A 288,358-nucleotide genomic window follows, 5' to 3' on the forward strand; every position below is an offset into this window, starting at 1 on the left:
TATAACGGAATCCATAAAGGAATTTATACACCACCCAAACACCGGACCTGAGCCTTTAAAGTTTGGGTTCGCTCATCCCTATTCCTGAAGTGAGATATTTACATAGGCAGCTACTGGCCACAGGTGCCTGTGATTAGTTTTCTATGGCTCACTGGCTAGCTATATGTTTGCTCCTTTGGATCACTGACCTTTGTCCGGTGACTTTGACATTGCCTCTGATTATTGAATTTGCCTCTGACATGACCTCCTGGTATATGAGTCTGCTTGTTGTAACCTTGCCTTTGCCTGCTGACTTTGTCTCTGAAGTTTTCTCCTTGTTTCATTTTGCTGTGCATTTGTATCTGATTTTGGATCTTGATCAGTTCCTGGTTTTGCCTGTCTGTTTTTCACCTCTTACTGGTTTACTACTCTTTTCCCATTTTAATTTAGGCCCCTACACTTAGCTAAGAAGGGACTGTCATCCAGTTGTGGGCTATCACTTATGACAAATCGTGTTACCTCTGTATGCCATACGGCATCTAATGAGAGATAAAGAGTAGGGTTGAGTGAACCCGAACTGTAAAGTTCGGGTTTGTACCGAACTTTAGGATTTTTGGACCCCGGACCCGAACCTGAACATTTCAGTAAAAGTTCGGGTTCGGTGTTTGGCTATTTTATTGTGCTTTTTGAAAGGCTGCAGAGCAGCCAATCAACAAGCGTTTACCTCTGTGCCCTTTGAAGCCATCACAGCCATGCCTACTAATGGCATGGCTGTGATTGGCCAGTGCAGCATGTGACCCAGCCTCTATATAAGTTGGAGTCACGTAGCACTGCACGTCACTCTGCTGTTACTAGTGTAGGGAGAGGGTGCTGCTGCTGTGAGGGAGAGAATAGGAAAGAATCTTTAATCAGAACTGCTTGTTAACTCAGCGATCTACCTAGATTTAGCTTTGTAGGTGCAGTGCACAATCTTTTTACCCTGCCCTGAGCCCAGTGACACAGAGAAAGAACTTTTATCCGTCTGTTAGTTAGGTGGGCGGCTGCGGCCATTTTATGCAAGCTCAGTGCACCAGCACAGCATATGTGCTTTTGTGACACTCAAATCCAAGCTTGAAAAACTGCAATAATAATCTGGGTAAAAAAACACCCATTTTTGAAATTACCCTCCAGATGGGGCCTCTGCCGCAATAGTCAGTGTGCAGCTTAAGCTAGAAATACAACTATATTTTTCTGGGTTTTAAAAAACACCCTTCTTGGGCAAAATAGTCAATTTACAGCCCTTGCTGCATCTGCACGTGTGAAATTCAAGCGTTAAATACTGCTGTCATATTCTGTTATAAAAAATTTTTAAAAAAACTTTTTGGAGCAAAGCACTTAATATTGTAGCCTTTGCTGCATCTGTGATTGTTAAAAACAAGCTTTAAATACTTCTAAAATTTTCTGGGTTTTAAAAAACACCCAATTTTTGAAATATCCTCCATCTTGGGCCTCTGCCGAATTAGTCAGTGTGCAATTTAAGTTAGAAATACAGTTATAATTTTCTGGGTTTTAAAAAACACCCTTTTTGGGCAAAATACTAAATTTTACAGCCCTTGCTGCATCTGTACGTGTAAAATTCAAGCGTTATATACTGCTGTCATATTCTGGTATTCAAAATACACCCATTTTGGGCAAAATACTTAATTTGCGGCCTTGTCTGCATCTGTACGTGTGAGATACACGCTTTAGATACTGCTGTGCTATTTTGATATTAAAAAACACAAATTTTGGGCAAAATACTTAATTTGCGGCCTTGTCTGCATCTGTACGTGTGAGATACACGCTTTAAATACTGCTGTGCTATTTTGGTATTAAAAAACACCCTTTTGGGCAAAATACTTAATTTGCGGCCTTATCTGCATCTGTCATTGTGAGATACACGCTTTAGATACTGCACTCCAGCTCTTAACTCAAATTTCTTAACTCATCGCGTTCTCTTCAGACAAAAACCATTGAAAAGCAATTGAAGGTGTTTGCTTAGATTAGATAACACAATTAGAGTTGAGCGGACACCTGGATGTTCGGGTTCGGCAGGTTCGGCCGAACTTAAAAAACAGTTCAGGTTCGGGACCCGAACTTGACCCGAACTTGACCCCGAACTTTTTGGCACTAAAATGGCTCTAAAATAGTCCTAGAAAAGGCTAGAGGGCTGCAAAAGGCATCAAAATGTGCTTAAGTGCATGGCAACTGTTCTGCAAACAAATGTGGATAGGGAAATGACTAAAAATAACATAAAATACAGAAAAATTAAAAATAACAATCTGGATCTAGGAGTAGGAGGTTGAGTAGGCGGTGGATGAGTGGATGTGGCGGTGTAGGTTGATGTGGCGGTGTAGGTGGAAGCGGCGGTGAAGGAGGAATAGGTAGCCAACACTGATTTGTGCTATTTTTTATTTTTAAATTGGGACATATAACAAAATAAAACAAAGAATAAGTGCACTTGAGTACAAGAATGGATGGTTGAGGCAGGTATAAATGTCTATTCTGCACAAGGTACGGACAAGGCCTGTGGGATCCATGCCAGGTTCATTTTAATAAACGTAAGCTTGTCCACATTGGCTCCGGCCTGTGATAATGCTCTCTGCCTTGCTAAACACACGTTCACACTATACACTGGCTGCAGGGCAGGTCAGCACCTCCAAGGCTGACAAAGCTTTTCCACATTTTGGCCATGCTAACCCTGCCTTCTCAGGTGAGGCGGTGCCCCAGCTGCATGGCGACCTCTTCCTCCTCCTCTGCCTTTGCCTTGTGCTTCCACTGTGCCCCCGCTGTCAGGTGGAAATGCCATCAGCAGCGTGCGCTTGGAGTCGCTCATCTTCCGATCAGTAACAGATGTTTTCACTAAATTTAGTTCCCTCTCAGCAATGCAGAGCAGGGGTTCATTCACGGCAAAAGGGGGTTCATGTCACCCAGCAATAGAACAGAGGGCTTTAAGAGATTTCTCTGCCACCCAGGCACAGCAGGGGTTCATTCACGGCAAAAGGGGGTTCATGTCACCCAGCAATAAAACAGAGGATTTTGAGAGATTTAGGCCCCTGTCACCCAGGCAAAGCAGGGGATCATTTACGGCAAAAGGGGGTTCTTGTCACCCAGCAATACAACAGAGGATTTTGAGAGATTTTGGCCCCTGTGACCCAGGTACAGCAGGGGTTCATTCACGGCAAAAGGGGGTTCTTGTCACCCAGCAATACAACAGTGGATTTTGAGAGATTTAGGCCCCTGTCACCCAGGCACAGCAGGGGTTCATTCACGGCAAAAGGGGGTTCATGTCACCCAGCAATACAACAGAGGATTTTGAGAGGTTTAGGCCCTTGTCACCCAGGCACAGCAGGTGTTCATTCACGGCAAAAGAGGGTTCTTGTCACCCAGCAATAGAACAGAGGATTTTGAGAGATTTAGGCCCCTGTCACCCAGGCACAGCAGGGGTTCATTCACGGCAAAAGGGGGTTCATGTCACCCAGCAATAGAACAGAGGATTTTGAGAGATTTAGGCCCTTGTCACCCAGGCACAGCAGGGGTTCATTCACGGCAAAAGGGGGTTCTTGTCACCCAGCAATAGAACAGAGGATTTTGAGAGATTTAGGCCCCTGTCACCCAGGCACAGCAGGGGTTCATTCACGGCAAAAGGGGGTTCTTGTCACCCAGCAGTACAACAGAGGATTTTGAGAGATTTAGGCCCCTGTCACCCAGGCACAGCAGGGGTTCATTCACGGCAAAAGGGGGTTCATGTCACCCAGCAAAAGAACAGAGGATTTTGAGAGATTTAGGCCCCTGTCACCCAGGCACAGCAGGGGTTCATTCACGGCTAAAGGGGGTTCATGTCACCCAGCAATAGAACAGATGATTTTGAGAGATTTAGGCCCCTGTCACCCAGGCACAGCAGGGGTTCATTCACGGCAAAAGGGGGTTCTTGTCACCCAGCAATACAACAGAGGATTTTGAGAGATTTAGGCCCCTGTCACCCAGGCACAGCAGGGGTTCATTCACGGCAAATACATGTCACCCAGCAATACAACAGAGGATTTTGAGAGGTTTAGGCCCTTGTCACCCAGGCACAGCAGGGGTTCATTCACGGCAAAAGGGGGTTCTTGTCACCCAGCAGTACAACAGAGGATTTTGAGAGATTTAGGCCCCTGTCACCCAGGCACAGCAGGGGTTCATTCACGGCAAAAGGGGGTTCATGTCACCCAGCAAAAGAACAGAGGATTTTGAGAGATTTAGGCACCTGTAACACAGGCACAGCAGGGGTTCATTCATGGCTAAAGGGGGTTCATGTCACCCAGCAATAGAACAGATGATTTTGAGAGATTTAGGCCCCTGTCACCCAGGCACAGCAGGGGTTCATTCACGGCAAAAGGGGGTTCTTGTCACCCAGCAATACAACAGAGGATTTTGAGAGATTTAGGCCCCTGTCACCCAGGCACAGCAGGGGTTCATTCACGGCAAAAGGGGGTTCATGTCACCCAGCAATACAACAGAGGATTTTGAGAGGTTTAGGCCCTTGTCACCCAGGCACAGCAGGTGTTCATTCACGGCAAAAGAGGGTTCTTGTCACCCAGCAATAGAACAGAGGATTTTGAGAGATTTAGGCCCCTGTCACCCAGGCACAGCAGGGGTTCATTCACGGCAAAAGGGGGTTCATGTCACCCAGCAATAGAACAGAGGATTTTGAGAGATTTAGGCCCTTGTCACCCAGGCACAGCAGGGGTTCATTCACGGCAAAAGGGGGTTCTTGTCACCCAGCAATAGAACAGAGGATTTTGAGAGATTTAGGCCCCTGTCACCCAGGCACAGCAGGGGTTCATTCACGGCAAAAGGGGGTTCTTGTCACCCAGCAGTACAACAGAGGATTTTGAGAGATTTAGGCCCCTGTCACCCAGGCACAGCAGGGGTTCATTCACGGCAAAAGGGGGTTCATGTCACCCAGCAAAAGAACAGAGGATTTTGAGAGATTTAGGCCCCTGTCACCCAGGCACAGCAGGGGTTCATTCACGGCTAAAGGGGGTTCATGTCACCCAGCAATAGAACAGATGATTTTGAGAGATTTAGGCCCCTGTCACCCAGGCACAGCAGGGGTTCATTCACGGCAAAAGGGGGTTCTTGTCACCCAGCAATACAACAGAGGATTTTGAGAGATTTAGGCCCCTGTCACCCAGGCACAGCAGGGGTTCATTCACGGCAAATACATGTCACCCAGCAATACAACAGAGGATTTTGAGAGGTTTAGGCCCTTGTCACCCAGGCACAGCAGGGGTTCATTCACGGCAAAAGGGGGTTCTTGTCACCCAGCAGTACAACAGAGGATTTTGAGAGATTTAGGCCCCTGTCACCCAGGCACAGCAGGGGTTCATTCACGGCAAAAGGGGGTTCATGTCACCCAGCAAAAGAACAGAGGATTTTGAGAGATTTAGGCCCCTGTAACACAGGCACAGCAGGGGTTCATTCATGGCTAAAGGGGGTTCATGTCACCCAGCAATAGAACAGATGATTTTGAGAGATTTAGGCCCCTGTCACCCAGGCACAGCAGGGGTTCATTCACGGCAAAAGGGGGTTCTTGTCACCCAGCAATACAACAGAGGATTTTGAGAGATTTAGGCCCCTGTCACCCAGGCACAGCAGGGGTTCATTCACGGCAAATACATGTCACCCAGCAATACAACAGAGGATTTTGAGAGGTTTAGGCCCTTGTCACCCAGGCACAGCAGGGGTTCATTCACGGCATAAGGGGGTTCTTGTCACCCAGCAATAGCTGGGTGACAAGAACCCCCTTTTGCAGTGAATGAACCCCTGCTGTGCCTGGGTGACAAGGGCCTAAACCTCTCAAAATCCTCTGTTGTATTTTGAGAGATTTAGGCCCCTGTCACCCAGGCACAGCAGGGGTTTATTCACGGCAAAAGGCGGTTCATGTCACCCAGCAATAGAACAGATGATTTTGAGAGATTTAGGCCCCTGTCACCCAGGCACAGCAGGGGTTCATTCACGGCAAAAGAGGGTTCTTGTCACCCAGCAATAGAACAGAGGATTTTGAGAGATTTAGGCCCCTGTCACCCAGGCACAGCAGGGGTTCATTCACGGCAAAAGGGGGTTCATGTCACCCAGCAATACAACAGAGGATTTTAAGAGATTTAGGCCCCTGTCACCCAGGCACAGCAGGAATTCATTCACGGCAAAAGGGGGTTCGTGTCACCCAGCAATAGAACAGATGATTTTGAGAGATTTCGGCCCCTGTCACCCAGGCATAGCAGGGGTTCATTCACTGCAAAAGGGGGTTCTTGTCACCCAGCAATAGAACAGAGGATTTTGAGAGATTTAGGCCCCTGTCACCCAGGCACAGCAGGGGTTTGTATACGCCAAAAATGGTAAAATGTCACTTGACAATTGAAAATAAGAATTTCTTCAATTTAGGGCACAAAAATTTGTACTTTTTTGCATTAAAATGGCTCTAAAATAGTCCTTGAAAAGGCTAGAGGGATGTAAATGGCAGTAAAATGTGCTTAAGAGCATGGCAACTGCTCTGCAAACAAATGTGGATAGGGAAATAACTGAAAATGAAATAAAATAACTAAAAATTACAAATTATTAACCTGCAACTCAGAGAAGGAGGTGGATATGGAGTCGGAGGTTGAGGAGGAGGTGAATGTGGTGTTGTAGGTGGAGGCAGCAAAGGAGGAGGAGGAGGTAGCCAACAATGCTTTTTTTTTTTTTTTATTGGGATAGGTAGCCCCCAAAATATTGGGCCAAATAAAAAAAAAGAAAACAAAGAATCATTGCACTTGACTTGAGTACAAGAATGTACAGTACAGACCAAAAGTTTGGACACACCTTCTCATTCAAAGGGTTTTCTTTATTTTCATGACTGTGAAGGCATCAAAACAATGAATTATCACATGTGGAATTATATACATAACAAACAAGTGTGAAACAACTGAAAATATGTCATATTCTAGGTTCTTCAAAGTAGCCACCTTTTGCTTTGATTACTGCTTTGCACACTCTTGGCATTATCTTGATGAGCTTCAAGAGGTAGTCCCCTGAAATGGTCTTCCAACAGTCTTGAAGGAGTTCCCAGAGATGCTTAGCACTTGTTGGCCCTTTTGCCTTCACTCTGCGGTCCAGCTCACCCCAAACCATCTCGATTGGGTTCAGGTCCGGTGACTGTGGAGGCCAGGTCATCTGGCGTAGCACCCCATCACTCTCCTTCATGGTCAAATAGCCCTTACTTTCAAAGTTTTCCCAATTTTTCGGCTGACTGACTGACCTTCATTTCTTAAAGTAATGATAGCCACTCGTTTTTCTTTACTTAGCTGCATTTTTCTTGCCATAATACAAATTCTAACAGTCTATTCAGTAGGACTATCAGCTGTGTATCCACCTGACTTCTCCTCAACGCAACTGATGGTCCCAACACCATTTATAAGGCAAGAAATCCCACTTATTAAACCTGACAGGACACACCTGTGAAGTGAAAACCATTTCAGGGGACTACCTCTTAAAGCTCATCAAGAGAATGCCAAGAGTGTGCAAAGCAGTAATCAAAGCAAAAGATGGCTACTTTGAAGAAACTAGAATATAACATATTTTTAGTTGTTTCACACTTGTTTGTTATGTATATAATGCCACATGTGTTAATTCATAGTTTTGATGCCTTCAGTGTGAATCTACAATTTTCATAGTCATGAATATAAAGAAAACTCTTTGAATGAGAAGGTGTGTCCAAACTTTTGGTCTGTACTGTATATATATATATATATATATATATATACACACTGCTCAAAAAAATAAAGGGAACACTTAAACAACACAATGTAACTCCAAGTCAATCACACTTCTGTGAAATCAAACTGTCCACTTAGGAAGCAACACTGAGTGACAATCAATTTCACATGCTGTTGTGCAAATGGGATAGACAAAAGGTGGAAATTATAGGCAATTAGCAAGACACCCCCAATAAAGGAGTGGTTCTGCAGGTGGTGACCACAGACCACTTCTCAGTTCCTATGCTTCCTGGCTGATGTTTTGGTCACTTTTGAATGCTGGCGGTGCTTTCACTGTAGTGGTAGCATGAGACGGATTCTACAACCCAAACAAGTGGCTCAGGTAGTGCAGCTTATCCAGGAAGGTCACATCAATGCGAGCTGTGGCAAGAAGGTTTGCTGTGTCTGTCAGCGTAGTGTCCAGAGCATGGAGGCGTTACCAGGAGACAGGCCATTACATCAGGAGACGTGGAGGAGGCCGTAGGAGGGCAACAACCCAGCAGCAGGACCGCTACCTCTGCCTTTGTGCAAGGAGGAACAGGAGGAGCACTGCAAGAGTCCTGCAAAATGACTTCCAGCAAGCCACAAATGTGCATGTGTCTGCTCAAACGGTCAGAAACAAACTCCATGAGGGTGATATGAGGGCCCGACGTCCACAGGTGGGGGTTGTTCTTACAGCCCAACACCGTGCAGGACGTTTGGCATTTGCCAGAGAACACCAAGATTGGCAAATTCGCCACTAGCGCCCTGTGCTCTTTACAGATGAAAGCAGGTTCACACTGAGCACATGTGACAGACGTGACAGAGTCTTGAGACGCCGTGGAGAACGTTCTGCTGCCTGCAACATCCTCCAGCATGACCGGTTTGGCATTGGGTCAGTAATGGTGTGGGTTGGCATTTCTTTGGAGGGCCGCACAGCCCTCCATGTGCTCGCCAGAGGTATCCTGACTGCCATTAGGTACCGAGATGAGATCTTCAGACCCCTTGTGAGACCATATGCTGGTGCGGTTGGCCCTGGGTTCCTCCTAATGCAAGACAATGCTAGACCTCATGTGGCTGGAGTGTGTCAGCAGTTCCTGCAAGACGAAGGCATTGATGATATGGACTGGCCCGCCCGTTCCCCTGACCTGAATCCAATTGAGCACATCTGGGACATCATGTCTCGCTCTATCCACCAACGTCACGTTGCACCACAGACTGTCCAGGAGTTGGCAGATGCTTTAGTCCAGGTCTGGGAGGAGATCCCTCAGGAGACCGTCCGCCACCTCATCAGGAGCATGCACAGGCATTGTAGGGAGGTCATACAGGCACGTGGAGGCCACACACAATACTGAGCCTCATTTTGACTTGTTTTAAGGACATTACATCAAAGTTGGATCAGCCTGTAGTGTGTTTTTCCACTTTAATTTTGAGTGTGACTCCAAATCCAGACCTCCATGGGTCGAAAAATTTGATTTCCATTTTTTTATTTTTGTGTGATTTTGTTGTCAGCACATTCAACAACAAACCGGATTCCAAAATTTGGGACACTATACAAATCGGGAATAAAAACTGAATGCAATGATGTGGAGGTGCCAACTTCTAATATTTTATTCAGAATAGAACATAAATTACGGAACAAAAGTTTAAACTGAGAAAATGTACCATTTTAAGGGAAAAATATGTTGAATCAGAATTTCATGGTGGCAACAAATCGGCAAAAAGTTGGGACAAGGCCATTTTCACCACTGTGTGGCATCTCCCCTTCTTCTTACAAGACTCAACAGACGTCTGGGGACCGAGGAGACCAGTTTCTCATGTTTAGAAATAGGAATGCTCTCCCATTCTTGTCTAATATAGGCCTCTAACTGTTCAATCGTCTTGGGCCTTCTTTGTTGCACCTTCCTCTTTATGATGCGCCAAATGTTCTCTATAGGTGAAAGATCTGGACTGCAGACTGGCCATTTCAGTACCCGGATCCTTCTCCTACGCAGCCATGATGTTGTGATTGATGCAGAATGTAGTCTGGCATTATCTTGTTGAAAAATGCAGGGTCTTCCCTGAAAGAGATGACGTCTGGATGGGAGCATATGTTGTTCTAGAACCTGAATATATTTTTCTGCATTGATGGTGCCTTTCCAGACATGCAAGCTTCCCATGCCACACGCACTCATGCAACCCCATACCATCAGAGATGCAGGCTTCTGAACTGAGCGTTGATAACAACTTGGGTTGTCCTTGTCCTCTTTGGTCCGGATGACATGGCGTCCCAGATTTCCAAAAAGAACTTCGAATCGTGACTCATCTGACCACAGAACAGTCTTCCATTTTGCCACACTCCATTTTAAATGATCCCTGGCCCAGTGAAAACGCCTGAGCTTGTGGATCTTGCTTAGAAATGGCTTCTTCTTTGCACTGTAGAGTTTCAGCTGGCAACGGTGGATGGCACGGTGGATTGTGTTCACTGACAATGGTTTCTGGAAGTATTCCTGAGCCCATTCTGTGATTTCCTTTACAGTAGCATTCCTGTTTGTGGTGCAGTGTCGTTTAATGGCACGAAGATCACGGGCATCCAGTATGGTTTTACGGCCTTGACCCTTACGCACAGAGATTGTTCCAGATTCTCTGAATCTTCGGATGATGTTATGCACAGTTGATGATGATAGATGCAAAGTCTTTGCAATTTTTCGCTGGGTAACACCTTTCTGATATTGCTCCACTATCTTTCTGCGCAACATTGTGGGAATTGGTGATCCTCTACCCATCTTGGCTTCTGAGAGACACTGCCACTCTGAGAAGCTCTTTTTATACCCAATCATGTTGCCAATTGACCTAATTAGTGTTAATTTGTCTTCCAGCTATTCGTTATGCTCAAATTTACTTTTTCCAGCCTCTTATTGCTACTTGTCCCAACTTTTTGGGGATTTGTTGACACCGTGAAAATTGGAATCAACGTATTTTTCCTTTAAAATTATACTCGGATTAAACGTTTGATCTGTCATCTATGTTCTATTACAAATAAAATATTGACATTTGCCATCTCCACATCATTGCATTCAGTTTTTATTCACAATTTGTTTAGTGTCCCAACTTTTTTGGAATCCGGTTTGTATGTAAAGAACAAAGTATTTCAGAAGAATATTTAATTAATTCAGATCTAGGATGTGTTATTTTTGTGTTCCCTTTATTTTTTGAGCAGTGTATATATAAATGGAAGATGAAGACGCAGCACACTTGTCGGTTGGGTGCAAAATCAGGCCAATATGAACCAACACCACGGTCCCATTCAATAAAAAGGAAGAAGCCAGCAGCACACGATTAAGATCAAAAAAGCACGTGTGGTTTATTCACCCAGTGTCATGTAGCGACGTTTCAAGCGCTTGTTGCGGACTTTCTCAAGCTATGTGCACATGTGTTACAACAATGATATATAAAGGTGTGTCAATTCATAATATAAAAAATCCAATTAGCTTTAAAATAAGCAAAATTCATAGCAAATTGCATTTAAAAAAGTTGCAAGTTCATCAGCATCAATGTGAGAAACACATGATTGAAATAAAGTGACAGTGCCTCGTAAACAATATATGATATATAGTAACAATTCATAATGAGATATAATTGATAATTAAAACATACAGGTGTACCCAATACATAATGTGGATTAACAACTCACAAAATCAGCTGGTAAACTGCGCGCGTCGAGCATAGCGGTCTCGAAGGCGTCAACATTAGATTGCTGCGCATGCGCGAGAGCAATAGATCTCGCGGTATCTCCAGCGCAAGGAAACTTAATGGAGAACTCATCAAAGATGGCCTAATCCAAGGATGCCCACATACGCGCATGTTTGAGCAATAGTGGCCACCCAACATAGAGTCATGTGATCCTTGTCACATGATTCAGATAGAAACAGGTAAACAAAGCTATGGGGATGTAGAGGATCAAAGCGATGGGTAGCGAATCAAGACCGTATCAATGGTCAATGATTCTCTAGTAGTCGGTGGTGGGAACGCCGCCATGGGGCCCCAAAGTCAAGCGTCCCACCAACCCACTTTCAGTATTTTGCGAGTTGAGACCAATCATGCACAAACCCCATGCAAAGATACCACAAGAGCCCCACGCATTCCTTTAATTTCACAATATTCTGCTGATAGTCCACAAATTGCGTCTGTCATCAGAAAACATTGGAAGATTATAGGGAATAGTTTTCCTCAGATTGAAGAGTTTCGGACACCCCCACTTTTTTCTTACCGAAGGGGGCGGAACTTGGGTGATAGGTTGGTCAAGTCTGATGTGGGTAGCAACAGGACCATTGTGAGGTCGCTATGTGGCTCCACACGGACTGGTTGCTATCCATATCATCACTGTGTGAACTTTTTTAAATGCAATTTGCTATGAATTTTGCTTATTTTAAAGCTAATTGGATTTTTTGTATTATGAATTGACACACCTTTATATATCATTGTTGTAACACATGTGCACATAGCTTGAGAAAGTCTGCAACAAGCGGTTGAAACGTCGCTACATGACACCGGGTGAATAAACCACACGTGCTTTTTTGATCTTAATGGTGTGCTGCTGGAATCTTCCTTTTTATATATATATATATATATATATATACACAGTACAGACCAAAAGTTTGGACACACCTTCTCATTCAAAGAGTTTTCTTTATTTTCATGACTATGAAAATTGTAGATTCACACTCAAGGCATCAAAACTATGAATTAACACATGTGAAATTATATACATAACAAACAAGTGTGAAACAACTGAAAATATGTCATATTCTAGGTTCTTCAAAGTAGCCACCTTTTGCTTTGATTACTGCTTTGCACACTCTTGGCATTCTCTTGATGAGCTTCAAGAGGTAGTCCCCTGAAATGGTTTTCACTTCACAGGTGTGCCCTCTCAGGTTTAATAAGTGGGATTTATTGCCTTATAAATGGGGTTGGGACCATCAGTTGCGTTGAGGAGAAGTCAGGTGGATACACAGCTGATAGTCCTACTGAATAGACTGTTAGAATTTGTATTATGGCAAGAAAAATGCAGCTAAGTAAAGAAAAACGAGTGGCTATCATTACTTTAAGAAATGAAGGTCAGTCAGTCAGCCGAAAAATTGGGAAAACTTTGAAAGTAAGGGCTATTTGACCATGAAGGAGAGTGATGGGGTGCTACGCCAGATGACCTGGCCTCCACATTCACCGGACCTGAACCCAATCGAGATGGTTTGGGGTGAGCTGGACCGCAGAGTGAAGGCAAAAGGGCCAACAAGTGCTAAGCATCTCTGGGAACTCCTTCAAGACTGTTGGAAGACCATTTCAGGGGACTACCTCTTGAAGCTCATCAAGATAATGCCAAGAGTGTGCAAAGCAGTAATCAAAGCAAAAGGTGGCTACTTTGAAGAACCTAGAATATGACATATTTTCAGTTGTTTCACACTTGTTTGTTATGTATATAATTCCACATGTGTTAATTCATAGTTTTGATGCCTTCATAGTCTTGAAAATAAAGAAAACTCTTTGAATGAGAAGGTGTGTCCAAACTTTTGGTCTGTACTGTATATATAGTAGGAAAGCGCAAGGGGCCGTCATTGATGGAAGGTATGTGTCACCGAGGTTCCTAGCCTCGGTGAACTAAGAGCCGGTAGTTTTAAGTGTCAGCAGCAGCTAGTGCTGATTGACACTGTTTGTTGTTAGTATGGCTGTAAAGCCGATCTGGGACAGCTCTTACTGGGAGTAGCCAGTGTGTGCTGGGTGGGTGGCTGCTCCCGACGCTCCAGGCCAGGTTTCTATTGGCCTATATAAAACCCAGCCAGCAGTCTCAGCTGGGAGTGGATGATCCTCCATCTGACAGGGAAGCTGTGGAGACTCTGTTTTGGGATCTGTGAACTGGTGCTAAAGGCTTGAAAGTCGCATGCTGGAAAACAGGCACCTAAAGCCTGCTGTGGATGGCTGAGGGAAAGACTGCTAACCAGGTGAAGATTTTGTTCTATGGACATTGCATGGTGTGAATAAATTCCAAGGCTGTGAACATTCATTTTGTGTTTCTTTATGTGTGAGTAAACACCGAACTGTTTAAGTTAAAGACTTTGTGATTGCATCTATACTGCGTCCGCTAGCCTGTCTACCAGAGCAAAACCCCACAATATATATATATATATATACAGTCATGTGAAAAAATTAGGACACCCTTTGAAAGCATGTGGTTTTTTGTAACATTTTTAATAAATGGTTATTTCATCTCCGTTTCAACAATACAGAGAGATTAAAGTAATCCAACTAAACAAAGAAAACTGAAGAAAAGTCTTTTCAAGATCTTCTGTAAATGTCATTCTACAAAAATGCCTATTCTAACTGAGGAAAAAGATAGGACACCCTCACATGTATTCCCTCTTAAATTGGCTCAGATCTCACACAGGTATATCACACCAGGTGCACATAATTAGTAGATTGTTACTCTGCATGTTGAATGAGGCTTGCCCTATTTAAACCTCAGACATTTAGTTTGGTGTGCTCCTGACTGTTGAAGTGAGAGTGAGCACCATGGTGAGAGCAAAAGAGCTGTCAGAGGACTTCAGAAAAAAGATTGTAGCAGCCTATGAGTCTGGGAAGGGATTTAAAAAGATCTCAAAAGATTTTGAAATCAGCCATTCCACTGTCCGGAAGATAGTCTACAAGTGGAGGGCTTTCAAAACAACTGCCAACATGCCCAGGACTGGTCGCCCCAGCAAGTTCACCCCAAGAGCAGACCGCAAGATGCTAAAAGAGGTATCCAAAAACCCTAAAGTGTCATCTCGAGAACTACAGCAGGCTCTGGCTACTGTTGATGTAGAAGTACATGCCTCTACAATCAGAAAGAGACTGTACAAGTTTAACTTGCATGGGAGGTGTGCAAGGAGGAAACCTTTGCTTTCCAAGAGAAACATCGAGGCCAGACTGACATTTGCCAGCGATAAAGTTGACAAAGACCAGGACTTCTGGAATAATGTTCTTTGGACAGATGAGTCCAAAATTGAATTATTTGGACACAACAGCAGAGGACATGTTTGGCGTAAACCAAACACAGCATTCCAAGAAAAGAACCTCATACCAACTGTGAAGCATGGAGGTGGAAGTGTCATGGTTTGGGGCTGCTTTGCTGCAGCAGGACCTGGTCAGCTCACCATCATAGAATCCACGATGAATTCTACTGTGTATCAGAAGGTGCTTGAAGAACATGTGAGACCATCAGTTAGAAAATTAAAGCTGAAGCGGAACTGGACCATGCAACATGACAATGACCCAAAACATACTAGTAAATCAACCAAAGATTGGCTGAAAAAGAAGAAATGGAGAGTCCTGGAATGGCCAAGTCAAAGTCCAGATTTGAATCCCATTGAGATGCTGTGGGGTGACTTGAAAAGGGCTGTACGTGCAAGAAACCCCTCAAACATCTCACAGCTGAAAAAGTTCTGCATTGAGGAGTGGGGTAAAATTTCCTCAGACCGATGTCGAAGACTGGTAGATGGCTACAAGAACCGTCTCACTGCAGTTATTTCAGCCAAAGGAGGTAACACTCGCTATTAGGGGCAAGGGTGTCCTATCTTTTTCCTCAGTTAGAATAGGCATTTTTGTAGAATGACATTTACAGAAGATCTTGAAAAGACTTTTCTTCAGTTTTCTTTGTTTAGTCGGATTACTTTAATCTCTCTGTATTGTTGAAACGGAGATGAAATAACCATTTATTAAAAATGTTACAAAAAACCACATGCTTTCAAAGGGTGTCCTAATTTTTTCACAAGACTGTATATATATATATATATATATATATATATATATATATTATTATGTTTTTTCTTCCTATTAATACCCCCCAAAAAAAAAAAAAGTGAAACAATGTAAAATCAACGCAGAACAGCTAATAGGACGTATCTATCTTATTAATACACCCCGTAAAGGGCTGTAGTACAATGTAACTACACCGCTGAACGGCAATTATGACATATTTTTCCCATTTTTTTTCCCTATTAATACACCCCCCAAAAAAAATTATAAACAATGTCAAATCAAAGCAGAACGGCTAATGGGATGTAAGTATCTTTCCTATTAATACACCTCGTAAAAATGGCTGTAGTACAATGTAACTTCACTGCTGAAAGGCACTTATGACATATATTTTTTTCTTTTTTTTTCTATTAATGCATCCCCCCCAAAAAAGTTAAACAATGTAAAATCAACGCAGAAAGGCTAATAGGACATACATATCTTTCCTATCACAACCCACAGAAGCTCAAATTTCATTATTGAATAAAGGGCTAAAATTTGTCCCCACTAAAACTCTAGATAAATTCTCGACCTATATTGGGTTGGAAAAATTTATGAGGAGACTCTGCCTTAAAAAATACTTTCTAAAAAATCCCATCAATCACCAGGATATAGAGGAGGGTTTATCATTAAAATACTCCCATACATAATTAAAAGAAAAATCAAGAAAATATCCTAAACAGGAGATGAGTGAGCATAAGACCGCATTTAAAGTAAACATAGAAAAGGAATTAAGAAGTTAAAATAACTGCAGGAATAAAAACAATCTAACTAGAAAAAAAGGGGAGAAGCGATCCAAGAATTACAAAAAAACCAAAATATTACCATACGCCCAGCCGATAAGGGAGGGGCGGTGGTCATATTGGATACAGAGCTGTATAAACAAGAATGTAAGAGACAATTGGGAGAGACCTCCACATACATTAAACTAAAAAAGGACCCCACAGATGAATATTATGCTAAATTAGTGTCACTGTGCACTAGGGGAGCGGAGGCAGGTTTTCTACTGAACCAGGAGGTACTATTTATCTTGGGTACAGAGAAGAGGCTTCCGGCCTTCTACTGTATCCCAAAAATACATAAGGATCTTACTTCTCCTCCAGGTAGACCTATTGTGTCAGGGATCCAGTCTATCTCCTCCAATTTGTCCCAATTCATTGATCGATGGTTACAACCGTATGTCAAGGAAATACCATCCTATATTAAAGACTCTACAGACATTATTAAGAAATTAGAGAATTTGGAGTGGAAAGATGGCTGGATCCTTGGCACTTTAGATGTTAGTTCCCTGTATACGATTATCAATCATGAACAGGGGATGGAAGCATTAACCGCCTCAGAACCGCCTAACGCAGGATCGCGTTCCGGAGGCGGATCACTCAGGCACAGTCACGCATCTACGCGTCATCTCGCGAGACTCAAGATTTCCTGTGAACGCGCGCACACAGGCGCGCGCGTTCACAGGAACTGCAGGTAAGCGAGTGGATCTACAGCCTGCCATCGGCGATCGTTAAACCCCTAACAGGCATATTAGACGCTGTTTTGATAACAGCGTCTAATATACCTGCTACCTGGTCCTCTGGTGGTCCCTTTTGCTTGGATCGACCACCAGAGGACACAGGCAGCTCTGTAATAAGTAGCACCAAGCACCACACTACACTACACCCCCCCTGTCACTTATTAACCCCTTATTAACCCCTGATCACCCCATATAGACTCCCTGATCACCCACCTGTCATTGATCACCCCCCTGTCATTGATCACCCCCCTGTAAGGCTCCATTCAGACGTCTGTATGTGTTTTACGGATCCACGGATCCATGGATCGGATCCGCAAAACACATACGGACGTCTGAATGGAGCCTTACAGGGGGGTGATCAATGACAGGGGGTTGATCACCCCATATAGACTCCCTGATCACCCCCCTGTCATTGATCACCCCCTGTAAGGCTCCATTCAGAGGTCCGTATGTGTTTTGCGGATCCACGGATCCATGGATCGGATCCGCAAAACACATACGGACGTCTGAATGGAGCCTTACAGGGGGGGTGATCACCCCATATAGACTCCCTGATCACCCCCCTGTGATTTATCACCCCCCTGTAAGGCTCCATTTAGACGTCCGAATGTGTTTTGCAGATCCGATCCATGGATCCGTGGATCCGCAAAACACATACGGACCTCTGAATGTAGCCTTACAGGGGGGTGATCAATGACAGGGTGGTGATCACCCCATATAGACTCCCTGATCACCCCCCTGTCATTGATCACCCCCCTGTAAGGCTCCATTCAGACATTTTTTTGGCACAAGTTAGCGGAAATTGATTTTTTATATATATATATATATTTTTTTTTTTTTTGTTTTTTCTTACAAAGTCTCATATTCCACTAACTTGTGACAAAAAATAAAATCTCACATGAACTCACCATACCCCTCACGGAATCCAAATGCGTAACATTTTTTAGACATTTATATTCCAGACTTCTTCTCAGGCTTTAGGGCCCCTAAAATGCCAGGGCAGTATAAATACCCCACATGTGACCCCATTTCGGAAAGAAGACACCCCAAGGTATTCGCTGAGGGGCATATTGAGTCCATGAAAGATTGAACTTTTTGTCCCAAGTTAGCGGAAAGGGAGACTTTGTGAGAAAAAACAAAAAAAAATCTATTTCCGCTAACTTGTGCAAAAAAAAAAATTTTCTATGAACTCGCCATGCCCCTCATTGAATACCTTGGGGTGTCTTCTTTCCAAAATGGGGTCACATGTGGAGTATTTATACTGCCCTGGCATTTTAGGGGCCCTAAAGCGTGAGAAGAAGTTTGGGATCCAAATGTCTAAAAATGCCCTCCTAAAAGGAATTTGGGCCCCTTTGCGCATCTAGGCTGCAAAAAAGTGTTACACATGTGGTATCACCGTACTCAGGAGAAGTTGGGCAATGTGTTTTGGGGTGTCATTTTACATATACCCATGCTGGGTGAGATAAATATCTCAGTCAAATACCAACTTTGTATAAAAAAAATGGGAAAAGTTGTTTTTTAGAGAGATATTTTTAGAGAGATATATACCAGCATGGGTATATGTAAAAAGACACCCCAAAACACATTGCCCAACTTCTCCTGAGTATGGCGATACCACATGTGTGACACTTTTTTGCAGCCTATGTGGGCAAAGTGGCCCACATTCCAAAGAGCACCTTTAGGATTTCACAGGGTATTTTTTACACATTTTGATTTAAAACTACTTCTCACGCATTAGGTCCCCTAAAATGCCAGGGCAGTATAAATACCCCACAAGTGACCCCATTTTGGAAAGAAGACACCCCAAGGTATTCCGTGAGGTGCATGGCGAGTTCCTAGAATTTTTTCTTTTTTGTCACAAGTTAGCGGAAAATGATGATTTTTATTTATTTTCTTACAAAGTCTCATATTCCATTAACTTGTGACAAAAAATGAAAACTTCCATGAACTCACTATGCCCATCACAAAATACCTTGGGGTGTCTTCTTTCCAAAATGGGGTCACTTGTGGGATAGTTATACTGCCCTGGCATTTTAGGGGCCCTAATGCGTGAGAAGTAGTTTGAAATCAAAATGTGTAAAAAATGCCCTGTAAAAAACACATTGCCCAACCTCTCCTGAGTACGGCGATACCACATGTGTGACACTTTTTTGCAGCCTAGGTGGGCAAAGGGGCCCACATTCCAAAGAGCACCTTTAGGATTTCACAGGGCATTTTTTACACATTTTGATTTCAAACTACTTCTCACGCATTAGGGCCCCTAAAATGCCAGGGCAGTATAACTACCCCACAAGTGACCCCATTTTGGAAAGAAGACACCCCAAGGTATTTCGTGATGGGCATAGTGAGTTCATGGAAGTTTTTATTTTTTGTCACAAGTTAGTGGAATATGAGACTTTGTAAGGAAAAAAAAAAATCATCATTTTCTGCTAACTTGTGACAAAAAATAAAAAGTGCTATGAACTCACTATGCCCGTCAGCGAATACCTTAGGGTGTCTTCTTTCCGAAATGGGGTCATTTGTGGGGTGTTTTTACTGTCTGGGCATTGTAGAACCTCAGGAAACATGACAGGTGCTCAGAAAGTCAGAGTTGCTTCAAAAAGCGGAAATTCACATTTTTGTACCATAGTTTGTAAACGCTATAACTTTTACCCAAACCAATAAATATAACTTTTTTTTTATCAAATACATGTATAAAAAAAAATAGAGAAAAAGTTATATAGAAATGTAGTTTTATTTGAAAAATTTTACAACTGAAAGTGAAAAATTTCATTTTTTTTGCAAAAGTTTCGGTAAATTTTGATTAATAACAAAAAATTTAAAATGTCAGCAGCAATGAAATACCACCAAATAAAAGCTCTATTAGTGAGAAGAAAAGGAGGTAAAATTCATTTGGGTGGTAAGTTGCATGACCGAGCAATAAACCGTGAAAGTAGTGTAGTGCAGAATTGTAAATAGTGGTCTGGTCATTAAGGGTGTTTAAGCTAGGAGAGCTTAAAACAACTAGGAAGAAATGCTAAAATTCCGAGGGACCAACTTGATTTCCTGATGGAAGGAGTTAATTACATTCTCCGGCATAATTATTTTGTTTTTGAGGAAGATTTTTATGTGCAGTTGACTGGTACCGCTATGGGCACCAGATTCGCCCCCAGTTACGCCAATTTATTTTTGGCTAATTGGGAGGAGGACCACATCCTACCCAAACTGGGGACGAGTCTGGTGCTCTGGCGACGTTTTATTGACGATATTTTGTTTGTCTGGCAAGATAGTGAAAAATCATTAGAAACATTTTTATCGGAAATAAATGTGAATAATAGGGGTCTAACATTCACACCAAAAACGAGTAAGGATCAGGTCGGATTTTTGGATCTAAACATAGTATAAAAAACAATAAGGTCTGCTGTAATACTTACTTCAAACCCGTGGCAAAAAATAGCTACATACGTTTCACAAGCTGTCATCTGCCACGATGGCTTATAAATATACCAACTGGACAGTTTAGACGGCTCAAACGTAATGGCGTGTGTCCACACGCCTCTCTGGGGAGGCGCATCCCCAGAGAGGCGTGTGGACACACGCCATTACCAGCCTAGCGCAGTGCATACTGACACAGCTCCCTACAGCGGCATTGGTTTGATAAAGGCCATCTAGGCCGAAACGTCACTTTGAAGCCGCACGTCAAAATAAACAGAATATCATTTGACTCACAATACAACTGGAGTTTTTCTATTTTATAATATAAAGAAGGGTTATGAACTACACTCTCTCCCTAGTCATTTCAATCGAGTTCACAATTGTGATCCATCATCCCTCAAATTTTATGCATTAGAAAAAGTGAAGCGTCCATGGAGAGGTGGCAATCATATTAGACATATGTCTAGACAGGAATCAAGGAGAATTTTTGAGTATGATTCATTGCTACCTAAAGGCCTCAATGTCGAAATGGAATTATTTGGCTTTTTATGAATGTGGGGGCGTGTCCTGTGGTGATGTGGGGTCTAAGTCAGGCTGTCTATCAGCACTTTGACCCCACCTCCCTATGGGACTCTCCCCCCCCCTAATCTACACAACTGAAAATGAATATATTGGAAAGTGCAGATGTATATGCATATATTCATATGCGGTTTCTATGCGTTTTATGCGATTCTTGCAATATTTATTTTTTATATATATATTTTTTTTTATATTTTATTTAAATAAAGTTATTTTATGGAATCTATGTGAATATATATTGGAACAATTAAATATATATCTATCAATATATGTTTATTAAGAATGGCAAAGGAATGTGAGATTATGTGTTGGGATAATGGACAACCTGTTGTTCCAGATACGGCGGGATATATAAAGCCCTCAGAAGTAGTCCAGTTTGATAGCCACTGATGAAGGGGTGCATACCCTGAAACGCGTTTGGTGCTGATACTGGATTTTTACTGATGAAATCATCTATGGAAACCTGATGCCACATTCCCGTAGATACCTGCATCTCTGAAAGTGAATGAGAGCGGAGGCGAAGGGAAAGTAGGACCCAGGGGACTGGAGACGCTCTCCAGGAAGCGGCTGCAGAGTCACGTGGGACGCTAAGTTTGACTCTGTAACCACGCGGGACGCCGCGCTAGGTTAAGCCACATTGAATGCCGTACCGGGCGGGCTGGTAGAAGGAATTTCTATAGGACACAGCCGGAGAACCCAGGAGCGGTAATGTACAACATCAGTACGATTAATACCGTATATCTGCATTGAGGGGAAATATTTACTATACTAACACAATCCTGCCATTAACTATTTGTGTTGTCCACCCATAACAACTTGGAGCTTTTGGGACACAGCAGATTTGTGCAATTTGTGAAGGATGCCCCACCATCTGATATCCCATAAGTGTGGACTTATTGGTTACATTTATTCTGCATGCTAAGTGTGGACTTTTATATTTTATTTTATTTTGGTCTACCAGGTAGTGTATTTAAGCATATAGATTTTATTGCTGTGCCATCATAATTGGTTTATTACTATGGTATTTTACTCATTTATTCCTGTATGGACTATTCTAAGTGGATATTTTATTACATTTCTGTGTATTCCCATTTAGTGAGTGCCCTTCTACAATCCATTTTATTTAGTTCTTTTTGGGACGGGCGAGTCCATTGAAGTGTGCACCCATTTTATTGCGGCCAACTGGTGAGCCACCGAACACAGACGATTTACCAATCTTTCCTATTAATACACCCTGTAAATGGCTGTATCATAGAATGTGCACCCCAATCACAAGCAAGGTTTGCTGGAATTAGTGATGTATCATATAGTGCAAAACAACCTTAAAGCAATTTGGATCCCCAATAAGTGCAGCAAGGTGTATTAGAATCACTCCTATTGCATCCTGTTCTCCTTTTATAGCATAAATAATGCCTCCCTATCCTTTTCCTACACCTTGACTTATCTTTCCCTGAACTTTTAAATCGCTTTTATAGCACAATGAAGTCTTTCCTAGCACAGTCCCTCGCGTCTGCTGATGTCTCTCCCTGCACTAAGCACACTGGAAAATGGCAGAATCCAAAATGGCTTGTATTTATAGGGCTGTGACATCACAGGGGCTGGCTGGCTGCCGATTGGCTGCATGCATGCCATTTTAGCTCTATGAAGCGTGAGGAAATTCGGATTTGGTGTGAATCTAATTTTTCTTAAAAATCTCAGATCGAATTTAACTTCATCAACTAAAATTCGCTCATCTCTAGTTTTGACCACACAGATGTTTAAAGACATGATTAACATTTGACCATGAAAATGAAAAATTACATTCGTTTTTACAGTAGTTCTCAAATTTGTAATGTCACAAAACAGAGTAATTCACAAACAAACTTTGATTTTGGAACATGGATTTTGCAAAAAGATTTTTTTAAGCATTGTCATTTTTGGTTTTATTACAGAGCTATATTAGAGTGTTTTACAGGAAAAAGCTGTAGTTTATATTGGCCCCTTTTTTACCTCTTTCTATTTAATTTTTGGGTGGTGAGGTTACAATTTTGTGGGGGAGGGGGGTTTAATATGGGGCTCACTATGGTATAAATGACGTGTGAGTTTTATTCTTTTGATTATGCCAACACCACATTTACATATCATTTTATGTTTATTCATTTTACACCGTAACATCGCTTTTAAGAAACCATTTATATTTTCTGTTGTCATATTCTAAAGAGCCATAGATAAAAATTTTCTATTGGCAGAGCAGTGTGATGGCTTGTTTGGTTAATTTTTTTAATTTTTTTGTAGGACAGGCTGTAGTTTTTATTGGTACCATTTTGTAGTACATTACTTTTTTATTTATTTCTTTTCTCACAATGTGCCAATAATGAACACATGCACAGTGGTGTGCAAAAATTTGGTCAACCCTGGTCAAAAAAAGGCCCAAAGCAAAAGTTTGGGCACCATGCATAGTTAGTACCTAGTAGCACCCCCTTTCGCAAGTATCATAGCTTGTAAATGCTTTTTTGTAACCAGCCAAGAGGCTTTCAATTTTTGTTTGAGGTATTTTCATCCAATCTTCCTTGCAAAAGTCTTTCAGTTCTGTGAGATTCCTGGGCCTTCTTGCATGCACTGCTCTTTTGAGGTCAATTGACAGATTTTCAATGAGGTTCAGATCAGGAGACTATGAGCGCCATTGTACAACCTTTAGCTTGCACCTTTTGATGTAGTCTATTGTGGATTTTGAAGTGTGTTTAGGATCACTATCCATTTGTAGATGCCATTCTCTTTTCAACTCCAACTTTTTATAGCTGACGTTAGATTTGCTTCTACAGTTTTCTGGAATTTCATTGAATCCATTCTTCTCTCTAACCATTTGAAAAGCGCCATGAAATGAATGGCGCTTTAATAATAATAAATAATAATAAATAATATTAACCATGAAATGTTCCCCGTGCTATTGGCTGTAACGCAACCCTAATGCATGATTGATCCATCCCCGTGCTTAATGGTTGGAGAGGTGTTCTTTTCTTGAAATTCTGTGACCTTACCTCCATACATACAGTACAGACCAAAAGTCTGGACACACCTTCTCATTCAAAGAGTTTTCTTTATTTTCATGACTATGAAGGCATCAAAACTATGAATTAACACATGTGGAATTATATACATAACAAACAAGTGTGAAACAACTGAAAATATGTCATATTCTAGGTTCTTCAAAATAGCCACCTTTTGCTTTGATTACTGCTTTGCACACTCTTGGCATTCTCTTGATGAGCTTCAAGAGGTAGTCCCCTAAAATGGTCTTCCAACAGTCTTGAAGGAGTTCCCAGAGATGCTTAGCACTTGTTGGCCTTTTTGCCTTCACTCTGCGGTCCAGCTCACCCCAAACCATCTCGATTGGGTTCAGGTCCGGTGACTGTGGAGGCCAGGTCATATGGCGTAGCACCCCATCACTCTCCTTCATGGTCAAATAGCCCTTACTTTCAAAGTTTTCCCAATTTTTCGTCTGACTGACTGACCTTCATTTCTTAAAGTAATGATGGCCACTCGTTTTTCTTTACTTAGAATTTGTATTATGGCAAGAAAAAAACAGCTAACAGTCTATTCAGTAGGACTATCAGCTGTGTATCCACCTGACTTCTCCTCAACGCAACTGATGGTCCCAACCCCATTTATAAGTCAAGAAATTCCACTTATTAAACCTGACAGGGCACACCTGTGAAGTCAAAACCATTTCAGGTGACTACCTCTTGAAGCTCATCAAGAGAATGCCAAGAGTGTGCAAAGCAGTAATCAAAGCAAAAGGTGGCTACTTTGAAGAACCTAGAATATGACATATTTTCAATTGTTTAACACTTGTTTGTTATGTATATAATTCCACATGTGTTAATTCATAGTTTTGATGCCTTCATAGTCATGAAAATAAAGAAAACTCTTTGAATGAGAAGGTGTGTCCAAACTTTTGGTCTGCCCTGTATATTTTGCTCATTTTGACCAAAGAGTTCTATTTTAACTTCATCGGTCAACAGGACTTGTCCACAGGATGTTCTTTTGCACATTTCTGACACTGAATTTTGTGGTGAGGACGCAGGAGAGGTTTCCTTCTGATGACTCTTCCATGAAGGCCATATTTGCACAGGTGTCGCTGAACAGTAGTACAATGTACCACAAATCCAGATTCTGTAAAATCTTTCTCAAGGTCTTTTGCAGTCAAGTGGAGGCTCTGAATTTCCTTTCTAGCAATCCTACAAGCAGCTATAGTAGTGAAAACTCTCCTGAACAACTGGCCACCTAATCACAAACAACTGACCTAAAATAGCTAGGGTAAGCTAGATCAAGTATTGGATGAAAATGATACTTTGGATATTGTCTGGATTTCAGCAACACTTTGATATAGTTCTACATAAAGTACTTGTTGAAGATTTAAAAGTGTTTAATAGGTTTGACATTTCTGGCGGTGTATAACACTGAACATAATTTAGTATTTTTTTTGTATAAACAGTTTTTATTGATTTTTAGTTTATAAATCAATGGCTAAAGGATACAATACAGTTCTGAGAGTATCTAATTTTCCCTGACGCAGCAGGGGGTATGTTGTGAAATATAGGCATCATAATATACATAAAGACAAAACAGGCGTCAAAAGCAAATGGTTTATAGTGAGGCAGTAAAATCAGTAACAATGTAATAACAGGTGTGACACATATCACTTGAGGCAGCAGGAGGACGATCAATATCCAATCATGGGCTAGGTCGGTTGGAGGGAGGGGAGGTTCAGGGATGAACCTAATCTTCCATGCTGACCAGGTTGCAAGAAATTTCTTTCTGGTACCCAATTCCCAGTTAGACAATTCCTCTAGGCGATAGATTTGATCAACTCTGTTTCTCCATTGGTCAATGGAGGGAGTTTCAGGAGAGCGACACTTAGTGGGAATTAAGAGCCGAGCTGCCGATAACAGGTAAGGCAATAATCCATGTTGTTTGTCATATTTAGATACATCAAGAGATAGTAAGGCAATTTCAGGTGTGCATGGGGAGTTTGAGCCACCAATGGAATTGCTTATTAGGAAGATCTGTTTCCACCAAAGCAGCAGAGGCAGGCAGTTCCACCAGATGTGGATGAAAGTGCCTTTTTCTGAACTACATCTCCAGCATAGGTCAGGAACGTCGGGGTACAGGAGAGCTACTTTATCAGGGGTTTTGTACCATCTAGACAAAATTTTATATCCGTTCTCCTGCACCCGGACGCACCTAGAGAGTTTATGCGGAGCGATCAGCAGTGAATTTATTTATTTGTCTGAGAATTGTTTATCTAGGTCTTTTTCCCAATGTCCTATGAAAGAGGGTTTAACCTTCGTGGGGGGCTCAATAAGCTTTTTGTAGAGAAAGGAGATCAGTTTAGGTGGATAATTGGTAATGGATAACAGATTCTCAAACCAACTAGAGGGATCGTTCTTGGGTATAGATCTGGTATGAGTGAGCAACTCATTTTTAAGATACTTAGGCGTGAGAAAGCTAGCGGGATGGATTCTGAAAGAAGAAGCTAGCTCTGGTTCTGGAGGGACACAGCCATCACTATCTAGAAGTTCTTTTATAAGGGTAGATGAAGTTCTGAGCTGTGGGGGGGTTGAGGATCTAATCTCTGTAGGGGCTAGAAAGTATAGATCACTGATTTGGAGGAGGGGAGATAAAGGGAAAAGATCGCTATAGCTGGATGAGAACCAATTCCACACCCTAATGGCAGCACGTATCATTGGGTTGGACATCAGGGGAAGTGGTGTAAGGGGTTTGCCCAACAACAAAAGGGATCTAAGGGGGGAGTTGAAGTTAGAGTTTTCAATATGGAGCCACATTTTATGTGGAGGGGAGCGAATCCAATCAATAGCTCTACAAAGGTGTATAGCCTTCATATATATCTCAGGGTCAGGCAGACCAATACCCCCTAGACGTTTAGGTTTAATAAGGGTGGATAGTGAAATTCTAGACCTCTTCTTTTCCCACAAGAACTGTCGTATGAGTGTGTTGAGTTTTTTGAAAAAAGAGCGGGGAATCGTGATGGGAAGAACCTGGAGGAGGTAAGTAAGTCTAGGGATTACTAGCGACATCACAATATTTTTCCTTCCAAACCAGGAGAGGAAATGTCCTTCCAATGAATCCAATTGAGCGGCGATAGAATGCAAAAGGGGAGTATAGTTCAATTGAAAAAGGTCCGGTAAATGGGCATTAATTTGAATTCCCAAATATGTTATGAGTTGGGTAGTCCAATTAAATGGGGAGTTTGATTGAAGTTTTTTGATGGATGAAGGGGGTAGACCAATGTGCAAAATCAGCGATTTGTGTGGGTTAATTTTAAAGTTAGAGAATGAGCTAAAGGTGTTAAGTATTAGAAGTATCTTGGGCATGGAGGTAATAGGATTAGTGGTAAGGATTAAGAGGTCATCTGCAAAGGTGGCTAGTTTACATTCTTGGGGCCCAATTTTCAGTCCTTGGATGGAGTCTTCCTGTCTGAGTGCCTGCAAAAGGGTTTCCATGACCAAGACAAAGATAAGGGGGAGAGGGGGCAACCTTGACGTGTTCCATTCTTAATTTGGAAGTTGTTGGATATATGGTTATTCACTAGGACCGAGGCGGAAGTGTTGTTATACATTGCAAAAATAGCATGAATATATGGGGCAGGGAAGTTGAATTTCAGTAGTGTAAGTTTGATATAGGACCAGTCAATCCTGTCAAACGCTTTTTCCGCGTCGGTGCCTAGAAGAACCAGGGGTAATTTTTTGTTTGAGACATAATAAAGGGCATCTAGAATTTTGGTAGTATTGTCTTTTCCCTCTCTCCCTTTAACAAATCCCACCTAGTCAGGGTGGATCAGGTCAGGAAGAATAGATTGTATTCTAGTTGCAAGCATTTTTGCTGGGAGTTTCAAGTCTATGTTCAGAAGGGAGATGGGTCGGTAGTTGGCGGACGAAGTGGAGTCCTTTCCATCTTTAGGAATAATCGTAATCACTGCTCTTGTCATGTCTGAGGAGAGGGGAAAGTTTAAAAGGGTTTGGTTATAAACTCAGAGAAGATAAGAAGCTAATGTGTTGTGGAAGGTTGAGTAATAAACAGTCGGAAGACCGTCAGGGCCTGGACATTTACTTTTTGGAGATGATTTTAGGGCTTTGGTAACTTCTGTAAGGTCGAAAGGTTTTTAGAGGTCTTCACCCTGGGAAGTGGTCAGGGATGGCAACTTAAGGGTGTCTAAAAAAGATTTGGGGTGAAGATGTGATCTACTGGTAGATTGGGGAGCAGAGGGGGGGTAGGTTATAAAGGTCTTTATAGAAGAGACAAAATTGTTTAGCAATAGACTCTGGGGAGTAGGGTTGATGTCCTTGAGTTGATTTGATTGAGGTTACATATCTGGCATTTTTTTTTCTCCTTATACGATTAATCATAAATCTTGAGGCTTTGTTGCCGTGTGCATAAAATTTATGTTGGGAAGAGAGGTAGTATTTGGCGTTTTTTTTATTTAATACATTTTTGAGCTCGGATCTAAGAGCCAGTAGATCAGATAATTGTTGAGGGTCAAGGGAACGTTTATGTAGGCTTTCTAGGGTGTGTATGCAATCTAACAGGGAGGAAAAATGTTTGTCTGCCAATTTCTTTAGGTGGGAACATTTGCTTATAAAATGACCACGGATAAAAGCTTTATGGGCATCCCATAATATTTGTGGGGAGACTTCAGGGGAATCATTAGTCTTGAAGTATTGTTCTAGGAGGGAGGTGAAGTGAGTTACATGTCTATCGTCGCTCAATATGGACTCGTTAAGTCTCCAACTGGAGGGCTTACCAGAACCAGGTTGTAGATGGAAGGAACAGAAAACCGGAGAGTGGTCTGATATGGTGATGTTTCCAATCTGAGGGTCTGAGGATTGATGCAGGAAGTCTTTTTGAACGAAGATATAATCAATCCTGCTATATGAGTGACCTGGAGCAGAATAGAAAGTGTAGTCAATAGTACAAGGATTCATGCATCTCCATATATCGATCAATCCCATTAAATGTAGTTTATTTTTTAGTTTTTTCAAAAGTTTGCCTGATACAGGGGATTTCTTGGACAAAGTGTCTGTGGAAGGGTGTAAGGCGATATTTAGATCCCCTGCCAGAATAACTATTCCCTCCCTAATAGTTTCTATCAAAGAGAGAACCTCTAGAAGCCATGGGACCTGATCGTAGTTAGGAGTATAAATATTAACCAGCGTAAACATTTTATGGCCAATAAGTCCCTTTAAGATAATATATCTTCCCTCTGTATCTGCAGTATGGGAGGAGTATTAGAATAGGACATTTTTTTTAAGCCAATACTGACTCCCTTAGAGGCCGCGCCATCAGAACCACTATGATACCATTCAGGGAATCTAGACTGGGAGAGGTTTTGATATTTCCCCTGTTTATAATGGGTTTCCTGGATGAAAATAAATGAGCAATTCTCTTTCCACAGGAAGGAAAGGATCTGGGATCTTTTAGAAGGTGATCTTAACCCCTTCACATTGAAGGATGAGAGTTTGAAATCTGTCATGAGAGATTAGATGGGGAGTGAAGGGGGGAGTGAGAATTTCTATATCTGTTACTATCAAAAAAGGGGAGGTGAAAATGATTGGCAGCCTCAAGGGGAGTCAGGGCCCAATATGTCACATTTTTAAGGTCTTCTGAAAAGTACATCAATACTCTGACTGTAAAATAACAGGATAAGACAAAATTTGAACACAAAACAATAACTAAACCAGGGTCGCGTTAAGGCAACCAACATTGATGTCAATTGGAGGAGTATTTAGGTATCAAGTAAGTGGGGGGGGGAGAGAGGTTATTACCCCTTGTAGAGTGACCTGCTATGGGATGACAGAGTTAGTATTGAGACCAATAAGATGTTACAGGGGACGAGAGGGGGGGGGAAGAGGCAATTGGGGGGATTGGAAGGGGGAAAAGGATAAAGGAAGGAGGGGGAGAAGGGGAAAAAGGGGAAAAAGGGAGAAAGAGAGTTTGGGCAAAAGCATCAATAGGCTATAATAGACATGTACTGTCTATTAGGCATTATGAGGTAGACCATGCGATCCTTTTGGGAGACAGGAGGCTGTTTCTTCTCTTCGCCCTTTGTTGTTTAGGAGTGCCAGCTTTCTCCCAGGGTGCCATCTTCGGTAGGTCTGGGAGAGATGTAATATCTGAAACAGTGTCCCAGCAGGCGATATCCAAAGGTGGGATGTCCGTGGAAGAGAATAGCTCTTGGAGATCATCATAAGAGGAGATCCTGACGAATTTCCCAGAGTAGCTAAATGAAAGGCCAAAGGGGAAAGTCCATCTATATGGGATCCGTCTTTCACGGAGGTGGTCAGTGAGAGGTTTAAGAATCTTCCTCTTCTGGAGGATAACCGGGCTAAGTCCTGGTAAATTGATATGGGGTTGTTTTTGAAAGTGATATTATTCGACGATCTTGCGGCAGAAAGGATTTTTTCTTTGTCCACAAAGTTTAGAAATCGGCAAATAATGTCTCTGGGAGGCTCGTTGCTTTTCGGTTTGGGTCTAAGGGCTCTATGAGCTCTTTCGATTATAAGGCTTGAGGAATTTTTGCATCCTTGGATCGAGGACGCGATAGTTTTGATCGCAGATTATTTCTACGACCACAATTCTCTTGGTCTTCCAGGTTTACATACAGGGTGTTAATGTGTGATTGACAGATGGAGAGGGATTGAGCCATCGCTGCACTGTGTTCAAGCGTAGCTGCTTGTGTGGTTTCCAGCATTTCGACTCTGTGGCCCACATGTTGAATCTCCTGCGTCAGGACAGATATCTCCTGTTTCAGAGGAAGCAAGGCTTCAGCTAATGCCTGTTTTATAAACCTCCTGGACACAGGTAAGGATTGGGGGGAACCCACGTCCCCTGCATCACTTTCTCCCTCAGACTGACCTTCTTCTCCACCGTCTAGAGCGCGGTCGTTCGGCGGCGCCATTTTGGAGTCTTTAGCTCCTGGGCCTGCGGCTTGCTTTTTGAGAAATTTAGCCATCCCCGAGTTCGGGTTTATAGCCTTAGGAACGCCGCCAGGCTCGATGGGTCTCTGTCCTACGATTTTGACCATGATTCTGGTCTCTGTAGCTTGCGTTTGCTTAAATCCCAGCAGGTCTGTGCACGGAGCTCAGCAAGATGCGGCCATTCAGCTCCGGCGCTAGCTCCGCCCCCCCCCCCCCCCGAGCATAATTTAGTTTTATTGGATAAATGGTCAAAACAATGGAAACTGCAGTTGTTTCCAAATGTAAAATGTCTGAGTATTGTCTTGGCAGTTCTGCATTAGGCAGTATATCAGAAGAAAAACATTAAGGGTCTCTGATTTCTGACAGTCAACAGTGTGGGCAGTCAAAAGGGAAAGAGAGTAGGATGTTGGTCTAAATACCTTGAGGAATAACAATAGAAAGAGGGATATTGTGATCCCAGTGTATATACATATAGTGAGACCACATCTGGACTGCTGTGTTTAGTTCTAGTGTTCTCACCTACAAAAAGACATTAATAGAATAGAAGAGGTCTAAGGACAGACATCAGTATTAAAGAATTACATAAGGATAAAGAGGTTCAGTAGAAGTGTTTTTAAGAAACTGAATGGGATAAAAATGTGGCACAATCTTAAATTGGTTGGGTGGAAAATCAGAAGCAGTGTCAGAAAATATTTTTTTTTACTGAATGAATTGGAAAATCTACAGAAAGTGAAGCCAAACATGCTTTGAATAAAAACATGCTTTGAATAAAAATAAATTAATCCTAATATAAAATAAAAATGCTATAAGGGTAGACATGATTGTCCATTGGTCTTTTTCTGCCGTTCATGTTTTTATAAAAAGGAGGGCCATATAAGTATACTGTATGACCCAGAGGGTCACTTTAAACACCAAATTTATATCTTATGACATAGAATTAGCCTGGACTTTGCCTAAAAATACATAAAAAACTACCTTTTATGAACAAAACCTAAAGCATATGGTTAATCTGCTTCTGCTTTGTGACTTTGGCCATAGAATTTCCTCTCTGTGTGGTATAGATCATAGATTAAAACCCCACTATTGATCATTTTTATAGAGCTGTGCAACATAGCTTTTCATATCCATCTAACACTATTCAAATAGTATATTATCATTATTACTATTGATTTTCTTATCATACTGCGACAAATGTCACTGAGTAACATTAATCTATTTTATACTCACCTCAGCAAATGTGTCTCAGAAAGAAATGTATTTTCTCTTTCCTTCTTGGGATTATTTCGGATATAGTCCACACAAGTTACACTAAGCTGCAAACATTCAGTACTAAAATAACATACACGGTAAACCTTTATGACGCTATTATGCAGACAATGCTGAAGATAAGCTAAAATATATATTTTTTGTACCTTTCTTTCAATACATATGTTATAAATATCAGTAAAGATATCTCACTTAACATTTACTCCTTAGCTACTGTCTGTGTATTCCAAAAATATATATTTTAGTAGCTTTGATAAATCACCTAGTTTTTTACTTTAATTATTAAAGTTGATCGCAGACATTAAAAACCCAACATCCACAGTAAATGTGGATGTCGGGAAGAGTTAAAGGATAAGGCTACTTTCACACTAGCGTTCAGAGAGGATCCGTCTGCTGTCTGCACAGACGGATCCGCTCCTATAATGCAGACGTTTGGATCCGTTCAGAACGGATCCGCCTGCATTATAGCTTAGAAAAAATTCTAAGTGTGAAAGTAGTTCAGAATGATCCTTCCAGAATTTACATTGAAAGTCAATGGGGGACGGATCCGTTTGAAGATTGAGCCATATTGTGTCATCTTCAAACGGATCCGTCCCCATTGACTTACATTGTAAGTCTGGACGGATCCGTTTGCCTCCGCACGGCCAGGAGGACACCCGAACGCTGCAAGCAGCGTTCGGGTGTCCGCTTGCTGAGCGGAGCGGAGGCTGAACGATGCCAAACTGATGCATTCTGAGCGGATCCGCATCCACTCAGAATGCATTAGGGCTGGACGGATGCGTTTGGGGCCGCTTGTGAGCCCCTTCAAACGGAGCTCACAAGTGGAGCCCCGAACGCTAGTATGAAAGTAGCCTTACTGTCACATTTAGACCCTAATTTCAATTTTCATATATGTAGTTACTAATAACCTGATATTCCAGAATCAGTTACTATTAGACTAACTTACCCCATATTCAATAAGATTCAGCCCTTAGCAACCAGTCTGCATAAAACTGCAATTTCACTATTCAGTTAAGATGGCCGCCACTGCCCTCACCCTGAGGCTAATCCCGCCTGCCCTCACTAGCCAGTAACAATAGTCCCCCAAAAGTGTCAGTAACCAGAGCCCTCCCCCCTAAAGGGTTAATCTCCTGCAGCACAAAGGGGTCCTCTTACCACATGTTGCTTTTATTTATACACTGAGCAAATGGCAGATCTCCCTTCCCTGGTCTGCGCTGCTTCGACACTACATTCTCCAGCTCTGCTGAGTGAGGGAGCGTTTGCCAAGCGCAGGGACAGGGAGAAGTGCACACAGCCCAGGCAATGTTATCAGCTGCTGGGGAGGACCTGGCTTTAATCATTTACTTACAGTCCCTGGCTGTCAGTAATCTGACCTTGCACGCTGCCTGCTTCTGCCGTCCTTCAACAGAGGACGGACCATGCCTAGCAACCCTATTTTAAGGACAGGTAAAAGTAGGCAATACAGGAAACAAAAATGTGGAATTAAGGGGTAATTGAATACACAGTGAAAAGTTGAAATAGGGCCACCAAGGTGATATTAATCACCACAATCCAATACTCCAAAAATATATATACACGACAGTTATCCTTTAAAAGATCAAAAATGTGATTTATGATGCAACTATGCAATTTCTCTACAAATCAGTTAATAGTTAACAGGCCATAGTAACCAGTTTCGAGGTGCAGCTGTGGTCACCCTCCCTATAGAAAGTAGAGCCTTCAGTGTAGAAACAGTGTAAGTCTGTGCAGTGTAGTGTGTGCTGAGGCAGCCTAATAAACCCCTGAGGAAAACTAGCTCGCACAGAATGCTTAACCACTTCATTATCTGCAGGGTCCCACTACCCACGTGGGTACTGCAAAGTCATAGTGTTATGCCTTGTATGCCTTATATAACCTGTTTTATGCTGCAATGCATCTTTATGCATAATCCCTGCCTACAGGTGTGTCAGATAGCATTACACTGAGCCTACCACTACGGGGAGACAACACATCCCATATATATATATATCTCAGCTCAGGCCTAACCAGTGGAGTCCAGTTTAGTCTGAGTCTGCAGTCTTAGTCTGCAGTGAGTGCAGTCTTTAGCTCTCAGCCAGTCTTCAGCCCAGAGTTGAAGTGGGCCACCTACTCAGCAGTATATTAATTCGGAAAGAACTAAAGAAGCAGACCCCTAAAGGGTTACGGCCATCGCTATAAGTGCCTTAGGACCTTTGGAGCTAAAAGTGAAGGATTTACCAGCCTCCGGCAGCCTCACTAACCTGCACTGGGATAACAGGGACCAGCTTAGAAGTCCTCTACCAGTAAGCAAAAAATCTATATCATTAATGAGAGACAGACATCACACCTGTAAGCAGTGGACCTCTTGCAGCTTTACCTCTGTCCATCTTAGAGAGACTGTTTTATACTTGGATGTTACTGTTACCAGGAGCAACGTTTAGTAAAAGTTATAAGTTGGATTTCACCATCCTCGTCTCAGTCTTCAGTTCCTCAATTAACACTACAGTAAATGGTTGTACCACCACAAAAGGTATTGGCGTCACGACTACAAGGGGCCTTGCCATAGGCACATTAATACAGACCATCAAGGGCACCTCGAATCACCATCTGGCCTGTGTCCCTTACACCAGAGTGTGCCCCAGAGAATTCCTGTGCCGTTCTCCTTATCACTTATGCAAGCCTGCCCAGGGACGACATAAGCGTGAGTAACCAGAACTGTATTTACCTCGGCTCACCTATTGCTCACACCGTAACCTCACATGTAATTCCCCTGTTGGTCTGGCATACCGCATATCAGAGTATTTACCCCCCTTCCTTACCCAGCCAATTGTTATAGCAACGGGCCTATCTAACTGCAAATACCTACAAATTACCGTATTTTTTTAGCTTTATAAGATGCACCTGATAATAGGACGCACCTAGGTTTTAGAGGGGGACAATAAAAAACATATTTTTCATTAGACCTCAGGTCAGGCCAGCAATCAGACACCCAATGTTAATCAGACCTCATCTGACAGCCCCAATTAGACCCCCCAGTTATCAATCCACTGTGACCCAGTAAATATCCGTTATCTATACGGGGGAGCCGGGTATTTATCTTTTACCTGAGAGGAGGGTATACCTAGGGCAGTCAGTCCAGGTACGAGGACGGGGAGTCTCCACCATCAGGGGACGTCCCTGGGCTGAGGCTTTACTCAGGGTGAGTGTAGGGACAGCTTAGTTTATCTAACACTCCCCTTAGTCCTGCCATATGTACACCAAACCTCTTTAGCCTTATCCTTGGTCGGCTATCCCGTTTACAGTTTATATCATTGTATAATATGAGTTTTCACAGTTTTTTCACTGGTGAATCACGTTAGTGATAGTTTTTTATTAGAAATAATTAAAAGTTATATTTTAAAGGGTCATTTCTGCTGGAACACTGTCGATTTCATGATCCTTCTTTATATCGTCTTTTGACCTAGCTGGACATTTATTCAATGTTAATAAGACCCTCAATCAGACCTCAGATCAGACCCCCAATGTTAATAAGACCCCAGTAAGACCTCAGATCAGCCTCCAATGCCTCAGATCAGCCCCCATGCCTCAGATCCGCCCCCCATGCCATTTATAAGCCCCTATTATAAGCCCCCATGCCATCTATGAGCCCCAGTGCCATTTAAGAGCCTCCATTATGAGCCCCCATGCCATTTATCAGCGCACATTATGAGCCCACATGCCATCTATGAGCCCCAGTGTCATTTAAGACCCTCCATTATGAGCCCCTAAGCCACCTATAAGCCCCAGTGCCATTTATGAGCCTCATGCCACAGATTAAATAAAAAAAAAAAAAAAAAAACACTTATCTCTCCTGCTCTGGACTTCGCCGCTCCTCACCTCTAACGCACTCTGTCTTCTTCCTGCTTCACTCTGTGCGCAGCCGACAGCGGAAGACCAGGAAGCAGTGTGTACAGGCTTCCTGGTCCTCCTGTACTAGTGAGCGCTTCCATAATGGAAGCGCTCACTAGTATTCGCTTTATAAGACGCAGGGCCATTTCCCCCCCACAACAAATAAGATTATATAGGGACCCTTAAAAATTTACTTACAACAATGCCTCCTATTATTAAAAGGAGATATCTTTCCCCCCTCCCTCTGTATCACAGGAACAGAATATAGCGGTGTATGGTCATCAAGCAGCGGGGGTCCCTTCCCTATTATCTTTAGTGCTCCACCTCCTATCTCCCTATCGGCACAGCTGGAATGCATGTGGTACATTGAACCGGAAGCGACACATGTGTTCCAGGAGATCGGGAGGGGAGCCACCGCGTGCGCTCCATGAACCGGAAGCGCTGTAATCTCGGCTCCATGATGCGCACGGGCACCACTAATTAAACCATTATACCACTGACATGCCTCACTGCCACATCGATTACCTGGCGTAGGCAGTCGGCACGGGGAAGGGGCACATCACATGTAAGTTAATTAGCTTGCCTTTTTATCTCCCACCACGCGTGAGTAACCATATAGTAGACGTGTATATTTATATAGAAAAAAATAAGGGGTTGGGTCAGCACAACCTGCCTGTAGGTGCACATCACTATGGCGAAATACATATACAAACGGAAAATGCAAATGTGATCGCACACTACATCCAGCACTCTTCCCTCCATGCTGGACGAGACATTGGTTTATATTTTGGCCAAAGCATAGTAAGCCACTCACCGCGTCAAGGTTGTCTCATGAGTGGTCCCTAATTCTTGTTCCTACCTGTTCATGGGCCATGACAGCCACATAAAATCCAGGGAATGCAGGTCAGCATGCAAGCCAAGTACACTTTGCTTGTAACCCCGTCCGGTGCCATTACAGCTTTCATCGGATCCAGGGATGCAAGTACCAACATGCATGCTGAACCCACCATATACTTCTCCTGGAGCCAGATGGCTAATGGTAGGTTCTATACAAGCAGACTCGGTTTTATACTGACTTTAAAACCAGCCTCAAGGACAGATTAACTGGTCAGGTGTGCAATGACTCCAAGGAGATCGCCACGCCTCCAATATATACTACAAAGAAAAAAATAAGGGGTTGGGTCAGCACAACCTGCCTGTAGGTGCACATCACTATGGCGAAATACATATACAAACGGAAAATGCAAATGTGATCGCACACTACATCCAGCACTCTGCCATACATCCCTGGCCAAAATATAAACCAATGTCTCGTCCAGCATGGAGGGCAGAGTGCTGGATGTAGTGTGCGATCACATTTGCATTTTCCGTTTGTATATGTATTTCGCCATAGTGATGTGCACCTACAGGCAGGTTGTGCTGACCCAACCCCTTATTTTTTTCTTTGTAGTATATATTGGAGGCGTGGCGATCTCCTTGGAGTCATTGCACACCTGACCAGTTAATCTGTCCTTGAGGCTGGTTTTAAAGTTAGTATAAAACTGAGTCTGCTTGTATAGAACCTACCATTAGCCATCTGGCTCCAGGAGAAGTATATGGTGGGTTCAGCATGCATGTTGGTACTTGCATCCCTGGATCCGATGAAAGCTGTAATGGCACCGGACGGGGTTACAAGCAAAGTGTACTTGGCTTGCATGCTGACCTGCATTCCCTGGATTTTATGTGGCTGTCATGGCCCATGAACAGGTAGGAACAAGAGTTAGGGACCACTCATGAGACAACCTTGACGCGGTGAGTGGCTTACTATGCTTTGGCCAAAATATAAACCAATGTCTCGTCCAGCATGGAGGGCAGAGTGCTGGATGTAGTGTGCGATCACATTTGCATTTTCCATGTGTATATTTATATGTCTTCTTTTTGTAGGTGGTATTTCTTCCCTACCACAGCAGGGACAATGTGATGTAATCAGCCCTCTTTTTGGTGTTCTCAGCTTTCATCATAAGGTCTGCCTATTTTGTATTATCTGTTAATGGAATGTTAGCAGGTTTGAATGTTATCAGTTATTTTCCCTGGATGAAATATGGTACGACTATGATTTATATGTACTCAGCTACTATGTTTATATGTACTCAGCTGCAATATGGTACCGCTATGACTTATATCTACTCAGCTATTATCTTTTTATGTATTTAGCTTATATCAATCCCCTGAGGAACCCTGTGAGGGGGAAACGCGTCGGGATGTGAACAACCAATTAATTGCTACAAAGGGGTACATTGTGACCATCCTTTCTATCTACCCTTCTTAGAGGGGAACTGTTTCTATCTAGGGTTTCCCAGGGTCAGATAGGGCAGGAACGAGGACAGGGATATCCCACGATCAGGGATTGTCCCTGGGCAGAGGTCTAGTCAGGGTATGTATAGGGAGAGGTGTTTTTTTTTCTTCTCTTCTTTTTCTCCCCTGAATTTATAATGCCCAGACCTCCTACTCCTGCAACTATCATTGCCCTGGTGAATTGCCTTTATCTCTGATATTTATACATTCCATCACTGGGCTCTTCCAGTGGATGTTATACGCTCAGTGGTAGTTGGGCTATATCGCTGCCTTGCATTTCTGTATTTGCCTTGATTTGTAGGGCGCATTTTATCACAATTGAATTAAAAGTAAATTTTTAAGGGTCCCTATATAATCTTGTTTGTTGTGTTTGCACTTTCTCTAAAGGGATACCAGTAGTATCTTTATCATTATCTATACCTAGTGATTTCCATTTCCCCCCCACTTTTGGGGGACAAAAGTGAGTCTTATAAAGCGAAAAATACGGTAATTTCTGAGCCAACCTACATATATTTTATATTATTTTTCACTGTACGCTTTAGACCTTTCTTGTATGCCATTAGATGACAGATATAATTTTTTAAAAATATTTAAGGAAAAACCATGAAAATTATTTTAAAAAAATGTATATTTTTCCTTTGTTATCAACTTTTTTTCTAGCTGTTACAAAAGGGTTTAAAACCAACATTTCTAAAACCATTACCATATGTTTGTACCATGAAAATGGATGCCATTTGTATAATTTACCTACTGCCTGGGCCCACTGCAAGACTTCAAAAGACTAGAGTGCATTTTTGATTTTGGAGTTCAATTTTTCAATTGTTGGTTCTGTGGCACTGTACTACCAGTACAGATGTTGTATAGGGCCAAAACATTACAAGCCCCTTCAAAGTGACTTTTTTATGTTGTCCCCCTAAGCTTTTCATTTTGGGGAAGTTTGGACACTTTAAGCGTTTGGAATTTTTTTTTATAAATGAAAAAAAATGTGTGTGTATATTTTAAGCAGAAAGACCTCCCACCGCTATAATAAATATAGCTAAAACAAATACCTAGATGTTTAAATTTTTTAAGAAAGCAAAAAGGAAAAAGTGTGTATGCTTGTATATTTTACACACACAAAGTCTGCTATATTGTTATACACGTTTATTTCCTTTGTGTGCATTGGAAAAACACAAAAAAACGGAGAAAAAAAGCCAAAAATTATATAATTTCACTCAAAACTCCAAAAATGGGGCAAACAAATTTCAACGTAATATTTGTTTCCACACCCTATGTAAGAAATAACTGAAATCAATTGCTTCCTGTAACCATCAACAAGCTTTTTAAATCTCTCAGCTGGAATTTTGTACCACTCTTTTTATTCAAACTGCTCCAGGTCTGTCATATTTGAAGGGTACCTTCCCCCAAAAGCAATTTTAAGATCTATCCACCGGTGATCAATGAGATTTAGATCCGGACTCATTGCTGGCCACTTCAGAACTCTCCAGAGCTTTGTTAGTATCCATTTCCGAGTGCTTCTTGAAGCATGTTTAGGGCATTGTCCTGCTGGAAGACCCAGAACCTAGGATGCAATCCCTGCTTTCTGACACTGGGCCCTACATTGTGAATCAAAATCCTTTGGTGATATTCAGATTTTATAATGCCTTGCACACAGTCAAGGCACCCAGTGCCAAAAACAGCAAAACAACCCCAAAACATTTTGGAACCTCCACCATATTTGACTGTAGGTGCTGTGTTCTTTTCTTTTTAGGCCTCATTCAATTTTCAGAAAACAGTAGAATAAAGTGATTCACCAAAAATTTCTTGTAACGTTCCAAAGGAATGGGCAGACCTCTGGAACTTTTTGCAAACAGGACATAGGCAGATTGCAGAACATGACATTAGTGCTTGGTTTTCCTTCCTTTGAGGGATATCTGGCTTTCACTGTGTTGAAGACCCATAACTGGGGCTCCACAGTTATTTAGCATATTACTGTTTCCCAGGGAGCTTTGCACTTTGGATTGCTGTGTTGAGACTCTTAAATGAGGCTCCACAGTGTTTTCTGTAGCTGGTCTCCCTAAGATCAGCTATTGTTTTGTTTAAGTAGTCTCCAAGGCATTGCTCCCAATTAGCCAGAATCCTTCTCCACACTGATGAGGGGCAACACCCCAAAACAGCTGTCTGTGGATGGATAACTAGCTTAGGTCTTCCCCGTCACATCCTTAAAGCTTGTAAAGAGCGGGATCTTGACATAGTGGCCACTTAATATGGTGGATTTGGTGATCTCTGTAATGGGGACACCCCTTTGCTTGGTTTTCCTTCCTTTGAGGGATATCTGGCTTTCACTGTGTTGAAGACCCATAACTGGGGCTCCACAGTTATTTTGCATATTACTGTTTCCCAGGGAGCTTTGCACTTTGGATTGCTGTGTTGAGACTCTTAAATAAGGCTCCACAGTGTTTTCTGTAGCTGGTCTCTTTAAGATCAGCTATTGTTTTGTTTGAGTAGTCTCCAAGGCATTGCTCCCGGTTAGCCAGAATCCTACTCCACACTGATGAGGGGCCACACCCCAAAACAGCTGTCTGTGGATGGATAACTGTCTTAGGTCTTCCCCATCACATCCTTAAAGCTTGTAAAAGAGCGGGATCTTGACATAGGGGCCACTTAATATGGTGGATTTGGTGATCTCTGTAATGGGGACACCCCTTTGCTTGGTTTTCCTTCCTTTGAGGGATATCTGGCTTTCACTGTGTTGAAGACCCATAACTGGGGCTCCACAGTTATTTTGCATATTAGTGCAGGACAAGCAGGTTAAGCAATAGTGGTAGCACTAGGGCAAAGAGCCAGTGAGCCCTATTCTTCACAGAGCCCCTGGTGGTGGTGATGAACTTGGCCGAAGACTTACTGGTCGCACCTCCTGCATGGTCCCGATACACTTGGCCGCTAGCTGCAGAGAACCACGTTGGGGAAAGCACCAGCAGTAAACACAAACAAAAAAGGACTGAAACCCAATACAAACTCAGGACATGGATCAGACAAGACAAACGGGAACCAGCAGACAAGCAGATGCCTGGACCCCATGCAGAACGGAAGCATGGCGGTCACAGGCAGAGCTGCACACATACTGTAGACTAAATGTCCTCCTTCCGGAGAACCCAGGAGCCCTCTTACAAAGGCATGACATACACAGGACAGGAACAGAAGCAGTGGAGCACTGCCAGGCTATACATGAAACAGACTGGATCAGAAGCAGGTGAGCACTGCCAGACTATACATGGAACAGACAGGATCAAAACACAGAACAGGTACAGAAGATCAGGCAAGGCATATACAAAGATACAACAACAATGCTTTACCAGGCGACACCACACAGAAGGGCAGATGGTAAAACCCCCTGGGTCAGCAGCAAGGGGCTACACCCATCAAGGCACAAGGCAGAACTGACCCCAAGACCCATAGCTCAAAGATATTAATAGCTGCAATAACAAGGGTACCTGATAAGCCCCACCCAGGAACGGACCGGCGAATGTTAACCCCACGAGAACCAGGAGTAACAAGGAGCTTAAGACAGACAATCACAAGTGTCAGTTCACACCAGTCACAGAATGCTGCAGCCAGCATGCCCCAAATGACAACCAGCATACACAGGATAACTGCAGCCAGTATGAGGTTACAGGCAGCCTACACAACAACAAGGAGTGACAGAACCACACTGTGATACAAACACAAATGCATCCATACTCAGACCATGTTCACACACAAGGCTGTAGAAAGCAAGCATCGTAGAACCAGCATTCATGGAAATACCCACAACCAGTACACAAAGCATACCGGTATGTAGCTAGCTTGCACGGCACCGGTGACAGGAACCATAGATACAGAAAAAGTATGTGAACCCTTTGGAATTATATGGATTTCTGCACAAATTGGTCATAAAATGTGATCTGATCTTCATCTAAGTCGCAATAATAGACAATCACAGTCTGCTTAAACTAATAACACACAAAGAATTAAATGTTACCATGTTTTTATTGAACACACCATGTAAACAGTCACAATGCAGGTGGAAAAAGTATGTGAACCCTTGGATTTAATAACTGGTTAAACCTCCTTTGGCAGCAATAACTTCAACCAAACGTTTCCTGTAGATGCAGATCAGACATGCACAACGGTCAGGAGAAATTCTTGACCATTCCTTTTACAGAACTGTTTCAGTTCAGCAATATTCTTGGGATGTCTGGTGTGAATCGCTTTCTTGAGGTCATGCCACAGCATTCAATCATGTTGAGGTCAGGACTCTGACTGGGCCATTACAGAAGGCGGATTTTCTTCTGTTTAAGCCATTCTGTTGTTAATTTACTTCTATGCTTTGGGTCGTTGTCCTGTTGCAACAGCCATCTTCTGTTGAGCTTCAGCTGGTGGACAGATGGCCTTAAGTTCTCCTGCAAAATGTCTTGATAAACTTAGGAATTCATTTTTCCTTCGATGGTAGCAATTCGTCCAGGCCCTGACGCAGCAAAGCAGCCCCAAACCATGATGCCCTTACCACCATACTTCACAGTTGGGATGAGGTTTTGATGTTGGTGTGCTGTGCCTCTTTTTCTCCACACATAGTGTTGTGTGTTTCTTCCAAACAACTCAACTTTGGTTTCATCTGTCCACAGAATATTTTGCCACTACTGCTGTGGAACATCGAGGTGATCTTGTGCAAACTCTAAACGTGCAGCAATGTTTTTTTTGGACAGCAGTGGTTTCCTCTGTGGTATCCTCCCATAAAATCCATTCTTGTTTAGAGTTTTACGTATCGTAGATTCGCTAACAGGGATGTTAGCATATGCCAGAGCCTTTTGTAAGTCTTTAGCTGACACTCTAGGATTCTTCTTCACCTCATTGAGCAGTCTGCACTGTGCTCTTGCAGTCATCCTTACAGGACGGCCACTCCTAGGGAGAGTAGCAGCAGTGCTGAACTTTCTCCATTTAAAGACAATTTGTATTGCCGTGGACTGATGAACAGCAAGGCTTTTGGAGATACTTTTATAACCCTTTCTAGCTTTATGCAAGTCAACAATTCTTAATCGTAGGTCTTCTGAGAGCTCTTTTGTGCAAGGCATCATTCACATCAGGCAATGCTTCTTGTGAAAAGCAAACCCAGAACTGGTGTGTGTTTTTTTATAGGGCAGGGCAGCTGTAACCAACACCTCCAATCTCATCTCATTGATTGGACTCCAGTGGGCTGACACCTCACTCCAATTAGCTCTTGGATATGTCATTAGTCTAGGGGTTCCCATACTTTTTCCACTTTTCTTATGAACGAAAAAGGTGGGGATGTGTGTACATGTGTGTATGTAGTCTGTTATTGCAAAAACAAATAACTATAACAATTACTTTCAAATTTTTTTTTTCTTAAATTTTTATTTATTTTTAATACAATTTTTTATTTATTGTATAGATTTTAGCTTTTATAAATTTTTTAATTAAAAAAAGTAAATAAACGTCACACTGTGATAGTCAGGACATGAAGGGGTTAATTCACAGCCTGCAGGCTTACAGTAAATTTTGCAGCCAGCAATGGGCTCTCTCACATGAAGAAGAGCACTCCACTGATGGCATTTACATTTTATACTAAGATGGTTGTTGTAGCAGAGTGCTGCAACCATGCCATGCAACGAGACATCTTCTGCTGTCAGAGTGCACGTGGCCAGTGCCCATGCATTGCGGAGCACTATTTGTGGTCTGAGGCAGTGCAGTAGTGTGCATGAGCCCTAAAACACACACTGATGGACATGCACATTGGTTAAGAAATTTAAATCAATTATACAAAAAAATGGGCGACAAAATCTTATACTTTAGAGGAAAAAATAAATAAAAGCATGTAGGGAAAATTATCCTTTACATTAAAATGTATGATTTTCAGAGACAGGCTATAAGGAAGGAAATATATTTTTGTATTATCATTATTTTTACTGCTACTACTACATCTATCCTTGGATTGGTTCCCCTACAGCAGTACAAGGATTATTGCTCTCTCAAAGAAAAGCGGACATCTATCCCTGGATCCAAAGAACCATACGGGCTGGAACAGCGCTACTCCCACCCACGCTCCTCAAACAAGCCCATCGCCCGCCCTCGTGGGACGCCACAAGTGGACCTGGTGAGTATAAAGGGCGTCTCTATTTACCTGCACTACGGAATACTGCGATTGCGGCAGCACTACAACAATACGGGTAAGGCTTTAACTATGTTCCTCACACATGTGGTTACACTTACATCTGTGTAAATTCAATAAAAGAAGGAGGACCCACATGGTGAAACAGTCAGATTGCACAATAATCACAGTCCCTGCAAATACATTGCAATAGAGGCAGCACATACCCTGTTGCAGCATTTACCTACAAGCAGGAGGATCCCTTGGTATACACCAAGAACGCTGCCACCCAACAGGAAAATAAGAAGAAATAATAACATCATTACAGGCGCCAGCAATCGCAATAACTTTTGATCCCGTACTAGATCTTATATAGACATTTGGAATAACTTTCTCTGAAGCCAATACCGAATCTTACCCCGGGATCAATTTATTTATTTTCTAGGTTTTTTCTACATTTATTTTTATATACACCAAATATTTTTATATACATCCTTTGGTACCATCCACTCATTTTATATAAATTTTTTTACTAATAAACTACCCCCTTTTAAATATACAACTGTATCTATTTGATTCATTCACACCTGCACTAATCCACCTTATTGTGTACATACGAACATCCCAGGTAGTTGAGTGCCCTCCACCCTGATTTAGCTTTGCCATACCAATTATATTCTGCGACATCTGGGCGAGTCGCAAGGAGTGAGCACCACACCATTGTTCTCCTAGCAGGTGCAGCCACTTTTCCTTACACATTTTCTGCTCTCTTCTCACCCCATAAGTTGAGCTCCCTGATTCGGAAAACACGGATATCTGGGATTGCATAAACGAAAAATGTAAACACATTGAAGATTTCACATTTGAAACCAACACCATGGAACCCACCAACCACTCATCCATATCCATCAATGATCATTTCAGAGATCTAGAAACACTACTATCGAAACAACTAAGACAAAAATGGGAATTAAAATCACTGAACCAATATTTACAAAATGACTTCATGCCAAAAGTTCTCCTGTTAAGTAAAGACCCGGCACAGGACCTTATGAATGAAGACTTTAAAATAGAATGGGATAACTTCCTGAAAGCCAAATCTCGAACACTAATACACATGATCATTAAAAGACGCACACTAATCCTAGAAGAAACCATAATTAAAATTGGGAACTTAAAAGAGATCATAGATAAAATACCCCCGGATGAAACCGTCACTAAATGGCAAGTGAGGATATGTAAAGGTCTAGACCAATTGGAGAAAGAGATCATAAACAAAAAAAACAAAAAAATTAAGATATAATAATCAGTTCACATCAACACAAACGATAACAGATACCAATCCACCTCCAACACCGGAGAAGACGCAAACAGAAAATAGAACCAAGAGAAACAGAGATTACAACCAACACAACATTTCAACATCCAATAGATTTGAAACCCTATCCTCTCCGCATTTTTTTAGATCATACTCCTCCACACCACAGACCAAGACTAAGACGGGAATACTCGCCAACTCCCGAAAAAAGACACCCACGAACACAACAACAGCCCCATCAGTACGACCTAAGACAACGTCATCACAATCAAAGATCAGACACAAGGGACTCACCAGCTACCCAGAACCACAACCAATACCATCAATCAAATCAACATTACCCCAGATCACCAATTCAAACACACACGAAAAACCACACAAACAGATACGGAGAGGTAGACACAAACACAAGATACTACATCAACCACCAACGCCGATCATGACTAGGGATGAGCGAACCCGAACTGTATAGTTCAGGTATGTACCGAATTTTGGGGTGTCCGTGACACAGACCCGAACCCGAACATTTTCATAAAAGTCCGGTTTCGAGTTCGGTGTTCGGAGCTTTCTTGGCGCTTTTTGAAAGGCTGCAAAGCAGCCAATCAACAAGCATCATACTACTTGCCCCAAGAGGCCAGTGCAGCATGTGACCCAGCCTCTATATAAGCTTGGGTCACGTAGCGCTGCACGTCACTCTGCTGATACAAGTGTAGGGAGAGGTTGCAGCTGCGACGTTAGGGCGAGATTAGGCAGTGATTAACTCCTCCAAAAGACTTCATTCAGTGATCGATCTACAGCTGTGGATCATTGAACTGCTGCTATTTAATTGCTCAGTGTTTTTAGGCTGCCCAGAACGTTTTTCAGTCACTTTTTTCTGGGGTGATCGGCGGCCATTTTGTGGCTTGCTTGTGCGCCAGCACAAGCTGCCACCAAGTACATTTAACCATCAATAGTGTAGTTATTTTTTGCTATATCCTACATCAGGGTCAAGCTTTCATCAAGTGCATTTAACCATCAATAGTGTGGTTATTTTTTGGCCATATACTACATCAGGGGCAAGCTGAGCCTGTCACCCAAGTGCATTTAACCATCAATAGTGTGGTTATTTTTTGCTATATCCTACATCGGGGTCAAGCTTTCATCAAGTGCATTTAACCATCAATAGTGTGGTTATTTTTTGGCCATATACTACATCAGGGGCAAGTTGAGCCTGTCACAAAGTGCATTTAACCATCAATAGTGTGGTTATTTTTTGGCCATATACTACATCAGGGGCAAGTTGAGCCTGTCACCCAGCGCCTAAAAAATAGGCCTCACATTTATATTCATCCAAATCTGTCATTACTGTTTTAGCTGGTCAAGTTATTTTTAGTGTCCGTCAAAGCACAGTTTTTGTTCTGGGTTGAAAAACAATTCCCAATTTTGCAATTCTCAAAATTTGTGGTTTCTGCTGTATCAGGCCTACTTTAAATCTATCCCTAAAAAGGTATATTAGATTCAAGGTACTGATAGGGTAATTCTCAAGAACTTCACACACACGCTACAGTGCAGATCCAAGTCTAATTCTGTGATTAAACGTATACCTGTCATGCAGCGCCTAAAAAATAGGCCTCACATTTATATTCATCCAAATCTGTCATTACTGTTTTAGCTGGTCAAGTTATTTTTAGTGTCCGTCAAAGCACAGTTTTTGTTCTGGGTTGAAAAACAATTCCCAATTTTGCAATTCTCAAAATTTGTGGTTTCTGCTGTATCAGGCCTACTTTAAATCTATCCCTAAAAAGGTATATTAGATTCAAGGTACTGATAGGGTAATTCTCAAGAACTTCACACACACGCTACAGTGCAGATCCAAGTCTAATTCTGTGATTAAACGTATACCTGTCATGCAGCGCCTAAAAAATAGGCCTCACATTTATATTCATCCAAATCTGTCATTACTGTTTTAGCTGGTCAAGTTATTTTTAGTGTCCGTCAAAGCACAGTTTTTGTTCTGGGTTGAAAAACAATTCCCAATTTTGCAATTCTCAAAATTAGTGGTTTCTGCTGTATCAGGCCTACTTTAACCACCTCCGGACCGCCTAACGCAGGATCGCGTTCCGGAGGTGGCAGCCCTGCGCACAGTCACGCATATATGCGTCATCTCGCGAGACGCAAGATTTCCTGTGAACGCGCGCACACAGGCGCGCGCGCTCACAGGAACGGAAGGTAAGAGAGTGGATCTCCAGCCTGCCAGCGGCGATCGTTCGCTGGCAGGCTGGAGATGTGTTTTTTTTAACCCCTAACAGGTATATTAGACGCTGTTTTGATAACAGCGTCTAATATACCTGCTACCTGGTCCTCTGGTGGTCCCCTTTGTTTGGATCGACCACCAGAGGACACAGGTAGCTCAGTAAAGTCCCACCAAGCACCACTACACTACACTACACCCCCCCGTCACTTATTAACCCCTTATTAGCCCCTGATCACCCCTGATCACCCCATATAGACTCCCTGATCACCCCCCTGCCATTGATTACCCCCCTGTCATTGATCAACCCCCTGTAAAGCTCCATAAGACGTCCGCATGATTTTTACGGATCCACTGATAGATGGATCGGATCCGCAAAACGCATCCGGACGTCTGAATGAAGCCTTACAGGGGCATGATCAATGACTGTGGTTATCACCCCATATAGACTCCCTGATCACCCCCCTGTCATTGATTACCCTCCTGTAAAGCTCCATTCAGATGTCCGCATGATTTTTACGGATGCACTGATAAATGGAACGGATCCGCAAAACGCATCCGGACGTCTGAATGAAACCTTACAGGGGCATGATCAATGACTGTGGTTATCACCCCATATAGACTCCCTGATCACCCCCCTGTCATTGATTACACCCCTGTCATTGATTACCCCCCTGTAAAGCTCCATTCAGACGTCCGCATGATTTTTACGGATCCACTGATAGATGGATCGGATCCGCAAAACGCATCCGGACGTCTGAATGAAGCCTTACAGGGGCATGATCAATGACTGTGGTTATCACCCCATATAGACTCCCTGATCACCCCCTGTCATTGATTACCCCCCTGTAAAGCTCCATTCAGATGTCCGCATGATTTTTACGGATGCACTGATAGATGGATCGGATCCGCAAAACGCATCCGGACGTCTGAATGAAGCCTTACAGGGGCATGATCAATGACTGTGGTTATCACCCCATATAGACTCCCTGATCACCCCCCTGTCATTGATTACACCCCTGTCATTGATCAACCCCCTGTAAAGCTCCATTCAGATGTCCGCATGATTTTTACGGATCCACTGACAGATGGACCGGATCCGCAAAACGCATCCGGACGTCTGAATGAAGCCTTACAGGGGCATGATCAATGACTGTGGTTATCACCCCATATAGACTCCCTGATCACCCCCCTGTCATTGATTACCCCCCTGTAAAGCTCCATTCAGATGTCCGCATGATTTTTACGGATGCAATGATAGATGGATCGGATCCGCAAAACGCATCCGGACGTCTGAATGAAACCTTACAGGGGCATGATCAATGACTGTGGTTATCACCCCATATAGACTCCCTGATCACCCCCCTGTCATTGATTACCCCCCTGTAAAGCTCCATTCAGATGTCCGCATGATTTTTACGGATGCACTGATAGATGGATCGGATCCGCAAAACGCATACGGACGTCTGAATGAAGCCTTACAGGGGCGTGATCAATGACTGTGGTTATCACCCCATATAGACTCCCTGATCACCCCCCTGTCATTGATTACACCCCTGTCATTGATCAACCCCCTGTAAAGCTCCATTCAGATGTCCGCATGATTTTTACGGATCCACTGATAGATGGATCGGATCTGCAAAACACATACAGGCGTCTCCCTGGCGCCTTCCAGGGGGGGTGATCAATGACTGTGGTGATCACCCCATATAGACTCCCTGATCACCCCCCTGTCATTGATCACCACCCCTGTCATTGATCACCCCCCCTGTCATTGATCACCCCCCTGTCATTGATCACCCCCCTGTCATTGATCACCCCCCCTGTCATTGATCACCCCCCCTGTCATTGATCACCCCCCCTGTCATTGATCACCCCCCTGTAAGGCTCCATTCAGACATTTTTTTGGCCCAAGTTAGCGGAATTTTTTTTTTTTTCTTACAAAGTCTCATATTCCACTAACTTGTGTCAAAAAATAAAATCTCACATGAACTCACCATACCCCTCACGGAATCCAAATGCGTAAATTTTTTTAGACATTTATATTCCAGACTTCTTCTCACGCTTTAGGGCCCCTAGAATGCCAGGGCAGTATAAATACCCCACATGTGACCCCATTTCGGAAAGAAGACACCCCCAGGTATTCCATGAGGGGCATATTGAGTCCATGAAAGATTGAAATTTTTGTCCCAAGTTAGCGGAACGGGAGACTTTGTGAGAAAAAAATTAAAAATATCAATTTCCGGTAACTTGTGCCAAAAAAAAAAAAATTCTATGAACTCGCCATGCCCCTCATTGAATACCTTGGGGTGTCTTCTTTCCAAAATGGGGTCACATGTGGGGTATTTATACTGCCCTGGCATTTTAGGGGCCCCAAAGCGTGAGAAGAAGTCTGGTATCCAAATGTCTAAAAATGCCCTCCTAAAAGGACTTTGGGCACCTTTGCGCATCTACGCTGCAAAAAAGTGTCACACATCTGGTATCGCCGTACTCAGGAGAAGTTGGGGAATGTGTTTTGGGGTGTCATTTTACATATACCCATGCTGGGTGAGAGAAATATCTTGGTCAAATGCCAACTTTGTATAAAAAAAATGGGAAAAGTTGTCTTTTGCCAAGATATTTCTCTCACCCAGCATGGGTATATGTAAAATGACACCCCAAAACACATTCCCCAACTTCTCCTGAATACGGCGATACCACATGTGTGACACTTTTTTGCAGCCTAGGTGGGCAAAGGGTCCCATATTCCAAAGAGCACCTTTAGGATTTCACAGGTCATTTACCTACTTACCACACATTAGGGCCCCTGGAAAATGCCAGGGCAGTATAACTACCCCACAAGTGACCCCATTTTGGAAAGAAGACACCCCAAGGTATTCCGTGAGGGGCATGGCGAGTTCCTAGAAATTTTTATTTTTTGTCACAAGTTAGTGGAAAATGCTGATTTTTTTTTTTTTTCATACAAAGTCTCATATTCCACTAACTTGTGACAAAAAATAAAAACTTCCATGAACTCACTATGCCCATCAGCGAATACCTTGGGGTCTCTTGCCCTGGCATTCTAGGGGCCCAAATGTGTGGTAAGGAGTTTGAAATCAAATTCTGTAAAAAATGACCAGTGAAATCCGAAAGGTGCTCTTTGGAATATGGGCCCCTTTGCCCACCTAGGCTGCAAAAAAGTGTCACACATCTGGCATCTCCGTACTCAGGAGAAGTTGGGGAATGTGTTTTGGGGTGTCATTTTACATATACCCATGCTGGGTGAGAGAAATATCTTGGCAAAAGACAACTTTTCCCATTTTTTTTATACAAAGTTGGCATTTGACCAAGATATTTATCTCACCCAGCATGGGTATATGTAAAAAGACACCCCAAAACACATTCCTCAACTTCTCCTGAATACAGAGATACCAGATGTGTGACACTTTTTTGCAGCCTAGGTGGGCAAAGGGGCCCATATTCCAAAGAGCACCTTTCGGATTTCACAGGTCATTTTTTACAGAATTTGATTTCAAACTCCTTACCACACATTTGGGCCCCTAGAATGCCAGGGCAGTATAACTACCCCACAAGTGACCCCATTTTGGAAAGAAGAGACCCCAAGGTATTCGCTGATGGGCATAGTTAGTTCATGGAAGTTTTTATTTTTTGTCACAAGTTAGTGGAATATGAGACTTTGTATGAAAAAAAAAAAAAATCATCATTTTCCACTAATTTGTGACAAAAAATAAAAAATTCTAGGAACTTGCCATGCCCCTCACGGAATACCTTGGGGTGTCTTCTTTCCAAAATGGGGTCACTTGTGGGGTAGTTATACTGCCCTGGCATTCTAGGGGCCCAAATGTTTGGTAAGGAGTTTGAAATCAAATTCTGTAAAAAATGACCTGTGAAATCCGAAAGGTGCTCTTTGGAATATGGGCCCCTTTGCCCACCTAGGCTGCAAAAAAGTGTCACACATCTGGTATCTCCGTACTCAGGAGAAGTTGGGGAATGTGTTTTGGGGTGTCATTTTACATATACCCATGCTGGGTGAGAGAAATATCTTGGCAAAAGACAACTTTTCCCATATTTTTATACAAAGTTGGCATTTGACCAAGATATTTATCTCACCCAGCATCGGTATATGTAAAATGACACCCCAAAACACATTCCTCAACTTCTCCTGAATACAGAGATACCAGATGTGTGACACTTTTTTGCAGCCTAGGTGGGCAAAGGGGCCCATATTCCAAAGAGCACCTTTCGGATTTCACTCGTCATTTTTTACAGAATTTGATTTCAAACTCCTTACCACACATTTGGGCCCCTAGAATGCCAGGGCAGTATAACTACCCCACAAGTGACCCCATTTTGAAAAGAAGAGACCCCAAGGTATTTCGTGATGGGCATAGTGAGTTCATAGAAGTTTTTATTTTTTGTCACAAGTTAGTGGAATATGAGACTTTGTAAGAAAAAAATAAAAAAATAAAAAAATCATCATTTTCCGCTAACTTGTGACAAAAAATAAAAAGTTCTATGAACTCACTATGCCCATCAGCGAATACCTTAGGGTGTGTACTTTCCGAAAAGGGGTCATTTGTGGGGTGTTTGTACTGTCTGGCCATTGTAGAACCTCAGGAAACATGACAGGTGCTCAGAAAGTCAGAGCTGCTTCAAAAAGCGGAAATTCACATTTTTGTACCATAGTTTGTAAACGCTATAACTTTTACCCAAAGCATTTTTTTTTTACCCAAACATTTTTTTTTTATCAAAGACATGTAGAACAATAAATTTAGAGCAAAATTTATATATGAATGTAGTTTTTTTTGCAAAATTTTACAACTGAAAGTGAAAAATTTCATTTTTTTGCAAAAAAATCGTTAAATTTCAATTAATAACAAAAAAAGTAAAAATGTCAGCAGCAATGAAATACCACCAAATGAAAGCTCTATTAGTGAGAAGAAAAGGAGGTAAAATTCATTTGGGTGGTAAGTTGCATGACCGAGCAATAAACGGTGAAAGTAGTGTAGGTCAGAAGTGTAAAAAGTGGCCTGGTCTTTCAGGGTGTTTAAGCACTGGGGGCTGAGGTGGTTAAATCTATCCCTAAAAGGGTATATTAGATTCAAGGTGCTGATAGGGTAATTCTCAAGAACTTCACACACACGCTACAGTGCAGATCCAAGTCTAATTCTGTGATTAAACGTATACCTGTCACCCAGCGCCTAAAAAATAGGCCTCACATTTATATTCATCCAAATCTGTCATTACTGTTTTAGCTGGTCAAGTTATTTTAGTGACCGTCAAAGCACAGTTTTTGTTCTGGGTTGAAAAACAATTCCCAATTTTGCAATTCTCAAAATTAGTGGTTTCTGCTGTATCAGGCCTACTTTAAATCTATCCCTAAAAGGGTATATTAGATTCAAGGTGCTGATAGGGTAATTCTCAAGAACTTCACACACACGCTACAGTGCAGATCCAAGTCTAATTCTGTGATTAAACGTATACCTGTCACCCAGCGCCTAAAAAATAGGCCTCAAATTTATATTCATCCAAATCTGTACTGTTTTAGCTGGTCAAGTTATTGTTTGTGACCGTCAAAGCACAGTTTTTGTTCTGGGTTTAAAAACAATTCCCAATTTTGCAATTCTCAAAATTAGTGGTTTCTGCTGTATCAGGCCTACTTTAAATCTATCCCTAAAAGGGTATATTAGATTCGATGTGCTGATAGGGTTATTCTCAAGAACTTCACACACACGCTACAGTGCAGATCCAAGTCTGATTCTGTGATGAAACGTATACCTGTCACCCAGCGCCTAAAAAATAGGCCTCACATTTATATTCATCCAAATCTGTCATTACTGCTTTAGCTGGTCAAGTTATTTAGTGTCCGTCAAAGCACAGTTTTTGTTCTGGGTTGAAAAACATTTCCCAATTTTGCAATTCTCAAAATTAGTGGTTTCTGCTGTATCAGGCCTACTTTAAATCTATCACTAAAAGGGTATATTAGATTCAAGGTACTGATAGGGTAATTCTCAAGAACTTCACACACACGCTACAGTGCAGATCCAAGTCTGATTCTGTAATTAAACGTATACCTGTCACCCAGCGCCTAAAAAATAGGCCTCACATTTATAATCATCCAAATCTGTCATTACTGTTTTAGCTGGTCAAATTATTTTTAGTGTCCGTCAAAGCACAGTTTTTGTTCTGGGTTGAAAAACAATTCCCAATTTTGCAATTCTCAAAATTAGTGGTTTCTGCTGTATCAGGCCTACTTTAAATCAATCACTAAAAGGGTATATTACATTCAAGGTGCTGATAGGGTAATTCTCAAGAACTTCACACACACGCTACAGTGCAGATCCAAGTCTAATTCTGTCCGTAAACGTATACCTGTCACCCAGCGCCTAAATAATAGGCCTCAAATTTGAATTCAGCTAAATCTGTCATTACTGGTGTGCCTGTATTAGTGTAATACGGTACCTAAATAGATAGCCAGATAGTGGACCCTCTGGTGCTGGGAGAGGACGTGGCCGTTCTGCCACAGCCACAAGTCCTAGTGAACCAACTACCTCAGGTACCAGTAGCCAGCAGAATTTACAGCGATATTTGGTGGGGCCCAATGCCGTTCTAAGGATGGTAAGGCCTGAGCAGGTACAGGCATTAGTCAATTGGGTGGCCGACAGTGCATCCAGCACGTTCACATTATCTCCCACCCAGTCTTCTGCAGAAAGCGCACAGATGGCGCATGAAAACCAAGCCAATCAGTCTGTCACATCACCCCCATGCATATCAGGGAAACTGTCTGAGCCTCAAGTTATGCAGCAGTCTCTTATGCTGTTTGAAGACTCTGCTGCCAGGGTTTCCCAAGGGCATCCACCTAGACCTTCCCCAGGGGTGGAAGAGATAGAATGCACTAATGCACAACCACTTATGTTTCCTGATGATGAGGACATGGGAATACCACCTCAGCACGTCTCTGATGATGACGAAACAAAGGTGCCAACTGCTGCGTCTTTCTGCACTGTGCAGACTGAACAGGAGGTCAGGGATCAAGACTGGGTGGAAGACGATTCAGGGGACGATGAGGTCCTAGACGCCACATGGAATGAAGGTCGTGCCACTGAATTTCACAGTTCGGAGGAAGAGGCAGTGGTGAGACCGAGCCAACAGCGTAGCAAAAGACAAAGAGGGAGCAGTGGGCAAAAGCAGAACACCCGCCGCCAAGAGACTCCGCCTGCTACTGACCGCCGCCATCTGGGACCGAGCACCCCAAAGGCAGCTTCAAGGAGTTCCCTGGCATGGCACTTCTTCAAACAATGTGCTGACGACAAGACCCGAGTGGTTTGCACGCTGTGCCTTCAGAGCCTGAAGCGAGGCATTAACGTTCTAAACCTTAGCACAACCTGCATGACCAGGCACCTGCATGCAAAGCATTAACTGCAGTGGAGTAAACACCTTAAAAACAAGGAACTCACTCAGGCTCCCCCTGCTACCTCTTCTGCTGCTGCCGCCGCCTCGGCCTCTTCCTCTGCCTCTGGAGGAACGTTGGCACCTGCCGCCCAGCAAACATGGGATGTACCACCAACACAACCACCTCCGTCACCAAGCATCTCAACCATGTCACACGGCAGCGTTCAGCTCTCCATCTCACAAACATTTGAGAGAAAGCGTAAATTCCCACCTAGCCACCCTCGATCCCTGGCCCTGAATGCCAGCATTTCTAAACTACTGGCCGATGAAATGCTGTCATTTAGGCTGGTGGACACAGACAGCATCAAACAGCTCATGTCGCTTGCTGTCCCACAGTATGTTGTTCCCAGCCGGCACTACTTCTCCAAGAGAGCCGTGACTTCCCTGCACAACCAAGTATCCGATAAAATCAAGTGTGCACTGCGCAACGCCATCTGTGGCAAGGTCCACCTAACCACAGATACGTGGACCAGTAAGCACGGCCAGGGACGCTATATCTCCCTAACTGCACACTGGGTAAATGTAGTGGCGGCTGGGCCCCAGGCGGAGAGCTGTTTGGCGCACGTCCTTCCGCCGCCAAGGATCGCAGGGCAACATTCTTTGCCTTCTGTCTCCTCCTCCTCCTACTCAGCTTCCTCCTCCTCTTCATCCACCTGCTCATCCAGTCAGCCACACACCTTCACCACCAACTTCAGCACAGCCCGGGGAAAATGTCAGCAGGCCGTTCTAAAACTCATATGTTTGGGGGACAGGCCCCACACCGCACAGGAGTTGTGGCGGGGTATAGAACAACAGACCGACGAGTGGTTGCTGCCGGTGAGCCTCAAGCCTGGCCTGGTGGTGTGCGATAATGGGCGAAATCTCGTTGCAGCTCTGGGACTAGCCGGTTTGACGCACATCCATTGCCTGGCGCATGTGCTGAATTTGGTGGTGCAGAAGTTCATTCACAACTACCCCGACATGTCAGAGCTGCTGCATAAAGTGCGGGCCGTCTGTTCTCGCTTCCGGCGTTCACATCCTGCCGCTGCTCGCCTGTCTGCGCTACAGCGTAACTTCGGCCTTCCAGCTCACCGCCTCACATGCGACGTGCCCACAAGGTGGAACTCCACCTTGCACATGCTGGACAGACTGTGCGAGCAGCAGCAGGCCATAGTGGAGTTTCAGCTGCAGCACGCACGGGTCAGTCGCACTGCGGATCAGACCCACTTCACCACCAATGACTGGGCCTCCATGCGAGACCTGTGTGCCCTGTTGCGCTGTTTCGAGTACTCCACCAACATGGCCAGTGGCGATGATGCCGTTATCAGCGTTACAATACCACTTCTATGTCTCCTTGAGAAAACACTTAGGGCGATGATGGAAGAGGAGGTGGCCCAGGAGGAGGAGGAGGAAGAGGGGTCATTTTTAGCACTTTTAGGCCAGTCTCTTCGAAGTGACTCAGAGGGAGTTTTTTTGCAACAGCAGAGGCCAGGTACAAATGTGGCCAGACAGGGCCCACTACTGGAGGACGAGGATGAGGAGGAGGTGGAGGAGGATGAGGATGAAGCAGGTTTACAGCGGGCTGGCACCCAACGCAGCTCGGGCCCATCACTGGTGCGTGGCTGGGGGGAAACGCAGGATGATGACGATACGCCTCCCACAGAGGACAGCTTGTCCATACCTCTGGGCAGCCTGGCACACATGAGCGACTACATGCTGCAGTGCCTGCGCAACGACAGCAGAGTTTCCCACATTTTAACGTGTGCGGACTACTGGGTTGCCACCCTGCTGGATCCACGGTACAAAGACAATGTGCCCACCATACTTCATGCACTGGAGCTTGATAGTAAGATGCGCGAGTACAAGCGCACGTTGGTAGATGCGCTACTGAGAGCATTCCCAAATGTCACAGGGGAACAAGTGGAAGCCGAAGGCGAAGGCAGAGGAGGAGCAAGAGGTCGCCAACGCAGCTGTGTCACGGCCAGCTCCTCTGAGGGCAGGGTTAGCATGGCAGAGATGTGGAAAAGTTTTGTCACCACGCCACAGCTAACTGCACCACCACCTGATACGGAACGTGTTAGCAGGAGGCAACTTTCAATAACATGGTGGAACAGTACCTGTGCACACCCCTCCACGTACTGACTGATGGTTCGGCCCCAAATTGTCCACGTGGCCAGAGCTAGCCTTTTATGCCTTGGAGGTGCTGGCCTGCCCGGCGGCCAGCATTTTGTCTGAACGTGTATTCAGCACGGCAGGGGGCGTCATTACAGACAAACGCAGCCTCCTGTCTACAGCCAATGTGGACAAGCTGACGTTCATAAAAATGAACCAGGCATGGATTCCACAGGACCTGTCCATCCCTTGTGCAGATTAGACATTAACTACCTCCCCTTAACAATATATTATTATACTCCAGGGCACTTCCTCATTCAATCCTATTTTTATTTTCATTTTACCATTATATTGCGGGGCAACCCAAAGTTGAATGAACCTCTCCTCTGTCTGGGTGCCGGGGCCTAAAAAAAATCTGACAGTGGCCTGTTCCAGTGGTGGGTGACATGAAGCCTGATTCTCTGCTATGATATGAAGACTGATTCTCTGCTGACATGAAGCCTGAATCTCTGTTATGGGACCTCTCTCCTCTGTCTGGGTGCCGGGGCCTAAAAATATCTGACAGTGGCCTGTTCCAGTGGTGGGTGACGTGAAGCCTGATTCTCTGCTATGACATGAAGACTGATTCTCTGCTGACATGAAGCCTGAATCTCTGTTATGGGACCTCTCTCCTCTGCCTAGGTGCCTTGGCCTAAATATGTGACAATGGACTGTTCCAGTGGTGGGTGACGTGAAGCCTGATTCTCTGCTATGACATGAAGACTGATTCTCTGCTAACATGAAGACTGCATCCCTGTTATGGTACCTCTCTCCTCTGCCTGGGTGCCGGGTCCTAAAAATATCTGACAGAGACCTGTTCCAGTGGTGGGTGACGTGAAGCCTGATTCTCTGCTATGACATGAAGACTGATTCTCTGCTGACATGAAGCCTGAATCTCTGTTATGGGACCTCTCTCCTCTGCCTGGGTGCCTGGGCCTAAATATGTGACAATGGACTGTTCCAGTGGTGGGTGATGTGAAGCCTGATTCTCTGCTATGACATGAAGACTGATTCTCTGCTGACATGAAGCCAGATTCTCTGTTATGGGACCTCTCTCCTCTGTCTGGGTGCCGGGGCCTAAAAATATCTGACAGTGGCCTGTTCCAGTGGTGGGTGACGTGAAGCCTGATTCTCTGCTATGACATGAAGACTGATTCTCTGCTGACATGAAGCCTGAATCTCTGTTATGGGACCTCTCTCCTCTGCCTGGGTGCCTGGGCTTAAATATGTGACAATGGACTGTTCCAGTGGTGGGTGACGTGAAGCCTGATTCTCTGCTATGACATGAAGACTGATTCTCTGCTGACATAAGGCCAGATTCTCTGTTACGGGACCTCTCTCCTCTGCCTGGGTGCCTGGGAATAAATATCTGACAATGGACTGTTCCAGTGTTGGGTGACGTGAAGCCTGATTCTCTGCTATGACATGAAGACTGATTCTCTGCTGACATGAAGCCAGATTCTCTGTTACGGGACCTCTCTCCTCTGCCTGGGTGCCGGGGCCTAAATATATGACAATGGACTGTTACAGTGGTGGGTGACGTGAAGCCAGATTCTCTGCTATGGCATGAAGACTGATTCTCTGCTGACGTGAAGCCAGATTCTCTGCTATGGGACCTCTCTCCAATTGATATTGGTTAATTTTTATTTATTTTATTTTTATTTTTATTCATTTCCCTATCCACATTTGTTTGCAGGGGATTTACCTACATGTTGCTGCCTTTTGCAGCCCTCTAGCTCTTTCCTGGGCTGTTTTACAGCCTTTTTAGTGCCGAATAGTTTGGGTCACCATTGACTTCAATGGGGTTCGGGTTCGGGACGAAGTTCGGGTCGGGTTCGGATCCCGAAACCCGAACATTTCCGGGAAGTTCGGCCAAACTTCTCGAACCCGAACATACGGGTGTTCGCTCAACTCTAATCATGACCTCAACAGAGGACATAATAATGAATTTGAGTCAAGTGAATCTACAGATACACAAACCCTATTACTGAACAAAAACCTCAAATATGCACCTGCAGTCAAAATAGATACATTTTCTACCTACATAGGTATAGAGAAAAACAGGGTGGGCCATTTATATGGATACACCTTAATAAAATGGGAATGGTTGGTGATATTAACTTCCTATACAAACGGAAAATGCAAATGTGATCGCACACTGCATCCAGCACTCTGCCCTCCATGCTGGATGAGACATTGGTTTATATTTTGGCCAAAGCATAGTAAGCCACTCACCGCGTCAAGGCTGTCTCATGAGTGGTCCCTAACTCTTGTTCCTACCTGTTCATGGGCCATGACAGCCACATAAAATCCAGGGAATGCAGGTCAGCATGCAAGCCAAGTACACTTTGCTTGTAACCCCGTCCGGTGCCATTACAGCTTTCATCGGATCCAGGGATGCAAGTACCAACATGCATGCTGAACCCACCATATACTTCTCCTGGAGCCAGATGGCTAATGGTAGGTTCTATACAAGCAGACTCAGTTTTATACTGACTTTAAAACCAGCCTCAAGGACAGATTAACTGGTCAGGTGTGCAATGACTCCAAGGAGATCGCCACGCCTCCAATATATACTACAAAGAAAAAAATAAGGGGTTGGGTCAGCACAACCTGCCTGCAGGTGCACATCACTATGGCGAAATACATATACAAACGGAAAATGCAAATGTGATCGCACACTGCATCCAGCACTCTGCCCTCCATGCTGGATGAGACATTGGTTTATATTTTGGCCAAAGCATAGTAAGCCACTCACCGCGTCAAGGCTGTCTCATGAGTGGTCCCTAACTCTTGTTCCTACCTGTTCATGGGCCATGACAGCCACATAAAATCCAGGGAATGCAGGTCAGCATGCAAGCCAAGTACACTTTGCTTGTAACCCCGTCCGGTGCCATTACAGCTTTCATCGGATCCAGGGATGCAAGTACCAACATGCATGCTGAACCCACCATATACTTCTCCTGGAGCCAGATGGCTAATGGTAGGTTCTATACAAGCAGACTCAGTTTTATACTGACTTTAAAACCAGCCTCAAGGACAGATTAACTGGTCAGGTGTGCAATGACTCCAAGGAGATCGCCACGCCTCCAATATATACTACAAAGAAAAAAATAAGGGGTTGGGTCAGCACAACCTGCCTGCAGGTGCACATCACTATGGCGAAATACATATACAAACGGAAAATGCAAATGTGATCGCACACTGCATCCAGCACTCTGCCCTCCATGCTGGATGAGACATTGGTTTATATTTTGGCCAAAGCATAGTAAGCCACTCACCGCGTCAAGGCTGTCTCATGAGTGGTCCCTAACTCTTGTTCCTACCTGTTCATGGGCCATGACAGCCACATAAAATCCAGGGAATGCAGGTCAGCATGCAAGCCAAGTACACTTTGCTTGTAACCCCGTCCGGTGCCATTACAGCTTTCATCGGATCCAGGGATGCAAGTACCAACATGCATGCTGAACCCACCATATACTTCTCCTGGAGCCAGATGGCTAATGGTAGGTTCTATACAAGCAGACTCAGTTTTATACTGACTTTAAAACCAGCCTCAAGGACAGATTAACTGGTCAGGTGTGCAATGACTCCAAGGAGATCGCCACGCCTCCAATATATACTACAAAGAAAAAAATAAGGGGTTGGGTCAGCACAACCTGCCTGCAGGTGCACATCACTATGGCGAAATACATATACAAACGGAAAATGCAAATGTGATCGCACACTGCATCCAGCACTCTGCCCTCCATGCTGGATGAGACATTGGTTTATATTTTGGCCAAAGCATAGTAAGCCACTCACCGCGTCAAGGCTGTCTCATGAGTGGTCCCTAACTCTTGTTCCTACCTGTTCATGGGCCATGACAGCCACATAAAATCCAGGGAATGCAGGTCAGCATGCAAGCCAAGTACACTTTGCTTGTAACCCCGTCCGGTGCCATTACAGCTTTCATCGGATCCAGGGATGCAAGTACCAACATGCATGCTGAACCCACCATATACTTCTCCTGGAGCCAGATGGCTAATGGTAGGTTCTATACAAGCAGACTCAGTTTTATACTGACTTTAAAACCAGCCTCAAGGACAGATTAACTGGTCAGGTGTGCAATGACTCCAAGGAGATCGCCACGCCTCCAATATATACTACAAAGAAAAAAATAAGGGGTTGGGTCAGCACAACCTGCCTGCAGGTGCACATCACTATGGCGAAATACATATACAAACGGAAAATGCAAATGTGATCGCACACTGCATCCAGCACTCTGCCCTCCATGCTGGATGAGACATTGGTTTATATTTTGGCCAAAGCATAGTAAGCCACTCACCGCGTCAAGGCTGTCTCATGAGTGGTCCCTAACTCTTGTTCCTACCTGTTCATGGGCCATGACAGCCACATAAAATCCAGGGAATGCAGGTCAGCATGCAAGCCAAGTACACTTTGCTTGTAACCCCGTCCGGTGCCATTACAGCTTTCATCGGATCCAGGGATGCAAGTACCAACATGCATGCTGAACCCACCATATACTTCTCCTGGAGCCAGATGGCTAATGGTAGGTTCTATACAAGCAGACTCAGTTTTATACTGACTTTAAAACCAGCCTCAAGGACAGATTAACTGGTCAGGTGTGCAATGACTCCAAGGAGATCGCCACGCCTCCAATATATACTACAAAGAAAAAAATAAGGGGTTGGGTCAGCACAACCTGCCTGCAGGTGCACATCACTATGGCGAAATACATATACAAACGGAAAATGCAAATGTGATCGCACACTGCATCCAGCACTCTGCCCTCCATGCTGGATGAGACATTGGTTTATATTTTGGCCAAAGCATAGTAAGCCACTCACCGCGTCAAGGCTGTCTCATGAGTGGTCCCTAACTCTTGTTCCTACCTGTTCATGGGCCATGACAGCCACATAAAATCCAGGGAATGCAGGTCAGCATGCAAGCCAAGTACACTTTGCTTGTAACCCCGTCCGGTGCCATTACAGCTTTCATCGGATCCAGGGATGCAAGTACCAACATGCATGCTGAACCCACCATATACTTCTTCTGGAGCCAGATGGCTAATGGTAGGTTCTATACAAGCAGACTCAGTTTTATACTGACTTTAAAACCAGCCTCAAGGACAGATTAACTGGTCAGGTGTGCAATGACTCCAAGGAGATCGCCACGCCTCCAATATATACTACAAAGAAAAAAATAAGGGGTTGGGTCAGCACAACCTGCCTGCAGGTGCACATCACTATGGCGAAATACATATACAAACGGAAAATGCAAATGTGATCGCACACTGCATCCAGCACTCTGCCCTCCATGCTGGATGAGACATTGGTTTATATTTTGGCCAAAGCATAGTAAGCCACTCACCGCGTCAAGGCTGTCTCATGAGTGGTCCCTAACTCTTGTTCCTACCTGTTCATGGGCCATGACAGCCACATAAAATCCAGGGAATGCAGGTCAGCATGCAAGCCAAGTACACTTTGCTTGTAACCCCGTCCGGTGCCATTACAGCTTTCATCGGATCCAGGGATGCAAGTACCAACATGCATGCTGAACCCACCATATACTTCTCCTGGAGCCAGATGGCTAATGGTAGGTTCTATACAAGCAGACTCAGTTTTATACTGACTTTAAAACCAGCCTCAAGGACAGATTAACTGGTCAGGTGTGCAATGACTCCAAGGAGATCGCCACGCCTCCAATATATACTACAAAGAAAAAAATAAGGGGTTGGGTCAGCACAACCTGCCTGCAGGTGCACATCACTATGGCGAAATACATATACAAACGGAAAATGCAAATGTGATCGCACACTGCATCCAGCACTCTGCCCTCCATGCTGGATGAGACATTGGTTTATATTTTGGCCAAAGCATAGTAAGCCACTCACCGCGTCAAGGCTGTCTCATGAGTGGTCCCTAACTCTTGTTCCTACCTGTTCATGGGCCATGACAGCCACATAAAATCCAGGGAATGCAGGTCAGCATGCAAGCCAAGTACACTTTGCTTGTAACCCCGTCCGGTGCCATTACAGCTTTCATCGGATCCAGGGATGCAAGTACCAACATGCATGCTGAACCCACCATATACTTCTCCTGGAGCCAGATGGCTAATGGTAGGTTCTATACAAGCAGACTCAGTTTTATACTGACTTTAAAACCAGCCTCAAGGACAGATTAACTGGTCAGGTGTGCAATGACTCCAAGGAGATCGCCACGCCTCCAATATATACTACAAAGAAAAAAATAAGGGGTTGGGTCAGCACAACCTGCCTGCAGGTGCACATCACTATGGCGAAATACATATACAAACGGAAAATGCAAATGTGATCGCACACTGCATCCAGCACTCTGCCCTCCATGCTGGATGAGACATTGGTTTATATTTTGGCCAAAGCATAGTAAGCCACTCACCGCATCAAGGCTGTCTCATGAGTGGTCCCTAACTCTTGTTCCTACCTGTTCATGGGCCATGACAGCCACATAAAATCCAGGGAATGCAGGTCAGCATGCAAGCCAAGTACACTTTGCTTGTAACCCCGTCCGGTGCCATTACAGCTTTCATCGGATCCAGGGATGCAAGTACCAACATGTCAGTATAAAACTGAGTCTGCTTGTATAGAACCTACCATTAGCCATCTGGCTCCAGGAGAAGTATATGGTGGGTTCAGCATGCATGTTGGTACTTGCATCCCTGGATCCGATGAAAGCTGTAATGGCACCGGACGGGGTTACAAGCAAAGTGTACTTGGCTTGCATGCTGACCTGCATTCCCTGGATTTTATGTGGCTGTCATGGCCCATGAACAGGTAGGAACAAGAGTTTGGGACCACTCATGAGACAGCCTTGACGCGGTGAGTGGCTTACTATGCTTTGGCCAAAATATAAACCAATGTCTCATCCAGCATGGAGGGCAGAGTGCTGGATGCAGTGTGCGATCACATTTGCATTTTCCGTTTGTATATGTATTTCGCCATAGTGATGTGCACCTGCAGGCAGGTTGTGCTGACCCAACCCCTTATTTTTTTCTTTGTAGTATATATTGGAGGCGTGGCGATCTCCTTGGAGTCATTGCACACCTGACCAGTTAATCTGTCCTTGAGGCTGGTTTTAAAGTCAGTATAAAACTGAGTCTGCTTGTATAGAACCTACCATTAGCCATCTGGCTCCAGGAGAAGTATATGGTGGGTTCAGCATGCATGTTGGTACTTGCATCCCTGGATCCGATGAAAGCTGTAATGGCACCGGACGGGGTTACAAGCAAAGTGTACTTGGCTTGCATGCTGACCTGCATTCCCTGGATTTTATGTGGCTGTCATGGCCCATGAACAGGTAGGAACAAGAGTTAGGGACCACTCATGAGACAGCCTTGACGCGGTGAGTGGCTTACTATGCTTTGGCCAAAATATAAACCAATGTCTCATCCAGCATGGAGGGCAGAGTGCTGGATGCAGTGTGCGATCACATTTGCATTTTCCGTTTGTATATGTATTTCGCCATAGTGATGTGCACCTGCAGGCAGGTTGTGCTGACCCAACCCCTTATTTTTTTCTTTGTAGTATATATTGGAGGCGTGGCGATCTCCTTGGAGTCATTGCACACCTGACCAGTTAATCTGTCCTTGAGGCTGGTTTTAAAGTCAGTATAAAACTGAGTCTGCTTGTATAGAACCTACCATTAGCCATCTGGCTCCAGGAGAAGTATATGGTGGGTTCAGCATGCATGTTGGTACTTGCATCCCTGGATCCGATGAAAGCTGTAATGGCACCGGACGGGGTTACAAGCAAAGTGTACTTGGCTTGCATGCTGACCTGCATTCCCTGGATTTTATGTGGCTGTCATGGCCCATGAACAGGTAGGAACAAGAGTTAGGGACCACTCATGAGACAGCCTTGACGCGGTGAGTGGCTTACTATGCTTTGGCCAAAATATAAACCAATGTCTCATCCAGCATGGAGGGCAGAGTGCTGGATGCAGTGTGCGATCACATTTGCATTTTCCGTTTGTATATGTATTTCGCCATAGTGATGTGCACCTGCAGGCAGGTTGTGCTGACCCAACCCCTTATTTTTTTCTTTGTGATATTAACTTCCTGTTTGTGGCACATTAGTATATGTGAGGGGGGAAACTTTTCAAGATGGGTGGTGACCATAGCGGCCATTTTGAAGTCTGCCATTTTGAATCCAACTTTTGTTTTTTCAATAGGAAGAGGGTCATGTGACACATCAAACTTATTGGGAATTTCACAAGAAAAACAATGGTGTGCTTGGTTTTAACGTAACTTTATTCTTTCATGAGTTATTTACAAGTTTTTCTTTGTTTACAGCCATTGACATGTCGCCGAGGTTAACACGAGAGGAGCGGATAGAAATTGTGTTTATGTCTGGTAACGCAGTAACCGGGTCATTGCAGCAGATTTTAATGCAAGACACCCTACGAGACCACCCATCTCCCATGCTACAGTTAGAAAACTGCTTGCTAAGTTTTGTGAAACTGGTTCAGTGTTGGATTTGCCAAAATGTGGACACATGAAATCTGTCTCTAATGAAGAAACATCAGTGGCTGTCCTAGCTTCATTCAGCAAGAGCCCACAGCGTAGCACTCGCCGCATGTCACTGGAGAGTGGCATTAGTCGAACATCCCTTCGGCTGATATTGGCTACTCACAAATGGCACCCTTACAAACTCCAGCTACTGCAGCATCTCAATGAGGATGACCCAGATCGGCGCACTGAATTTGCAGAATGGGCAAAACAAAAATTGGAAAAGGACCCTCAGTTTACGCAGAAGATTTTGTTCAGTGACTTTTATGTGAATGGTAAAGTTAACAAACAAAACCACCGCTATTGGTCTGACACTAACCCACATTGGATAGATCCCTCCAAGACTGTGTGAACAAAAATTTTTATGGTATGGTGTGGTATATGGGGTACAAAGATAGTGGGGCCATTCTTCATCAATGGAAACATCAAGGCCACTGGATATGCGAAATTGCTACATGATGATGTGTTTCCCTTTTATGCACTGTAGCTGGCATGTTCCCTGAGTTTTTTTAGCAAGATGGTGCACCACCACATTATAGGTGTCAGGTCCGAGCATTCCTAGATGAACAGTTTCCTGGAAAGTGGATTGGTCGCCGTGGGCCAGTTGAATGGCCCCCAAGGTCTCCCGATCTGACCCCCTTAGACTTTTATCTTTGGGGTCATCTGAAGGCAATTGTCTATGCTGTGAAGATGCGAGATGTGCAGCACCTGAAACTACGGATACTGGAAGCCTGTGCTAGCATTTCTCCTGTGGTGTTGCTATCAGTGTGTGAAGAGTGGGAGAAGAGGGTTGCATTGACAATCCAACACAATGGGCAGCACATTGAACACATTTTATAAGTGGTCAGAAACTTGTAAATAACTCATGAAAGAATAAAGTTACGTTAAAACCAAGCACACCATTGTTTTTCTTGTGATATTCCTAATAAGTTTGATGTGTCACATGACCCTCTTCCAATTGAAAAAACAAAAGTTGGATTCAAAATGGCCAACTTCAAAATGGCCGCCATGGTCACCACCCATCTTGAAAAGTTTCCCCCCTCACATATACTAATGTGCCACAAACAGGAAGTTAATATCACCAACCATTCCCATTTTATTAAGGTGTATCCATATAAATGGCCCACCCTGTACATCAGGAAGTTCTGTTTGAAAAAATACTTCATCAAAAATCTCATAGAAAAAGAGACCAATGAACCTACGATATACAAACACACGGATTTGAAAATAAAATCAAAAAAATTTCCAAGACAGGAAATAAGCCAGAAGATAGCTACATTCAGACAAAATGTGGAAACAGAAATCAGGAACCTAAAGTGTAATCAAATAAGAACCAATATCACTAAAAACGAAAGAGACGCCATACAACAATTACAAACCGAGAACAAAATTGTAATTAGGCCAGCAGACAAAGGCGGCGCTATTGTCATTTTAAATACTGATCAATATGACCAAGAATGCAACAGACAACTATTAGACACTCAAACATACAGACTTCTGAAACAAGACCCGACAGAAACATTTCACAAACAACTGGTGAAACTCTGTAACAAGGGCTACGATAAAGAGATCCTCTTGGAACCAGAGCGAAGATTCATAACACCCAAAAACGTTTACCTGTCTTCTATTGTTTGCCAAAAGTCCATAAAGACCAAAAAAATCCCCCCGGGCGACCTATAATATCGTGTATAGGCTCTATCTCCACCAATCTATCTCAATACATTGACAGAATCCTATAGCCAATAGTAACACAAACCCCTTCGTACATTAAAGACACCACTGAAATTATAGCGGTCCTAGAAAAACTCACTATTGAAGAGAATTGGACTATAGGCACTATGGATGTGAACTCATTATACACCATCATAGAACACCAACAAGGCCTGGATGCCCTAAAAAAACAACTAACTTCAAATAACACCATGAAAAAAGACCAAATTGATTTCATTCTAGGAGTATCATACATTTTGACCGACAACTATTTCACATTCGACTCAAAATTCTATCTGCAAGAAAAAGGTACAGCCATGGGCACCAGATTTGCCCCCAGTTATGCCAATATCTTTATGGCCCAGTGGGAGAGTGAGGTCATCGGGCCTAGACTGGGGACAAGTCTGGTTCTATGGAAAAGATATATTGACGGTATTATATTCATTTGGCGACACACAGAGGACAACCTTGACAATTTTATGAGGGAAATAAATTTAAATAATAGGAACCTTCGGTTCGACACAACCATTAGCAAAACACACGTACAATTTTTTGACATATCCATCAATATAATCAATCAAAAAATAATATGTAAAAACATATCACAAGCCAGTTATGAAAAACAGCTTCATTCCATATATCAGTTGCCACCTTACTAGATGGCTTCTCAATATACCCAAAAGCCAATTCAGACGAATCAAACGCAACTGTACTAATAACGACCAATTCGAATTAGAAGCATACAAGCTCAAACAAGAATTCCTAACCAAGGCATACCCAACGGACTCAATAAAGAACTCACTCGACAAAGTTAGGGCCATGAATAGAACTGAATTTTTCACACCAACAGACAAAACACCAAAACAGGAAGATAATTTCCGTATAATCCTACCCTTTCATGCCCAATATAAGAAAGTGGAACAAATAATAAACAAACACTGGCCACACCTCTTAAAAGATAAGATTATATGACCGACCCTCACTGAGAAACCACAAATTACATACACCAAAGCCGCAAACTTAGGCCTTAAAATAGCACCAACTATTAAGACCAAAACCACTCCACCCACATCCAATTGGCTGTCATTTAAAGGTTTCCACAGGTGTGGCAAGTGCAATAACTGCAAGACAACCTCTTTCCCCAAAAAAACAACAGACATCAAATCTTCAAAATACACATTCCAAATTAAAGATGGTCCTACCTGGAATGCCCATGTAACAAACAGTATGTTGGACGCACCAAACGTACCCTTAAGAAAAGAGTCTCGGAGCACATGACGAACATAAAAAAGGGTTTCGAACTACATTCAGTCTCCAAGCATTACAAGGATCACCACAATAGTGACCCCTCCACTCTTAGATTTACAGCAATAGAGAAGGTTAGGAGACACTGGAGAGGAGGCGACCATATTAGTAATATGTCTAGTAATATGTCTAGTAATATGTTTAGAATGAATTCGACACCCTCATCCCAGCAGGACTGAATGCAGACATTGAACTATTCGGTTTTCTATAACTTTACTGATTCCCCGGGCGGCTGCCCGCCTGGGACGGGATGTTGAGAACCGTCTGCTTGCCAGCACCTCAACGTCCTCTCCTGAGTGGGCCGCTAGCCCCACTACCTACAATCAAATACTACATACTAACGGCAAACATAAAAGATTGCTCAACAAAAAACTTTTTGCAATAAAAAAAAAAATATCCAATATATATTTTTTTTACAACTGAATCATTTATTTTTTTCTACAATAAAAATTCTCTTACAATTAATATTTCTCTATTACAACAATTTACCACAGGAATTGACCATAATAACCCACAATAACACTTACCTACACAACCATCCGGATCATCCCTCTGGGAAGACACGCTTGAATCAAATATGATGCCTAAAATACCGACAAAGATTCTAAAATTGTTCACAGGCACACACAATATATAGAATAAGTAGAACATCCCAAGAAATACCCCATACTCTCCATCACGCATCCCCATTCAGGGGCTTCTACATTATGACGTACATCCTGTATGTCCTCACATTATATATTTTTTATACACTTGTCTATATACATAAAATTCTCCATAATTCCCTTTCTATATTTTCATACCAATATCTCTCTCACCCTCAACATCAAGATCCCTCATGCACACATACATGTGCACAATAAATACACACATATAAAAATCCCCAAAATTTGGGAAACATTCCCAAATAAAACGCAACAAACCGCACCCTAACCCTAGCCCCCACACGATGTGGATAGGTGTGTGTACACACACGAATATGTGAAAATTATCCAAACCACCGGTAATACCCTCACATATTGAAAGACAGTTTCCATGAAAAGAACGCATTAAAACCGCACTCTGAACCAACTCCTTATCCCAGCGCACGATCACAAGTCTAATCACATCCAAAAATCACATGACCGCACCTTGAACACACCCCCTTCTGAAGCACATGATCCAATCACCTGACCAGAACACACCCCCTTCTGATGCACATGAAACAATAACCTGACCAGAACACTACACTGACATCATAATTAGGGATGAGAGGACCCGAACCCGAACATTTTCATAAAAGTCTGGGTTCGGGTTCGGTGTTCGGCGCTTTCTTGGCGCTTTTTGAAAGGCTGCAAAGCAGCCAATTAACAAGCGTCATACTACTTGCCCCAAGAGGCCATCACAGCCTTGCCTACTATTGGCATGGCTGTGATTGGCCAGTGCAGCATGTGACCCAGCCTCTATATAAACTTGGGTCACGTAGCGCTGCATGTCACTCTGCTGATTCAAGCATAGGGAGAGGTTGCTGCTGCGACGTTAGGGCGAGATTAGGCAGATTAACTCCTCCAAAAGACTTCATTCTGTGATCGATCTGCAGCTGTGGATCATTGAAGTGCTAATATCGACTTGCTCACTTTTTTGAGGCTGCCCAGAGCGTTTTTAGATCACTTTTTTCTGGGGTGATAGGCGGCCATTTTGTGGCTCGTGGTGCGCCAGCACAAGCTATCACCAAGTGTATTTAACCATCAATAGTGTGGTTATTTTTTGCTATATCCTACATCAGCTGCAGGCTGAGCCTGTGTCACCGAAGTGCATTTAACCATCAACAGTCTGGTTATTTTTTGGCCATATACTACATCAGCTGCAGGCTGAGCCTGTGTCACAGAAGTGCATTTAACCATCAACAGTCTGGTTATTTTTTGGCCATACACTACATCTGGTGCAGGCTGAGCCTGTGTCACCGAAGTGCATTTAACCATCAACAGTCTGGTTATTTTTTGGCCATACACTACATCTGGTGCAGGCTGAGCCTGTGTCACCCAAGTGCATTTAACCATCAGGCCTCACATTTCTATTCAACCAAATCTGTACTGTTTTAGCTGGTCAAGTTATTTGTAGTGACCGTAAAAGCACACTTTTTGTTCTGGGTTGAAAAACTATTCCCAAATTTGCCATTCTCAAAATAACTAGTTTCTGCTATATGAGGCCTACTTGAAATCTATCCCAAAAAGGATATCTTACATTGAAGGTGCTGATAGTGTCATTCAGAAAAATTTAACACACACGCTACCGTGCAGATACAAGTCTAATTCTGTGATTAAACCTATACCTGTCACACAGCGCAAAAAAAAAACAGGCCTCACATTTCTATTCAACCAAATCTGTACTGTTTTAGCTGGTCAAGTTATTTGTAGTGACCGTAAAAGCACACTTTTTGTTCTGGGTTGAAAAACTATTCCCAAATTTGCCATTCTCAAAATTGTGGTGAACGGGAACAATGAGGAAAACATCTAATAAGGGACGCGGATGCGGACGTGGACATGGTCGTGGTGGTGTTAGTGGACCCTCTGGTGCTGGGAGAGGACGTGGCCGTTCTGCCACAGCCACACGTCCTAGTGAACCAACTACCTCAGGTCCCAGTAGCCAGCAGAATTTACAGCGATATTTCGTGGGGCCCAATGCCGTTCTAAGGATGGTAAGGCCTGAGCAGGTACAGGCATTAGTCAATTGGGTGGCCGACAGTGGATCCAGCACGTTTACATTATCTCCCACCCAGTCTTCTGCAGAAAGCGCACAGATGGCGCATGAAAACCAAGCCCATCGGTCTGTCACATCACCCCCATGCATATCAGGGAAACTGTCTGAGCCTCAAGTTATGCAGCAGTCTCTTATGCTGTTTGAAGACTCTGCTGCCAGGGTTTCCCAAGGGCATCCACCTATCCCTTCCCCAGGGGTGGAAGAGATAGAATGCACTAACGCACAACCACTTATTTTTCCTGATGATGAGGACATGGGAATACCACCTCAGCACGTCTCTGATGATGACGAAACACAGGTGCCAACTGCTGCGTCTTTCTGCAGTGTGCAGACTGAACAGGAGGTCAGGGATCAAGACTGGGTGGAAGACGATGCAAGGGACGATGAGGTCCTAGACCCCACATGGAATGAAGGTCGTGCCACTGACTTTCACAGTTCGGAGGAAGAGGCAGTGGTGAGACCGAGCCAACAGCGTAGCAAAAGAGGGAGCAGTGGGCAAAATCAGAACACCCGCCGCCAAGAGACTCCGCCTGCTACTGACCGCCGCCATCTGGGACCGAGCACCCCAAAGGCAGCTTCAAGGAGTTCCCTGGCATGGCACTTCTTCAAACAATGTGCTGACGACAAGACCCGAGTGGTTTGCACACTGTGCCATCAGAGCCTGAAGCGAGGCATTAACGTTCTGAACCTTAGCACAACCTGCATGACCAGGCACCTGCATGCAAAGCATGAACTGCAGTGGAGTAAACACCTTAAAAACAAGGAACTCACTCAGGCTCCCCCTGCTACATCTTCTGCTGCTGCCGCCGCCTCGGCCTCTTCTGCTGCTGCCGCCGCCTCGGCCTCTTCCTCCGCCTCTGGAGGAACGTTGCCACCTGCCGCCCAGCAAACATGGGATGTACCACCAACACCACCACCTGCGTCACCAAGCATCTCAACCATGTCACACGGCAGCGTTCAGCTCTCCATCTCACAAACATTTGAGAGAAAGCGTAAATTCCCACCTAGCCACCCTCGATCCCTGGCCCTGAATGCCAGCATTTCTAAACTACTGGCCTATGAAATGCTGTCATTTAGGCTGGTGGACACAGACAGCTTCAAACAGATCATGTCGCTTGCTGTCCCACAGTATGTTGTTCCCAGCCGGCACTACTTCTCCAAGAGAGCCGTGCCTTCCCTGCACAACCAAGTGTCCGATAAAATCAAGTGTGCACTGCGCAACGCCATCTGTGGCAAGGTCCACCTAACCACAGATACGTGGACCAGTAAGCACGGCCAGGGACGCTATATCTCCCTAACTGCACACTGGGTAAATGTAGTGGCGGCTGGGCCCCAGGCGAAGAGCTGTTTTGCGCATGTCCTTCCGCCGCCAAGGATCGCAGGGCAACATTCTTTGCCTCCTGTCTCCTCCTCCTCCTACTCAGCTTCCTCCTCCTCTTCTTTCACCTGCTTATCCAGTCAGCTACACACCTTCACCACCAACTTCAGCACAGCCCGGGGTAAACGTCAGCAGGCCGTTCTGAAACTCATATGTTTGGGGGACAGGCCCCACACCACACAGGAGTTGTGGGGGGGTATAGAACAACAGACCGACGAGTGGTTGCTGCCGGTGAGCCTCAAGCCCGGCCTGGTGGTGTGCGATAATGGGCGAAATCTCGTTGCAGCTCTGGGACTAGCAGGTTCGACGCACATCCCTTGCCTGGCGCATGTGCTGAATTTGGTGGTGCAGAAGTTCATTCGCAACTACCCCGACATGTCAGAGCTGCTGCATAAAGTGCGGGCCGTCTGTTCGCGCTTCCGGCGTTCACACCCTGCCGCTGCTCGCCTGTCTGCGCTACAGCGTAACTTCGGCCTTCCCGCTCACCGCCTCATATGCGACGTGCCCACCAGGTGGAACTCCACCTTGCATATGCTGGACAGACTGTGCGAGCAGCAGCAGGCCATAGTGGAGTTTCAGCTGCAGCACGCACGGGTCAGTCGCACTGCGGATCAGACCCACTTCACCACCAATGACTGGGCCTCCATGCGAGACCTGTGTGCCCTGTTGCGCTGTTTCGAGTACTCCACCAACATGGCCAGTGGCGATGACGCCGTTATCAGCGTTACAATACCACTTCTATGTCTCCTTGAGAAAACACTTAGGGCGATGATGGAAGAGGAGGTGGCCCAGGAGGAAGAGGAGGAAGAGGGGTCATTTTTAGCACTTTCAGGCCAGTCTCTTCGAAGTGACTCAGAGGGAGGTTTTTTGCAACAGCAGAGGCCAGGTACAAATGTGGCCAGACAGGGCCCACTACTGGAGGACGAGGAGGACGAGGATGAGGAGGAGGTGGAGGAGGATGAGGATGAAGCATGTTCACAGCGGGGTGGCACCCAAAGCAGCTCGGGCCCATCACTGGTGCGTGGCTGGGGGGAAACACAGGACGATGACGATACGCCTCCCACAGAGGACAGCTTGTCCTTACCTCTGGGCAGCCTGGCACACATGAGCGACTACATGCTGCAGTGCCTGCGCAACGACAGCAGAGTTGCCCACATTTTAACGTGTGCGGACTACTGGGTTGCCACCCTGCTGGATCCCCGGTACAAAGACAATGTGCCCACCTTACTTCCTACACTGGAGCGTGATAAGAAGATGCGCGAGTACAAGCGCACGTTGGTAGACACGCTACTGAGAGCATTCCCAAATGTCACAGGGGAACAAGTGGAAGCCCAAGGCGAAGGCAAAGGAGGAGCAAGAGGTCGCCAACGCAGCTGTGTCACGGCCAGCTCCTCTGAGGGCAGGGTTAGCATGGCAGAGATGTGGAAACGTTTTGTCACCACGCCACAGCTAACTGCACCACCACCTGATACGGAACGTGTTAGCAGGAGGCAACATTTCACTAACATGGTGGAACAGTACCTGTGCACACCCCTCCACGTACTGACTGATGGTTTGGCCCCATTCAACTTCTGGGTCTCCAAATTGTCCACGTGGCCAGAGCTAGCCTTTTATGCCTTGGAGGTGCTGGCCTGCCCGGCAGCCAGCGTTTTGTCTGAACGTGTATTCAGCATGGCAGGGGGCGTCATTACAGACAAACGCAGCCGCCTGTCTACAGCCAATGTGGACAAGCTGACGTTCATAAAAATGAACCAGGCATGGATCCCACAGGACCTGTCCATCCCTTGTGCAGATTAGATATTAACTACCTCCCCTTAACAATATATTATTCTACTCCAGGGCACTTCCTCATTCAATACTATTTTTATTTTCATTTTACCATTATATTGCGGGGCAACCCAAAGTTGAATGAACCTCTCCTCTGTCTGGGTGCCGGGGCCTAAATGTGTGACAGTGGCCTGTTCCAGTGGTGGGTGACGTGAAGCCTGATTCTCTGCTATGACATGAAGACAGATTCTGTGCTGACATAAGGCCAGATTCTCTGTTACGGGACCTCTCTCCTCTGCCTGGGTGCCTGGGCCTAAATATGTGACAGTGGCCTATTCCAGTGGTGGGTGACGTGAAGCCTGATTCTCTGCTATGACATGAAGACTGATTCTGCGCTGACATAAGGCCAGATTCTCTGTTACGGGACCTCTCTCCTCTGTCTGGGTGCCGGGGCCTAAATATGTGACAGTGGCCTGTTCCAGTGGTGGGTGACGTGAAGCCTGATTCTCTGCTATGACATGAAGACAGATTCTGTGCTGACATAAGGCCAGATTCTCTGTTACGGGACCTCTCTCCTCTGTCTGGGTGCCGGGGCCTAAATATGTGACAGTGGCCTGTTCCAGTGGTGGGTGACGTGAAGCCTGATTCTCTGCTATGACATGAAGACTGATTCTGCGCTGACATGAAGCCAGATTCTCTGCTATGGCATGAAGAGACTGATTCTGTGCTGACATGAAGCCAGATTCTTTGCTATGGCATGAAGAGACTGATTCTCTGCTGACGTGAAGCCAGATTCTCTGCTATGGGACCTCTGTCCAATTGATATTGGTTAATTTTTATTTTTTTAATTTTTATTTTAATTCATTTTCCTATCCACATTTGTTTGCAGGGGATTTACCTACATGTTGCTGCCTTTTGCAGCCCTCTAGCTCTTTCCTGGGCTGTTTTATAGCCTTTTTAGTGCCCAAAAGTTCGGGTCCCCATTGACTTCAATGGGGTTCGGGACGAAGTTCGGGTCGGGTTCGGATCCCGAACCCGAACATTTCCAGGAAGTTCGGCCGAACTTCTCGAACCCGAACATCCAGGTGTTCGCTCAACTCTAATTATAATGACAATTCAAGAAAAACACCTATCTTTCCACAACATAGGTTTGCTCAAGGGACTATGTCCCCATGCCGCACTATGGAGCATTGCCGCAACACCATTATGGAATATCGCTCCAACACCTGCGATATCATAACCACGCCCCCTTATAAGCCGTCATCAGGAACGCCACCACTCTCCCCTTATAAGCCGAGAAAATTCACTATGCTGCAGGCCACTGAAGAAGAAACATCCTGTTTTGAAACGCGTCTGGTTCCCCTGCAGCAGCACAAGGATTATTTCCATCTCAAAGAAGAGCGGACATCTATCCCTGGATTGGTTCCCCTACAGCAGTACAAGGATTATTGCCCTCTCAAAGAAAAGCGGACATCTATCCCTGGATCCAAAGAACCATACGGGCTGGAACAGCGCTACTCCCGCCCGTGCTCCTCAAACAAGTCCATCGCCCGCCCTCGTGTGACGCCACGAGTGGACCTGGTGAGTATAAAGGGCGTCTCTATTTACCTGCGCTACGGAATACTGCGATTGCGGCAGCATTACAACAATACGGGTAAGGCTTTAACTATGTTCCTCACACATATTGTTACACTTACATCTGTGTAAATTCCATAAAAGAAGGAGGACTCACATGGTGAAACAGTCAGATTTCACAATAATCACGGTCCCTGCAAATACATTGCAATAGAGGCAGCACATACCCTGTTGCAGCATTTACCGACAAGCAGGAGGATCCCTTGGCATACACCAAGAACGCTGCCACCCAACAGGAAAATAAGAAGAAATAATAACATCATTACAGGCAGCACTACAAGTGCCAGCAATCACAATAACTTTCGATCCCGTACTGGATCTTATATAGACATTTGGAATAACTTTCTCTGAAGCCAATACCGGATCTTACCCCGGACATTGAACTTACTATTATTTATTGGAATACACATCTTTAATATTTTTCATCTTTTTATTTTTAATTGAATTTTTTTTTTCTACGTTTTTTCTACATTTATTTCTATATACACCAAATATTTTTATATACATCCTTTGGTACCATCCACTCATTTTTATATCAATTTTTATACTAATAAACTACCCCTTCTTAAATATACAACTGTATCTATTTGATTCATTCACACCTGCACTAATCCACCTTATTGTGTACATACGAACATCCCAGATAGTTGAGTGCCCTCCACCCTGATTTAGCTTTGCCATTATTATTATTATTATGTTTGCTAATGATAATAAATGTATTTTATTTTTGGCCTACTAAACATAACATACAATCCTGATCAAAAGTTTAAGACCACTTGAAAAATGGCAAAAATAATATTTAGCATGGCTGGATCTTAACAAGGTTCCAAGTAGAGCTTCAACATTCAACAAGAAGAAATGGGAGTGAGACAAAACATTTTTTGAGCATTCAATTAAATGAAAACAACAAATAAACTGAAACAGGGTGTTTTTTAGCTGATCAAAAGATTAGGACCACATGCCTTTAAAAGGCCAAAACAGTGCAAAGATGTGGATTCATTGTCATTTTCTGTCAGGTAGTCACATGTTGTGATGGCAAAGGCAAAAAAACTCTCACTTTTTGAACGTGCTCGAGTTGTTGAACTGCATAAGCAGGGTCTCTCACAGCGCGCCATCGCTGCTGAGGTGGGACGCAGTAAGACAGTCATTTGGAATTTTTTAAATGATCCTGAGGGTTATGGAACAAAAAAGTCAATGGAAGACCCAAAAAAATTTCACCAGCACTGAGCCGGAGGATCCAATTGGCTGTCCGTCAAGACACTGGACGATCCTCGACCCAAATTAAGGCCCTTACTGGTGCTGACTGCAGCCCAATAACCATCAGACGGCATCTGAGACTGAAGGGCTTCAAAAACAAAAAACTTCTTCAAAGACCTCGTCTCCTTGAACACCACAGAACTGCTCGTTTGGACTTTGCAAGAGAGCATCAAACATGGGACATTCAAAGGTGGAAGAAAGTTTTATTCTCTGATGAAAATTTAACCTTGATGGTCCTGATGGTTTCCAATGTTACTGGCATGACAAGCAGATCCTACTTGAGATGTTTTCTACGCGCCACAGTGGAGGGGGCACCATAATGGTCTGGGGTGCTTTTTCCTTCAGTGGAATAATGGAGCTTCAGCAAGTGCAGGGGCGTCAAACGGCCGCTGGCTATGTCCAGATGTTGCAAAGAGCATTCCTCATGACTGAGGGCCCTCGTCTGTGTGGTAACGACTGGGTTTTTCAACAGGACAACGCTACAGTACACAATGCCCGCAGGACAAGGGACTTCTTCCAGGAGAATAACATCACTCTTTTGGCCCATTCTGCGTGTTCCCCTGATCTAAATCCAATTGAGAACCTTTGGGCATGGATGACAATGGAAGTTTACACAAAAATGGATAACAGTTCCAGACAGTAGATAGCCTTCGTGCGGCCGTCTTCACCAATTTGAGAAATGTTCCCACTCACCTCATGGAAACGCTTGCATCAAGCATGCCGAAACAAATTTTTGAAGTGATCAACAATAATGGCGGAGCTACCCATTACCGAGTTCATGTTTGGAAGTTGGATTTCTGTTTTGGAGGAGTTTAGTTTTTTTTGGGAGGTGTGGTCCTAAATTTTTGATCAGCTGAAAAACAGCCTGTTTCAGTTTATTCGTTGTTTTCATTAAATTGAATGCTCAAAAACAGTTTTGTCTCACTCCCATTTCTTCTTGTTGCATGTTGAAGCTCTACTTGGAACCTTGTTAAGATCCAGCCATGCTAAATCCAGCCATGATTTTTTGCCATTTTTCAAGTGGTCTTAAACATTTGATTAGGACTGTATCAGTATGATTACAACAATGGCTCATTTATATATCGTAGTTTTTCTTGTTTTAATACAGAAAAAAATAAAAATGTTAATTTTTTTCTTCTTTTCTCCACCATATTTTACTGCCAGAACTTTTTTGCCAAAGGAACTGACTTTTTACAGGATGAGCTTTATTTTTTATTGATACCATTTTGGGGTGTGTATGAATTTTTGATCACTTTTTATTAAATTCTTTGGGGGAGTTTTAAAGGGAACCTGTCACCAGTTTTATGGTGTCCTAACTAAGGGCAACATACACTCACCTAAAGAATTATTAGGAACACCATACTAATACGGTGTTGGACCCCCTTTTGCCTTCAGAACTGCCTTAATTCTACGTGGCATTGATTCAACAAGGTGTTGACCCCGGTGGGGTCTTCTGCTGTTGTAGCCCATCCGCCTCAAGGTTGTGCATGTTGTGGCTTCACAAATGCTTTGCTGCATACCTCGGTTGTAACGAGTGGTTATTTCAGTCAACGTTGCTCTTCTATCAGCTTTAATCAGTCGGCTCATTCTCTTCTGACCTCTAGCATCCACAAGGCATTTTTGCCCACAGGACTGCCGCATACTGGATGTTTTTCCCTTTTCACACCATTCTTTGTAAACCCTAGAAATGGTTGTGCGTGAAAATCCCAGTAACTGAGCAGATTGTGAAATACTCAGACCGGCCCGTCTGGCACCAACAACCATGCCACGCTCAAAATTGCTTAAATCACCTTTCTTTCCCATCCTGACATTCAGTTTGGAGTTCAGGAGATTGTCTTGACCAGGACCACACCCCTAAATGCATTGAAGTAAACTGCCATGTGATTGGTTGACTAGATAATTGCATTAATGAGAAATAGAACAGGTGTTCCTAATAATTCTTTAGGTGAGTGTAAATAAGTGATTGATTCTCTTAGCACAATGCTGGGTCACTTTCTTTAATTGACCCAGTCAATCTGCCAACATCTTGTATTGAAAAGCTCCAGCTGATAATGATGAGTCATGAATATTCATGAGCTCCTGACTCTCCCCGCCCACCTGCTGCTGAATGACAGTTTGTTTCAATATGAACCAGCAGCAGGCGGGCAGGGGAGTGGCTATAGCTCTGAATTAAATATACGCTGGACTCAATGACATCACGCCGGACTCAAATCAGTTCATTAGCATGCAGCGTCTTTGTGTGTATATTATGAGATAACCATCTGTCACACAAGTAAGTGAATACATCTAAGGTACTTTTTAGTAGTTAATGAGTGTATATAATTAGTTAGATTATAATCAAATATCCACATGACAGGTTCCCTTTAAGCTCCCAAGGGGAACCATCATGCAATCATTAGATTGCAATTTTTATTCAGTAATGTAATTCTATCCATTAATGAATACAACATTGAGTATATTCCAATACAGTGCTGCCACTTGTAGGCCTGCATTGGAATATACCAGTGTTAGGCCTAAAAGCCTTGTAGAGGCTCTGGCCTATCACTACTAAGGAATGACTTCTTCAATCTCTGCGCACTTTCAGGTTTTCTATCTTTCAGATGCCGTGGTCAAATTTGACCATGGCAATCTGAGGTGTTTAATCTCAGACATTAGCCCTGAGTGCAGTGGCATACATAGAGAAGTAAGGACCCCATAGTAAAGGATCAAAACAGGCCCCCCACACAGGACAGAAGGATTTCTGCCTAAACCCTTTTCATTGACCCTTGGGCCATTTTTCCACTACCTCTTTTGCTAAAAGTTGTTCCTTTAGTCCTGACCAAGTTTTCACCAGAGTAGACTAAGACTGGACCCCCTCTTTCCCTGGACCGCATAGCAGTCACATGGTCTGCCGCTATGATAGTTACGCCCCTGCCTGGGTGTCTGCTGTGTGAAACAACAGGCACCCGGCGGCTATGGCGCATGCTCCATTCTGGAGTGGGCAACATCTTTAAAGATGCTACTGGCAATGTACAGTCGTGGCCAAAAGTTTTGAGAATTACATAAATATTGGAAATTGGAAAAGTTGCTGTTTAAGTTTTTATAATAGCAATTTGTATATACTCCAGAATGTTATGAAGAGTGATCAGATGAATTGCATAGTCCTTCTTTGCCATGAAAATTAACTTAATCCCAAAAAAAACTTTCCACTGCATTTCATTGCTGTCATTAAAGGACCTGCTGAGATCATTTCAGTAATCGTCTTGTTAACTCAAGTGAGAATGTTGACGAGCACAAGGCTGGAGATCATTATGTCAGGCTGATTGGGTTAAAATGGCAGACTTGACATGTTAAAAGGAGGGTGATGCTTGAAATCATTGTTCTTCCATTGTTAACCATGGTGACCTGCAAAGAAACGCGTGCAGCCATCATTGCGTTGCATAAAAATGGCTTCACAGGCAAGGATATTGTGGTTACTAAGATTGCACCTCAATCAGCAATTTATAGGATCATCAAGAACTTCAAGGAGAGAGGTTCAATTCTTGTTAAGAAGGCTTCAGGGCGTCCAAGAAAGTCCAGCAAGTGCCAGGATTGTCTCCTAAAGAGGATTCAGCTGCGGGATCGTAGTGCCACCAGTGCAGAGCTTGCTCAGGAATGGCAGCAGGCAGGTGTGAGCGCATCTGCACGCACAGTGAGGCGAAGACTTTTGGAAGATGGCCTGGTGTCAAGAAGGGCAGCAAAGAAGCCACTTCTCTCCAAAAAAAACATCAGGGACAGATTGATCTTCTGCAGAAAGTTTGGTGAATGGACTGCTGAGGACTGGGGCAAAGTCATATTCTCCTATGAAGCCTCTTTGCGATTGTTTGGGGCATCTGGAAAAAGGCTTGTCCGGAGAAGAAAAGGTGAGCGCTACCATCAGTCCTCTGTCATGCCAACAGTAAAGCATCCTGAGATGATTCATGTGTGGGGTTGCTTCTCATCCAAGGGAGGGGGCTCACTCACAATTTTGCCCAAAAACACAGCCATGAATAAAGAATGGTACCAAAACACCCTCCAACAGCAACTTCTTCCAACAATCCAACAACAGTTTGGTGAAGAACAATTCATTTTCCAGCACGATGGAGCACCGTGCTATAAGGCAAAAGTGATAACTAAGGGGCTCGGGGGCCAAAATGTTGACATTTTGGGTCCATGGCCTGGAAACTCCCCAGATCTTTATCCCATTGAGAACTTGTGGTCAATCCTCAAGAGGCGGGTGGACAAACAAAAACCCACTAATTCTGACAAACTCCAAGAAGTGATTATGAAAGAATGGGTTGCTATCAGTCAGGAATTGGCCCAGAAGTTGATTGAGAGCATGCCCAGTCGAATTGCAGAGGTCCTGAAAAAGAAGGGCCAACACTGCAAATACTGACTCTTTGCATAAATGTCATGTAATTGTCGATAAAACCTTTGAAACGTATGAAGTGCGTGTAATTATATTTCACTACATCACAGAAACAACTGAAACAAAGATCTAAAAGCAGTTTAGCAGCAAACTTTGTGAAAACTAATATTTGTGTCATTCTCAAAACTTTTGGCCACGACTGTATATAGTCGTACGGCGGTAGGGAAATGGTTTAATAATTACTGAATTCTACTGCATTTTCGAGCTGCCGTACATTTCATTCTGGTACACGGAGAGCTGGAGGAGGAAGGTAATTGATGAGGCAAATGACGGCCTTGATAAATCAGGACATATATTTTATATTACTTCTAAAATGATTTATAAGCCTAAAATAGCAGCTAAAATGCATAAATGTTTATAAAAAATCATTTTGATGACTGAAATAGATTTAGATGTTTCAGAAGTAATAATTTTCACAGAGCCTTAGTAGTTCATCAGGCATAAAAGCATTTCAAAAAACAAAAAAAAAGAGGATAAAAGAATTATTATGGCATTTGTTTAGAAAGTGTCTGATCTGTAGAAGATGTACAGATGGATATGCAGATGTGTGAAGATAGAAAATTGCCTTTCATTCATCTACAGAATTCTCCAGAGTAACTAGCAATTTCCGAGGGTGAGAGGAGTGGCAGCAGAGACGGCATCAGCTTGTCCTTTCTATGCCACTAGCGATGGAGCAGTAAAAAGAAATAAAGTATTTCAATAGACTTGTTCTCACCTACATGGCTATGAAGCAAAAAAAAAATGCATTTGAAGCAAATTGAAGGGTGGACAATAGTTATGCCTTTTTACGCAGATGAAGATCAAAATTTCTCTTAAAATTCATATGTATTTTCTGAGGCTAAATGAGACATTTTTTCCCTAAAATATGAGCTTATGACTGGAAATGACAATTTTAAAAGCAAAGACAAGTTTTATAAGATGAATATGATTTTAGAGGAGTAGAGAGACCATGAATAAAATGATAAAAGAAGTGGAGTAGAGATGGAGTATTCTGTATTAGTGGTCACTTTATTTAAGAGGTCAGTAGTCATGTTCAATCCGAATTTCAGGAATTATTCGATTTGCCTAGAAGCCAAATTTACTCATGCTTTGTGTCAGTGAACCGATTAACCCCTTCAACCCCGGGCCTGTTTTCACCTTCCTGCCTAGGCACTTTAGGTGGTAATAGCTTTGGAACACTTTTACTTATCCAAGCCATTCTGAGATTGTTTTCTCGTGACACATTGTACTTCATGAGTCAATATATTTCACTTTTATTTGTGAAAAAATCCCAAATTTACCAATTTTTTTTTTTAAATCCCAAATTTTCAAATAAAAATTTCTCTACTTTTATATTAGATAGTGATACCTCATATAATAGTTATTACTTTACATTTCCCATATCTCTACTTCATGTATGGATCATTTTGAAAATTACATTTTATTTTTTGGGGACGTTAGAAGGCTTAGAAGTTTGGAAGCAAATCTTGAAATTTTTCGGAAACCCACTTTTTAAGGACCAGTTCAGGTCTGAAGTCACTTTGTGAGGCTTACATAATAGAAACCACCAAAAAATGACCCCATTTTCGAAACGACACCCTTCAAGGTATACAAAACTGAGTTTACAAACTTTGTTAACCCTTTAGGTGTTCCACAAGAATTAATGGAAAATTTAGATGAAATTTCAGAATTTAACTTTTTGGGCAGATTTTACATTTTAATAAGATCCAACAAGTCATCTGTGAACATTGGCCCCTACTACAATGCACATACCCCCATATCATAAAATTCAAATCACCAGCATTAATGTGCCTCAAAAGACCCAAAAAACCTCAGAGACCACCCGGTACAAGCTGACATAGGAAGTCAAACAAAAGCCGTAAAACAACTCTGTCTAGAAACCAAGAAAAAAAGGCACTTTTCCTTGTCTACATTGCGCTAGCTGCACTAATGTACACACAACCATATTCATGCATACCTTCTTCAGCTGCATTCTTTTCCATTTTTCCTAATCTTCCCTGATTAGATGTTGTATAAGTCCACTACTGGTTCATAGCTCTGCAGACAGTCTTACAATTATTACAGATCCGCATATACTGTTCTGGATCAGATCTGTAGATACCGTTTGAATGTTCCCCCATTACCGGTTTGCTTATGTATGCCTCAGATTTTTACCTTTATTTTAACATTTTCAGCGATCTATTGATAAAGGGCCCATATGACCGAAACGTATTTGAAACATCCCAGCTCTCATACTACTCACGGTGCAACACAAGTCTCTAAAACGGAGCAATTAACGCCCAACTGGGGCAGTATTTTGTAAATTTACCAGCAGAAATATTTTCTTGCTAAATGTTGCAAATGTTGCTGGCACCTACCTCACATTTTGAATTGTACGATTCACAATAAATCCACCTGGCATATCTAAACTCTCAAGAGTGTGCAAGGTTTTCTCTACAAATATGCAAAGCAAGGGTTAACAGACAAAAAAAAAATCAATATTTATAACCCTGATTCAGAAACACCACACATGTGATAGTAAATTGCTATACGGGCACACGGCAGGGAGCAGTAGGAAAGGAACGCCATATGGTTTTTGGAAGGCAGATTTTGCTGAACTGGTTTTTAGATGCCATGTCCCATTTGAAGCCCCCGTGATGCACCCCTACAGTAGAAACTCAAAAAAGTGACCATATTTTGGAAACTATAGGATAAGATGCCAGTATTATTGGTATTATTTTGAGGTACATATGATTTTTAATTGTTCTATATAAAAAATTTTGTGAGGCAAGGTAACCAAAAAATTTATGTTTTGGCACCATTTTTATTTTAAATTTTTAACAACATTCATCTGACAGGTTAGATGATGCGCTGCCGATCGTCTTGTGCAGGGACTCGTTTTTTGCAGGAAGAGTTGATGTTTTTATTGGTACCATTTTTTGGTACATATGATTTTTTGGTCATTCATTATTACACTTTATGGGGCAAGGGGGCCAAACAATTGGTTGTTTTGGCGCAGTTTTTATTTATTTATTTTTGCAGCATTTACCTGAGGGATTAGATCATGTGACTTTTTTATATAGCAGATCGTTACGTACGTGGCAATACCTAATGTCTACTTTTTCTTATTTATTTAAGTTTTGCACAATAATAGCATTTTTGAAACCGAAATAATGATCTTTTAGTGTATCCAGAGTCTGAGAGCCATAGCTTTTTTATTTTTTGACCAATTGTCTTAGGTAAGGACTAATTTTTTTCGGGATGAGGTGGCGGTTTGATTGATACTATCAATGGGTATATGCCATTTTGATCGCTTGGTGTTGGAATTTTTGTGATGTAATGTGACAAAAATTCCTTTTTTTACACAGTTTTTATTTTTCTTTTTTTTACGGTGTTCACCTGAGGGGTTATGTCATGTGATATTTTTATAGAGGCGGTTGTTACGAACGTGGCGATACCCAATATGTATATATTTTTTTAATGTATTTTACTTTAGCACAATAATAGCAGTTTTTAAAAAAAAAAAAGATGTTTTAGTGTCTCCATGTTCTGAGAGCTATAGTTTTTGTTTACTTTTTGGGCGATTATCTTAGGTAGGGGCAAATTTTTGGTGGGATGAGGTGACGGTTTTATTGATACCATTTTGTGGGACATACACCTTTTTGATCGCTTGGTGTTGCACTTTTTGTGATGTAAGGTGACAAAAATAGCTTTTTTTTTACACCGTTTTTTTTTTTTATGGTATTTATCGGACAGATGTGATATATTTATGGAGCAAATATAATGAATGGTGGCTCACCTTACACAACTATCGGACCTTGGTGCTCTTGTGCCAGGACTGCCCCACAGTCCTTTTGAGGAAACAAATCAAATAAGTGTATAGGGTGGAACAGGCACTCAATCACCTGAGGCTGCGAAGAGGTATTTATGTAGATAGGTGTAGTGTGGATATAGTGTACACTGAGTCAGTATATCATTAGAAAATATTCATTTATTTGGAACATCCAATTTAAAAGGTAGATAAAAATAATGGATAAAATGGTGTGTGGTGGTCCGATAAAAAATGGTGATAGAAAATGTTGAAAAAAATGATGATCAAAGAAGAAACAGGGTTCTGAAAAATTGTGATGGGTCTTAAAAAAGCAGTTCATGCAAGAATATTCATGTGAAAAATTTTCATGCGAAAGTATTAGTTCATACGAACATTGTAATAGTTCATGCGAAAAAAGTTAATTCATTCGAAGATCGTATTTTAAAATGTTTGAAAATATGAATGTAACAGAGTTGTGCGCTCGAAGGAATAAAATCGAAAAAATATATAGAAAAAAATAATATATATATATATATATATATATATATATATATATATAAAACACAAATAGTGCAGCAGCACAGTCAGATGTGGTGTACCAGGTGCAAAATCTCCACAGAGGCCGGCTCTTCCTCCACGAAATATATCAAACGAATGATGAGGCAGCACTTACAGTATAACGTGAACGGGTGAGGACCCCAAATTTATTAAAGCGACGTTTCGGCCTGCTCAATGAGGCCTTTCTCAAGCTACATAACAGTGCAAATAACAAGGTATATATACCCACAGTCCAATACAAATCAATTACAATCTGTGGTTAGGCGTGTCTCTAGTCCGGTCACATGATCATTAACCATATCTTCACATGACATATGTGTATACTAAACATTCTCATATTGAGAGCGTACAAAAATTACATAAGTGATCAAATAGTATCAAAATAGTATATAGAAATTTACATTTCTGTGCCTCCATTACACTTAAGTAGAATATATCTATCCATTCCATACATGATTACACATAGTAAACACTGTGCATAAAGTGTCAAGTGCATAAAGGGTTAAAAACATCAATTATTGGTACGGCTGTACCTTATCAAAGGTTAAAAACAACAGGACGGAGCTCACCATACTTAGACTCTTGAAACCGGCCGACATTGGCGTCCCCTCGTCGACGATGCGCATGTGCCGAGCCAGACGTCACTGGCCACGCCCCCGATACAGCCGCGCTCCCACGTGACCGCTCCATGGACCGCAGCGTCATCCATTGGAGCGCACCGTAAGGGAGACGGTTGTGAGGGCAGGGAGGCCAGAACATGTGACTCAGCGTCAGGCGCATCGCACACGGGGGTGTGTACAGGTAACCATAGTGATGTAAACAATAAGGAGAAGTGCGGACGTACGCCCTGACTCCAGAAAGCATAACCGTGCACACAATCCAAATAACAGTGTGCCATTAGGTGCATAAGGCTGGCCCAATGGGAAGGCAATAATACTATAGTAGCACGCACAAAGCGATTGTTTAATCGACAGTGGCCATCACAAATACACCTTCTGTGTGTGTGATTACGCCTCCCATCTATCTACACCATGGCACTGATGTGTGTGTAACGCCACCCATTCACTATTGTGTGGTAGGTGAAATGACACAAGTCATCCGTGATGTTAATACAATTATCATGCATCTATAAACATAGTGTGCATAATGCTATCAATCCGGGCCATCAGTCGCAGTCCTGCAAGTCTCCACACAACGGTCACTCTTATGTTCAAGTGTTCAAGGTCAATAGGCGGCTCCATCCAGTACACAGACAAAGGCTCATCAAGTTCATCCAAAGTCATCTAGAATAAATGAAATAATGTAAGTCTGGACTTGGGCCTTACCTCCAGCCACTTCAGCCTTAACTAACTTATCCCTCAGACTGGGAGCTCGCCTATAGGACATCAGGGGAGGTACAGCAAATTCTTTGACCTTTTTGAAGTTACTGTGTAAAATTGGCCAGTGTTTTTTAATGGCGTCTGCTACTTGGTAGCTACCCTCAGTAAATGTGGAGATGAATGGCACCCTAGTCTGTTTGTTGGTGTCCTTCGGGGTCCTAGGCTCCAGCTCATTCAATTGTCTATGGACCAACCTTCTAGGGTAACCCCTATTAACAAACTTGTCAGCCATCTGCGACAGTCTCATGTCACATAACTTAGGATCTTTAACTATTCGTTGCACGCGGAGGAACTGACTCCATGGCAAGGTTTTGACCATGGACCGTGGGTGACAGCTCTCAAACTTTAAAAGCCTGTTACAGTCCGTTGGCTTGGTGAATAGGTCAGTCACCAATCCAGTGTCCTGTTTCATCACCATGGTATCCAAAAATTGGACCTGCTCGGTGGAGTACGTAAGAGTAAACTGTATATCTGAATCCATTGTATTCAGAAACATATGAAAATTGGCCAACTCACTTTCAGTGCCGTCCCAGATGACAATTACATCGTCTATGTATCTCCACCACCCCCGCACTAGGCCGAAGTGGTGGGACACATAGACGTGCTCAGCCTCCAGACCCGACATGAAAATGTTGGCGTAAGTCGGCGCCATATTCGAACCCATTGCGGTTCCCCGCTGTTGTAGATAGTAGCCATCTTGAAAAGCAAAATAGTTGTACCTTAAGACTATACCGAGCAGGTCCAATATGAACTCTCTACATTCATCCGTATATTGAGTGGAAATCAGACATTTCCTGACTGCCTCTACACCCCTATCATGATTGATAGAGGTGTAGAGGCTCACCACATCAAAGGAAACTAGCAGAGTCCCAGCCGTCACCTCCACATCAGCAATCTTATTCAGGAAGTCACCTGTATCACGTATATACGATCTGGCTCCAACAGCAAACCTTCTCAATATCTTATCTAAAAAAATGTCTATGTTGGAGAACACAGATTCCCTCCCGGAGACGATCGGGCTCCCCGGAGGGTTTTGTACACTCTTGTGAATTTTAGGTAGCACATAAATCAATGGTGTTTTAGGGTGCGTTATCAACAGATGCTTGTATAGAGCTTCATCGATCAAACCTCCTACTTTTGCTCTATCAAGTATACCAGTGATAACCTTGATCACATCAAATTTAGGGTCATGATTCAGCTGTCTATACACCAGGCAATCTCCCAGCTGTCTCTGTATCTCTGAGATGTACCATTGGGTGTCCATCACAACAACGGCTCCCCCCTTGTCGGCCGGTTTGACCGTGAGGGAACCGTTGTTGCAAAGTTCACCCAATGCACGTATCTCGGCTGACTTCATGTTAGGATGTTTGAGCCCTCCTTCAGACATGGAGCTTTTTAGAAGCTCAACATCTGCCCTTACTGCATTGATATATGTGTCTACGGCTGGACATTTAATCTGCGGTGTAAAATCGCTCTTAGAGTGTAGACCCACACTCTGAAGAGAGAGTTCACAACCCTGCTCAGTGTCACCACCTCTCATGTGTTGGTCACTATCAGAAAACCACACTTTTAATTTGATGCTTCTAAAAAACTTTTGCAGATCTACTTCAAGTTGATACCAATCAATTCCCACTGCAGGGCAAAAGGTTAACCCCTTAGATAGGAGCTCAGTTTGTGCATCAGTCAAAATGTGGGAAGATATATTTACCACTATGGATTCCTTTTCCTTAGTGGCCGATTCCTCACGCTCTGTTGTTCTTTTTCGCCATTTGAATTGTCTCTGTCCACCACGTCTGGTCCTTTTGGATCCATGGCAGGGCCTAAAAAATCATCCTCATTGGTGAATGCCATTTTCCTCTTAGGATTTGTGTAGCTTCTCTTATTAGCATTAGGGTTACCATAGAACGGTGGTCGTCTTTGGCCTTTTGGTTCCTGCCAGGTATACACGTAATTTTTGTACGCTCTCAATATGAGAATGTTTAGTATACACATATGTCATGTGAAGATATGGTTAATGATCATGTGACCGGACTATAGACACGCCTAACCACAGATTGTAATTGATTTGTATTGGACTGTGGGTATATATACCTTGTTATTTGCACTGTTATGTAGCTTGAGAAAGGCCTCATTGAGCAGGCCGAAACGTCGCTTTAATAAATTTGGGGTCCTCACCCGTTCACGTTATACTGGAAGTGGTGCCTCATCATTCGTTTGATATATAGATATATATATCTCCACTTGCCATCTGGGCCATTTGCCCCCTTCCTGACCAGGCCTAATTTTGCAAAACTGACATATCTCACTTTATGTGGTAATAACTTTGGAACGCCTTTACTTATCCAAGTCATTCAGAGATTGTTTTCTCGTGACACATTGTACTTCATGACAGTCATAAATTTGAGTCAAAATATTTCACCTTTATATATGAAAAAATCCCAAATTTACCAAAAATTTTGAAAAATTCGCAATTTTCTAAATTTCTATTTCTCTGCTTTTAAAACAGAAAGTGATACCTCATAAAATATTTATTACTTAACATTCCCCATATGTCTACTTTATGTTGGCATCATTTTAGAAATGTTATTTTATTTTTTTAGGACGTTAGAAGGCTTAGAAGTTTAGAAGCAATTCTTCAAATTTTTAAGAAAATTGCCAAAACCCACTTTTTAAGGACCAGTTCAGGTCTGAAGTCACTTTGTGGGGCCTACATAGTAGATACCCCCATAAATGACCCCATTGTAGAAACTACACCCCTCAAGGTATTCAAAACCGATTTTACAAACTTTGTTAACCCTTTAGGCGTTCCACAAGAATTAAAGGAAAATGGAGATCAAATTTTTAAATTTCACTTTTTTGGCAGATTTTCCATTTTAATAAAAAATTTTCTTTAACACATCGATGGTTAACAGCCAAACAAAACTCAATATTTATTACCCAGATTCTGCGGTTTACAGAAACACCCCACATGTGGTCATAAACTGCTGTATAGGCACACGGCAGGGCACAGAAGAAAAGGAACTCCACATGGTTTTTAGATGCCATGTCCCATTTGAAGCCCCCTGATGCACCCTTACAGTAGAAACTCCCAAGAAGTGATCCCATTTTGGAAACTAGGGCATAAGGTGCCAGTTTAATTGCTACTATTTTTGGGTACATATGATTTTTTTATCATTCATTATAACACTTTATGGGGCAAGGTGACCAAAAAATTGGTTGTTTTAGCACAGTTTCTATTTATTTATTTTTACAGCGTTCACCTGAGGGGTTCAGTCAAGTGAAATTTTTATAGAGCAGATTGTTACGGACATGGCGATACCTAATATGTATACTTTTTCTTATTTATTAAAGTTTTACACAATAATAGCATTTTTGAAACAAAAAAATTATGTTTTAATGTGTCCATGTTCTGAGAGCTATAGTTTTTTTATTTTTTGAGAGATTTTCTTATGTAGGGGCTCATTTTTTGCGGGATGAGGTGACGGTTTTAATGGTACAATTTTTTGGGACATACGCGTTTTTGATCACTTGGTGTTGCACCTTTTGTGATGTAAGGTGACAAAAATTGCTTGTTTTGACACCATTTTTTTTTTTTTTTTTTTACGGTGTTCACCTGAGGGGTTAGCTCATGTGATATTTTTATAGAGCTGGTTTTTACAGACGCGGCAATACCTAATATGTATACTTTTTTTTATTTGTTTCACTTTAATACAATAATAGCATTTTTGAAACCAAAAAAATGATGTTTTAGTGTCTCCATGTTCTAAGAGCTATAGTTTTTTAAATTTTTGAGAGATTTTCTTATGTAGGGGCTCATTTTTTGCGGGATGAGGTGACGGTTTTATTGGTACCATTTTGTGGGACATACGCGTTTTTGATCATTTGGTGTTGCACCTTTTGTGATGTAAGGTGACAAAAATTGCTTGTTTTGACACCGTTTTTTTTTTTTTTTTTACGGTGTTCACCCGAGGGGTTAGGTCATGTGATATTTTTATAGAGCTGGTTTTTACGGACGCGGCAATACCAAATATGTCTATTTTATTTAATTTTTTCTATTTTTAATTATTTTTTTTATTTCTTACTTGGGGAATTTTTTTTTTTACATGTGAAACCTTTTTTTTATTTTATTTTTTCAACCCTTTATTTTTCTATTTTTTATTTTACACTTTTCGTCCCCCATAAGGTCATACAAGACCTTTGGGGGACATTTGCTTCACTTTTTCTTTTTTTTTTCACTGTTGATTTCTCCTGTAACTGGGGCTGACATAGTAGCCCCAGTTACAGAAGAAATGCACCCCCCCCAGAGAGGCTGTACAGCATAATTCTGTGCTGTACAGCCTCAGAGCAGGGCTGATCGAGGTCTGTGAAAGACCTCACACAGCTCCTGCACTCTCCGTTCACGGCGGTAACATGACCGGCGGGCCGGAACAGGAAGCGCATAGCGCTTCCTGCTCTGCACACACAGCGCTCGGTGAGCGCTGTGTATGCAGCGATCCAGAAGGCAGGGACACCTGGGAACTGTCCCTGCCTTCTCTCTGGGTTGCCCTGCTGTCACTGACAGCGGGCAATCCGATCAGCAGCTGCACGATTAGCGTGCAGCTGCACTTTCTGAACGGACGTTCTGGAACGTCCGTTCAGAAATAGAGAACCACCTCCAGGACGTTTATAGTCTATGGGCGGACGGGAGGTGGATATATACATATACAGTCGTGGCCAAAAGTTTTGAGAATGACACAAATATTTGTTTTCACAAAGTCTGCTGCTAAACTGCTTTTAGATCTTTGTTTCAGTTGTTTCTGTGATGTAGTGAAATATAATTACACGCACTTCATACGATTCAAAGGCTTTTATCGACAATTACATGACATTTATGAAAAGAGTCAGTATTTGCAGTGTTGGGCCTTCTTTTTCAGGACCTCTGCAATTCGACTGGGCATGCTCTCAATCAACTTCTGGGCCAATTCCTGACTGATAGCAACCCATTCTTTCATAATCACTTCTTGGAGTTTGTCAGAATTAGTGGGTTTTTGTTTGTCCACCCGCCTCTTGAGGATTGACCACAAGTTCTCAATGGGATTAAGATCTGGGGAGTTTCCAGGCCATGGACCCAAAATGTCAACGTTTTGGTCCCCGAGCCACTTAGTTATCACTTTTGCCCTATGGCACGGTGCTCCATCGTGCTGGAAAATGTATTGTTCTTTACCAAACTGTTGTTGGATTGTTGGAAGAAGTTGCTGTTGGAGGGTGTTTTGGTACCATTCTTTATTCATGGCTGTGTTTTTAGGCAAAATTGTGAGTGAGCCCACTCCCTTGGATGAGAAGCAATCCCACACATGAATGGTCTCAAGATGCTTTACTGTTGGCATGACACAGGACTGATGGTAGCGCTCACCTTTTCTTCTCCGGACAAGACTTTTTCTAGATGCCCCAAACAATCGGAAAGTGGCTTCATCGGAGAATATGACTTTGCCCCAGTCCTCAGCAATCCATTCACCATACTTTCTGCAGAAGATCAATCTGTCCCTGATGTTTTTTTTGGAGAGAAGTGGCTTCTTTGCTGCCCTTCTTGACACCAGGCCATCTTCCAAAAGTCTTCGCCTCACTGTGCGTGCAGATGCGCTCACACCTGCCTGCTGCCATTCCTGAGCAAGCCCTGCACTGGTGGCACTCCGATCCCGCAGCTGAATCCTCTTTAGGAGACGATTCTGGCGCTTGCTGGACTTTCTTGGACGCCCTGAAGCCTTCTTAACAAGAATTGAACCTCTTTCCTTGAAGTTCTTGATGATCCTATAAATTGTTGATTGAGATGCAATCTTAGTAGCCACAATATCCTTGCCTGTGAAGCCATTTTTATGCAACGCAATGATAGCTGCACGCGTTTCTTTGCAGGTCACCATGGTTAACAATGGAAGAACAATGATTTCAAGCATCACCCTCCTTTTAACATGTCAAGTCTTCCATTTTAACCCAATCAGCCTGACATAATGATCTCCAGCCTTGTGCTTGTCAACATTCTCACCTGAGTTAACAAGACGATTACTGAAATGATCTCAGCAGGTCCTTTAATGACAGCAATGAAATGCAGTGGAAAGGTTTTTTGGGATTAAGTTAATTTTCATGGCAAAGAAGGACTATGCAATTCATCTGATCACTCTTCATAACATTCTGGAGTATATGCAAATTGCTATTATAAAAACTTAAACAGCAACTTTTCCAATTTCCAATATTTTTGTCATTCTCAAAACTTTTGGCCACGACTGTATATATATATATATATATATATATATATATATATATATATAGATAGAGAGAGAGAGAGAGAGAAAATAAAATTATATGCAAAAAAAATTCTAAGAAATATTCGAAGGAATATAGATGTACCAGGACCAACCGGGAGAGGGGAGCCGTTTTATCGGTGTCTGGTATGGATATGGTTCACCTTGTTGGTCGGATGACTCCTCAGCGTCTCTCCCTGGCGTGTTCAAGTGGCGTGTCTCCCGGCGTGCGGTGGTTGGTGTTCGTTGCTTCCGGATGGTAGATCACGTGACTGCCGGCAGGTCACGTGGCATCCCACGTGACCGTAGTTTGGCCAGAGTTTTCTTTAGCGTGCTGTTTGAAAAATATAGCTGTTTCTCCAGACTCTGTAATATAGCCTAATATTCGTGCGATTTTCTTGTGGGGATAATGCTACAGGCTAGATGCGTTTCGAAGCTGAACTGCTTCTTCTTCAGTGGCTTGGCATTATCCCTGATACATGCGTCTTTTATATCCGCCTTTGGGGTGTGGCTAGATAATTGGTAGGGGTTACTTGAAAAAATGGACTGGATTTCCATCTTGCTGGGATCGATAAGTGAATGAATAAAATAAATAAATACATTTTCTGTAGCAAGAAATTAGTAATGTGTCAGTTATGTGTATAATCAACCTTGGCGGGCGGGGTTCTGCAGTCCACTTCAGTCGTTGAAGTATGTATGTATAATGTTGGGAATGCGTGTGCTCGTTAACCACTTCAGCCCCCCTACCTTAAACACCCTTAATGACCAGGCCACTTTTTACACTTCTGACCTACACTACTTTTACCATTTATTGCTCGGTCATGCAATTTACCACCCAAATGAATTTTACCTCCTTTTCTTCTCACTAATAGAGCTTTCATTTGGTGGTATTTCATTGCTGCTGACATTTTTACTTTTTTTGTTATTAATCAAAATTTAACGATTTTTTTGCAAAAAAATGAAATTTTTCACTTTCAGTTGTAAAATTTTGCAAAAAAAAACAACATCCATATATAAATTTTACTCTAAATTTATTGTTCTACATGTCTTTGATAAAAAAAAAAAATGTTTGGGTAAAAAAAAAAATGGTTTGGGTAAAAGTTATAGCGTTTACAAACTATGGTACAAAAATGTGAATTTCCGCTTTTTGAAGCAGCTCTGACTTTCTGAGCACCTGTCATGTTTCCTGAGGTTCTACAATGCCCAGACAGTAGAAAACCCCCACAAATGACCCAATTTCGGAAAGTAGACACCCTAAGGCATTCGCTGATGGGCATAGTGAGTTCATAGAACTTTTTATTTTTTGTCACAAGTTAGTGGAAAATGATGATTTTTTTTTATTTATTTATTTTCTTACAAAGTCTCATATTCCACTAACTTGTGACAACAAATAAAAACTTCCATGAACTCACTATGCCCATCACGAAATACCTTGGGGTGTCTTCTTTCCAAAATGGGGTCACTTGTGGGGTAGTTATACTGCCCTGGCATTTTAGGGGCCAAAATGCGTGCATAGTAGTTTGAAATCAAAATCTGTAAAAAATGGCCGGTGAAATCCAAAAGGTTCTCTTTGGAATGTGGGCCCCTTTGCCCACCTAGGCTGCAAAAAAGTGTCACACATGTGGTACTGACGGACTCAGGAGAAGTTGGGCAATGTTTTTTGGGGTGTCATTTTACATATACCCATGCTGGGTGAGAGAAATATTTTGGCAAAAGACAACTTTTCCCATTTTTTTATACAAAGTTGGCATTTGACCAAGATATTTATCTCACCCAGCATGGGTAGATGTAAAATGACACCCCAAAACACATTGCCCAACTTCTCCTGAGTACAGCAATACCAGATGTGTGACACTTTTTTGCAGCCTAGGTGGGCAAAGGGGCCCACATTCCAAAGAGCACCTTTAGGATTTCACAGGTCATTTTTTACACATTTTGATTTCAAACTACTTACCACACAATAGGGCCCCTAGAATGCCAAGGCAGTATAACTACCCCACAAATGACCCCATTTTGGAAAGAAGACACCCCAAGGTATTCCGTGAGGGGCATGGCGAGTTCCTAGAATTTTTTATTTTTTGTCACAAGTTAGCGGAAAATTATGATGTATTTTTATTTTTATTTTTTTCTTACAAAGTCTCATATTCCACTAACTTGTGACAAAAAAAAAAAACTTCCATGAACTCACTATGCCCTTCACGAAATACCTGGGGGTGTCTTCTTTCCAAAATGGGGTCACTTGCGGGGTAGTTATACTGCGCTGGCATTTTAGGTGCCCGAATGCGTGAAAAGTAGTTTGAAATCAAAATCTGTAAAAAATGGCCGGTGAAATCCGAAAGGTGCTCTTTGAAATGTGGGCCCGTTTGCCCACCTAGGCTGCAAAAAAGTGTCACACATCTGGTATTGCCGTACTCAGGAGAAGTTGGGCAATGTGTTTTGGGGTGTCATTTTACATATACCCTTGCTGGGTGAGAAAAATATCTCGGTCAAATACCAACTTTGTATAAAAAAAATGGGAAAAGTTGTCTTTTGCCAAGATATTTCTCTCACCCAGCATGGGTATATGTAAAAGGACACCCCAAAACACATTGCCCAACTTCTCCTGAGTACGGGGATACCAGATGTGTGACACTTTTTTGCAGCCTTTGTGGGCAAAGGGGCCCACATTTCAAAGAGCACCTTTCGGATTTCACCGGCCATTTTTTACAGATTTTGATTTCAAACCACTTCTCAGGCATTCGGCCCCTAAAATGCCAGGGCAGTATAACTACCCCACAAGTGACCCCATTTTGGAAAGAAGACACCCCAAGGTATTTCGTGATGGGCATAGTGAGTTCATGGAAGTTTTTATTTTTTGTCACAAGTTAGTGGAATATGAGACTTTGTAAGAAAAAAAAAAATCATAATTTTCCGCTAACTTGTGACAAAAAATAAAAAATTCTAGGAACTCGCCATGCCCCTCACGGAATACCTTGGGGTGTCTTCTTTTTAATATGGGGTCAGATGTGGGGTAGTTATACTGCCCTGGCATTCTAGGGGCCCTAATGTGTGGTAAGTAGGTAAATGACCTGTGAAATCCGAAAGGTGCTGTTTGGAATGTGGGGCCCTTTGCCCACCTAGGCTGCAAAAAAGTGTCACACATGTGGTATCGCCGTATTCAGGAGAAGTTGGGCAATGTGTTTTGGGGTTTCTTTTTACATACTCATGCTGGGTGAGAGAAATATCTCGGCAAAAGACAACTTTTCCCATTTTTTATACAAAGTTGGCATTTGACCAAGATATTTATCTCACCCAGCATAAGTATATGTAAAATGACACCCCAAAACACATTGCCCAACTTCTCCTGAGTACGGTGATACCAGATGTGTGACACTTTTTTGCAGCTTAGATGCGCAAAGGGGCCCACATTCCTTTTATGAGGACATTTTTAGACATTTGGATCCCAGACTTCTTCTCACTCTTTAGGGCCCCTAAAATGCCAGGGCAGTATAAATACCCCACATGTGACCTCATTTTGGAAAGAAGACACCCCAAGGTATTCAATGAGAGGCATGGCGAGTTCATAGAAATTTTTTTTTTTTGGCACAAGTTAGCGGAAATTATTATATTTTTTTCTCACAAAGTCTCCCTTTCCGCTAACTTGGGACAAAAATTTCAATCTTTCATGGACTCAATATGCCCCTCAGCGAATACCTTGGGGTGTCTTCTTTTCGAAATGGGGTCACATGTGGGGTATTTATACTGCCCTGGCATTCTAGGGGCCCTAAAGCGTGAGAAGAAGTCTGGAATATAAATGTCTAAAAAAATTTACGCATTTGGATTCCGTGAGGGGTATGGGGAGTTCATGTGAGATTTTATTTTTTGACACAAGTTAGTGGAATATGAGACTTTGTAAGAAAAAAATAATAATAATATTCCGCTAACTTGGGCCAAAAAAATGTCTGAATGGAGCCTTACAGGGGGGTGATCAATGACGGGGGGGTGATCAGGGAGTCTATATGGGGTGATCACCCCCCTGTCATTGATCACCCCCTATAAGGCTCCATTCAGACGTCCGTATGTGTTTTGTGGATCCGATCCATGTATCAGTGGATCCGTAAAAATCATACGGACGTCTGAATGGAGCCTTACAGGGGGGTGATCAATGACAGGGGCGTGATCAATGACAGGGGGGTGATCAGGGAGTCTATATGGGTTGATCACCCCCCTGTAAAGCTCCATTCAGTCGTCTGTATGTGTTTTGCGGATCCGATCCATGTATCCGTGGATCCGTAAAAAACATACGGACATCTGAATGCAGCCTTACAGGGGGGTGATCAATGACAGGGGGGTGATCAGGGAGTCTATATGGGGTGATCACCCCCGTCATTGATCACCCCCCTGTAAGGCTCCATTCAGACGTCCGTATGTGTTTTGCGGATCCGATCCATGTATCAGTGGATCCGTAAAAATCATACGGACGTCTGAATGGAGCCTTACAGGGGGGTGATCAATGACAGGGGCGTGATCAATGACAGGGGGGTGATCAGGGAGTCTATATGGGGTGATCAGGGGTGATCAGGGGTTAATAAGGGGTTAATAAGTGACAGGGGGGGTGTAGTGTAGTGTGGTGCTTGGTGCTACTTATTACTGAGCTACCTGTCTCCTCTGGTGGTCGATCCAAACAAAAGGGACCACCAGAGGACCAGGTAGCAGGTATATTAGACGCTGTTATCAAAACAGCGTCTAATATACCTGTTAGGGGTTAAAAAAAATCGCATCTCCAGCCTGCCAGCGAACGATCGCCGCTGGCAGGCTGGAGATCCACTCGCTTACCTTCCGATCCTGTGAACGCGCGCGCCTGTGTGCGCGCGTTCACAGGAAATCTCGAGTCTCGTGAGATGACGCATATATATGCGTGACTCTGCGCAGGGCTGCCGCCTCCGAAGCGCGATCCTGCGTTAGGCGGTCCGGAGGCGGTTAATTGAGAAAAAACGCAATATGTAGAAAAAACGCATATGCGTCTTGGTTGCGTTTTTGGTGCGATTTGTGTCCTCGTTTGTGTATTTTCATGCAAATTTGTTGGGGCATGGTGTATTGTCCTATTAGATTTGTGTTTATGGTGTTTTTTTGTGATTTTTGTTTCTATAGTCACTTAAGTGAGGAAGATGGTGATTTTTATCTCCATGTCGATGTGGGGAGGGGGAGGGGGGTGTTTGAGCGTTATTGTTTATTATTGTTGGTTCTATGGCAATTTTGAAAAGGTTGAGGATGTCTATGTTCATTGTTTAAGGAGGAGATGATATGTAGAAGGACGCAAAATGTAAAAAAAACGCGTGTGCATCTTAGTTGTGTTTTGTGTGGCAGTTTGTGTCTTTTATTTTAATTTTTTATTCAAATCTTCGTTGTCAGATATGTCCCTTGATGCCCAGTACCGGATTGGAGGGTTAGTACTGGCTACAATGCAATTTTAGATGCAGGTTGCTATGGGTGATTGCAGCAGAATTGGTGCGTGGCTCCTTTAAGAGTCGCTGCAACTGCTCAATTTCGGGATGTATGGTGCTCTGGCAGACAGATAACAACTATTAACAGTCTTTAGCAAGGTTATTTGCACAATTGTACTCACTCAGGTTTAATAGACAATTCTCCACCATTTAATGAAGACAATGCTGTATTTCCCATTTTAAAAAAAGGCCACCGCTTTACTTCCTGCTTCCTGTATGGGCAGCGATCTCTTTGTCCTCCTGGGAACTTGTATGCAACACTTTTGTTCCTGCTGCTGTAGGAATGCTTTCTCTGTGGAGGCAGGCTGTTTGGTTCCCTCCCCTCTGCTGGGTGGAGATATCTGGGATAGTTGCTTAACCCCTGCGCTGCCACTGTGCTGCAGCTGATGCAAGCCCACACTCCTCAGCAATAAGTACCTGCAGTAAGGCACAAAGGTAAATCCTGGTGAGGCACACAATTGGATCAGGTTATGCAGGGATGGGCCCACAATTCAATCCGATTCTGTCATGGCACACAATTGAATTCGTATCCTGTTCTAGTGATGCCACTTAATGCAATGAGTCGGACCATTGATGCAGTTACACGGATACCAATTATGCGGCGGGCGGTGATCGGAACAAGGTGCCTGCTCAAATCATTGAGCAGGCACCTTGGCTAAATGCGCGGGGGGGTCCTGTGACCCCCCATGTCGGCGATCGTCGCAAACCGCAGGTCAATTCAGACCTGCAGTTTGCAGCTTTTACCTGGTGCAGCGGTGGTGCCATTGGGTCCCCATGGGGCTGTGGGGGGGACCAGATGGCATGGAAGGCAGCGCGATGCCTTCCTGAGGCATCTGCGCTGCCTTCCGGTGACGAGCCTGTGAGATCCAGCCGGAAGCTGTATGGCCGGAAGCTGTATGAGTAATACACACAGTATTACTCATAAAGCTAATGCATTCCAATACAGAAGTATTGGAATGCATTGTGAAGGATTAGACCCCCCAAAAGTTCAAGTCCCAAAGTGGGACAAAAAGAAAAAAGAAAAAATAAGTAGAAAAAATAAAGTTTTCCCCCCCATGTCGGCGATCGTCGCAAACCGCAGGTCAATTCAGACCTGCAGGCACCTTGTTCCGATCACCGCCCGCCGCATAATTGGTATCCGTGTAACTAAGTTTCAAGTTAAAATAAACAAAAACGTCATTTTCCCCAAATAAAGTATATTTTTTTTATAGAAATAGGGGGGAAAAAAAAGTATACATATTAGGTATCGCTGCGTCCGTATCGACCGGCTCTATAAACATATCACTTGACCTAACCCCTCAGATGAACACCGTAAAAAATTTTAAACAAAAACTGTGCTAAATAAACCATTTTATGTCACCTTACATCACAAAAAGTGTAATAGCAAGCGATCAAAAAGTCACACGCACCCCAAAATAGTGCCAAAAAAACCGTTGTCTCATCCTGCAAAAATCATAACCTACCCAAGGTAATCGCCCAAAAACTGAAAAAATTATGGCTCTCAGACTATGGAAACACTAAAACATGATTTTTTTTTGCTTCAAAAATTAAATCATTGTGTAAAACTTACATAAATTTAAAAAAAAGTATACATATTAGGTATCTCCGCATCCGTGACAACCTGGTCTATAAAAAAAATCACATGATCTAACTTGTCAGATGAATTTTCTAAATAACAAAAAATAAAAACGGTGCCAAAACAGCTATTTCTTGTTATCTTGCCTCACAAAGTGTAATATAGAGCAACCAAAGATCATATGTACCCTAAACTAGTACCAACAATACTGCCACCCTATCCCATAGTTTCTAAAATGAGGCCACTTTTTTGGAGTTTCTACACTAGGGGTGCATCATGGGGGCTTCAAATGGGACATGGTGTCAAAAAAGCCAGTCCAGCTAAATCTGCCTTCCAAAAACCGTATGGCATTCCTTTCCTTCTGCACCCTGCCGTGTGCCCGAACAGTAGTTTACAAACACATATGGGGTGTTTCTGTAAACTACAGAATCAGGGCCATAAATATTGAGTTTGGTTTGGCTGTTAACCCTTGCTTTGTAACGGGAAAAAAATTATTAAAATGGAAAATCTGCCAAAAAAGGGAAATTTTTAAATTTGCCAATAATTCTTGTGGAACACCTAAAGAGTTAACAAAGTTTGTAAAATCAGTTTTGAATACCTTGAGGGGTGTAGTATATAGAATGGGGTCATTTTTAGGTGGTTTCTATTATGTAAGCCTCGCAAAGTGACTTCAGACCTGAACTGGTCCCTAAAAATTGGGTTTTTTGAAAATTTCAAAGATTTGCTTCTAAACTTCTAAGCCTTGTAAAATCCCCCAAAAATAAAATATCATTCCAAAAATGATCCAAACATGAAGTAGACATAAGGGGAATGTAAAGTAATAACTATTTTTGGAGGTATTACTATGTATTATAGAAGTAGAGAAATTGAAACTTGGAAATTTGCAATTTTTTACAAATTTCTGGTAAATTTGGTATTTTTTTATAAATAAAAATGAATTTTTTTTTACTTCATTTTACCAGTGTCATGAAGTACGATATGTGATGAAAAAACAATCTCAGAATGGCCTGGATAAGTCAAAGCATTTTAAAGTTATCAGCACTTAAAGTGACACTGGTCAGATTTGCAAAAAATGGCCAAGTCCAGAAGGTGAAATAGGGCCGAGTCCTTAAGGGGTTAAGGGGTTCTATATACCTGTTTCCTCAAAATACTGATAGAGGGGATAGATATGCCATCTTCCACTAAATATTGATTGAGGCCTGCGATACACCAGCTTCCACCAAATATTGATTAAGGGGTTTGATATACCTGCTTTCAGCAAATACTCAATAAGGGGTTCTATATACCTGTTTCCACAAAATACAGATCGAGGTGAGTGATATTACGGCTTCCACCAAATATTGATTGAGGCCTACGATACACCGGCTTCCACCAAATATTGGATTATGGGATTTGTTGTATCTGCTTCTAGCAAATACTCATTAAAAGGGTTCTATATACCTGTTTACACAAAATACTGAGACAGGGGATTGAGATACCTTCTTCCACCAACTATTGATTGAGGCCTGCGATACACCGGCTTCCACCAAATATTGATTATGGGGTTTGATATACCAAGTTCCAACAAATATTGATTGAGGCCTGTGATATACCTGCTTCCACAAATACTGCTCTTCAATAGGGACCTTGTCACAGGGTCATTTTGAAAATGACAGGCCTTTCCGCACGGGTGGTAGGGATCAGGCAGGTGCACCAGGCCGGAGCCTAAGTGGGAAGTTGGAGAAGGTGCGTGCGATTACGTCAAAGGACGACCCAGAGTTGGTTGGGTGGCTCACTTAGCCTTTCGCTTCTGCACCCTCCTCATCCCTTGTATCTAAACCCTCCGCACTCTCTGCTGTGTGCACTCCCAAAGACAACGCCACCACCACCACCATAGCCCCTCCACTTGATTCAGAGGAATTTTTTTCCCATCCATTCCCAGACCTTACCGATGCACAGCCATTCTTGGCATCTGATCAGGAAGAGAAGGTAACAACGGCTGTCACTCAGAGGTCTGCCGACAGTACCCAGATCAGCTCAAGGACGGAGGTCCCCGCTGTTGCTGCCTACTCCAAGATCTCTAATGTCAGTGGTGGTGAAGGTGACGATGATGACGTGTCGAAGTACGTCACATCGGTGCCCACAAGAGAGGAAGAGGAGGGGAGTTTAGAGGGAGAGATGGAGCAGCAGATATGTGTTAGAAGGAGGAGAAGCAGGCAGACCATGCACGGTCATATCTGGTGCTCCCAGGACACCAGCACATGGCTCCACAGTGTGGGCTTTTTTTTTATGTGTCAGCTGCTAACAATAGTGTTGTCATCTGCAGCCTGTGCTGTCAACGCATAAGTCGCGGTAAGTCCAACACTTACCTAGGGACGACCACCTTAAGAAGTCACATGGTCTCCCATCACTGAGCCCAGTGTAGGACTACAGTATGTTCTCATCATAGGCATCTATTCCTCTTTTGATGCAACCCATTATCTTATTGGCCTTGGCAGCAGTTTCCTGACACTGGTTTTTACAGCTTAGTTTGCCGTTTACTAAAATTCCTAGGTCCTTTTCCATGTCAGTGTTACCCAGTGTTTTACCATTTAGTATGTATGGGTTACTTGCATTATTCCTTTACAAGTGCATAACCTTACATTTGTCAGTGTTAAATCTCATCTGCCACTTCTCTGCCCAAGCCTCCAATCTATCCAGATCCATCTGTAGCAGTATACTGTCCTATTCCGTGTCAATTACTTTACACAGTTTAGGGTCATCTGCAAAAATTTATATTTTACTGCGCAAGCCTTCTACAAGATCATGAATAAATATATTGAAGAGGATAGGGCCCAGTACTGACCCCTGAGGTACTCCACTAGTGACACTGACCCAATCTGAGTGTGTACCGTTAATAACCACCCTCTATTTTCTATTACTGAGCCACAGTTACTATCCCACACACAGACATTTTCTTCCAGTCCGAGGATTCTCATATTATATACTGACCTTTTATGCGGTACAGTGTCAAATGCTTTGGAAAAGTCCTGATATACGACATCCATTGATTCGCCACTTTCAAGTCTAGAACTTACCTCCTCATAAAAACTGATTAAATTAGTTTGACATGACCAATCACTTGTGAAGCCATGCTGATATAGCATTATTTGCTTATTTTCATTGAGGCGCTCCAAGATAGCATCTCTTAAAAAAACCTCAAACAGTTTACCCACGACGGATGTTAAACTTACCGCCTATAGTTTCCGGGCTCTGTTTTTGGACCCTTTTTGAATATTGGCACCACATTTGCTATGCACTAATCCTGTGGAACACTCCCGGTCAGTATAGAGTCCTTAAATATCAGAAATAAGGGTCTGGCTATGACATTACTTAATTCTCTTAGGATACGGGGGTGTATTTCATCTTGTCCTGGCGATTTGTCTATTTTTATATTTTTAAGACGCCACTGTACTTCTTCCTGGGTCAGACAGGACACTTTTAATAGGGAATTTACTATTACATTCTGCATTTCATCTGACAGTTTATTTTCTTCAGTGAATACAGTGACACCTTCACATTTAAATATTTTACCATTTCATTAATTGAAGAACATTTTAGGGTTCGTTTTTCTCTCTTGTGCAATCAATTTCTCGGTCTCTAGTTTGGCCGCTTTTATTTGTTTTTTACATATTCTATTTTTTCTTATAGTTTTTCAGTGCTTCCTCACTACCCTCCTGTTTTTAGTGATTTAAATGCTTTCTTTTTGTCATTTATTGCTTTCTTTGCAGTTTTATTTATCGACATTGGTTTCTTCTTGTTCCTTAACCTTTTATTTCCATAAGGTATGTACCTCTCACAATTAGAATTTAGGATGCTTTTAAAAATATCCCATTTTGAGGCTGTATTTTTATTTTTGAGGACTTTGTCCCAGTTAGTTGGCTAAATTTAGCTTTTTTGAAGTTTGGTATTTTTGTTCCTCCCTAAAGAAACACTCCCTTGAATGATTATTGGAAGGTTATTACTTTATGGTCATTATTTCCCAGGTTTCCCCCAACCTGCACATCTGTTGTTCTGTCAGGTCTATTGGTTAATACTAAGTCTAGTATGGCCGTCCCTCTAGTCGGGTTCTGAACCAGTTGGAAAAGATAATTGTCTTTGGTTATTGCCAAGAACCTGTTTCCTTTATAAGATGTACAGGTTTAAGTTTCCCAGTCTATATATGGGTAGTGGAATTCCCCATAACAACGACCTCATTATGATTTGCCGCCTCGTCTATCTGGTTTAGTAGTAGATTTTCTGTGGTTTATAATAAACTCCTATTAGTAATTTATTATTGTTTTTGCCTCCATGTATTTCTACCCACAGTGACTCCACATGTTCATGTCCCTCACTTATATCTTCTTGGACTGTGGGCTTTAGACAGGACTTTACATAAAGGCAGACCCCTCCCCCTCTCCAGCTTTGATGATCCTTTCTAAACAGACTGTAACCCTGTACACTAACTGCCCAGTCATAACTATTATCCAGCCATGTCTCAGTTATTCCCACTATGTCATAGTCCTCCTCACATATCACTAATTCCAGTTCCCCAGTTTTATTAGTCAGGCTTCTGGCATTAGTATACATACGTTTAAGAGGTTTATGTATATTTTTTACCCTACACCTTTCCTTCTGAAATGTTCTAGTCCCTCCTTCCACTCCTCCCCCAGTTCCCTTACCTTGCCCCAGGTCTCTATCTGCACCACCTTCCCCTTCATTAACATAATTACCCTCCCCAGTCCCTAGTTTAAACACTCCTCCAACCTTCTAGCTATCTTCTCCCCCAACACAGCTGCCCCTTCCCCATTGAGTAGCAGCTCATCCCTACGATAGAGCCTGTAGCCGAGAGAGAAGTCGGTCCAGTTCTCCAGGAACCCAAACCCCTCCTTCCTACACCAGTTTTTCAGCCACTTGTTAACCTCCCTAATCTCCCACTGCCTTTCTTGTGTAGCTCGTGGTACCGGCAGTATTTTGGAAAATACTACCTGAGGTCCTTGCTCTAAGCTTTTGACCTAAATGCCTAAAATCATTTTTAAGGACGCTCCACCTACCTCTAACTTTGTCATTGGTTCCGATATGGACCATTACCACTGGATCTTCTCCAGCCCCTCCCAGTAATCTGTCAACATGATCCGCGATGTGTTGAACTAGAGCACCAGGAAGACAACACACCATTTGACGATCCCGGTCCTTGTGACAGATCGTTCTATCTGTACCCCTAATAATTAAGTGTCCCACTACCAGTACCTGTCTGGCCTGCCCTGCTCTCCTGGTCGCCTGCTTACTGAAGCTGACATTCCCCTGACTGGCAGAGGAAGTGTCTGGCTGCAGAAGTGCTCTTTCTGAACTGACATCCCCCTCATCTGCCAACCTTGCAAACTTGTTGGTGTGTGTCAGATCAGGGCTAGCCTCCCTGGCACTCTTTCATCTGCCCAGCTTTCTAACTGTTATCCAGCTAGCTACCTCACTTTCCTCCACCTCCTCGCTACCATCCTCCCCCACATCTACCCCAAAGAGTGCTTGCTCAGTGAGCAGCAAACTCTTTTCCAAATTGTCAACGCCTCTCAGTGTTGAAACTCGCCCATTTGAACAAAGATATGCACCCTCAAACGGCTGTTCCAGTACTGCATACATTAGACAAGATGTGCACTGGACTGGGCTGTCAATAATGGAACATATACTAAATGGGGATTACACAAGAAAAGAGAAAAAAATACAATATAATGCATTGATAAGAAACTGATTTACTTCAGTCCCCCACTAAAGTCCCTGAATTATAAATCACTTAATCTAAAGTCACACACTTAATACAAACCGATATTGAAAAATCAAACAAGCGAACGCTCACAAACTTGTGTTATTTGCCTGCTTGTATAAATGGAGATCTTAAAACAGGCTTTTTTTTTTCCCCCCTCTGCATTCAAAGGGCAATTAAGAGGCAATTAGTGTATTGTGTGGAGTATTTGTTTAACCACCTCAGCCCCCAGTGCTTAAACACCCTGAAAGACCAGGCCACTTTTTACACTTCTGACCTACACTACTTTCACCGTTTATTGCTCGGTCATGCAACTTACCACCCAAATGAATTTTACCTCCTTTTCTTCTCACTAATAGAGCTTTCATTTGGTGGTATTTCATTGCTGCTGACATTTTTACTTTTTTTGTTATTTTATCGAAATTTAAACGTTTTTTTTGCAAAAAAATGACATTTTTCACTTTCAGTTGTAAAATTTTGCAAAAAAAAAAACGAGATCCATATAGAAATTTTGCTCTAAATTTATAGTTCTACATGTCTTTGATAAAAAAAAAAATGTTTGGGTAAAAAAAAAAAAATGGTTTGGGTAAAAGTTATAGCGTTTACAAACTATGGTACAAAAATGTGAATTTCCGCTTTTTGAAGCCGCTCTGACTTTCTGAGCACCTGTCATGTTTCCTGAGGTTCTACAATGCCCAGACAGTACAAACACCCCACAAATGACCCCATTTCTGAAAGTACACACCCTAAGGTATTCGCTGATGGGCATAGTGAGTTCATAGAACTTTTTATTTTTGTCACAAGTTAGCGGAAAATGATGATTTTTTTTTTTTTTTTTTTTTTCTTACAAAGTCTCATATTCCACTAACTTGTGACAAAAAATAAAAAGTTCTATGAACTCACTATGCCCATCAGCGAATACCTTGGGGTCTCTTCTTTCCAAAATGGGGTCACTTGTGGGGTAGTTATACTGCCCTGGCATTCTAGGGGCCCAAATGTGTGGTAAGGAGTATGAAATCAAATTCAGTAAAAAATGACCTGTGAAATCCGAAAGGTGCTCTTTGGAATATGGGCCCCTTTGCCCACCTAGGCTGCAAAAAAGTGTCACACATCTGTATCTCCGTACTCAGGAGAAGGTGGGGAATGTGGTTTTGGGTGTCCATTTTATATATACCCATGCTGGGTGAGAGAAATATCTTTGGCAAAAGACAACTTTTCCCATTTTTTTATACAAAGTTGTCATTTGACCAAGATATTTATCTCACCCAGTATGGGTATATGTAAAAAGACACCCCAAAACACATTCCTCAACTTCTCCTGAGTACGGGGATACCAGATGTGTGACGCTTTTTTGCAGCCTAGGTGGGCAAAGGGGCCCATATTCCAAAGAGCACCTTTCGGATTTCACTCCTCATTTTTTCCTGAATTTGATTTCAAACTCCTTACCACACATTTGAGGGCCCCTAGAATACCAGGGCAGTATAACTACCCCACAAGTGACCCCATTTTGGAAAGAAGACACCCCAAGGTATTCCGTGAGGGGCATGGCGAGTTCCTAGAATTTTTTATTTTTTGTCACAAGTTAGTGGAAAATGATGATTTTTTTTTTTTTTTTTTTTTCATACAAAGTCTCATATTCCACAAACTTGTGACAAAAATAAAAACTTCCATGAACTCACTATGCCCATCAGCGAATACCTTGGGGTCTCTTCTTTCCAAAATGGGGTCACTTGTGGGGTAGTTATACTGCCCTGGCATTCTAGGGGGCCCAAATGTGTGGTAAGTAGGTAAATGACCTGTGAAATCCGAAAGGTGCTCTTTGGAATGTGGGCCCCTTTGCCCCCCTAGGCTGCAAAAAAGTGTCACACATCTGGTATCTCCGTACTCAGGAGAAGTTGAGGAATGTGTTTTGGGGTGTCTTTTTACATATACCCATGCTGGGTGAGATAAATATCTTGGTCAAATGCCAACTTTGTATAAAAAAATGGAAAAGTTGTCTTTTGCCAAGATATTTCTCTCACCCAGCATGGTATATGTAAATGACACCCCAAAACACATTCCCCAACTTCTCCCGATTACGGAGATACCAGATGTGTGACACTTTTTTGCAGCCTAGGTGGGCAAAGGGCCCATATTCAAAAGAGCACCTTTCGGATTTCAAGGTCATTTTTTACAGAATTTGATTTCAAACTCCTTACCACACATTTGGGCCCCTAGAATGCCAGGGCAGTATAACTACCCCACAAGTGACCCCATTTTGGAAAGAAGAGACCCCAAGGTATTCGCTGATGGGCATAGTGAGTTCATGGAACTTTTTATTTTTTGTCACAAGTTAGTGGAATATGAGACTTTGTATGAAAAAAAAAAAAAAAAAAAAATAAGCATTTTCCACTAACTTGTGACAAAAATAAAAAATTCTAGGAACTCGCCATGCCCCTCACGGAATACCTTGGGGTGTCTTCTTTCCAAAATGGGGTCACTTGTGGGGTAGTTTATACTGCCCTGGCATTTTCCAGGGGCCCTAATTGTGTGGTAAGTAGGTAAATGACCTGTGAAATCCTAAAGGTGCTCTTTGGAATATGGGCCCCTTTGCCCACCTAGGCTGCAAAAAAGTGTCACACATGTGGTATCGCCGTATTCAGGAGAAGTTGGGGAATGTGTTTTGGGGTGTCATTTTACATATACCCATGCTGGGTGAGAGAAATATCTTGGCAAAAGACAACTTTTCCCATTTTTTTATACAAAGTTGGCATTTGACCAAGATATTTCTCTCACCCAGCATGGGTATATGTAAAATGACACCCCAAAACACATTCCCCAACGTCTCCTGAATACGGAGATACCACATGTGTGACACTTTTTTGCAGCCTAGGTGGGCAAAGGTGCCCAAATTCCTTTTAGGAGGGCATTTTTAGACATTTGGATACCAGACTTCTTCTCACGCTTTGGGGCCCCTAGAATGCCAGGGCAGTATAAATACCCCACATGTGACCCCATTTTGGAAAGAAGACACCCCAAGGTATTCAATGAGGGGCATGGCGAGTTCATAGAAATTTTTTTTTTTGGCACAAGTTAGCGGAATTATTATTATTTTTTTCTTACAAAGTCTCCCGTTCCGCTAACTTGGGACAAAAATTTCAATCTTTCATGGACTCAATATGCCCCTCACGGAATACCTGGGGGGTGTCTTCTTTCCGAAATGGGGTCACATGTGGGGTATTTATACTGCCCTGGCATTCTAGGGGCCCTAAAGCGTGAGAAGAAGTCTGGAATATAAATGTCTAAAAAATTTTACGCATTTGGATTCCGTGAGGGGTATGGTGAGTTCATGTGAGATTTTATTTTTTGACACAAGTTAGTGGAATATGAGACTTTGTAAGAAAAAAAAAAAAAAAATTCCGCTAACTTGGGCCAAAAAAAATATCTGAATGGAGCCTTACAGAGGGGTGATCAATGACAGGGGGGTTGATCAATGACAGGGGGGTTGATCAATGACAGGGGGGTGATCATGACAGGGGGTGATCAATGACAGGGGGGTGATCAGGGAGTCTATATGGGGTGATAACCACATTCATTGATCACGCCCGTGTAAGGCTTCATTCAGACGTCCGGATGCGTTTTGCGGATCCGATCCATCTATCAGTGCATCCGTAAAAATCATGCGGACATCTGAATGGAGCTTTACAGGGGGGTAATCAATGACAGGGGGGTAATCAATGACAGGGGGGTGATCAGGGAGTCTATATGGGGTGATCACCACAGTCATTGATCACGCCCCTGTAAGGCTTCATTCAGACGTCCGGATGCGTTTTGCGGATCCGATCCATCTATCAGTGCATCCGTAAAAATCATGCGGACGTCTGAATGGAGCTTTACAGGGGGTAATCAATGACAGGGGGGGTGATCAGGGAGTCTATATGGGGTGATCACCACAGTCATTGATCACGCCCTGTAAGGCTTCATTCAGACGTCCGGATGCGTTTTGCGGATCCGATCCATCTATCAGTGCATCCGTAAAAATCATGCGGACGTCTGAATGGAGCTTTACAGGGGGTAATCAATGACAGGGGGGTAATCAATGACAGGGGGTGATCAGGGAGTCTATATGGGGTGATCACCACAGTCATTGATCATGCCCCTGTAAGGCTTCATTCAGACTCCGGATGCGTTTTTGCGGATCCGATCCATCTATCAGTGCATCCGTAAAAATCATGCGGACATCTGAATGGAGCTTTACAGGGGGGTAATCAATGACAAGGGGGTGATCACCACAGTCATTGATCATGCCCCTTGTAAGGCTTCATTCAGACGACCGGATGCGTTTTGCGGATCCGATCCATGTATCAGTGCATCCGTAAAAATCATGCGGACATCTGAATGGAGCTTTACAGGGGGGTGATCAGGGAGTCTATATGGGGTGATCACCACAGTCATTGATCATGCCCCTGTAAGGCTTCATTCAGACGTCCGGATGCGTTTTGCGGATCCGATCCATCTATCAGTGGATCCGTAAAAATCATGCGGACGTCTGAATGGAGCTTTACAGGGGGTAATCAATGACAGGGGGGGTAATCAATGAACAGGGGGGTGATCAGGGAGTCTATATGGGGTGATCACCACAGTCCATTGATCACGCCCCTGTAAGGCTTCATTCAGACGTCCGGATGCGTTTTGCGGATCCGATCCATCTATCAGTGGATCCGTAAAAATCATGCGGACGTCTGAATGGAGCTTTACAGGGGGTTGATCAATGACAGGGGGGTAATCAATGACAGGGGGGTGATCAGGGAGTCTATATGGGGTGATCAGGGGGTGATTAGGGGTGATCAGGGGCTAATAAGGGGTTAATAAGTGACGGGGGGGGGGTGTAGTGTAGTGTAGTGGTGCTTGGTGCTACTTTACTGAGCTACCTGTGTCCTCTGGTGGTCGATCCAAACAAAGGGGGACCACCAGAGGACCAGGTAGCAGGTATATTAGACGCTGTTTATAAAAACAGCGTCTAATATACCTGTTAGGGGTTAAAAAAAACACATCTCCAGCCTGCCAGCGAACGATCGCCGCTGGCAGGCTGGAGATCAACTCTCTTACCTTCCGTTCCTGTGAGCGCGCGCGCCTGTGTGCGCGCGTTCACAGGAAATCTCGCGTCTCGCGAGATGACGCGTATATGCGTGACTGTGCGCAGGGCTGCCACCTCCGGAACGCGATCCTGCGTTAGGCGGTCCGGAGGTGGTTAAGCACCGACAATTTACATTACAATTTATTAGTTAATGATATTTATGGTGATTATATAGGTGGTTAGTTAGTGATAGTTCAGTATAGTATAATGTTTAGTGTTGATCAAGCACCATAGTGCTCGGGTGCTCGAAGGCTGGAGCCGAACAAATCAGAATGCTAGGGTGCTCTACCGAGCACTAGTGGTGAGTGGCATAGGCAATATTCGAATTTGCAATATTTCGCGAATTTTTGGCTGAATATTCGCCATAAATTCCCACAAATTCGAGAATTTGTGATCTCCAGTCATTGTTTACTTGATTGCAAAAATCGGCAATGTAATATATTTGCGATAAATTTGCGGTAAATTCGCGATTAGAATATTCTACAATATTCGCAAATATGAATATATAGCACTATATTCTAAATATTCGCAAAATCTCGAAGTGGCGATATTCTCGTTTAAAATTTGTGATTCGACTATTCGCGCTCAACACTACCGAGCACCCGAGTATAATGGAAGTCAATGGGAGAACCCGAGCATTAAACCAGGTACCCCCTGCTCTGAAGAGGGGAGGGTGCCTGGTTCATAGAAAAAGGTTAGAAATTGATGGAAACACCATCAAAATGGTTCAGGAACAGCATGGGGAGAATGTCTGGATGCATCTTGGACTCGGGTCGCTGCTGGGAATGATGTTGTCCGAGTAGTATGCCACTTTTACAGACTGATAATAATACACACAAAACCAAAGATAAAATTGATTTTAGAGGAAAAATTGTTAGGAAACATTCATTCCTGTATATTTACTTGTAAATAAAGTGCAAGTGCTGACAAAAATTACAAGGAAGAGGCACTCCGATACAACCTGTATATTACACAAAGTAGGGCCTCATTCACATTGTGGTCCAATTGTTCAGGTAGCGGGACTCCTACACTTATAAAGCCTATACACTAAGTGAAAGGGCTGCCAAAAATTTCAAGGAACCGACACTACAATACACCCTTTTTTACACATAAAGGAGGGCATCATACACAGCCTTGAAAAATTATGATTGATGGCCTGCTGGTGACCCTCAAAAACATTTGGAGCAAAGGCCTGCTGATCTGACCATCTAAAACATTATGGACAAGGGCCTGCTGCCTCTTTGGTGACTCTAGATAACCTGGGGCCGATCACACGTCCCCGTGATGGCAATGATCCATTCGGATGTCTGCCCTATCAACTTTCGATGTTATTTTCAGCGCCAACCACAGTGACCACGGGTAACGGGAGAATCAGGTTTTTTTCCGGAGAGGGAGCTTGAGAAACAGCTACGGCTATCACTTCCAATCAAGGCAGCATGCGCGCAAATTACGTATTAGGTATACTTAGGTGAGGGCCTGCAGGTGAGCTGACCCTCTAAAACATTATATGCGAGGGCCTACAGGTGAGTTGACCCTGTAAAAAATTGTAGGTTAGGCCCTGCAGTTAAGCTGACCCTGTAAAAGATTCTAGATGAGGGCCTGCTGGAGAGCTAACCCTCTAAAAAATAATATGCGATGGCCTGCAGGTGATCTGACCCTCTAAAAAATTATATGCGAGAGCCTGCTGCTGAGCTAACCCTCTAAAACATTATGGTTGAGGGCCTACGGCTGAGCTGAAAAAATTTACAGTGTTCAAAGCAGGCCGGGTTGCCTGAATACTTCAGCTAGGAATAATGGAATAGGACTCCAGTTCTATTTTGTTGGTTTTCGGAACTGGGGCCATGATTAAGAGGGACAGTCGGGGGCTTCAGTATTGCGCTGCTAGAGGTGAAATTCTTGAACCGGCTCAAGACGAACCAAAGCAAATGCATTTGCCAAGAATGTTTTCATGAATCAAAAACTATAGTCGAGGAGCGGAGCCTGGCCTCTGGCGTGTATAGCTGTGTGAAAGAGCTGCTCCTCCACGTTCCAGCATCTACAGCCTTATAATCAGCAGTGACCTAAACAGAAATAGTCAAATACGGCCGAGAAAGGGGGCTAGACCCCCCAGATACACCCAGATCTCACAAGGGGAAACAAGACATGCAGAAATTCCTTAAAAAGAGAAGCTCACACTCTCCGGGAGCAAGCACCAAGATGGCGACGGCACGCATGAAAGAGGCTGAAGCCGAAGACTCAGAAGCAGACAGTGAGCGCTGCGGCACAACTGATAACCAGGACCCGGCACCGGTATCCAAGTCCTTTGTTACTAAAGTGCTTAGCCAAGCACTGGACAAAGCCCTCAGACCTGTCCTGACCGAACTGGCCGACATTAAAACTGAGATCTCCCAAGTGGGCCACAGAGTCGAGGCCCTGGAGCAAGCGGCCCAAGAACTGCGGTCGCACGCCACAGGGGTGGCTGAATGTCTCAGTGGACAAGCCGAAGAGCTTAATAGAGCTTTCTTACTGCTGGAAGATCAAGAAAATTGCAGCAGGCGGCGCAATGTTCGGATAAAAGGCCTACCCGAGTCCTGGGCCACTGAATCGCTACGTAAAGTAGCCATGGAAATCTACACAGATTTATTAGACCCAGACTCTGCTGCGACAATCACGATAGAACGCATACACAGAGCCTTGAGACCCCAGCCGAAACCAAGTGAGAGACCCAGAGATGTGGTCTGCGGCCTACTATCCTTTGTGGACACAGCGCGTGTCATGGAGGCGGCACGTACTAGAGGCCGAATTTCATATGAAGGCGCAGACATTGCGCTATACCAGGACATTGCGCCCTCAACGATCGCAAAACGGCGCATAATGAAGCCTCTGCTTGATGCATTACGGGCACAAAAGACCCCATACACCTGGATGTACCCTTTTGAACTGTCCATACACAAGAATGGAAAACGCATCACCATACACACACCGGACAACCTAGACAAGGCGTGGGAGCACATTGGTATCCAGCCCATCGACATCCCTATGTGGCTACCTGTGGCCGGCCCGATGACACTCCCGGCCCTTCCACAGCTGGAACCCTGGAGAAGAGTCCAACGCATCAAGGCCAGCAAAGCAACCAAATACCTGATGGGAGCCACAGACTCTCCACCCTGAGGACTTACCACGTCAGGATCTGGTTCAGTATTGATGAGAGCATGAGAGGGTTCCGGTGGTGGTTCTTTCATTGTGGACGGTCCTTACCTTATTACACATATATCACCTGAGGCGGAATTTGCCGCCTCTTGTCCACAAGTCTGGTGACTTACGGCTAGGCCACTGCATATCCTGGGGGTTCGTAATAGTCACTAATCCCCAATTGGTTTTCTTGTGCACTTTGCACCTTGTTTGATGTTTCACTAATAAGGAGTCTCTGATTAATGTTCTCAGCACCTGATTACCTGACAGTTTATACTTATGTAGCTTAGGTAACAATATGTTCCCGTTTAATGTATTCAGCATCTTCCTAAAGGTTTGTATTTGTGATGCTTAATCACCAGCACGTTTTGTCTAATGTACTCAGCATATGCATACCTGAAGTTTATATATGTGATAGTCAAGTACTAGCGCGCTTCTGTTTAATGCACTTAACGTCTTCCAGCCTGAAAGTTTATATTTGTGATGTTTATTCCATGATATGTTCTTGATTAATGTACTCAGCACATTTCTACCTGACAAGCTTAGACTTATGCCAACTAGGCCCCCCCCACCCTTCCTCCCAACCGCCTCCCCACCTCTCTACCTAAGGCCTAGGTAATTATTAGATCATATGGGTCACTAAAGAATAGTCTTAACATTTCTGGCTGTGATGCCTGGGTGACACGACCAGGCTAGAAGTTTTTCTTGTGTTTCACCCCCTTGCTATCCACATTTACTACTGATAACACCTTTTGTGATAGCCTCACTTTACTGGCCCCATACCCAGTAACTGATTGAACACCTCTTGTGGGGACAGCACCTGGCGTGGACCTGTACTAGGCCTCTCTCCAGGTGGTGCTCCACATAGGCTTCACACGGGGACACAGAGATACCTAGTGTCGGACGAATTTCTGCTATTGTCGGATACGCCCCTTCTTGAAATCTAGAATTTAGACTGTGTGTTATCCTGTGGGAGGCCCCTCTAGATTCAACTACAGTTAACAATTTGTATTGTTTTATTATAAATATTCATAAATATTATTAAATCTCTGTAAAGACATCCTACAGCCAAGCTGAGTCATAATGGGAGCCTTACCACTAGTTTTGACCTAAAGAGAGGTACCTTTCAGGGTTGCCCCCTATCTCCCCTTTTATTCGATATTTATATTGAGCCCTTGGCATTGGCCATTAGGCAAGATGCCCAAATTAAAGGGTTCGGAACATTAAGAGAGGAAGATCGTATTTCCCTATATGCGGACGATGTCCTTTTTTTTTTATAGATGATACAGAAATAAATGTTCCAAGAATTATTTGTTTGGTTAAACTATTCGGTGAGGTATCAGGCCTAGATATAAATTGGTTAAAGACAACCCTGATGCCAATAGATCCTCTGCCGCAAAAAGAGCCCCTTCTAACTCAGCTAGACGTTGTCGACACCTTTCAAAATCTGGGCATGACGATATCCCCCAAGGTTGAAAATCTTGTAGAACTCAATCTGACTCTATTGATAACTAAAACTAGGGTAAAAGTAGGGATCTGGTTGAGACTCCCTTTGTCTAGAGCCGACCGAGTCTCGCTGGTCAAGATGGTAATTTTACCTCAATTTCTCTATGTTCTTAGAAATATACCCATTTGGATAGAGGACAAATACTTTAAACTTCTGGAAAGAATAATTAATGACTTAGTCTGGGGAAGAAAAAGAGTGAGACTCAAACTACTGTAGAATATCTATATAAGCCTCTGGAGTGTGGGGGCCTAAACCCCCCATACTTCAAAGGCAATTTTTTGGCAGCTCAGTTATGGACGTGCAATGAATGGCCAAAGAGTACGGCTCTGAGTGGCCTAGTAGGTGCCTCCACGCACAACAATATATTTACACTGTTAGAAGCCGGGTTAATGATTAATAGGGAGTGGGGCTATAAAGAGACTATAAAATCACTTACAGACTTTAGAAGGTATAGCAACCGATCAATTCTGCCAAAAGAATGGGATTTTATATGTGGCACAGGTTGTTAAGCATAAAGAAATTAAGACGTTTGCGGAACTATCACATAGTGTACAGAACCTCTCATGGTTTAGGTACTTCCAGCTTTGGTCGGCACTTTCTAGTTTGGATGATAAATCTCTATTGGAAATAGATACTTTGTCACCACTAAATGAATGGTTAGGGAAGATATCACTAGGAAGGAACATTTCAAATATATACAAACTACAAATTAAGTCACGTTTTTCTGAGACACAATCACCAGGACAAAGGGCCTGGGAAATGGACTGTCCAAATATAAAGCTGGTGGGATGGGGGAGTATCTTTACTAATCCAGATGTACTTTCTCACAATTTTAACCACGTTCTAACACAGCTTAATATTTATCATAGACTTTATGTTACTCCCGTTTGGTTAAGCAAGTGTGGATTAAGAGATACCTCCAAGTGCCCTCGTTGTGATAATGTAGGAGAGGACTATCTGCACATGATGTGGCTTTGCCCAGGTTTGGCAGTATACTGGAATGGTATTAAAAATCTTCTTACCTACAAATCAAAAATAGGTATATCTCTTGACCCACAATTGTTTTTACTTAACGATCTGTCTACATTGACCATTCATAAATACCAAATACTGGGTAGAATACTACTACTGGCCAGATTACTGATCAGTCGTAGTTGGTTTGCACGCCATGCTCCTGAAGTAAATAACTGGATAAATCTGGTTAACAAGATTAAAAACTATGAACGGATTCTCTATAAGCACAGAGGCGGATTAGGAAAATGGAATAAGATATGGGAAGGTTGGAATTTCTGATAGGCTTTTATGCTGAATTTAGAAATGCGCTGCTCCCCTTTTCTTTTTTTTCCTTTCTTTCCTCTTTCTTTTTCTTTTCTTTCCTTCTACTCTTCTCCCTTCCCTTCCCCCTACTCTGCTTGAGGGGGAAGGGAGGACAGTGGACGCATCGCAGGTGGGGGTGGGAGGGAAAAAATGGGATTGGGGGAGAAAATGGAGTAAGTTAATTACACCAAATGCTAATTTTGCCTTGTGTATTTTTACTCCTTTGTATACTAATAAAGTTGTTAAATTATAAAAAAATAAATAAAATTGTATTGTTTTATTGAACTTCATTGTTCTCTCTATCTCTATCTTTTTCTTGATTTCTCTTCTTTCTCTCCCTTCCCTCTTGCTTCCCTCCCTATTTGTATTCCATCCAGATCCTTCAACTTACCCCCTAGACGAATTCACTGATAATTTCTCTGTTCTAAGATTAGATAATATTGCTCACTTGAGATCACTGACATAGTGGTCTCTACATTTTATGTGAAAGGCCTCAATTTACCTCAGAAACGAGGCCAGGTTATGCTTGCTCTCAAGAAAATGTGTTCCCATATAGTGTTTCTTCAGGAAACCCACCTCCGCCAGAGGAAAATGCCAAGACTACCGAAACGTCCATTTGCGCACTGGTATCACAGTATTCAGCCAGTTTCAGCCTCTAAAGGGGTTGCCATAGCAATCCATCAATCAGTCCCATTTACCTTCCTACAGCAACATTCAGACGCAGAAGGAAGACTCCTGTTAGTCAAGGGCTTAATAGCAGATCGCAAGTTTACTTTAGCTAATTTTTATGTTCCAAATAAGTCTCCTGTGCATTGGCTTCTACAAGCTCTTGACACACTTAAACTTTTTGCTGAGGGACATGTAATTCTGGGAGCTGACCTAAATCTGGTTCTAAACCCTGCTATGGACTCATCCTCGGATAAGTCTCATATAACCCAAAAGCTCCTCAGTAGACTCCATAATAAACTCCATGAATTAAACTTAGTAGACTATGGCTTAGTCTTCACCCCACAAATAAAGAAAGACTTCTCCTTTTATTCTGTTCCGCAAGGGTCGTACCAACGGCTAGATCATATTCTGACCTCTGCATCTCTTCTTCCCTCTTTTAGATCAGCTGAGATTGGAAACATCACCCTGTCAGACCACGCACCTTGTTTGGCGACCTTCACCCTGGCCTCTCTACCAAAAAGAGAATGGAGTTGGAGATTGAATGAATCTTTGCTACACAACCAACTTCATCTGGCACAGCTCGCAACCTATTGTATGGGAGGCCCACAAGGCGTTTGTTAGAGGTTGCTTTATCTCTTTAGGCACTAGGGTTAAGAGGGAACAACAAAAAGCTGTTGACACACTCTTAGCGGAAATAGCAACAGTAGAGAAATTACATAAAGCTTCACCAAAAAACTCTGACAGAACTTAGGATACAACTCTGTGACCTTCTTAACCAAAGAGTGACAAGACAAATGTTGAATTTTCATCATAAAGTATATGCCCATGGAAATAAAGGAGGAAAGCTGATGTCATCCTTGCTTAAGAAAGCTAAGAATGTCACTTATATTTCCTCTATAAAACAGTCAGATGGCAACCTGACTCATGAAACTCCAGAAATTGCTAGGGCCTTTAAAGAGTTCTACTCTGCACTGTACAGTCTCCATCAGACGGAAACACCTGACCGGGAACTCCAAAAGGAACACCGCATTAGGGACTTCTTAGATTCTCTCCACCTCCCGGTCATTACACTGGAAGATTCTTCTTACCTCATTAGACCGATAACAACCGAAGAAGTAGTCAGCACTCTTAAAAGCTTTCCAAATGGCAAGAGCCCAGGACCAGACGGTCTGTCTATAAAAAGTTTCAGGATATTCTCATCCCCAGGTTTACAGAAGTTTGCAATGCCTTACTACAAGGTGACTCCCTGCCCAAATAGACACTAGAATCTTATGTCACCTCAATCCCTAAGGAGGGAAAAGACCCCCAAAGTTGCGGGAGCTATCGTCCGATTTCCCTCCTGAACCTGGATTTAAAACTTTGGGCCAAGATCCTGGCGTGCAGATTGGGCAAGTTCTTGCCAGCTCTGATAGGGCATGAGCAATCGGGTTTTGTCCAGGGTCGGGAGGGGAAAGACAATTCCCACAGAATATTCCACGCCATACATATGGCACATAAAAAGAACCTCCCCCTAGCTTTACTTAGCATTGATGCCGAAAAGGCATTTGATAGAGTCAACTGGATGTTTATGAAGTTAACCCTGCAACGCTTTGCCTTTCCAGATGCTTTTACGCAGGCAATCTTTACTCTCTACCAGAACCCCCATGCCAGATTGAAAGTCAATGGCGTGCTCTCGCCGACTTTTTTACCAACGGGACCAGACAGGGGTGCCCCCTATCCCCCTCTTTATTTATCTTAGTAGTGGAGACACTCTTACAATTAGTCAGACAATCACCAGATATCCCGGGAGTGAAATATGGCAAGAGAGAACTAAAATGCACTGCATTTGCAGACGACTTACTGTTCTTAATAATGGATCCTGAGAAAGGACTTGACCCCTTGGTGAATAGTCTAGACACATATAGCTCTCTCTCAGATTTTAAGGTGAATCACACCAAATCTGAGATATTAAATATATCTCTACCAGAATCCAAAGTAGCCGCCTTATGCGCCCGCCTTCCATTCCATTGGACTAAAGGGCCTATTAAATACCTGGGGATCCAAATCCCCAGGAACACCAATGATTTATACCAACACAACTACGCCCCCCTTCTAGGAGAGATACAACATCTGCTTCAAGCTTACAATCTACCCTACCTCTCCTGGATGGGACGGAAAAACATTCTAAAGGCCTACGTGATGCCCAAAATTCTGTACATCATGCAATTGGTCCCAATATGGCTTCCTAAATCCTTTCTCGCGAATATGCGGGGTATGTTCTCTAGGTTCTTATGGAATGGCAGGAAACCCCGGATCTCTCACGAAATCCTGGTCAGATGTAAGGAGAGAGGAGGACTGGGAGTACCTGACATTTCTAGATACTATAGAGTGATACAACTCAATAGATGGCTTGAAATGGTAGACCTCAAGAGACAACCAGACGTACATGCCATTTGTAGACATAGTGCAGGACGAAAATTCCAGAAACACCTATGGCTCCCAGATAAGACTATACATTGAGATATGACTGTAGACCCAATGCTTTGTGGACTCGGAGAGGTGTGGAGAGACATGAGTAAAAGTTTGGCCCCTATCCCATCTCCCCTGATGCCGGTGAGCCTTATTCCAGACCTCCTAAATCGAGCTAGCCTGGATAAACCACAACTGTGGACCTCCCTGACATCGGTCAGACTTAGTGAAGTCACTCCTGACGTAGAGTCCTCCATTCTCGGAGCGCTTCCATGTTCCATCATTGACTCCCCAGGATTTTTTCTCATGAAGCCCCATATCAAAGCTGTGTGTGGAGAGTTGAAGGAGCGGTACTCCCTCCAAAAGGTCTTTAACCGAATTTGAGAAATTGATCTCCTCACCACTTCCTGCTGCTAGGAAGGTAGCGAAGCTCTACCCACTGGTGGGAGGCGAGGGTGAACCTCTGAAACCTTTGTACCTCAGAGAATGGGAAAGGGAATTAAATAGGGTTCTAGACGATGCGGTGGTCAAACGGGTGCTGATGGGTTCTCTTCCTGTATCCGTCTACAGGAGAACCATTTCAAATTACTTTTTAAGGTGGTACAAATCCACTAACTTTCTCTTCAAGAGAGGTCTAGCTGCTACAAGAGAGTGTTGGAGATGTGGGGACGGAGTAGGTTCTCTGTCACATATTTGGTGGGATTGCCCTCGGATTAAGTCCTACTGGAGAGAAGTGGAAGCGTTGATCCAGAAACTCACAACCCCAGACTTCAGACTTACACTAGAGATGGTGGCTCTAGCTCTCCCCGCCCCACAATATTCCCCTTCCAAAGGGAATCTAATATCACACCTTATAGCTGCCGCCAAAATGGTAATTCCCCTGCAATGGCTAGATGCAAACCCCCCTTCCATACAAGAATGGAAGGCTAAAGTCGCTCAAATCTGCCGGTTTGTAGAGATGACAGGGTGGATTAACAGTACTCATGATAAATTCTTGAAGTTGTGGAGCCCTTGGAGGACGCTGACGGAGGTGACCCCTGATTAAAATGATACACCAGCATACAGATAGGAGGCATCATTTGCTTGTGTGTGTCCCCCCCCCTCCCCATCCCTGCTTTCTCTCAGCTTTCTCTTTCCTCTCTACCCTTTCTTTTCATCTTCTCCTTCTTCTACAGTTTTTTTTTTTCTACCTCCCCTAAATAACTCAAACCTGAAATCTCAAGGAAGAGAGTCAGAATTGATGTTTTTTTTTTTCTTCTGTCATAGTACCTTCCATTTTTGGGGGACTTGAACAATAATGACAATAATCATAATCCATGTATATTTACGGATAGATTAATATGCTTGCCATTGTGAGACATTGGATACAAATACTACATGGCTTTACCTGTATCTGTCATGTTTATCTGATTCTGTTATTTGAAAATTGAAAAATGAAAAATAAAGAATTTATAAATAAAAAAATAAAAAATAAAACGAAAGTTGAAGGTTCGAAGACTATCAGATACAGTCGTAGTTCTGAACATAAGCGATGACGACCGGTGATCTGGCGGCGTTATTCCCATGACCCGTCGAGCAGCTTTCGGGAAACCAAAGTCTTTGGGATCCGGGGGGAGTATGGTTGCAAAGCTGAAACTTAATGGAATTTACGGAAGGCCACCACCAGTAGTGGAGCCTGCGGCTTAATTTGACACAACACGGGAAACCTCACCCGGCCACGGAAAGGATTGACAGATTGATAACTCTTTCTCGATTCTGTCTATGGTGGTGCATGGACTTTCTTAGTTGGCGGAGCGATTTTGTATGAATAATTCCGATAACGGACGAGACTCCTCTGGGATAACTAGTTACGCAACCCCCGGCGGTGAGGATTGTGTTGACCAGACTCTTGGATAGTGAGACTGGACTTTTAGGTGAGGGCCTGCAGGTGAGCTGACCCTCTAAAAATTATATGCGAGGGCCTGCAGGTGAGCTGACCCTGTAAAAGATTGTAGGTGAGGGCCTGCTGGTGAGCTGACCCTGTAAAACATTATATGGGAGGGCCTGCTGGTGAGCTGACCCTGTAAAATATTATATGCGAGGGCCTGCTGGTAAGCTGACCCTGTAAAATATTATATGTGAGGGCCTGCTGGTGGGCTGACCCTGCAAAACATTATATGCAAGGGCCTGCTGGTGAGCTGACCCTGTAAAACATTATATGCGAGTGCCTGCTGGGGTGAGCTGACCCTGTAAAAGATTTTAGGTGCGGCCCTGCTGGTGAGCTGAACCTGTAAAACATTAAATGCGAGGGCCTGCTGGTGAGAAGACCCTGTAAAACATTGTAGTTGAGGGCCTGCTGGTGAGCTAACCTTCAAAAAAATTATATGCGAGGGCCTGCAGCTGAGCTGACCCTCTAAAACATTATATGCGAAGGGCATATATGCGAGGGCATTATATGCGACAAATGAGCATGTTGATATGATGGAAGAGAAGGAGGAGGATGAGAAAAGGAAGATTCATCCATATACCCTTGTTTGTGGTGGAAGGGGTGCATGGGAATACAGTGAATTCAGTACATTATAAACAACACATTTAAAGTGCCTTTATGTTCATCAGCTTTCCTCTAATGGAGTTGAGAAGTCATGGTCAATTCAGACCTTGTTCATTTCTATAAGAGTCAACCTGTCATCATCTTCAGTTGACAGGCGGATACGCTTATCTGTTATAATGCCACCAGCAGCACTAAATACCAGCTCATAGAAAACGCTGGCAGAAGGGCAGGCCAGCACCTCCAAGGCATAGAGCACCAGTTCGTGCCACGTCCAGCATGGACACCCAGTAGTTGTAAGGCACTGAGGGATCATTTAGGACGCTGACACGGTCTGCTATGTACTCCTTCACCATCTTCCAAAAATTTTCCCTCCTTGAGACACTAGGTCGCACATCAGGGTGAGGATGCTGGTGGGGTGTCATGAAACTGTCCCAGGCTTTGGAGAGTGTTGCCCTGCCTCTGTTTGAACTGCTGTGTGTTCTCCTTGTCTCCCCTCCTCAGTTGGCAAAAGAAGTACTGACTCTGCCGCCAGCGTTGTAAGACAAAAAATTTTGGAGCAATTTTTCAACAAGGATCTTCTGGTATTGCAGCGTTTCGTTGTCCTCTCCACCAGAAGAATGAGAGATGATAAGTTCTCTTTGTAGAGAAGGGTGAACAACCAGTAATCCGTGTTGTTTAAAATACGTATAACGCGCGGGTTGCTGGAAAGGCAGCCTAAGTTGAAGTCAGCCATGTGTGCCAGAGTACCAACATGCAAGACTTTGCTGTCATCATCAGGAGGATCACTCTCAATCTCCTCATCCTCGTCCTCTTCTGCCCACCCACGCTGAACAGATAAAATTAAACTTTCATGGGTACTACCATCTGTAGCGGAGGCAACCGTCTCCTGCTCCTCCTCCTCCTCATCGTCCAATTCGTGCTGAGAAGACAAACTGAGGGTGGTCTGGCTATCACCATGTGTAATGTCTTCCCCCATTTCCACCTCTTCCACATGCAATGTGTCGTCCTTAATTGTGAGCAGCGAGCGATTGAGTAGACACAGAAGTAGGATGGTTACGCTGATGATAGCGTTATCTCCGCTCACCATTTATGTTGATCCCTCAAAGTTTCTTAAAACCTTGCAGAGGTCAGACATCCATGACCACTACTCGCTTGTGAATAGCGGAAACTGACTGGAAAGTCAATGACCATTAGTGATGAGCGGCAGGTGCCATATTCGATTTCGACGAAATTCACGAATTATTTGACGAAATCGAATATTAGTCATTATTCTAGTTATCGCGATTAATATGCGAGTTAAATCATTGCGTATTGCGATTGTAACTTAAGGCTACTTTCCTATTGGTTTGATATCTAGAATTAGCTAAGATGACGAATATGACGAATGTATTTGTCATATTCCTTCAAACTAAGATAACAAAGTATTCTCCATCTTCGTTTTAGCTACCTATTCGTCAACTTCGCTAATTCTAGCAATCAAATAGGAAAGTTGACTATAGAGACAGCTGTGTTTAATTCGCTATGCAAATATATATATATATATATATATATATATATATATATATAAATATATTATTTTTTTTAAATTCACTTTTGAGTTTTTTTAAACACAATTGGCAAAAAAAGTTCAGATGATAGCGTTCGTACAAAGTACATATTCACGTACAAGAATTTAGTATAACATTGATCACAAAGTAATCAGCAGAGCATTACATATAGAGTACACAAGGTATACAAGGTATTCAACAGGCAGCTACAATAACACTACACCATTTCAATTTTTCCCACTAGCTGGTGTGTACTTGCCATAACTGGCCCTGGGACCTGACTCTATTAGGTCGCTAGCGGATACGAGAAGCCCGCTTTTGCCTCTGGTACTCAAACAAACTACTCAAAACACACAACCCACAGACACAATAGACAAGACAAACAGAAAACAAGGACCAAGGGGAAAATGGAAAAATATGGGGGGGGGGGAGGAGAGAATGTTCCTTTCAGGCTAAACCTCTCCAGATCCTCCACTTATTCCAAGTTTTAAGGAAAGACTCATGATTCCTTTCAGTCCAGCTGATAAGTTCTTCAAAACTGCACACCTGGTCAACCTTCAAACACCAACTTTCCAATGTAGGGGGCACTGATTGCAACCAATGCAGCGTAATCAATGACTTCGCCACAGCCAGTAGATGCGTAACAAGATTTGATTTAGAAGGACGATAGGAGTCCTCTGGTTTGGCTAGAAACACCATTGCAGGGGTGATGACGAATGGAGAATTTAGGAGACCTTGAATGGCTACCTCAATTTGTTTCCAGAAAGGAGCAATAGCGTCACACGTACACCAGATGTGCAGAAAAGAACCCCTATCCGTCTGACACCTCCAACACCTGTCAGATTCAATACCCCTATGCAAAAAAAGGGATTCAGGAGTTTTGTACCAGCGACTCAATAGTTTAAAGTGACTTTCTTGCATTCTGACACAGCGAGAGAAGCCTTGGGCGTGTGACAGAATAAAGCGTGACTCTGAATCTGTTAGGGTACGGCCGAGCTCTCTTTCCCAGGAGCCCAGGAATATCCGCTTGAGCTGATGTGAATTTATTGCAAACTGTTGGTACATGAATGAGATCTTCCTCATTTTGGGGAGGTCAGACACCATCACCCTCTCAAAATCCGTGAGATTCCTAACTGCTGTGTTTAAAGCCAAGAATTTGGAGCAAATTTGTCTGAAATGAGTGTAATAAAAGGACATTGTCATTGCAGGTATATTTGCAGGGAAGAAGGTCCTAAACATTTCCATAGAAGGAATCGACCCCTCTGAGAAGGCTTCTTGTACCGTCCACCTCTTTAGATTGCACCATAACCCCTCCTTGGCCGAACCTGGGGAAGAGAGCAGGGCTGGTAACAAGGACATTGGCATTAGCGGGTGTAACGGTTGCGTACACACACACACAGGGGGGAGGGAAGTGACCACTGCGCTCCACCCTTACCCCTGGCCCTGCCTACTTGCCTCGCGAGTCCTAATGACAGGGGACAACTGGACGGCAATCCCTAACTTGGAATAAGTGCAGGGATGACAGACAGACAAACAACAGGACGTGAACGGACCGAGTCAATACCAGGAAAGCTACAAAGTACAAATGGAGCAAGCAGAGAATTGTCAGGAGAAGCCAGGGTCATAAATACCAGGAGAGACGTAAAGTACCAAAGGAGTCAGCAGAGGATCGTCAGGAGGAGGCCGGGGTCAAATACCAGGAGAGCAGCAAAGTACATAAGGAGCAGGCAGAGGATCGTTATTAATTCAGCAGGAGGTAAGTACGCCAGGAAAGACCAAATCACAGGTGGAACCTAAATTAAAAGGCAACCTGTGGCCAGCAGGCTGCCTGTATTTATAGTGGGGAGTGAGGGTCATGTGACGTGGCCAGCATCACATGACCGACAGACCAACCAGTCGAGCACCGAGTGATCAGCTCGGCGCTCAAGGCAGACTAGGAGCAGGGAGCCACCCAGCTAGTAAAGCCGCCCTGGGAATGAGGTCAAACACAGATCCTCATTCCCAAAGCTAAGCAACAGTTCTGCGGGCAATGGGGGACCAAGTGCACCTTCAGAACCCCGTTACAGTACCCCCCCTTTTACGAGGGGCCATCGGACCCAAGACTTCAGGCGATGGCTTTTCAGGGTGTTCTAAATGAAATTTTCGAACAAGTCTAGGAGCATGAACCTCCCTGGCAGGTACCCAAGATCTCTCTTCAGGTCCATACCCCTTCCAGTGAATCAGGTACTGCAAGGAATTACGCACCTTCCTGACATCCACTATTTTAGACACCACATACTCGACAGCATCATTAACAAGAACCGGCGGAGGTGAGGCTTTTGATGGTACTACCGGTTCAAAATATTTTTTAAGTAGAGACTGATGGAACACATTATGAATGTGGAATGACTCGGGCAGCTCCAACCTAAAAGATACCGGGTTAATCACCTCCGTGATCTTATATGGTCCAATAAAACGAGGAGCAAACTTTTTAGAATCTACCTTAAGAGAGAGATTCTTGGAGGACAACCATACCTTATCCCCAACCTGAAAATTCACCCCCCTTGAACGTCTCCTATCGGCCTTGAGTTTCTGAGAACTTTGAGCCTTTTCTAAGTTCGATTGAACCCGGGCCCAAACTGTGCACAGTTCAGAGGAGAGCATATCCGCCTCAGGGTTAGAGGAGGAGACGGATGACCCAGAATGAAAACGGGGATGGAAACCATGGTTACAAAAGAAAGGTGAAACCCCAGCAGAAGAATTGACACGGTTATTCAAAGCAAATTCAGCCAATGGAAGAAATTTCACCCATAATTGCTGGTCATCAGCTCTCAGGGTGGTAGGCAGAGGAAAAAGACAATGAAATTTTACATTTTTGACAGAAGGCCCTCCAGAATTTGGACACAAACTGCACACCCCTGTCAGAAACAATATTTTCCGGGATACCATGCAATCGAACAATTTCCTTTATAAAAATAGACGCCAGGGTTTTGGCATTCGGGAGTTTAGACAGGGGAATAAAATGGACCATCTTGCTAAACCTATCGACCACTACCCAAACTACAGTCTTACCCTCCGCCGGCGGTAGGTCAGTTATAAAGTCCATCGATATATGGGACCAGGGTCTACTGGGAATGGGTAGGGGTCGTAGGTTACCAGCAGGGCGAGAGTGGGCCACCAATAAGATCTAGAAACCAGATTCTTAGTGCCCTCAACACCCGGATGTCCACAAAAGGCAGAATCGTGACACTCACCCAACAGCTGGAGACGAAATTGTAAGGGAACAAACAACTTATCTGTTGGGGTGGATATCGGTGCCAGATGTTGTTCAGACCTAATGCGAGCCGAGATATCCTGGGTAAGAGCTGCTAAGAAGATATTTGCTGGTAGGATGGATTCAGGTGGTACTTAAGTAGGTTGAAAGGCCTGGAAGCTCCGAGATAATGCGTCCGCCTTCACATTTTTACTTCCCGGCCTGAAAGTGATGGAAAAATCAAAACGAGTAAAAAACAGAGCCAATCTGGCTTGACGGGGATTCAACCTCTTAGCAGACTCGAGAAACATAAGGTTTTTATAGTCAGTGACAACAGTTACACAATGCCTTGCCCCCTCCAGGAAATGCCTCCACTCCTCAAATGCCTATTTAATGGCCAGCAGCTCCCTATTCCCTATGTCGTAGTTTCTCTCCGTGGGAGGGAATTTCCTGGAGAAGAAGGCACATGGTCTCAGATTAGTGAGGCTAGCAGGACCTTGTGAAAGGACTGCTCCTGCGCCGTCCTCGGACGCATCCACCTCCACAATAAAAGGTTTCTCCTGATCAGGCTGGATCAGAATGGGAGCGCTACTGAATGCCTTTTTTAATTTTTCAAATGAAGAAATGGCCTCAGTAGACCAATTCTCCAAATCCGCCCCTTTCTTAGTAAGGTCGGTCAACGGTTTAGCAATTACGGAAAAATTCATAATAAATTTACGATAGTAATTGGCGAAACCTAAGAACCGTTGTAAGGCCTTTAAGGATGAAGGTCTTACCCATTCCTTAATTGCTAGTACCTTACCAGGATCCATCTTGAAGGCGTGAGGAGTCAGAACATGCCCTAGAAACAGAATCTCCTGTACACCAAAGACACATTTCTCTTGTTTAGCGGATAGCTGATTCTCCCTCAACACCTCTAATACTTGTTTAACATGAGACACATGGGATTCGAAGTCAGGAGAGAATATCAAAATGTCGTCAAGATAGACAATAACAAATTTACCTAAGAACTCCCTGAGAATGTCATTCATGAAGTTTTGGAACACAGCTGGGGCATTGCTGAGTCCAAAAGGCATCACCTGATATTCAAAGTGTCCTACCGGAGTATTGATCGCCGTCTTCCATTCGTCTCCCTCCTTGATTCGGATTAGATTGTATGCCCCTTTCAGGTCAATTTTGGAAAACCAGGTTGCCCCCAGACCTGGTTAAATAAATCCGGAATCAATGGGAGGGAGTATCTATTCTGGACAGTGATTTTATTTAATCTCTAATAATCGATACATGGCCTAAGACCACCATCTTTTTTCTTAACGAAGAAAAACCCCACCCCCATAGGAGAGACAGAAGGTCTAATATGCCCTTTACCAAGGCTCTCCTTAATATAATCTTCCATGACCTTGCGTTCGGGCATAGAAAGATTATAAATTCGTCCTTTAGGAAACTTGGCCCCCTCTACTAGCTCTATGGTACAATCATAAGGTCTATGGGGGGGTAGAACCTCCGGGGTTGGTGATGAGAATACATCAGAATATTCTATAACAGAGGGTAAAGTATCAGACTTTACTGAGACCCCAGCCTGTACCACGGACAAGCACGAGTCACACTTAGGCCCCCATCTCACCAACTCCCCATTGGACCAATCTATAGTGGGGTTATGTAGTCGGAGCCAAGGCAACCCTAGTACCACCTCAGCAGGTAGGTTCTCCAGGACTAGAAGCGAACATCTCTCTGAGTGGCACACACCCACGGTTAGAGAAATCTCCGAGGTACATAGGCTCACCGTACCACCAATAAGAGTAGCATCAATAGCCATGACATGGATAGGAGTTGGTAAGGCAAACATAGGAATACCCAATCTTACAGCATACTCAGAGTTAATAAAGCTAGCCGCTGAGCCAGAATCAATAAAGGCCTTACCCGGCCATTTGTCTACTCCCAGAGAAATCGTAATGGGAACCGAAAGCTTACATTTAGAAAATTCAGGGTGTACCTGGTCTTTAGGTTGCCTTGTCTTAGGAGACTTGACAGAGAGGACCTTCTTAGGACACTGGTTGATCCAATGGTCAGGCTCTCCACAGTAAAAGCATTCTCCACGCATTGTCTTCTGGGGCCAGAGGACACGGGAGTAAAGTTTGCAAAAGGAAGTAAAGTTTGCAACTCTCCTTAAAAGAGAGAAACTTCCTCCGGTCTCTAGAAAAGGGTTCTGGGAGCTTAATCTGGGGCTCAAAATGCGGACTGGAGGCCTGAGGAGTGGAAGAACCTTGCCCTAACTCAAAAGAACAGAGTTTTTCCCCTAACTCGTGCACCCTCTGCGTCAGATAAGAGACATGGTCAGTCAGGGTCACCAGAGGATTCATAATACAGTGGTTATTGGGCCTGTTAATCTGTAACGGTCGCGTACACACACACACACAGGGGGGAGGGAAGTGACCACTGCGCTCCACCCTTACCCCTGGCCCTGCCTACTTGCCTCGCGAGTCCTAATCACAGGGGACAACTGGACGGCAATCCCTAACTTGGAATAAGTGCAGGGATGACAGACAGACAAACAACAGGACGTGAACGGACCGAGTCAATACCAGGAAAGCTACAAAGTACAAATGGAGCAAGCAGAGAATTGTCAGGAGAAGCCGGGGTCATAAATACCAGGAGAGACGTGAAGTACCAAAGGAGTCAGCAGAAGATCGTCAGGAGGAGGCCGGGGTCAAATACCAGGAGAGCAGCAAAGTACACAAGGAGCAGGCAGAGGATTGTCAGGAATGCAGCAGTACGCCAGGAAAGACCAAATCACAGGTTGAACCTAAATTAACGGGCAACCTGTGGCCAGCAGGCTGCCTGTATTTATAGTGGGGAGTGAGGGTCATGTGACGTGGCCAGCATCACATGACCGACAGACCAACCAGTCGAGCACCGAGTGATCAGCTCGGCGCTCAAGGCAGACTAGGAGCAGGGAGCCACCCAGCTAGTAAAGCCGCCCTGGGAATGAGGTCAAACACAGATCCTCATTCCCAAAGCTAAGCAACAGTTCTGCGGGCAATGGGGGATCGAGTGCACCTTCGGAAACCCCGTTACAGCGGGGAAGGTTTTGGAGCTAAAGTGTTGACCATTTGTCTCCACACTTCAACTGGGCCTTGGAACATTGGGCTCAAATCATCATACAACCTAGGCTTGGATTTTTGAATCCACATAAGCCCTGAGACATCACCACCCTCTTCCATGTTAGGTAAGGCAAAGGGGTCAAACTCTCCCACTGGGAACAACAATTGCAGCCATCTATTCAGTTGCAAAGCTCTGTAAAGGACAGAACGTCAGGAAAGCCCAAACCTCCAGACTCCTTCTTTTTAATCAACATAGAGTAAGACATCCTAGATCTCCTGCCCTTCCATAGAAACCTCACAAGGAGGCTCCGCACCGAGGTAAAGAAGGCCGGCGATAACCGGATCGGTACCATTTGTAGGATATAAAGGATCTTAGGCATGATGTATGTCTTCACTAAGTTTCTCCTTCCTAGCCAAGAGATCCACAGTGGGTCATAGGATTTGAGAAGCTTATTGATCTCTGAAACAAGTGGAGTATAGTTCAAGCTATAAAGTTCGGTCATATCTCTCGAGAGGCGGATCCCTAGATATTTGATTGAAGAGGTCGCCCATACGAATTGTGAACTCTTTTCAAGTCCGAAATTAAACGCTGGGGTATTGATATGTTGAGGATCTCGGACTTAGACACATTCACCTTGTAATTGGAGATAAAACTAAACTCCTGCAGCAGTTTCTCAATCTCGGGGAGGCTGGAAGCAGGTTTCGAGATTAGGAAGAGTAGGTCATCCGCGAAGGCTAGGAATTTTAGCTGTCTATCCCTTACGGTGAAGCCCTGAATAAGCTCGTGCTCTCTAACTGCCTGTAGCAATGTCTCCATAACTAGAACGAACAGGGTCGGAGAAACAGGGCAACCCTGCCTCGTTCCATTGGATATTTCAAAGGGCTGGGATAATGTGCCATTGATATTAAGTCGCGCATGAGGTGAGTTATATAACGTGAAAAATCGCATGAATTAGTGGGTGTGGAAATGCTAACTTTTGAAGTGTCGCTTCCATAAATGCCCATTTGACTCTGTCAAATGCCTTCTCGGCATCAATGCCGAGAAGCGCCAACGGAATGTTAGATTTGCGGGTCAGATGAATGGCATGGAACAAACGGGTTGTATTACTCTTCCCTTCCCTACCCTGTACAAAACCCGCTTGTTCAGGCCCCACTATGGTGGGGATAACATCTCTAAGCCTGTTAGCTAACAGCTTGGCCCATATCCTCTTTCAACAGGGAGATTGGCCTGTAACTTCCGCACTCCACGGGGTCTTTTCTGTCTTTATGGATTAAGGTAATAAACGCTTCCTGAGTTTTCCTGGGCAGAAAACCCCCCGTAAGCAGGGCATTACATACCTCGGTCAGGCGTAGTATGATAATCGTTTGATTATTGTAGGGGAAAGCCATCAGGGCCTGGGCTTTTCTTTGGGGAGAAGCTATACAGGATGTTTCGGACCTCTTCTTCCGAAACTGGAGCAATTAGATCGGCCGCTATAGAGGCCTGGAGGCTGGGGATCTTTAATGAGGACAAGAAATTACGCATTTTCTTATCAGCCCTCTGTTCATCATCTCTGTCGTTTGGGCCTTCAAGGTTGTACAGTTTCGAATAGAAGGTGGAAGGCCTTAGCTATCTCCTCTGTGGATGAGACTATCTTACCTGTTTCTGTTTTAATTTTATGAATAAAGGATTTGGCTCTAGCTTTTTTTAGAAACGCAGTCATTAATCGACCCCCTTTATCCCCATGTGCATATATTAGATGTTTGAAGTAGAGGAATTTTTTTGCCGAATGCATATTCAGGAATAGTTTAAGTTTGGTTCTTAGGGCCACTAGTTCATCTTGAAGTGGGATTTATTTGGATCTCTTTTGAATTCTCTCTACCGCCGCAATCTGATGTAGTATGCAATCTACCTCTTTCTGCTTAGCTTTCTTTTGTTTTGTGCCTAGGGCAATGAAGATTCCCCTGATGAAAGATTTGTGTGCTTCCCATACCATAGGAGCGTCTACTCCCTTCCCCGCATTTATTTCAAAGTACTCTTTCAAATGTTTTTCTACTTCGGAGCAAACCACTATATTATTCAGGAGAGATTCGTGGAGTCTCCCCGACCAGTCTCCCTTAGATATTTTTTTCATAGACACCATGATGTGGCAAGGGGCGTGATCTGAAATAGTGATGTTCCCTATAGATGCTTTACTGGATTGCATTAAAACCGCTTTAGAGACCAATAAATGGTCCAGTTTTTGGAACGAGTTATGTGTCGCCGATCTAAACGTATAATCCCTAGCTAGGGGGTGAATCTGCCTCCAAGCATCTACCAATCCTATTTCCTGGAGCTTGGCATGTAATTTGCCTAACGCTTTCTGCGTTTGCTGGGAACGTTGCAAGGAAGAATCTAATAGTGGGTTTAAGACCAGATTTAGGTCTCCCCCAGAATGATTTGGCCTTCGGCAAATAGCTTCAGGGTCTCCAGAATCTGAATCAACAAGGTTATCTGCTTCGTGTTTGGGGCATATACAGTTGCAAGAAAAAGTATGTGAACCCCTTGGAATGATATGGATTTCTGCACAAATTGGTCATAAAATGTGATCTGATCTTCATCTAAGTCACAACAATAGACAATCACAGTCTGCTTAAACTAATAACACACAAAGAATTAAATGTTACCATGTTTTTATTGAACACACCATGTAAACATTCACAGTGCAGGTGGAAAAAGTATGTGAACCCTTGGATTTAATAACTGGTTGAACCTCCTTTGGCAGCAATAACTTCAACCAAACTTTTCCTGTAGTTGCAGATCAGACGTGCACAACGGTCAGGAGTAATTCTTGACAATTCCTCTTTACAGAACGGTTTCAGTTCAGCAATATTCTTGGGATGTCTGGTGTGAATCGCTTTCTTGAGGTCATGCCACAGCATCTCAATCGGGTTGAGGTCAGGACTCTGACTGGGGCACTCCAGAAGGCGTATTTTCTTCTGTTTAAGCCATTCTGTTGTCGATTTACTTCTATGCTTTGGGTCGTTGTCCTATTGCAACATCCATTTTCTGTTGAGCTTCAGCTGGTGGACTGATGGACTTAATTTCTCCTGCAAAATGTCTTGATAAACTTGGGAATTCATTTTTCCTTCGATGATAGCAATCCGTCCAGGCCCTGACGCAGCAAAGCAGCCCCAAACCATGATGCCCACACCACCATACTTCACAGTTGGGATGAGGTTTTGATGTTGGTGTGCTGTGCCTCTTTTTCTCCACACATAGTGTTGTGTGTTTCTTCCAAACAACTCAATTTTGGTTTCATCTGTCTACTGAATATTTTGCCAGTACTGCTGTGGAACATCCAGGTACTCTTGTGAAAACTGTAAACATGCAGCAATGTTTTATTTCGACAGCAGTGGCTTCCTCTGTGGTATCCTCCCATGAAATCCATTCTTGTTTAGTGTTTTACGTATTGTAGATTCGCTAACAGGGATGTTAGCATATGCCAGAGACTTTTGTAAGTCTTTAGCTGACACTCTAGGATTCTTTTTCACCTCATTGAGCAGTCTGCGCTGTGCTCTTGCAGTCATCTTTACAGGATGGCCAGTCCTAGGGAGAGTAGCAGCAGTGCTGAACTTTCTCCATTTATAGAGAATTTGTCTTACCGTGGACTGATGAACAGCAAGGCTTTTGGAGATACTTTTCTAACCCTTTCCAGCTTTATGCAAGTCAACAATTCTTAATCGTAGGTCTTCTGAGAGCTCTTTTGTGCGAGGCATCATTCACATCAGGCAATGCTTCTTGTGAAAAGCAAACCCAGAACTGTGTGTTTTTTATAGGGCAGGGCAGCTGTAACCAACACCTCCAATCTCATCTCATTGATTGGACTCCAGTTGGCTGACACCTCACTCCAATTAGCTCTTGGAGATGTCATTAGTCTAGGGGTTCACATACTTTTTCCACCTGCACTGTGAATGCTTACATGGTGTGTTCAATAAAAACATGGTAACATTTAATTCTTTGTGTGTTATTAGTTTAAGCAGACTGTGATTGTCTATTGTTGTGACTTAGATGAAGATCAGATCACATTTTATGACCAATTTGTGCAGAAATCCATATCATTCCAAAGGGTTCACATACTTTTTATTGCAACTGTATATTTGCTAGCGTAAACGTTTTGGATGCAATAGTACCCTTAAGAAAAAGAACCCTACCTTCCGCATCAGAGTATTGTTGAGAAATCTGAAAAGGGATGTCTTTGTGTATCGCCGTAGAAACCCCTTTTGTGCGAGAGGCCTCCTGGCAACTGTGGAACCATTGGTTGAAGTGTCGATTAGGCATTTTTGGAATATTGCCCTTCCTGGAATATTGCCCTTCCAACAAGTAAGAATCTACAGCTAATAAACTGTCAATAAACAGATTCTAGTAAGGAAATGCAATTACTTAACAAGGAGATATCATGGGCCGAGGCCCAGAGAAACAGGTAATGAGGTGCGTTTAGCCTGTAAAAAACGCACCTGTGATGACTAATAGCTCCCTTCCACTGAGGCCCAAATTTGAGTATGGGGACAGTGCAAGGGAGGAGAGTCGGGGTATTCAGACAAGCCCAGACATGTTGTTCGCCCCAGACCACCGACAAGATGACAACTACAAGATTGCATATGCTAATGAGCCTTTATGCTTCAAGACATATAGGATAATAACCTGCAGTGTCACTGCTACAGTGTCACGGTCTGGAGTCAGGCTCGGAGGTCAGTAGCTATAGCAGAGGAGCAGATATTCACACTGGTCACCCTGGCTGATGACACGGGTTCACCTGAGGTGCGGGGTCTAAGTACTAACTGGTATTCACCAGAGCTCCTGATGGTGGAGATGGACTTTGCTGCGTGTTAGTACCAGGTCGCGGTCTTCAGGATAGCCCAAGCCGGAGGTGAGCAAGCCAAGGTCCAGTAGCAGATATAGCAGGCAGGGATCAAGCAGAAGCGTGGTTGAGAAACTAGCCAAAGTCGGTAACGAATAGTGCAGGTTGGGATTAAGCAGGAGCGTAGTCGAGAAACAAGCCAAGTGTCAGTAACGGATGATAGCAGAGATACGGTCGGCAGCAGGATAGACAGGAGCAAGATATTGGCTGGTAAAGGCACAATATTCTGGCAACCAGGAAGTGCAGAGACATGGCTTAAATCAGGAAGTTCATGGGAGGAGCAAAGAGTTCAAGGTTCAAAGCAAACAAGATTCAAGACAAGATCATTCAAGGAATTGTCTAAGGAACTGTCCAGCATTTCAGGTGGCTCAGCAAGTAGAGGCACCGCCAGACACAGCAGAGGTCCCGGGTTCATGTCCAGATCCTAACAGTACTCCCGTCCTCCCAGGACATCCCCTGGATGTCTTAGAGCCAGGTTTGTGAGGAAACCTCTGGTGGAATTTCTTTGTTAATCTAGGGGCATGAACATTCTCATCAGGCTCCCAAGAGTTTTTTTCTGGCCCATATCCTTCCCATTGAACCAGATATTGTAATTTGTTCCGAAAGATCCTGGAGTCAAGAATTTTTTCCACCACAAATTCTTCTTCACCCTGTACTTCAACAGGTGGAGGAGGAGGATGAAAAAGTATTTTCATGAAACGTTTTGAGTAGCGATACATGAAAAACAGGGTGAATCCTCATATTGTCGGGAAGTTTTAGGCGAAAAGTGACCGGGTTGATTTGAGCAGAAATCTCAAAAGGTCCCACAAACTTTTGACCCAACTTAGCACATGGAACCTGAACCTTCAAATTTTTGGTAGATAACCAAACTTTGTCACCTACGTGAAAGGTGGGGATTGATCTCCGATGTCTGTCAGCAGCCTTCTTGTAATATTCCTGAGCCTCCTTCAATGTATCCGTCCATTTCTCCTGGATCTCCTGTAATGAAGTTAATCTGTTGGTAACAGCAGGAATTGGAGTTGAAATAGGTAGATCTGGAATAAAAACTGGATGATACCCTTTGTTTAGGAAAAAGGGGCTTTGGGATGTGGAGCTATGTTTAGAGTTATTATAAGCAAACTCTGCTGTAGGAAGGTAGTCCACCCAATCATCCTGAAGATAACTCACAAAACATCGAAGGTATTGCTCCAAAGTTTGATTGGTCCTCTCGGTCTGACCATTAGACTGTGGATGAAAAGCTGAGGACAGATTAATTGTTACACCCAACGATGAGCAAAAACTTCTCCAAAATTTAGAGGTAAACTGTACTCCTCTGTCAGACACCACATCATCAGGAATTCCATGTAGTTTAAAAACTTCCCGGACCATTACTTCTGCAGTATGTTCGGCAGAGGGTACCCCCTTAACTGGAATAAAATGAGCCATTTTAGTGAGACGGTCCACAACTACCAGGATGGTGGTCATCCCTTTAGAAAGGGGATGGTCAACCACAAAGTCCATAGAAATTGACCCCCATGGTCTTGATGGAACAGGCAGTGGTTGAAGTGACCCCAGAGGAGAAGATCGGGGTGTCTTATTGCGAGCACAGGTTCGAAACGAAGCCACATAACTCTTGACATCTTTTTTGTACCCAGGCCACCAAAAGGAACGTGATAAGAGTTCCTCTGTTTTAGAAACCCCAAAATGACCAGCAAGTTTAGAGTCGTGAACCAACCTGAGGGCTTCTACTCGAACTGATTCAGGTACATAGAGGCAATGCGCTTGAGTCCAAAAACCGTTGCTGTACTTGAGGTTAAAGTCTTTAGGAGGATGATTAAGAAGTGGGTCATTCTCATACCCCTCCTTGAGAAGATTAAGAAAGGTCTTAGAACTCATGGCCCCTAGAAAGTTCTTTTGAGGCAGGATCGTACATTCAGAGTTTCTTTCCTGGAGAGGCCCAGACAACATCCGTGACAGGGCATCAGCCTTACCATTCCTTGACCCAGGGCGGTACGAGATAACAAAATTGAACCTCGAGAAGAATAGGGTCCAACGTGCTTGTCTAGATGACAACCTCTTGGCAGAACGAATAAATTCTAAATTTTTGTGATCCGTGAGAACGGTTACAAGGTGCTTAGCCCCTTCCAGCAGATGCCTCCACTCAGAAAATGCTTGCTTAATTGCCAGCAGCTCCTTGTTTCCAATGTCATAATTCTTCTCGGCTGGAGACATCAGTCGAGAGAAATAAGCACAAGGATGAAGCTGCATTTTTTCTCCAATTCGCTGAGAAAGGATAGCTCCCACAGCAGAATCTGAAGCATCAACTTCTACGATGAAAGGTAGTTCAGGATCTGGATGTACCAGTATTGGTGCAGTAGTGAAGAGAGTCTTTAGTTTACTAAAGGCAGCCTGTGACTCAGGTGACCACAAAAAGGGTATTCCTTTCTTTGTCATCTGTGTAATTGGAGCTATTACCTTGGAGAAATTCCTTATAAATCTCCTGTAAAAGTTGGCAAATCCAACAAATCGTTGTATCTCCTTAACATTCCTAGGGACAGGCCAATCCACCACTGCTTTGATCTTATCAGGATCCATGCTTACCCCATCAGAAGAAATTATGTAACCCAAGAACTGGATCTGTCTTTGTCCAAACTCGCATTTTTCTAGTTTGATGTAAAGTTGATTCTGCCTTAGTCTCTCGAAGACAATACAGACATGCTTGTGGTGTTCTTCCAAATTATCCGAAAAAAATTAGAATATCATCCAAATAGGCTATTACAAACTGATCCAGCAAATCTCGGAAAACATCATTAATAAAATGCTGAAAGGTTGCGGGAGCATTGCACAGTCCAAAGGGCATGACCAAAGACTCAAAATGTCCATATCTGGTTCTGAAAGCAGTTTTCCATTCATCTCCAGGACGAATGCGGACAAGGTTGTATGCCCCCCGTAAATCTAATTTGGTAAAGAGCTTGGCGGAGCGGAGTCTCTCGAGCATTTCTGGAATCAGTGGGAGTGGGTAGCGATTTTTAATTGTGATCCTGTTTAAATCTCTGTAGTCGATACACGGACGCAAGGTTGAGTCCTTTTTCTCCACGAAGAACAAGGCTGCCCCAGCAGGAGAGGTTGAGTGTCTGATAAAGCCCTTCTCCAGATTCTCATTAAGCCACTCCCGGAGCACCTTCAGTTCAGGTTCTGATAAAGAAAAAAGGCGACCAAAGGGTATTTCTGCCCCTGGAAGCAATTCAATGGGGCAATCATAAGAGCGATGAGGAGGCAGCTGATCGGCGTTCTTTTTATCACAAACGTCCCGAAACTCAAGATATTGTGGAGGTAGCTTGTCGTATGACTGGGTAGTTACCATAACTGCTTGTGAATCCAGGGTTGGTGGAGGGCTTATTTGATAAGTTTCCGTGCAATGTGTTTTGCAATGGTCAGATGTAAAACTTAAAGAACGTTTTTCCCAGTTGATGGAGGGATTATGGATAGAGAACCAAGGAATGCCCAGGATGATAGGGAACTTGGGTGATGTGATCAGCTGAAAGCTGATAGTCTCCTGATGGTCAGTCTCAATTCGGAGTTTAAGTGAAACAGTCTCATGGGTAACAGGTCCTGAAGATAAGGGTGAGCCATCCACAGTTTCCATATCAATAGGGTTGAGTTAATTTCTTATTTGAATGTTATGATTTTGGGCAAATTCAATGTCCATGAAGTTTCCTCCGGCCCCTGAGTCCAGCATAGCAGAACAAGGTATTTCACCATCTTCAACGATAAGCTTTATAGGGATGATAAAATGAGTTGATAAAGAATTAAACTTTATTTGCTCCCTGGATCAAAGGAGAGACAGACTGAGAAATTGAGTTTATTTGTTCAGATACAACATCAGTTGCCGCAATTGTTCTTCTAAGGCTACTTTCACACTAGCGTTCGGAGCGGATCCGTCTGATGTTTCATCAGACGGATCCGCTCCGATAATGCAGACGTTCGCATCCGTTCAGAACAGATGCGTCTGCATTAAAACTTAGAAAATTTTCTAAGTGTGAAAGTTGTCTGAGCGGATCCGTTCAGACTTTACATTGAAAGTAAATGGGGAACGGATCTGCTTGAAGATTGAGCCATATTGTGTCATCTTCAAGCGGATCCGTCCCCATTGACTTACATTGTAAGTCTGGACGGATCCGCTCGCCTCCGCACGGCCAGGCGGACACCCGAACGCTGCAAGCAGCGTTCAGGTGTCCGCTCACTGAGCGGAGCGGAGGCTGAATGCTGGCAGGCGGATGCATTCTCAGTGGATCCGCCTCCACTGAGAATGCATTGGGGCCAGACGGATGCGTTCGGGGCCGCTCGTGAGCCCCTTCAAACGGTGCGCACGAGCGGACACCCGAACACTAGTGTGAAAGTAGCCTAAATTTATTGGGACAATTAATTGCGTAGTGTCCAGAGTTTCCACAATAAAGACATAAGTTTTCTGAACGTCGTCTTTCTTTCTCCTGAGTAGTAATAGACCTTTTAATAGCATCCACCTGCATAGGTTCAGGACTGTCATAATCCAGAAGAACTCTTGGACCCTTAGAAGTAAACTGACTAGTAGAAAAACGCATGTCACCATTACTGCTTAGGATTCCCAGTCTCTCTTTTTTCCTTTCAGTAAGCCTCTGATCAATTTGAATACATAATTTAATAAAAGCCTCAAGGTCTTCAGGACTTTTTACTCTGGCTAGCTCATCTTTTACTTGTTCAGAGAGTCCTTGACGGAACTGACTCTTTTGTGCTGCTGGATTCCAATTGGTATCTGAGATCCAACGTCGGAATTCTGTGGTGTACTCTGCAACAGAGCGTCTACCCTGCCGTAATTTGTGTAATTTTGCCTCAGCAGTAGCGCAGCGGTTAGGATCATCGAAAACTTGATTCATAGCAGCCACAAAATTATTGAAATTATCCAGGATAACATCATCTTTCTCCACATAAGGGGAGGCCCAGGCTAAGGCTTCCTCAGTCAGGAGATTGATAATAAACAACACCCTTTTCCTGTCAGAAGTAAATGCAGCTGGTTGCATCTGAAAGTATATACGACACTGATTAAGGAAACCTCTGTAATGGTGACGGTCTCCATTAAACTTGAGTGGTAGGGGCATTCTTGCGTTAGTATCTACGGCAGCAGTATCGCAGGAACGAAAGTCCCGCAATTGTCTATGCAGATCAAGGATGTCCTCTTGTAGCCCTTTCAGTTCAATTTGTAAATCAGAAAACTTTTCCTGGCAGTTAACACCAAATGCCTGCAACTCAGAGATTTGCACCCTGAAAGGAGCCACAGCAGCTGCTACAGCGGCCTTCATGTTTTGGGCCAGAATATTCTTTCACGGTCTGGAGTCAGGCTCGGAGGTCAGTAGCTATAGCAGTGGAGCAGATATTCACACTGGTCACCCTGGCTGATGACACGGGTTCACCTGAGGTGCGGGGTCTAAGTACTAACCGGTATTCACCAGAGCTCCTGATGGTGGAGATGGACTTTGCTGCGTGTTAGTACCAGGTCGCGGTCCTCAGGATAGCCCAAGCAGGAGGTGAGCAAGCCAAGGTCCAGTAGCAGATATAGCAGGCAGGGATCAAGCAGAAGCGTGGTTGAGAAACTAGCCAAAGTCGGTAACGAATAGTGCAGGTTGGGATTAAGCAGGAGCGTAGTCGAGGAACAAGCCAAATGTCAGTAACGGATGATAGCAGAGATACGGTCGGCAGCAGGATAGACAGGAGCAAGATATTGGCTGGTAAAGGCACAATATTCTGGCAACCAGGAAGTGCAGAGACATGGCTTAAATCAGGAAGTTCATGGGAGGAGCAAAGAGTTCAAGGTTCAAAGCAAACAAGATTCAAGACAAGATCATTCAAGGAATTGTCTAAGGTGGCTCAGCAAGTAGAGGCACCGCCAGACGCAGCAGAGGTCCCGGGTTCAAGTCCAGATCCTAACATACAGCCTCTAAAATGCTTAACTATAACATTCTATACTTAGGTCAGAATTGCCCGGTAAAGGGGGAAAAAGCACTTGAGGAAAAAAAAGGTTAAAATATTCAGCTAGACAACAAAAAACAAGGTAACCTACGCCTATCACTAGCGCGTGTATGGGAGCGCTCGGATGACAATTACTGTCACTATAACACCAAACCGCAAGGCACCAAACGGTCCCTGAATCCGCCCAGGAGCAAACTGGCTCGACTTGATGTGACTCAGTCTATCAGGTGATTGAGTGCGTTGACTCAAGATGGTGTCTTCTTGGTCTTTGACGGATGTCTTCTCCGCACCTCTTTCCAGGGTTCCATCTTTGGGAGCTGTGGGAGATCCTGTTCCTCTACCAACGGTATAGGCCACGTGTACTTAATGCTTTTCGCTCTCAGGATTTCCAGTAGTGGCCTCATAAGCCTTCGTTTGGCCAAAGTAGCTGGCGCGATATCCTGATAAATCCAGTCCACATACTGGATTGGATGCTTATCTCTTGCTGCTGCTAGAATCTTAGCGGTGTCCACATAGGAAAGTAAACCACAAATAATATCGCGTGGCGGCTCTCCCTGCTGGGGTTTAGGGCGCAGCGCCCTATGAATGCGTTCAATAGTAATCGTGGCTGCTCTTTCTTGGCCCAGAAGGCTGCAAAAGATCTCCATTGCTACCTTCTGTAAGGTCTCTGGTGCGAATTGCTCGGAGAGTCCCTTTATTCTTACATTCTTTCTCCGGCTCTTGATCTTCAATGAGGAGCAAAGCTTTATTAATGTAGTTTGCATGTTGTGAAGAGCGCTCGGCCACTGCTTCTGAATGAGCTATCACAGAAGCCTGCGCAGATTCCAGGATTTCTACCCTCCGACCCATCTGCCGCAGGTCGGTTTTAGTATCTGCCAACTCCTCTAAGACAGGTCTCATGGCTTGGAGAAGCGTTTTTTTGAGGAAGGATTTTGTTATGGGAGCTGACACAGACTCACCCCCTTCGCTCTCCGCAATGCTTTCTCTGTCTGACTCTGCCTCCGGTTCACCCGCACAAGCAGCCTCCGGCGCCATCTTAGGTAATTCACCAGCGGCGAGCGCTGGCTGCTTTTTCCAGCAGTTCTGGATGTCCGGCTGGTTTGTGACCCATTTCGGGATGTTAGCACGGTCCCCTGAGCGATCTTTCCCCGTTTTGACCATAACTGAGGCTAGTTCGGAGTTCAATAATGGTGGTTTTGGGCCGCACTTGTGAAGGAGCTACAGGCTCATGCGTCCATCACAGTTTTTTTTTTTAATAAATAGAATAATTATAATAATTCTCAAGTATTATAATTATTATAATTATTCTATTTATAAAAAAAAGAAAAGTAATATAATCGCATAGCGAATTAAACACAGCTGTCTCTATAGTCAACTTTCCTATTTGATTGCTAGAATTAGCGAAGTTGACGAATATGGAGCTAAAACGAAGATGGAGACTACTTCAATATCTTCGTTTTGAGGAATATGACGAATACATTCATCATATTCCTCTTCTTCGCTAATTCTACCAAGCCAACCATAGTAAACCAGGGCTAAGTTGAAATCACAATGCGATGACTTCAAGTTATATTATTCGCATTGCCGAATATGGAATATAGCAGTGCTAAGTTGAAATTGCAATGCGATTAATATAACTTGAATTAATCGCACTGCGATTTCAACTTAGACCCGGTTTACTATGGTTGGCTTGGTAGAATTAGCGAATATGACGAATGTATTCGTCATATTCCTCAAAACGAAGATAACGAAGTATTCTCCAGCTTCGTTTTAGCTACCTATTCGTCAACTTCGCTAAAATTCTAGCAATCAAATCGGAAAGTTGACTATAGAGACAGCTGTGTTTAATTCGCTATGCGATTATATTACTTTGCTTTTTTTTATAAATAGAATAATTATAATACTTGATGATTATTATAATTATTCTATTTATAAAAATATATATATATATATACACTGCTCAAAAAAATTAAGGGAACACAAAAATAACACATCCTAGATCTGAGTTAATTAAATATTCTTCTGAAATACTTTGTTCTTTACATAGTTGAATGTGCTGACAACAAAATCACACAAAAATAAAAAAATGGAAATCAAATTTTTCAACCCATGGAGGTCTGGATTTGACGTCACACTCAAAATTAAAGTGGAAAAACACACTACAGGCTGATCCAACTTTGATGTAATGTCCTTAAAACAAGTCAAAATGAGGCTCAGTAGTGTGTGTGGCCTCCAAGTGCCTGTATGACCTCCCTACAACGCCTGTGCATGCTCCTGATGAGGGGGCGTACGGTCTCCTGAGGGACCTCCTCCCAGACCTGGACTAAAGCATCTGCCAACTCCTGGACAGTCTGTGGTGCAACGTGACGTTGGTGGATAGAGAGAGACATGATGTCCCAGATGTGCTCAATTGGATTCAGGTCTGGGGAACGGGCGGGCCAGTCCATAGCATCAATGCCTTCGTCTTGCAGAAACTGCTGACACACTCCAGCCACATGAGGTCTAGCATTGTCTTGCATTAGGAGGAACCCAGGGCCAACGGCACCAGCATATGGTCTCACAAGGGGTCTGAGGATCTCATCTCGGTACCTAATGGCAGTCAGGCTACCTCTGGCGAGCACATGGAGGGCTGTGCGGCCCTCCAAAGAAATGGCACCCCACACCATTACTGACCCAATGCCAAACCGGTCGTGCTGGAGGATGTTGCAGGCAGCAGAACGTTCTCCACAGCGTCTCCAAACTCTGTCACGTCTGTCACATGTGCTCAGTGTGAACCTGCTTTCATCTGTGAAGAGCACAGGGCGCCAGTGGCGAATTTGCCAATCTTGGTGTTCTCTGGCAAATGCCAAACGTACTGCACGGTGTTGGGCTGTAAGCACAACCCCCACCTGTGGACGTCGGGCCCTCATATCACCCTCATGGAGTCTGTTTCTGACCGTTTGAGCAGACACATGCACATTTGTGGCCTGCTGGAGGTCATTTTGCAGGGCTGTGGCAGTGCTCCTCCTGTTCCTCCTTGCACAAAGGCGGAGTAGCGGTCCTGCTGCTGGGTTGTTGCCCTCCTACGGCCTCCGCCACGTCTCCTGATGTACTGGCCTGTCTCCTGGTAGCGCCTCCATGCTCTTGACACTACGCTGACAGACACAGCAAACCTTCTTGCCACAGCTCGCATTGATGTGCCATCCTGGATAAGCTGCACTACCTGAGCGACTTGTGTGGGTTGTAGACTCCGTCTCATGCTACCACTAGAGTGAAAGTACCGCCAGCATTCAAAATTGACCAAAACATCAGCCAGGAAGCATAGGAACTGAGAAGTGGTCTGTGGTTACCACCTGCAGAACCACTTCTTTATTGGGGGTGTCTTGCTAATTGCCTATAATTTCCACCTGTTGTCTATCCCATTTGCACAACAGCATGTGAAATTGATTGTCACTCAGTGTTGCTTCCTAAGTGGACAGTTTTGATTTCACAGAAGTGTGATTGACTTGGAGTTACAGTGTGTTGTTTAAGTGTTCCCTTTATTTTTTTGAGCAGTGTACAGGGAGTGCAGAATTATTAGGCAAGTTGTATTTTTGAGGATTAATTTTATTATTGAACAACAACCATGTTCTCAATGAACCCAAAAAACTCATTAATATCAAAGCTGAATATTTTTGGAAGTAGTTTTTAGTTTGTTTTTAATTTTAGCTATTTTAGGGGGATATCTGTGTGTGCAGTTGACTATTACTGTGCATAATTATTAGGCAACTTAACAAAAAACAAATATATACCCATTTCAATTATTTATTTTTACCAGTGAAACCAATATAACATCTCAACATTCACAAATATACATTTCTGACATTCAAAAACAAAACAAAAACAAATCAGTGACCAATATAGCCACCTTTCTTTGCAAGGACACTCAAAAGCCTGCCATCCATGGATTCTGTCAGTGTTTTGATCTGTTCACCATCAACATTGCGTGCAGCAGCAACCACAGCCTCCCAGACACTGTTCAGAGAGGTGTACTGTTTTCCCTCCTTGTAAATCTCACATTTGATGATGAACCACAGGTTCTCAATGGGGTTCAGATCAGGTGAACAAGGAGGCCATGTCATTAGATTTTCTTCTTTTATACCCTTTCTTGCCAGCCACGCTGTGGAGTACTTGGACGCGTGTGATGGAGCATTGTCCTGCATGAAAATCATGTTTTTCTTGAAGGATGCAGACTTCTTCCTGTACCACTGCTTGAAGAAGGTGTCTTCCAGAAACTGGCAGTAGGACTGGGAGTTGAGCTTGACTCCATCCTCAACCCGAAAAGGCCCCACAAGCTCATCTTTGATGATACCAGCCCAAACCAGTACTCCACCTCCACCTTGCTGGCGTCTGAGTCGGACTGGAGCTCTCTGCCCTTTACCAATCCAGCCACGGGCCCATCCATCTGGCCCATCAAGACTCACTTTCATTTCATCAGTCCATAAAACCTTAGAAAAATCAGTCTTGAGATATTTCTTGGCCCAGTCTTGACGTTTCAGCTTGTGTGTCTTGTTCAGTGGTGGTCGTCTTTCAGCCTTTCTTACCTTGGCCATGTCTCTGAGTATTGCACACCTTGTGCTTTTGGGCACTCCAGTGATGTTGCAGCTCTGAAATATGGCCAAACTGGTGGCAAGTGACATCTTGGCAGCTGCACGCTTGACTTTTCTCAGTTCATGGGCAGTTATTTTGCGCCTTGGTTTTTCCACACGCTTCTTGCGACCCTGTTGACTATTTTGAATGAAACGCTTGATTGTTCGATGATCACGCTTCAGAAGCTTTGCAATTTTAAGAGTGCTGCATCCCTCTGCAAGATATCTCACTATTTTTGACTTTTCTGAGCCTGTCAAGTCCTTCTTTTGACCCATTTTGCCAAAGGAAAGGAAGTTGCCTAATAATTATGCACACCTAATATAGGGTGTTGATGTCATTAGACCACACCCCTTCTCATTACAGAGATGCACATCACCTAATATGCTTAATTGGTAGTAGGCTTTCGAGCCTATACAGCTTGGAGTAAGACAACATGCATAAAGAGGATGATGTGGTCAAAATACTCATTTGCCTAATAATTCTGCACGCAGTGTATATATAATCGCATAGCGAATTAAACACAGCTGTCTCTATAGTCAACTTTCCTATTTGATTGCTAGAATTAGCGAAGTTGACGGATATGGAGCTAAAACGAAGATGGAGAATACTTTGTTATCTTCGTTTTGAGGAATATGACGAATACATTTGTCATATTCGCTAATTCTACCAAGCCAACCATAGTAAACCGGGTCTAAGTTGCGATTAATTCAAGTTATATTAATCGCATTGCGATTTCAACGTAATTCTCAAATCCGACAGTACATTCTAGTATGGAGACGTTCCCATGGTGATGGGGACGCTCCATGAGCACGGAAGTCGGTAGAAGCGGCAACGGGCACTGACTGGAGCAGCCAGGAAGCCAGGAATCCTAAGGACAGGTAAGAACTACTTTTGGGAAGTGGGAAAGAAAAAAATATAACAATAAAAAAAAAAAATGAATATTCAAAATAGCAAATTTATAGCACTATATTCGAAATATTCGCGAATTGGCGAAGTGCCGATATTCGCTAAAAAAATTCAATATTCGAATATTCGTGCTCAACACTAATGACCATGTTGCAGCTGGTATTCCACTACTGCCTACTGCTGCTCACAAAGCCTGGTCAACATTTGAAACCTTGAGTTCCAGCGCATGCTCATGTCGAACAACAGCCAGTGAGCTGGCAATTTCAAGCGCTGCTGCAGCATTGACAGACCAGATGAAGCTGTCGATGAGTTGTGGAAATGGGCACACATGCGGCGCACCTTCACTAGTAGCTCAGGCAAATTAGGGTGGATTTAGAGAAACCGCTGAACCACTAAGTTTAAGTTGTGGGCTAGGCTAGGCATGGGATGTGTGAGTGCTTGCCGAGGTCCAAAGCCACCAACAAGTTACGGCCATTATCAGACACAACCATGCCTGATTCTAGGTTGAGTGGTGAGAGCCACAGCTCAGTCTGGTCTCTTATACCCTGCCACAGCTCTGCAGCGGTGTGCTGTTTGTCACTGCTTCCAGCTACCGACTGATGACTGACTTGTGCTGCACCCGGATAATTCGGAGGTGGAAGTGGAGGAGGAGGCGGAGGAGGAGAAGTAGGTGTTGCAGCCACTAACGTAGGTGCTGCCGGAAAACCCTGATCAACGTAGGGCCCACAATCCTTGGCATTGGTAGCACCTATGCCATCCCAGGGTACAACTCGTTCCCAGCCTCCACAATGTTTACCTAGTGTGCCGTTAGGGAAATGTAGCATCCCTGGCTGAAGGCACTTGTCCATGTGTCCATGGATAAGTAGACCTTCCCAGTAACTGCATTGGTCAGGGCACGTGTGATGTTATGGTACACATGTTGGTGTAAGGCGGGCACAGCACACCTTGAAAAATAGTGGCGGACTGGGACTGCGTAACGTGGGAAGGCCGCCGACATGAGGCTGTGGAAGGCCTCAGTGTTTACAAGCCTAAATGGCAACATTTCCAGGGCCAGTAAATTGGAAAGCTGAGAATTTAGTGCTATGGCCTATGGGTGGGTGGCTGGGTATTTGCGCTTGCATTCAAATTGCCTGGGGTAAGGATATTTGTACGCTGCGCTGCGACACGGAAGTGGATGTGGACACTGATGGTGCTTGCAAAGGTCCCGGTGCAGGGCGGGCTGCATCTGGGCCTGTGCTTCAACAGGGGATTGGCCAGCACGTAACACAGTAGAAGAGGATGCAGACACAGATTGTAGACCCAGGCGTTCGGCCCACCTATTACGGTGCTTTGATGCCATGTGGTGGATCATGCTGGTGGTGGTGAGGTTGCTAGTGTTCACGCCCCTGCTCATTTTTGCATGGCACAGGCTGAAAATTACAATTCTTTTGTTGTCTGTACTTTACTCAAAAAAGCGCCAGACTAAGAAACACCTACCCCTTGGCAAGGGAGAATTCCACAAGGGTGTGTTCCGAGGAACAGTTGTGGGCCTGTTTGATGTGGCCCACCTTCTCCCTTTTGCCACGCCACTGCCTCTTTCAGCCTGTTGTGGTGCAGCAGATCCCTCCCCCTCTGTACTGGTGTCATCAATCAGCTTTCCACCTACCCAGGTTGAGTCAGTGACTTCATCGTCCACCACTTCCTCACTCTGCTCATCCTCCTGACTTGTTGACCTAATCTCTACCTCAGTTATTGACAACTGTGTTTCATCCTCTTCATCAACCTCTTGAGACAGTAATTGGCGTTGAGTTATTGGCAACTGTGTGTCATCATCATCCACCTCATTAAACAGTAATTGCCCTTCCCCACCGTCATCTTCTTGTGATTGTGGATTCTCAAGAGTTTGGGAATCAGGGCACAAGATCTGTCCCTCTTTAAGAGTGCTTGGCGATAGGGCCAAATCAAGGAATAGCGCTGGAAAGAGCTCCTCAGAATATCTGAGTGTGGCATCACTTGTTTGCCCAGACTCTCCATGGTGGAAGGAGGATCAGGATGAGGATTGGGTTGAGCAGACTCTTGGCTACTGAGACGGAACTTGGTGGAAGACAGGGTGGGGCTTAAGGGACTGGAAAAATTATCTGCTCCAATCCAACCGACCACCTGGTCGCACTGATCTGACTTCAAAAATGGTGTCCTGCTACGCCCTGCAAACTGGGACATAAAGCTAGGCATAGGCGTGCGCACGGGGTGTGCCGGGTGTGCCTGGGCACACCCTAATAGTCACCTCCGTGCTCACTGCCCCCCGCTGATTCCCCTGTCTGTTATGCTGGCTGCCGCCGCCCACCGCACTGTAATTTAATTTACAATACCTGGCTGTGGGCGGGCGACGGGCGGTGGCTAGTATTCACATAGGGGGTGGAGTCCTGGACCCAGCGGAGGCAGAGAGGGAGCCGTACGGTGCGTGCTGTGCGGCGCAGGCTGAGTTGACGTGACGTGATGTAACGTCACGCTGCATCTGTGTGTACCTAGCGCGCCTGCAAGTTGGTGAGGTGAGGTGGGGGTGAGGGCTGAGGCGGGCATATAAAAAAAGAAGTATGTACCTTTGTAACCCCCTGTCCCACAGTGCTACGCCTCCTCTGTTGTCCCCTGTATTACCCTGATACCCCTCAGTTATATAATATATCTGAGGGGTATCAGGGTATATTATACAGGGGGTAATATAACTAGGGGTATCAGGGTACATGAGGGGTAATATAACTGAGGAGGGCTAGGCTACTATCAGACATTATACAGGGGTAATATAACTTATCTTAACCCTCACCCCTGTATTATGTCCCTGATAGCCCTCCTCAGTTATATTACCCCTGTATAATGTACCCTGATATCCCTCAGTTATATAATATAACTGAGGGGTATCAGGTTAAATTATACAGGGCGGGGTAATATGACTAAGGGGTATCAGTGTATATTATTATACAGGGTAATATAACTAAGGGGTATCAAGGGACATTATTATACAGGGATAATATAACTAAGGGGTATCAGGGGACATTATTATACAGGGGTAACATAACTGAGGAGGGCTATCAGGGGACATTATACAGGGGTAATATAACTTATATCACCCCTGTATAATGTCCTTGATATCCCTCCTCAGCTATATTACCCCTGTATAATGTACCCTGATACTCCTTGGTTATATTATCCCCTGTATAATTTACCCTGATACCCCTCAGTTTTATTACCCCCTGTATAATATCCCCTGATAGCCCTCCTCAGTCATATGTAATCCACAGGTCCCCCATAACAGTGTGTCATCCACAGATGCCCCCATAAGTGTGTCATCCACAGATGCCCCCATAACAGTGTGTCATCCACAGATGCCCCCATAACAGTGTGTCATCCACAGATGCCCCCATAACAGTGTGTCATCCACAGATGCCCCCATAACAGTGTGTCATCCACAGATCCCCCATAACAGTGTGTCATCCACAGATGCCCCCATAACAGTGCGTCATCCACAGATGCCCCCATAACAGTGTGTCATCCACAGATCCCCCATAACAGTGTGTCATCCACAGATCCCCCATAACAGTGTGTCATCCACAGATCCCCATAACAGTGTGTCATCCACAGATCCCCATAACAGTATGTCATCCACAGATCCCCATAACAGTGTGTCATCCACAGATCCCCCATAACAGTGTGTCATCCACAGATCCCCCATAACAGTGCGTCATCCACAGATGTCCCCATAACAGTGTGTCATCCACAGATCCCCCATAACAGTGTGTCATCCACAGATCCCCCATAACAGTGTGTCATCCACAGATCCCCCATAACAGTGTGTCATCCACAGATCCCCATAACAGTGTGTCATCCACAGATCCCCATAACAGTGTGTCATCCACAGATCCCCATAACAGTATGTCATCCACAGATCCCCATAACAGTGCACCTGCGCACTGAGGAGAGACTGAAAGCAGGAGAAGATCCGCGGAAGCAAGCAGAGGACGGCACAGCAGACGACTGAATAGCTTCTTTTGTAAGTAAATAATTTTATTATAGTGCTAAAAATTGCTAAACTCTAAAGAAAAGTTTTGGAGAGTGTTTCTCCCTTTCTCAGGTCTGAAGCAAAACCGAGGAAGAAAGGAAAACTCTTGAAAGCTTGTCTTTTAAGTATTAGGATAGTACAATAAAAAGGTATCCCTGCAGACCGCAATACTCTCGTATTTTGTAATCTTATTTATATATACTTATTTTGTTTTTTTCAGTAGTATGATTAAGTGGTGAAAATTATTAGTGCCCCCCCATTTTTGACTGTGGTATCTTATGTGCCCCCCGCTATATATTGTTCCTAGGCGCAGAGGCGGAGTCATGCCAACGCTAGGGTGTGGCCCGGCCTGTGTGTATGTATATAATACATATATATACTGTATATATATACATACACACGTGCGCGGCATGTGTGTTTGTGCTTTAGGGTGCACACCCTAATGCAATAGGCTGCGCACGCCTATGAAGCTAGGTATCGTGGATGATTGTTTTTCTTGTGCTCTAGCAGCAGGCACAGTGTCACCACGCCCAGGGCCACGGCCTCTGCTTGCACCATCAGCATCACGGTCACTGCCCCGCCCATTACTGCTCACTTTCTTTATATTAAATGTTATTTATGATTGAAAGTCTGTCAAACGTACAGTAGCGTAGGATTTGGAAGTGTATGCTAAAACAAATTTAAAAAGGTATTTTGGATGTGGAAACGTCACACAGGAGATATCCCGCAGATAGTCAATTCTGTCACCAGCAGCTAATAAAAAATAACAGGGAATGTCACAGGTGTTTGGGATGAGGCAATGTTATACAGGAGAGGTACTACCAGTAATCTCACTGTTCACAGCGTCTACGAAAAAAGTACACTGTATGTTACAGATACATTTTTTGAAGCACACACGTTACACTGCAGATGTGGCCCTGGTAAGGTCACTGTCAGAAGCGGACACCGTCTACGGAAAAAGAACACTGTATGTCACAGATACATTTTTGAAGCGCACATGTTACACTGCAGATGTGGCACTGGTTAATTCACTGTCAGAAGCGGACAACATCTATTGAAAATGTACACTGTATGTCACAGATATTTTTTGGATGCGCACACTTTACTCTGGAGATGTGGCACAGCTAATGTCACTGTCCGCAGTGGACACAGTCTACAGAAAAAGTACACTGGATGTCATTGATATTTTAGGGATGCGCACACTTTACACAGGAGATGTGGCGCAGATAATTTAACTGTCCGCAGCGGACATTGTCTACGGAAAAAGTACACTGAATGTCACTGATATTTTAGGGATGTGCACACTTTACACAGGAGATGTGGCACGGATAATTTAACTGTCTGTAGCGGCCTATTAGACACTGTTTAGTGCAGGATGTGCTAAAAATATATATTGCTGCTGTCAGCAATATATATTTTTCTAATAAAAATCTTCTAATTACACTCCCTACACTGTCTGTCTCTTCCTATGAACAGCTCTCCCTAAGGCTAAATTCACACTAGCGGCAGGGGAGTCCGGCATGCTGTTCCGGCGGGTGAAAAGCCTGTCGGATCCGTCCTGCCACTAGTTCACATGTGCTTTCGGACTGCCGCTCCGTCCCCATTGACTATAATAGGGGCGGGGGCACAGTTCCGGCAGCGGCACGGCAGTGCACAGCGAGATACAGCCGGACTAAAAGTACTGCATGTCGTACTTTTAGTCCGGCTGCCTTTTGCAGTGCGATGCCGTGCTTCCGCCGGGACTCTGCCCACACTCTTATTATAGTCAATGGGGACGGTGCGGCAGTCCGGGGGCAAACGTGAACTAGCGGCAGGACAGATCCGACAGGCTGTTCACCCGCCGGAACAGCCTGCTGGACTCCCCTGCCGCTAATGTAAAAGCACCCTAAGACTGAGCAAATTAGCGCAGGTTGCGCTTCAAACAAATATATTGCTGCTGTCACACAATATTCCTTAAAAGGACTTTTTGGTCTCTGAAAAGTTTTTCAAATAGAAATCTTCCAATAACACTCCCTACACTGTCTTTCCCTTCCTATGCTCAGCTCTCCCTGACTAAGACTGAGCCGAACATTCGTCATCGGGTGCTATATAGCACCCGATGATGCGTTCCGACCACCAATCATTGTAATGCCAGTAACAAACATGGCTACGGCATTACAGTGAGGGCGGTACTTACCTGCATGTTTATTGGCTGCTACACAGCCAAGAAACGTGCGGGGAGAAGACTTGGGCATTGTTCGACCGAGCATGCTCGATCAACACTAATAATGTTATTTAGTTGGTTAGTTAGTGCTAGTTCAGTGGAGTATAATGTTATTTAGTTGTGTCAAAAAACCAGTCCAGCAAAATCTGCCTTCCAAAAACCGTATGGCATTCCTTTCCTTCTGCGCCCTGCCGTGTGCCCGCACAACAGTTTACGACCACATATGGGGTGTTTCTGTAAACTACAGAATCAGGGCCGTAAATATTGAGTTTTGTTTGGCTGTTAACCTTTGCTTTGTAACTGGAAAAAAATTATTAAAATGGAAAATCTGCCAAAAAAGAGAAATTTTGAAATTGTATCTCTATTTTCCATGAATTCTTGTGGAACACCTAAAGGGTTAATAAAGTTTGTAAAATCAATTTTGAATACCTTGAGGGGTGTAGTTTGTAAAATTTTTGGGTGGTTTCTATTTAACCTTTACAAAGTGACTTCAGACCTGAACTGGTCCTGAAAAAGTGGGTTTTAGAAATTTTCTGAAAAATTTAAAGATTTGCTTCTAAACTTCTAAGCCTTGTAACGTCCCCAAAATATAAAATGGCATTCCCAAAATGATCAAAACATAAAGTAGACATATGAGGAATGTAAATTACTAACTATTTTTGGAGGTATTACTATGTATTATAGAAGTAGAGAAATTGAAACTTTTTGGTAAATTTTGTATTTTTTTATAAATGAAAATGCTTTTTTTTAACTCCATTTTACCAGTTTCATGAAGTACAGTATGTGACAAAAAAAAAATATCTCAGAATGGCCTGGATAAGTAAAAGCCTTTTAAAGTTATTCACACATAAAGTGACACTGGTCAGATTTGCAAAAAATTGCCTGGTCCTTAAGGTGAAATATGGCCGTGTCCTTAAGGGGTTAATGTATCCATATTCTTAGAGCCATATTTGTTTAATTTTTTTGGCAATTGTTTTAGGTAGGGGCTCCTTTTTTGCGGGATGAGGTGACGGTTACATTGGTACTATTTTGGGGGTCATACGCTGTTTTGATTGCTTCTTGTTGCACTTTTAGTGATGTCATGTGCCCAAATTTTTTTTATTTAGCAGAGTTTTAATTTTATTTTTTAACGGTGTTCATCTGAGGGGTTAGGTCATGTGATATTTTTATAGGGCTGGTTGATACGGACGCGGCGATACATATAATGTCTACTTTTATTTTTTTCACTATTTTTTAAAAATTTTATTTAACTTTATTTTGGAAAAAGGACGCTTTTTTTTTTTTTCTTCCTGTTTATTTTTTGTACCCCTCTGGGACTTCAACTTTTGGGGGTCTGATCCCCTTTACAATGCATTACAGTACTTCTGTATTGTAATGCATTGGCTGTAAGTGTATTACCAGTGTAATACAGGGGGCTAGATCTCACAGGCCCTCCCGGAAAGCAGCCACAATGCCTAAGGAAGGCATCGGGCTACCTTCCCTGCCATCAAGTCCCCATCACAGCAGCGCGGGGACATGATGGATACCCCACACATGTCTAAAGCTCACACATGCCGCGGTCAACGCTGACTTCATTTCACCGATGATTTAGCAGGACCTGCGCTGAACGAAGATAGAAGATCCTTCTATCTTCATTCAGCAGTATCTGCGCTGACGTCACCACGCTCACCTCATGGTGAGCGTGATTACATCATCAAAGGTCCTTTTGCAGGTCTTGAAAGAAGAAGAAAGAAGACGATGTCTGCTGCGCGAACAAGTGGTCGAGGTGAGTTAATTATTTTTTTCTTTTTTAACCCCTCAAGGCACATTTTAGTAAGCATTTTGTATTAAGAATGCTATTATTTTCCTTTATAACCATGTTATAAGGGAAAATAATAAAATTAATAGAACACCTTACCAAAACCCGAACTTCAGTGAAGAAGTCCTGGTTCGGGTCTGGATACCACATTCAGCTTTTTCTCACACGCGTGCAAAACGCATTGCACTCGCGTGGAAAAAATTTAACATTGAGTGCCTATACGCACAGTTTTCCTGCAATGCACTTGCAATGCATCTGGAGAAAATCCGGGACGCCCGTCTGAAAGAGGCCTGAGGACTGTGACTTGGCGGACTGACTCTTAACCAAATTTTCTCAGGAGTCCTTTTTGAAGGTTAGCAGGATCGTAAGACTGTGCACCTCAATTTTTTCATCATTAGATGTACTGTGGCCCAAAGGAACACCTTCCTGAATTGTCTTCTCACAGTAGAAGAAGAAAATGATTTGTGAATTTTAGCAGACTGATGCAAGAGTGAAACTTGATATTGTCCTATAGCTCACAGCAGAAAGCATTTAAAGGATCACTAAGTTTACAAAAATCTTTTGATATGTCATAGAGTCATATCAAAAGTTTAGTTTTGTGGGGTCTGAGTTCTGGATGGAATGAAGACGTGACCACAGACTATGGAGCCCATCTCGTTCAGTTAAGAGAGAGAGAGGTTGCTGTGCTCGCTCTTGTCTTGGCTTGTTCTAGGGATCGTGGGATCTCAGACCTGGACCTATCTAAACTTCTGCTATGTCACTCTCTATAAGATATCACACGTTTTTTTCCAAAATTTTGTGATTCTTTAACCACTTAAGGACCAGAGGTTTATACCCCCCTAGTGACCAGGCCCTTTTTTACAAATCGGCACTTCACAACTTTAACGGTTTATTGCTCGGTCATGCAATTTGGCACCCAAATGAATTTTACCTCTTTTTCTTCTCACAAATACAGTTTTCTTTTGGTGGTATTTAATTTAGTTTTTCTGATATTAATCAAAATAGACCGCATTTTTCTCAAAAAAAGTGTATTTTTAACTTTTTCGGGTAAAATTGTTCAAATATAATTACATTTCTATACAAGTTTGTGTCAGAATTTATTGTCTTTGATAATAAAAAAATCCAATAAGTGTATATTTATTGATTTGCGCAAAAGTTATAGCGTTTACAAACTATGGTACAAAAATGTGAATTTCTGCATTTTGAAGCAGCTCTGACTTTCTAAGCACCTGTCATGTTTCTTGAGGTGCTAGAATGCCAGGATAGTATAAATACCCCCCAAATGACCCCATTTTAGGAAGAAGACACCCCAAAGTATTCGTGGAGGGGCATGGTGAGTTTATGTATGATTTAATTTTTTTTCATAAGTTAGCGGAAAATTACACTTTCTGAGAAAAAAAAATAAAGTTTTCATCTCTGCTAACTTCTGGCAAAAAAAAATTAAAAATCTCCCATGGACTCACTATGCCCCTCAGTGAATACCTTGGGGTGTCTACTTTCTGAAATGGGGTCATTTGTGGGGTGTGTTTACTGTTCTGGCATTTTGGGCGGGGCTAACTTGTGAGCAACCCTGTAAAGCCTAAAGGTACTCGTTGGACTTTCGGCCCCTTTACGCACCTAGGCTGCAAAAAAGTGTCACACATGTGGTATCGCCGTACTCAGAAGAAGTAGGAAATTGATTTTATTTTTTTTTTATTTTTTTTATTTTTTTTATTACAAAGTCTCATATTCCACTAACTTGTGACAAAAAATACAATTTTACATGAACTCACCATACCCCTCACGGAATACCTTTGGGTGTCTTCTTTCTAAAATGGTGTCACTTGTGGGGTATTTATACTGCCCTGGCCTTTTAGGGGCCCTAAAGCGTGAGAAGTGCCCTGTGAAATCCTAAAAGTACTCATTGGAATTTGGGCCCCTTTGCGCACCTAGGCTGCAAAAAAGTGTCACACATGTGGTATCGCCGTACTCAGAAGAAGTAGGGCAATGTGTTTTGGGGTGTATTTTTACATATACCCATGCTGGGTGAGAGAAATATCTCTGTAAATTGACAACCTTGTATAAAAAAAAATAAAAAGTTGTCATTTACAGAGATATTTCTCACACACAGTATGGGTATATGTAAAAATACACCTCAAAACACATTGCCCTACTTATTCTGAGTATAGCGGTACCACATGTGTGACACTTTTTTGCAGCCTAGGTGCACAAAGGGGCCCAAATTCCACTGAGTACCTTTAGGATTTCACAGGGCATTTTTACGCATTTGGATTCCAAACTACTTCTCACGCTTTAGGGCCCCTAAAATGCCAGGGCAGTATAAATACCCCACAAGTGACCCTATTTTGGAAAGAAGACACCCCAAGGTATTCCGTGAGGGGCATGGCGAGTTCATAGAAGATTTTTTTTTTGGGCACAAGTCAGCAGAAATTGATTTTATTATTATTTTTTTTTTTTCTTACAAAGTCTCATATTCCACTAACTTGTGACAAAAAATAAAATTTTTCATGAACTCACCATACCCCTCACGGAATACCTTCGGGTGTCTTCTTTCTAAAATGGGGTCACTTGTGGGGTATTTATACTGCCATGGCATTTTAGGGGCCCTGTGAAGCGTGAGAAGTGCCCTGTGAAATCCTAAAAGTACTCATTGGAATTTGGGCCCCTTTGAGCACCTAGGCTGCAAAAAAGTGCCACACATGTGGTATCGCCGTACTCAGAAGAAGTAGGGCAATGTGTTTTGGAGTGTATTTTTACATATACCCATACTGTGTGTGAGAAATATCTCTGTAAATGACAACTTTTTCCATTTTTTTATACAAAGTTGTCAATTTACAGAGATAATTTTCTCACCCAGCATGGGTATATGTAAAAATACACACCAAAACACATTGCCCTACTTCTCCTGAGTACGGTGATACCACATGTGTGACACTTTTTTGCAGCCTAGGTGCGCAAAGGCGCCCAAATTCCAATGAGTACTTTTAGGATTTCACAGGGCATTTTTGAAAATTCTCTTTTTATTGAAAAGTATAGCAAAAATGCATACCACAACATTATACAGTGATACAGACAATGGGATACAGAATGTACATTGCAAAAAGGTCTCACAGGAGCCTGTCAGACTGAAGATATGAACCCAAATAGAAAATCTGCATACGAATGACAATACAATGATATCTTCCAGGGTTCAATTATAGACGGAGTAAACATACCCCACTATTCAAGTATTATCCAGAAGTTGCGGATGTTCAACTCAAATATGCAAAGGACATTGCAGTATGACTGGTAAACATAATGATGCAGGAATAGAGGAAAGAGGGAAAAGGAAAGGATAAGGGATAAAGGACGAGAAATAAGAGGAAGGGGGGGGTAGGAGCAAGGGAAAGGGGGAGGAATAGGGAGGGGGAACAAAAACAATAACCTATCCATGACACACGTTCATATATATCATGTCAAATAGAGAAAGTGCATACTGAAAATACCTATACGTACAGGCAGTATAATGTCAATTACACAAACATGTTCCTGGACACTGGACATTAGTGCACAGTTAGTCCATCTAGCAATGGGCTTACACTGCATTATTGCTGGAGGTCCCGTGTGCCGTTTGTTTACTCGGTTGGTCACCCCTAAACATGAACCAAGGTGTCCAAAGCTTCATATATTTATTGTGATTCCTGTCCTCCCAACTCGCCAGTTCCTCCATACGACAAATATGGTCCACCCTGTTCAGCCATGCCTCCACAGTGGGTGGTTCTGTGCACAACCAGTGTTGTGGGATGAGCAATCTGGCAGCCTGGAGTAGGTGAGTGGTCAAACATCTTTTTGAGGGAGAGAAAGAGGGAGTTGGGAGCCACAGAAGCACAAGAGTAGGGGACACTTCAACGGCGACATGTGTTATTTTCTGAATAGTGGATAAGACCCCATCCCAGAATGGACGAATCTTTGGGCAAAACCAGAAGATGTGAGACAAAGTGCCTGTGCCCTCCAGGCACCTCCAGCATTTGTCATCCTGTCTCATACCCCTTATAAACATTTGTTTCGGAGTCTGATACCACTGGGTAAGAACTTTATATGTGTGTTCCTGTATCCTGGTGCACCTAGAGAAACCATGGGAATGTGCATGGATGTGCATAATATCAGTTTCATTCAGTTCCACATTTAGTTCAGTAGCCCAGTGCCTCAAGTATTGCGGCGTTCCAGGGGAGCGGGGACTAACCAATGACAAGTAGCACAGGGAAATGAGCTTGCGTGGGATGGTCTCAAATGTCAAGAGTTTCTCAAACCAAGACTGGGTAGGTCTGTGTCTATTACTCCCTATTAGCGGTTTGGAGACTGAGTTAAGCTCAATCAGTTCCAGAAAATTACATGATCTTATAAGGGTGTGTAGCGGGTGTTGGTCAGAGAAATCACCAGAGGTCGCCCCTAGGAATTCCTCTGTCTTAAACTTACGTAATTTAAGCCAAGTCGTAGCTATTTGTTTGGTGTTTGGGCGTGTAGCGAAGGGAAGAAGGTCCGCCGGCATAGAGGGGGAAAGATTATTCAGGAGATTAAGTTTGCCATTCAACTGCTGAATTACTGAGGCAGTTCCCCCAAGTAAAACTTGCGACCTGAGATTAGAAGTATTAAGACCCCAGAGGCCCGCCCTCTGAACTGAAGAGAGTTGAGCAAGTTCTAAATCGCTTCCCCAAGTTTGGTATTTAGGGGCATGCAGTTGAATCCATCTTCTTAGATGAATCGCCTGATAGTATAGGTGGGCATCCGGTAACCCAAACCCCCCCGTGTTCCTCCTCTGTATCAGCCTACTATGGGCTAACCTAGCGGACTTCCCACCCCACAAGAACATTCTAAATAATCTCCTAATCTGACAGAAGAAGGATATAGGGAGAAAAATGGGCAGCATCTGAAGCACATAAAGGAGCCTGGGCATGATGAAGGCCTTTAAAAGATTCTTTCTGCCCATCCACGAGACATATGGGATTTTAAGAGAATGAAGCTGACTCTGTACATCTTTTAATGCAGTCTTTTAGTGCAGTCATTGGGCTTGGACTCCCATATTGTTGAATGGATTAGGCAGTGGCTGAGGGACAGGCAACAGAGGGTTGTAGTCAATGGAGTATATTCAGACCAAGGTCTTGTTACCAGTGGGGTACCTCAGGGATCTGTTCTGGGACCCATATTGTTTAATATCTTTGTTAGCGAAATTGCAGAAGGCCTCAATGGTAAGGTGTGTCTTTTTGCTGATCACACAAAGATTTGTAACAGGGTTGATGTTCCTGGAGGAATACACCAAATGGAAAAGGACTTAGGAAAACTAGAGGAATGGTCAAAAATCTGGCAACTAAAATTTAATGTTGATAAGTGCAAGATAATGCACCTGGGACGTAAAAACCCAAGAGCAGAATATAAAATCAGTGATACAGTCCTAACCTCAGTATCTGAGGAAAGGGATTTAGGGATCATTATTTCAGAAGACTTAAAGGTAGGCAGACAATGTCACAGAGCAGCAGGAAATGCTAGCAGAATGCTTGGGTGTATAGCAAGAGGAATTACCAGTAGAAAGAGGGAGGTGCTCATGCCGCTCTACAGAGCACTAGTGAGACCTCATTTGGAGTATTGTGCTCAGTACTGGAGACTATATCTCCAGAAGGATATTGATACTTTGGAGAGAGTTCAGAGAAGAGCTACTAAACTGGTACATGGATTGCAGGATAAAACTTACCAGGAAAGATTAAAGGACCTTAACATGTATAGCTTGGAAGAAAGACGAGACAGAGGGGATATGATAGAAACTTTTTAATACATAAAGGGAATCAACAAGGTAAAAGAGGAAAGAATATTTAAAAGAAGAAAAACTGCTACAAGAGGACATAGTTTTAAATTAGAGGGGCAAAGGTTTAAAAGTAATATCAGGAAGTATTACTTTACTGAGAGAGTAGTGGATGCATGGAATAGCCTTCCTGCAGAAGTGGCAGCTGCAAATACAGTGGAGGAGTTTAAGCATGCATGGGATAGGCATAAGGCCATGCTTCATATAAGATAAAGCCAGGGGTTATCCATAGTATTTAGTATATTGGGCAGACTAGATGGGCCAAATGGTTCTTATCTGCCGACACATTCTATGTTTCTATGTTTCTATGTAATAGGGGTTTAAAGTTCAAAAGAAAAATTTGGTCTAGATTAGCAGGTAACTTAATCCCCAAATAGGAAAGGTGAGAGCCCTGCCAAATGAACGGGGTTGTGCCCTTTAATAAGGAAATCATTCTGCTTGGCGCTGAAACGTTCATCGCCTCTGATTTCGTATAATTAACTTTAAAGTTAGAAATCCTCCCATATAATTCAAAAAGGGATAGAAGATGCGGAAAGGCCTCAACAGGGTTTGTGAGCATCACCAGAAGGTCATCAGCATAAGCGGCATTTATAAATTCAGCAGAGCTATCGTTAACTTTGAGGCCCCTTATGCCAGGATGTTCTCGTATAGCTTGCAATAATGTCTCCATAACCATGACATATAATGTAGGTGACAGTGGGCAGCCCTGGCGAGTCCCGTTTGTAATCGGGAATGGTTGAGATAATGTACCATTTACTCTTATGCGGGCACTAGGTTCATGGTAAAGGGACATGATGGCGGTTTCGAATTGCTCTGGAATGCCAAATTTATGTAGGGTTTTCCTCATGTAGCTCCAACTCACCCTGTCAAAGGCCTTTTCCGCATCCACACCCAAAAGGACCAGCGAGGCCTTTTTTTTCTTAGCCAATTGCATTGCTGAGTTCTGATTGCCTTCTCGCCCGGGCACAAACCCGGCTTGGTCAGGGTGGATTAGTTTCGGCAGGAGGGGTGCAAGGCGAGAAGCTAGCAATTTGGCCTATAATTTAATATCGACGTTGAGGAGTAAAATCGGCCTATAACTGCCGCATTGGTTAGGGTCTTTTCCTGCTTTTGGAAGAATTGTGACCGTCGCTTCTAGGGATTGTCTGTGGAGAGTGGAACCATTTAAAAGGGAGTTACACCAAGCGGCCATATGAGTGGTTAAAATAGTTGATAACTTTTTATAATACCCCACCGAGAACCCATCAGGCCCAGGACATTTCCCCATTGGCATAGAGCTCAGTATATTTGCTATTTCTTCTATTGTGACTTGGGCAAGGAGCTGTTCCCTATCTTTGATCTCCAGTTTAGGTAGATTGAGATTCAACAGGAACTTATCAGCTGCCATTTCTATGTTGGCTTCTGTGTCGCCGTCTGGGCATCGGAGACCATAAAGCTGGCTATAGAACTTTTGGAATTCTTTTGCAATGTCTGAAGTTTTGTGCAATAGCCTACCATCTTTACTTTTAATTCTGGGTATATAGGAAGCGTCTTTTTTCTGTTTAAGGAGCAAAGCCATAAGCCTCGTCCCCTTGTCGCCATGAGCGTAGAAACGGAACTGGGCATACTGATAAGATTTGGCCTGGTGATAGTTAAGGTGATCCTTTAATTTTTTCCTAGTCAGTATTAGTTCTGATTGGGCCTCTATAGTTTTAGACTTCTTGTGCAGAGATTCCAAAGCAGAGATCTTCTCTAGCAGCGAGTGAAAGGTTTTTTGTCTTTCTTTTTTTATCCGAATACCAAGGGCTATCAGCTCCCCCCTGATGACCGCCTTGTGTGTCTTCCAGACAGTAGTGATAGAAACGTCATCCGTGATATTCTCCTTGAAGAAGTGTTGTAGTTTGGCTTCTATGTCTCTCATTCCCTCCGCATCGTCTAGCAGAGTTTCATTTAATCTCCACTGTCGAGATTGCTGAGGCAAATCAGAGAACACCACGGATGTCGTGACAGGGGCGTGATCTGATACTGTCATAGGATCAATGGTGGAATTATTCACAAGATCAGCATGGTTATTAGAGATAAAAATATAGTCTAGCCTAGAATAGACCTTGTGCGGAGCTGAAAAGAATGTATAATCCAGATCTGTAGGATGGGTCAGGCGCCAAGTGTCTATTAAATGGGCCCCTGCTATGTGCTTGTTTATCCTACTAATAGCCGCTTGAGTCAACTGGGAGGATTGATCTGAAGCATCTACAAGTGGGTTTAGGGCAACGTTGAGATCTCCCCCTACCAGCCATATGCCTTCTGCAAATGAGGTTAGTTTAGACAGTGTAGCCTTCAACCATAGGCCCTGCCTATGGTCAGAGATGGAATAAGGGAGAAGGGAACCCTCTTGGATATGGCAATCCCTGCACCCCTGGACGCCTTGGCATGGGTGCTGATGAACCAATGCTGAAAATAGGATTGAGAGAGTTTAGGAACATGGCCTAACTTAAGGTGCAGCTCTTGAAAAAAAAAAAACATCTGTGCGTCGCTTCTTCAGAAGTGTGAACGTTTTTGGGGGGTGTTAAAACCCCATACATTAAACAAAGTGCAATTAACTAAAGCCATTAGTACAGTGTTGTATGCATATACAGTACAGACCAAAAGTTTGGACACACCTTCTCATTCAAAGAGTTTTCTTTATTTTCATGACTATGAAGGCATCAAAACTATGAATTAACACATGTGGAATTATATACATAACAAACAAGTGTGAAACAACTGAAAATATGTCATATTCTAGGTTATTCAAAGTAGCCACCTTTTGCTTTGATTACTGCTTTGCACACTCTTGCATTCTCTTGATGAGCTTCAAGAGGTAGTCACCTGAAATGGTCTTCCAACAGTCTTGAAGGAGTTCCCAGAGATGCTTAGCACTTGTTGGCCCCTTTGCCTTCACTCTGCGGTCCAGCTCACCCCAAACCATTTCGATTGGGTTCAGGTCCGGTGACTGTGGAGGCCAGGTCATCTGGCGCAGCACCCCATCACTCTCCTTCATGGTCAAATAGCCCTTACTTTCAAAGTTTTCCCAATTTTTTGGCTGACTGACTGACCTTCATTTCTTAAAGTAATGATGGCCACTCATTTTTCTTTACTTAGCTGCTTTTTCCTTGCCATAATACAAATTATAAAAGTCTATTCAGTAGGACTATCAGCTGTGTATCCACCTGACTTCTCCTCAACACAACTGATGGTCCCAACCCCATTTATAAGGCAAGAAATCCCACTTATTAAACCTGACAGGGCACACCTGTGAAGTGAAAACCATTTCAGGGGACTACCTCTTGAAGCTCATCAAGAGAATGCCAAAAGTGTGTAAAGCAGTAATCAAAGCAAAAGGTGGCTACTTTGAAGAACCTAGAATATGACATATTTTCAGTTGTTTCACACTTGTTTGTTATGTATATAATTCCACATGTGTTAATTCATAGTTTTGATGCCTTCAGTGTGAATCTACAATTTTCATAGTCATGAAAATAAAGAAAACTCTTTGAATGAGAAGGTGTGTCCAAACTTTTGGTCAGTACTGTATGTGCAGTCAGTGACATATGTGAGCATGGATAGGGAAACAGGGGAAACATAACAAGGTGTGTAACCCAAAAAAGCCTTGCCATGTACAAGGACATTTGAACCCCTTTGCCAAAACCTTGCAATCACAGGCAAGACGTGTGTTTTGAAAAACAAGAGGGGCTCAAAGGAAGTGAGAGAACACCATGCGGGAGCACAGGAACCACCGGTGGCAAGGTGGGAGCAGGCTGACATATGCGATGTCAGACAGTACTACTCCTGGAGCCACAATTCAGGATTCCATACCCCTACAAAGTGTGCCAAAATTATACATATGTAAACACAATGACTCTCCTAACCGCGCATGAGAGTCTGAATGAACATAGAATGGAATCTCAGTATACTGTGTGCAACTTCTGTGTGCAAACATGAGAGCATACATTACTTAATTGACCTCTATGATAATCACCTTATACACCATCAAGTGAATGCTGCCTAACACCTGTCTTACAGAAATCACTGCGATCCCCCATCATAAAGGCGCTCCCTGAACATATTAAACATCAACTTAGGGGCCTTCATTTTAACAACCCACATACGACCTGTGGAAAATGTTCAGGTGGTTCTTTGCTTAGCCCCTGGACCTTTTCTTGGCGGCACCTTGGACCATCTGGAACTGTCAGGGAGGTCTGGAAGCGGGACGCCAGTGTCCGCCGAGGGCAGCCATGAGGGAATATCTTGTGGCGTAGTGTTGAGCAGCTCCCACGCCACCGGCAGATAACTGGGGGTCCGAATCGTGCACCTCTTGCCTTCTTTAGAGAACGTAAGGCCAAAGGGAAATAGCCACTTGAATGGTATCTTGCTCAGCCGCAGTATCTCTGTGACAGGGCGCAGGGCTCTTCTTTTGCTTAAGGTTGAGGGCGCGAGATCTTGGAACAGCAGGATTTTGGTCCCATCATACTTTAGGTCCCCTTTCTCTCTGGCTGCCTTAAAAATCGCAGCGGTATCTACATAACGTAGAAGTCCACAGACCACATCACGAGGGGGGTCGCCATCTCTGGGTTTAGGGAGCAGGGAGCGATGAATGCCCTCAATTGTAATAGCAGAAGTGCCATCTGGGCCCAGCAGAGAAGTGAAAATGGCGGACGCTGCTTCAGGTAGCTCTTCATGAGACACCGCTTCTGGCAGTCCTCTGATGCGCACATTCTTGCGCCTGCTTCTGTTTTCCTGATCTTCGATCAGGGCATAGGCGCGATCCAGAGAGGATATGTAAGCAGAGCAATTGTCTACGATCGTGCGGGCATAATCTAGAATGGCCCCTTGTGTATTTTCGAGCCGATCGACTCTATGGCCGATATGCTTGATATCCCCTTTTATTTCAGTGAGCTCCTGCATCACTGGTATTAACGCTGATGAAGGCACCTGCTGTAGGAACCTCTTGGAAATAGGTTACGGATCGTCAGCTTGCGATCCCAGGGAACCCTCAGTAGACGAGCTGTCAGCTCTTTCGGCGTCTTCATTGCCCTCATCAGGGTCTAGCGGCGCCATCTTGATTCGCTCTGAAGCCGGAGCTGTAGTCTTCTTATTGAAGTATTTCTCCATATCGGAGGGCCCCCGTTCTTGTCTGAGGGGTTCAGGTTTGTCTTTGGGCAGTTATTTGCCAACTTTTCCCATGTTTGTGCGGTTAGGGTGCAAAATAAACCACTTTGTAGAGCAGTGGAGAGGAGAGCTCTCTTCACATGCGGCCGGTCAGGACGACGGTCAAGCTCCGCCTTTTCACAGGGCATTTTTACGCATTTGGATTCCAAACTACTTCTCACGCTTTAGGGCCCCTAAAATGCCAGGGCAGTATAAATACCTCACAAGTGACCCCATTTTAGAAAGAAGACACCCCAAGGTATTCCGTGAGGTGTATGGCGAGTTCATGTAAAATTTAATTTTTTGTCACAAGTTAGTGGAATATGAGACTTTGTAAGAAAAAAAATAATAATAATCAATTTCCGCTAACTTGTGCTAACAAAAAATCTTCTATGAACTCGCCATGCCCCTCACGGAATACTTTGGGGTGTCTTCTTTCCAAAATGGGGTCACTTGTGGGGTATTTATACTGCCCTGGCATTTTAGGGGCCCTAAAGCGTGAGAAGTGCCCTGTAAAATCCTAAAAGTACTCATTGGAATTTTGGCCCCTTTGCGCACCTAGGCTGCAAAAAAGTGTCACACATGTGGTATCGCCATACTCAGAAGAAGTAGGGCAATGTGTTTTGGGGTGTATTTTTACATATACCCATACTGTGTGTGAGAAATATCTCTGTAAATGACAACTTTTTCATTTTTTTTATACAAAGTTGTCAATTTACAGAGATATTTCTCTCACCCAGCATGGGTATATGTAAAAATACACCCCAAAACACATTGCCCTACTTCTCCTGAGTACGGTGATACCACATGTGTGAAACTTTTTTGCAGCCTAGGTGCACAAAGGGGTCCAAATTCCAATGAGTACCTTTAGGATTTCACAGGGCATTTTTACGCATTTGGATTCCAAACTACTTCTCACGCTTTAGGGCCCCTAAAATGCCAGGGCAGTATAAATACCCCACAAGTGACCCCATTTTGGAAAGAAGACACCCCAAGGTATTCCGTGAGGGGCATGGTGAGTTCATGTAAAATTTTATTTTTTGTCACAAGTTAGTGGAATATGAGACTTTGTAAGAAAAAAAATAATAATTTCCGCTAACTTGTGTCAAAAAAAATTATCTTCTATGAACTCGCCATGCCCCTCATGGAATACCTTGGGGTGTCTTCTTTCCAAAATGGGGTCACTTGTGGGGTATTTATACTGCCCTGGCATTTTAGGGGCCCTAAAGCGTGAGAAGTAGTTTGGAATCCAAATGCGTAAAAATGCCCTGTGAAATCCTAAAAGTACTCTTCAGTGGAATACCCCTTTTTTGGCATTTTGGGCTCACTAAATTTAGGGGGTATTCCTCTGAGACTACCCAGGAAAAAGAGCACACCTGCCTAGTAAAAAGGAGTGCTTGCGAAGTAAAGCTGCGATCGCTAATAAAGATCCAAAAAGCTCAAAAGTGATCTTTATAGCGCCGCAGCGATTTTACAGTGTTTTTGCAGTGATCAGAAAAAAAAATTATGTCACTGCGGTGGGGCGGACTGAACGCAAGTGTGGGCACAAGATCAGGTCTGATCGGGCGAACACTGCGTTTTTTGTAGAGCCTAAGGTGACCCTAATGTACTGATATAGATCTGATTGCGAGCAGTCTTGATCACTTATAGATACTATATAGTACTAGTGCTGATTAGCGACAGCGATGACCCTAATCAGAGACTAATCAGTGACTGCGGTGCGGTGGGCTGGGCGCTAACTACCTAACAAGTAGCTAACTAACTGGCGGTGATAAGGGACCCTTACAGGGGGGTGATCAATGACAGGGGGTGATCAGGGAGTCTATATGGGGTGATCAGGGGTTAATAAGGGGTTAATAAGTGACAGGGGGGGTGTAATGTGTGTGTGGTGCTACTAACAGAGCTGCCTGTGTCATCTGGTGGTCGATCCAAGCAAAAGGGACCACCAGAGGAGCAGGTATATCAGACGCTATTTACAAAATAGCGTCTGATATACCTATTTGATTGGTTATTTTAAAAATCTACAGCCTGCCAGCCAATGATCAGCGCTGGCAGGCTGTAGTTAAACTTGTATTCTGCGCAATCCTGTGAACGCGCGCTCCTGTGAGCGCGCATTCACAGGAAATCTCAGGTCTCACGAGATGACGCCAATAGGCATCACTGAGACCTGAGAGCGCTGCCGTCCGGCAAGTGGTTAATTCTGCTTATCTGATGGTGATAGTTTAAGTGGTCTACCATATTTTCTATGGATATAATTTCTCTATGCATTTTATTTATTTTTTTTTACTTTAAAAAGAAAAATTCTAATGATTGACTATAGTTGTTAACACTTCAACTTAATATTCTGTTAAATATTAGATTTTTTTCTGTCACAAAAAATTTTACTTACCGTAATAGCTGGGTTGTCTGGAAGTTAAATTATTGACTTTTGCATCATCCTTCCATATAGGGGAGGATATTTTAAAAGCCTAGGCCCAATAGAGAGAATAAGTTTCCAGTTGATTAGGACAAATCTGGACAAAGCTGCCTTGTTCTGGTATTTTTTTTATTTATTTTTTATTTAAAAGTTTTTATTGTTTTCAATTTTTCAAAGCTTTGTACATTTTCCAATAAGTAAAGCTTACAGCAATACAAGTGACATAAACATAAGCGAAAATCACCTAATGCAAGGTGTCACATATAGAAACAAAATAACCAAAGGGCGATTAAGCCCAACATGACAGGTATCAGCAAGAGGTACAAGCCTTTCAACAAAGACAGATTTAGCGTGGAAGCATGGAAATTAAGTTCAAATATCTACGGAATGGGTGTATATATGGGAGGGGGGGAGGGGGTATGATAAGCTATGTAAGTGAGCCTCTATCTGGGGGTGAACGAGTTGAGGCAAAGAAAGATATCTATTGGACTCTGGACCTAGGGAAAATTCCTGTATAGCTTCCAAGGTGTCCACATTTTTAGAAAGGAGGGTCTAGAGTGTGACTCCCAGTGCAAGATTTCCTCTAGTCTGTATATCTGGTCCACCTTGTTGGTCCAGTGCTCAATACTAGGGATTTCTGAGGATAACCAGTGAGTTGGTAAGAGTAGTCTAGCCGCTGCCAGTAGGAGGGTAAAGAGGGATTTTTTATGTGGGCCCAGGCTCTCCGTCCCAAGAGATAACAAAGTCAATTCAGGAGAGCAGGTGAGAGATGATTTACATATCTGGTTGCATAGTTTGCTAATTGTGTGCCACCATGGGTTAATCAGTTCGCATGTCCACCAAATGTGTAAGAAGGTTCCTTTAGCTTTATGGCATCTCCAGCATAGATCAGTGGCAGTTTTGCTATATCTATAAGTTTTATCTGCAGTTCTGTACCATTGCATAAGAATCTTATAGCTGTTTTCTTGGATGCGTATGCATCTAGATAATTTGTGTGGTATGATTAAAATTTTTGAAGTTTCTTGAGAGGTCAGGGGCCTTTGTAAATCTTTTTTCCCATTTACCCACAATTGCGGGTTTAATAGTGGAGGTAGGGGATTTCAAGTGCTTATAAATCGTAGAGATAGCTTTAGGAGGGTATCTCTTATTGCTTAACATTTCCACCAACCAACTTGTGTCTTCTGATATAGGGGGATTTTTAGTCCTACTGAGTAGTTCCGTCCTGAGGAAATGTAACAGGGTGGGATTATAGATCTGTGTCCCCAAGAGTTTGCATATTTCCGGATCAGGAAGAATACAACCATCTGTATCTAGAAACTGGGTTATGGGGATCGACGAAGACCTAATGAGTAACGGACAACTTTCTCTCAGTTCTTTGGGGGCCAGATTAATTATATCTTTTATGAGCATAAGTGAGGTGAGGGGTATTGGAGCCCCATTGCTGGACGAGAAACCCCCCCAGACCTTTAGGGTGCTGCGTATAAGAGGGTTAGGTATTGAGGATAGGGTCGGGGGTAGTCTGTCAGCCAGCAAAAGGGCCTGGGGTGAGGAGGGAAGAAGGGCAGTCTCCAATGTGAGCCAGGATTTATGTATGGGCTCCCTAATCCAATCAATAGCTCTAGAAAGTTGAATGGCTTGCATATAAGATTTAGGATCAGGGAGGCCAATTCCTCCTCTAGTTCTAGGTTTAGTTAAGGTATCAAAGGAGATACGAGGGCTTTTGCCTTGCCAAATAAATTTACGGACTTGTTTGTTTAGGGAAGCAAAGTATGACTTGGGGATATCAATAGGGAGAACTTGCATCATATATGTAAGTTTTGGCATGATCAGTGACATAAAGATGTTCTTCCTTCCAAACCAGGAGAGATAGGGAGAATCTAGGGAGTCCATTTGAGTTATCATAGAGGCTAGGAGGGGTTTATAGTTTAATTGAAATAGATCAGGCAAATGTGAGGACAGTTTGATCCCTAGGTAGGTTAGTTGTTGGGTTTGCCAATTGAAAGGGGAGTTATTTTGGAGGGAGGCGAGGTTGGCGGAGGTAAGGCCTATATGTAAGACTTGGGACTTGGAGGGGTTAACCCTAAAGTTGGAAAGGGAGCCAAAGAGGTTGAGTGTTGATAGGATCCTGGGCATGGATCTCTGTGGATTAGTGGTGATGATCAGAAGATCGTCAGCGAAAGCTGCCAGTTTAAATTCTCGGTTCTCCACTCTCAATCCCTTAATTACATCATCTTGCCTAAGGGCTTGAAGAAGGGACTCCATTACAAGGACGAAAATGAGTGGGGAGAGGGGGCATCCCTGCCTCTTTCCATTTCTGATGGGGAAAGGGGAGGAAAGAAGTCCATTTACTGACACGGACGCCGAGGAGCAAGTGTACATGGAGAATATAGAATTGATATATTGCTCTGGAATTTGAAATTTAGCCAGGGCTAATCTGATATAAATCCAGTCCACTCTATCAAATGCTTTCTCGGCGTCCGTGCCAAGCAAGACTAGAGGATAGGATTTATGTGAGGCATAGAACAGGGCATCTAGAATTTTTGTGGTATTGTCTTTGCCTTCCCTTCCTTTGACAAAGCCAACTTGGTCAGGCTGGATAAGTTCAGGGAGCAGGTTTTGGAGTCTGGTGGCCAGCATTTTTGCTAGGAGTTTAAGATCCACATTAAGTAGGGAGATGGGGCGATAATTGGAGCATATCGTGAGATCTTTACCATCTTTGGGGATTATTGTAATAACCGCTTTGGTTATATCAGACGAGAGTGACTGATTAGACAGTGAAAGATTGCAGATAAGGAGTAAGTGGGGTAGTAGAATATTCTGAAAGGATGAGTAATAAGTTATGGGGAGACCATCAGGGCCGGGGCATTTGCCCTTAGGGGTGGATCTAAATTGCTCAGCTATTTCTTCGGCTTTAAATAATTGAACTCCTTGGGGGGATTTAATGGACTGAACGTAGCAGGAGTTTCTTCTCTGTTTGATTCAGCTCATGACATATTTGGATGCTTTGTTTCCATGGGCATAAATCCTCTGTTAGCTGAACGCTCATTTAGGAGGTTCTTCAGCTGAGTTCTAAGAGAAGAAAGTTCCGCAAGCCTCTGTGCCATTAAAGATTGCTTATGGGCTTTTTCCACTTGGTGGATTTGTAAAAGCAGGGTATTGAGTTTTTTCTCTGACTCCTTCTTTAAAAAGGAGCAAAGGCTGATCAATTTGCCTCGTATATAGGCTTTATGAGCATCCCAGATAATTTGAGGGGTTACCTCAGGGGTATTGTTAATTAAGAAGTATTCTTCTAAAAAAGAGGAAATTTGGGCAGTGTGTTTCGTGTTATTCAATAGGGACTCATTGAATCTCCAATTAGGTTGTCTAGCACTTTTTATTTCCGGGGATATAGTACAGAAAATTGGAGAGTGGTCTGATAAAGTGATGTCTCCTATTTTGGGTGCAGAGCAGGATTGTAGTTTCTCCTTTGGGACTATAATCTAATCAATTCTGCTATAGGAGTTATTTGCAGACGAGTAAAAGGAATGAGATCCGGGTTAAGGCAACGCCATACATCTATAATTCCCAGGTTGTGTAGTTTTGTATGTAACAGTCTGAGGGTCTTTGCGGAGATAGGGGATTTTTTAGAGGATGTGTCTATTAAAGGGTTGAAAGCAACATTAAAATCTCCTGCGACAAGCAGGAAGCCTTCCCTGTGTTGATCAATTAAAGAAAAGATGTTGATGAGCCAGCTAAGTTGGTCAGTATTTGGGGTGTAAATATTTACAAATGTGAACATGGATTGTCCTACCAGACCTTTAAGGATCAAATATCGACCCTCTGGGTCCTGTATATGGGACTTGTATTGGAATGGAAGGCCTCTGCAAAAGCCTATGCTGACTCCCCTCGAGGCTGCACCCCCGGCCCCACAATGGTACCAGCAAGAGAATCTGGAAAAAGAAAGGTTAGGGTAATTATTGTGTTTGAAGTGTGTCTCTTGAAGAAAAACCACTGAGCAATTTTCCTTGTGCAGGAGAGATAAGATCTGGCACCTTTTAGAAGGGGATCTCAGCCCTTTAACATTATATGAGGCTAATTTAAAATCTGCCGTGTTTTTTTAAATAGAGTGGGAAGACTATGGGCTATAGATGGCATAACATTTAGATAATTGACAAACCAGATACATCGTGAGGTGGAGAGTACAGCCACGAGCGGACCCTCAAAGCACCCATCACTTCGGATTCTCCCCTCCACAAGCCTTTTTTCCAGACGGGGAGCTCTGCTCACATAATGAAAAAGATGTAAGAGTGTTTCTTGAGTACCTGTCAAGGTAAGAACAAATAAAACAAGAACCAAAAAAGTAAATGAGAACAATGAAAGGAAGGGTATCATCCGGACAAGGCAGGGTATATATAAACTCTGTCTAGCCGAAATAACAACACCAATAGGGGGGGGAAAGGGTATTATACCCAGAAGCACTTCCCTCTAGGTTAGTAAAGATACCAAAACATAACATACTGAATTTAGGTAGCACTGGTGGGGGGAATGATGGGGATCATTTTGATAATTAGAATACCTTTCAGATTTGGCCTCTCGCAGGATGACCAAAGAGTAGCTAGTGAGAAAAGGCTATATTTATAATCATCTGGCATAAGGGACAGCATGGGGTATTCAAGAAGAAAGAAAAAGAAAATATGTAGGTAAGGGTGACTCACTTGTATTCTCAGTGAAGTAGGACTTAGATATATGAGAAATTATCAGAGCAGAATCAAAGTAGATTAATCATAGCATGACTAGCCTAACTTTCAAACAGATGGGAAAACTCAAGAGAGAAATCCCTACTGTCTCTACAACTATTACTCGGTGAAGAGCAAGGCCCGAAAATAAAGCGGGCCCAGCTCCACACTAAGCACATAGCTTGCAGTCATTAATTTAAACATAAGATAAAGGCTCAACAGTATTAAGTCCCATCTAATGATTTTCTTGGTCACCCGAACCTAAAAAAGAGAAAATAGGACTAGCTAATTATCCGCCAAGGAGAGGCGCTTAGGAGTGGAGAAGGAATCTCTTCTTCTGCTGCTTCTTTGTGCCCTTGGGGTGCGCTGGGGCTCCCAGGGAACCATCTTGGGTAGTTCTGGCAGGGAGTTCAAATTCTGGACCATGTCCCAGTTATCAATAGGTAATGGAGATAGCTGAAGGAGATCATATGTTTTATCCAGGTCTGCAAATGAGGAAACATGGATGCGACGACCCTCATGAAGGAAGGATAAACCGAAAGGGAATGTCCATCTATAGATGATTCTTTGCTGCCTTAGCCAATCCGTGAGAGGCTTTAAAGCTTTACGTTTTTTGAGGGTTGATTGCGATAGATCTTGATAAATGGCAATGCTGTTGTTTTCCCATTCTATTGAATTGGAGTTCCTGGCACCTGCCAAAATGGCTTCTTTCACAGGGAAGTGTAAAAATTTACATATTACATCCCTGGGGGGCTCATTCACCTTTGGTTTGGGTCTAAGGGCTCTGTGTGCCCGTTCAAGCAGGACTTCATGTGCGGAAATAGGGCCTAGAATCTTGAGGCATATCTGGATTACCGTTTCCGGGATGTCCACAGCTATGATGGTCTCAGGAATCGCTCTGAAGCTCAGGTTATTACGCCTGCTTCTATTTTCCTGGTCCTCCATGGCTGTGTATAGGGCATTTAAGTGGCACTGAGCTAGCGACATGCTAGAGGACAGTTCATCCTGATGTTGGAGGTTTGTGGCTTGCGTTTCTTCTAAGGCCTTCTTTTATGGAAGAAATGTCCACACTTATGGGGCCCAGGGCTTCTGCTAGAGCTTCTTTTAAAAAAGCTCTGGAGATTGGCAGGCATTCCGCTTCACTGGGGTCGTCTCCTACCTGTTCACTGCTGCAGGCGGCAAGCTGTTTGTGCCCAGAGCGTGGGGTGCCGGGCGCCATCTTGGATTCTCGGCTCACAGAGGTAGCGGCGGCTTTTTTCATAAATCTCTCTATTTCTCCGGTCTGACTTTGAGAGCGATTGCCTCCTGGCTGGTCTGTGGGCTTTTGGCCCCCGATTTTGACCATTTTAGGTTTCGGTGAGCTTATGATATGGTGCTGAGAGGGATATGCAGACGGGAGAGCAGCGCTTTACACGTCCATCTGGATCAAGCGCTGGCTCCGCCCCACCCTGGTATTTTTTTTAAACAAATATCTGTTTATTGATTTTCACAGTGAGAAAATAAGCATCATTTGTAATGTTACAGGTGTTAAAAAATTTATATTATTATATAGATTGCAGATTAAGAGAAAACAGACATATAAAGCTAAAGCCCATCAAAGTATGTCAGGACTCGAACCTGTGGCCAGTCATGTCGCAGGCGGTAGCTCTACCCACTAGGCTACCGTCTCTCCTTGGACTGTTCTCTAGCTAACTTCTAACTTCTAACTTCTAACTACCTCTCTTGTCCTTGCCTTGACCTGCTGATTATTCCAATCTCTTGCACCTGCTACTTCCCTATAAAAACCCAGCCCTTGAACCCAGACCTTTGCTGGTTATTGTGCCTCCAAGCCTGTAGCAAGCTTCCTCTCTGCTCCTCCACCGCTATTGCTGATTTACTATCGTTGCCAACCCGGACCGTTTTGACCTCGCTGAATTGCCGCCTGCATTGACTCACTGCTTACCACCGACCACGCCTCCGTCTACTCCTGCTGTTATCTCGCTGCCATCTCTGCTGCCAACCCGGACTGATCGACCACGCTACCTGCCTCCTGCTTCTGTGGGCCTCTGCCACTGGACTCCATACTTCCAGCTCGGGTGTCCTCAGACTCAGGTGAGCCTCGATTGACACTACTCCATAACAGAATAACCAGCCCAAAAAAAAAATGGAGTCCGCAGTGGCCACCCTGCGCAAGCAGGTGTCTGAGCTGCAAGAGTTCGGCACCACCTACCAGGAGAAATTTTCGCAAATCCAAGGCCTGGTACAGAGTCAACAGGGGGAGATCATTGAGCTCCAACGGCAACTCCTGGACATACGCGGCTGCAGACACCCGCATGCCACTACCCTCGAAATTCAATGGAGATCGTCGCCAGTACCGGGGCTTTCTCAATCAGTGCCGTATCTACTTCCGGATGCATCCGGCCCCCTTTTCCACTGACGAGAAGAAAGTATTGTTCATTGTTAACCTCCTGACGGACGAGGCCCTGGCATGGGCGTCTCCATACGTGGAAATCGATAGCCGTCTGCTGCACAATCTGGATGTTTTCATCACAGCTATGAGCCAGGTCTTTGATGACCCCAATCGCTGTGCGACAGCTGAGGCAAGACTACACAGTCTTCGACAGGGAAGACGCTCTGTCGCCGAGTACGCCGCCGAGTTCCGCCTCTGGGTCTCAGACACCAACTGGAACCCAGCTGCTCAAAGGAGCCAATTTCGGCGAGGTCTATCGGAGGCGATCAAAGATGAACTTGCCAGACTTGAAGCCCCGGATGATTTGGACGACTTCATTCAGGTGTGTGTCCGTATTGATCAGAGGCTCACCGAGAGAAGGAAAGAAAGGATCTGGTTCCAAGGCGACAGACCCACTTACTCTACTACCCAGCAGGTCGCCCAACCTCCCATCGAGCCGATGCTGGTTGACGCAGTGCGCAAGACTCTGTCCGTAGCAGAAAAAGAATGACAACTGGCCTCTGCCTCTGACTCTACAGTGGGGAGCCAGGGCACATTGCCATCAAATGCCCCAACAAATCCTGCAGAACCATTGCCGTCACTAAACTGCGAGAGCAGCGGCAGGCCGCAATCCCACCGGTGACGGCAGAGACAACTGAGTTAGTAGCCACCGGGTTCCACTTCACCGTTCCAATTGTCATTACCATCGGGGATCGACAACTTCTCTGTTCTGCAATGCTCGACTCCGGGGCTGGTGACAATTTTATGGATCAAACTTTTGCTCACGAGAACAACATTTCGCTTGTAACCAAGACAGCCCCCATCGATCTGGAAACGGTGGATGGGTCCCCACTCTCCTCGGGACCCGTTACACATCAGACCACAGATTTACAGCTCCACATTAAAACCGACCACCATGAGACGATCCACTTCTCTTTGATTGCCTCCCCCAAGTTTCCGGTCATCTTGGGCATCCCGTGGTTAGCCACTCACAACCCTTCGGTGGACTGGGAAACCCGCTGTCTACGGTTCACATCCGAGTTCTGCTCTTCGAACTGTCTGCATGAACCTGCTTCCCCAACACCCAAAGTATCTATCATCTCGGAACCAACGGTCAAGGAGCTGTTGCCTCCACAATATAGCGAGTTTCAGGATGTCTGCGAAAAAAAAAACGCAGACAAGCTGCACCCGCATCGACCATACGACTGCCCAATTGAATTATTACCTGGGGCTGAAATACCCTTCAGCAGCATCTACTCCCTCTTGGAGCCTGAACTCAAGGCCCTGAAGGACTACTTGGACGAGGACCTAAAGAAGGGCTTCATTCGACCCTCCACCTCCCCCGCGGGAGCACCCTTCTTCTTTGTGGAGAAAAAAGACTCCTCTCTACGCCCTTGCATTGACTACTGCAAGCTGAATGATGTTACGGTAAAAAACCGTTACCCTCTCCCCCTGATTTCGGAACTTCTCGAGAGACTCCGGGCGGCGAAAGTCTTTACGAAACTTGATCTTCGAGGGGCCTATAATCTGGTTCGCATTCGCCCCGGGGATGAATGGAAGACCGCCTTTCACACACGATATGGACATTTTGAATACTTAGTTATGCCCTTCGGACTTTGCAATTCCCCAGCCACTTTCCAACATTTCATTAATGACGTCCTTAGGGACATGCTGGATCTGTTCGTAGTGGTATAACTGGACGATATTTTAATTTTCTCGGAAAATCTCGATCAACATCGCAAACATGTCCGCAGCGTGTTACAAAGACTTCGCGAGCAGTCCCTTTACATCAAGCTCGAGAAATGCGAGTTCGAACAGACCACCACCAAGTTTCTCGGTTACATCATCTCCCCGGAAGGGCTGAGTATGGATCCTCGGAAAATTCAGGCTGTAATAGATTGGCCTCCCCCTAAGAACGAAAAAGAAATACAGAGGTTTGTCGGCTTCGCCAACTTTTACCGAAAATTCATTCAGAACTTCTCAAAAATCATTACTCCAATTACCCAGTTAACCAAAAAGACTGTGCCCTTTTCCTGGACACCCGAAGCACAGGAAGCCTTCACCAAGCTTAAATCCCTTTTCACGTCTGCTCCAATTCTGATCCATCCTAATCCCGAACTGCCATTCACAATCGAAGTGGACGCTTCCGACACCGCAGTAGGTGCTGTCCTATCACAACGTACGGGAGAAAAGATGCTTTTACACCCTTGCGCCTTCTTCTCTCGCCAAATGTCCCCCGCAGAGAGGAACTATGACATCGGGAATAAGGAGTTACTGGCAATCAAAGATGCCTTCTCGGAGTGGAGACATCTATTGGAGGGGGCCATCAATCCCATAACTGTGTTCACTGACCACCGAAACCTCAAATTCATCCGTTCTGCCAAGAGGCTTTCCGCCAGACAAGCCAGATGGAGTTTTTTTTTTTCTCGATTCAATTTCATTATCACATATCGCCCTGGGTCGAAGAATGGCAAAGCAGATGCCCTTTCCAGGATGTTCTCTGAACCTTCACAGGACAACAAGGGCCAAGCCAGCATTCTACCCGAGAAAATGGTCTTAGGAGCTACTTACCCAAAGGAACTCCTGGGGTCAATCAAGAAGGCTTATGAAAAGGACCCGTTCCTCACCCACCCAGCAGAAGACGTCAACCTCACCCTCAAGGGTGGCTTCTGGGTATACCTGGGTCGACAACTGTACGTACCAGAAACGTACGTATAAGAAAGATACTAAAAGGTTTGTCTCCTCATGCACGGTCTGTGCCCGCAACAAGACTACCCGCTCTTCACCCGTGGGGCTGCTGCGACCACTCCCCATCCCCTCCCGCCCTTGGGGTTCAATTTCTATGGACTTTGTTGTTGACCTACCCCCTTCAAAAGGGATGAACACCATCCTGGTCGTCGTAAACCGCCTTACCAAGATGGCCCATTTCATCCCCTGCAAGGGCCTACCCACCGCCAAACAGACGGCTGACCTAGTATTCCGTGAAATCTTTAGGTTACACGGGGTTCCGGATGATGTGGTCTCTGACCGAGGAGTGCAATTCACCTCTAAATTCTGGAAAGACTTCTGCCTGGCCCTTGGGATCACGGTAAACCTGTCCTCCTCTTTCCATCCCCAGTCTAATGGGCAGACAGAGAGAACAAACCAGACCCTCGAGCAGTACCTACGTTGTTTCATCACTCATTTGCAGGATGACTGGTTGGACCACCTTCCTACGGCCGAGTTTTCCTACAATAATGCGGAACACAGTTCCACCCATTACAGTCCTTTCTACGCCAACACTGGCCTGCATCCAGCTTTCATCCCACGCCTGCCCATCACCTCCACACTTCCAGCTGTGGCCGAACGCCTGGCAAATTTACAAGAGGCACAAGAGAACATTTCAAATAATCTCCTTGAGGCTCAGAGACGCTTTAGGCGGGCGACAGACAAACGTCGTAGACCCGCTCCGGACTTTCAGATAGGAGATCAAGTGTGGCTCTCCACAAAAAAACCTAAGACTAAGACTGTACCTGCTCAGAAATTGGGCCAAAAATACTTGGGGCCTTTCCGGATCTCTGGCCGGATTAATGAAGTCACCTTCCGGCTGGACCTCCCACATTCCATCAGGGTGCACCCAGTCTTCCATTGCTCCCTTCTCAAGCCGTTTGTAGAGAACTCCTTCCCTGGCCACCATCAGATTTAGGTATTCCTATATTTCTTCCATGGGCTCCATAGTTGCAAGAACTTGGAGTGAGACCAGTTAGCCCAGCTACTAAGTTCCTCCATGAGGTATAGTTGGTCGACTTTCAATTTCCATTGGGTAAGGGAGGGAGGATCTGGGTTAAGCCATCGTAACAGGATGAGAGATCTAGCTGTTTGGACAAGCCATGTGGGGAGATCAAACGGTTTAGGGGACCAACCTTTAGAGGGTAGCCACAAAAGTACTGAGATTGAAGTAAGCTGGAGGGAGGAACCACATATTTGGTTAATTTCTTTTTTTTAATATGAGACCAATAACTGGTGATTAGCGGGCAAGACCAAAATATGTGACCAAGTGTACCTTTTCCTTGAGAACAACGCCAGCATACATTCTCATTTGACAAACCCATTTTGTGGAGTTTGCTAGGATCATTGTATCACCTGACCATCATTTTGTATGAATGTTCTTGATTTTTCACGCATCTAGAAAATCTGTGAGACCTTAGATGTATTTGGTCTATATCCGCCGTACTGAAGGAAACTCCCAGATCCTCCTCCCACTGGATAATGTAGGCCGGTTTGTTCATTTTCTTTGAACCTATTAGGTTTTTATAAATGGTAGAGATTGTATGTTTAAGTGACGACCGCCCTTGTACCATTTTTTAAAACCAGGTAGTCTCATTTGTTATTGCATATTTATCCTGTAGCTTAAAACAAGCGTCCTTGAAGATTTTTATGTCTAAAAAGTTAGCTTGTTTCAATGGACGGGAGAAGATTGCGTTTAATTCTGGTATTGTTTTTGTATGCGTTAGTAATTCCTTGACATTTAAATCTTTAAATGTGTTCCAGAAGTCCGGAGGGTTGATAACATCCGGGTAGATCAGGAATGGGCTGAGTGAAGAAGTCATACAGTAAGTCTAGGGGGATCAGAGAGTAGATGTGAGTGACTGGATAGAGTGTTGAGAACCGAATAGATCCCCTTGGTTAGACCCTCTATTGGGGGATGAGGTTTTCTGACTCCCCATAAGCCCGCTAGCTGACAATTGGTTAAGGTAGTTAATTCAATATCTGAGCCTGAAATCCTGAATTGGGGGATGCATAATTGCAGCCACCTTTTCAATTGGATCGCTTTGTAATATATATGGGCGTCAGGGAGGCCCATACCCCCGTGTGCACGGTTTCTGGTCAGTTTGTCGTACGCTATACGTGACTTTTTGCCCTTCCAAAGGAAGGATGTAAATAATGAGCGGGTGGAAGTAAAGAAGGAATGTGGTAAATGGATAGGGACCATTTGGAGGAGGTATAAGAGTTTGGGCATGATATGTTTTTAGAAGGTTCTTTCTGCCTAGCCATGAAACATAGGGGAGAGACAGAGAATTTAACTGGTCCTTGACTTTTTTCAGTAGAGGTACATAGTTTATGGAATATAGTTCCGATGGTGAGTTCATGAGATATATTCCCAAGTATTTAATTTTTTCCTGTTGCCATGTAAAAGGGTAGGAAGTACGCAGATTATAGATTTGAGATGTTGGGATAGTGATGTTGAGAGCTTCTGATTTGGAGTAATTGATTTTAAAGTTTGATAGTGTTACAAATTGCTCAAACAGAGCCATTAATGGTGGGAACGCTTGGGTGGGGTTTGTGATCAGGAGCAAGAGGTCGTCCGCAAAGGCGGCACATTTATGCTCATTCTGGTTAGTTTTTAGTCCCCTTATCAGTGGATTATCTCTTATTGCTTGCAATAAAGTTTCCATAGTGATAATGAACAGAGTGGGAGACAACGGGCAGCCTTGGCGTGTACCGTTACTTATGTTAAAAGGGGTGGATAGTGTGCCGTTGACTCTCACTCTGGCACTAGGCTGATGGTAGAGGGACATAATCGCAGTGATGAAGGGGAGAGGTACACCAAATCTGTACAGGGCCCTTTGCATATATAGCCAATTGACTCAGTCAAACGCCTTCTCGGCATCCGTACTAAGAAGGATGAGAGGGAGTTTTTATCTTTAGCTAGTTTGACCGCATGAAGGATCCTGCAAGAGTGGATATTGCCTTCCCTGCCTGCAACAAACCCGGCTTGATCAGGGTGGATTATTTTTGGGATAACTTTATTCAGTATGTTTGCTAAGATCTTTGCCCATATTTTGACATCTAAGTTAAGAAGTGAAATTGGCCTGTAGCTGCCGCATTCCATTTCATTTTTGCCTTCTTTTGCTATTACAGTTATAGTGGCTTCTAAAGTTTGCTTTGGGGAATGAGCGCCCGTCATCAGTGACTAGCACCATGCTGCAACTTGAGGGAGTAGTACTGGTAGGATTTTTTTGTAGTAACCAGCGGGTAATCCATCCGGTCCTGAAGCTTTCCCATTGGGTAGGGATTTGACTATGACCGAGATTTCGTCACTACTAATAGGGGTTAATAAAGATAAGCTATCTTCCTTGGGAAGAGTGGATAGATTAAGTTTAGAAAGAAACGCATCAATTTTTTTGCTTATCTGCGTCTGTCGTTGGATCCGCTGAGATATTATATAACTGGCTGTAGAAATGGCTGAATTCAATTGCTATGGCCTTTGTTTCACTGGTTAAAGTGCCAGAGTGGGTTTTAATAGTTTTGATGAATTGGGCGTCTTTCCTTTTCTTAATTAAGTGGGTCGTCAGTTTACTACCTCTGTCCCCATGCACGTAGTGTTTGAACTGTGCATATTGATATGCTTTGGCGCATCTGATGTTAAGGTGCTCCTTCAATTTGTGTCGGAGGGAAACCAAGTGATCCTGCATGACTCTCGCTTTGGATTGTTTTTGGATGGATTCCAGGGCTGCAATTTGTGAAAGCAGGGAGTTTAAAAAATTTTGTCTATCTTTTTTGACTTTGGTGCCCAACGCCACAAACTCGCCTCTGATGAAGGCCTTGTGTGCCTCCCATACTATGGTCTGGGAGGTGTCTGCTGGATTATTTTCCTGAAAGTATAGGGCCAATTTTTGCGTAAGATCTGCTAGGGCTTGGTCTGAGTCAAGTAAAGTTTCATTTAGCCTCCAGGTCCATTCCCTCACTGGAAGGGAGGAAAAGGACATGGACGCCGAAACTGGGGCATTGTCTGAAATCGTTATAGACCCTATGTTAGCTTTTCTAAAGGTATCTAGGTGGCTGTCTGAAATAAAAATATAATCTATTCTTTGGAAAGAGTGGTGGACTTGTGAAAAATATGAAAAGTCCTTAGTTGAGGCGTTAAGGGTTCTCCAAGTATCAGTTAAATGATTCCTGGACAGTAGTTTTAGAATATTTCCTAAAGTTTTTTGTGAAAGTGCCGAAAGACCTCTGGAAGTGTCCAAAATTGTATTAAGGGATATATTCAGGTCACCTCCAATTAGCTTCAGACCCTCTGCAAAATCCTAAAATCTATCAAGCGTACTTTTGAGCCATAGATATTGGTTATTGTTTGGAGCGTAGATACTTGCTAGTGACACTAGAGTGACCGATCTTGCCTTTCACAAATATGTACCTCCCCTCAGTATCTGTTAGTGTCAGAGTAGGTTCAAAGGGTATGTGTTTAGCTATTGCTATACTGACTCCTCTAGCCGCTTTCTTGTATGTGGAATGAAACCATTTGTTATAATGAATATGTGGTAAATTAGGAATTTTGTTATCTTTTAGGTGGGTCTCTTGAAGAAAGCAAATATCTGATTTGCTCTTCCTCAAAAGAGAGATTACCTGAGACCTCTTTTGAGGTGAATTGAAGCCTCTGATGTTGAAGGAAGTTGTAGTTATGGTTGCCATGACAATGGGGTTTGAAAGGGTTTGTGGTCTTCAGAGCTATTTAACCCGGGAGCAACCTGCGACAGAGTGTAAACAAAAGGAACAGCAAAAAAGTCAGTAAATTCTGACGTAACAACAAAGATAGGTCCTATCAGATGAGATCTAGTAGTTATCTGCAAGTGGGACCTTTTTCCTCTGTACAATAGAAAGCGCCCATAGCGTTGGTCGCTATTCTTCATACAGAGGGTGTATGCGGGGACAGAGGATCGAATCCGATTCCTGATCTGGCACCGCAGACCTGTGCTTTATAAGGAGCTAGACAAGTTATACCTATTTTCTGTTAAGTACACTTCAGATTATTGTAGTTCTATACAGTTAGACATTGATAAAATCCTGATTAGAGGGGGAGGGAGAGGATAATTGGAGGGGAGGGATGGGGGGAAGGGTAGTAAAAAGGAGGGGAGAGGATGGGAGAGGTTTTGGAAACTAACCTAAAGGATGAACAGGATCTAACTTTCTACTTGATCGCTATGAATAGAAACTGAAAAAGTGCTCAGTTAGTAGTCATGATGGCAAGGAAGTATACTTCAATTTACACATGTCTAGATATAGGTACATAAAGACACCTATACGTTTGTTGACAATGACACTTACAAAAACCACAGCCAGAGGGCTCCATATGGAACCCACAGGGTGTAGTCATATTTAATCTTACAACCTGTTGCTATGGAAAAGTGTCACATTAACGGCAGTATAGTAGACATCAGTTATATTCATAGAGAAACAGAACTATGATAGTAGCATGTGCTCTTGGGAAAAGCATCATAGATGGCAATATATAAAGAAAGAAGGAATGGAGAGGTAAGAATGAGATTTATTCGTTTTGAGGAGGGGGAGACATAAGGAGTATGAATAGGGAAAGGGGGGAAAAGATAAAAATGAGCAGCGAGAGTGAGAGGGCGACATTTAGGCAGTGAGGCCCGGGGCTGCTACAGAGGGACGAGATATCACAAGTATAAAGATAAAGGACTTCGCGATTAAGAAGTACGATGTGATTCTCGGTGCTGCTTGTGGATAATTAACCCTTCTGGAGCTGTAGCACGGATTCATCTTCTATTTAACCTCTTGCCGCAACTGTAACGCCGAAAGGCGTCATTGCGGCGGCTCCCCCAGGCTACGCTAACGCCAATAGGCGTCATCTCGCGTGAGCCGAGATTTCCTGTGAACGCGCGCACACAGGCGCGCGCGCTCACAGGAACGGAAGGTAAGAGAGCGGATCTCCAGCCTGCCAGCGGCGATCGTTCGCTGGCAGGCTGGAGATGTGTTTTTTTTAACCCCTGAAAGGTATATCAGACGCTGTTTTGATAACAGCGTCTAATATACCTGCTACCTGGTCCTCTGGTGGTCCCCTTTGTTTGGATCGACCACCAGAGGACACAGGTAGCTCAGCAAAGTAGCACCAAGCACCACTACACTACACTACACCCCCCCCCGTCACTTATTAACCCCTTATTAGCCCCTGATCACGCCTGATCACCCCATATAGACTCCCTGATCACCCCCCTGTCATTGATTACCCCCCTGTCATTGATCACACCGCTGTAAAGCTCCATTCAGACATCCGCATGATTTTTACGGATCCACTGATAGATGGATCGGATCTGCAAAACGCACACGGACGTCTGAATGGAGCCTTACAGGGGCGTGATCAATGACTGTGGTGATCACCCCATATAGACTCCCTCATCACCCCCCTGTCATTGATCACACCCCTGTAAAGTTCCATTCAGACGTCCGCATGATTTTTACGGATCCACTGATAGATGGATCGGATCCGCAAAACGCACACGGACGTCTGAATGGAGCCTTACAGGGGCGTGATCAATGACTGTGGTGATCACCCCATATAGACTCCCTCATCACCCCCCTGTCATTGATTACCCCCCTGTCATTGATCACACCCCTGTATAGCTCCATTCAGACGTCCGCATGATTTTTACGGATCCACTGATAGATGGATCGGATCCGCAAAACGCATACGGACGTCTGAATGGAGCCTTACAGGGGCGTGATCAATGACTGTGGTGATCACCCCAAATAGACTCCCTCATCACCCCCCTGTCATTGATCACACCCCTGTAAAGTTCCATTCAGACGTCCGCATGATTTTTACGGATCCACTGATAGATGGATCGGATCCTCAAAACGCACACGGACGTCTGAATGGAGCCTTACAGTTGCGTGATCAATGACTGTGGTGATCACCCCATATAGACTCCCTGATCACCCCCCTGTCATTGATTACCCCCCTGTCATTGATCACACCCCTGTAAAGCTCCATTCAGACGTCCGCATGATTTTTACGGATCCACTGATAGATGGATCGGATCCGCAAAACACATATGGACATCTGAATGGAGCCTTATAGGGGGGTGATCAATGACAGGGGGGTGATCACCCCATATAGACTCCCTGATCACCCCCCTGTCATTGATCACCCCCCTGTCATTGATCACCCCCCCTGTCATTGATCACCCCCCCTGTCATTGATCACCCCCCCCTGTCATTGATCACCCCCCTGTCAGGCTCCATTCAGACATTTTTTTGGCCCAAGTTAGCGGAAAAATTATTATTTTTTTTCTTACAAAGTCTCATATTCCACTAACTTGTGTCAAAAAATTAAATCTCACATGAACTCACCATACCCCTCACGGAATCCAAATGCGTAAATTTTTTTAGACATTTATATTCCAGACTTCTTCTCACGCTTTAGGGCCCCTAGAATGCCAGGGCAGTATAAATACCCCACATGTGACCCCATTTCGGAAAGAAGACACCCCCAGGTATTCCGTGAGGGGCATATTGAGTCCATGAAAGATTAAAATTTTTGTCCCAAGTTAGCGGAAAGGGAGACTTTGTGAGAAAAAAATAAAAAATATCAATTTCCGCTAACTTGTGCCAAAAAAAAAAAATTTCTATGAACTCGCCATGACCCTCATTGAGTACCTTGGGGTGTCTTCTTTACAAAATGGGGTCACATGTGGGGTATTTATACTGCCCTGGCATTCTAGGGGCCCCAAAGCATGAGAAGAAGTCTGGTATCCAAATGTCTAAAAATGCCATCCTAAAAGGAATTTGGGCACCTTTGCGCATCTAGGCTGCAAAAAAAGTGTCACACATCTGGTATCGCCGTACTCAGGAGAAGTTGGGGAATGTGTTTTGGGGTGTCATTTTACATATACCCATGCTGGGTGAGAGAAATATCTTGGTCAAATGCCAACTTTGTATAAAAAAAATGGGAAAAGTTGTATTTTGCCAAGATATTTCTCTCACCCAGCATGGGTATATGTAAAATGACACCCCAAAACACATTCCACAACTTCTCCTGAATACGGCGATACCACATGTGTGACACTTTTTTGCAGCCTAGGTGGGCAAAGGGGCCCATATTCCAAAGAGCACCTTTAGGATTTCACAGGTCATTTACCTACTTACCACACATTAGGGCCCCTGGAAAATGCCAGGGCAGTATAACTACCCCACAAGTGACCCCATTTTGGAAAGAAGACATCCCAAGGTATTCGCTGATGGGCATAGTGAGTTCATGGAAGTTTTTATTTTTTGTCACAAGTTAGTGGAAAATGATGATTTTTTTTTAATTTATTTTTTTCTTACAAAGTCTCATATTCCACTAACTTGTGACAAAAAATAAAAACTTCCATGAACTCACTATGCCCATCAGCGAATACCTTGGGGTGTCTTCTTTCCAAAATGGGGTCACTTGTGGGGTAGTTATACTGCCCTGGCATTCTAGGGGCCCAAATGTGTGGTAAGGAGTTTGAAATCAAATTCTGTAAAAAATGACCATTGAAATCCGAAAGGTGCTCTTTGGAATATGGGCCCCTTTGCCCACCTAGGCTGCAAAAAAGTGTCACACATGTGGTATCTTCGTATTCAGGAGAAGTTGGGGAATGTGTTTTGGGGTGTGATTTTACATATTCCCATGCTGGGTGAGAGAAATATCTTGGCAAAAGACAACTTTTACCATTTTTTTATACAAAGTTGTCTTTTGCCAAGATATTTCTCTCACCCAGCATGGGTATATGTAAAATGACACCCCAAAACACATTCCCCAACTTCTCCTGAATACGGAGATACCACATGTGTGACACTTTTTTGCAGCCTAGGTGGGCAAAGGGGCCCACATTCCAAAGAGCACCTTTCAGATTTCACCAGCCATTTTTTACAGAATTTGATTTCAAACTCCTTACCACACATTTGGGCCCCTAGAATGCCAGGGCAGTATAACTACCCCACAAGTGACCCCATTTTGGAAAGAAGACATCCCAAGGTATTTGCTGATGGGCATAGTGAGTTCATGGAAGCTTTTATTTTTTGTCAGAAGTTAGTGGAATATGAGACTTTGTAAGAAAAAAAAATCAAAAAAAAAAATCATCATTTTCCGCTAACTTGTGACAAAAAATAAAAAGTTCTATGAACTCACTATGCCCATCAGCGAATACCTTAGGGTGTCTACTTTCCGAAATGGGGTCATTTGTGGGGTGTTTGTACTGTCTGGCCATTGTAGAACCTCAGGAAACATGACAGGTGCTCAGAAAGTCAGAGCTGCTTCAAAAAGCGGAAATTCACATTTTTGTACCATAGTTTGTAAACGCTATAAATTTTACCCAAACCATTTTTTTTTTACCCAAACATTTTTTTTTTATCAAAGACATGTAGAACAATAAATTTAGAGCAAAATTTATATATGGATCTCGTTTTTTTTTGCAAAATTTTTACAACTGAAAGTGAAAAATGTCATTTTTTTGCAAAAAAATCGTTAAATTTCGATTAATAACAAAAAAAGTAAAAATGTCAGCAGCAATGAAATACCACCAAATGAAAGCTCTATTAGTGAGAAGAAAAGGAGGTAAAATTCATTTGGGTGGTAAGTTGCATGACCGAGCAATAAACCGCTAAATTTGTGGAGTGCCGATTTGTAAAAAAGGGCCTGGTCTTTAGGGGGGTATAAACCTGTGGTCCTTAAGTGGTTAATCTGGAATGTTTGTTCCTTGCAGTTGTCGACCACTGTTCGAATCGTGGAAGTGGGGGTAGCTGCTTGACAGAATTGTCCATGGGCATCCATGAGTCCATCGGAATAGGATCGACGCTGAGATGGTTCCAGGCATCTGGTAAGTCCGATGGGGTTCGGATTGTGCAGCGTCTGCCATCTTTGCTGAATGTGAGACCGAACGGAAAAAGACACCGATACAGAATTTTTTGGTCTTTTAAATAATCTGCTAAGGGCTTCATAATTCTCCTTTTATATAATGTGTACGGAACGATGTCTTGATACATAAAAATTTTCGTACCATCTAATCGCAGCTCTTTCTTCTCTCGCCGCCTGTAGCAGGGCCGCAGTACTTCTAAAACTAGGCCGCATATAACATCCCGCGGCGGCTCGTCTTTCTTCGGGACAGGACGTAGAGATCTATGTATCCTTTCGATGGTGATATCTTGAGCTTTATCTTCTCCCAGTAAGTCTTTGAAAAGCTTCTCCGCAACCGCTTGTAATTCAGTTGCCCCTACTGATTCCGGCAGACCTTTTAGTCTGATGTTCTTTCGTCTGCTCCGATTCTCCTGGTCCTCTATTTGCAGTAAAGCGTAATTGAGGGATTTAGTTTGGACTTCCAGGAGATCGGACACTGAAGATGGACGGTCAGTAAGTAGAGTCTGGTTAACCTCCAGGGATTCGACTCTGTGTCCCAGGGATTTTACATCTTCCCTCATGTCTCTCACCTCTTGTAACAACGGCACCATCGCTTGAGCTAGGGAGTCTTTCAGGAAGGATCTTGTGAGGCTAGAGTCATTATCATCTGTTTGCAAGGAATCAACCTCGCTTCTTCCTCCCACAGCTCCTGTATATTCCTCTCCGTCCTCTTCATTCGAGTCCGGTATCGAGGACTGAGGCGCCATTTTGTTCAGGCGTGCTGGTGAAAGCGCCAGCTTCTTTCTTATAAAGCGATCCATCTCTGTTTGCCCCTATTTATGTTTAGGGGTAGCCTGATGATCTCTAGGCTTATCTCTCCCGATCTCTCCCATTTCTGACTGTTTCTAGGTGTCTGTTTGCTGAAAAGCACAGGTCTTGGTGGCAGGAGCTCTGTCTCAGACCTCCATCACGCTCAGCGGTCATGCTCCGCCCCCCTTGTTCTGGTATTTGAACTAATACAATTGATCAAAAATAATCTCATGTGTACAGTATTTTCTACTTTATGTATATCTGTAAGTGATGATCTGCTTACATTATGTCTCTATACCATAATATGTAAAAAAAAAAATAATGTAAATGATGGGAGGACTGTTATTGGAGAAATTCTTGCTGTGTCAGGAAATAGAAGTTCTTTATTTATCATCATTACCTTTTCACATTATTTATAGCTTTCTAGGTTTTCTTTTTACCGTATGTACCCTCTTAAAAGGATAGTTGAAGGTTTTCTTTTTATTGATGTTGCATGTTTCTTTGGCTCATTTAATTTGAGATTGCTTCTTTGTTTCATTTTATGGAAAGTTCACATAAGGGTTGGTCACAGCAGGTATAGAGAAGCATCAGCGATATTTAAATATTTTTATGTATTTCATTAAAGTTTTAAATGTTCCTAGTTTCTCACATTTTATTTAGCAAGTGATTATGCAGAGTAGTTATTGCCAATGAGTAGACCACAACAAAATTAAATACTAGGTTTTCTCAACTTTCCAGCTTACTGACAGACTGATGTTTCTCAACTATTCTATTCAATATCATGATATTGAATAACTATTTAGAAATCTACATATAAACGTGTAATTTTTTTTAAAGAAATAAGGAAAAATCATTTTTTTAAAGCTACTAAAACACTTTCTTTTGTTTGATACCTACAGCATAGCTTCTGTGAGAGGATATCTCAATAAGCCTAGTCACATAGAGGGTCATTTACTATTCGGAAATGTGCTTAAATTAGGCGTATTTCAGGTGCAGATGGCATTGCAATGGCGATTTTGCCCCACTCACATTAGGTCTAAAAACGGTCTAACTGTAAGACAGATATGAAGCTGCATGTGGATCCAACACTCCCTGAATTTTATAGCGGCCATTATGGCACATAACAGGTAGTATTTAGTGTTAGGACGCGTCTAACAGAGATCGCCTTGACGTATGGCAGACGGACTCAGATGGCTTTGTACAAAATGCATTGGCCAAGCATCTCACTTTATAAATAAGCGTAGCATTAGCACTATAATTTTTGTGAGGTGCTGCTGCATTGTCTCTTTTTTCCTCTTGGTCTTTGCCATGGCAGCGTGCACCTGCGCACTGGGAGGTGCTGACTAACCCCTTTTTTTTATTTTTTTTGCAGAACCCTATTAAACCAGGCATACTGCCTTGTTGGGTTGATTATGCTAATTGAAATTATATCTTTCATTTGTCTGCATGCTGAACAGCTGCAAAGATATCTGTGTTTTTATTAATATGCAAATGAGCATAGTGGAGCACCAGGCGACGAGGCTGAATCCTTGGAGCATTGCTTTTGTAACATGCTGTGCATGGTCAGCTTTGCATGTAAATATCCCAGGATGGACTTCTAGATTTTTTTTTTCTTTATCTCTCTCTCTCTCGCTCTCTCTCTCTCTCTCTCTCAATTAACTTTAGCCTTACTATATTATAAATAGAGGTTTTCTATGCTTAGTAGGCTAATACATATTACTGGGATCTTTATAATCACATTATGGCTGTGAATAAATCAGCAATATATATTAGCTTTCTAAGCATAGAAAACCTATATTCTCAATAGAGTAAGGCTATATTCTTTTATTAAGGGTTAAATGAGAGAAAAAAAAATAACTAAACCTCTTTCTTGGGATTTGAACCTAAGACATCTATATGCAAGGCTAACCACTTATCTCGAGGCTATAGCCTTATCACATCAATAAAAGTAGTTTCCTATATAGCTGGATATTCCACTGGCGCTTGTGCACTGCACAAACTGCTGCACACAACACATACATTATAGACCAATTTCTATGATACCGCGCACGACCTTACCCGAATAAGATATGATCCCTCTGCTGTAAGATACCAGCAGTAGTACAATCAGTTTCTATTCCAAATTACCTTACTGATAGTTTCTTCCTCTGCGGTATCTGTCTTTCTCTAAATGCAGTGTTGGACTCACGCTATAATGGATCTGGTATTTAGGCTATGGATCGCGCCCCAGCCGGTGGTGCAATTCCGTTTGTTGAGAATTGCATCTTGCGCTCTCAAGGAGCAGATTGTGGCGTCACTATTAGTGTTGGTTAAGCACCAGGTGCTCGGGTGATCGAGTAGAACACCTCGGGATGCTCGTGCTGTAAAAAAATTTGTGGGCGAGGGCCCGCTACCGAGCTGACCATCTAAAAAAAATTGTGGGCAAGGGTATGCTGCCGAGCTGCCCATCTAAAACATTTTGTGGGCGAGGGTCTGCTACCGAGCTGACCATCTAAAAATTTTGGGGTAAGGGTCTGCTGGTGACCCTCTAAAACATTAGGAGTGAGGGCAGCCTAATAAGCATGTTGATATGATGGAGGAGGACGAGGAGGACGAGAAAAGGGAGATTGAACCATATACCCTTTTTAGTGGTGGAAGGGGTGCATGGGAATACAGTGTATTCAATACACCATAAAAGCCAAATTTAGAGTTCCTTTATGTTAAGCCGCTTTCCTCTGGTGTAGACAAGTCAGGGGCAATCCAGGCCTTGTTCATTTTTATAAGAGTTAACCAGTCAGCATTTTCAATTGATAGGCGGATGCTCTTATCAGTTATTATGCACCCAGCAGCACCAAATACCCGCTCTGACATAATGCTGGTGGCGGGGCCGGCCAGCACCTCCAAGGCATAGAGCGCCAGTTCGTGCCACATGTTCAGCTTGGACACCCAATAGTTGTAAGGCATGCAGGGATCACTGAGGACGCTGACACGGTCTGCTACGTACTCCTTCACCATCTTCCAAAATTTTTCCTTCCTTGTGACACTAGGCCGCGCATCAGGTTGAGGGTGCTGGCGGGGTCTCATAAAACTGTCCAAGGCCTTGGAGAGTGTTGCCCTGACTCTGTTGGAACTGCAGCCAGCGTTGTCAGCTGCAAATTTTTGGAGCAAGTTTTTTCCACAAGGATCTTCTGGTATTGCACCATTTTGCTCGTCCTCTCCACCACAGGAATGAGAGATGAGAAGTTCTCTTTGTAGCGGGGGTCGAGAAGGGTGAACAACCAGTAATCGTTGTTGGCCAAAATGCGTACAGCGCGAGGGTCACAGGAAAGGCAGCCTAACATAAAGTCAGCCATGTGTGCTAGAGTCCTAACAGACAAGACTTTGCTGTCCTCATCAGGAGGATGACTCTCAATCTCCTCATCCTCTTCCTCCTCTTCTACCCATGCACGCTGAACAGATGGAAAAAAACTTCCATGGGTATACCCTCTGTAACAGAGGCAACAGTCTCCTGCTCCTCCTCCTCCTCTTCCTCATCATCTAATTCGCGCTGGGAAGACAAACTGAGGGTGGTCTGGCTAACACCCTGTGTACTTTCTTCCCCCATTTCTACCTCTTCCACGTGCAAAGCGTCCGCCTTAATTGTGAGCAGCGAGTGTTTGAGTAGACACAGAAGTGGGATTGTTACGCTGATAATAGCATTATCGCTGCTCACCATCTGTGTTGATTCCTCAAAGTTGCGTAATACCTCATAGAGGTCAGACATCAATGCCCACTCATCGCTTGTGAAGAGTGGAAGCTAACTGGAAAGGCGACGACCATATTGCAGCTGTTATTTCACTACTGCCCTTTGCTGGCCAACATGTGGAACGTCGAGTGCCAGCGCGTGCTCATGTCACACAGCGGTCGATGAGCTGTCACTTGCAAGCGCTACTGCAGCGTTGCCAGACCAGCGGAAGCTGTTGATGACTTGCGAAAATGGGCACACACATGGCGCACCTTCACCAGTAGCTCAGGCAAATTGGAGTAGGTTTTGAGAAACCGCTGAACCACTAGGTTGAACAAGTGCGCTAGGCATGGTTATGTGTGTGAGATTGCCGAGCTCCAAAGCCGCCACCAAGTTACGGCCATTATCAGACACAACCATGCCTGGTTGTAGGTTGAGTGGCGAGAGCCACATCTCAGTCTGGTCCCTTATCCCCTGCCACAGCTCTGCGGTGGTGTGCTGTTTGCCACCTAAGCAGATCAGTTTAAGCACGGCCTGTTGCCGCTTTCCCACGGTGGCGGCGGAAACCCTGATGGAAGTAGGGCCCGCAATCCTTGGCTTCGGTAGCACCTGTGACATCCTAGGGTACGACTAGCTCCCGGCCTCCACAACGTTCACACAGTGTGCCGTAAGGGAAATGTAGAATCCCTGGCCAAAAGCACTTGTCCATGTGTCAGTCGTTAAGTGGACCTTCCCAATAACTGCGTTGTTCAGGGCATAGGTGATGTTACTGGACATATGCTGGTGTAAGACTGGGACTGCACACCGTGAAAAATATTGGCAGCTGAGAACAGAGTACCGCGGGACAGCCACCGCCATCAGGTTGCAGAGAGCCTCAGTGTCCACAAGCCTAAATGGTAACATTTCCAGGGCCAGCTATTTGGAAAGGTGTGCATTTAGTGCTATGGTCTGTGGGTGGATGGCTGGGTATTTGCGCTTTCGTTCAAAGGCCTGGGATATAGACATCTGTATGCTGCGCTGGGACACAGAAGTGGATGTGCTAGCTGATGGTGCTTGCGAAGGTCCAGGTGCATGGCGGAAGGCATCCGGGCCTGCGTCTTGGACAGTGGATTGGCCAGCACGTAACAGAGGGGAAGAGGAGGCAGTGGTGTGACCCGCAGACACTGGTTGTGGACACAGGCATTCGGCCCGCCTGTTAGGGTGCTTTGATGCCATGTGGCGGATCATGCTGGTGGTGGTGATGTTGCAAGTGTTCACACCCCTGCTCATTTTGGTACGGCACAGGTTGCAAATGACAATTCTTTTATCGTCCGCACTTTCCTCAAAAAAGCGCCAGACTGTGGAACACCTACCCCTTGGCTAGGGAGATTGTAGCAATAGGGTGCTCCAGGGAACAGTTGCGGGCCTGTTTGGTGTGGCCCGCCTTCTTCCTTTTGCCAACCCACTGCCTTTTCCAGCCTGTTGCCATGCTGCAGATGTAACATCCCAGAGTATGTCACTAAACTCTGTCACCCAGCTTCATTATGTTAAGATGTGAATGTGTTAATATCTGATGTAATCTCACTGTGCATTGCCATGTCTATGTCTGTATTTTATATATTTGCTGTAATTTCCATGTACACCAGCAGGTGGCAGCAGTATGTAGCAGATAGTCTGTAGGAAAGTTAGTATACCTAGACTGGAATAAACCATTCCAGGCTAGCTTCCCCCATCTGAGGAGGAGTGGAATGTTCCCACTCTTACTTCAGAGGGAGGACAGAAGGTTCTAGGCAGTGTACCAGCCACCCCCTGTTGGGGTAGGCTGTGTGAATAGGAGCTCCCAGAAACAGGGATCCCAACCAAGGATTCAGGCCTAACCTGAGGCCCAAAGCAACATTCCCAGCCTGAGTTCATTACCTCAGCTGGATGACAAAGAAAGCAGCAACTGCAGAACTTCTAGATCTCCAGGACGAAGCCACCATTCCCTGCGAGCAGTCCTTTAAGTACAGATTCCAGAACAAGGAGAAGATAAGTACCTCCATAGCTAGTCAGTCCCAAACCAAGCAGAACGCAAGACAGAGCAGAAGACAGATACCTGCCAGATCTATAGGCGTATGTTCAGATACAGAATATATAGATATAATTCCTGCCACATATTGCCAATACCTGCCAAGACTATTGCTGTATAATTGTATGGATCTAAAGCTGCATATAATAACATCAAGTAAAGGCAAGTTGGACTCTATTATCTGTGTGGAATTCGATCATTCCTCTATTACTCCTATTTGCAACACTCATTTTATTGCATGTGAGCCAGGATACAGGAGTCTAGCCGTACTACAGGTAGGAGACACCGTTGACACTACAATATCTACCATACAGAGATAATATCCCCCTCTGGCATTCCTCACCTAGTACGTGTGCTCATAACATCTTAAAGGGCCCTGTTACAGTACCTGCGCAAGCTGCAATTGGCGTCACAAACTAAACACCATTAATATTGCGCCAGTGTGCATCTGTCCCAATCCAGCTTACTGCACAGATCCCTCCCCCTCTGTACTGCTGTCCTTGCTCGGCTTGCCACCTTCCCAGGTTGGGTCAGTGACTTCATCGTCCAGCACTTCCTCTTCTACTTCCTCACTCTGGTCATCCTCCTGACTTGTTGACCTAACAACAAACTTAGTTATTGATAACTGTGTCTCATCCTCATCATGAACCCCTTGAGACACTAATTGCGGTTGACTTATTGGCAACTGTGTCTCATCATCATCCTCCTTGTGAAACACTAATTGCTGTTCCCCACCATCATTTTCTTCTGACTATGGATGCTCCAGAGTTTGGGAATAAGTGCACAAGATCTCCTCATTTCCCTCTTCAAGCGGGCTTGGCGAGAGGCCCAAATTAAGAAATGGCGATGAAAACAGCTCCTCGGAATATCTGAGTGTGGGATCACTTGTTTGACAAGACTCTCCATGGTGGGTGGAAGGAGTATCAGGGTGAGGATTCTGTTGACCAGACTCTTGACTACTGAGACTAGACTTTATGGAAGACAGGGTGGTGCTTAACCGACTGGAAGCATTATCTGCTGCATTCCAACCGACCACCTGGTTGCACTGGTCTGACTTCGAGAGTGGCGTCCTGCACTGCTTTACAAACTGGGACATGAAGCTTGGTATCATGGATGAGTGTGTTTCTTGTGCTCTGGCAGCAGGCACAGTTTCACCGCGACCAGGGCCACGGCCTCTGCGTGCACCATCAGCAGCACGGCCACTTCCCCATCCCTTACTGCTCGCCTTGCGCATATTAAATGGTATATATGCTTGCAAGTATGTCACACGTACAGGAGCGCAGGTTTTGTAAGTGTATGTGCAAATAAGGTACACAGAATGTCACAGATATTTTTAGGATGCGCACACGTTAAACAGGAAGTATAGCGCAAGTAATGTCGCTGTCACCACCGCCTAATAAAAAATTACACTGAATGTCACTGATATTTAGGTTGCACAAACGTTACACAGGAGGCAGCGCAGGTAATGTAACTGTCCGCAGCAGACACCATCTCCGGATAAAGTACACTGGATGTCACAGAAATTTTTAGGCTGCGCACACGTTAGACAGGAGATGTAGCGCAAATAATGTCGCTGTCTGCAGCGGCCAAACAATTGCAAGCTATTTAGCGCAGGTTGCGCTGAAAATATATATATTGCTGCCAAATACAACTATAGTCCTTAACTTTGGGGTCTCTAACAAGTTTTAGCAATTTAGCGCAGGTTGCGCTAAAAATATATATTGCTGCCACACACAACAATTGTCCTGTAAAACACTTTTGGGTCTATAACAAGTATAACAACTAAAATATTCCTATTTCACTACCTACATTATCTCTACCTTCTGCTCTCCAGCTCTCCCTGACTAAGACTGAGCCGAACACGTGTCATCGGGTGCTATATAGCACCTGATGACACGTTCCTGCCAGCCAATTACTGTAATGCCAGAAGCCAACATGCATAGGGCATTACAGTGAATGTCAGTACTTACCTGCACGTCTATTGGCTGCGTAGCAGCCAATAAACGTGCGGGGAGGAGACTTGAGCATCGTTCTCGAGCACACATGGTATTCGCCCGAACACCGTGATGTGCCGAGCACCGCGATGCTCGAGTAAAATTAGTGTTCGGCCGAACATGCTCGCACAACACTAGTCACTATGCAACTACGGATGGTTGCCAATCTTCTTTCCAACGTGTTTCGGACTGTGCGCTGTCCTTCATCAGGGAAACTAGCTGGCACTCCTAGATACCTTACTTATATACACTCTCTCTTAAGTACTCTGTTTTAACCCCTTGCCTACCGCCTCATAGTGTATTGCATTGCCCTTGGTGACAAGAACTTCTACCACTTTCACTACATTTTTACCACTCCACATTCCTATTCAAACGCAAACAGTTGTATTTCAGCATTTAAACCAACAGGTGCCAAAGTGTTCATAATGAAGATCAATTTTGTTTCTGATCTAGACATATTTTTAATATAAACACCTCCCCTTTTATCTTTCTTTACCACTTCTATCCCACAAAAAGTTGAGCCTGCAACATTTCCTTCATGTTTCTCTTTATAATATTGTGACAATGGATGCTCTTTAAATTTCCTTTGAATATAAATTTGTGCGGCTGATGTAAATCTTACCACAGGGGCATGATATATTCCCTAATGTTCTGCTTATATGATCCCTCCATGTTTTCTATTTGAATCTGTATTTTATTATTTTGCGACTTTTTACAACCTGCTAATTTTTTACATGGATAGAATCCTTTCAATCGACCTTCCTCCTTGTGATGTTTCATGTTCTTATTATTGCTTATTATTTGTGGCCATGCATCTACTCATGATGCCACCATATTTCCTATTTTTTTTGCCTTTCGGTAGACAAATCTCAGTATAGTAGGAATAAGATCTCCAACTATTTTATCCTCCTTTAAAATATCACAATATTTACTGACGATCTTCTCAAAATACATCGCCTGGCCATTATACAGGTCCTTCTAAAAAAATTAGCATATTGTGATAAAGTTCATTATTTTCTCTAATGTACTGATAAACATTAGACTTTCATATATTTTAGATTCATTACACACAACTGAAGTAGTTCAAGCCTTTTCTTGTTTTAATATTGATGATTTTGGCATACAGCTCATGAAAACCCAAAATTCCTATCTCAAAAAATTAGCATATTTAATCCGACCAATAAAAGAAAAGTGTTTTTAATACAAAAAAAGTCAACCTTCAAATAATTAAGTTCAGTTATGCACTCATTACTTGGTCGGGAATCCTTTTGCAGAAATGACTGCTTCAATGCGGCGTGGCATGGAGGCAATCAGCCTGTGGCACTGCTGAGGTGTTACGGAGGCCCAGGATGCTTCGATAGCAGCCTTAAGCTCATCCAGAGTGTTGGGTCTTGCGTCTCTCAACTTTCTCTTCCCAATATCCCACAGATTCTCTATGGGGTTCAGGTCAGGAGAGTTGGCAGGCCAATTGAGCACAGTAATACCATGGTCAGTAAACCATTTACCAGTGGTTTTGGCACTGTGAGCAGGTGCCAGGTCGTGCTGAAAAATGAAATCTTCATCTCCATAAAGCTTTTCAGCAGATGGAAGCATGAAGTGCTCCAAAATCTCCTGATAGCTAGCTGCATTGACCCTGCCCTTTATAAAACACAGTGGACCAACACCAGCAGCTGACATGGCACCCCAGACCATCACTGACTGAGTGCACTTGACACTGGACTTCAGGCATTTTGGCATTTCCCTCTCCCCATTCTTCGGCACCTTGATTTCCGAATGACATGCAAAATTTGCTTTCATCCGAAAAAAGTGCTTTGGACCACTGAGCAACAGTCCAGTGCTGCTTCTCTGTAGCCCAGGTCAGGCGCTTCTGCCGCTGTTTCTGGTTCAAAAGTGGCTTGACCTGGAGAATGCGGCACCTGTAGCCCATTTCCTGTACACGGTGGCTCTGGATGTTTCTACTCCAGACTCAGTCCACTGCTTCTGCAGGTCCCCCAAGGTCTGGAATCGGTCCTTCTCCACAATCTTCCTCAGGGTCCGGTCACCTCTTCTCGTTGTGCAGCGTTTTCTGCCACACTTTTTCCTTCCCACAGACTTCCCACTGAGGTGCCTTGATACAGTACTCTTGGAACAGCCTATTCATTCAGAAATTTCTTTGTGTCTTACCCTCTTGCTTGAGGGTGTCAATGATGGCCTTCTGGACAGCAGTCAGGTCGGCAGTCTTACCCATGATTGTGGTTTTGAGTAATGAACCAGGCTGGGAGTTTTTAAAAGCCTCAGGAATCTTTTGCAGGTGTTTAGAGTTAATTAGTTGATTCAGATGATTAGTTTAATAGCTCGTTTAGAGAACCTTTTCATGATATGCTAATTTTTTTTAGATAGGAATTTTGAGTTTTCATGAGCTGTATGCCAAAATCATCAATATTAAAACAAGAAAAGGCTTGAACTACTTCAGTTGTGTGTAATGAATCTAAAATATATGAAAGTCTAATGTTTATCAGTACATTACATAAAATAATGAACTTTATCACAATATGCAAATTTTTTGAGAAGGACCTGTATGGTATAATGTATAGCTTGGAAGAAAGACGAGACAGAGGGGATATGATAGAAACTTTTATATACATAAAGGGAATCAACAAGGTAAAAGAGGAGAGAATATTTAAAAGAAGAAAAACTGCTACAAGAGGACATAGTTTTAAATTAGAGGGGCAAAGGTTTAAAAGTAATATCAGGAAGTATTACTTTACTGAGAGAGTAGTGGATGCATGGAATAGCCTTCCTGAAGAAGTGGTAGCTGCAAATACAGTGAAGGAGTTTAAGCATGCATGGGATAGGCATAAGGCCATCCTTCATATAAGATAGGACCAGGGGTTATTCATAATATTCAGTATATTGGGCAGACTAGATGGGCCAAATGGTTCTTATCTGCCGACACATTCTATGTTTCTATGTTTCTATGATGGGTGGAATTATTGTTTTTTCCTCTGTTTTTATTTTTACCATCTTTTTATCTTCAAGTAAGGCCTGTCTATTTAGTTGTCATATTTCTATTTTTTGCTCTATTAGTTTTTCTTTGCTATAACCCTTAGATTCAAACCTTTTTTGCATATGTTCTGCCTCTCTTTCATATTCTTTTACTTTCATGCAGTTCCTTTTTATACGTAGGAATTGGCTTCTCTGTATATTTTCTAACCATCACAGTAAGTGGCAACTTTCTATAGAAATAAAACAATTCGCACCCGTTGGTTTATTGAATGTTTTTGTACATATTTTATCCCCTTTAATATATATCTTCAAGTCAAAAAAATGTATCTCTTTACTACTGTAACTAGGTGTAAATTCTAAGTAAATATCATTTTTATGTATACTTTTAAAAAACTCCTGTAACTTTTCTTCCCCCCCTTCCCATATAAAAACCACATCATCAATAAAACTCCGCCATAGGACGAGGCCCGCTTGGAGCTCGCCATTTGGGTGGATATGTAGGTGCTCCCACTACTCCACGTATAAATTGGCGAACCCCAGCGCAAACTTTGTCCCCATCGCGGTCCCCCACGTCTGGAGGTAAACATTTTCATTATAAATAAAATAATTTCTCTGTAAAATGAACATAATACATTCCTCTATATATTCAATCTGTGCTTCTGGCATTTCACCCTAAGCTTTTAAAAAGAATTTGACTGCATCACACCCTTTCTTATTCTCAATGACAGTGTAAAGTGACTTGACATCAAGTGTGCAAATTATATAACTATCCTTCTCTAATGTCACCTAAAATTTATAACGTATGTTTGGTGTCTTTTAAGTAAGTAAAAAGAGATTGTGCATATGGTTGCAGATGCGGATCTACATATCTAGAAAGAGAGCTTGTGAGGCAATCTATCCCAGACATAAGAGGTCTACACGGCGGGTTCTGCATGTTTTAATGTATTTTAAGGTTATGATAAAACACAGCAATTTTGGGATATTGTAAATTAACCACCTCCGGACCGCCTAACGCAGGATCGCGTTCCAGAGGTGGCAGCGCTGCGCACAGTCACGCATATACGCGTCATCTCGCGAGACGCGAGACTTCCTGTGAACGCGCGCACACAGGCGCGCGCGCTCACAGGAACGGAAGGTAAGAGAGTTGATCTCCAGCCTGCCAGCGGCGATCGTTCGCTGGCAGGCTGGAGATGTGTTTTTTTTAACCCCTAACAGGTATATTAGACGCTGTTTTGATAACAGCGTCTAATATACCTGCTACCTGGTCCTCTGGTGGTCCCCTTTGTTTGGATCGACCACCAGAGGACACAGGTAGCTCAGTAAAGTAGCACCAAGCACCACTACACTACACTACACCCCCCCCCGTCACTTATTAACCCCTTATTAGCCCCTGATCACCCCTGATCACCCCATATAGACTCCCTGATCACCCCCCTGTCATTGATTACCCCCCTGTCATTGATCAACCCCCTGTAAAGCTCCATTCAGACGTCCGCATGATTTTTACGGATCCACTGATAGATGGATCGGATCCGCAAAACGCATCCGGACGTCTGAATGAAGCCTTACAGGGGCGTGATCAATGACTGTGGTGATCACCCCATATAGACTCCCTGATCACCCCCCTGTCATTGATTACCCCCCTGTAAAGCTCCATTCAGACGTCCGCATGATTTTTACGGATCCACTGATAGATGGATCGGATCCGCAAAACGCATCCGGACGTCTGAATGAAGCCTTACAGGGGCATGATCAATGACTGTGGTGATCACCCCATATAGACTCCCTGATCACCCCCCTGTAAAGCTCCATTCAGATGTCCGCATGATTTTTACGGATGCACTGATACATGGATCGGATCCGCAAAACGCATCCGGTCGTCTGAATGAAGCCTTACAGGGGCATGATCAATGACTGTGGTGATCACCCCCCTGTCATTGATTACCCCCCTGTAAAGCTCCATTCAGATGTCCGCATGATTTTTACGGATGCACTGATAGATGGATCGGATCCGCAAAACGCATCCGGACGTCTGAATGAAGCCTTACAGGGGCATGATCAATGACTGTGGTGATCACCCCATATAGACTCCCTGATCACCCCCCTGTCATTGATTACCCCCCTGTCATTGATTACCCCCCTGTAAAGCTCCATTCAGATGTCCGCATGATTTTTACGGATGCACTGATAGATGGATCGGATCCGCAAAACGCATCCGGACGTCTGAATGAAGCCTTACAGGGGCGTGATCAATGACTGTGGTGATCACCCCATATAGACTCCCTGATCAACCCCCTGTAAAGCTCCATTCAGACGTCCGCATGATTTTTACGGATGCACTGATAGATGGATCGGATCCGCAAAACGCATCCGGACGTCTGAATGAAGCCTTACAGGGGCATGATCAATGACTGTGGTGATCACCCCATATAGACTCCCTGATCACCCCCCTGTCATTGATTACCCCCCTGTCATTGATTACCCCCCTGTAAAGCTCCATTCAGATGTCCGCATGATTTTTACGGATGCACTGATAGATGGATCGGATCAGCATAACGCATCCGGACGTCTGAATGAAGCCTTACACGGGCATGATCAATGACTGTGGTGATCACCCCATATAGACTCCCTGATCACCCCCCTGTCATTGATTACCCCCCTGTCATTGATTACCCCCCTGTAAAGCTCCATTCAGACGTCCGCATGATTTTTACGGATGCACTGATAGATGGATCGGATCCGCAAAACGCATCCGGACGTCTGAATGAAGCCTTACAGGGGCGTGATCAATGACTGTGGTGATCACCCCATATAGACTCCCTGATCACCCCCCTGTCATTGATCAACCCCCCTGTCATTGATCACCCCCCTGTCATTGATCACCCCATATAGACTCCCTGATCACCCCCCTGTCATTGATCACCCCCCTGTCATTGATCACCCCTCTGTAAGGCTCCATTCAGATATTTTTTTGGCCCAAGTTAGCGGAATTATTTTTTTTTTTTCTTACAAAGTCTCATATTCCACTAACTTGTGTCAAAAAATAAAATCTCACATGAACTCACCATACCCCTCACGGAATCCAAATGCGTAAAATTTTTTAGACATTTATATTCCAGACTTCTTCTCACGCTTTAGGGCCCCTAGAATGCCAGGGCAGTATAAATACCCCACATGTGACCCCATTTCGGAAAGAAGACACCCCCAGGTATTCCGTGAGGGGCATATTGAGTCCATGAAAGATTGAAATTTTTGTCCCAAGTTAGCGGAACGGGAGACTTTGTGAGAAAAAAATTAAAAATATCAATTTCCGCTAACTTGTGCCAAAAAAAAAAAATTTCTATGAACTCTCCATGCCCCTCATTGAATACCTTGGGGTGTCTTCTTTCCAAAATGGGGTCACATGTGGGGTATTTATACTGCCCTGGCATTCTAGGGGCCCCAAAGCGTGAGAAGAAGTCTGGTATCCAAATGTCTAAAAATGCCCTCCTAAAAGGAATTTGGGCACCTTTGCGCATCTAGGCTGCAAAAAAGTGTCACACATCTGGTATCGCCGTACTCAGGAGAAGTTGGGGAATGTGTTTTGGGGTGTCATTTTACATATACCCATGCTGGGTGAGAGAAATATCTTGGTCAAATGCCAACTTTGTTTAAAAAAATGGGAAAAGTTGTCTTTTGCCAAGATATTTCTCTCACCCAGCATGGGTATATGTAAAATGACACCCCAAAACACATTCCCCAACTTCTCCTGAATACGGCGATACCACATGTGTGACACTTTTTTGCAGCCTAGGTGGGCAAAGGGGCCCATATTCCAAAGAGCACCTTTAGGATTTCACAGGTCATTTACCTACTTACCACACATTAGGGCCCCTGGAAAATGCCAGGGCAGTATAACTACCCCACAAGTGACCCCATTTTGGAAAGAAGACACCCCAAGGTATTCCGTGAGGGGCATGGCGAGTTCCTAGAATTTTTTATTTTTTGTCACAAGTTAGTGGAAAATGCTTATTTTTTATTTTATTTTTTTTTTTCATACAAAGTCTCATATTCCACTAACTTGTGACAAAAAATAAAAACTTCCATGAACTCACTATGCCCATCAGCGAATACCTTGGGGTCTCTTCTTTCCAAAATGGGGTCACTTGTGGGGTAGTTATACTGCCCTGGCATTCTAGGGGCCCAAATGTGTGGTAAGGAGTTTGAAATCAAATTCTGTAAAAAATGACCTGTGAAATCCGAAAGGTGCTCTTTTGAATATGGGCCCCTTTGCCCACCTAGGCTGCAAAAAAGTGTCACACATCTGGTATCTCCGTAATCGGGAGAAGTTGGGGAATGTGTTTTGGGGTGTCATTTTACATATACCCATGCTGGGTGAGAGAAATATCTTGGCAAAAGACAACTTTTCCCATTTTTTTATACAAAGTTGGCATTTGACCAAGATATTTATCTCACCCAGCATGGGTATATGTAAAAAGACACCCCAAAACACATTCCTCAACTTCTCCTGAATACAGAGATACCAGATGTGTGACACTTTTTTGCAGCCTAGGTGGGCAAAGGGGCCCACATTCCAAAGAGCACCTTTCGGATTTCACAGGTCATTTACCTACTTACCACACATTTGGGCCCCTAGAATGCCAGGGCAGTATAACTACCCCACAAGTGACCCCATTTTGGAAAGAAGAGACCCCAAGGTATTCGCTGATGGGCATAGTGAGTTCATGGAAGTTTTTATTTTTTGTCACAAGTTTGTGGAATATGAGACTTTGTATGAAAAAAAAAAAAAAAAAAAATCATCATTTTCCACTAACTTGTGACAAAAAATAAAAAATTCTAGGAACTCGCCATGCCCCTCACGGAATACCTTGGGGTGTCTTCTTTCCAAAATGGGGTCACTTGTGGGGTAGTTATACTGCCCTGGTATTCTAGGGGCCCAAATGTGTGGTAAGGAGTTTGAAATCAAATTCAGTAAAAAATGACCTGTGAAATCCGAAAGGTGCTCTTTGGAATATGGGCCCCTTTGCCCACCTAGGCTGCAAAAAAGTGTCACACATCTGGTATCCCCGTACTCAGGAGAAGTTTAGGAATGTGTTTTGGGGTGTCTTTTTACATATACCCATGCTGGGTGAGATAAATATCTTGGTCAAATGACAACTTTGTATAAAAAAATGGGAAAAGTTGTCTTTTGCCAAGATATTTCTCTCACCCAGCATGGGTATATATAAAATGACACCCCAAAACACATTCCCCACCTTCTCCTGAGTACGGAGATACCAGATGTGTGACACTTTTTTGCAGCCTAGGTGGGCAAAGGGGCCCATATTCCAAAGAGCACCTTTCGGATTTCACAGGTCATTTTTTACAGAATTTGATTTCAAACTCCTTACCACACATTTGGGCCCCTAGAATGCCAGGGCAGTATAACTACCCCACAAGTGACCCCATTTTGGAAAGAAGAGACCCCAAGGTATTCGCTGATGGGCATAGTGAGTTCATAGAACTTTTTATTTTTTGTCACAAGTTAGTGGAATATGAGACTTTGTAAGAAAAAAATAAATAAATAAATAAATCATAATTTTCCGCTAACTTGTGACAAAAAATAAAAAGTTCTATGAACTCACTATGCCCATCAGCGAATACCTTAGGGTGTGTACTTTCAGAAATGGGGTCATTTGTGGGGTGTTTGTACTGTCTGGGCATTGTAGAACCTCAGGAAACATGACAGGTGCTCAGAAAGTCAGAGCTGCTTCAAAAAGCGGATATTCACATTTTTGTACCATAGTTTGTAAACGCTATAACTTTTACCCAAACCATTTTTTTTTTACCCAAACATTTTTTTTTTATCAAAGACATGTAGAACTATAAATTTAGAGCAAAATTTCTATATGGATGTCGTTTTTTTTTGCAAAATTTTACAACTGAAAGTGAAAAATGTCATTTTTTTGCAAAAAAATCGTTAAATTTCGATTAATAACAAAAAAAGTAAAAATGTCAGCAGCAATGAAATACCACCAAATGAAAGCTCTATTAGTGAGAAGAAAAGGAGGTAAAATTCATTTGGGTGGTAAGTTGCATGACCGAGCAATAAACGGTGAAAGTAGTGTAGGTCAGAAGTGTAAAAAGTGGCCTGGTCTTTCAGGGTGTTTAAGCACTGGGGGCTGAGGTGGTTAATAAACACTGCTTCTTTTTAATGTAGAATCCCTTGGCTCCTCCCTTTTTGGACAAGCTCTTTCAGCTTTTTTATAAAAGACTCAGTTGGGTCACTTTTTAATCGCTTATATGTTCTACTTTCCCCCAATATACAGTATTTTTTGCCTCATTATGATAGTCTTCATTATTCATTACGATGATGCCCTCACCCTTATCTGAATGCCGAATAAAATTCTTGTTATTATCCTGCATAGAGATAATAATTTTTTCTCTTCTTTAGTGTTATTACTCATGTATTGGATTTTTTGGTTGTTTTATTTTCCGTATTTCTTTTGTTACTTGATTCATAAAAGCATTAAAGTACTCTTGTAAAGGGTGATATTTAGATTTTGGTTTTAAATCCGTATATCTAAACTGGTCAACAGTTTGAATATTATTTGCTTGTTCTTTTTCCTTATCTTTTATTACCCCTTTTATAGTTTTTTATTTATTTTTAATGGGTTTTTTTTCGAGCCAATCTCCTCATATACTTCCTAAGTCCTATAAAGGCTTCAAACTTATTAAAAAACACAGTGGAGGCAAATTTTAATCCCTTTTTCACCATACATTGTTTTACCTTAGTGAGCTTATGTCCACTTAAATTATACATTTTCTGTCCCAAACCCTCCTCTATATGATCATCTCTCATTCGTTGTTTTTTTCTTTTTGTTGAATTTCTCCCCCTACATCCCATTCTGTGTGTCCATTTTTGTGGACCTGGAAAAAAATCCTGTTTCACCATCTTTTTAATTATGTATTTCCTCTTTCCTTCACCCATATTTCCTCTTGGACTTTTTATTTCTCCTCTATTATAGGGATGAGCGAACCCGAACTGTATAGTTCGGGTTCGTACCGAATTTTGGGGTGTCCGTGACACGGACCCGAACCCGAACGTTTTAGTAAAAGTCCGGGTTCGGTGTTCGTCGTTTTCTTGGCGCTTTTTGAAAGGCTGCAAAGCAGCCAATCAACAAGCAACATACTACTTGCCCCACTAGGCCATCACAGCCATGCCTACTATTAGCATGGCTGTGATTGGCCAGTGCAGCATGTGACCCAGCCTCTATTTAAGCTGGAGTCACGTAGCGCCGCACGTCACTCTGCTGTGCTTAGTGTAGGGAGAGGTTGCAGCTGCGACGTTAGGGCGAGATTAGGCAGTGATTAACTCCTCCAAAACACTTAAGACAGTGATCGATCTACAGCTGTATATCATTGAACTGCTGCTATTCAATTGCTCACTGTTTTTAGGCTGCCCAGAGCGTTTTTCAGTCACTTTTTTCTGGGGTGATCGGCGGCCATTTTGTGGCTTGTGGTGCGCCAGCACAAGCTGCCACCAAGTCCATTTAACCATCAATAGTGTGGTTATTTTTTGGCTATATCCTACATCAGGGGCAAGCTGCCACCAAGTCCATTTAACCATCAATAGTGTGGTTATTTTTTTGCTATATCCTACATCAGGGGCTTGGCTGTGCTTGCTATTTTATTGAGGGGTGAAATACAATTGCCAAAATAGCAGTACCCTAAATCTGGTGTTTCAGTTGTGGCCAGCCAATTGTAATACTGTCTGCTGCCCGCAAAGGATATATTTTTGTTCTGGGTTGAAATACAATTCCCAATTTAGCAATTTCCTAAATTAGTGGTTTCTGCTGTATCAGGGCTACTTTAAATATATCCCTAAAAGGGTATATTAGATTCAAGGTGCTGATAGGGTCATTCTCAATAATTTCACACACACGCTACTGTGCATATCCAAGTCTAATTCTGTCCGTAAGGTATACCTGTCACCCAGCACCTAAATAATAGGCCTCAACTTTATATTCAGCTAAATCTGTGGTTATTGCTGTAGCTGGTCAAGTTATTTTGTGTCCGTCAAAGCACAGTTTTTGTTCTGGGTTGAAATACAATTCCCAACCTAGCAATTTCCTAAATTAGTGGTTTCTGCTGTATCAGGCCTACTTTAAATCTATCCCTAAAAGGGTATATTAGATTCAAGGTGCTGATAGGGTCATTCTCAATAACTTCACACACACGCTACTGTGCATATCCAAGTCTAATTCTGTCCGTAAACGTATACCTGTCACCCAGCGCCCAAATAATAGGCCTCAAATTTATATTCAGCTAAATCTGTCATTACTGCTGTGACTGTATTAGTGTAATACGGTACCTAAATAGATAGCCAGATAGTGTTAGGTGCCTGTAAAAAAAGGCCTGAATTTGAATTCAATACATTGGGCCAAATAATATTTTTCTTATTGTGGTGAACGGTAACAATGAGGAAAACATCTAGTAAGGGACGCGGACGCGGACATGGTGGTGGTGTTGTTAGTGGACCCTCTGGTGCTGGGAGAGGACGTGGCCATTCTGCCACAGCCACACGTCCTAGTGTACCAACTACCTCAGGTCCCAGTAGCCGCCAGAATTTACAGGGATATTTGGTGGGGCCCAATGCCGTTCTAAGGATGGTAAGGCCTGAGCAGGTACAGGCATTAGTCAATTGGGTGGCCGACAGTGGATCCAGCACGTTCACATTATCTCCCACCCAGTCTTCTGCAGAAAGCACACATATAGCGCATGAAAACCAAGCCCATCAGTCTGTCACATCACCCCCATGCATACCAGGGAAACTGTCTGAGCCTCAAGTTATGCAGCAGTCTCTTATGCTGTTTGAAGACTCTGCTGCCAGGGTTTCCCAAGGGCATCCACCTAGCCCTTCCCCAGCGGTGGAAGACATAGAATGCACTAACGCACAACCACTTATGTTTCCTGATGATGAGGACATGGGAATACCACCTCAGCACGTCTCTGATGACGAAACACAGGTGCCAACTGCTGCGTCTTTCTGCAGTGTGCAGACTGAACAGGAGTTCAGGGATGAAGACGATGCAGGGGACGATGAGGTCCTAGACCCCACATGGAATGAATGTCGTTCCACTGACTTTCACAGTTCGGAGGAAGAGGCAGTGGTGAGACCGAGACAACAGCGTAGCAAAAGAGGGAGCAGTGGGCAAAAGCAAAACACCCGCCGCCAAGAGACTCTGCCTGCTACTGACTGCCGCCATCTGGGACTGAGCATCCCAAAGGCAGCTTCAAGGAGTTCCCTGGCATGGCACTTCTTCAAACAATGTGCTGACGACAAGACCCGAGTGGTGTGCCATCAGAGCCTGAAGCGAGGCATTAACGTTCTGAACCTTAGCACAACCTGCATGACCAGGCACCTGCATGCAAAGCATGAACTGCAGTGGAGTAAACACCTTAAAAACAAGGAAGTCACTCAGGCTCCCCCTGCTACCTCTTCTGCTGCTGCCGCCTCGGCCTCTTCTGCTGCCTCGGCCTCTTCCTCCACCTCTGGAGGAACGTCGGCACCTGCCGCCCAGCAAACATGGGATGTACCACCAACACCACCACCTGCGTCACCAAGCATCTCAACCATGTCACACGGCAGCGTTCAGCTCTCCATCTCACAAACATTTGAGAGAAAGCGTAAATTCCCACCTAGCCACCCTCGATCTCTGGCCCTGAATGCCAGCATTTCTAAACTACTGGCCTATGAAATGCTGTCATTCAGGCTGGTGGACACAGACCGCTTCAAACAGCTCATGTCGCTTGCTGTCCCACAGTATGTTGTTCCCAGCCGCCACTACTTCTCCAAGAGAGCCGTGCCTTCCCTGCACAACCAAGTATCCGATAAAATCAAGTGTGCACTGCGCAACGCCATCTGTGGCAAGGTCCACCTAACCACAGATAGGTGGACCAGTAAGCACGGCCAGGGACGCTATATCTCCCTAACTGCACACTGGGTAAATGTAGTGGCGGCTGGGCCCCAGGCGGAGAGCTGTTTGGCGCATGTCCTTCCGCCACCAAGGATCGCAGGGCAACATTCTTTGCCTCCTGTCTCCTCCTCCTCCTACTCAGCTTCCTCCTCCTCATCTTCCACTTGCTCATCCAGTCAGCCACACACCTTCACCACCAACTTCAGCACAGCCCGGGGTAAACGTCAGCAGGCCATTCTGAAACTCATATGTTTGGGGGACAGGCCCACACCGCACAGGAGTTGTGGCGGGTATAGAACAACAGACCGACGAGTGGTTGCTGCCGGTGAGCCTCAAGCCCGGCCTGGTGGTGTGCGATAATGGGCAAAATCTCGTTGCAGCTCTGGGACTAGCCGGTTTGACGCACATCCCTTGCCTGGCGCATGTGCTGAATTTGGTGGTGCAGAAGTTCATTCACAACTTCCCCGACATGTCAGAGCTGCTGCATAAAGTGCGGGCGGTCTGTTCGCGCTTCCGGCGTTCACATCCTGCCCCTGCTCGCCTGTCTGCGCTACAGCGTAACTTCGGCCTTCCCGCTCTCTGCCTCATATGCGACGTACTCACCATGTGGAACTCCACATGGCACATGCTGGACAGACTGTGCGAGCAGCAGCAGGCAATAGTGGAGTTTCAGCTGCAGCACGCACGGGTCAGTCGCACTGCGGAACAGCCCCACTTCACCACCAATGACTGGGCCTCCATGCGAGAACTGTGTGCCCTGTTGCGCTGTTTTGAGTACTTCACCAACATGGCCAGTGGCGATGATGCCGTTATCAGCGTTACAATACCACTTCTATGTCTCCTTGAGAAAACACTTAGGGCGATGATGGAAGAGGAGGTGGCCCAGGAGGAGTAGGAGGAGGAGGAAGAGGGGTCATTTTTAGCACTTTCAGGCCAGTCTCTTCGAAGTGACTCAGAGGGAGGTTTTTTGCAACAGCAGAGGCCAGGTACAAATGTGGCCAGCCAGGGCCCACTACTGGAGGACGAGCAGGACGAGGATGAGGAGGAGGTGGAGGAGGATGAGGATGAAGCATGTTCACAGTGGGGTGGCACCCAACGCAGCTCGGGCCCATCACTGGTGCGTGGCTGGGGGGAAACGCAGGACGATGACGATACGCCTCCCACAGAGGACAGCTTGTCCTTACCTCTGGGCAGCCTGGCACACATGAGCGACTACATGCTGCAGTGCCCACGCAATGACAGCAGAGTTGCCCACATTTTAACGTGTGTGGACTACTGGGTTGCCACCCTGCTGGATCCACGGTACAAAGACAATGTGCCCACCTTACTTCCTGCACTGGAGCGTGTCACAGGGGAACAAGTGGAAGCCGAAGGTGAAGGCAGAGGAGGAGCAAGAGGTCGCCAACGCAGCTGTGTCACGGCCAGCTCCTCTGAGGGCAGGGTTAGCATGGCAGAGATGTGGAAAAGTTTTGTCACCACGCCACAGCTAACTGCACCACCACCTGATACGAAACGTGTTAGCAGCAGGCAACATTTCACTAACATGGTGGAACAGTACGTGTGCACACCCCTCCACGTACTGACTGATGGTTCGGCCCCATTCAATTTCTGGGTCTCCAAATTGTCCACGTGGCCAGAGCTAACCTTTTATGCCTTGGAGGTGCTGGCCTGCCCGGCGGCCAGCGTTTTGTCTGAACGTGTATTCAGCACGGCAGGGGGCGTCATTACAGACAAACGCAGCCGCCTGTCTACAGCCAATGTGGACAAGCTAACGTTCATAAAAATGAACCAGGCATGGATCCCACAGGACCTGTCCATCCCTTGTGCAGATTAGACATTAACTACCTCCCCTTAACCATATATTATTGTACTCCAGGGCACTTCCTCATTCAATCCTATTTTTATTTTCATTTTACCATTATATTGCGGGGCAACCCAAAGTTGAATGAACCTCTCCTCTGTCTGGGTGCCGGGGCCTAAAAATATCTGACAGTGGCCTGTTCCAGTGGTGGGTGACATGAAGCCTGATTCTCTGCTATGACATGAAGTCTGATTCTCTGCTGAGTCGCTGACATGAAGCCTGAATCTCTGTTATGGGACCTCTCTCCTCTGTCTGGGTGCCGGGGCCTAAATTGTATGACAATGGACTGTTCCAATGTTGGGTGACGTGAAGCATGATTCTCTGCTATGACATGAAGACTGATTCTCTGCTGACATGAAGCCTGAATCTCTGTTATGGGACCTCTCTCCTCTGCCTGGGTGCCGGGGCCTAAATATATGACAATGGACTGTTCCAGTGGTGGTTGACGTGAAGCATGATTCTCTGCTATGACGTGAAGACTGATTCTCTGCTGACATGAAGCCTGAATCTCTGTTATGGGACCTTTCTCCTCTGCCTGGGTGCCGGGGCCTAAATATATGACAATGGACTGTTCCAGTGTTGGGTGACGTGAAGCCTGATTCTCTGCTATGACATGAACACTGATTCTCTGCTGACATGAAGCCAGATTCTCTGCTATGGGACCTCTCTCCAATTGATATTGGTTAATTTTTTTTTTTTTTTTTTTTTTATTCATTTCCCTATCCACATTTGTTTGCAGGGGATTTAACTACATTTTGCAGCCCTCTAGCCCTTTCCTGGGCTGTTTTACAGCCTTTTTAGTGCCGAAAAGTTCGGGTCCCCATTGACTTCAATGGGGTTCGGGTTCGGGACGAAGTTCGGGTCGGGTTCGGATCCCGAACCCGAACATTTCCGGGAAGTTCGGCCGAACTTCTCTAACCCGAACATCCAGGTGTTCGCTCAACTCTACTCTATTATCACCTCTCTTATCATCTCCCCTTTTATCCTGTGTTTCATTCCTATTACCTTTCATGGTGACCTCCTTTTTTTCTGCATTTTTTGTATCTCTCACCATTCGCCCTAGAGTTGATACTTCTACTATTTCTTCTTCGTATCAAAGGAGTTCAGGTTTTCCATTGCCCCATTCTCAACATTTTTTATATTAATAGGTAAGGCATCTTTATTGAATTTTCTCATCTTTTTTTTATTTTATTTCTTCTTCTTTTATGTATATTCTTCTCTTCATACTATTGACTAAAGATTTTATACTAGGATGATCTTTCCATAGTCTTAATTTTTTAAACGACTCTCAAATCTCTCTATTCATAATCATTAATCTTTGTCTCCTTTTATTAATAATAAAACTAATAATTTTTCTTGAGAAATCATGGAACATCTGTTCCCACTCTCTAATGATGTCTTTATTCCCTATATCTCCTGATAAAAGTCCTTTCGGTATTACAGCCCATTTAGAGATAAGCACATTTTTTAAACATTAGATTTGCCTAATTCGCCGAATTTTTCGGATAAATTAGTTTTGTTCCGAATTTATTCGCGACAAATCACATTAAAAAAATGGCTATTTCCTGACTGCTGAGAGCCTTTATAGTGGTGCAGAACACTGTGCCTTGTAGTAACAAGCATAGGGAGTCTGCTTTAGTAGTGAAATAATACTGTGAGTCCGTATGACATGCAGATGACAGGCGTCGCTCTTAGAATCACTGCACACTTCACTTATTAGGGCAGTCACGGCGCCAAAACTGACCAAAACTGACCAAATAACTCAAGTATGAACTCAGCCTTACAGGTAGATGTTAGCATCAAGAAGAAGCGCACTCCTTTTACACCATCGCCAGCTGATTCCACATACTGTACAGACCAAAAGTTTGGACACACCTTCTCATTCAAATAGTTTTCTTTATTTCCATGACTATGAAGGCATCAAAACTATGAATTAACACATGTGGAATTATATACATAACAAACAAATGTGAAACAACTGAAAATATGTCATATTCTAGGTTCTTCAAAGTAGCCACATTTTGCTTTGATTACTGCTTTGCACACTCTTAGCATTCTCTTGATGAGCTTCAAGTAATCCCCTGAAATGGTCTTCCAACAGTCTTGAAGGAGTTACCAGAGATGCTTAGCACTTGTTAGCCCTTTTGCCTTCACTCTGCGGTCCAGCTCACCCCAAACCATCTCCATTGGGTTCAGGTCCGGTGACTGTGGAGGCCAGGTCATCTGGCGCAGCACCCCATCACACTCCTTCATGGTCAAATAGCCCTTACTTTCAAAGTTTTCCCAATTTTTCAGCTGACTGACTGACCTTCATTTCTTAAAGTAATGATGGCCACTCGTTTTTCTTTACTTAGCTGCTTTTTTCTTGCCATAATACAAATTCTAACAGTCTATTCAGTAGGACTATCAGCTGTGTATCCACCTGACTTCTCCTCAACGCAACTGATGGTCCCAACCCCATTTATAAGGCAAGAAATCCCACTTATTAAACCTGACTGGGCACACCTGTGAAGGGAAAACCATTTCAGGGGACTACCTCTTGAAGCTCATCAAGAGAATGCCAAGAATGTGCAAAGCAGTAATCAAAGCAAAAGGTGGCTACTTTGAAGAACCTAGAATATTACATATTTTCAGTTGTTTCACATTTGTTTGTTATGTATATAATTCCACATGTGTTAATTCATAATTTTGATGCCTTCAGTGTGAATCTACAATTTTCATAGTCATGAAAATAAAGAAAACTCTTTGAATGAGAAGGTGTGTTCAAACTTTTGGTCTGTACTGTAGATGTTATCAGAACCTGTTCTATTAAACGTGTATAAAAGTAGAGCCCCCCTCACCGGACAGATTGGAGAGGGTGCCAGCAGTAAGTTTGTGTCAACGTCATTGATTCATTTGCCCTTCCTCTGATCCGTCAGAACAATAACCCACAAAAAATGGATCCTGTCTGTGGAGCATATGCCTTCACTCGGTCAGTATTTTCCTTAAAAATTCAACAGTATTGCTAACGCAAAAAAAAAAACAGGAGTGGAAGTAAAACAGAGATGACTCGTGAATGGAATATTTGCATGTCTTCTGTGTTTTGTACCCACTTCTGCTTTTGGCTTCCAAATCATAAGCCAATTCTGATGGGACCATACAGGCCTTACAGCTGCTACACAGACAGGATCCATTGTGCGTCTCATTTTTCCTTCCTTCTGACAGATCAGAAGAAAGGTCAAATAAATGATGATGTCAGCCAGGCTGAAAGGGTGGGAACAGCATGAGAAGTCCACGGAGTGGATCTATGACATAGTGGTGAGGTGGAAGCAGCATGAGGAGACCACAGAGTGGCACAATGACCGAGTCTGGAGGTGGCGGCATCATTAGAAAGCCATCGAGTGGCACAATGACAGAGTCTGGAGGTAGCGGATGCAGCAGCAGCATCGGGAGAAGGGTACCGAGTGGCACAATGACAAAGTCTGGAGGTGGCGGATGCAGCAGGAGAATCATGAGAAGGCCACCAGGTGGCACAATGACAGATTCTATAGAGTCTGTAGATGGCAGCAGTATGATGAGGCCACAGAGTGGCACAATGACTGAGTCTGGAGGTGGCGGCAGCATCAAGAGGCTGTCATTGTTTTCATGTGTTTTTTGTATATTTGTTTCATAATATATATTTTCCTCACACTTTCAGACGTCACACGATGTCATTCGGTCCATACAGCAAAAGGAGTTTTTCAGTCACCCATCAAAAAAAAAAAAAACTTTGAAAGAGTGGCACAATGACAGTCTGTAGATGGAAGCAGTATGATGAAGCCACCGAGTGGCAAGGTGACACAGTTTGAAGGTGGCGGCAGCATCCAGATACCACAGAGTGGCAAGGTGACATAGTGTGGAGATGGCAGCAGCATGAGGAGACCAGAGTGGCAAGGTGACATAGTGTGGATATGGCAGCAGCAGCAGAATCAGGATACCAGTGTGGCAAGGTGACATAGTGTGGATATGGCAGCAGCAGGAGGAGACCACAGAGTGGCAAGGTGACATAATGTGGAGATGGCTGCAGCATGAGGAGACCACAGAGCGGCACAATGACAGAGTCTGGAGGTGGCGGCAGCAGCAGCAGCATCAGGAGTAGGACACAGAGTGGCACAATGGCAGAGTGTGGAGGTGACATTAACATGAGTAGGCCACAAAGTGGCACAATGACAGAATCTGTAGGTGACGGCAGCAGCAGCATCAGAGTAGGCCACAGAGTGGCACAATGACAGAGTCTGGAGGTGGCAGCAGCATGAGGATACCACAGAGCGGCACAATGACAGACTGTGGAGGTGGCGGCAGCATCAGGATGCAACAGAGTGGCAAGGTGACATACTGTGGAGGTTGGTGGCAATACCAGGACCCGCTGAAGATGGTGGGTGAAAGAAGGAGCACTTGGCATCAGATGTGTGGCATCAGGTGGGTAACAGCAACAGAATAGTAGCTGAGACAGGTAGCCAGAAGAAACCGGACTCTTTTGTCAAATTGTTGGTGTGGCACCATGGATGATCTAGTCTGATGCATCAGGCATTGGTCTGTGAAAATCCTGGCTGATCCATGCCTGATTCATCTTGATGCAGTGTCCCACTATGTGCTATATGTGGGCATTTTAAACTGTTGCTAAATGTCATTTCAAATGTATTGTGGTATCATGCTGTAATTCCTTTTAACAGGCTGGCAGTGTCATTTATCTTAATTTGCCCGTTGTGTCAAGTCAGTGTATGTGTTGAGGATGATCATGAAGAGAGGAGGAAGTTAATGGAGGAGGTGGAAATTTCCACCGGAAAAATTCACAAAAGATTTTACCGCATATAAGTGCAGTGCTTAACGCTGAATACAATTTTATTTTTCACCGAAAGAAGTCACAAAAGATTTTACCTCATATAACTGCAGCGCTGAACGCTGCATTAAATATGTTTTTCCACCGAAATAATTCATAAAAGATTTTACCGCATATAATGGAGCACAGAGATGGAAAGGGTCTTCGGATTCCCCCCAAAATATATGGACGTCTCAGAAATGAACCGCTGCTCCCAACAGCAGATCCTGGGAAGGTCATGGAGCGTCCCGGTCATCCGGCATTAGAGTTGAGCGAACACCTGGCTGTTCGGGTTCGAGAAGTTCGGCCGAACTTCCTGGAAATGTTCGGGTTCGGGATCCGAACTCGACCCGAACTTCGCCCGAACCCGAACACCATTGAAGTCAATGGGGACCCGAACTTTTCGGCACTAAAAAGGCTGTAAAATAGCCCAGGAAAGGGCTAGAGGGCTGCAAAAGGCAGCAAAATGTAGGTAAATCCCCTGCAAACAAATGTGGATAGGGAAATGAATACAAAAAAAAATAAAATAAATTAAAATTAACCAATATCAATTGGCGAGAGGTCTCATGGCAGAGAATCAGGGTTCATGTCATAGCAGAGAATCAGGCTTCACGTCACCCACCACTGGAACAGGCCATTGTCAGATATTTAGGCCCCGGCACCCAGACAGAGGAGAAAGGTCCCATAGCAGAGAATCAGGCTTCATGTCACCCACCACTGGAACAGGCCACTGTCAGATATTTTTAGGCCCCGGCACCCAGACAGAGGAGAGAGGTCCCATAGCAGAGATTCAGGCTACATGTCATAGCAGAGAATCAGGCTTCATGTCACCCAACACTGGAACAGGCCACTGTCAGATATTTTTAGGCCCCGGCACCCAGACAGAGGAGAGGTTCATTCAAATTTGGGCTGCCCCGCAATATAATGGTAAAATAAAAAAAGGATTGAATGAGGAAGTGCCCTGGAGTACAATAATATATGGTTAAGGGGAGGTAGTTATAAATGTCTAATCTGCACAAGGGATGGACAGGTCCTGTGGGATCCATGCTTGGTTCATTTTTATGAACGTCAGCTTGTCCACGTTGGCTGTAGACAGGCGGCTGCATTTGTGTGTAATGACGCCCCCTGCCGTGCTAAATACACGCTCAGACAAAACGCTGGCCGCCGGGCAGGCCAGCACCTCCAAGGCATAAAAGGCTAGCTCTGGCTACGTGGACAATTTGGAGACCCAGAAGTTGAATGGGGCCGAACCATCAGTCAGTACGTGGAGGGGTGTGCACACGTACTGTTCCACCATGTTAGTGAAATGTTGCCTCCTGCTAACACGTTCAGTATCAGGTGGTGGTGCAGTTAGCTGTGGCGTGGTGACAAAACTTTTCCACATCTCTGCCATGCTAACCCTGCCCTCAGAGGAGCTGGCTGTGACACAGCTGCGTTGGCGACCTCTTGCTCCTCCTCTGCCTTCGCCTTGGGCTTCCACTTGTTCCCCTGTGACATTTGGGAATGCTCTCAGTAGCGCGTCTACCAACGTGCGCTTGTACTCGCGCATCTTCCTATCACGCTCCAGTGCAGGAAGTAAGGTGGGCACATTGTCTTTGTACAGGGGATCCAGCAAGGTGGCAACCCAGTAGTCCGCACACGTTAAAATGTGGGCAACTCTGCTGTCGTTGCGCAGGCACTGCAGCATGTAGTCGCTCATGTGTGCCAGGCTGCCCAGAGGTAAGGACAAGCTGTCCTCTGTGGGAGGCGTATTGTCATCGTCCTGCGTTTCCCCCCAGCCACACACCAGTGATGGGCCCGAGCTGCGTTGGGTGCCTCCCGCTGTGAACATGCTTCATCCTCATCCTCCTCCACCTCCTCCTCATCCTCGTCCTCCTCATCCTCCAGTAGTGGGCCCTGGCTGGCCACATTTGTACCTGGCCTCTGCTGTTGCAAAAAACCTCCCTCTGAGTCACTTCGAAAAGACTAACCTGAAAGTGCTAAAAATGACCCCTCTTCCTCCTCCTCCTCCTCCTCCTCCTCCTGGGCCACCTCCTCTTCCATCATCGCCCTAAGTGTTTTCTCAAGGAGACATAGAAGTGGTATTGTAACGCTGATAACGGCGTCATCGCCACTGGCCATGTTGGTGGAGTACTCAAAACAGCGCAAAAGGGCACACAGGTCTCGCATGGAGGCCCAGTCATTGGTGGTGAAGTGGTGCTGTTCCGCAGTGCGACTGACCCGTGCGTGCTGCAGCTGAAACTCCACTATGGCCTGCTGCTGCTCGCACAGTCTGTCCAGCATGTGCAAGGTGGAGTTCCACCTGGTAGGCACGTCGCATATAAGGCGGTGAGCGGGAAGGCCGAAGTTACGCTGTAGCGCAGACAGGCGGAAGCGCGCACAGACGGCCCGCACTTTATGCAGCAGCTCTGACATGTCGGGGTAGTTGTGAATGAACTTCTGCACCACCAAATTCAGCACATGCGCCAGGCAAGGGATGTGCGTCAAACCGGCTAGTCCCAGAGCTGCAACGAGATTTTGCACCTTTTTCGCACACAACCAGGCCGGGCTTGAGGCTCACCGGCAGCAACCACTCGTCGGTCTGTTGTTCTATACCCCGCCACAACTCCTGTGCGGTGTGGGGCCTGTCCCCCAAACACATGAGTTTCAGAATGGCCTGCTGACGTTTACCCCGGGCTGTGCTGAAGTTGGTGGTGAAGGTGTGTGGCTGACTGGATGAGCAGATGGAAGAAGAGGAGGAGGAAGCCAAGTAGGAGGAGGAGGCAACAGGAGGCAAAGAATGTTGCCCTGCGATCCTTGGCGGAAGGACATGCGCCAAACAGCTCTCCGCCTGGGGCCCAGCCGCCACTACATTTACCCAGTGTGCAGTTAGGGAGATATAGCGTCCCTGGCCTTGCTTACTGGTCCACGTATCTGTGGTTAGGTGGACCTTGCCACACATGGCGTTGCGCAGTGCACACTTGATTTTATCGGATACTTGGTTGTGCAGGGAAGGCACGGCTCTCTTGGAGAAGTAGTGGCGGCTGGGAACAACATACTGTGGGACAGCAAGCGACATGAGCTGTTTGAAGCTGTCTGTGTCCACCAGCCTGAATGACAGCATTTCATAGGCCGGTAGTTTAGAAATGCTGGCATTCAGGGCCAGGGATCGAGGGTGGCTAGGTGGGAATTTACGCTTTCTCTCAAATGTTTGTGAGATGGAGAGCTGAACGCTGCCGTGTGACATGGTTGAGATGCTTTGTGACGGAGGTGGTGGTGTTGGTGGTACATCCTCTGTTTGCTGGGCGGCAGGTGCCAACGTTCCTCCAGAGGCGGAGGAAGAGGCCGAGGCGGCAGCAGCAGAAGAGGTAGCAGGGGGAGCCTGAGTGAGTTCCTTGTTTTTAAGGTGTTTACTCGACTGCAGTTCTTGCTTTGCATGCAGGTGCCTGGTCATGCAGGTTGTGCTAAGGTTCAGAACGTTAATGCCTCGCTTCAGGCTCTGATGGCACAGCGTGCAAACCACTCGGGTCTTGTCGTCAGCACATTGTTTTAAAAAGTGCCATGCCAGGGAACTCCTTGAAGCTGCCTTTGGGGTGTTCGGTCCCAGATGGCGGTGGCCAGTAGCAGACGGACTCTCTTGGCGGCGGGTGTTCTGCTTTTGCCCACTGCTCCCTCTTTTGCTACGATGTTGGCTCGGTCTCACCACTGCCTCTTCCTCCAAATTCTGAAAGTCAGTGGCACGACCTTCATTCCATGTGGGGTCTAGGACCTCATCGTCCCCTGCATCGTCTTCCACCCAGTCTTCCTCCCTGACCTCCTGTTCAATCTGCACACTGCAGAAAGACGCAGCAGTTGGCAACTATGTTTCGTCATCATCAGAGACGTGCTGAGGTGGTATTCCCATGTCCTCATCATCAGGAAACATAAGTGGTTGTGCGTCAGTGCATTCTATCTCTTCCACCCCTGGGGATGGGCTAGGTGGATGCCCTTGGGAAACCCTGCCAGCAGAGTCTTCAAACAGCATAAGAGACTGCTGCATAACTTGAGGCTCAGACAGTTTCCCTGATATGCATGGGGGTGATGTGACAGACTGATGGGCTTGGTTTTCATGCGCCATCTGTGCACTTTCTGCAGAAGACTGGGTGGGAGATAATGTGAACGTGCTGGATCCACTGTCGGCCACCCAATTGACTAATGCCTGTACCTGCTCAGGCCTTACCATCCTTAGAACGGCATTGGGCCCCACCACATATGGCTGTAAATTCTGGCAGCTACTGGGACCTGAGGTAGTTGGTACACTAGGACGTGTGGCTGTGTCAGAACGGCCACGTCCTCTCCAAGCACCAGAGGGTCCACTAACACCACCACGATCATGTCCGCGTCCCTTACTAGATGTTTTCTTCATTGTTACCGTTCACCACAATAAGAAAAAAATTATTTGGCCCAATGTATTGAATTCAGGCTTTTTTTTACAGGCACCTAACACTATCTGGCTATCTATTTAGGTACCGTATTACACTAATACAGGCACAGCAGTAACGACAGATTTAGCTGAATATAAATTGTAGGCCTAGTATTTAGGCCCTGGGTGACAGGTATCCCTTTTACGGACAGAATTAGACTTGGAAATGCACGGTAGTGTGTGAAGTTATTGAGGATGACCCTAATAGCACCTTCAATCTAATATACCCTTTGATGGATAGATTTAAACTTGGCCTGATACAGCAGAAAACAATTATTTAGGGAATTGCTAAGTTGGGAATTGTATTTCAACCCAGAACAAAAACTGTGCTTCGGCAGACAGCAGACAGTATTACAATTGGCTATCCACAGCTGAAACACCAGATTTAGGGTACTGCTATTTTGGCAATTGTATTTTACCCCTCAATAAAATAGCAAGCACAGCCAAGCCCCTGATGTAGGATATAGCAAAAAAAAACACACTATTGATGGTTAAAAATGGATTTGGTGGCAGCTTGTGCTGGCACACCACAAGACACAAAATGGCCGCCGATCACCCCAGAAAAAAGTGACTTAAAAACGCTCTGGGCAGCCTTAAAACAGTGAGCAATTGAATAGCAGAGGTTGTATGATACACAGCTGTATATCGATCACTTCAGTAAGTAAATCACTGCCTAATCTCGCCCTAACAGCAGCAGCTGCATCCTATCCCTACACTGATCAGAGCAGAGTGACGTGCGGCGCTACGTGACTCCAGCTTAAATAGAGGCTGGGTCACATGCTGCACTGGCCAATCACAGCAATGCCAATAGTAGTCATGGCTGTGATGGCCTCTTGGGGCAAGTAGTATGACACTTGTTGATTGGCTGCTTTGCAGCCTTTCAAAAAGCGCCAAGAAAGCGCCGAACACCGAACCCGGACTTTTACGAAAATGTTCGGGTCCGTTTGCTCATCCCTATCCGGCATCTATTCACTCCACTGAAGGATTATTTTGAAAGTGTGTAGAAGCCACACGGGGCCCTCACATTGCAGATTTATCATGGAGACATCATGGAGATTTAACCGCGCTGACCGCTGAATACATTTTGTTTTTCGACCAAAATATACTTCAATAAAGATGTTACCACATATAACCGCCACACTGACTGACTGCTACCGCCGCTACTTCCGTGAACCCCTGCCCCACTACTACCCGGGTAGGTAGGCTGCTGGGAAGCAGGTGCTCTACCTTAGGCACATTTGGCTCCCGACCTCCCACTGCTGCCACCCTGCTGAATCCCAGCCATGCTTTCAACTGCCAACGTGAACTGAGAATGTATTTTTCTGTTGGTACTGGAATAGGCCACTAAACGCTTTCAACACATATAACTGCCGCCGACGTGAACTGAGAATGTACAGATGTAGCAGGGTTAGCACTCAAACTCTTAACTCAAATTTCTTAAATCATTGTGTTATCTTGAAACAAAAGCAATTGGAAAGCAATTGAAGGTGTTTGCTTAGTTTAGATAAAACATCTCAGAAATCTCAGAAAGCATGAGTGTTAAAGGGCTTCTGTCACCCCGCAAAAGTCATTTTTTTTTTTTGGATAGTTACATTCCTTATAGCGCGATATAGGAGAATATAATGGTATTGCTTACTTTCATGCGGCCGTTTCTTTCGAAAACGAAGTTTTATAATATGTAAATCCAGTCTCTACCAGCAAGTAGGGCGTCTACTTGCTGGTAGCCGCAGCAGAAAACCGCCCCCTCACCGTGTTGATTGACAGGGCCAGCCGTGATCTCCTCCTCCGGCCGGCCCTGTCAGTAGTTCAAAAATCGCGCGCCTCTGTTCAATCGGCGCAGGCGCTCTGAGATGAGGAGGCTCGTCTCCTCAGAACTCCCTCAGTGCGCCTGCGCCGATGACATCACCGAAAGAGAAGACGTCATCGGCGCAGGCGCACTGAGGGAGTTCTGAGGAGACGAGCCTCCTCATCTCAGAGCGCCTGCGCCGATTGAACAGAGGCGCGCGATTTTTGAACTACTGACAGGGCCGGCCGGAGGAGGAGATCACGGCTGGCCCTGTCAATCAACACAGCGAGGGGGCGGTTTTCTTCTGCGGCTACCAGCAAGTAGACGCCCTACTTGCTGGTAGAGACCGCATTTACATATTATAAAACTTCGTTTTCTAAAGAAACGGCCGCATGAAAGTAAGTAATACCATTATATTCTCCTATATCGCGCTATAAGGAATGTAACTATCGAAAAAAAAAAAAAATGACTTTTGCGGGGTGACAGAAGCCCTTTAAGTCTACTACATCTACTACATTCTGTTTGCACTGAAATCGGCCTTTAAACGCTTTCAACACATATAACCGCCGCCGACGTGAACTGAGAATGTATTTTTCCTTTTTGTACTGAAATAGGCCACTAAACGCTTTCAACACATATAACCGCCGCCGCCGAGAACTGAGAATGTATTTTTTCTGTTTGTACTAAAATACACCACTAAACGCTTTCAAAACTTTTTGTATTTGTATTTTTCTGTTTGTACTGAAATACAAAATAACACATATTACCGCCACACTGACTGACTGCACCACTACTTCCCGGGTAGGTAGGCTGCTGCAAAGCAGGTGGTCTACCCTGGGCACGTTTGGCTCTCAACCTCCCACTGTGCCACCCTGCTGACTCCCAGCCATGCTTTCAACACATATAACCGCCAAAGTGAACTGAGAATATATTTTTCCTTTTGTACTGAAATAGGCATGGAAACGCTTTCAGCAGAAATAAATTCATCAGTAAAATAGGCCACGGAATGCTTTTGCCACAAATAAGCGCACCAGTGAAATGCGTATATATTAAAAAAAAATTACTGTAATATGCCCCTATAAGCTTTCAACATAAATACCTGCAGAAGTGAACTGAGCATATATTTTTCTTGTTGGACTGAAATAGGCCACTATACGCTTTCACCAGAATTAACTGCAGAAATGCACTGAGAATATATTTTTCTTTTTTTACGTATACGCTTTCACCAGAAATAAGTGCAACAGTGTAGTACATATATATTTTTCTTATTTTACTGAAATATGCCCCTATAAGCTTTCACCAGAAATAACTGCAACAGTGCAGTGCGTATATATTTTTCTTATTTTACTGAAATACGCCCCTATACGCTTTCACCAGAAATAACTGCAACAGTGCAGACACGTAGTCTAGCAAACACGGGCAGGGAAGGTACATAACTTTTACTGCCCATTGGGTGAACCTTCTAATGGCTGTCAAGCATGCAACCCGTGGCACCCGTGTGGTTTTGGTGTTATAACCATGGAGTGCACGTAGGCCTGCCTCTTCTTCTCCTCCTCCTACTTCATCCTCCGTCTCCTCCTCGGCTGACTCCTCCGTTTCCACTGATACCGCCTCTTCCTCTGCACCCCCACAGCTCCCCAGAACCTATTCGACGTGCCAGGTGAGATGTTGCCAAGCTGTGCTGCGGCTGTTGTGCCTGGAAGCCAAGAGCCACACCGGTCCTGTACTCCTTTCAGCTCTGCGGTCACAGGCCAATCAGTAACTTACCCCGCTCAATTTGACAGTTGGTAAAGTGGTGTGCGACAACGGTGCTAATCTGCTGAGAGCGCTGAAACAGGGCAAAATGACACACGTGCCGTGCATGGCACACATCCTGAACTTAGTCATGCAGCGATTCGTTGCCAAATACCCCGGAGTCCAGAACGTCTTGCGGCAGGCTAGGAAAATCTATGGCCATTTTAGAAGATCTTACACTGCCCGACGCGCTGGAACTCCACCTTGTATATGCTTGATAGGCTGCTCCAGCAGAAACATGCTGTTAATGGGTCAACTACCTGCACAAACTCAGCGGCAGGACAGGTTCTGGGGAGCTTGTTTTTTTTTTCACCGCGCCAGTGGCTGCTCATGCGCAACGCATGCAGACTTCTGCGGCCATTTAATGAGATCACAAAACTGGTCATTTGCAGCCAGGAAGCCATCAATGACATCGAACCTTACGCCTTCTTTCTGGAGTGTGCATTGTGTCATGTCATTGATCAAGCTGTCGAGGGGCCTATATCCTAACTGGCCAACAGTAAAAATTTTATACGGAGACAGCCCAATGTACCTCCAGCTACATAATCACTTGATGTTTTCTGTCTGGTTAATGAATAATTTTTGGGGCCAGTAGTCCACTGGCCTGCAGTAAGATTGATATCCATCGACCGTCTAATATACCTCCAGCCACATAATTACTTGATCTTTTCTGTACAGTGAATACATAATTTTTGGGGCCTGTAATCTAACTGGCCAACAGTAAAATTATTATACGGTGACCGCCTAATGTACCTCCAGCCACATTATCAATTGTCCTTTTCTGAACGGTGAATGAATTATTTTTGGGGCCTGTAGATAACTGGCCTGCAGTAAAATTGATATCCATTGACCATCTAATATACGTCCAGCCACATAATCACTTGATGTTTTCTGTACGGTGAATGCATAATGTTTGGGGCATATACTCCCCTGGCCTGCCGTAAAATTGATATCCAATGACCGTCTAATATACCATACCTCCAGCCACATAAACAGTTGATCTTTTCTGTACGGTGAATGCATAATTTTTGGGGCCTGTAATCTAACTGGCCAACAGTAAAATTGTTATACGGTGACCGCCTAATGTACCTCCAGCCACATTATCAATTGTTCTTTTCTGTACAGAGAATGATTAATTTTCGCGCCCTATAGTCCAGAGGCCTACAGTAAAAATGATATGCATTGACCGTCTAATATACCTCCAGCCACATAATCACTTGATGTTTTCTGTCCGGTGATTGCCTAATGTTTGGGGCCTGTACTCCACTGGCCTGCAGTAAAATTGATATCCAATGACCGTCTAATATACCTACAGCCACATAATCACTTGATGTTTTCTGTCTGCTGAATGCCTAATTTTTGGGGCCTGTACTCCCGTGGTCTAAAATAAAAAATTTCTAGGCTCCAGCAGGGCACATTTTGGAGAGTTTCCCTTTAAGATGCATAAAAATGGCCACTGATTAAAATTTATATTTTTTGTGGGAATTTTTGCCATTGATCCCCCTCTGGTATGTCACTGTCCATGTTGTGGGACTATTTGTGCACTTCTAGTAAGTATTTGGTGGCTGCAAATATGACTGAAGGTTTTTCAGGAGTGCTGCCTTAAAAGTGAATGAACCCCGTTCGCGAACTTGCGGTTCGCGAACATTTGAACGCGTTCGCGAATCGTCCCGGCCGATGTTCGTCCATCACTATATTTCATTACAAAAAGAAAAAATATACGCATTTCACTGTTGAAGTTATTTGTGGTGAAAGCTTTTAGTGGCCTATTTCATATAAAAAATATATTCTCAGTTCACTTCTGCAGTTGAAAGTGTTTAGTGGCCTATTTCAGTACAAAAAGAAAAATGCATATGCACTTCACTGTAGCAGTTATTTGTGGTAAAAGCGTTTAGTGGCCTATTTCAGTACAAAAAGAAAAATATATTCTCAGTTCACTTCTGCAGTTATATGTGTTGAAAGCGTTTAGTGGCCTATTTCAGTACAAAAAGAAACATATACACGCAGTTCACTTCTGCAGCTATATGTGGTGAACGAATTTAGTGGCGTATTTCATTACAAAAAGAAAAATATATATACGCAGTTCACTTCTGCAGTTATATGTGGTGAAAGCGTTTAGTGACTTATTTCAATACAAAAAGAAAAATATATATGCAGTTCACTGTTGCAGTTATTTGCGTTAAAAACGCTTAATGGTCTATTTCAGTACAAAAAGAAAAATATATTCTCAGTTCACTTCTACAGTTATTTGTGGTGAAAACGTTTAGTGGCCTATTTCAGTACAAAAATGAAAATATATTTTAAATTCACTGTTTTGCAAACTAAGATGAAGAAAAAATAGGCAGCACCCACCAATGGTTAATTTGCTTCTTTATTTCAAGCAAACAAGTGCTTCATGCGGCAAGGTAGCAGTTAGCCAGATCCACATACCAGTGGCGACAGCCGTTTCGCACACGAGTGATCGTGCTTCCTCAGGCCACTACAGGTGCACGCCCATACGTGCTGACCTCTTAAACCCCGGCATCAGGTTGCCATGGTAACGCACAACAACCAGGCTCCGTGCACACAAGAGATCATTGATAAACATGTTACAACAAAGAGATACAATATTACAAAAACGCATTTAAATCATTGCGGTCATTCAGACCAAGCTGACCTGTTGCTCCTGTACAAATGATCCACTTTGATTCTTTTTGCAAAAGGGTGCGGTGTCTGTCTCCTCCCTGAACTGGGTATGGGACAGTCTCTATCCCAGCAAACTTCAGTGCTTTCACATTACCTCCATGTACCTTTCTCACATGAAAACTTGGAAAGTATGTGGATAGCTCACCACCCTCCTCAATACGGTAGGGGTGCTCTAGCCGAGGGACTGCTCACTCAATCAGTCCAAGGAATGTGCAAAAACTGGAAAAAAACGGCTGGCACTCACTATGTGGTTGCACATCAAACAATCATTTATTAATAATAAACCGCTAGTTCAATAATCGAATAAAAGCAGAAATACATACACTTGAACATTAAAACATCATTGTTAAAAGAACCCCTAAAAAATAAATAGTAAAATTCAATATATACTGCACTGATAGGGTAACGCAATGCACCCAATTAGGGTCTCTTGGAAAAGTGAGATAGTCCTGTACCTGTTTGACAATGAGAATCCAATTCAATCAAACAGGGAACCTGTCTCTTTAAATAAGACAAATGTAGCCAAGTCCACAAGCTGTGTTAGTTGCTGCTGGGGGATAAAATCTCCCTCTTTATAATTATCTTCAGCAGTTCTTGCACTGTTGGATATTAAGACTTTCAACAATAAGATATGCCACAGATTCACAGGGAAGTTTTAGCTCACCCACATGAACGGATCTCCGGCCGTCTAATTCAGCCGCTTGTTCCACTGCTCGCTCTCACACTCCCCGCTCTCTGGCGTGTCCCACGTGATGTACCAGAGATATCGCGGGATTTGGGGATTTCAGTCCGGTAATCTTGGTCCGATATTCTTATGAGAGCTGCAGGTCAGATGAAGAAATGGAGCGCTCCACTTTGTAAGAAATAATTCAAATTACATCCATCATATCCAGAAGCTTGGTTGTTGGCAGGGATATAACGCTAAACGCGTTTCGAGGACTTCAATCCTCTTCCTCAGTAGCTAACTACTTATTACAGAGCTGCCTGTGTCCTCTGGTGGTCGATCCAAGCAAAAGGGACCACCAGAGGACCAGGTAGCAGGTATATTAGACGCTGTTATGAAAACAGCGTCTAATATACCTGTTAGGGGGTTAAAAAAATCGTATCTACAGCCTGCCAGCGAACGATCGCCGCTGGCAGGCTGTAGATCCACTCGTTTACCTGCTGTTCCTGTGAACGCACGCGCCTGTGTGCACGCGTTCACAGGAAATCTCGCGTCTCGCGAGATGACGCACGGATGCGTCCAGGAGGAATGAATCGACCGCCGCCAGGACGCATCCGTGCGTTAGGCGGTCGGGAAGCGGTTAAACATTTAATAAATGTAATTAATAATAATTAAGTGTTGCCTAAGAATTGGCCAGTCTTCTGGTTATTCGACGACGTGGTTGCGATGCAGAAAGCATTCCAAAAAACAATATCTGTCCACCTGGAGACTAATCCTGTCAAGATCTATGCAAGTGCGATACCGGCTGCTCATCGAGCCAGATACTTCTGGGGGAGCCTTCCTGGCATGAACAGGCCTCTAGTAGCTACAGACAATGAGAAGACAAAGCTTCAAGATTGGTTAGAGCCCGGAAGAGTCAAAGTTTATCAAGATTCAAACCATAACTACCAGCTCCTGGTCTCTTCGTCAGGGAAAACATCATGAGTTCCCAGTCATCATGGAAAAAGCTTAGAATCAACATAGAAAAATATATGGCATCAGAGGTGTGTGAGGACGCCATCATGATAGGACGGGTACGCCATCCAGGGCAGATTGTATATGTGGGCGACCTACAGAATATAACCAGGAAACAGATTAAAGAATGGTAACAATTCGATCTGATAATTGGCGGCATTCCTTGTAATGAATTATCTGTGGTCAACCCGCACCGGAAAGGCCTGTATGAGGGCAGTGGACAACTGTTTTTTGACTTTCCATGATTACTAAATAAAATGTTGCCTAAGACATTAGAAAATCCGCCAGTCTTCTGGTTATTCGAGAACGTGGTTGCGATGGAGAAAGCATTCCAAAAAACGATTTCTCTCCACCGGGAGACTAATCATTTTCAAGATTGATGCAAGTGCGGTATCGGCTGCTCATCGAGCCAGATACTTAGATGGGAGTCACCCTGTGGTGCACGGAGATGGAGAGGGTCTTCGGATTCCCCCCGCACTATACGGACGTCTCAGAAATGAACCACTGCTCCCAACAGAAGCTCATGGGAAAGTCATGGAGTGTCCCGGTCATCTGGCATCTACTCACCCCACTAAAGTATATTTTGAAAGTGTGTAGAAGCCACACGGGGCTACCATACTGTAGATTTATTATGGAGACACCGGATTTTATAATAGGACATTATTATATAACGCCCTCCAAAACCTGGAGACAAACTGCGTGCCCCTATCAGAAACCACATCCGAAGGAATACCATGCAATTTCACGATATTATCAACAAAAATCTGTGCAAGAGTCTTGGCATTAGGCAGACTAGTAAACTATATAAAGTGAGCCATTTTACTAAAACGGTCAACTACCACCAAAATTACTGTTTTCCCGGAGGAACTCGGCAGATCCGTAATAAAGTCCATAGACAAGTGCGTCCAAGGACGAGACGGAATCGACAAAGGAAGAAGTGAACCAGCCGGTCGAGTATGAGCAACCTTTGACCGTGCACAGGTTTCACAAGCTGCCACGTAATCCTCAATGCTCTTACGTAACCCGGGCAACCAGAACCTCCGGAACACAAGGTCACAGGTGGACTTACCACCAGGATGTCCAGCAAGGATAGTATTGTGATGTTCGTTGAATACCTTGTATCGTAGTCCTTCAGGAACAAACAACCTCCCTGGGGGAAAAGAACCAGGAGCCCCCTCCTGGGCTCCCAACACCTCCATATCCAATTCGGGGTACAGAGCGGAGACCACCACCCCATCAGCCAAAATCGGAGCGGGATCCTCTGAATCACATCCCCCAGGAAAACTGCGAGACAACGCATCTGCCTTGACGTTTTCAACCCCCGGGTGAAAAGTAACCACAAAATTGAACCTGGTAAAAAACAGTGACCATCTGGCCTGTCTAGGGTTCAGACGCTTGGCAGATTGCAGGTAAGCCAAATTCTTATGATCCGTATATATTGTAATGGGGTGAGACGCCCCCTCCAACCAGTGACGCCATTCCTCAAAGGCCAACTTGATGGCCAGCAACTCTCTATCTTCCACATCATAATTCTTCTCGGCGACCGAGAGCTTCTTGGAAAAAAAAGCACACAGGACCCACTTGCCAGGAGATGAACCCTGCGACAGCACCGCTCCAACCCCCACTTCTGATGCAGCAACCTCCACTACGAATGGCTGAGACACATCGGGCTGCACCAGAATGGGAGCAGACGCAAAACACTCTTTAATAGTCGAAAAGGCCTGCAATGCCTCATCCAACCAGACAGAGACATCGGCGCCCTTCTTAGTCATATCAGTCAGAGGTCTTACAATGGTAGAATAGTTCAAAAAAAATTTCTATAATAATTAGTAAACCCCAAAAACCGCATCAAAGCTTTCTGATTCTCTGGTCGGTCCCATTCCATAACCGCTCGGACCTTTTCGGGGTCCATATACGAAAACCAGAGTCAGAAAGCAGATATCCCAAAAACGGAAGCTCCTGCACAGAAAACACACATTTCTCCAATTTGGCATATAATTTATTCTCCCGAAGGATCGTCAAAACCTGTCTCACATGATCCTGATGGGTCTTCAGATCAGGAGAATAAATTAAAATGTCATCCAAGTAAACTACCACGAACCTCCCCACTAAATGATGGAAAATGTCATTGATGAATCGCTGAAATACCGCTGGCGCGTTCGTCAACACAAAAGGCATAACCAGATTCTCAAAATGACCCTCGTGCGTATTGAAGGCCGTTTTCCACTCATCCCCTTCTTTGATTCTGATCAGATTGTAGGCCCCTCTCAAATCCAACTTGGAGAACACCTTGGCACCAACAATCTGATCAAAAAGGTCGGAGATCAAAGGAAGGGGATACGGATCCCGGACCGTAATACGGTTCAATTCCCGGAAATCCAAACAAGCGATCTCAGCGATCCATCCTTTTTATTTACAAAAAATAAACCTACTGCCACTGGAGACTTAGATGGCCTAATATGACCTTTTGCCAAACTCTCGGCGATATACTTCCGCATGACCTCTCTTTCGGGTTGAGAAAGATTGTAAAGCCGAGACTTTGGCAACTTAGCCCCTGGGATGAGATTAACTGGACAATCATAGTCATGATAAGGGGGCAATTCCTGAGCCCCACTCTCCGAAAAGACATCCGCAAAATCTGAGAGATACTGAGGTAGAGCCGTAGTGGACACACCAGAGATAGATGTGCCAAGACAATTATCCGAACAAAATTCACTCCAACCAATGATTTGTCTTGCTTGCCAATCTATAATTGGGTTATGTTTTGTCAACCACGGTAACCCTAAGACTATAGGAGCGGGCAAATCCTTCATGACAAAACAAGACATAATCTCAACAGCAGTAGAGACGAAACCACTCACAGAAGGGATCCCTTGCGCGGAGGGAGCCTTACACCTCTCTCTAATACGTCTATCTAACCGTACTGCCAAAAACATAGCATTCTCCAAAGAATCTGGGTACTCATGAAAAGCAAGGGCATCTTTCAATATCTCAGATAACCCCTGACAAAACTGACTACGTAAAGCGGGGTCATTCCACTCTGACTCTGTAGCCCATCTCCTAAACTCAACGCAGTAAACCTCTGCAGTATGTTAACCCTGTAATAAATTACGCAATTTAGATTCCGCCATCGAGACCCTATCTGGGTCATCGTAAATTAATCCCAGGGCTTTGAAAAATTCTTCCACCAACCGGAGGGCCAGAGAACCGGGCGGCAGAGAAAAGGCCCAGGATTGCGCGTCCCCTTTAAGCAGAGAAATGATTATACCAACCCTCTGACTTTCATCACCTTACGAAGATGGACGCAGCCGAAAATACAACTTGCATGAAGTCATCCGCACCCCCTGCAAATCTCTCAGGAAGAGCGACTTTAGGCTACCCACAAATTTGACCTGCACCTAATGCTAGAGCATTCTGACAACGTGTAACCGAACTACGCAGATCCGCAACCTCTATAGATAATCCCTGCATGCGGTCAACTAGCGCATCAATTGACGCCATCACAAAACCGCTGAGTAATGGCAGTCAAAGTATGGCGGGTTATAATGTCACGGCGGACAGGATATAAGATACACAGATAACTAAACAAACAATATTTCTAGGCGAGAAGCTAGAGATAAGGTCACCTCCTAGCAAATCCCTTACAGCTCTCTCTATTCTGCTTTGCCCACATTCAGACCCTGAAGATGGGAATAATGTGTCCTCGTGCCTGGGCTGAGAATACCCTAGAATCCCTGAGATGGTGAAAGGGGAAAAAGGGGCAGCCTGCTCCCTCAGAACGAGGAGGGGACAGATGACACTCAAACAGCACAGACAGCAAACCAAAGAAATCAGAAACCAACTTATCTTATCTGAGCAGGAAAAGCCAATCATTCACTCATAGAAACATAGAAACATAGAATGTGTCGGCAGATAAGAACCATTTGGCCCATCTAGTCTGCCCAATATATCTGAATACTATGAATAGTCCCTGGCCCTATCTTATATGAAGGATAGCCTTATGCCTATCCCATGCATGCTTAAACTCCTTCACTGTATTTGCAGCTACCACTTCTGCAGGAAGGCTATTCCATGCATCCACTACTCTCTCAGTAAAGTAATACTTCCTTATATTAATTTTAAACCTTTGCCCCTCTAATTTAAAACTGTGTCCTCTTGTGGTAGTTTTTCTTCTTTTAAATATGCTCTCCTCCTTTACCGAGTTGATTCCCTTTATGTATTTAAAAGTTTCTATCATATCCCCTCTGTCTCTTCTTTCTTCCAAGCTATACATGTTAAGGTCCTTTAACCTTTCCTGGTAAGTTTTATCCTGCAATCCATGTACTAGTTTAGTAGCTCTTCTCTGAACTCTCTCTAGAGTATCTATATCCTTCTGGAGATATGGCCTCCAGTACTGCGCACAATACTCCAAGTGAGGTCTCACCAGTGTTCTGTACAGCGGCATAAGCACTTCACTCTTTCTACTGCTTATACCTCTCCCTATACGTCCAAGCATTCTGCTGGCATTTCGTGCTGCTCTATTACATTGTCTTCCCACCTTTAAGTCTTCTGAAATAATTACTCCTAAATCCCTTTCCTCAGATACTGAGGTCAGGACTGTGTCAAATATTCTATATTCTGCCCTTGGGTTTTTACGCCCCAGGTGCATTATCTTGCACTTATCCACATTAAATTTCAGTTGCCAGAGTTCTGACCATTCTTCTAGTTTTCCTAAATCCTTTTCCATTTGGCGTTTCCCTCCAGGAACATCAACCCTGTTACATATCTTTGTGTCATCAGCAAAAAGACACACCTTCCCATCGAGGCCTTTTGCAATATCACTTATGAAGATATTAAACAAAATTGGTCCCAGTACAGATCCCTGTGGAACCCCACTGGTAACATGACCTTGTTTTGAATGTTCTCCATTGACTACAACCCTCTGTTGTCTGTCACTCAGCCACTGCCTAATCCACTCAACAATATGGGAGTCCATGCTCAATGACTGCAGTTTATTGATAAGTCTTCTATGTGGGACAGTGTCAAAAGCCTTACTAAAATCTAGATATGCGATGTCTACTGCACCTCCACCGTCTATTATTTTAGTCACCCAGTCAAAAAAATCTATAAGATTTGTTTGACACGATCTCCCTGAAGTAAACCCATGTTGTTTTTCATCTTGCAATCCATGGGATTTTAGATGTTCCACAATCCTATCCTTTAATAGGGTTTCCATTAATTTGCCTACTATTGATGTCAGACTCACTGGTCTATAGTTGCTCGATTCCTCCCTACTACCTTTCTTGTGAATGGGCACGACATTTGCCAATTTCCAATCTTCCGGGACGACTCCTGTTACTAATGATTGGTTAAATAAATCTGTTAGCGGTTTTGCCAGCTCACCACTAAGCTCTTTTAATAATTTTGGGTGTATCTCATCAGGCCCCTGTGACTTATTTGTCTTCACCTTAGACAGCAAACTTAGAACATCTTCCTCTGTAAAGATACATGCATCAAATGATTTATTAGTCATCCTTTCTAGTGGAGGTCCTTCTCCTTTTTCTTTTGTAAAAACTGAACAGAAGTATTCATTAGCACTCCTAGCTTCCACAGCCTGACAGAAGCTATAACCCGCATGGAACACTTGGAGGGGAGTAATTTAAATTAACGACCCCACCCAGTGCACCTGAAGGGAGGCGGATCTAGCATGACTCCAAAACAAAACAAATGACTAGACACGTGCTGCTAATCTGGCAGACCTTCGTACATAGTCTGAGCAGGGCATGACATCGATATAGCAATATAGATACTGTTTTCAATTAAAAAGGGGGTTTCAATTAAAATGTCCAGTACCACAAAAACGCAACTGCAACAGTGTACAGGTCAGTAGCACATCCAGACTTATCTTCGTCCTAAATCTGAAGGTGTGAGGACTTATAATAATATCATATATTGAGGTGAATAATCGTATATTCTGAAGCCGTCTATGTTAAAAACCATTTTGTCGCGGCCCACATTTTCGAATGGTAATAAAATCGGCACAGCAGCAATATTCGACGAAATTATATATAGGAATCTTTACTTATCTTTGTGCATAGGAGCTTGTATGCAGCCTTCTGCTGGTAATCACTGTAGCAGCAGTCAGGCTGTAGGGTGTAAAGGTTTTGTGTTCAGGGTGCCACGTGTATCGGGCTTTACAATTCGGTGTCCAACGTGTCACTATCTTCGAACACAGATTCTGGATTTTTTCAACCCAGACACTACGATAATCGAGTCTCGCACTTTCAACGGATCTTTTTCGGGTACAGCCCAAGCTGGTGCTTGCCTCTTCCTCGATCCTGTTGGCGTTCCTCTCTAGGTTCTGTTTCTTTTGGGTGATTAGAGTTCGTACTCCTTAGTCTTTTTTCTTCAAATAAATAAAGTCCAGTTAGTGTGGATTATGATGATATCCCCACTATGCAAGTCAATAAGTTGAGCACCAAACACGTTTCGGATTGTTAGTTTACTCCTTCCTCAGTGGTAATGCTTGCATAGAGTGTTTGCTGCCTTTATATCCCTCCTTCCTGAGTTCCTTACAAAAAGTGGAATGGATTCCAATTCAAAAACTCTTATAAATGAGGTTGCGGTTTTTATGCGTTTTTAATGCGTTCTTTTGTGTTTGATGCGTTTTTTTGGTTGTATGGCCCATAATTGTCCTGTATATCATAACTGATGGGTCATTTTCTCTTAAAACTATTGCTTTCACTAAATACTATAAAAATTACAATAAAAATTACAGAAAAATATGCTAAGATTAAAAAAGAATATGGTACAAATGCACAAAATCCAGAGTGAATTGATCATTTTAGGACATGGTGTATACATTTGTCTTTAACTTAAGTTGACTCAAATTATGTTGACACGTGGGACGCCAAAAGTTAAGCCCGATACATGTGGGACGCCGAACACAAAACCTTTACACCCTACAGCGTACCGCCTGACTGCCGCTACAGTGATTATCAGCAGAAGGCCGCATACAAGCTCCTATGCACAAAGATAAGTAAAGATTCCTATATATAATTTCATCGAATATTGCTGCTGTGCCGATTTTATTACCATTTGAAAATGTGGGACGCGACAAAATGGTTTTAACATAGACGGCTTCAGAATATACGATTATTCACCTCAATATACGATATTATTAAGTCCTCACACCTTCAGATTTAGGACTCAAGTCTGGATGTGTTACTGACCTGTACACTGTTGCAGTTGCGTTTTTGTGGTACTGGACATTTTAATTGAAACCCTCTTTTTAATTGAAAACAGTATCTATATTGCTATATCGATTGCCATTCTGTTTTATGTTTCTATGATACTTTGTTTATTGTTGCTGATTTTATTGTTGCTGATTTTATGCTGCCATTGTCGTCAATTTTAGATCATGTTCAATAAATTGTAATATTTATTCGAATCCACCGGTTTCGATGTGACTCCTTATGTTGAGTGCCCTTCTACATACTCCAAAAAGATATAATCACCTCAAAATGTGGTCAATGAAAACACCAGATCACACCACAAAAATGAGCCCTCAAACAACTCTGTAGACAAAAATATGAAAAAGTTATGTAGGTCACAATATTGTGATTAGGGATAAGCAAAGTGAGCTTCAGATCCTAGATCCGAAGTTGCTTCAATCAAAACTTAATTTTAATGCTGAATAGAGATCTGTCTCGGTATAGCATTAAAAAGTATGGGCTCCGGCGAGGGGAAATGCGTTATCACCAAAGTCTCGTGATTAAACTGGAAAACTATTTTAAATCAGGTATCGGCTTCGATACCAACTGGTACCTTGGTACTATAGCCGACCTCGGAACCAATATTTAAAATAGGTTTCAAGTTGAAATATGAAATCCCAGAGTTATTCGCTGAAGTCCTGCGAGACTTCAGTAATAACAAATTTGCCTCGCCGAATCCCATACATTTTAGTGGTGTACGGAGACAAATCTCCATATAGCATTAAAACAAAGTTTTGAGCTAAGTGACTTTGGATCTAGGATCCAAGGCTCTCTTCGCTCATCCCTAATTGTGATGCAAAAAAATAATAAGTTTTTAATTTTGAACTATTAAAACAATAAATAAATAAATAAAAATCTAAAAATGTGGTATTGCTATAATCGTACTGGCGAAGAGAATGAAGGTAACATGTCAGTTTTACCACATAGGGAACGCCATAAAATAAAACTTATAAAACTGTAATGGAATTGCATTTATTTTCAATTCTACCCCATTTGGAATTTTTATCCAGCTTCCCACTGCATCATATGCAATACTATTCGTTAACTGCCAGTGTAGATACATGCTTTATACTATTTTTCTTGCGGCCATCTAGTTGTTACACAATTGAACCTTACTGTTAATCTTGGGGGTATCATTTTACCATCTTTAGAACCCAGGAAAGGCAACTTTTATATTTGAAGTCCAGTTCAGCAGCCTTGTGAGCAACTGCCTTTGTTATGCTGCGGCAGCACTCATGGCTACACTGCAGCCACATCTCATCCGTATCACAGCCCCATGTGGCCATACCCTTCCCTGCTGCAAAAAGTGCTTTTATAACTCTGTTGAAAATTACTATCTTGCACATGACAATATATGGCTCCAGAGCTGTAATAGGGCACCTATAGAATATGGTATGTGATATGGAGGTATACAGAGAATTAGATTTCTGTCAGATAAAAACATTGCTTCCAAGGATGAATACTTCTCTATGTACTTCACACTATAGGGTATTGTATGAGAGAATGCAGTATGTCATATGGATTTCTAATATGGGTCTTTATACAAGTCATTGACAAAAAACGTGGCCAGATGAAATGAGAATATGTACTAAAAGGCCATCACCTTAATTTCCAGATCTTCATGTACTTGCAAGCCCAATAAAGAAGATATTTTTACCATATGAGGAGTGCAATGTATTTGTATTCTCTACATGCAGCATATATGTGACTTAGGCCGAATGCACACGACCGTGGAACACGGACGTGAGCGGTCCGTGGTATCCCAGCCTGGCATACTGCTGACAGCAGGAGCGCACGGCGTCATTGGTTGCTATGACGCTGTGCGCTTCATGCCGCCGCTGCACTACAGTAATACACTCGTATAATCTATACTAGTGTATTACTGTAGTGCAGCGGCGGCATGAAGCGCACGGCGTCATAGCAACCAATGACGCTGTGCGCTCCTGCTGTCAGCAGGATGCCAGGCCGGGATACTACGGACCGCTCACGGGCGTGTGCATTCGGCCTTAACAGCATTGAGCACAACTGAAGCGCTGTTTTGTGGTGAATTTATTAACCAGATCTCCATAGCAGTGGATATGCAGGTGAAGTCTCAGTAGTGCCAGCCTATATTGTTGGTACAAAAAATAACATACCCAAATAGAAAGGTCAGATTTCTTCATAACCCGGCATGCAGTTATGTTTCAGGGAGATATGTAAATGATTACAGGCGTGGTCTGATTAGACACTGAGTGTAGTCACAAGAGGACATAAAAGTACTCCCCCTGCTGCCCTATAAAAAGCTCTCAGAGGTTTCTTTGGGTGGTGAACCTCTTGGCCAGCGATTGTTGACTGCTGGGCATACCTCTACAATGCATTTGACAGAGGGAGTGCATCATTGAACTGAGAGAAGCAGGATGGTCATTTTTACAATTTTCCCATCATCTAGGCAGTTCTGACCAGATGTTAGGAAGTGTTGGGAGCAGTGGTTACGTGAGGGCGCTCACACATAGTGAACAGGCCCCAGATGGCCCAGACAAACCACCAGTAGAGAGCATTGTTTGATCCGTCGACAAGCACTAGCAGTTCCCACAGTTTTTTTTTGTCCACCATCCAGATACATGTGGCACTTTTATTACACACCCTTTTCTCTACCCACACCATTTCCAGGTGCTTAACAGAAGGATATTTTAGTCATGGTACCCAAATGTGTCCTGTCATTGATATCCAGCCACCGTTGCCTTAATTTGTAGTGATGTCATGAACAAGAAACCTGGACTGCTGCAGACTGGAACTATATAGCATTTTTCAATGAATCCAGACTCTGTGTGGGATACCATGATGGTCAGGTTCGAAAACAGAGGTCTTGTGGTGAGCGCTTTAATCCTGCCTTTACTGTGGACTGACACATTGCCTTAACTGCTGGTGTAATGATCTGGGGAGCCATCGCATACGAGGCACACTAACAGCTCAGTGACATGTGCAGAACATCCTGTGGCCACATGTGTGACCTCTCATGGCAGGGCTTTCAACTGGCATTTTTCCGTAGGATAATGCCTGACCACACACAGCAAGGTTTTCCAGAAATATATTCACCAGAGTGCAACCCTTCTTTAGCCAGAACAGTTGCCAGATTTATCTTGTGTACAGGATATAGGTGACCCAACAGGGTACTAGAGCCTCCTTTCAATTGTATAGTTTCCCCCAATAAAATTATCCTTTTCCTCTATTATTGTAATCACTTACATATATCATCATTGCATTCACAAATATTAAGTTTCATTCAATTCCAGCAACTCCTATTATTATTATTTTTTAATGAGTGTAGTGCTCCATGTATTGCTGTATAGCATCTGTGCTGTATGCTTGAGGCCTAAGTTTTATTTTAATTCAGATCTCAGATTTGCTGATTTTTTTTTTATGGGGCTGAATACTTAAAGAGGACCTTTCACCGATTCTTACCTTATGAACTAACTATACAGATATGTAGAGCGGCGCCCGGGGATCTCACTGCACTTACTATTATCCCCGGGCGCCGCTCCGTTCTCCTGCTATGCCCTCCGGTATCTCCGCTCACTAAGTTATAGTAGGCGGAGATACCAGTCCCTAAGTTATGGTAGGCGGAGTCTGCCCTAGCGCTGGCCAATCGCAGCGCAGAGCTCACAGCCTGGGAGGTTATTTTCTCCCAGGCTGTGAGCTCTGCAATGCGATTGGCCAGCGCTAGGGCAGACTCTGCCTACCATAACTTAGGGAACGGAGATACCGGAGGGCATAGCAGGAGAACGGAGCGGCGCCCGGGGATAATAGTAAGTGCAGAGAGATCCCCGGGCGCCGCTCCACATGTATGTATACTTAGTTCATAGGGTAAGAATCGGTGAAAGGTCCTCTTTAAAGTAAAAAAAAAAGTATTCCCATCTACAAATGTTATTCAAATAGAATACATCAGAACTTGTATATAGATTCCATAATATGGGATGTGAGGAACTGCACTGCACAGGAACATTAAAGCCAGATTCACACATTTGTATGAATTGTTTTTCTTTGTCTAGGAGGTACAGAAAATACTTTTCTCTCCATTCTTGTTTTGGTAAAGTTTATTAAATTTTATAGCAAAATAATATAATATGGCATATGTATATATTCAAGCAGAAAGTTGCAGTTTACTCTTCAGTAAGCACTTCTAGTTAGTATAACATAGTCTGTTTTCGAAAAATAATACATGGATTGCTTGAGGGAGTTGTGGACATAATTTGAAAACACAAAAATGCACTTGCAAACATTTCTTCTTTCAAAACAAATATATAAACATGTATTAGCCTTTTTAATGTTGAATCCAAGGTTCAGACTATGAGTGTCTCCAAAGAAGTAACCCTGTGGCGTAGACTTTCATTTGACATATACAGTACTATTTGGAAATAATGAGAAAACTCCTGACAGTTTTCAGTTTTAATATCTCTGTTGGTTTAACGGTATGAACCATGAGGCAAAGCACTTTTTACTTACTAGTAATTCACTTTTTCATAATATTTACAAGGTCATTTTTGAAATGTACACCATCCCCACCTTTGGAAGATGTCTTGGATGAATTCTTTTTATTTAAGTCTTTTTTTATGCCTCCTATCAGCAGGGTATTTGTATCAAAACTGGGAAGGTGCCAGGCAGGGGCATCGTTAGGTCAAAACATTTGGGGCTGGAGCCCCGGATGTTTTGTCCAGTGCCCCGAAAGGCATCGTCGAGCGAAGTGCACATGTGCTGTCTTCCAGCGCACCTCGTTCCACAATGCCTCTGCCAGTGCGACTGTGCGAGATTACACAGAGGCAAGTGAAGTGAATAAATTAGCTAGGACGCGGCGCTGGGCGGGGAGGGAATCTGTGGATGACACTTAGGGGGATCTGTGGATGACATTTATGGGGATCTGTGGTGGATGACACTTATGGGGGATTTGTGGATGACACTTATGGGGGATTTATGGATGACACTTATGGGGGATTTGTGGATGACACTTATGGGGATCTGTGGATGACACTTATGGGGATCTGTGGATGACAATTTTGGGAGATCTGTGGATGACACTTATGGGGGATCTCTGGATGACACTTATGGGGGATCTGTGGATGACACTTATGGGGATCTGTGGATGACACTTATGGGGATCTATGGATGGCACTGCTATGGATGATCTGTGGGGTTGCCCAGACGGCTAGGCCCTTCACTGTAGTTATTAACCCCTTTCAGCAGTACCCCATTCACTGAAGGGGGGACTGCTGAAAGGGGTTAATAACTACTGTGAAGGACCCCCCCTTTGGTGATGAGGGCGTTGTTCATGGGGTGGGGGCGTGGCTTCACGTGGGCTCGTGCCCCGGTTCTCTTCAGACTCTAGCAACGCCCCTGGTGCCAGATAGAAGTAGAAGTATGACTACTGCATGGTGGCAGAGATGCTGTGTAGTATACGTAAAATGTGCTTTTGGAAAGAGGGTGAACAGGTGCATTCACAATTACAAGTCTCCATACAACATGCCTTAACTTGGTAAATTTTCTGAATAAATAAATAAATTAATTAATTAATAAATACTTGTCTTTAACATTGTATACCAGAGATTCAGATGTTGTGGTCTGAGGGAAGACTGGTAATGTTATCTATACATAAAACAGGCCATCCCTTATTCTAGAGGCAATGGAAAAAAAGACCAAATATAATATACTGGGGTTAAGCATCACTTACAGTCAGTGTTTTGGTCAGTGATTTCCATCAGTAATTGTGAGCCAAAGCCAGGTGTCTCTCTAAATAGTGATGAACGAACCTCGTCCGGGATGATTCGCAAACGTGATCGTGCAAACGCGATTAAATGTTCGCGAACCGCAAGTTTGCGGCGGGCCCCATTCACTTTAATGGCCGGAGAACCTAAAAAACCTTCAGGTCATATTTTCAGCCACCAAATACTAACTAGAAGTGCACAAATCATCCCACAACATGGACAGTGACATACCAGAGAGGGATCAATGGCAAAAATTCCCCGAAAAAACATGTATTTTAATCAGGGGCCATATTTATGCGTCTTAAAGAGAAACTCTCAAAAATTTGCCCTGCTGGAGACTAGAAAATTTTTATTTTAGACCACAGGAGTAGTGATGACCTTGCGGTTCGCCCGGTGGTCGGTTCGCGGCGAACTTTGCTCATTCGCGATTCGCCGAACATGCAAACATATAGCGATATTCGCGCCCGCCATATTCTTTTACATTGTGAAGAAATTTCACCCATGACACATCCATCAGGTGGTACAGGACAGCCAATTGAGAAGTTTCAGCACATGGACATACCCCCTACCTTATAAATAGACCCGAACTGGCCACCATTTTACATTCAGTCTTTTGTCAGTGTAGGGAAAGGTTGCTGTGTGGAGCAGGGACAGAATGTTAGGGACAAAAATGCTATCAAATAGGTCCACAAAAGTCAGTTTAAGGACTGGTATAGGTGTACTATTGATAGGTGTGCAGTACAAAGGGGTGTAATACACTTATAATATACTTTCTAACATAGAAAGCATATTATAGTGGATTTGTATTGTGCTACACAGAGTGACAAACGCAATTAGAAAAAAAAATTATTACTCATCTGATATACCAGTCGTTCCCTCTGCTACTCACAGTGACAAACGGTATTGGAAAAAATATTTATAACTGATGTACGCATGCGCTTACACGAAAATTATATTGCTGATATTTTGCATTTAAAAAAATAATGAATGGAGATCGCAAATTTAAATAATACATCTGGTATGTCACTGTCCATGTTGTGGGACTATTTGTGCACTTCTAGTAATTATTTCTTGGCTACAAATATGAGCTGAAGGTTTTTCAGGTTCGCCTGCCATTAAAATAAATGGAACCCGCCGCGGACTTGCTGGGAGATGTTCGTCCATCACTGCACAGGAGTACAGGCCTCAAACATTAGGCATTTACCAGACAGAAAACATCAAGTGATTACCGTATATACTCGAGTATAAGACGAGTTTTTTGGCACATATTTTTGTGCTCAAAAAGCCCCCTCGTCTTATACTCGAGTCTAGGTGTCACGAGGGTGTCGAGGACCACGCCTGACTCCGTTATACCCGGGGTCAGGAAGTCGCAGCGGTTGGCTGCACGCTCTATTTAAGATAGGGCTGTTTTCCTTATGGTAGCTTTCTGGGTTTGCTTAGCAAACCCTTTTGGCTCACTCAGGGATCCGTAGCTCCTTCTCCTCAGCTGTTCCTTGTCCAGCACTCCCAGACCTCCTTATATTTCTCTCTCACACTTCTCTGGTTGCCAGAGATAGAGCTTCCTGCCTGGACATCTATTCTGACCTTCTGGAGCTGTGTTGCTGCGTTCGCTGGTAGTTGGTCCAGTACGCTACCCTCCAGATCCCTGTTGGACCTTTTTGGTTTATTGTGGTCGCCCACCTGGGTGTATGTGTTTGTATGTTTTGTCTGTCCTCTCCCTGGTGTTTCCCTCTTAGTGATAGTGGTGTGGACTAGCGATCCCACCGGCCTGTTCACTATCCAGGGCTCATATTAGGGAAAGCCAGGGTTTAGGCACGCGATCGCCGCACGGGTGAGGAACCCGTCTAGGGACGTCAGGGCAGTCAGGTGCCAGCCGCAAGGTGAGTTAGGGGTCACCACCTTTCCCTCTCCCTTGGGCAGGGCTTTCCCTGTTTTCCTCCCTGTGCGTGTCGTCGGTCATTACATTATCTCTGGCAATTATTTTGTGTAGGTAAAAAAAAAAAAAAAAAAAAAAAAATTTACCTACTTAGAATCCAGTATGGATCAAATTGCTGCTCTGTCCAAACAATTTCATGGCCTGTCTTTGGAGGTGGTAGGATTGAAGGCGTCGGTCCTCCAGCAACAGCAGCAATTACAACTGACTGCAAGCCCAGCGGTTGCTACTGGTAACCAGGTTGTTGCGGAACCCAAGGTCCCTCTCCCTGACAGATTTTCTGGGGGAAGGGACAAGTTTTTGACATTCCGTGAGGCCTGTAAGTTATATTTTAAACTGCGCCCTTACTCCTCTGGTAATGAAGATCAGCGGGTGGGGGTTGTTATTTCCCTGCTGCAGGGGGATCCGCAGTCCTGGGCGTTCTCTTTACCTACTGATTCCCAGGCTCTTCGGTCAGTGGATGAGTTTTTTGGGGCCTTGGGTCTCATATATGATGACCCTGACCGAGTCGCCCTGGCTGAATCAAGATTACGGAGACTCTTACAAGGAGAGCGGCCGGTAGAGGAGTATTGCTCTGAATTCCGTAGGTGGGCTACGGATACCCAATGGAACGACCCGGCTCTCAGGAGTCAGTTCTGCTCTGGGTTATCCGAAAGGGTTAAGGATGCGCTTGCATTATATGAGACCCCCTTTTCCCTTGATGCGGTTATGTCCCTTTCTATCTGAATAGATAGACGCCTTAGGGTCAGGTTGAAAAAACCGGAGCAATTGGTAACCCCTCCCAAGAAACAGTTAGTCTGTACGGACTTAGACGAGCCTATGCAGCTAGGGGGAACTACTCGTCAGGTCAGGTCCACCCTCCTGAGGCTCGCCGTAGGCGTGGGGTTTGTTTTTTTTGTGGGGAGAGGGGTCATTTCATTAATGTCTGTCCTTCTTTCCTCAGAAACAAAAGACCGTCGGAAAAACTACTAACCCCAGGCTGTGTGGAGGATGTCAGCCGGGGGGTATACGTTTCCTCCATACGTACATCGCAATTTGTGTTGCCAGCGGTTATTATTTTTGGTGATAAGACGGAGACTATTTCTTTCTTTCTAGACAGTGGAGCAGGGGTAAATTTGATAGATGCCCATTTTGCCTGCACTTTGGGTTTGTCTCTCTGTACTTTACAGAGACCCATTCCCATATTCGCTATTGATTCTGCTCCCCTGTCTCAGAGAAACCTCACGCACATGGTTCATAATTTACACCTTCGGGTAGGGGACCACCATAACGAGATGCTTTCAGGTTATGTCCTGGAGGGGCTTCCCACTCCGGTAGTGCTGGGTCTTCCCTGGTTGGTAGCGCACAATCCAGTGGTGGATTGGCAGGCCAGGGAGATATTGGAGTGGAGTGAGCAGTGCAGAGAAAATTGCTTAAATAGCAATTGCTTAGTCGCCTCCATAACTACCCTACCTACATTTATTTCGGACTTTGAGGATGTTTTTTCTGAAAAGGTTTGTCAGAAGTTACCACCTCATCGTCCTTATGATTGCCCGGTTAACCTTATTCCCGGCGCAAAATTACCCAAGACCAGGTTATATAATCTTTCGGGTCCAGAGAGACAAGCCATGAAAGATTATATCTCCGAGAGCTTGGCTAAGGGACACATCAGACCCTCTTCTTCACCCGTGGCTGCAGGGTTTTTCTTCGTTAAAAAGAAAGATGGGGGCCTGCGTCCTTGCTTAGATTTTCGCTAATTAAATCAGATAACCATCCGAGACCTATACCCTCTTCCTCTCATTCCTGACCTGTTTAATCAGATTGCGGGTGCTAGGTGGTTCTCCAAACTTGATCTTAGGGGGGCCTACAATCTGATTCGTATTAAGGAGGGGGATGAGTGGAAGACAGCGTTTAACACCCCTGAGGGGCATTATGAAAATCTAGTTATGCCTTTCGGTCTGACCAATGCTCCTGCCGTCTTTCAACATTTCGTTAATGACATTTTTAGTCCTCTAATCGGCAGGTTTGTGGTAATATACCTAGATGATATTTTAATTTATTCGTCTGATCTGAAAACACATGAGGTGCATGTCAGACAAGATCTGCAGGTCCTACGGACGAATGAATTATATGCTAAAATTGAAAAATGTGTCTTTGCCGTTCAGGAGATACAATTCCTGGGTTATTTTTTATCTGCGTCAGGTTTCCGTATGGATCCTAGGAAGGTCCAGGCAATTTTAGATTGGGATCTGCCTGAGAACCTCAAAGCACTACAACGGTTCTTGGGCTTCGCGAATTTCTATAGGAAATTCATTAAAAATTATTTACTTATTGTAAAACCGCTTACTGACATGACTAGGAAGGGGACTGATTTTTCTAAATGGTCTGACGCCGCTAAAGTTGCTTTTTCCTCTCTAAAAGAGAGGTTTACCTCAGCACCTGTACTGGTCCAACCTGATGTCTCTCAGCCTTTTATTGTTGAAGTCGATGCGTCAGAGGTGGGAGTGGGGGCGGTGCTGTCTCAGGGTCCGTCTCCTGGCAAATGGCGTCCTTGTGCTTTCTTTTCTAAAAAACTATCTGCAGCAGAAAAGAACTACGATATTGGCAATAGGGAACTATTAGCTATTAAACTTGCGTTTGAGGAGTGGCGTCATTTCTTAGAGGGGGCAGTCCACCCCGTCACTGTAATTACGGACCACAAAAATCTTCTGTACCTCGAATCAGCTAAGCGTCTCACCCCTAGACAGGCTAGGTGGTCGCTATTTTTTACCAGGTTTAACTTTGTGATTACCTATCGTCCTGGGGCAAAGAACACCAAGGCTGATGCACTATCTCGTTGTTTCCCTGGAGGGGGTAATGTGAGTGATCCGGTACCCATTCTTCAAAGAGGAGTGGTTGTTTCTGCGGTACACTCTGTTTTGGAGGGGAAGGTGTTAGAGGCCCAGGGGGACGCCCCGGTCTCTTGCCCCTCAGAGAAATTGTTTGTACCGTTGAACTTACGTTTCGAATTATTAAAGGAACATCATAATTCGGAACTTGCTGGGCACCCGGGTAGTAAAGCAACCTTGGAACTATTGTCTCGTCGTTTTTGGTGGCCAAGGTTGCGTCAGGATGTATTGGATTTTGTGTCTTCTTGTTCTACCTGTGTGCGCGCAAAAGTTTCACATACACGTCCTGCAGGGTCTCTATTACCACTCGTCATTCCCAATAGCCCGTGGACACATCTGTCAATGGATTTTATCACTGACTTACCTTTGTCTGCGGGTAAAACAGTTATCTTGGTAGTAGTGGACAGGTTTAGCAAAATGGTACACTTCATTGCGTTACCCACACTACCTAATGCTAAGACTCTTGCTCAGGTATTCGTCAGTGAAATCGTGAAGCTTCACGGGGTCCCCTCCGATGTTGTTTCGGATCGGGGTACCCAGTTTATTTCTAAATTTTGGAAAGCTTTTTGTTCTCGTTTGGGGGTACACTTGTCCTTTTCCTCTGCTTTCCATCCTCAGTCGAATGGACAGACTGAGCGTACCAACCAAAACCTTGAGACATATCCAAGATGTTTTGTGTCTGAAAACCAAGAGTTGTGGTCATCATATTTACCGTTAGCTGAGTTTGCCATAAATAATCGTCGTCAGGAATCCACTGGCAAGTCACCATTTCTTGGTGCATATGGTTTTCATCCCCAATTCTGTACTTTCAAAGAGGGGGGGTCTTCTGGGGTTCCCGAAGAGGAACGGTTTTCGTCATCTCTTTCATCGGTATGGCAGAAGGTGCAAGCTAACTTGAAAAATATGGGAGGTAAATACAAATGCATGGCTAATAAGAGACGGTCGCCAGGTCCGGACCTAGGAGTGAATGACTATGTGTGGTTGTCTACTAGGAATATTAAATTGAAGGTTCCCTCTTGGAAACTGGGTCCTAGGTTTATTGGCCCTTACAAAATTGTAGCCATCATGAACCCCGTGGCTTTTCGCCTGGAGTTACCTCAGACTTTTAAAATTCATAATGTTTTTCATAAGTCGTTACTCAAAAAATATGTTCCACCTCTAGAACCATCACCGCTGCCACCCCCTCCTGTTGTCGTGGATGGTAACCTAGAATTTCAGATATCCAAAATTGTTAATTCTCGTCGGGTCCGCCGCTCTCTTCAATATCTGGTGCATTGGAGAGGTTACGGTCCCGAGGAAAGAATGTGGGTTCCTGCGTCTGAGGTAAACGCCGACAGGTTAGTTCGGGTTTTTCATGCCTCTCATCCTGGGAGACCTGGTCCTGAGTGTCCGGAGGCCCCTCGTAGAGAGGGGGGTACTGTCACGAGGGTGTCGAGGACCACGCCTGACTCCGTTATACCCGGGGTCAGGAAGTCGCAGCGGTTGGCTGCACGCTCTATTTAGGTTTGCTTAGCAAACCCTTTTGGCTCACTCAGGGATCCGTAGCTCCTTCTCCTCAGCTGTTCCTTGTCCAGCACTCCCAGACCTCCTTATATTTCTCTCTCACACTTCTCTGGTTGCCAGAGATAGAGCTTCCTGCCTGGACATCTATTCTGACCTTCTGGAGCTGTGTTGCTGCGTTCGCTGGTAGTTGGTCCAGTACGCTACCCTCCAGATCCCTGTTGGACCTTTTTGGTTTATTGTGGTCGCCCACCTGGGTGTATGTGTTTGTATGTTTTGTCTGTCCTCTCCCTGGTGTTTCCCTCTTAGTGATAGTGGTGTGGACTAGCGATCCCACCGGCCTGTTCACTATCCAGGGCTCATATTAGGGAAAGCCAGGGTTTAGGCACGCGATCGCCGCACGGGTGAGGAACCCGTCTAGGGACGTCAGGGCAGTCAGGTGCCAGCCGCAAGGTGAGTTAGGGGTCACCACCTTTCCCTCTCCCTTGGGCAGGGCTTTCCCTGTTTTCCTCCCTGTGCATGTCGTCGGTCATTACACTAGGTCTGTATTATGGCAACTTACATTGCCATAATACAGACCATGACATGTTGGGGGCCGGAGAAGCTGTTACTTACCTTTACAGCTGCTCCGGTCAGCTCCCAGCATGTCCGCGCGGCACCTCTGTTAAGCTCCCAGTAGGAGCGATTTGGCCGACCCGAAAATGCTGTGATTATATATGAAGGGGCCCCGCTCACATAACTGGCTTTGTGTGTAAAGTATTTTACTAGTGTGTGAAACAATCTCTCTCCTATTGATAACAGGTCCAGCCTCTGTACTCACTTTCGCGATGAATGCACTGCAGCGAGCGGCCCGGCCGGCGCGTGACTGACGTCACTTAGTAACGCTCCTGCTTCCTAGCTCCCGCTCGCTGTAGTGCATTCATAGTGACAGTGAGTACAGAGGCGGCCATGTTATCAATAGGAGAGAGCTTGTTTTACACACTAGTAAAATACTTTACACAAAGCCAGTTATGTGCGCAGTTTAGGACACATGAGGGGACACATAGGCCCATGAGGGGGACCAGCATAAGATGCTATATGTACCCTAGTCTTATACTCGAGTCAATGATTTTTCCCATTTTTTTGGGGTAAAATTAGGGGCCTCGGCTTATATTCGGGTCGGCTTATACTCGAGTATATACGGGTATGTGGCTGGAGGTATATTAGACAGTCAATGGATATAAATTTTACTGCAGGCCAGTGGACTACAGGCCCCAAAAATTATTTATTCACCGGACAGAAAACATCAAGTGATTATGTGGCTGGAGGTACAGTGGGATGCGAAAGTTTGGGCAACCTTGTTAATCGTCATGATTTTCCTGTATAAATTGTTGGTTGTTACGATAAAAAATGTCAGTTAAATATATCATATAGGAGACACACACAGTGATATTTGAGAAGTGAAATGAAGTTTATTGGATTTACAGAAAGTGTGCTATAATTGTTTAAACAAAATTAGGCAGGTGCACAAATTTGGGCACCACAAAAAAGAAATGAAATCAATATTTTGTAGATCCTCCTTTTGCAGAAATTACAGCCTCTAAACGCTTCCTGTAGGTTCCAATGAGAGTCTGGATTCTGGTTGAAGGTATTTTGGACCATTCCTCTTTACAAAACATCTTTAGTTCATTCAGGTTTGATGGCTTCCGAGCATGGACAGCTCTCTTTAAGTCACACCACAGATTTTCAATTATATTCAGGTCTGGGGACTAAGATGGCCATTCCAGAATGTTGTACTTGTTCCTCTGCATAAATGCCTTAGTGGATTTTGAGCAGTGTTTAGGGTCGTTGTCTTGTTGAAAGATCCATCCCCGGAGAAGCTTCAGCTTTCTCACTGATTCCTGGACATTGGTCTCTAGAATCTGCTGATACTGAGTGGAATCCATGCGTCCCTCAACTTTGACAAGATTCCCAGTCCCTGCACTGGCCACACAGCCCCACAGCATGATGGAACCACCACCATATTTTACTGTAGGTAGCAGGTGTTTTTCCTAGAATGCTGTGTTCTTTTTCCTCCATGCATAACGCCCCTTGTTATGGCCAAATAACTAAATTTTAGTTTCATCAGTCCACAGCACCTTATTCCAAAATGAAGCTGGCTTGTCCAAATGTGCTTTAGCCTACCTAAAGCGGCACTTTTTGTGCTGTGGGCGGAGAAAAGGCTTCCTCTGCATCACTCTCGCATACAGCATCTCCTTGTGTAAAGTGCGCCGAATGGTTGAACGATGCACAGTGACTCCATTTGCAGCAAGATGATGTTGTAGGTCTTTGGTGCTGGTCTGTGGGTTGACTCTGACTGTTCTCACCATTCGTCGCTTCTGTCTATCCGAGATTTTTCTTGGTCTGCCACTTCGAGCCTAACTTGAACTGAGCCTGTGGTCTTCTATTTCCTCAATATGTTCCTAACTGTGGATACAGACAGCTGAAATCTCTGAGACAGCTTTCTGTATCCTCCCCCTAAACCATGATGGTGAACAATCTTTGTCTTCAGGTTATTTGAGAGTTTTTTTGAGACCCCCATGTTGCTACTCTTCAGAGAAAATTTAAAGAGAAGGGAAACTTACAATTGACCCCCTTAAATACTCTTTCTCATAATTGGATTCACCTGTGTATGTAGGTCAGGGGTCACTGAGCTTACCAAGCCAATTTGAGTTCCAATAATTAGTTCTAAAGGTTTTGGAATCAATAAAATGACAACAGTGCCCAAATTTATGCACCTGCCTAATTTTGTTTAAACAATTATAGCACACTTTCTGTAAATCCAATAAACTTCATTTCACTTCTCAAATATCACTGTGTGTGTATCCTATATGATATATTTAACTGACATTTTTTATCGTAACAACCAACGATTTATACAGGAAAATCATGACGATTAACAAGGTTGCCCAAACTTTCGCATCCCACTGTATATTAGACGGTCTTTGGATATCAATTTTACTGCATGCCAGTGGACTACAGGCCCCAAATATTATTTATTCACTGTACAGAAAAGAACAATTGATAATGTGGCTGGAAGTACATTAGGCGGTCACCGTATAACAATTTTACTGTTGGCAAGTTAGATTACAGGCCCCAAAACTTTTGGATTCACCGTACAGAAAAGATCAAGTGATTATGTGGCTGGAGGTATATTAGACGGTCATTGGATATCAATTTTACTGCAGGTCAGTGGACTACAGGCCCCAAAAATTATTTATTCACCGGACAGAAAACATCAAGTGATTATGTGGCTGGAGGTATATTAGACGGTCATTGGATATCAATTTTACTGCATGCCAGTGGACTACAGGCCCCAAAAATTATTCATTCACTGTACAGAAAAGAACAATTGATAATGTGGCTGGAAGTACATTAGGCGGTCACCGTATAACAATTTTACTGTTGGCAAGTTAGATTACAGGCCCCAAAAATTATGCATTCAACGTACCGAAAACATCAAGTGATTATGTGGCTGGAGGTATATTAGGCAGTCATTGGATATCAATTTTATTGCAGGCCAGTGGAGTATAGGCCCCAAACATGAGGCATTCACCAGACAGAAAACATCAAGTGTTTATGTGGCTGGAGGTATATTAGACGGTCAATGGATATCAATTTTACTGCAGGCCAGTGGACTACAGGCCTCAAACATTATTCATTCACTGTACAGAAAAGAACAATTGATAATAAGGCTGGAGGTACATTAGGCGGTCACCATATAACAATTTTACTTTTGGCCAGTTAGACTACAGGCCCCAAAAATTATTCATTGACCGGACAGAAAAGAACAATTGATAATGTGGCTGGAGGTACATTAGGCGGTCACCGTATAACAATTTTAATGTTGGCCAGTTAGATTACAGGCCCCAAAAATTATGCATTCACCGTACAGAAAAGATCAAGTTAATATGTGGCTGGAGGTATATTAGACAGTCAATGGATATCAATTTTACTGCAGGCCAGTGGACTACAGGCCCCAAAAATTATTCATTCACCTTACAGAAAATAACAATTGATAATATGGCTGGAGGTACATTAGGCAGTCACCGTATCACAATTTTACTGTTGGTTAGTTACATTACAGGCTGTAAAAAAAATTATAAATACTTTATTCAAACTCGATCATTGGGTATAGATAAAATCAGGCATACAGGAAATCAGAAGTGCGGAGAGGGATCAAGTAATAGTCCATCCAGCACTCTGAAAGCCTGACTAGTGGCCTGTGTATATAAGACCAACATCCAGTGTTAGAGCACACTGATTGACGTATAGCCTGTGTTCCCAGGGTATAATAGATACAGCACTCCACGCAGGGACTGGCACTATTGATCTAATCCACTCATCAACACCTATACCAGTCCTTAAAAGGACTTTTGTGGCCCTATTAGCTAGCGTTTGGTGTCCCTAACATTCTGTCCCTGCTCCACACAGCAACCTCTCCCTACACTGGCAAAACACTGAATGTAAAATGGCGGCCATATCAGGTTTATTTATAAGGTAGGGGGTATGTCCATATGCTGAAACGTCTCAATTTGCTGTCCTGTCTCACCTGATGGATGTGTCATGGGTCTAAATTCGGCACAATGCAAAAGAATATGGCGCCTGTGGACATCGCCATATGTTCGCATGTTCGGTGAATTGCGAACGAGAAAAGTTCACCGCGAAACGACCGCTGGGTGAACTGAAAGGCCATTTCTAATCTCTAGGTCTAAGCACAGAACAGGTTCAGATCTGTCTATTATACCTTATCTCTGTGTATCCTCCACTCTTGGTTTTGGTTCTCAATCAATGATGTAATTTCCTGACCAAAACACTGACATGTGAATAACGCCTTGAACTTTATGTTCATTTGTTATTTTTCTAAATACTGTATCTGCCTCGAAGGTACAGTAGTAATGGGTATTGAATAGAGATGGCAGAATTTCTTCAAATTTGCTTTGGATCTAATTCGGTACAATCAGATTTGACTTCATATGAAATAAATTCACCCCTTAACAACAGTGCCCCAATTACCCTGAAAAGTTATATAACAATCTGCTCTGTTAGAACCTCATTTAAGCTCTTTAATGCCGAGACAACATTAATAATGACAGAGTGACAGTGACATATATGGCTATCAGTAAATGTACGACAGCAAGTGGTAACAAACAACCTGTTTTCATTTTTTTTATTTAAAATGGTCCAAAAATCATCCCTTTTTGGAGCAAGATGCCTTCTTCTCTGTCTTTTGAACTGTAAAATAGTGTTCACAATTTTGTGAGATTTCATGAGGGATAAATCCCGAAAGATCTTGATTTATTGGAACTGATGACTTTGATAATTTGATTTGATTTAGAATAGTTTCTCTCATTTCTAGTGATATACCAATATACACACACTGTGTTTTGTTGGTTTCATTTACAGTCCTTTATGTGTTTTTGTATCTTAATGCTATATTATTTGAGCACTATAACACATTTATTACATTATTTACACTCAGTATGGTAATTTGTATACACTGCAATTATTTACAAACTATGTGACTATATTATTTATACATTATATATTGGTGCTATTGCATGATATAAAAGCATTCATTGAGCAATGTACCAGGTGTAGAAATATACTGTATTTTAAAGGGGTTGTGCAAGAATTGGGGTTTGGCAACCACCACCACCACTTGGCTAAACCTATAAAGGGAAGTTTACTTACCTGCTTCCAGGTGCTTTCTCAATGCTCCTTCCTCTCTCCATCTGCGATGCTTCGCTGGGCTCCCTCGCTGTAAACATCCGGTTTGACATTGCCACAGCCAAGCACTGCCCACAATGGAGACCGGATTCCCTTGCATCATGTGACCATATGTCAAACCAGATGTTTATAGCGAGAGAGCCCAGTGGAGCATCGTAGCCTGGGAGGAGAAGTAGCAGAGAGCCAGCGCCGGGAAGCAGGTAAGTAAGCTTTGCTTTACAAGTCCCCAAGTGGGTGGTTTAGCAAACCACTTCTTGCACAACCCCTTTAAGCACTTTCTTCTTTTATTATTGATGCACTGTATTTGGGCATACAACAATACAGTGCATTGTAGGTCTAATACAGCAACTTTGCATGAAGCGACATAGCAAGGAACAATAACCTATTATTTATATCAAGATTATACACAGATTAATCTTCATTCTGCATTAAAACCACTGACAGGTAAAGTTAATAAGGTTGATTATGTTAATACAATGGTGTCTGCCAAGTAGTGGAATATTTTAGGCAACAAGTGAACAATCAGTTCTTAAGGTTGATGTTTTGAAAGCTGAAATAGGGAAGCATTAGGATCTTAAAGACTTTGACAAATACCGAACTGTGAAAGCTAGATGACTGGGTAAGAGCACCTCTACAATATGAGGGTGTTCTCGGTATTTAGTGTTGAATACTGCCAAAAGTGGACCAAGGGCAATCAATGACAGTCATTGGGTTCCAAGGGTCATTGCATGGGGAGTAAAAGCTAACCTTCCTGATCCATTCTTTTTTTTATAAACACCTTTTATTGTATTTTTGTTATGGTTGAAGAACTACAGACAAGAATCAAAATTAGGGGTTACAGAACATATGGTAATATGCCAAACAACTTATAGCAGTACAAAAATATGTTCCACCTGATCCTAATGCCTATGCTTATGGTAATATGCCAAACAACTTATAGCAGTACAAAAAATATGTTCCACCTGATCCTAATGCCTATGCTTGTACCTAGGATAGTGCTGGGCATGTTATCCAGTGAGTACAATGAACTTTGGCAAAGGCCAAAGGCCAGGAAATTAAACATACAACCTAAAAGGTAAAGGGGCAGTGGGGAAGGGGGGCAGAGAAGGAGGGGGGGCTTTAAAGAAAAGTTGGACTAAGAAAGAGGAAGTATGTAACAGTGAGTACACCACTATAATTTACTAGTCTCTTCTTTTTAAGGAGGTCAGACAAATAAAACCCAACCAGTCACCCTGTATTTTTTTCCAAGGTTCCCAGATATTTGCAAATTTAAGTGGGGAATGGGATTCCCAATGGGCTAGTTGTTCAAATCTGTATATCTGGTCACCTTTGACCAGCCAGGGTGAAAGCAAGTTCACCCCCCTTCCAGTGGCTCACAATCAACAATCTGGCTAAAAGAGGATGGAGTAATGCTTTGATTTTTCCTGGGATCTGGATCCCCATGAATAAACTCAGGAGGCACAATTTGGGCGATATAGGTATATTAATACCATAGATTTGGGATAGCGCTCCACCAACGGACAACCAAAATTCTGCTACCTCAGGGCACTGCCACCATATGTGAAAATAGCAGCCTCTCTCCCTTCCACACCTAGCTGCCTTGTCCAATCTCATAGAAGAACTACTTTAGAACAAATTGCTAAAAAGATAATGCTGGCCATGATAGAAATGTGTGAGAACACATAGCCACATGCTGGAAAGGCTACCCATACTAATTAACCATACTATCCCTACCTCCTTAGCTATCTAAAACTGGCAAATGAGCATCAAAACTTGACCAAAGAGCAATGGAAGATGATGGACTGACCTGATGAATCTCATTTTATTTTATATAATATGGATGGCTTTGTGCATGTGTGTTGCTTATGGGGAAAGAGATTGCACTAGGATGTACTGTACTATATAAAGGCAGTGTGATTCTCTTAGCAATGTTATGCTAGGAAACCTTTGATCCTGGCATTCATGTGGATACCACTTTGGCACATTGTAAACATTGCTGCAGACCAAACACACCTCTTTTGGCAATGTTATTCCCTAATAGCAGTGGCCACTTTGAACAGGAAAATACACCCTGCACCAGGGGTGGATTGGGAACTCAAAGTCAGTGTGGCCAAACCAAGCAGGTGTAGTTTTTATTTATACTATTTTGTAATATGTATTTTTGATAGTTTTTTTATTCATTTTTTGTTCATTTTTTGGGGTGGGGGAGCAAATCTGCATTTTTTTTTGTTTTGTTTTTTTTTCATTATGGAGTTCACCATATATAATAAATACATTTATATGTTAATAAACGAGTGGCCATCATTACTTTAAGAAATCAAGGTCAGTCAGTCAGCCGAAAAATTGGGAAAACTTTAAAAGTAAGGGCTATTTGACCATGAAGGAGAGTGATGGGGTGCTGCCCAGATGACCTGGCCTCCACAGTCACCGGACCTGAACCCAATCGAGATGGTTTGGGGTGAGCTGGACCGCAGAGTGAAGGCAAAAGGGCCAACAAGTGCTAAGCATCTCTGGGAACTCCTTCAAGACTGTTGGAAGACCATTTCAGGGGACTACCTCTTGAAGTTCATCAAGAGAATGCCAAGAGTGTGCAAAGCAGTAGTCAAAGCAAAAGGTGGCTACTTTGAAGAACCTAGAATATGACATATTTTCAGTTTTTTCACACTTGTTTGTTATGTATATAATTCCACATGTGTTAATTCATAGTTTTGATGCCTTCATAGTCATGAAAATAAAGAAAACTCTTTGAATGAGAAGGTGTGTTCAAACTTTTGGTCTGTACTGTATGTGAGGATAGCCAATGGTGTATGTAGGCAGCAACCAACCGACTACAAAGGTCTGAATAGTAGTCAATAGTGTTAATCGAGCACCAAAGTGCTTGGGTGCTCTGGCCGAACACATAGGGATGCTCGGGTGCTCTACCGAGCACCCGAGTAAAATGGAAGTAAATGGAAGTAAATGGGAGAAGCCAAGCATTAAACCAGGCAACCCCTGCTCTGAAGAGAGGAGGGTGCCTGGTTCATAGGAAAAGGTCAGAAAATAATGGAAACACCACCTAAATGGTTCGGGAACAGCAAACCAAAGATAAAATCGATTTTAGAGGAAAAATTGCTAGGAGACATTCTTTCCTGTATATTTACTTGTATATAAAGTGCAAGTGCTGCCAAAATGACAAGGTAGAGGCACTCCGATACAACCTGTATGTCACATAAAGGAGGGCCTCATTCACATTGTGGTACAATTGTTCAGGTAGTGGGACTCCTACACTCATAAAGCCTATGCACTAAGTGAAAGGGCTTCCAAAAATTACAAGGAACCGGCACTACAATACACCCTTTGTTACACATAAAGGAGGGCATCATACACACCCTTTAAAAATGATTGATGGCCTGCCGATGACCCTCAAAAACATTTGGAGCAAGGGCCTGCTGATCTGACCATCTAAAACATTGTAGGTGAGGGCCTGCTGGTGAGCTGACACTGTAAAACATCATATGCAAAGGGCATATATGTAAGGGCATAATATGCGATATTTTGGAAGAGGAGAAGGAGGATTAGAAAAGGAAGATTCAACCATATACCCTTGTTTGTGGTGGAAGGGGTGCACGGGGATACAGTGTATTAATTACATTATAAACAACACGATTAATTCAATCCAGGCCTTGTTCATTTTTACAAGATTCAACCTGTTATCATATTTAGTTGACAATCGAATACTCTTATCTGTTATAATGCCACCAGCAGCACTAAATACCCACTTAGACAAAACGCTGGCGGCAGGGCAGGCCAGAACCTCCAAGGCGTAGAGCGCCAGTTCGTGCCCCGTGTCTAGCTTGGACACCCAGTAGTTGTAAGGCACTGAGGGATCACTGAGGACGCTGACAAGGTCTGCTATGTACTCCTTCACCATCTTCCAAAATCTTTCCCTCCTTGTGACACTAGGCCACACATCAGGGTGAGGGTGCTGGCTGGGTGTCATGAAACTGTCCCAGGCTTTGGAGAGTGTTGCCTTGCCTCTGTTGGAACTGCTGTGTCTCCCCTTGTCTCCCCTCCTCGTTTGGCCAAAGAAGTACGGACTCTGCCGCCAGTGTTGTCAGATGGAAATTTTTGGAGCAATTTTTCAACAAGGATCTTCTGGTATTGCACCATTTTGCTATTCCTCTCCACCAGAGGAATGAGAGATGAGAAGTTCTCTTTGTAGTGGGGGACGAGAAGGGTGAACAACCAGTAATCCGTGTTGTCTAAAATGCGTATAACGTGTGGGTCGCTGGAAAGGGAACCTAACATGAAGTCAGCCATGTGTGTCAGAGTACCAACAGGCAAGACTTTGCTGTCGTCATCAGGAGGATCACTCTCAATCTCCTCATCCTCTTCCTCCTCTTCTGCCCACCCACGCTGAACAGATGTAATTAAACTTCCATGGGTACTACCCTCTATACTCCTCCTCCTCCTCTTCATCGTTCAATTTGCACTGAGAATAGGAACTGAGGGTGGTCTGGCTATCACCCTGTGTAATGTCTTCCCCCATTTCCACCTCTTCCACTTGCAAAGTGTCGTCCTTAATTGTGAGCAGCGAGCGTTTGAGTGGACACAGAAGTGGGATGGTTATGCTTATAATAGCGTTATCGCCGCTCACCATCTGTGTTAAATACTCTAAATTTCTTAAAACCTCAGACATCCATTCCCACTCATGAATAGCGGAAGCTGTTTGGAAAGGCGATGACTATGTTGCAGCTGGTATTCCACTACTGCCCTCTGCTGCCAGGCCAACATGTTTAACCTCGAGTTCCAGCACATGCTCACGTTGCACAACAGCCGATGAGCTAGCAATTTCAAGCGCTGCTGCAGCGTTCATAGACCTGCTGAAGCTGTCGATGACTTGCGGAAATGTGCACACACGTGGCACACCTTTACCAGTAGCTCAAGCAAATTGGGGTAGGTTTTGAGAAACCGTTTAACCACCAGGTTAAACACGTGGGCTAGGCATGGGATGTGTCTGAGCTTGCCGAGCTCTAAAGCCGCCACCAAGTTAAGGCCATCATCAGACACATGCCTGGAAGTAGGTTGAGTAGCAAGATCCACAGCTCAGTCGGGTGTCTTATCCCCTGCCACAGCTTTGGGGCAGTGCGCTGTTTGTCCCCTAAGCATATCGGCTTCAGCACGGCCTGTTGCCACTTTCCCACTGCAGTGCTACACTGCTTCCAGCTACCGACTGATGACTGACTGGTGCTGCACGCAGATAATTCGGAGGTGGAAGTGGAGAAGGAGGCAAAGGAGGAGAAGTGGGGTTTGGAGCCACTAATGTAGGTGCTGGCGGAAACCCTGATCGACATAGGGCCCACAATCCTTGCCGTCGGTAGTACCTGTGCCATCCCAGGGTATGAGTCGCTCCCGGCCTCCACACCATTCACACAGTATGACGTCAGGCAAATGTAGCATCGCTGGCCGAATACACTTGTCCTTGTGTCCGTGGTTAGTGGACCTTCCCAGTAACTGCGTTGGTCAGGGCACGCGTGATGTTACGGGACATATGTTGGTGTAAGGCGGGCATGGCACACCTTGAAAAATAGTGGCGGATGGAGACTGTGTAACGTGGGACTGCCACGACATGAGGCTGCGGAAGGCCTCAGGGGCCACAAGCCTAAATGGCAAACGTTCCAGGGCCAGTAATTTGGAATGCTATGCATTTAGTGTTATGGCGTTGAAAGGCCTGGATGTAGTCGCTGATGGTGCTTGCAAAGGTCCAGGTGCAGCACGTAGCATAGGGGAAGAGGAGGCAGTGGTGTGAGACAAGACAAAGATTGTGGACCCAGGCGTTTGACCCACTTATTACGGTGCTTGGATGCCATGTGGCGGATCATGCTGGTGGTGGTGAGGTTGCTAGTGTTCACACCCCGGCTCATTTTCGTATGGCACAGGTTGCAATGTGTTATTTTTTTGTCATCCGCACTTTCCACAAAAAAGCGCCATACTGCGGAACATCTACCACTTGTCAAGGGAGATTTCTGCAAGGGGGTGCTCCGTGGAACAGTTGCAGGCCTGTTTGGTGTGGCCCAACTTCTCCCTTTTGGCACTCCACTGCCTCTTCCAGCCTGTTACTGTGCTGTAGATCCATCCCCCTCTGTACTGCTGTCCTTGCTCGGCTTTCCACTTTCCCAGGTTGGGTCAGTGACCTCATCGTCCACCACCTCCTCTTTCACTTCCTCACTCTGATCATCCTCCTGATTTGTTGACCTAAACAAAACCTCAGTGATTGACATCTGTGTCTCATCCTCTTCATCAACCTCTTGAGACAGTAATTGCGGTTGACTCATTAGAAACTGTGTCTCATCATCATCCACCTCATTAAACACTAATTGCCATTCCCCACCACCATGTGCTTGTGACTGTGGATGCTCAAGAGGTTGGGAATCAGGGCACAAGATCTCATGTCCCTCTTCAAGCATGCTTGGTGAGAGTGCCAAATCAAGTAATGGCGATGAAAAGATGTCCTCAGAATATCCAAGTGTAGAATCACTTGTTTGGCCAGACTGTACATAGTGGGAGTAAGGAGGATCAGGATTGTGTGGACCAGACTCCTGGCTACTGAGACTGGACTTGGTGGAAGATAGGGTGGTGCTTAATCGACTGGGAGCATTATCTGCTGCAATCCAACCAACCACTTGCTTGCACTGGGCTGACTTCACAAGCGTTGTTCTGCGCCGCCCTACAAACTGGGACATGAAGCTAGGTATCGTAGATAATTGTTTTTCTTGTGCTCTGGCAGCAGGCACAGTTTCTCCGCGCCCAGGCCACGGTATCTGTGTGCACCATCAGCATCACGGCCACTTCCCCATCCCTTACTCCTCACCTTCTTCATTTTAAATGTGATATATGCTTGAAAGTATGTCACACGTACAGTAGCGCAGGATTTGGAAGTGTATGCACAAAAAAATTTACAAAGGTATTTGTGATGAGGAAACGTTAAACAAGACAGGTACCACAGGTAATGTCACTGTTCGCAGTGTCTACGGAAAATGTACACTTAATGTCACTGATATTTTAGGGATGCGCACACTTTACAAAGGAGATGTGGTGCGGATAATTTATCTGTCCGCAGCTGACACCGTCTATGGAAAAAGTACACTGGATGTTACTGATATTTTAGGGATGCGCACACTTTGCACAGGAGATGTGGCGTGAATAATTTTACTGTCCGCAGTGGCCTATTACACAGTATTTAGCACAGGATGCGCTAAAAATATATATTGCTGCTGTCACACACAATAGTCCTTAAAAGGACTTTTGGGTCTCTGAAAAGTTTTTTTGTATAAAAATCTTACTATTACACTCTCTACACTGTCTGTCCCTTCCTATGCACAGCTCTCCCTAACACTGAGAAATTTAGCGCAGGTTGATCTACAAACATATATTGCTGCTGTCACACACAGTAGTCCTTACAAAGACTTTTGGGTCTCTGAAACGTTTTTGTACAAAAAAATATTCTATTACACTTCCTACACTCTCTGTCCCTTCCTATGCTCAGCTCTCCCTGAGTATGAATGAGCCAAACATGCGTCATTGGGTGCTATATAACACCCGATGACGCGTCTCGGCCAGCCAATCACTGTAATGCCAGTAGCTAACATGGCTACTGGCATTACAGTGAGGGCAGTACTTACCTGCATGTTTATTGGCTGCGTAGAAGCCAAGAAACGTGCGGGGAGGAGACTCGAGCATGGCGCTCGAGCACATGCGGTACTCTGCCAAGTACCGCCATGTGCCGAGCATCGAGATGCTCGAGCCGAACAGGTGTTCGCCGAGCATACTCGATCAACACAAGTAGTCAAGTTTTTCATCCCTCTCAAAAGATGTAAAAAATGCCCTCATTTTGGACCAATATCGAGGGTCTAACATTGTGTAGAGCCAGTAGTTATCCTGCCTGTAACGGACCATTTCAGCAGACAAGGGGTTAAAATCCGTTTAGGCGATATGCCCCTTTCTGAGAGACAGGCACAGCTACTGCAGGACACCAACCTCCCGAACTGGATACAAAATAGCACTCCAAACTGGAACCTCACGAATAGCTGCTAGCAGACGAACAGGAATCAGCTTACACTCCTGGCAATCAGTCTCCAACAGCATACAGCGGATCCCCCCAATAATGAGACAAGGCTCCGTGTTGAGGGTCAAGCAGTGGTCTGAGGTGCTGGCACCCCCAGCCTGGTTTTTATTACAGTCTTTTCAAATACAGGACCGCCCACAGGGAGGTATAAAACAACCAATCACATATCAGTTACATCCCACATATTCCCTCCCCTTATCCTGAGAGGAAACTCAATTACACATACAGTTAAAACATACTTTCTACCTAACTTTCATAACTCTAAAACCATACATCAGATTCACATAAAAATTACATATTCACAATCAATCCATTCAGGGGAACAACATATTACAAAATGGCATGAATCAGACCAGGGGTTGAAAAGTTAGTAAAAGTATCTTTTGGGCCCTGGCTGGCAGCATGGCAATCTGGCTCAAGCAGGTTTTACAGAGACAATACATCCCCACAATGCATCATGGTTTCCTCCTCTCTGCCCTGGAGACACCCGAGGCGTAATCCAATTATCTCTCAAGACAAAGAGAAATCACCAATACACACGTGGGGACAATGGAACAGACATCACTTACTCAAACATACAATGTCCCACCCTTTACAATACACATAGACATTTAACACATTCCCAGACAGCTCAAGTCTGAGTGCATATTATTAGGTGAATGGCACTCAGACAACATGAATACAATAAAATTAGCTAACTGGGTACCCTCACATAACATACAATACAATTACACAGACAGATGGTTCTGTCACACATCTCAAAACCCCACATGTCCCCATATGGCTTGGATCTGAGCGCTCAGATGCCACAAACACAGTCAAATCGCCATGGGGTTTAAGTTTTGCATGGGCTGATGAGAGGGCCCATAATCCTGGGGCAAGAGGCTGATAAACAGGCCTGTCCAAAACCCAGTGGCGAGGTTGCTCCAAATGGATCTCCTAGAAGTTATCTAGAGTCAACAAAGCGGTAGCAGGCCCTTACCTACAAGTTCAGTCTCAGTAGCCAAGAGTCTGGTCAACACAATCCTCACCATGACGGCACACTGGGTGAGCGTTGTGGAGGCCGGGAGCAAGTTGGCTGCTGGCACCAGACTTGCCCTCCAATAAATCCTCGTTAACGGAAAGTGTACTCATTCCAATAACAGGGCCTCTTGCTATTTATCGTCACTACCTCTCCGAGTTGGGAGTGGATAATTTCCGGGCGCCTGCTGCTTTCCTTGGATGCTTGTGCTTTAATAACTTGACCCACCCTCTCTGGGTGGTTCACAATTAGGAAAAAAAAAAGGGCAAGGCAACAACAGCCAATCAAATCTCAGCCATTGAACTCCCTTGGATGTGGTAGCCGTTTCTCAGGCTCCATCTGCGGCATCGAACCCTGTTTCCCTATTACCCGTGATCACCATGGTAGGCGCAGAAAAGAACATCGAAAGTTGATAGGGCAGACATCCGAATGGATCGTCGCCGTATCGGAGACGTGCAATCGCCCAGAGGTTATCTAGAGTCACCAATGTGGCAGCAGGCCCTCGCCCCTAATGTTTTAGATGGTTCAGATCAGCAGGCCCTTGCTCCAAATGTTTTTGAGGGTCACCAGCAGGCCATCAATCTTAATTTCTCAAGGGTGTGTATGATGCCCTCCTTTATGTGTAAGAAAGGGTGTATGGGAGTGCCGGTTCTTGTAATTTTTGGCAGCCCTTTCACTAAGTGCATAGGCTTTATGAGTGTAGGAGTCCCACTACCTGAACTATTATACCACAATGTGAATGAGGCCCTCTATTATGTGATTTACAGGTTGTATCGGAGTGCCTCTTCCTTGTAATTTTTTGCAGCACTTGCACTTTATATATAAGTAAATATACAGGAAAGAATGTTTCTTAAAATTTTTCCTCTAAAGTAGCATTTTTTTCCAGTTTTGTGCGTATTATTGTCAGTCTGTAAAAGTGGCGAAATACTCGAACAACATTGTTCCCAGCAGCGACCTGGTAGTCCAAGATGCATCGAGACATCTTCCCCGAGCTGTTCCCGAACCATTTTGGTGGTGTCTCCTTCAATTTCTGACCTTTTCCTATTAACCAGGCACCCTCCCCTCTTCAGAGGAGGGGGTGCCTGGTTTAATGCTCGGGATCTCCCACTGACTTCCATAATACTCGGGTGCTCGGAGGAATACCTGAGCATCCCGTTATGTTTGGCCAGAGCACCCGAGCACTTTGGTGCTCGATCCACACTTCTGCATAGTTTTTTATGATTTACTGTTTTTGATCGGTAATAGCACATTTCATGAAAAACATTATGTTTATGTTGTCGCATTGACAGAGGCATTTTTTTAAAATGGGATCATTTTGGTAACTTTTTTTTAGACTGATTGAATGGGGAAAAAGCAAATCTGTCAATATTTTTTGTTGTTATATGTAGAGTTGAGCGAACACCTGGATGTTCGGGTTCGAGAAGTTAGGCCGAACTTCCCGGAAATGTTCGGGTTTGGGATCCGAACCCGACCCGAACTTCGTCCCGAACCCGAACCCCATTGAAGTCAATGGGGACCCGAACTTTTCGGCACTAAAAAGGCTGTAAAACAGCCCAGGAAAGAGCTAGAGGGCTGCAAAAAGCAGCAACATGTAGGTAAATCCCCTGCAAACAAATGTGGATAGGGAAATGAATTAAAATTTAAAAAAAATATATAAAAATAAACCAATATCAATTGGAGAGAGGTCCCATAGCAGAGAATCTGGCTTCACGTCAGCAGAGAATCAGTGTTCATGCCATAGCAGAAAATCTGGCTTCACGTCACCCACCACTGTAACAGTCCATTGTCATATATTTAGGCCCCGGCACCCAGGCAGAGGATAGAGGTCCTGTAACAGAGAATCTGGCTTCATGTCAGCACAGAATCAGTCTTCATGTCATAGCAGAGAATCAGGCTTCACGTCACCCACCACTGGAACAGGCCACTGTCACATATTTAGGCCCAGGCACCCAGGCAGAGGAGAGAGGTCCCATAACAGAGATTCAGGCTTCATGTCAGCAGAGAATCAGTCTTCATGTCATAGCAGAGAATCAGGCTTCACGTCACCCACCACTGGAACAGGCCACTGTCACATATTTAGGCCCAGGCACCCAGGCAGAGGAGAGAGGTCCCATAACAGAGATTCAGGCTTCATGTCAGCAGAGAATCAGTCTTCATGTCATAGCAGAGAATCAGGCTTCACGTCACCCACCACTGGAACAGGCCACTGTCACATATTTAGGCCCAGGCACCCAAGCAGAGGAGAGAGGTCCCATAGCAGAGAATCAGTCTTCATGTCATAGCAGAGAATCAGGCTTCACGTCACCCACCACTGGAACAGGCCACTGTCACATATTTAGGCCCAGGCACCCAGACAGAGGAGAGAGGTCCCGTAACAGAGAATCTGGCTTCATGTCAGCACAGAATCAGTCTTCATGTCATAGCAGAGAATCAGGCTTCACGTCACCCACCACTGGAACAGGCCACTGTCAGACATTTAGGCCCTGGCACCCAGACACAGGAGAGAGGTCCCGTAACAGAGAATCTGGCTTCATGTCAGCAGAGAATCAGTCTTCATGTCATAGCAGAGAATCAGGCTTCACGTCACCCACCACTGGAACAGGCCACTGTCACATATTTAGGTCCAGGCACCCAGGCAGAGGAGAGAGGTCCCATAACAGAGATTCAGGCTTCATGTCAGCAGAGAATCAGTCTTCATGTCATAGCAGAGAATCAGGCTTCACGTCACCCACCACTGGAACAGGCCACTGTCACATATTTAGGCCCAGGCACCCAGACAGAGGAAAGAGGTCCCGTAACAGAGAATCTGGCTTCATGTCAGCACAGAATCAGTCTTCATGTCATAGCAGAGAATCAGGCTTCACGTCACCCACCACTGGAACAGGCCACTGTCACACATTTAGGCCCTGGCACCCAGACAGAGGAGAGAGGTCCCGTAACAGAGAATCTGGCTTCATGTCAGCACAGAATCAGTCTTCATGTCATAGCAGAGAATCAGGCTTCACGTCACCCACCACTGGAACAGGCCACTGTCACACATTTAGGCCCTGGCACCCAGACAGAGGAGAGAGGTCCCGTAACAGAGAATCTGGCTTCATGTCAGCACAGAATCAGTCTTCATGTCATAGCAGAGAATCAGGCTTCACGTCACCCACCACTGGAACAGGCCACTGTCACACATTTAGGCCCCGGCACCCAGAGAGAGGAGAGGTTCATTCAACTTTGGGTTGCCCCGCAATATAATGGTAAAATGAAAATAAAAATAGGATTGAATGAGGAAGTGCCCTGGAGTACAATAATATATTGTTAAGGGGAGGTAGTTAATGTCTAATCTGCACAAGGGATAGACAGGTCCTGTGGGATCCATGCCTGGTTCGTTTTTATGAACGTCAGCTTGTCCACATTGGCTGTAGACAGGCGGCTGCGTTTGTTTGTAATGACGCCCCCTGCCGTGCTGAATACACGTTCAGACAAAACGCTGGCCGCCGGGCAGGCCAGCACCTCCAAGGCATAAAAGGCTAGCTCTGGCTACGTGGACAATTTGGAGACCCAGAAGTTGAATGGGGCCGAACCATCAGTCAGTACGTGGAGGGGTGTGCACAGGTACTGTTCCACCATGTTATCGAAATGTTGCCTCCTGCTAACACGTTCCGTATCAGGTGGTGGTGCAGTTAGCTGTGGCGTGGTGACAAAACTTTTCCACATCTCTGCCATGCTAACCCTGCCCTCAGAGGAGCTGGCCGTGACACAGCTGCGTTGGCGACCTCTTGCTCCTCCTCTGCCTTCGCCTTGGGCTTCCACTGATTCCCCTGTGACATTTGGGAATTCTCTCAGTAGCGCGTCTACCAACGTGCGCTTGTACTCGCGCATCTTCCTATCACGCTCCAGTGTAGGAAGTAAGGTGGGCACATTGTCTTTGAACCGGGGATCCAGCAGGGTGGCAACCCAGTAGTTCGCACACGTTAAAATGTGGGCAACTCTGCTGTCGTTGCGCATGCACTGCAGCATGTAGTCGCTCATGTGTGCCAGGCTGCCCAGAGGTAAGGACAAGCTGTCCTCTGTGGGAGGCGTATCGTCATCGTCCTGTGTTTCCCCCCAGCCACGCACCAGTGATGGGCCCGAGCTGCTTTGGGTGCCACCCCGCTGTGAACATGCTTCATCCTCATCCTCCTCCACCTCCTCCTCATCCATGTCCTCCTCATCCTCCAGTAGTGGGCCCTGTCTGGCCACATTTGTACCTGGCCTCTGGTGTTGCAAAAAACCTCCCTCTGAGTCACTTCGAAGAGACTGGCCTGAAAGTGCTAAAAATGACCCCCCTTCCTCCACTTCCTCCTGGGCCACCTCCTCTTCCATCATCGCCCTAAGTGTTTTCTCAAGGAGACATAGAAGTGGTATTGTAATGCTGATAACGGCGTCATCGCCACTGGCCATGTTGGTGGAGTACTCGAAACAGCGCAACAGGGCACACAGGTCTCGCATGGAGGCCCAGTCATTAGTGGTAAAGTGGTGCTGTACCGCAGTGCGACTGACCCGTGCGTGCTGCAGCTGAAACTCCACTATGGCCTGCTGCTGCTCGCACAGTCTGTCCAGCATGTGCAAGGTGGAGTTCCACCTGGTGGGCACATTGCATATGAGGCGGTGAACGGGAAGGCCGAAGTTACGCTGTAGCGCAGACAAGCGTGCAGCAGCAGGGTGTGAACGCTGGAAGCGCGAACAGACGGCCCGCACTTTATGCAGCAGCTCTGACATGTCGGGGTAGTTGCGAATGAACTTCTGCACCACCAAATTCAGCACATGCGCCAGGCAAGGGATGTGCGTCAAACCGGCTAGTCCCAGAGCTGCAACGAGATTTCGCCCATTATCGCACACCACCAGGCCGGGCTTGAGGCTCACCGGCAGCAACCACTCGTCGGTCTGTTGTTCTATACCCCGCCACAACTCCTGTGCGGTGTGGGGCCTGTCCCCCAAACATATGAGTTTCAGAATGGCCTGCTGACGTTTACCCCGGGCTGTGCTGAAGTTGGTGGTGAAGGTGTGTGGCTGACTGGATGAGCAGGTGGAAGAAGAGGAGGAGGAAGCTGAGTAGGAGCAGGAGGAGACAGGAGGCAAAGAATGTTGCCCTGCGATCCTTGGCGGCGGAAGGACGTGCGCCAAATAGCTCTCCGCCTGGGGCCCAGCCGCCACTACATTTACCCAGTGTGCAGTTAGGGAGATATAGCGTCCCTGGCCGTGCTTACTGGTCCACGTATCTGTGGTTAGGTGGACCTTGCCACAGATGGCATTGCGCAGTGCACACTTGATTTTATCGGACACTTGGTTGTGCAGGGAAGGCACGGCTCTCTTGGAGAAGTAGTGCCGGCTGGGAACAACATACTGTGGGAAGGCAAGCGACATGAGCTGTTTGAAGCTGTCTGTGTCCACCAGCCTAAATGACAGCATTTCATAGGCCAGTAGTTTAGAAATGCTGGCATTCAGGGCCAGGGATCGATGGTGGCTAGGTGGGAATTTACGCTTTCTCTCAAATGTTTGTGAGATGGAGATCTGAACGCTGCCGTGTTTCATGGTTGAGATGCTTGGTGATGCAGGTGGTAGTGTTGGTGGTACATCCCATGTTTGCTGGGCGGCAGGTGCCAACGTTCCTCCAGAGGCGGAGGAAGAGGCCGAGGCTGCAGCAGCAGAAGAGGCCGGGGCGGCAGCAGCAGAAGAGGTAGCAGGGGGAGCCTGAGTGACTTCCTTGTTTTTAAGGTGTTTACTCCACTGCAGTTCATGCTTTGCATGCAGGTGCCTGGTCATGCAGGTTGTGCTAAGGTTCAGAACGTTAATGCCTCGCTTCAGGCTCTGATGGCACAGCGTGCAAACCACTCGGGTCTTGTCGTCAGCACATTGTTTGAGGAAGTGCCATGCCAGGGAACTCCTTGAAGCTGCCTTTGGGGTGCTCGGTCCCAGATGGCGGCGGTCAGTAGCAGGCGGAGTCTCTTGGCGGCGGGTGTTCTGATTTTGCCCGCTGCTCCCTCTTTTGCTACGCTGTTGGCTCGGTCTCACCACTGCCTCTTCCTCCGAACTGTGAAAGTCAGTGGCACGACCTTCATTCCATGTGGGGTCTAGGACCTCATCGTCCCCTGCATCGTCTTCCACCCAGTCTTGACCCCTGACCTCCTGTTCAGTCTGCACACTGCAGAAAGACGCAGCAGTTGGCACCTGTGTTTCGTCATCATCAGAGACGTGCTGAGGTGGTATTCCCATGTCATCATCATCAGGAAACATAAGTGGTTGTGCGTTAGTGCATTCTATCTCTTCCACCCCTGGGGAAGGGCTAGGTGGATGCCCTTGGGAAACCCTGGCAGCAGAGTCTTCAAACAGCATAAGAGACTGCTGCATAACTTGAGGCTCAGACAGTTTCCCTGATATGCAAGGGGGTGATGTGACAGACTGATGGGCTTGGTTTTCATGCGCCATCTGTGCGCTTTCTGCAGAAGACTGGGTGGGAGATAATGTGAACGTGCTGGATGCACTGTCGGCCACCCAATTGACTAATGCCTGTACCTGCTCAGGCCTTACCATCCTTAGAACGGCATTGGGCCCCACCAAATATCCCTGTAAATTCTGGCGGCTACTGGGACCTGAGGTAGTTGGTAGACTAGGACGTGTGGCTGTGGCAGAACGGCCACGTCCTCTCCCAGCACCAGAGGGTCCACTAACACCACCACGACCATGTCCACGTCCGCGTCCCTTATTAGATGTTTTCCTCATTGTTCCCGTTGACCACAATTTTGAAAATGGCAAATTTGGGAATACTTTTTCAACCCAGAACAAAAACTGTGCTTTTACGGTCACTACAAATAATTTGACCAGCTAAAACAGTACTGTTTTAGAGGAATATAAATGTCAGGGCTATTTTTTAAGGGCTGTGTGACAGGTATACCTTTAATCACAGAATTAGACTTGTATCTGCACTGTAGCGTGTGTGTTAAGTTTTTCAGAATGACACTATCAGCACCTTGAATCTAATATACCCTTTTTGGGATAGATTTAAAGTAGGCCTGATATAGCAGAAACTACCAATTTAGAAAATGGCAAATTTGGGAATACCTTTTCAACCCAGAACAAAAACTGTGCTTTTACGGTCACTACAAATAATTTGACCAGCTAAAACAGTACTGATTTAGAGGAATATAAATGTCAGGGCTATTTTTTAGGCGCTGTGTGACAGGTATACCTTTAATCACAGAATTAGACTTGTATCTGCACGGTAGCGTGTGTGTTAAGTTTTTCAGAATGACGCTATCAGCACCTTGAATCTAATATACCCTTTTTGGGATAGACTTAAAGTAGGCCTGATATAGCAGAAACTACCAATTTAGAAAATGGCAAATTTGGGAATACTTTTTCAACCCAGAACAAAAACTGTGCTTTTACGGTCACTACAAATAACTTGACCAGCTAAAACAGTACTGATTTGGAGGAATATAAATGTCAGGGCTATTTTTTAGGTGCTGGGTGACAGGCTCAACTTGCCCCTGATGTAGTATATGGCCAAAAAATAACCACACTATTGATGGTTAAATAAACTTGGGTGACACAGGCTCAGCCTGCACCTGATGTAGTATATGGCCAAAAAATAACCACACTGTTGATGGTTAAATGCACTTGCGTGACACAGGCTCAGCCTGCACCTGATGTAGTACATGGCCAAAAAATAACCACACTGTTGATGGTTAAATGCACTTGGGTGACACAGGCTCAGCCTGCACCTGATGTAGTATATGGCCAAAAAATAACCACACTGTTGATGGTTAAATGCACTTGGGTGACACAGGCTCAGCCTGCAGCTGATGTACGATATAGGAAAAAATAACCACACTATTGATGGTTAAATGCACTTGGTGGTAGCTTGTGCTGGCGCACCACAAGCCACAAAATGGCCGCCGATCACCCCAGAAAAAAGTGATATAAAAACGCTCTGGGCAGCCTAAAAAAAGTGAGCAATTCAATATCAGCACTTCAATGATCCACAGCTGGAGATCGATCACTGAATTAAGTCTTTTGGAGGAGTTAATCTGCCTAATCTCGCCCTAACGTCGCAGCAGCAACCTCTCCCTATGCTTGAATCAGCAGAGTGACGTGCAGCGCTACGTGACCCAAGCTTATATAGAGGCTGGGTCACATGCTGCACTGGCCAATCACAGCCATGCCAATAGTAGGCAAGGCTGTGATGGCCTCTTGGGGCAAGTAGTATGACGCTTGTTGATTGGCTGCTTTGCACCCCAAAATTCGGTACGAACCCGAACTATACAGTTCGGGTTCGCTCATCCCTAGTTATATGTCATTCAACACTTGATTAAAATAACAGGTTAAATGTATTGTACTGTACCATTGTGACAGCTGCGATGATACACAGAATGTGTGTGTTTTGTTTTTTTTTCTTTAATTTTGCGATATAAAGCCACTTTTTTTTAAATGAAAAAATGGTTTTATTTTTTTACTGTGTACATTTTAAAATAAACCTTTTTTTTACTTTTTAAAAATATGTTTTAGATTCGTTAGGGAATTTCACAATACGATCACATTGATTGCTTTGATATTGATTTGGTATACTCAGTATAGCTACCCATTATCATCTGTCAGTCTAAAACCGATGTGATGGCGGCATACAACTATGCTAGGCCCCTTAGATACTATGGCAACCATCAGTACTCCACAATCACATTCATCTGGGGCTGATGGGGTCAGAGGGAGTAGCCCCTTTCCTTCGTATAATCACCTAGATGCTGCTACTGATCATGGCAACAAGGGGATTGAATGCTCTGGGTCTGTGTTCTCTCCGATATTGGGCTTCTGCAGTTATAAGGTAGGCACAGCTGATGTGCCACCACGATCAGAGAACAATCCATGGAGGGGGACACAGACACCTCGTCCTCCTCGCACTGGACGACGGCATCAGAGCTAAGGATCTCGACCACTTTGGGCTCCAACAGTAAGCCAGGCACCTGCTCCAGCTGCAGGATCTGGGCATCACTATCCAGGTCTGGGGGCATGGCGGGGCAGCAGGAGCCCAGGGTCAAGTCATGCAGATACTGAGACAGGTTAGCCACGGCTGTAGCCACCTGTTGTAAGGTAGGCACAGCTGATGTGCCACCATAAATCAAAAAAAATTTGAGATAATGAATAGATATTAAAAAATATATATTTGTCCTAGCAGATCTGAGTGTCATATACCAATCTTCAGGCCAATTGGAGCAACTTTTTGTAAAATTTATTCAAATTGACAAATCAGACACAACAAATTTCAAGAAGTTTGTTTATCTCTAGTCTATATGTTTTTGAAATGAAGATGTTTGCTTATCTGTAGTCTATCTGTTTTGAAATAATATTTTCTCTAATTAGATGGAATCACCTAAGTTCTTCTTTTAGTAACTAAGGTTGCATGCACATGAAAAAAAGCAAAAAAAAAAAACAGCCATTAAAAACAGTGGCGCTAGCAGTATCAATGCCCCTCATAATGGTCCATAATGTACCCCATAGTGGTCCCAGCTGTAATAATATCCTCATAGAGGTTCTCAGCTTGTTGTTTGTTTTCAGCAAAAATATAAAAATAAAATCACTCACCTCATCCACTTGCACATGCAGAGGCAGTCAGTCCTCTCTTGATTGTGAAGGATCTGCCCAAGGACCTGTGCTAAGTCTGATCATGTCACCGCGGTCCCAGCATGATCATGTGGTGACATCTTCAGCTAAGTGCAGGTCCTTTGGCAGGTCGTTCACAATTAAGGGAGGAGTGACTGCCTCTGCATGTGCAAGTGGATGAGGTGAATGATTTTATTTTAACCTCTAAAAGGCCATATTTTTAACGGCCGTTAGATGGGTGCACTCCTGTCTAAGCAAGCATTAAAAATGATCCCATTGATTTCAATGGGATCCATCTGGCCATGAAAACAGCCAAAAATAGGACATATATTTTTTTTGATGGCTGCTATTCACTGGCCGTTAAAAAAACGGCCATGTGAATAGCTCAACAGACTGCAATGGTTCCTAAAATATTGGTGTGACGGCGGTAAAAAAAAAACTGCCGTCACATGACCATTTTTAACTGCAATGTGCATGTAGCCAAAAACATGTGAACAGAAATTATTAAAAATCAGAAAGAAAAGCCAAAAAGCAATGTAATGTAAACACCAACAATTATTTTAACAAAATGCATGTGGCTTAAGCTTTCATTTTAGCTGCATTGGATAAAAGCCTATTTTGCTTTCAGCATCAAATATTAGTTGCTGGTTACTTTAAGTATTTTAATTAACACTTTGTCTATCACAATTGGGAGCATTGTATAATATGTAATATTCTGCACTGTTCTTTGGTTTCAGTTGAAGGTCATTAAATTTTTAACAAAAACATTGTGCAGTATTTTTGCCACTTCCATTTCTGAAATTGCGTAATAGCAGCATTGTCCAACTTAATTATATGGAGATAAAAGTCAGCAAAAGGTGAACCATTTTACTGAACTCATTTTATAAATGACTTCATCCGTGACTTTATTTACCATGAAGCCACAAGCATATACACAATTTTTCAGGAAAGACTCAGCATCTCTATTTCTGACTTTAATTTTAGCATCCTTGAAATCCAGTAAAAGTTATATGCTGCATATATACAGGTGAAACTCAAAAAATTTGAATATTGTGGAAAAGTTCATTTATTTCAGTATTGCAACTTAAAAGGTGAAACTAATAGTGATGAGCGGCAGGGGTCATATTCAAATTTGTGATATTTTGCAAATATTTTGTACAATATTTGTCGAATATTCGCGAATTTGAATATTCATTATATTCAACTTTTTTTTTACTCGAAAATCGGCAAGGTAATGATCGCATAATATGCGAATATTACACAATCAATACAGACGTGGGTCAAAAACGAATATATAGCACTATAGAAGATAGTACTATATATTTGTTATATCGAATATTCGTAATTTTTTCCATCTGAACACATGATTCCTCCCTGCTTCTTGCTTGTTGGCCAATGAGTCATTGGCCCACAAGCAACTTAAGCAGGGAGGAATCATGACTTAAGCAGGGAGGAATATTCAATATAATGCTATATATTAGTTTGTTAGACTATTCGTCATTTTTTTCCATCTGAAGTCATGATTCCTCCCTGCTTAAGTTGCTTGTGGGCCAATGACTCATTGGCTCACAAGCAAGAACCAGCGAGGAATCATGTGTTCAGATGGAAAAAATTACGAATATTCGATATAGCGAATAGATAGCACTATATTCTAAATATTCTCAAAGTGGCGATATTCGACATAAAAATTTGCTTTTCGAATACTCGTGCTCAACACTAGAAACTAATATAGGAGATAAACTCATTACTTGCAAAGCAAGATATTTCAAGCCTTTATTTGTTATAATTTGGATAATTATGGCTTACAGCTTATGTAAATCCCAAATTCACAATCTCAGAAAATTTGAATATTGTGAAAAGGTTTAATATTCTAGGCTCAAAGTGTCACACTCTAGACAGCTAATTAATCCAGAACACCTGAAAAGTGTTCCTCTGCCTTCAAATTGTCTATCAGTCTGGTTCAGTAGGAATCGCAATCATGGGAAAGACTGCTGACCTGACAGTTGTGCAGAAAACCATCATTGACACCCTGCATAAGGAGGGAAAGCCTCTAAAGGTAATTGCAAAATAAGTTGGATGTTCCCAAAGTGCTGTGGAAGGGACAAGTGTGGAAGAAAAGGTGTACAAGCAGCAGGGATGACCACAGCCTGGAGAGGATTGTCAGGAAAAGGCCATTTAAAAGTGTTGGGGACTTTCACAAGGAGTGGACTGAGGCTGAAGTTAGTGCATCAAGAGCTACCACACACAGATGGATCCTGGACATTGGTTTCAAATGTCATATTCCTCTTGTCAAGCCTCTCCTGAACAACAAACAACGTCAGAAGCGTCTTACCTGGGCTAAAGAAAAAAATAACTGGTCTGTTGCTCAGTGGTCCAAAGTCCTCTTTTCTGATGAGAACAACTTTTGCATCTCATTTGGAAACCAAGGACCCATAGTCTGGAGGAAAAATGGAGAGGCACACAATGCAAGATGCATAGAAGTCCAGTGTGAAGTTTCCACAGTCTGTGTTGATTTGGGAAGCCATGTCATCTGCTGGTGTTTGTCCACTTTGCTTTATTAAGTCCAGAGTTAATGCAGCCATCTACCAGGAGATTTTGGAGCATTTCATGCTTCCCTCCGCAGACGAGTTTTATGGAGATGGTGACTTTATTTTCCAGCAGGACATGGCACCTGCCCACACTGCCAAAAGTACCAAAACCTGGTTCAATGACCATGGGATTACTGTGCTTGATTGGCCAGCAAACTCGCCTGACCTGAACCTTGTAGAGAATCTATGGGGCTTTGCCAAGAGAAAGATGAGAGACATGAGACCAAACAATGCAGAAGAGCTGAAGGCTGCTATTGAAGCATCCTGGTCTTCCATAACACCTCAGCAGTGCCATAGGCTGTTAGCATCCATGCCACGCCGCATTGAGGCAGTAATTGATGCAAAAGGGGCCCAAACCAAGTACTGAGTACATATGCATGATTATACTTTTCAGAGGTCCTACATTTTTCTATTTAAGATCCTTTTTTTATTGATTTCATGTAATATTCTAATTCTCTGAGATTGGGGTTTTCATAAACTGTAAGCCGTAATCATCCAAATTATAACAAATAAAGGCTTGAAATATCTCGATTTGCATGTAATGAGTCTATCTCATATGTTAGTTTCACCTTTTAAGTTGCATAACTGAAATAAATGAACTTTTGCACAATATTCAAATTTTTCGAGTTTCACCTGTACAAGGCAGTTTGGCAACAGTACCCACATATTATCATTATACATTTTACTAATAATTAAATCTAGGGTAATATTATATGCAGAGATGAGAAAAGTTTTCAAGAAATTTGCTTCGTTCCAAATTAATTTGTCATGGAGCGCATTAAATCAGCTATTTCCCGGCCTGCAGGGAGAGTGTATCTCAGTGTACATCGCTGTGCATTGCAGCAACATGCATAGCTAGTCCTTTATGGTAGTAAAATATTTATTGTGACGGGCAGGTGGACACGCCAATAACAGTAGAACTAGACAGCTTATTCACCCCAATTTGAGAATCAAGGCCTAATAGAATTGCTTATTTTATTGCTATTTTATTAAACAAAGAGGACACTGTTTAGTGAAATAGCTCTGTGCCCTACACAGGGATTGATGCAAACTCTGCTGTCTCCTATGGATTCCTTCAGCTTCCGATTACTATCCCTGCAATGTCTCTGCAGTCTCCCTATGCTCTTCCTACAGTGTGTAAAAACTCTCCCTATGATCTCCCTACACTGCCCCTGAACTGTCCCTGCACTCTCCCTATTCCACAATTAAAGCTATTAGTAACACTGTCGAAAATGGTGTGTCTTCCCAGGAAATATGACTGCAGGGGCATTTCACCTGGGTACCGCTCAGGGAAGTAAAGATATGCAGAGAAGGGGAGCAGTAACAATTTTAAAACATAACTTTTAATATGTCTATTCTCCCAGGGTAGGGAGTAAAAGACCCCTTACAAACAAAAAACACAAAGAAACAGACAAGACCCCTGGAAAGGTTATGCCGCATATATAACGCTGCGTACCCACACAGGTGTCGTTCACCCTAGGCCTATGGTATATTAGCACCAGGGCCTATAAGGGAAGGACCATGTGATCCCTAGTATCTGAAACCCTAAGGGTGATGTTAGGATCAGACATTAAATAAAATGGAAAGGTAACACTTTCCCAACCGTTTGTCATTTCTCTCCGTATACTCAGGTCACAGTAAAATGGCACAGTTTTGATGAGATGGGATGAGGCTTTTAAATAGTTGAGACATCACAGGTGCTGGATAGCTGCTGATTGGCTGTCTGCACGCCTTTATGGGTTATCTCGCATTCCTGGGCTTCTTATTTTCACTTTGTTACACGTGTAGCCGCCATTTTACAAAAAAAAAATTATTTCCACTAAGCAAGAGGAAATCCGGTTTCATTGCAAATCAAATTTTTCATAAACTTCGGTTTGAATTCCACTTCAGATGCTTCGATTTGCTCAACACTAACTCTTATTAGTTTGATACTCTGTTGGGAATATATTTTTACATAATTATTTAGAATGGAGTGCTCCGGGGCAAAGCTCCAAGGACCCTGCCTGTCGGTACCTAAAGCTTCTTACCCAAAGTAGCAAGGTCACTTCTCAATAGGAATGTAAAGTTAATGAGACAGAAATTGTTTTCTACAAACCTTGTAAAATGATAATGTATTGCTTGTTTTTAACTTTTGTAAATGTTTAAATAATGGCCGATTATTTATAAGAGACTTGCCAACACTTGGTCTGAAAATTCCTTTGAGACCTCATATCTCTCATTATAGATCAGCAATCTCTCTATTAACTACCACTAGGAGGGATCTCCATGGCCACAATTCTATATTTTTTTTTTTATTCTTATCAACTCTACCTTTAAGGGGTTGTCTTAGTAAAATAAAGACTTTGGCAGCCTCTAAATCTTTTAACATAGCAAAATAATGCATAATCACCCCTTTTCTCCCCTGTTGTCCCAATGCTAAGCTCCAGTTCTCCACGTTGGTGTTGGTGAGGTGATATTCCATGCATACAGGTCACCGCTGTAGCTAATCATTGGTTTCAGCAGTGATGTCTCATGTACTGCTGAGTCCAGTAATTAATGAAAAATGGCCGGTTTTCATTAAAAATGAATCCACATTTATTATTACTTTCTGTAAGTGTATCCACATTTATTATTACCTAAAATACATGTATGGTACCTTACAATATTAATATAAACAAAAAATACATCAGGTATAAGCGATAAATAAAGAGAAAAAATAAATAAATACAATGTATAAGATCATGCAGTCACGGTCCCTCTGTAAGTATATTGTGTGGAGCTCTCGCACTAATTAAAAATCAAATGTTCCACAGTAGAGTAGATGCAGTATTTTAATTATGCATGCTTTTTTATTGTAATGTCCTTTGCAGATTTCCAATTGCCACATTTTAGACTGCTACTAGATATGGTATGTAGCGTTATTCAACCAGTTAAATTATTACTGTTTGGGTCGGCAGCACCGTTATAATGCAAGGTGTTCCAACAATACGTCCATATGTCGCTACCTACACCTTATCAAGTGCGTATCAATTATGGAGTGGTTACGCCACCGCCGTCCGACTTATCCACCCGGTTGTATAGTTGATACAGACTAGTAGTCTGGTAAAGTATATTATTGGCTGCTTACCGGGTTCGTCGTTGCCCACAATGTTTAGTAGTACGTACGTGGCTATATTGAGCTTCGGATCTCTTGTGAAGCACCTGTTGATTTTCTTGGTGCTAGTGCAGGCACTAACTTCCAACGTACGTTGTCTCCGTGGATCGGGTCTTTAATTGTGGGATTCCCGCTGCAGAAAATCATACTGAACTGCTGTGTTTTCAATCACCAGACGCGTTTCAAAACTGCTTTGGTTTCTTCCTCAGTGGTTAAAAATATAATGAAGAGTATAAGGGAAATTCGGAACGCACAAGGAAATAGGGTGAGGTCCTCAGAGGAGATTAGGGAGGAATTTGTGAAATATTACTCTACTCTATATAAGTCTGATTCCACATTTAGTCGTAATGATATGGACCAATATTTACAACAATTGGATCTTCCCCAGTTAGTCGTACAGGACAGAGAGATGCTGGATCGCCCTATTCTTTTGGAGGAATTGCAAGCGATACTCCCATCCCTAAAGTATAATTCATCCCCTGGTCCAGACGGCTTGCCGTTTGAATTGTATAGGTACCATGCTAAAATCGCTCCTTCCGATTCTTCTGGGGGTTTTGAATGAATACTATTTATTTGGCTCTTTACCTCCATCATTCAGAGAGGCAGTGATTATCCTGGTGCTAAAAAAGGATAAAGATATATGCAATATGGTATGCGATATGGGGTCATATATACCCATATCGCTTTTAAATACGGACTACAAGATATTTGCTAAAATTCTGGCTAATCGCTTGAAGAGGGTTATAGCCTCTCTGGTACACCCCAACCAGACAGGTTTTATCCCGGGCCGGCAAATACAGATGAGCCTTTATAGGGTGTATCTGAATCTCTCTGTTGGGGGTAGCATAGACCACTCTGTTCTGTCTTTAGACGCCGCGTTTGACAGGATGGAGTGGCCTTTTTTGTGGGCTTCTATGTCTCAATTTGGTCTGGGGAATATATTTATGGAAATGACTCAAATGCTATATGAACAGCCGGTGGCATGTATCAATATTAATGGCATTAGTTCTTCTCCCGTTAGGATGCGGCGAGGGATGAGACAGGGATGCCCCCTATCTCCCCTTCTTTTTGCCCTATTTATTGAACCATTGGCCTGTAAGATCCGTTTAGATAATCGTATAGACGGCTTCGGGGTGGCGGGAGTGAGCGATAAAATAAGCTTATATGCCGATGATGTGATTCTGTTCCTGGATCAGGGATGGAAAATCCTTCCCTATGTGATAGAAGCAATAGAGGATTTTGGTAAATTATCAGGCTATCTGATCAACTGGACAAAGTCATCGCTCCTCCCGATGAACCGTAAGGCCGTAGATGAGGGGAGTGGAATTCGTGTGCTTGCCCCGAATGACACATTGGATTATTTGGGGGTTAAGATTGGGGTTCCCATAAATAGGTTTTATGAGCTTTATCTGGCCCCGGTTTTGAATAAAGTTAAGTCCAAAATATGCGCTTGGCAGAAATTGATATTGGCACAGACAGATCGAATAGCATTGATTAAGATGATTATCTTGCCTATTGTGATGTACCCGATGTGTGCTTCCCCTGTTTGGATCGATGACATCTTTTTCCATAGATTGGAGGTTCTTATTAATGATCTAATTTGGGGAAGGAAGAGGGTGCGTATAAAGCAAAGATATCTATGGCTGTCGGAGTCAGATGGCGGGTTATCATTTCCTTTTTTTCAAGGATATTATTTATGTGCACAGATTCAGCGTTGTTGTAACTTTAAAGAGAGTTTACTTCCACGATACTTGACTAAGGTTATGGGTAAACCAATAGAGGATATTTTCACATGTTTGGAGTCTGGGTATATGGGATTGAGGAAGTCTTTGCTGATACCTTGGTCCCTACAGAGGGTTTGGTACAAGCTTAAGGAGATTCTCAAAGTTTCTTGTCCTTTTGCCTTCACCCCTCTGTGGGAGAACAGGTGCCTTGTGGAATTCTTCAAAATTGCAGATTTTGTTTATTGGCTACGTAAGGGTGTTAGTAATGTGAGTCACCTTTTTTATTTGGGACATTTTAAATCGTTTTGGGAATTTAATTTCACTGATAGCTCACCATTAGATTTGTTTATGTATTCACGTTTAAAACATACATATGAGACCTCTAGGAATAAAGGCTACATTTTTCCACGAGAGAATTTATTTTTTGATTACTGTTATGCCCATAAAGATGAGGTTAAGATATCTAGATTATACGATAAACTCCAAACGGCATTGGCAACTGTAACACTCTTTAAAAGCCCAAGTAAGTGGGAGCAAGAGTTGAATTGCTCTCCACTACAGTGGACCAGTATTTACAGGAATGTGAGAAATGCTACAGTTTCCAATGCTCATAGATTAATTCAATTTAAGATCCTGCACCAATTGTATTATACGCCAAAAATACAAGCAAAATTCCCCCAAAATAAAGGCCGGGATTGCTGCTGCCCTAAATGTGGATATGTGAATGCGGATTATGGCCATTTACTTTGGAATTGTAGCAAACTAAAAAAGTACTGGGAGCAGGTCTTTATAACCCTACAAAAGGAGTCTTCTACGATATATAACCCTGGGATATTGACAGTGATATTGGGATACTATGCTCCAGAAATGGAAATACCGGTTCGGGCCAGACAGATCTGGATGAGGGGCCTGATGGTGGCAAAAGTGGCAAATTAAACACTGGGGCTCTGTCTCCCCACCCTCGATAAATGAATGGATCCTGTACCTTCAACAAATTAGAATGTTTGAGGATATTGAAAGGAAACGGAGAGTGGCACGTATGACTGCTTAGCTATAATTAATATTGTCACTGTGGGTATACTTGATTGAGCGGCTTTGACGACAACCAATTGAGGGGGGGAGTTTATAATTCTATTCTCTGTATATCAACTTTGAATGTATAGTGATTTGTATAATTTAGGCAGGGTTCTGCCTTTCTTTATAGGGTAGTTGATTGTTGTTGACAATGGCTATCCTGTGTAGACTGTCTTGTTTACTATAATTCATTGTTTATCTATATTGTGGTTTTTAAAAGAAAAATTAATATTTAATTAAAAAAAATATATATATAATGAAGAAGAGGGACATAAAAAACATTACCTATATAGTAATCATGTGACCTATAAAATCAGGCCCGGGCTGCCTCAAATAGGGATTGATATATGAATCTGGACTGGACTATGTTTCGTCTTAGTATTTGCATTCTATTCAGACAATGCGGTAATGTGGTTACACCTTTTTATATAACTCCTTCCTTTTTATAAACTGCATTTACAACCTACACATATCTCATTTAAAGCTACAGACTAAACATTCCTTAATATATCTTATATAGTATATTTCCATCTTATTTAGATCGTACCAATACATTTGTTCAGACCTTATATTATATTGCCGTCGGCATATTGTTTATAATTAAGCCCCTATACTACAAGTACAAGCAAAATATACAAAGTATATGAGAAAACTACAAAAAATGATAACTGCAAATAAAATAAAGTATCCATAGCACACATATATATATATATATATATATATATATATATATATATATATACAGTCAGGTCCATAAATATTGGGACATCTACACAATTCTAAAAAAAATTGCTCTATACACCACCACAATGAATTTTAAATTAAACAAAGAAGATGGGCTTTAACTGCAGACTGTCAGCTTTAATTTGAAGGTATTTACATCCAAATCAGGTGAACTGTGTAGGAATTACAACAGTTTGCATATATGGCTCCCACTTGTTAAGGGACCAAAAGTAATGGGACAGAATAATAATCATAAATCAAACTTTATTTTAAGTACTTGGTTGCAAATCCTTTTCAGTCAATTACAGTCTGAAGTCTGGAACGCATAGACATCATCAGACATTGGGTTTCATCCCTGGTGATGCTCTGCCAGGTCTCTACTGCATCTGTCTTCAGTTCCTGCTTGTTCTTGGGGCATTTTCCCTTCAGTTTTGTCTTCAGCAAGTGAAATGCATGCTCAATCGGATTAAGGTCAGGTGATTGACTTGGCCATTGCATAACATTCCACTTCTTTCCCTTAAAAAACCCTTTAGTTGCTTTTGCAGTATGCTTTGGGTCATTGTCCATCTGCACTGTCTAGCGCCATCCAATGAGTTCTGAAGCATTTGGCTGAATATGAGCAGATAATATTGCCCGAAACACTTCAGAATTCATTCTGCTGCTTTTGTCTGCAGTCACATCATCAATAATTACAAGAGAACCAATTCCATTGGCAGCCATACATGCCCACGCCATGACACTACCACCACCATGCTTCACTGATGAGGTGGTATGCTTAGGATCATGAGCAGTTCCTTTCCTTCTCCATACTCTTCTCTTCCCATCACTCTGGTACAAGTTTATCTTGGTCTCATCTGTCCATAGAATGTTGTTCCAGAACTGTGAAGGCTTTTTTAGATGTCGTTTGGCAAACTCTAATCTGGCCTTCCTGTTTTTCAGGCTCACCAGTGGTTTACATGTTGTGGTGAACCCTCTGTATTCAGTCTGGTGAAGTCTTCTCTTGATTGCTGACTTTGACACACATACACCTACCTCCTGGAGAGTGTTCTTGATCTGGACAACTGTTGTGAAGGGTGTTTTCTTTACCAGGGAAAGAATTCTTCGGTCATCCACCACAGTTGTTTTCCGTGGTCTGCTTATTGAATTTAATACATGTTTCCGTTTTTTGCGGATCCGCAAAAAACGGATGACATACGGATGACATACGGAAACATTTTCAGGAACAACGGATCCGCAAAAAACGGACAGAAAATCGGATTATAGAAAAATACTGACGTGTGAATGTAGCCTTAAGAAAGGTCAATTAAAACGATTGAACAAAGGACTTAAATTTGCACCAACTGCACCGTTGAAAACATTTTAGGTTTATATCAGTATCGAGAAGTATATAAAGATACTTTGTTGTGAGAAATATTTTATAAGAAATCCTATTGTAAAACAGGACATAGTAACATATGCATATAAACATGTGAATTTGAAAAATGTACCCAAGACTGGAGTTGGGAAAGGAATTATTAGCATTCAGAGGAGCAGTAGAGGCTGATATCAGAAAAAACATACGTTAAGGATACTCCATCGTATCTTAAAAACACTACAATGGTAGTGAATTTATTTGAGGGCCTCATATGTAAGCCTGACTGGATTCTGGCAACATTGGACGTAAGTTCGTTGTACACTAGCATTAATCATACCCAGGGCATACAGGCAGTATCAAAGAAATTAACTCAGAAAAATTACCTTTGACCATAACAAGTACAGTTTATTTTAGATAGTATTAAATACGTCATCACACATAATTATTTTTATTTCAAGTCCAATTATTATTATTTACAGTTGACCGGGACTGCCATGGGGACCAGATTTGCCCCCAGCTATGCTAAGTTTTGCTAACCTATTTATGGCGGCATGGGAGCAGTCTACTATAAGACCTAAGCTGGGAGCGAGTCTGGTCCTATGGCCCCGGTATATTGACAATGTGATTCTAATTTGTCAGGGCACCCATGAGAAATTAATTAAGTTTGTAGAAAATATCAATAGAAACCAATATAATTTGAGATTTACATCAAATATAAGTAGTCAATCATACCTAACCCCCTTTGGCCTAAATGAATCCCTTGAATACAGCAACTATTAACAATCAACAATAATCGGTGTAATGCTGATAGTCTACCTAAATAATAATCAATATATCTTTTTATATATAAATTCCCCCTCCCCCTAATATATTACGTTGATAATGGTTTTTAATATACTTCACTTTTATCAACTAATCTGCTGTTTTAACAACTCACACTGCGTATTTATTTATTTATATATTTATATAAACATTGGGGTATCTTATTCTTTTATATATATATATATCATGTATATTCTTATATATATTTTTCATGTGTTTGCTCTTCTTATGATCCCTAAACTATTCATCATTTATTTTATTTTTCAAGTAATCTATTTATCTACTTATGTATAGTTTTTATTCCTTTCATCCATTTAATCTCACTTATATATATATAAATTTACTATTTATCTGTATATTCCTATACGCGCATACAACATTACTCCCCATCCACAGATGCGTTCCAGAGTGGAACGCACCGGCATAGCAATTACCCTTCCATTTTTTGGGTGAATGGGGCGTCCTTTTTTCATCCTAAATCCGCCCCCGTGCTCCCGCAGTGCAGCGCTTCAGAGCTGATGCCGGCTGCTTCCTGTCCGATGCATTCCACAGTGGAACGCATCGGAACTGATATGGTTTACTTCCTGTCCGATGCGTTCCACAGTGGAACGCATCGGAGCGTTCTCTCCCCAGTTAAGCCCCATACCACTAGCAGCCCCAGCCGATGCGCTCACAAATTGAAGTGCATCGACTTACCAACATCTAATAAGCACACCTCCATCCGTTTTAAGCGCAATACTGCGCTCTATAATGTTATACAGACTGGGGAAACCTTTGCGTTCCACGGTGGAACGCAATGTATATCCACTTCCGGCCCCACTCCTTTTCTTTTGTTTTTAGGGACAGCCACTCAAATACTGTCTACTTATGAATAAATTGGAAATTCTGTATAAAGAGCGAATAAGAATCGCTTGAAAGGATTTGTTTTTTTTCACTACAATCAGTGGATGAAACAATGGACAGGAAATGACCCCATTCTCTGACCTTTTCTCCTCCCCCAAGGAGGATGATCTCATACATGTGTTTGTATTCTCCTATATAAGTTTGTGTCTCTCTGTTATATGTATATGTATATGCTCTTGAAAAAGGGATATATTCCCGAAACGCATCGAGCTGAATAAAAGACTTCCTATATACATTGGAGCCCTGGTGTCATCCTTTTGGGGACCAGGAAGCTATTACTACATCATTTAAAGCGACCTCGGCGGGGGAGGTTGAGGTATAGGTGTCTTGAGCTTTATCCAGTGCCCTCCTCCCCGGTGAAGTAAGTGCAACTTTTTATCAACACAACAATAGTGTATTCGACTATAACTGCACAATTTTATTAATAACACTGGAGTTTCTGTGGCGCCCCCTGGGTATCATCAGGACACCTGTGATACCCGGCTCATCAGCAACCTTATTCTAATTTCAGTCCACCAGTTGGTACTGAATTTCCCCCCTTTTTTCTAGGGGGCCTTTGGGGAGCTGCCTATTTCTATCCATCTTATATACATTCCTCTCAACCCTGTTCTTTCTTCCCACCAATTTGTGGTTATCCCTTGGCGCCTTATTCATTTCCCTCTCCCTCAACCCCCCTATTTTTGTACATCCGTGCAGAATATTCCGTCTCCAAAACCTTTTTTCTCTTTGCATAAGTAGTCAATCAATTAAGTTTTTTGGATTTGAATATAGAAATCAAAGGGTCAAAAACAGGTTGCTAAAAACAGCTTTATACTAAACACCAGCTGTCACTTACCGTGGTTTTTAAATGTACCTTTCAGCCAGTTCTGGCGTTTGAAAAGGAACTGTACACAGGAAGAACAGTTCAAAAGGGAAGCAGAATCTATGAAAGTTCAATACCTGGAGAAAAAATATCCCTTATCCCTTGTAGAGGATTCGTTGAATAAAGTTAGAAAATTAAAAAAGACAAATATTCTTCCAAGAGTCAAAAAAAAACAGAAAAGGAAGAGGAACAGTCCCCTAAACTAATATTACCTTTTAATGTGGAACATAAAAAGATATCCAATATCATAAATAAAAATTGGCATCTGTTAAAAGAGGATAAAGTATTGGCGACTACTCTCCCAAGTGGACCACCAATTATATTCACTAGAGCTTTAAATCTGAGTCTACAAATAGCCCCTACTGTTAGAAATCAAAAAGAAAGATCTATAACCACACCTTGGGAGAACCTGAAAGGTGATTGGAAAACCATTATCATAACATCTAAGGTCAATACATTCAAGTGGGAAATTAAAGAGACACTAACATGCAATAGTGAGGCAGTGATTTACATTATGGAGTGCCCGTGTGCTAAACAGTATGTGGGACATACAGGAAGATCATTAAAGACCAGAATCGCAGAACACATCAATAATATTAAAAAAGGGTAAGAGAAACATACTCTCTCGCAACATTTTAATTTATAAAATGCCAGCGGTTATAAAATATGCGGCTAGTCAATCTCACCCAAGAATGTAACAATGTCTACTAGGTAGAGCAGGGGGTCTATCACAGCCAAAAATTGTTGAATGTCACCCGAAAATGTAACAGAAAAATTAGTGAAATTTATTAAGCTGTCAACTTGGTAGAGCAGGGGTATATCACAGCCAAAAATTAGTGAATTTCACCCGAAAATGTAACAGACAAATTAGTGAAATGACATAAAATTAAATAAAATACTTACAAATAATTAAATAAAAACTTGATTTATGAGGTGGAGGTCCATATGTAGTGGGAGTTTGAGGAGGCGGTGTATGTAGCGGTGTAGGTGGAAGTGGCAATGGAGGAGGATGAGGTAGACAACACTGGTTTTTAGTTTTAATTTTAATTTTATTTTTTAATTAGGGTACACTCCAAAAGAGTGTGAAATATCCAAAATACAAGAATGAGCAATTGCGTTGTAGTATAACAATGGCTGGTTAAGGCCGGTATACATGTCTATTCTGCACAAGGTACGGACAAGTCCTGTGGGATCCATGCCTGGTTCAT

The sequence above is a fragment of the Bufo bufo genome, chromosome 2, assembly GCF_905171765.1.
Source record: "Bufo bufo chromosome 2, aBufBuf1.1, whole genome shotgun sequence".
Taxonomy (NCBI): Eukaryota; Metazoa; Chordata; class Amphibia; order Anura; family Bufonidae; genus Bufo; species Bufo bufo.